Genomic DNA, 272478 nt, shown 5'->3' on the forward strand with positions numbered 1-272478 from the left:
TGCACTACTCTGCATTCTTATGGCTTTCCTCTGTTCAGAGGGTTGCAAAATCCGAGAGCTCTGTGACAGCTTCCTGTGCACAAAATGGCGTTACCCCAGAGCTTTTCTCGCTTCCTAATGTTTTCTGGGGATGTTTGGCCAGCCCAAACAGCAGCCAATTGAAATTGATGTGAGGTCCTCCCATTTGCAGCAGGAAATGTCTAGTCTATAGACTTTGCTAGTCTAGATGTCTATTTGATGTCTAGGAAGTTTCCTTCGGAAACCTTTAGGTCCGTCTTGCTTCAGCTTTCTACTCTACTTGAGCTCTTTTGAGCACGTTTCGACGGGTTCTTCCTTAGGCAATTTTCATATTAATGTCCCAGCTTTCTCATCCGTATCCTTAGGCCTTAACTCAAGCTAAGAGGAATGCGGGAATGCTCATTTCTGAATCTGAATTTGAAGCTCTCCAAATGACAATTTCCCTTTCCGTATTGATGACTAACCACTTTGGTTGGGTGGAGGTTACTTAACGATTTCAACCACCTGCCAAATCAATGCGCAATCACTAAAATACCTCAGCTAGTATGTGCTAGACCTAAGAATACCCTATATTGCTTTTGCTATACCACGATTAATGCCCAGCGCTGCCTGTAGGCCTTATTATGCCACACTTCTAGCAGCTACACCTGTAGGGTATTCTTACAACACAATGTCCTGCCCATTTGCAAGTTCTCCTCTGCCGAGCTTTAAACGCTCCTCAGCCCTCGGGTAAATAGAATAAAAAGAAACCGGAGTACGAAACAGGGGCGTGACAAGGCACGGCTGGGAGGGGTAGGGAGCGGGGCTCTGTGGAGGCCACTTCATCAGGCCGCGTTCACGTCAGCCGCATGTCATTCGATTTTGAGGCAAAAAGCGGCCCAAGAATTTCAGATTCATGGCTTTGCTTTGAGTATTTTGATGCCCTGGAATAGAAATGATTAGGCGAGGTATGCCAACGTAGAGACCAAGTGGAGAAGTGCGTAGTTAGAGAGATATGCTATGGAAGAATACGTATCCTGATATGGATCATCTATGTAGAGCAAAGAATACCCTGTCGTGGGTATATGAGTCCACTGGGGTGTATGAGTTAGGAGCAGTCAGACAGACTCTTGTATATACACTCTAGATTTCCTAGTAGAGAAAAAAACTCTCTCTCAAATTTAGTTTATAAGAGCTAATGATACTAAAGATACTACAGTACATTATTATCTATAGGGTATCTATAGGGTATCTGTTCGTCATGCAAGGTTCACTCGCATGCTCTTGTTATTTCTTGTGTATTTCTGTTTGCTCATTTCCGTTGCACACACATATACAAAGGCAGGGGCAGAGGCAGTGGAAGAGAAAGAGACAGGGATAGAGAGAGGGGGAGAAAGAGAGAGAGGGAGAGCGAGCGCGAGTGAGACGCAAGTCTCGAAAATGCGACGCGCCATCATTTAACGTCTGGCTGCGTGGCGTCGACGCCAACTGCGTCTCCCCGTTCAAGTTGCCCCCCCCACTCCCTTCTTCCAGCCTGCGTCCCACCCTTCCTCCTACCTGTGCTGCAGCCTGGGCAGCCACCCTCGCCTGTCATTAATTTACCTGCCAGCCGTAAATCCCTCCACCCTTCGCCCGCCGCCCATTCCAACGGGCCTCATCCTCCGCAGGCAGCGAAGCCTTCAGTCAGTTTCAGTTTGCCTTGTCAGCTCGTCTGTTTCAGTTCCATCCCCCGCACGAAGCTCTCGCTCGCACTCGCTATATACACAACAGCTATCGTGTATCTCTCTCTCTCTTTTACTCGCTCTCTCTCTCACTCTATGTGTGTGTGTGTGTGTGGGCTGACAGGTGAATTATTTCCCTCTGTGCGCATTTCTAATTGGATTTTCCCAAGTTCTAAGAAAAAATCTATGAAATTTTGTTCTGCGACCTTCCCTGACGCTCGGCAGCGGCTCGGCTTTCGGTTCTCTCGTTTCTCGAGCAGAGCAACTACCCTCGTCACAAACCACCCCCAGCAGCAGCAGCAGCAGCAGCAGCAGCAGCAGGTCGCAGCAGCTCTCAGCCACTACCCTCTATGTGACCTCTACTTGCCCACCTTTTCCACCTGACTCACACACACACACACATGCCCTCCCCCTTGCGCACCCTGCGACCACCCTTGAGCTTAGGTTCACATCATGAGCGACGATGACGTCGTCGTGTTTTGTTTCCCTCCTCTTCTGCTGCTCCGTTGTTGCTGTTGTTGTTGTTTCTTTTACACATTGCCAACGTTTCCATTGTTGTTGTTGCTTTGGCCGATTCTCTCTATATACTAGATATATATGTATATATGTATCCATCATGGCCATGTGCAGGCCAGCCTGTCTGCGAGGGGGAGGCCTCATCGCAAGTTCTTCTGAATTTCTGATGTTATTCTGATAAATTCTTTTCTACTGCGCCATGGAGTGTGCTCCATATATATATATACATACATACATATACGTATATACACGTATATAAACATGCATATGTGTGTGTGTGTGCCTGGGGCGTTAAGTTTCCTACCTGCACACACACACACAGACACAACGAGCGCTTTTTGCCTCCAGCTTTTGCAGCATTTTCTGATGTGGCAGCAAAAATCAATACGGATGAACAGAGACTAAATATATATATGTATGTATAAGATTTATACATACACATGCACATAGCTCAATTCACTAGCATGACACATCACATTAGGATGCAGGCATTTGTCATATGTGAGGTTAGATTGAACTGGTTAGGACTTCAATTAAGGTTTGACGAGTTCCACTAAGAGATATAGTTAGCTGATTCGCATTGAAATCGAAATAGGCAATAGCAACAGTTGAAATTATGTTAGAAATGCTCTGAAATACTTCAGATTCTGACGTACATTTATCTCTATTTAAGATTCTTCAAAAATTTAAGAATCATATAGATCAATATGTATATACCTTCAGATATATATATCTATAGGGGCTTGTCACAGTTTAAGGTTCCTCAAGAATTTAAGAATCATATATATCAGATCAAATAGACTTGACTTGAATTTCACCAAGAGATATAGTTAACTGATTCGCATCTATTACACCTAACCAATCTATATATACATATATAAAGAATCTGAATCATAGAATTTACATTTAACTCTCATTCTATAAATAGTGCTCACTTTTTCTATCAAATACCTATTTACAGTTAAACGCCCATTTCGAAGACATCATAAAATCACGCAATGCCTCATCCAGTTCAATAGATATATCGCGTATGGCTGACACTTATAGGGAATTTGCCCGAAAATCCCCCCACGGCAAGTTTCTGACTCCGATAGGCCGGCCTAATCGGAGAGTAACATCAATTGTGAAATGTTTCGGAGCTCTATGGGCACTACGAGACCCGATGACGCATCGCGCATGGCAATTGCCAATGAATTGCAGATTGGATTTTACTAGCGGGTAAAGTGTAGCCAATAAAAGAACAACAGAGAATACATGGGAAACGCTGTCGATAAGAGGCGAAGCGAATGCGACAGAACCGATAAGCGCAACATCTGTTAAGCAAGGCGACGCCGTCAGTCAGCCAGTCAGTCGATCAGTTAGCTATGCCGCTCACAATACATCTATCTTTGGACAAACATAAGCGGAGAAAGAGAGCTAGCTTATGAAACTTCGATAACACACATTATCGATAACAATGTTGATGCCAAGTCGCTAAGCTCATCCGTCTGTTCTGGCGACATTGAGTGTGCTGTTATAAAGGGGTACGAGCTAGAGACCAGGGGCTATGGTACGGCGCAGCAGAGGAGGCAGGGAGCACAACGATAACGATGACTGCAATCTGCAACTAATTGCATTTCGACGACAACGGCGACAGTTGTAAAGAATATGCGCGCAAAGATTTTAGTGATACGCAATCAGGCTGATTTGATTTGTCAGATACCCTGTAAATCAAAACGATTCGGCTGTCATCGATAAATTTATCGAATGCGTTAAGACAGGAACAGCAGTCGAAATCATTGCAATATATGGCTATATAGATACCCTATAATATACTTTTGATAATGAACCAACGGTATATTGAGTTAACTTAGGTCAATAAGGTTTTTAAATACCCTGTAATTTAATCAAAGTCGATACATTTAGAGTTGAACTTACAAAATGTTCCACATTTTAAATCGATATGTAAGTAAAGCAAATTTTTGAAGCTGAACTGCTATATAGATACCCTGTATTTATGCAGCTAACGCAATAAACAGAGTTATCGATATGCTGAAGAGGCTTATAAGCTCTAGCAAAAAGCTTTGTCAGCTCATAAATGCATATGCGCACACTGCTACACCAATTACAGGGTATGCACACACACACTAACAGAATATGTAGGGCAATCGAAGTCGCAATTGGCAGCAGGCGCTGTCGCTGTCGCTGGCAAAGCCGCAGCCATAGCCAAAGTATCTGCCATTGGCTGCAATCGGTTTCTATTGAGTGCGCAGATTATGGCCAGCCATAAGGAAGCACTTTGTCCGAGTTTATGTAAACATCGCAAATAAAACCCCTCGCACGAGAATCGAAGGTTGCGAGGGAGAGAGAATCGAAGGTCTGGCTGAATATATATCTGTAGATCGATAAGCCGCAACACTCGGCTCGCTCACACTTACTGTCATCCTCTAGCCCTCTCTCTCTCTCTACCTCGCTCTCCCTCTCTCTTGCAGGCTCTGTCAAGTGACATCTGCTTGAGCTGCCCTGACCAAGCCCAGAAGCTGTGCTGCGGCTAATAAGACAGCCCAATCATTACAGCCTCAAGCACAGCTCCAATTGAATCCCAACCACAGTCAGCATTCCAGACCCTAATACATACACTTAGGCACTGAGACTTGCGGTCGAGCGCTTTGTCGATGGTCAACCCAAACGCTGACCAGGGCCCCCTGATAGCAGCCGGAACACATGGCGCTCCACAAGTGATAAAAAACAAATATATATATGCGTATATATAAATAAATATTCCCACTGAACCAAATACAGTTGCAGATAAGTGCAGGCAAATGGGGTATATAGGTTTGCTAGGCAGTCTAATACGATATTGATTCGAAGTCCGATTTATACCTAGACGTTTCAGTAAAAGCAATTTGTACTGTAGTTTCCGGGAAATTTGATGGATTAACTGAATCGGAAGTTGATTAAAGGAAAAGGTTCTCCGACTCTTTATGAACTAAAACTTCCTTGGAAAGAAATAGTTGGAAGATTGTTAAGTTCATAAAGTATACCAAATAGAGTATTGGCTGTATGAAGAAGGACTCTATATGGAACTACAAGTTGAGTACTTAAAGGGTATCTGTAAGTCGTGCGCAATTGAGTTCAACTCACATAGGTTTGTGGTTAACCAGACAATTTGCATGGAATATATCAGAGTATAACAGTAAGAGACAGCTATATACAATATCAGAGTAAAAGAGAGAGAGAGAGAACGATGGGAGAGAGTGAGAGAGAGAGGGGCTCTGAGAGGCCTGTATGTGGTATAGGCAAAGTAAACATTATGATTATTTCAACATTTGGACTTAACTAAATTGTGAAGATAAGACCGAAAATTTGCGGTCATCTTGTTAGCATTGAGTGGTCGGTCACATGGGAGACCCTGGGAACAAGCCCAAAACAAGTGATTGCGATGATGATTGGGATTGCGATTATGATGGCCGTTTCCAAGAAATATGCCCAAAGAACTGAATGAGAAAATCAGAAATAATTATATACATACATATATAAGCATATTCATATAGGGAAAGGCGCAAAAACTGTCAACGCGCAGTTAAATCAAAACGAAATGAAAATCAAATCATAAATACGGATAATATTGCCGAAAGCAGTGAGCATTGATCTATATAAGAAATGCGAAACATCAGCGAAATTGAAAAACGCTCAAAAGAAACCAAAAAACTGGAAATAAGACTCAATATGAAAACTTTACCTGCGGGCAGCTGTAATCCGAGGAATAATGCACGAGCTACAGCCAAACTCCCATACGGCGAGAATAAAATGAGAGAGTGAGTGAGAAGAGAGTGAGAGAGAGTAAGAGAGGCAAATAGTTGGGAGTAAACTGATGACAATATCTAGAATTTTGGTAAGGTGTCATTCACCCGCAGCGTTGCTCATTAATTCAATATATCTCTTTCAATTTATCTGACTTTGTCACTTTCCGATATAAACGATTTACATACATACATATATATGAACAGAGAAACATTCATATAAGTATGCATGTCTGTCCGTCTAGTAGAGCTGGGTCAGTGAGTCATGTGCGAATTGCTTTAACACATGTTCATGTCTTACGTGCTATTCATGCCATTCCCTATCTGCCCACCCCCTCAGCTAGTTGACCTGATTTTCTCCCAGTTGAGCTCTTCCTCCTCCAGCTTCTTCTATCCATTGCTCGTTCCAGAGTTGAGCACCTAATTGAAGTGTCAGACCCGCTCTCTTCCTCTCTCTCTCTTTCTCTCTCACCAGCTCAGACTCTACCGCTTTGTTTATCTCCCCCTCACTGTTGATCTACCTATCACCAATCCCATACAAGCTCAGAGTAAAGTTGTTATACACTTCTCTCTGTCTCTCTCTTTTACTCTCTCTCTGTCTATCATTCTTTCATGATTTCTATCTTTCTCTCTCTCTGTCTATAATTCTTTCATGATGTCTCTCTCTTTTTCCCTCTCTCTCTCTCTCTCTGTGTATCATTCTTTCATGATGTAAATTTCTCTATCTCTCTCTCTCTTTCTATCTCTCTCTATCTATTAATATTTATCATTATCATTCTTTCATACTGTGTATCTCTCTCTCTCTCTGTATGTAATTATTTCATGATGTCTCTCTCTCTCTCCCTCTGTCTATCATTCTTTCATGATGTCTATCACTCACTCTCTCTCTCTCTCTCTCTTTCTCTCTGCCCGTCTGTCTCTAACATAACATCTCTTTCTACCTCTCCCCTTAACTGATTGGCTCTCTATCCTCCTCCAATCTCTGTCATCCTGTATAACTAACTCTATTTCGACCTTGCTCTCTACATATCCCCATATTCCACCCTCTTCCAATAATCTCTCTCTCTCTCTCTCTGTCGCTCTATCCCTCTCTCTCGCTCTGCACTTGCGAAAATACCACATATTTATCAGTCGACAGACAGCATAATTAATCATGCGCTCACGAGCTTCGACAATGACCGGCACATGGACTCTGTATGCACCTGTAAATGCCCTCTATAAGCATATCCATCCGTACAGCACCACACAATCTACGATCCGATTACACACACACACACACACACATACACACATGACTGCTCTTATATATGTATGTCGCAATATTTTGATTCTGATGTCATTGAACACAGAGTTGGAGATCTTGCCGCATTTCAATTTTTCATATAACAATTTTTCATTTTTTATTTTTCATAATTTAATTCTTTGTTTTTTGTGCTTTTTGTTCTTTCCGTTCGTTTTTGGCCCGAATTTTATCTTGCGAGTGCAATTTTTACTTCATTTTGTTTTTTTTTTTTTGCCCAGAAGATATATGTATATAGCGGTACGGATTTCGGTGGCAGTAAATACCATATAGCCGTATCGTCATATCGCATGGGTGTCTCATATTACACTGTGGATGACTGCGGATGGGGCTAGGGTTGGGGCTGGGGCTGGGGCTGGGGCTGGGGCTGGGGCTGGGACTGTGGCTCGAGTTGACTGCACACTCTTTACGTCTGCAACAAAATTTCGCTGAATCTGTGCAAATCGAGAAAATTGCGCATATATTTATACATAAGTACGTACACACACACACACACACATATGGTTTTAGGTATGGCTCCCATCTTGGGGATCTTAAGTAATATCAGTTGAGTTTCAATAAAAATTCATTTGCAGCAAAATCTGAAGCAAAGGCACTTTTAGCTGACATCTGACTTATGTATGTCTAAAAGACATTTCACTCAACTTGGAAAGAGACAGAGAGAGAGAGCGCGCTCTTTCGATAGCATTATCAAATATTTTAAAACTCCCTCCCTTTCTTCTCTATTTATCTGTCTCATTTTCGCCTATATTCATTTAATTTCATTCACATTTTTATATTCAACAAAAGCAATCGATAAGCGTCTATTATCTATATATCGATAATCTATCGCTCTTCGCATAAATTTCCAAGCTCATATTCACTTCATTATAGACCTAAATCGATATGAAATTGTATAGCCATGGCGACTTGATTCGTTTGCTCTACAACGAGCTCGTTTAAAAATCGATAAACATTGATCGTTCATTCCCAAGTCTGATTCATATATGACATGCGAAATGCTCGAGGCATTTATCAGTGGACTCCGCCAAATCGAAGTCGATTGATAAAATACTCTCCAGGTTTCAAGAATTTCGGTTGTTCTGCGACAAGTTCCTGGCATTTCGATAACCGATTTTCATTGAATTCATTAATGTGGCGCCTAATAACCTACGTGGACTGAAGCGAGCTGCAATTGTTTGACAGCAACTCAATGGCAGCGATTGTTCACCATCTATACACACACACACTTGCACACACCAAATACTGGAACAAACACGACCCACATTGCTGGCCATTTTCTTATTTTATTTATTTTTACCAAAGGCAATGTGAGATTTTCAACATTTGATAAATGGGGGCTGCGCTTTATGAATTTTTGTGGGAAGTAAAAAAACGAATATATGTATAGAGAGAGAGCAGGCGGATAGAGAGAATGAAAAAGGGAGAGAGAGAGACAGAAAACGAGAGTGAGAGAATGAGAATAACGAAGACTCAATGAAGACATTATTAAAACAATACAGATTTGGTCATACAAAGATGAAGACAGAGAAAGAGAGAGAAGAGAGAGAGAGAGAGAAATAGAATAAGCGTGATAGAGATCTCTATGGAAACTGAAAGTGGGGGAGAGAGAGAGCAACTTGTAGAACACAGCTAATTGACCTTGAAGAGAGAAGAAAGAAGGAAGATGAATAATGAGAGAGAGAGAGAGAAAAATAGAAGTATCCGTATAAGCACTACGAGTCTTCAATGGACTATAGAGAGCAACTAGATCAAAGTTCAAAGCAGATAAAATTAAGATATAGTCCCAACAAGAGAGAGCGAGAGAGGGAGAGAAAGTGATCAGGAGATAATCGTAGATCCATAAAGAATGAAGAGTCTGATTTACTATATAGAAAGAGAAAGGGATGTAAGGAGAGAGAAATAGAGGGAGAGGCCAGATAAAAAGAGGTTGAAAGCCACCAGAGACGTGAAGAAGCTATGAGAAGAATATTTATACAAATTTTAATAGAAAGGTGGATGCCACTGCTTCTGGATGGAAAACAAAGAGATTCACTGACAGCATAGAATATTTCCGAGATCGGAATTGACACCTGAATAAATAGAAATTGTTTTTTTATTGTGTTTTGGCACAGATAAACGAGAAGTAGATGCGATAGGCAGAGTCGCCGTGCCTCTCGGTACGGCCCACTCCAGACCGATCATCCGGCGATGGCGTGTTCGTTCGATTTCGCACTTACGAAATCTGAATCCGATAAGTCTTGAGCTTTGCATCCATGTAGAGGTAGCTCATGTTGATAGAGCTGGCACAATTTGTAACGATCCAAACAAACGACACCTCTATCAAAAGGCAGCCGAGCTATTGACAAAGATCAATTGATTCGTAGTGTCAGTCATATCTGATTGTCACGTACATATAGCTCATATTTCGTAAGTATCTCAGCTGCTTCCTGCTAGCCTGTCTAACTCTAAACTAAACTACTGGATTCGGCTGGAGAGGGTAACTTTTATAGTTCTTAATCCATGAGGAATTCTAGTCGTATTATGAATCACTTTATGGCTGTATTATTAATGCACTTAACTTGTTGTTCATGGAGCTATCGAAAGCAGCTGAGAATATGGAATGGAACCGTATAAATAATATAAATATATAGCTTGAACAATAAATAGTTAACATATTGAGATAGTGTAGAGCCTATAAAGAATAGTAGCAGAAACAAATTTGTTTATTTATAGCTGCTTCAGGCTTACAGCTATCCTTTTCCCAACTATCCACTATTCAAGTAGCTCTAACCTCATGCAACTCGGCTGCTGAAGATGGTATTTAGATGAAACCCATTGTGGAACTTCGGCCTGAAGCTCTCCCAGCTATCCTGACTATACTAACCATCCTAATAATTATATCCGCATGTAACTTGGCAACAAGAGATGTTATATAACTGATATATAGATCAATCCATTAGTGGCGCTTAGATCTGGCCATCCCATCTATTTAGACTATCATAACTAATCAACTAACCTCATGTAACTTGGCAACAGAAGCTGTTATATAAATGCAGTTTCTTACAATCGCTGCGAGCTTTGTCAATCCCAGCTAATTCAACTATCAGTTACAACACTTGACTTATGGAGTGCAGAGCCTGACACTTTTTGAATAGAAGCAAACCAGACAACTCGCTGATGAACGATGCGACCATCCATTTAAAATATGCAACCTAATTAAGGTTATTCTCGCTCGTCTCCTCTCTTTCCCTCGGCGCTCACGACTTCTGCTGCTGACAGCTCACAGTCTCTATAACTTTATTTTGTTGTTGTTGTTGTTGGTATTTCTGTTTCTATTTCTGTTTCTGCTTCAGTTTCTGAAAACGGAGGCCATGTCGCTAACCAAGTTACGCGACGGGCCCGCACAGTGGGGAGATATTATCTAATGCCTTGACAAATCCCCCATGCTTATGTGGACTGTGCTCACGTACGATGTCTGTGTCTGTGTATGTGGGGCATAGGTGGTGTTGGCGACACAGGTGAGGCGGGGCGGGGCGGCGAGGTGAGGTGAGGTGAGGTGTGTAACTGTAGGCATTTGACAACAGCACATCATCATTCAAAATATCTTATCAGAGAAGCATAGAGAGCCAGGGACGGGCCAAGAGACAGAGGAGAGGAGAGCGCGCGAGAATCGAATTGTATTGAAAAAAGTGCATGGAAAAATCATGGCGAAAATCGTGTCTAAAGGCGCGTAGCTTAACGCTCAGATAGAGCAACGTCTGTGTGTGTGTAAAGGTATCTCTAGGCACGTCTGTTCGCTTGTATATGTATGTCTATAGTCAGTGGGGACTTTCAGCGCACTTTGCTTGGGTTTTTGGTTTCGCTCGTTTATTTGCCAATAACTTACGATGACTCGAGATATTTGAGCGAGTTTTTTCTACGATTTTTTTTTTATATATTTTTTTTATTATTTTTGTAACTTGCGACCCGATAATTTGTAATGCGTTTTGCTCTATATTCACTCTGCTTCTACTTCAGCCAACTTCCATACAACATCAACAACAACAACGAGTACTTGGTGAGCTTGTCAGCGCGTCAGTGTCGGCTCCACCCTTAGAAGTTGATAATTTGTTTGAAGAACTTAACGACAAACAGCGATGAGCAAAACTTTGGACAACATTGGGAGAGTGAAGTCGCACTTAACTAGAAATATCTATATGTATATATATCTATATATCGTACAGCTTGACGATCGAAAACTGTGGCCAAAGATTTTCTTTCTTTGGCGCTCAGCGCTATCAGCGTCTCGGGGTCAAAGTCGATCAATGTCTCTGCCGAGGCGCCAAACAGTCAGCCAGCTAGCTAGCCTATATACAGTCATTCCCCACAGGTAATTCACCAAAGATAATACCTATCAATTTCTGACTTCTAAACATTACAAATATATCTGTAGCTGGAAGTCGTAAAAAATGTAGTTTTTTTTAGTTTAGTTTAAGCTCTCAAACTGTGTAAAGTAAGAGAAAACAAATTTGTTCCGAAACTTCTCTAAAACTGAACTTGTAAACCTACTCAATTACTTTCCCCATTTTGTAGAGTTTTTCATCAGTTCATTTAGATTTCAAGTTACATTCTCGAAATATCTGGCAGAAACCTAATCAGTATTAGCATCAAAACAAACAGAAATTCATGAGAATTCCGTGAACATTTTGAGTGCAATAAAAATAGTTGAAACAAGACGTTAATCAATCGATTTAGGTCGATTGGAGCGTGTAACCACCTCTGTGGTGGATGGTGACGCAGAGCCAATGCAGAGCTGTGGCAGGGGGCAGGGCAGGGAGCGGCCATGGTCGGATGTTTTGGATGTCGCTTATCGGACAGCAGCTGCCCAGCAGCAGTCGTCAGTTGCTGTCGCAGTCGATGCCCAATTTCGATATCAGTTATCGATGGCTGCACGGTCTCAACTTAGCGCTTGATAATTATTTGCTGCGCATTCCGCACTCACTTGATTCTATATTTATAAATCTTTACTCATGCCCTGTGACCGAAATAGCAACGGGTATAATCGATCAGCTAAGAGAGTGGAAAAGAGGTGGGGTAAGGGCTGAGTGTGTGGATAGAGTGGCGTACACTGAAGAGCTTGCTTCTCTTTCATGATCATGCTAAATCATTTAGCATTATCAGCATGCAATATCTATAAATTATATATGTTCCATAATTGAATTCTACGAAATACCTTTTATGGCTCCAACTTACTTCGAAGAGCAAAACTGTTGGGAAATATGATTTGATAGTATAGCAAGTTGAGCCAGTAATTGATTGATCAGTTATTGTTTATACGAAGCATTCTTCGAAGACTTTTCTCATATTTGTATTACCTATACGAATGGCAATGGAAAACCCCAAAACATGCTCATCAGATTTATCTTATAAACCAAAGAAGATAGAAACAGCATCTTATCTAAATGTTTTCTAATCATATATAATACTATTTAATCAACATAGGGTATTTCAACTTCTTCCTTTGCTCTATTTCTTACACATTTTCAGAACTTTCGAAATCTGTGACTCTATCTGGATGGGTGCCATCCACTCTGCTCCATATATATATATAGGTATATCTATGCATGTGTGAGTGGTCAATTTGATTGATATGCCAGGCTTTCGTTTGGCATTGTCAGTGCAGACCAAAAATTTACGATAAACGAGAATCAGGGCGATTGGAGGAGAGTGAAGGGACTCGGTCGGTGCTCTGGCCATGCCAGCTATAACTCTTTATCTGCTGATGAGTTGTGCCGCGATGACACACGATCTGTAGCCAACACCCACCCAAAGTTGTGAAAAAAGATACCAAACAGTTTCGAGCAAATACCTTGGGTGCTTACCCTACATCCATTCACATCCATTATCAGCGGCTCCTTTGATATGGAACGGGAACTGGAACTGGAACTGGCACTACGAGCTGCGAGCTGAACCAGTGTCAAATTGCGTAAGCCTAAAGCAAGTTAATCATATCGAGCTATATGAAAAAAGCTCGATAGATGATTAATCGAGTCATATATGAACAGTTTGCTAGTATATAATCATTTTCAACTGCTATCGTTTATCGATAACTTTTATATTCTTAAAAATATTCAAATTTAAACATCTAAAATTATGTTTACTCGGAAATTTGTGTGCAAAGTGTTTGTTCTCTCACGTCTGGTTCAATAGAGTATTGCTACAGCTAATGGGTTTCCTTGTGGCATGTCAATTGATAATCGATTCAGTTCAAGTTCTGATGACAAGTCAAATAGATGCGTTTCTTGCCAGATCAGAGACATGGCAAACAAATGAACTCATAAAGATGTTGCGCATGTGTGTTGTGCCTGTGTGTGTATGTGTGTGTGCTTATGCGATTGTGATGCGTGTGTGTTTGACGAACAGATGAGTGGGTAAACAGAGCGCACAGACACCGCAACGGGGACCAAACTGGGACCAATATAATCTTTGCCATGCTTATTAGCAAATATTCTTATCAAGTGTGTCCGTCCGTTTGTCTGTCCATCGAAGTCCGTCCGTCAGGTCTGTCGGACCCGGGTCGTGCAAGTCTGTGTTGGCGCTGAGAAAACAAGAGTGAAAGAGCGAAGAGAAACAAAACTTCAATGAAAACAACAAAGCGTGCTACAATCGATCGATGAACATGTTGATTAACTAGCAAATACCCTGTAGACGGTCAATAAATGGCAATACAGAACAATTAAATGAAGTAAGTGATAATGCATAGACAACAATATCAGTGTTAGCTAACAAATATAGTTATCGATATATATCGATGTTAAAGATAAGTGAACAAACGGCTTAAATATAGCCTACATAGTAGACCATTTCATGTTTTAAATTATATCAACCCAGTTCTGTACAGCTATGAGACCCTTATGAAAACTGAATTTCTTATCATGTTACGCCACGTTCAGCTACCTATTATGCCTTAACATTTTCACTGGGTATACAGCGATACAATATACAATATTTTGTACAACAGCAAGAGATGCGATAATCGATAATAGGAAAGGAAAAACTGCTGCACAGAAACCAAAACAATAACAAAAGCCAAAGAGAAATTCAATGCGTCTAAGGAAAACAAAATTAAATTAAATACAAAAGCAAAGATACGGATACAGATACAGCCACAGATTCGGATACAGACGTGCAACATGTGAAGCTAACATACCCACGATTATTTGCTTAAGTGTAGCTCAGTGCGACTGAAATTGAAAACTTCAGTGACTGCCACGCCTCCCGCTGCCCCCTTTGGTTTTACCCACTCACAGATTGACAGGCCGACTAACTGAACAATAGCTCGAGACGAGCTGTGATGTTTGGATGGCGGTAAATACCGATCAGTTGACAATCAACGTTCAAACAACATACAGATACAGATACAGATACAGATACAGATACAGATACAGATACAGATACAGATACAGATACAGATACAGATACAGATACAGATACAGATACAGATACAGATACAGATACAGATACAGATACAGATACAGATACAGATACAGATACAGATACAGATACAGATACAGATACAGATACAGATACAGATACGATACAGATACAGATACAGATACAGATACAGATACAGATACAGATACAGATACAGATACAGATACAGATACAGATACAGATACAGATACAGATACAGATACAGATACAGATACAGATACAGATACAGATACAGATACAGATACAGATACAGATACAGATACAGATACAGATACAGATACAGATAAGATACAGATACAGATACAGATACAGATACAGATACAGATACAGATACAGATACAGATACAGATACAGATACAGATACAGATACAGATACAGATACAGATACAGATACAGATACAGATACAGATACAGATACAGATACAGATACAGATAATCGATACAGATAACAGATACAGATACAGATACAGATACAGATACAGATACAGATACGATACAGATACAGATACAGATACAGAATACAGATACAGATACAGATACAGATACAGATACAGATACAGATACAGATACAGATACAGATACAGATACAGATACAGATACAGATACAGATACAGATACGATCAGAACAGATACATACGATACAGATACAGATACAGATACAGATACAGATACAGATACAGATTACGATACAGATACAGATACAGATACAGATACAGATACAGATACAGATACAGATACAGATACAGATACAGATACAGATACAGATACAGATACAGATACAGATACAGATACAGATACAGATACAGATACAGATACAGATACAGATACAGATACAGATAGATACAGATACAGATACAGATACAGATACAGATACAGATACAGATACAGATACAGATACAGATACAGATACAGATACAGATACAGATACAGATACAGATACAGATACAGTATACAGATACAGATACAGATACAGATACAGATACAGATACAGATACAGATACAGATACAGATACAGATACAGATACAGATACAGATACAGATACAGATACAGATACAGATACAGATACAGATACAGATACAGATACAGATACAGATACAGATACAGATACAGATACAGATACAGATACAGATACAGATACAGATACAGATACAGATACAGATACAGATACAGATACAGATACAGATACAGATACAGATACAGATACAGATACAGATACAGATACAGATACAGATACAGATACAGATACAGATACAGATACATTTAACACTTGCTAGTTATATTCACTGATTCATTAAACAGTCATATTGCAATAGATCTTCAGAGTCTGTTAGTCGCAGGTTGGGTAAACAACACCTGTTCTTGCACCACTTGCGGATCGAACTACGCAAATGAAAGCCTTACAATAATAGTGAATCCACAACTCGCCCAGATGCTAGAAACAGCTTGAGTTACAGTTAAAACAACACGAAAGTCTGTTACTTAGCTAGAATATGATATAGATTAATCGTATTTTTTCTTACATCTGTCAGATGTCATATTCATGCTACGTAATATTGTTTTGCATTATGTGAGCTATTATCGTTTCAGTCTGACTCCAAGCAGGAGTGCCTACGACCCTTATAGGGCATAATTGACTAAATAACCGTTTTATGTAAAACCTTGGAAAATTCCTTTGCTCTGCGAATCGAAGTCGGTGGCATTAATGCACGGATCAAACAATGTCAGAGCTACAACCTCACGTAGCACCCGCTGTTTTGCAGCCATACCCCGTACGCGGCCAAGCAGGGTATATTTCATGGATATACCTATGTATATTAACAATAAAATATATCACATATTGCTGATAAATCGAATTCATTGAAATAAATATCGATTTTGTCCATCGACGTTTAAGTCTAATTCGAGCGCTATGAGTGCCACAGATATTAGCTAGAAATAGGTCTTTTTAGAGAGCATCTTGATTGGGAGGGGCAGTATCTGCTAGTCAGGTAATCGTTGCCGTTGAGCTGCTTTAGTTGTTGTTTCCTTTTCGGGGCATATAAAGCTGACTGATCGTTCTGTTCGTGCTGATCAAGTTCTTGTTGTTGTCGATGATGATGAGGTCTCACGCTCGGGGCTTGAACAGACATCAACGCGGGCACAATCATTACGAGCATCTGTGTTGTCGCATTTACAATTTGCAATTACACTTGAGTAAATATCAACAAGAACAAAAAGACAACCTGAGAGCAGCAGCAATGACAACGGAGATGGAGGCGAGAAGATGGAGACTGGAGACTGAAAGCCGACTCTCGCCGACAACCCGAAACCTAATGAGCAATGTTTTTCTTTTCGAGTTGCTTTTTTTTTTTTTTTGGCACAGCCTCGCTTAATAGAGTCGTCCCAAGGGAGGGGGGCCGTCAGGGGGTGGCATTCCCAGACAGAGACGCTGCTGCTGTCGCAGTCTCCGTCGTCGTCTTCGTCGTCGTCTCGGTTATGCGATCGCAACGTCTCAAGTGATAAATCTGGCAATTGACATAGCGACAACACTTACAGCTTTATGGCTGATAATGAGATATGATACGATACGATACGATACGCCATGATATGATATGGCCAGAGCCAAGCGGTATCATCATTTGAAGCTGTGGGAAAAGCAAAGCGAATGACAAACGAAATTTCTCTCAACTTAGCAAGAGTAAATATTTATGCCAAGCGTTTGATTCTACGATTAGGCAAAAAACCAAAATGATTCAAGTGATTCATCAACAGCAAAAGCTGCGAGATGGAAGAGAGAGGGAAACAAAGATAGAGAGGGATATAATATATTATAGAATTGCCGAAAGATCGTCTAGATCATTGAAGGTCGTTAGCCATGCGAGGATCATGAAGAGTTTTATAAGCGAATTCTGATTGCATGGCTAACGATCTTCAATCATCTAGAAATATTTTAGAAATACCTCATAGTGTAGACGTGATATATGATCTTTCTATAAAGATTTTTAAGCAAACAAGCATGCAGAAAAACGGTCTCTAGAAAACGTACAATACACATGATAAATAGATCAACCAACTATGGGACTATCTACATATATATGTTAAGTCTTTCAGCTTCCTGTTTTGCGATCTCTAACTCATCTATTCTATATAAATATGTATATTTGTATATTAGTATAGAACTGGAGAGATCTGAGATAGTGCGAAAGCACAATCGAGTTAATAGAAACGGCTTGTAAACTAAGTGCGACGATGATTTCTAGCAAAGCACTCTATAGCTACTATCTGCCACACACACACACACACACACACACACACACACTCAGCTGCTTATCGTTTATGGGCGCGTTGAGGCGTTCGATATTCAATGAACGCTTACTGATGAAAAGGATGACGCCAAAAGACTTCATAGAGTCGCAACCAATGAAGAGAGAGACAGAGTGAGAGAAAGAGAGAGAGAGATAGAGTGAGAGCGCAATGTACTTGGCGTCTGATTCATACGCAGATACAGATACAGCAACACAGAACTCGAGATACAGATAAGGATACGAATCGCATTGACCATGCTGATGATGCATAATATTGAATATTAGTTTGGGGCCGAGGCAACGACAACATGGCGGCGCATGATGTATGGGGGAACAGCGAGCGATTGATGAAATTAGCTTTTGGGTGAAATGGGAAAGCCCTAACCGAAAATAATTGTCAAATTGGTAGAGCTGCGACTATAACATATCCTAAGTCTGCACCACCGTCATTTCACACGAGAGCGGGTCAAAAATCTTTAAGAAAGACAGCATAAAGGGATTTAGAGGTGAAGAAGAAGACTTGAGTTACAGTTAGATATGATTGGAAATTGAAAAAGGCTCGCTTTATGTTAAACTCTACCTATTGATATTTAACAATAGGCCTCTCTTTTATCTAATACTGCACACATCCAATCCGCGCTCTTCAGTTTACAGGGTATAAAGATACATTAGCTGATAGGCAGGTCGAAGCTTAAGTTATGGTTTATATAGCTGTCGCTTATCAGGTGAAGGTATGGCAATGGCAAAAAAGCAAGAAGACGAAATTGCGTTTAACTAGAAATGGCGTTACCTCTCTCTCTCTCACTCTCTCTCTCTCTCTCTCTCTCTGCCTCTCTGTTATCAGTGCGTCACTTAACCTCAAAAATTGCATCAGACAGCAGAGGTCATAAAAAACATTGTGAGCAGACTAGAGGCCACTACCTGCGCCGCGACTCGTGTCCTAATCGTCCTCAATTGTTTACAAACAATGCACAAACGATGGCCAGACTCAATAGATGTCCACTCAGACCCGAAGACCGAACAGGTTCGACGGTCTGCTGTCATTTATCCGACCGAGTCAATTGGTTTCTAATGAGCTCAGCTACCGTGCGGCATGGACATTGACGGAGTAGTCGAGTCGAGTCGCGTCTCTAGCTCCCTAGGCCAATTGCATAAGATATAACTATGAAATGAGTGGAGCACAGCTGATACTTAGTCATGTCTTGTCTAATATATCTTGTGTTATCGATACACTCTCAGTCCTCTGATCGATTTTGTGTGATATCTGAAATGTAAACAGCATGATTGTCCATAGAAATGAGCGGGGATGATAAATGCGACAACTTAGTTATGTCTTGTAATAATTGAATCTAATAAATCTTCTATTATCGATCATTCTTGCACATCGATAGTAGCAGAAAATTTATCTATTTCGTTTGTTTGTATTCTGAGATATGTGAAATTTATTGTGACCGTGCAAGAAAATTGCTATAAAAAGAAGACCTTAGTCATAAGTGCTGATGTCGATTGATTGTATATCGATAATAAACCATACATGGAATTTATCAAACTTGTTAAGGTTACAATAAATATCAAATTTGAACAGAATCTGCCCCTAGGCAGACTAAAACTCAGATAACCTAATACTACAAGATTGTATATATACTATAGCTGTATAATAAAATTGGTCAAATTCTAGACATAACAGGACAAACGATGTACTTTTTGTATATCCCACACATGTATATACATATTTCTATAAACATATATATATAATATAGTATACAAATTATAGCACTAAACTCCTGTTTAGCTCACACGAATTTCGACACGCTATATTAAAGACCGTCTGACACCTCTCTCCATATACATACATAGACGTATAGCTATATACATACATCTATGGGTGTCCATGTATAGCCCATATATTCGAAAATTGGAGGCGCGACTATTACTCCACTTGTTGAATGACTCGATGACGTTTTTTTTCACTTTTTCCATTACTTTATTTGCTTGGCTCGGTGCGGCTTAACTCCCCTGGCCTATGTCGTGCCATATCGAACAGCAAAACGTTGCCCAAAACCTGTAGGCTGAATCATACTAACGGTATTTATTTAACACGGCTAAATATTACGCTTGTTGTAGCGGGAGGTGCAAAGTTTAAACAAAACTGAAAATAACGCTTAGGTATAAACAATGGAAGGTGAATGCAGGAGGCAAAAACGGGGAGGTAATTGAAAATAGTAAAAGCCGATAAGACTGACTTTGAAACACCCTAATAGACAGAGAGAAAGGTATATAATGGTATATAGGGGTAGGGAGATATAGAAGTTATTTAGTTTGATTAAGTTAAGAGAAATGAAATAGTGAAATACAGATATATATATTCGTAGATCAAAGATATAGATGGATATATTTGTGTATATATGCATGTACTAATATATCTCCATTGATAAAGATAAATATATATTGTTACAGCTCGATAGATATGAATTCGTTCAAATATTACTAGTTTATTTATACACACATATGCATATACTGTTATATAATGTTTTAAATAATTGATGTACCCCTCGAAAGAGGGTATTTTTGAATAAGGCACGCTCGCATTTTTCAATTGTTTTACGATACTAAATACAATAATTGTTGTTTATCAGCAACAATGACGGACGAAACGTTATGCTGCCAGTAGTAAAAGCGACTATGTGCGTGTGTGTGTGTGTGTGTGTGTGCGGCGCCTATTCACCTTGACATGTCATAGCGGTGGGCTTATTAAATCCATTAACACTACATAACAATAACAATAACAAATAAGTAGCTAATAGCAAACACGCAAATTATAACAATTATTTATATTTGTTATTAAAAATACAAGAACAACAACAGCAATGCAAAACGAAAGTGAATTTCAAGCATTGCAAAAAGGGTAAACGCCGCAGTTAGTCCAACGAGTGCGAGCGAAACAAACACAATGTAAATGTAAATGTTATGAGCAATGCTTAAGCTTATGTTCAGTTCAGTCAAAGTTGAAATGCTCGTGCCAGAGCGAGAGCAACAGATCGTGTAGGAGTGCAGTGCAAGCATGCATGCCTGTGATTGTGTTTGTGTTTGTGTGTGGGAGTTTAAGAGAGAGAGTGAGAGTGAGAGAGCTCTGCTGGTGCTGCTGCTGCCATTTGTTTTATGCAAAGTTAAATGCTGACTAAATGCTGGCAATTAAATGTTAATGTCGCGCGCTTCTGTTACTTTTATAATTGTATACGTATGCATGTGCTCTTTCTCTCATTGTATATATGTATGTATGCATGTGTGGATTGTTTACTGTTATTGTTGCCTGCTCATTATCACTTTCGGTCTCATTGAATGCCGCCGCCGCCACAATTGAAAAACGAAATGGAAACCGTTTCTCAGCTGTTCGCATAAACAAAAAAAAAAAAATAAATAAATACGAAAAATAAAATGCAACAACAAAAATTGCAATATGCTGTTTCTGTTACTGCTTTTAATGTTTATTTAACACGCATTGCCACACGCGCTGTGGCCGTTACTATTGTTGTTGTTGTTGTTGCTGCTGCTGCTGCTATTGTTGCTGTTCTCGTTGTCGTTGTTGTTGTTGTTGTTGTGGAGGCGTGCGTCTTGCACAGTGCTGCGTGCGCTGCTTAAGGTGTTGCGACGGCCGCTTAACAAATTGCTCAACATTTCTAGCCACTGTGCACCACGGTGCAAATGCACACACACTTACCTGTATTTCAAGTTCATTATAAATAAAACGTCAATATTATTAAATTTATACAAGCAGTCGGCTGCTGTTGTTGTAGTTGTTGCACGTGTATTTCGCTGTCTGCTTTTTTCATTCCCGATATGTGTGGGTGAGTGCGTGATTGTGTGAATGTATGTGTGTGTGTGTATGCGTTAAAGCGCGCGTGTCGCATGCGTGTGCGTATGTGTGTGGGCCGAGTGTATTGAACTCTTGCTGCATTTTTTGCACAATATCTTTTTTTACTCATATGCAAGTGTCTGCATGTGTATGATGTACATACACACACACACAAGCATAGGTGAGTGTGTGCATGTATGTATTTATTACAAATATGAATGTTCGACTTTTCTGCTGGCTGCTGCTTCTTTTGTTTTTGCAATTGTGTTTTTCTTGTTTTCTTAGTGTTTTGTTTTGTTTTCTTATTTTGTTTATTATATTTTTTACGCCGTCCTAATCAGTTCTTGTCGCCGCACACAGTAGCTGCAATTTATCGGTCAACTTGCAATCGATAGCCAAACGCCGTTGCTAATCTCCTCTATCGATATGCAAATGCAGCTTTTGGAAGCTGTGCAAAGGAGATGTGCAATAGAGATAGCTTGCATTAGAGATGGGCCAGAAGATTTGCAAGAGGTGTAACAAAAATGATTATTTTAAAGTTTGTAATATTGAATTAGAATATATTTTAAACAAGAAATGAATATACATATTTAATTTTGTAATCATATATTTATATTCTTATCTAACATTTTTCGAATGTTGTTAATTTTCTTTTTGGGTACAAATTAATTATTTAAAGTGAGAATCGCCTTTTAATTCATTTGCATTTCTTGGCAGCTGACACTCATCTTCACCCTATATCTCTCCGTGTGTGTGTGTGTGTTTGTAGGGATGTCTGTATGTGTGCTTGCTGCACACCTTTTCGAGGCGGTCAACTGTGACGACAAAAAGTCAGCTCAAAACGTCTTTTACTTCCGTTTTTGATGAGTTTTTTTTTTTTTTCAAGTTTGAGGTGAAGGTTGAGGGAATCGCATTGTGGCCAACGGGCAGCAGGCACAGGGTCGGGGTCGGGGTCGGGTTCGGGGAATGGACAGAAGGGTAGGAAGGAGGGTGGGTCAGAGTGCATTCGTCTTATGATTGATCACGCACGTGTGTGCGATGGAGCTGTTAAAGCCAACGATGGCATTATCGATAGTATCGAGGATTGAAACCATCATTGGGAGTTGCCATTGTGTGGAGCATTCGACCGAAATGGGTTTACTTCACAGCATATCAGATGTATAACTTAATATGCATATGTGTATGTATGTGAGTATATAACTGATTGATGAGCTTCAGATAAACTAAGAAGATATATGTACATATGTATGTATATACCATATTATTTAATTAAAGCTGACTAATCGATTGAAGATCGGTGTATTTACAAAAAATATAAACACAAGTGTATAAGAGTTATGTATATATTTTGAGCCAGTAATATAAGCAGCTAATCAAAGAACTTAAATAACAGTATAAGATTACTCAAGTTTTGTTCAAAACTAAATTTTATTGTATGTATAATTAATAATATATTAAGAAACTGTCTCCTTAAGGGGGGCCTTAACTGTATATACATACATACATACATAGATACATAACAGTGAAGTAGCCAATGGCAACAAGATTTACTGAATTTCCAAATACACACGCTATATACACACGACACATAGCAGCAGCAAATATCTTCTGTATGTACATATGTATCTGTGTATGTGTGTATATACTCCAGAAGGAGATACACTGTACCAAGTTCTACATATAAAGCACACATTACACATTTACATAAGTGTACTAATACACAGACACAGTCACTTACAAGCACGTAGAAAGCAGTGCACGTTAGCTCCTGGTGGCTGGGCAGTACATATGCATATATGTATGTATATATGCGCGTACATATGTGCATGCTTACATGTGTGTTATATAGTGCGCGCTCGCTCTAGCACACACGCACCCACAGCACACGCAAACAGCATGCGTGCACACACACACACACACACACACTAATAAACCAAGTGTAATCCTATTTGCGTCCAAAAATAAAATGGAATGAAAGAAAAATCCAACAAAGAAGCGGCAAAGCTGCTGCTGCTGACGCCGCTGCCGCCACTGCTGCTGCTGCTATTCATGTTGTGCTGCTGCTTCTGCTTCCTTTGCGCTAAAGATTTAGCTGCTCGTTAAATCGACGACGACAACGACGACGACGACGACTACGACGACAGCGCCGTCAGCGCCAACTGAGCAACTCTGCAGTTTTATCTAACCAATACCAATGCCAGTTCATCCACCAACACACAGCAGCAGCAGCCACAGTTTCAGCCGCAGCCGCAGCCCGCAGCGAGCACAGCTCTCACACTCACACACACACACACACACATGTACGCAACTCTGAACAGAGGCAGAGGCAGCCATTGCGTTCTCTCTCACTGCCATCGTCGGAGTCAGCTGCTGCTGCGCTGCTGCCTCTGTCGCTGCTCTGACGCTGGCTCTTTGCGCTGCTCTGCGCTTTTATAAATACAATTTTATAGATGCGTTCAAATACAATTCAGAAGTCGAACCGAAAAGACGTCTTGAATTTGTTATTTAATTTTATATACACATACATACATTTTTTTTTCTACTGTTACTGCTTCTTCATACACTTCTTCGAGTAACTCGTCTGCATTCTTCTCAGTGCAGACACACACACACACAGAGACAGACAGAGAGCGTGAGCGAGCGAGAGAGAGCAGCACAGACACGCACAGACATTAGATAAAGCTGCCAGCGAGGCTCTGCTGAACGGTTGCGCCGCGGATGTGGTCAGAACTCGTGTGCGCGTCAACGTGAAAGCATCTGCCGGCGCGCTACGACAACATAACGGGATATAGCAAAGCATTAACTAAATAAAGAGCAGTGATACAAAACGACAAAAATAAGAAGGAAAACATTTCATTCAATTAAATTAAATTATTTTATTTTATTTTACTTTTTTTTTTTAACTAAAATTAAACCAAAGAAACGTGCTACAAATGAATTATTTTTAATTACAATTATTGAGTGCAACGAAAAAAAAAAAAAAAGAATTCAACATAAAAAATAAAAACAAATAAGCAAACGTGAAACCTAGTGAAAAACATAAACCAAAAACAAACGAAAAACTAACAAGAAAACAGTTTATGAATCAAAAATAAACAAATTTCGAATGCCGCCGCCAAATTGTTCAAAAAACCAAAACAAAACAAAGGTAACAAATTGTTAACTACAAAAATTAAAAAAAAAATAAAATAAAAATTGCTGAAATTTTGTAAGCACACTTTTTTTTCTTGTGGCAATTTTCAAGTGTGAAAAGTGTGAAAAGCATTTATCCTGGATTACAAACTATATACATATATATATACCTTGGATTATAGACAAATTATTTTTACCTAGATTTGACATCAGACTTATTCGTTATTTTTCATATTTATTTTATTTGATTTTGTATTTGTTCTGTCTCATATTTTAATAGGTTTCCCATCTAAATAGCTTATCCTGATTTCAATAGAATTTATAAAAAATTTGAATTGAATTCAGATTTCTTCAGTTATTAATTTAAATATACATTTTTGTATTTTTGAACTATTCCAAAAATCTGTTGAAAATTTCATTGATAAACTTTGAAGACTAAAAACCAGGAAATATTTAAATAAATATTGGAATAAAGTAATGTTTCCAGAGTCGCGCCTAGGTTCTATATGAATTAGTTTTCCTAATTCCATAATATTACAGCCTCTCCAAAATATACGCACAACTTCATTCAGCTTGAGCTAAGCCAAAATGTAACAAAATGGATTGTTTGCCATCGATAATTATCGATTTTGTAATCAAGTCTCCAAAATATAAGCTAATTATCTTCTCCTCGAAGTCCATTTAATCTAGTTGCTGAGTTAATATATATATCTTTAGATTTAATCGTTGAATTGATTGGCCAAGTCTCTAAATTCTACACACAAATCTCTCCGCTTTCAGTTGAAACTAGTCCTTAAAGTCTCCTACTATATTTGTAGAGATTTCATCAATATCCACTTACTGCCAAAGTCTCCAAAATCTCTGCATATCTAACTGGAATACTTGTTTGATTAGTTAAGTCTCCATGTAATTCAAATTTCACCATTTCATTCACTTTGCCTCTGAAGTCTCCAAAAAATATGAAATTATTTCTTCAGCTCCAACTGTCGGAGAGAGCCACAAACGACACAAACAGGGAAAGAGAGAGAGAGAGAGAGAGAGTGAGATTGATTGAGGGCGAAAGAGTGTTGGCAGGGGAGGGGGCGGCTAGGGGCGTGCCTTTATCTCTAATGATTTAGCATGCCGCTGAGTCACAAGCGAAATCGTATTCGAAATCGACCAACCAAAATCGAAGACCAAAGCCTAACAACAAAAAATAACCAACAATAACAGAAGCAACAACAACAACAAATAAACAACAAATCGTTATCGCTTTAAAGTTTTCTTTCAAAAAATTGTCAAATTGTTGTTGTTGCTGTTGCTGTTGCTGTTGCTGCTGCTGCTGTTGTTGAATCGTTGCTCGCCGCCCATTGGAAATCCTAAGCATGGGCAGCAAAGCCAATTGATAACGGTAAATGTTAATGGGGAAATATGAACAGCGAATGGAAATGCAACAAATACAAAACGCAAAGCGCACGAACCGATAACAAATCAATACACAGCGTGAGCGAGACAAACAAAGAGTGAGTGAGTGGGCGAGGGAGAGGGAGAGCGCGTGCATATTAGAGATGAGAGCAGCCCCATTCTCCCCACTCTCCCACTCTCCCACACTCCCCCGCTCTACTTTCTGTCGAAATGCATCCGTTTACATTTGCCAGCTGCAAGCAGCTAAGGAAAATGAAACTGAAATTGCATTGCAAACTGTTTTGCCAACGTCTCAGTTAACCAATTCACCGTAACTCCACCCCACTCCAGCCCCATCAATCGTTTAATCAGCTGTTCGGCTGAAATTGAGACACAATCTGTGCCCAGATTTCCAACTGCATTGAACGGGTAATCCAATCCAATGCCTTGTGCACTTGTGTCTAACTCTGACTTTCCAACTGCCACGAATCCAATAAGATCTTGAGCAATGGCCAACCAAGCACACATTTCAGCGCAGTTCCTACAGGAAATTCAAATGAAGAAAGCAACGGGCTGGACTTGAGCTGAATGTAGAAGCTGAAATGAGAGCTGAACTTATTTCCTAAAACAAGATAGCGCTGATAACTGTAGTTATATCTATATCATGTTAGGGCTCGTGTCAGTTCCTTCCTGGGGGAGCATGGATAAACTCTCATTTATGTTAACGCCAAAGCTCATGATAAAGCATTGATTAGGCTTGGATGCAAGCTAAAGGCAATCTCCATATTGAGGCCCTGGACAAAGCTAGTGTTAACAGTTCGCCCTTAATGTGTTGAGAATCTTCTAGATTAGCCTCATGTAAAAGCGTACGAGCTTACAGCATGCGTTAACAGAAGATTTAACAGAGCACTCTGAATGAATTGATGTAACTCTAGTCGAGCTGTCATGTTAAGCCTTCTGTTAAGCCTTCTGTGAAGCCTTCTGTTAAGCCTTCTGTTAAGCATAAGCTGTAAGAGAGGTAAACAAGGCATTTCTATAGTCATATTGGCTCTCATTATTATCCATGGCAACTTCGAATGGGCCTCAAGGCAAGGCTCTTGTGAATGCCTTGATTTGCTCAGCTTTATCAGCTATGTCAAAGACAGGGGAAAGCTACAGTTGAAAGCAACAAATGTCAAGGCCAGTGTTGATTAACCCCGCTCGAATGTCTTTCTCTTTGCAGCAGCTAATCACAGCAGACAAGCAGCAGCCGTTTACGATCTCAATTAGCCAACTTTTGCAACGACAGCAGCAGCGAAAATGCTGGCCACACAGCAGCAACAGCAGCAACAGCCACAACAGCAACATGCAGCAGCAACAGCAGCGGCAGCAGCATTGACGCTTGAAGATGCGGTTATGGAGCGACAGCGTCGCGACTCCAGCACCTCGGAGTCATCGCTGGAGCACCTGGATCTGGGTCGCACGCCAAAGAAGCTGAGCAGCAACAGCGGCGCGCTGCAGCCGACGTCCACGCCGAACGTTGAAGCGTCCTCGCGGAAGCGCAAGATGCGACAGCAGCAGCAGCAGCAGCAGCAGCCATTCTTGTATTCTGACGAGGAGGACGAACAGCAGCAGCAACAGCAACAGCAGCAACAGCAGCAGCAGCAACAGTTGCTGGAGCAGTCGGTGCATCGCATTCGCCACAAGCAGCGCCGCAGCGGCAATGCAGCCGCGGCCGCGGCCGCTGCCAGCGCCAGCATCGTCGTCGACTACAGCGTCGGCAGCGATGCCAGTTCGCTGCGCAAAAAGTTTCGACTGAATCGCAGCAGCATCAGCGCCCACAACGGCGACCTATCCGAGTCGGGCTTCGTCGATGGCAGCGCGCACAGCGGCTATTTGCTTAGCGCCAGCGCCGCAGCGCAGTCGGCGACGGGCGCGCAGCAGCAGCAGCAACAGCAGCAGCAGCAGCCGGGCTCGGGCAGCAGCTCGGGCGGCTCCTCGCCGCAGGGCCTGTGCCATTCGAGCGCCGAGTCCGGCATCAGCGCCGGCGACGAGCACATGAAATATGTCTGCCCCATCTGCGAGGTCGTCTCGGCCACGCCCCACGAGTTCACCAATCACATTCGATGCCACAACTATGCCAACGGCGACACCGAGAACTTCACCTGCCGCATCTGCTCCAAGGTAAGTGCAGTTTACAGGGTATACATACATATTCTATGAGTCGTATAAAACAGAGAGCAGTACAGGGTATTCCATTGACTACCCCTGCTTGAAAGTCAGTTAGTTACAGGGTATCAGCGAAAGTAGAAGGAATTTAATTATACGATATATAATGTTGAGTTAGTTCTATATAAAAAATATGCAAATACAGGGTATCTAAATAACAGAAAACAACTATAATGCAAATTACACGTTAAACCATATTAAGGGGTATATAAATTATTATCAACTTGCAATATATATTCTTAATTCTCGGTCAATTAAAGGGTATACTACATTACAGGGTATCTGAAAACCATATTTAAACAATTATAGGGCATATATAAATATAGATTATATGCAAACTAAAGTTATCAATAACAAATTACAGTTATTCTGAGTACAGTTATTTGAGTATTTAGCGAATTACAGGGCATGCTACACCATACCCTGCTTATAATATAAGTTAACTTGGCAATTAACATGTGTTAAGGAACTGTAAACCATAAATATTAGCCAATTACAGGGTATACCGTACGACAGGCTAACCAAAAACTCGAATTTAATCTGACTTTTTGAGCTACTATACACTCTATGCTAGTTATACTGCCAGCAAATGGCTCAATAGGGAATCTTGCATATTATAGGGTATCTACGAGTCGTATATCGCCTATGGGGGATCTACATACGTAACAATAAACTGCATACAAACTATATACGAAATGTTGCAAGTCAATTGCAGGGTATGTCACATAGTTAGCATTACAGGGTATTTCGTGCGTCGACTAAGCTAGAAGACTAGCTTCAGTCCCCAATCAAATTTGTTTGCTTGACTTTTGGCTAATTGTTCTCTTGACTAACCCTATTTTCAACCCCTTTTCTCTCCCTTCTTCACTCTCTCTCTCTCTCTCTCTGTCTTTCCCCTCTGTTATAGGTACTCTCGTCAGCCTCCTCGCTGGACAGACACGTCCTGGTGCACACCGGGGAGCGGCCCTTCAACTGTCGCTACTGCCAGTTGACCTTCACGACAAATGGCAACATGCATCGGCACATGCGAACACACAAGCAACATCAGCAACATCAGCAGCAGCAGCAGCAGCAACAGCAGCAGCAACAACAGCAACAGCAGCCACAGCAGCAGCAACAGCAACAGCAGCAGCAGGCACAGCAGCAACAGTTGCAGCGACATCAGCAACATGCGGCAGCCAATCAGCGTGCCGAGAGCTATGAAAGCGATGCCAGTTGCTCCACGGATATATCCAGCAGCAGCAGCAGTGCAGCCAGCAACAACAATAACAACAACAACAACAGTAGCCAAGCGAACAACAACAACAACATTGAGGAACAGCGACTGAAGCTAAAGACAAACATCAACAACAACAACATCATTGTGAGCGACGAGCGAGCGCTGGAGGCAGACGCCGATGGCGATGGGTCTGGGCATGGAGAGGAGGCCGGGGCCGATGGGGAGAGCGTGGATGTGACACAGATGATAACGAGCACGCCCGATGTGGCCACATTGCTGGCAACGTCGTCGGGCAACAGCAGCCCCCAGACGCTGGAGCACGAGCTGGAGACGCTGCACAGCTGCCCCGCCTGCGATGCCGGCGAGTTTGAGACGCGAGGCGCACTGTACGCCCACTTGGAGGCGGAGCACGCCGATATACCCGCCAAGTGTCGCGAGTGCGAGGTGATCTTTGCCACGCAGCGTCAGCTGCAGGCGCACAGCTGTCGGGGATTGCAGTTGCCGCCGCTGCTGGGCGCCAGCTCGTCGCCGCTGCACAAGCAGGAGCCGGCTGAGCTGGAGGAGGAGAACGAGTATGATGAAGAGCAGCAGCAGCAGCAGCACCAGCAGCAGGTGCGCCTGCACCACCAGCATCAGCAGCGCGAGGGTGAGCCAACGGCCGAGGAGGAGGAGGAGGAGATGCGACTGCAGGCGAACAGCGAGCGGGACGAGTTCTTTCAGCAGCTGTACCTCAAGGGCAAGTCGAGCGGCTCCTCGCTGCCGTCACCCATCAAGCACGAGCCGTCGGAGCAGCGCCAGGATCTGGCCGACATACAGAGCATCCTGCACATGACCAGCTCCAGCTGCACGTCCAGTTTCCTGCGCAACTTCGAGCAGAACGTGAACACGCCCTGCTCCAGCCAGTACAGCGTGGATGGGCGCGACGGCGAGGAGGAGGCCCAGGACGCCTTCACCAGCGAATTCCGGCGGATGAAGCTGCGCGGCGAATTCCCCTGCAAACTCTGCACCGCCGTCTTTCCCAATCTGCGCGCCCTCAAGGGCCACAATCGCGTCCATCTGGCGGCCGTCGGCGCCGCCGGCCCCTTCCGCTGCAACATGTGCCCCTACGCCGTCTGCGACAAGGCGGCTCTGGTGCGGCACATGCGCACCCACAACGGCGACCGGCCGTACGAGTGCGCCGTCTGCAACTACGCCTTCACCACGAAGGCCAACTGCGAGCGCCACCTGCGCAATCGGCACGGCAAGACCAGCCGCGACGAGGTGAAGCGCGCGATCGTCTATCACCCGGCCGAGGATGCCAGCTGCGAGGACATCAAGCCCAAGATGGATCCCGATCTGTCGGAGCTCAGCTTTCGCTCGCTCAGTCCGTCGCCGTCGACGACCAATGTGGAGGCCAGCTCCCAGCTGAAGCACATGTTGCTGGCAGAGCAGCCCACCAAGCAGCAGCAGCAACAGCAGCAGCAACAACAGCAGCAGCAGCAGCAGCAACCGTCGCAGCCTCCGTTAAAGATTCAAGTGAAGAGCTTGGATCAGCTGGTGGAGAAGCCGCTGGCACCTGCCATGGATCTCAGCATGGATGTGCTGGATCTCAGCAAGAAGCCGCAACGCGAACATGACTTGCTCGTGCAACAGCAGCAGCAGCAGCAGCAACAACAGCAGCAACAGCAGCAGCAGCAGCAACAGTTGCTCTTCAATCCGGGCGATGCGGCGACGCAGTATATGCAGCTGCTGCGCAATCTGATGCTGCAGCAGTCGCCCGGCTTTCCGTTCTTCGGGCTGATGGCGCCACCGCCAGCTGCTGCGCTGGAGAAGTCAGCGCCAGCGATGGCAGTGCCAGCGGCGCCGGCAACAGTTGCTGCCGTGCCGCAGCCCTTGGGGCTGCCCCTGCCCGGCATGGGTGTGCCGGTGCCAGCGGCCGGGCCTGTCAAGATGGTCATCAAGAACGGCGTGCTGATGCCCAAGCAGAAGCAGCGCCGCTACCGCACCGAGCGCCCCTTCGCCTGCGAGCACTGCTCGGCCAGGTTCACGCTGCGCTCGAACATGGAGCGCCATGTCAAGCAGCAGCATCCGCAGTTCTATGCGCAGCGACAGCGCAGCGGGCACCACGTGATGCGCGGTCGGGCGGCCAACTCGGGCGCGGCGCAGGCAGCAGCAGCCGCAGCAGCAGCGGCGGCAGCGGCAGCAGCAGCCGCCGCAGCCATGACAAATCTGCACCAGCAGCAGCAGCAGCAGCAGCAGCAACAGCAGCAGCAACATCCGCCCATATCGGAGCAGGTGAAATACGCGATCCTGGCGCAGCAGCTGGCGCGCAAGGATACGGACTTGCTGCAGCAGGCGCTGGCCCATGGCTCCAGCAGCGTCGCCGTCAATCCCTTGCTGCACTTTGGCTACAACAACAACAGCAGCAGCAGCAGCAACGGCAACGGCGGCAGCAGCAGCAGCAATGCCAACGGCAGCAATCAGACGCAGCAGCAGCAACAGTTGCCCGTGGACGATGATGAGCCGCCCAAGCTGATCATAGACGAGGACGATGATGATGATTTCGAGGACATCGACGAGGAGGAGGAGGAGGAGGAAGACGAAGAGCTAGACCAAGACGAACAGCAGCAGCAGCCGCTGCAGGAGGAGCAGCAACACGAGCAGCAGCAGCAGCAGCGTGTGGAGCAAGTGCAGCCAATCGAAATTGATGCCAAAGAGGAGCCAGAGCCGCACGCCGAGTCGGCCGCGTCGGCCGCGTCGACCGCGTCGAAGCCCAGTGGCGAGCCGAGCACAATGAAGACAATGATCGCCCAGGCCGAGTCGGTGGCCAAGTCCCTGAAGGAGGTGGCCAGCTCGCCGTTCAAGGATGAATCTCAGGATCTGGTGCCGGTAGCGAAGCTGGTGGACAATGCCACCAGCAATCAGGTGTCGTTCAACAGCTACTTCCGGCCCAGCGACGTGGCCAACCACATGGAGCAGAGCGACGAGGAGGGCCTGGTCGCCTCCGGCAGCGCCAGCGAGAGCAACAACTCCGGCACCGAGGACGTCACCAGCAGCAGCAGCTGCAGCGAGCCGAAGAAGAAGTCCGCCTACAGCCTGGCCCCCAATCGCGTCAGCTGCCCGTACTGCCAGCGCATGTTCCCCTGGAGCAGCTCGCTGCGCCGCCACATTCTCACCCACACGGGCCAGAAGCCGTTCAAGTGCTCCCACTGCCCGCTGCTGTTCACCACCAAGAGCAACTGCGACCGGCATCTGCTGCGCAAGCACGGCAACGTCGAGTCCGCCATGTCCGTCTACGTGCCCACCGAGGACGTCAGCGAGCCGATACCGGTGCCCAAGTCCGTCGAGGAGATCGAGCTGGAGGAGCAGCGCCGTCGCAAGGCCGCCGAGCAGGAGCGCCAGCTGGAGCTGGAGCGCGAGCGGGAGCGCGAACGCGAACTGGAGCGGGAGCGTGAGCTGGAGCGCGAGCGCAAGCAGCAGCAGCTCATCCAGCAGCTGACAGCGGCGGCCCAGCTCAGCCAGCAGATGGTGGCCGCGGCTCAGGCCGCTCAGGTCGCTGCCGCCGCCGCAGCCACCAGCGGCGCCAGCAGCGGCGCTGCCGCCGCCGAGGGCAATGGCAGCGAGCTGCCGTACAAGTGCCACCTGTGCGAGTATTCGTTCGGCGAGCGGATGCAGTGCCTGGACCACATCAAGCAGCAGCACGCCCAGGAGTTTGCTCTGCTCCTGGCCAAGGGCGCCATCGAGACGGAGCAGGAGGTGGCAGCAGCGGCTGTGGCTACAGCAGCGACTGCTGCCTCTGCCGCCGTCTCGGAGGACGAGTCCAGCACCGGCCGTAGCGCTGGCAAATATCCGGACTACAGCAACCGCAAGGTGATCTGCGCCTTCTGCGTGCGCCGCTTCTGGTCCACGGAGGATCTGCGCCGTCACATGCGCACCCACTCCGGCGAGCGTCCGTTCCAGTGCGACATCTGCATGCGCAAGTTCACGCTGAAGCACAGCATGCTGCGGCACATGAAGAAGCACAGTGGACATAGCCACAATGGCGAGACGGGCGCCTCCGATTGCTCCGACGATGAGCAAATGGCCACGCCGCCCACAACACCAACGCCCACGGTCATGCCCATGCCAATGCCCAGCAACAACAACAATAACAACACTTGCCACAACAACAACAACACCAACAATAACAACAACAACAACAACAACAACAAGGGCGTACGTCTACCCAAGCTGCACGAGCTGCTGGACAAGGCGAACGAATGGCGCGTCAGTCGCCTGGGCGAGCACAAGGAGAACATTGCCGAATCCTCAGCGGCCACAACAGCAGCCGCTGTGGGCGTGGCCAGCGGTGATTTCCTCGGCAATCTGCTGGGCATCACCGACCAGGGCATACTCAACAAGCTGCTCAGCTCGCCCGACGAGGCGGCCAAACTGCTGGGCGTCGAGAAGTGAGGGGCGAAGCTCGAAGCTCGATAAAGGCAAAAGGTCCACGAGGACCAACAAGGCCAACAAAGACGTAAGGATCGCATAGACCAAAAGTGAAGTTCACAACAACAAACAAAAAAAAAAACACAAACAAGTTGAAAGGGAGTTAGGGCAAAAAAAAAGCCTCTAAGCCAGCTCAGTAGTCCTAGTCTAGTAACAAAAAAAAAAAAACAACAAAAAAAAAACAAAAAAAAAAACTAAACCTGATATAAGCAACACTAACTTAGACAAGATATTCACATCTATACATACATATGTGTTTATCTATATATATCTGAGTTTGATATGAAAAAATTTGCAAAAAAAAAAAAGATTTAATTTTGAAAAATTCAAAATTAAATTTTTTTTAAATTTCTATTCAAAAACAATAAAAAAATTGCATAAATATTTCAAATCAAACTCACATATATATGCACACACACATACACATATATAATATATATATTTATGTATTTAAAAATACAGCGAATTTTGAACTGTAAGCGAGAGAGAGAGAGAGAAAGAGAGAGAGAGTTATGCACCTCTCGCCCTACATATACCAAAGCCTAAATAGTTCGTTTTTTTTTTTGTCTTATTCTTATCAGCTAAAGAACACTTTTTTTTCATAGTCTCTAAGTTGTCTAACGGTACAACCGTTGAGCGTAACGTCTGGCAACACTGCGCAGGGTCAAGCTAGCGCCACAATTAATCAAAAAGTTAATGCAAAAATAAAACAATTTTTTTTTTACATATACATATTCGTAATATATTTAAACTTAGAACACAGTGCTTAAAAAAGACTTGAAAAAAACCTATAAAAAATTCCTAAAAAAATGAGAAAAAAATTCGAAAAAAAATTAAAAAAAAAATATATTTAGCTGTATATGAAATTTGCCTACGTAGTGCTCTTCTTCTACTTAAATATAGCTATAGCTATATACATACACATACCTAATATTATACAACAGATTTATCATGTACATTTCTGAGGCCTTCAACCGCAGCGTGGCTTAAATTAAATATTTAAAATAAACAAAACAAAATGCTCTTCAAAGCATTCTATATTAACTATTACAATTCTAGTCTTAAGAGCTATTTTTTTTTTATTATCATTATTATTATTATATAAAAATATTTAACATATACATATTTTACTATACAAAGATGAACTCAGCAAAGAAACGAAATATATTGAAAACAATTTTTTTGGAGCTAATTAAAAAAATTTGTATGCATAAAAAGTAAATAAAATAAATAAATAATGTGCTATATATAGCAGATATACATATATACAGATATATTTAAATATATTTATATGAAGTAGTCGAAACATTTTACAGCAATAACCAAAGCATTTCAACACGAGTTTTCTAACTATTTTATGAAGGAGAAACAACAAAACAAAAACAACAATAATAACAACAACAACAAATTATTGAACAAATTAAATTATGTACTTAGCGGTTAGCGTACTTAACTAAATTAATTAACTATTTACGTCTTAATTGATATGACAATGCAAAAACAAATAAAAGTTGCGAACAAAAATAAAAACACCTATTTTTTAATTCATTTTCAACTATTAAGTTTAGGAAGAAATTAAAAAACAAATATAGCTGAGGACCTGCTCGAAGACAAAGTTTTATAAGCTAAATCATAAATAGCCAATATACAAACCAGTTTGAGCCGCAGTCAAGACTTACACCAGTTTCAAAAGGAAAACATAGACACAGCCATACAAACCAGTTTGAGCCGCAGTCAAGACTTACACCAGTTTCAAAAGGAAAACATAGACACAGCCATACAAACCAGTTTGAGCCGCAGTCAAGACTTACACCAGTTTCAAAAAGAAAACATAGACACAGACATTCATATGCTCAAACCAAATGCTTGGTTTCACACAGTACATTCGAATTGGGCGTTCGACTTTGATAAATGATCAGACCAAGCCATGACTTGAACCAGCTTCAGAATGTAGTCATTTTCAATCGAATGCTTATAGGGGCATTGATTTGGTCTGGGTTTGAAACTTTGTTAACTGAACAAACAAGTTTTGAGCCAAAGATTGAACCAAAGTAAATAAGCACGTTTTCGTACCAAATGACCAATGCATAGACTCGCCCTGGAATTGAAACTTTATTAGATGATCAATTTAGTTTTAAGCTGCAGCAAAGACTCAAACAAGCAGACTCCTACTTTAGGAGCGAATTCGAATCGGATTTGAGACTTTATAAATAAACGTGCGCTCAAAAGTATACTTCGTTAATTCACATTAATAAAGCAGCTTCCTTATTAGTGCAGCCCAAAAATATGCCAATGTATTAATTCAGGTTTGCTTAACTCAAGTACATACATATTAATCACACCTAAGCATGTTTACTTATTAACTTATTATAAAAGGTGTCAGGTTTTATAAGTGCATTTTGTATGGCGTGTATGTGTGACCAACAGTATGTGCACATACACATGCAACTAATTGTGCACATACACATGCAAGCAATTGAAGACTTGCGTACGTAGGTAATTTTTCTGCACGTGCGAGCAATCATAAATAAATCTATACATACATATGTACATATACGTATGTGTATGTATGTATATATTTTACACGCAAAGAATTATTAATATATAAATTTACATGTACATATGTGTATATGTATATACATACATACATATGTGCTGGTTAAGCGCCTGTGCGTGTGTCTCAAACGTCGCAAAAAAAACGCAAAACAAACTTACAAACACATACACATACAAATACTATCGAGCCCCCAACGAACTAGAATAAAAACAATAATAACAACAACAGCTCTTTCAAGTTCTTGGCTACACACGCACACACACACACCCCCACATATTAGCACACAGCAGAGTGTACGTGTGCTCGTCTAATAAAGTGGTTCGACCAACCGACCGTTCGCCGGCTTCGTCCGCTGCCGTCGCGTCGCGTCGCGTCGTATATCAACAATCACACCACACACGCGCGCGATGGGGCCGCAACTTGGCACAGCCTCAGCTTTTGGTTTTGCTTTTGCTTTCAGTTCAGTTCTAGTGAGACCATTGGTTGGGCCAGCCGCAGTAGCAACCGCAGCAGCAGCAGCAACACACGCGTTTCCAGCCGGAGCTTCCATTATCCAGAATCCCTGACCTAACATTTCCATCACCTGTGGCAAGATGTCCTTTGTGCGTCTAATTGGTGCTGAGGTAAGTAATTCTATTTGCATATGCTACCAACAACTATCGATAACAAGTGCGCAGTGTTGGGTAGCCTGGGACGGGAGGGGGCGTTGAGCACTTGCAAGTGCACTGGCAAGTGGGCGTGTATATGTGTGCATGTGTGTTCAGTGCCTTGCATGTGCATGCAAATTAAAGCACGCGTACTTGCCTGTGTAAATGTGTGTGCGCTCATAAATTTGTCCACATTAAACGGTAAAACGTGAAAAAAAGAACAGACTATTTGATAGCGCAAACACATGTTACGTAATTTTAGTTTGCTGCGATTCAGATAATGCGACGATCACAATAACGCCAGAACGGACACAAACGCGCATACACACACACACACACACACATTTTTCGTATGTATGTATGTGCGTAATAGAATTGTATTTTAATTAGACGTTAAGCCATATAAATAAATGCCTATCAAACGGGCGGCTGCTGCCACTGATAAGCAAAGGCGTGGCTTTTATCCCTTATGTATGTACATATACATATACATATGTATGTATGTTTGTATGTGTATATGTGTGTGTGTGTGTGTGTGTGTGTGTGTCTGTCCGTGTATTTGTATTATCATGTTGCCAGGCAAAGCCATTCTCACCTGTTGAATTTAAAGTATTGCAGTAAAACACTTGCAAGATATGCACATACATATATACATACATATGTATATATACACATATACACAGTGAAGCCTGGCCCAAGTTGGCCAACGAGCGCAGGCGCGTTTGCCTTTTACGCAACTTTACTGTTTTGATGCAATTGTGGAAAAGTTGTCAATGGAGCTTTTTTTCGAATGGAAAAAAGGATGCCACATGTCAAAATAATATTGTACCTACATTTGCAACGAAAAGTACCAAATTATTGTTATTGATATTTATAATTTACAATTTGGTATATGATGTCCTTGAAATTGTTGGGAAACATAATTAAATTATTATGTCATCCAAAATCAATTTGGAAAAAAACCAAAGTCAATTTGCTTTCTCCATAGGGCAAAAGTTTCTTGTGGGCATTCCAATTTGCATATTCATTCAAGTACACTGAGAATTTTGTAGGCAAATTTTTATATAATGCAGAGAACAAATACGAATTTATTTGTATAAAGAATTAACCATGAGATAAATTTTAAGTACAGTCGTTAAGCATGTGGGAGACGTGGCACGTAGCGCCTAGCAATTAAAAAATTATTTGTATATATGTAAGTAAAAGATTTTTCCTAAACAAGTGCATATCTAATGACAAAAATACTAAGGAATGTCAATCCTTAATGTCCTTTGAACATGCGGCCCACATGTAACGTTAAATTGTACCGTTAAAAGGGATATTGAATGGACACACTTGTTGCACATGTGGACTGCTCTTGTGCAGGAAGTGTACCATTGAGGTACTTTTCCATTTGGTAGATGTGGCAACCTTTAGCAAAGAGATTCAAATATCACTTCAATCGACTTATCGATAACATTAAAATGCTAAATTAAATTAAATTGTACTTTTGCAGGCACGTTTGATCGCCAGGCGTAGCTACTCGTCGTCTGCCCCCACAACCAAGCTGTTCATCGATGGCAAGTTTGTGGAGTCAAAGACCAATGATTGGATCGATGTGAAAGATCCGGCCACCGACCAGGTGGTGACCCGTGTGCCCAAGGCGACGGCTGAGGAAATGAAGACCGCTCTGGAATCCAACAAGCGCGCCTTCAAGTCGTGGAGCAACACGTCTGTTGTGTCACGTCAGCAGGTCATGTTCAAGCTGCAGGCTTTGATCAAGGCCAATATGGGTGAGCTGGCAAAGAACATCACCAAGGAGCAGGGCAAGACTCTGGTCGATGCCGAGGGTGATGTGCTCCGTGGTCTCCAGGTCGTGGAGCACTGCTGCAGCATTCCCTCGCTGCAGATGGGTGAGACGGTGGCGAATGTTGCTCGCGACATGGACACCTATTCGCTGGTCATGCCACTCGGCGTCACCGCCGGCATTGCCCCGTTCAATTTCCCAGCTATGATCCCCTTGTGGATGTTCCCCGTGGCCATTACCACCGGCAACACCATGCTGTTGAAGCCCTCCGAGCGTGTGCCCGGTGCCACCATGTTGCTGATGGAACTGCTCAACGAAGCCGGCTGCCCACCCGGTGTGGTCAACGTCATCCACGGCCAGCACGACGCAGTCAACTTCATTTGCGACGCACCCGAGATTAAGGCCGTCTCCTTTGTTGGCTCCGACACGGCCGGCAAGTACATCTACGAGCGCGCCGGCAGGAATGGCAAGCGTGTCCAGAGCAACATGGGCGCCAAGAACCACGGCGTTGTGCTGAGCGATGCTAACAAGGAGAACACTCTCAACCAGCTGGCTGGTGCCGCCTTTGGCGCTGCCGGACAGCGTTGCATGGCCCTGTCGACGGCCGTGTTTGTGGGCGAAGCCCAGAAATGGATCCCCGACCTGGTTGAGCGCGCAAAGAAACTGAAGGTTAACGCTGGCCATGTTCCCGGCACCGATGTGGGACCCGTCATCAGTGAGGCTTCTCGCAAGCGCATCAACGATCTGATCGAATCGGGCGTGAAGGAGGGCGCCAAGCTGATCCTTGACGGCAGGAAGATCACCGTGCCCGGCTATGAGAAGGGCTACTTCGTAGGCCCCACCATTTTGACCGATGTCAAGCCAAACATGCAGTGCTACACCGAGGAGATCTTTGGCCCCGTCCTGGTTATCCTCAATGCCGACACCCTGGACGAAGCCATCTCAATTGTGAATGCCAATCCCTACGGCAATGGCACCGCCGTCTTCACCACCAACGGTGCTGCTGCACGCAAGTTCGTCAACGAGATCGATGCCGGCCAGGTGGGCGTCAATGTGCCCATCCCCGTGCCCTTGCCCATGTTCTCCTTCACCGGCACACGCGGCTCCTTCCGCGGCGATCATCACTTCTATGGCAAGCAGGGTATCAAGTTCTACACACAGACAAAGACAGTTACCCAGCTGTGGCGCGAGACAGATGTCAACCACACCCAGGCGGCCGTGGCCATGCCCACCATGAAGTAGACACCCACACACCCCCACACATACAAAAACCACACAGACACCCACACACATGCACTCGTGTGGCGTGAGCTGTGGAAAGGAATTGCTGCATTTATTTTCTGTGCCTGTTAATTAGAGTTAAGCTAAATGTAAAATTGTAAAAACAAGATTTGTAAAAACTAAATAAAATGTTTAAAAACAAAAATAACACCACAAACTCTTTTGATCAAACGTGCAAACATAGTGGCAACGCCGCATTTTATTTACAGTCGAAGCATCGAAAAAGATAGGAGTGCTTCTTAATGGTGGGATAATTAAAAAATCAAATATCAACGTATGTCTGGTTGTGTAAAAAATACACTTCCCAATTGTTTGCCAAACATAAATATCAACTTATAGTTTTATTGCCAACTTTAAATAGATTGTGATGCAATTCTCTGTTAGCAGATTCAATTTTAAGAGAGTTGGCAACGCTTCATCTTGCCGCGTAATTTGAAATACTCAGAATGTTTACGGCATACGTTTTATTCAATGTATACATTGTCCATTTATTTACTTAATATAAATTAACTATAACATTTAGAATTTGCTCGTTACAACATTCGTCTAGAATTATTAACCATAGTTTGAACCGAGTCTACCTTTAATAACACCTATCAATTAATATAGTTCACGCTCTTTGTAAAAATAATAACAATGCTTTGTAAATTTGTCTTGTCTAAGATATATACAACTCTTTGTGTATATATGTCTATGAACACCTGATGTAGCTTTCGCGCTCCAATATCAACTACTTGCCACCAAACGCTTGCTTGGATACCAGCTCCCTGAACACGCCATTTGTCCTGCCCATCAGCTCGTGAAAGGTGCCCTCCTCCACAATGCGCCCTTCATCAATGACAGCTATTTTGTGCGCTTGATGTATTGTGCTTAGACGATGGGCTATGGTGATCACAGTGCGTCCACGGATAAGTTTTTCCAGCGCCGTCTGCACTAGCTGCTCCGACACGGCATCCAGTGCACTTGTCGCCTCATCCAGGATGAGTAAGGTGGGATTCTGTAACAAAGAGCATGATTAGAATATAAATATGTAGAAATATCTAGATCTACCTTAATCAGCGCCCTGGCTATGGCCACACGTTGCTTTTGTCCGCCACTCAAAAGGATTCCCCTTTGACCCACAATGGTTTCAAGGCCATCGGGTAGCTGGTTGACAAATTCGGACACATTTGAGTCGTTGACCACCTGCTGGAGTTCTTGCTCATCGGGTACCTTGCCCGGCTGCAGTCCGTACAGAATGTTCGAGCGTATGGAGCCAGAGAAGAGCACCGGCTCCTGGCTAACAGCGCTCACATGCTGGCGCAACCAATGTGGATTCAATTTTCGCAAGTCGACACCATCTAAGTAGACGGCGCCCTGCTGCGGATCATAAAGACGCAACAGGAGCATGGCCAACGTTGATTTACCCGACCCAGATCGCCCCACCAGGGCGGTCGTCTGGTTTGGCTCTAGTTTGAGCGAGAAGTTCGATAGCACTGCGCACTCTTTGCGCGACGGATAGGCAAAGGTAATATTGTTAAAATCAACTTCGCCAATTATCTTGCTCGTTGGGATAATGCCCTTGTCGATGGGCATGGCAAACTTCCTGTCCATGATCTCCCAAAGGCGCTGCGAGGCGCCAATCCCCTTGTTCAGTTGGCTGTAAAAGTTGGACAGGCCGTTCATGGCGATAGCTGTGTAGCCGGCATACAGCATGAACGAGGTCATGGCGCCAATGGTGAGTTCCTCGTTGAGCACCAAAGTGCCGCCATAGTAGAGCACCGATATGATGACCGCATTGCCCGAGAAGCCGGTCTGAATATATGGAGGAAAACTGTGATTTAAGTTCCATTAGAGTTGCCTCTCAGCTAGCTCACCAGGCCAAAAAAAATGGATCTAGCCTTAGTCTCCTTGTAGCCAATTTCGATGGCTTCGTCCAGCTTCTTGTCGTACTCCTCGCACTCGTTGTGCTCGCGACCGAAGATCTTGACAGTGCGCACGTTGCCGAACCGCTCCTCGGCATGCTTCATCACCTCCGCGAATTTGTCCATCTCGGTTTTGGTTATGCGTCGCACATAGCGTCCATAGATGATGGCAATCCCAGCCAGAGCGGGCACAACCAATGCGCTGACAAGCGCCAGCTTGGCCGACGTATAGACCTAAGAGTGAGCGAGAGAGAGAGAGATAGTATGTCGATTACACTAGAGTTACGAGATTGATGAACGCATTGGACGCACCATCATGGCGGTGCCTACACCAATCATGGCCAGCGAGCGCACGCCATCGGATATGTTCTGACTGAGCGAGGTGCCCACAAAGTATGTGTCGTTGCTCAAGCGGTTGATAAGCTCGCCGGAGCCGCGCGTATCGAACCAGGATACCTCCTGCATGAGCACCGATCGATATAGATTGGAGCGCAGTCTGCGCACAATACGCAATGCTGTGCGGAGTAAAGCGGAGAAAGTTTGAATAGAGAGTGTGAGACAGAGAGAGCAAATCGAATTGTGCTGCGGGCTCACTTGCGGTGCCAAACAAATAGACGCGCGAGAAGTTGGCCAGGCCGCCAATGATGAAGACGACCAGCAGCATCTTGGAGTAGTCTCGCAAACTGGTTACGGCCGATTCATCCATGCCATCCTTGTTGAACACTATGTCAATGACCTTGCCCAGGAAGTAGGGTACGCTCATGGTGATGGCTGAGGAGATGACCAAACAGCCAAGACCCACTGCAACGAAAGAAGCCTAATTGTATGAGCAAGACATATTGGCATTGATCGATTGGTGGCAAGTCATACTTAGGAGCACCCACTTCTCTTCCTTCATCATATGGAGGAGACGTGAGAGGTCGAATTTGGTGGTCTTAAGGAAGCTGCCCACTTTCGGCACGGCCAGCTTGACTTCTTTGCTGCTCATGCATCGACGTACGTTGAGCAGACGTGCCGTCCATCTGGATGCGCGAGCACCTGCACCACCACAGGCACCTGTCGATAAGGGCGAGGAGGGGGAGCCAAGCAGCTGTCGCCCAGCAGGCGGTCGAATATTATACAGATGATGGTGATGATGATGCTGTCGCCTCAGTAGATAGTTATGTATGCTAGACGAATTAATTGGAAATCTAGGGACGGCCGAGGGTATTTGGGTAATTCGTAATGTTGAGCACATGTGCTTCACCCTTGTGCAATTCAGCAACATTGTGATTTTATGCAATATTTTTCTATTTTATAGAACAGGCATTCATATAATAAGCTATGACTTTGATATTACACCACCATTCATTTATATGCTATCATATTATGTATAAAAATATAATGAGAAATTTTGACCCCCACACAAATGGTCCGCAAACACAACTAAAACAGCTGATGGAATGCATAATAACAGCTGAAAGGTAACACATAGCTATCGATGATATCGATGGAAGTTTGTGACGTCACACTAAGTGGAAAGCTCAAGCAGAATGTTTTCAAACAGATGTACTTCTTATATATTTTCCATTACAATAACATCACATATATGTAATATATATATGCTAATTATTTATATATTATATAAAGCGATCAACATGTACACTAATTGCCTTATTTGCATTACCTTCTTATTTATATTATTTTACATAGTTATCCAACACTTTTGCACAGTGCTAATCGATAACAACCAACAAGTGGTACACGTGCTGGTTGCTTTTTGTTATCGTAATTTGTATTTGCAACATGGAGATAGGCGAAGGTAAGGTGCACGTTTTGAATAAAAACTTATAATGATTAAATAAATCATCGCAGAGCTACGAATATGGCTCGACGACAAGAGCAAAACGTATGCAGCGCGCTTGGAATTCGCTATTAAAGTTTGGCAATCCCTGGATTTTGTGTATATAAACAAACACGAAGTCGTTTGCAAATGGCTCGCGGATACACTCGTCGAGGAGGTGGAAATGCCCGTGGAGCAGCTGCAGCAACTGTTCCGCCTGCGTGCTCAGCCAGGCCTGGTGACCGTTGCCACAAAATCGGCGCTCATTGAGGCAGTGCTGAAACGCGTCGATGAGGCACCTCCAGCCCAGGCAAAGGGGTATCCACAGTTGCTGCAATACCTAATCAATTTCGAGCTGGTACAGGATGCACTGCGTGCCGACTATAATCTGGTCATGCGAAGCTATGGCATACTCTTTAGCTGCTACGAACGACTGCTGCTGATTGAGAACGAAGATGAGCCAAAGCCACGACATGCGGACTTCATGCTGCCTCTACTGCAGCAGCTACGTGACTATGCGCAGCGTGCCCAGAACAACACTCGTCTGCTGAAGGCCTACATGAATGGCGCACAGCATCCTCTTTGCCAGCTCCTGCTGGAGCTGCGAAAGCACGGATTCTGCTGCTTCGAGCAGCTGGCCGCACTGGAGATGCATATGACGCAACATCTGCGTATAAGTGTTGCAATAAGGCTGATGGCCAAGCAGCCGTTGCATGTCCAACTGTTAACATTGGAGTGTGCACTGGTGAACCACCGCTACGACACGGACAGCCTATTCAAGGTGATAAATCACGCCTTGGTATATAAAATACCACAAAAGACGGAACGTGGTAAGCGCGATAGGAGTAAACCCTTGGCCAAGGCCACGCCCAAGGATCGCTTCATAGGCTTAGTGCTGACCACTCATGCACTGGAGGCACTGCGTCGCCACAACATTCAGCTCAACTTTCCCGACAAGCTGAAGAAAACGGGCATCGCCTACATGGCCAATGTGCTGTGTGGCATTGTACGCATCAACCGGGAGCGGCATCTGGGCAGAGTGCTGCAGATGCTCTGTGCAGCGCTGCGGCTCAATCCGATGCTGGTGGAGCCGCATGTCTATCAGTTGACCATTTGGATGATGTGCGCCGTCAAGCGTAACGAAGTGGAACTGCAGCTGTACTCCGAGTATCTCGTCCTGTTGTTGGACATGTGCCGGCGCCTGAGTCGCACTGAACGCTTCATTATGCTCCTGCTGAAGTCACTGCGCGAATGGCTGCACAAATACGAGCTGCCCAACTTTGAGACTGGCAAGCGCATTCGCCTGGAGTCGGAGCAGAAGCCGGAGCCAGAGCAGGAGTCGGAGCAGAAGGCAGAGCCAGAGCAGGAGTCGGAGCAGGACCCGGACTCTGAGCCGAAGCAGATAACCGAGGAGGAAGTGGAACAGCTAATGAATGGCTATGTGCAGCTATTACTGAAATTGAATTCCACTTCCAGTTGCCAATCAAATGCAATTAGCTATAGCACGGATGCCTTGGCCCAGACCTGGCCGGGATCAACGGCTGGCGCCGCCTTCATCCGGCTGGTCAGCCAGCTGATGTCCAAGCCCTCGATCGTCATCTGGAAGAGTCTGCTGCACAGCTTTGCCGAGCTGCTGGAGCCCGACTCGTCGGCCGTCCTGCCGTGCAATCTCAACTTTGCCATCGAGCTGCAGGCGACGCTGCTCTCGCAATATTTGCTCGGCACACGGCTGGCGGAGCACTTACAGCAGCATCATGTCGAGCTGGAGCAGCAGCGCAAGCACACGATGCAGGTGCTGCAGCGGTTCGGGCAGTACTTGCTCTCGCTGGAGCACAACCGGCGCACCATGAATGTCTTCCTGGAGTGCGTGGAGCGGGCGAATAACTTCGATCTGCTCTTGGCCTACTACTGGCCGGATGGCTTGGAGCGGCCGCAGTCGACTCCGGCGCTGCCACAACTGCAGCGCTTTCTCTCCAGCGACGAGTGGGAGCTGATCCATCAGCGCGTGCACAACTTTGGCAAATCTCTGTGCCGCCAGCGCTTGCAGCGGCTCGAACTGCAGCTCACACTGTCCGGCTGGCTGCTTCTGCCCGATCAGCGGCTGGCGCCGTGTCCGGATGCGCTAGTGGAGCTGCTCCCACAGCAGCTCTTTGGCCACTTGACACGTGCCCAGAAGGAAATGCGAGTGCAGCACCAGCAGCAGAAGCAACAGTTGCCCAATCTTCTGGAGGATGCCGAGTGCGTGGAGCTGTTGACCATGCAGCTGCTGCAGCAGTTCGTGGACAGCTTGAAGCTGGCCAAGATCAAGGGCTGTCTGCTGGCCAAACAGATGCCCCAAGCGACAGATGAAGCAGCCCTGGCCACAACGCTGCGCGATAGCTGTGAGAGCACAAAGCAGCCAGCGCTGCCCGCTGAATCCACACAGGAATTAATTGATGCACTGCAGCAATTGCCACTGGCCCAGCTGCAAAGCAGCCTCAAGCTCCGGCTCTGGCTGCTGCTCTTCACGCTCTACCAAGACGTGCGACGCGCCCAACTACTGCAGCTGTCCAACCAGCTGCTCGAACAGCTCATAGGTAAATCTACCAGATAGTCCTGATTCATATATTCTGACAAGCCAACTCCATGTTCTTCTAGATCTTTTGCACTTTGGTCAACCTTTGCCTCTGTGTAGCCATTTTCCGCAGCTGGCGCAGCTCCTGCAGCTGGTGCCGCTCAACATGGAAGCGGATGACGCTGCGGCTGCGGCTGGGAATGGCACTGGGACTGAGGCTGAGGCTGAGGCCAATGCCACCGCCTGGCGCTTCTATGAGATGTTCTTTGCTCGCTGCATACGTCGCCTGACGCCTGGCAGTGATATCTTCTTGGCCAGCAGCGCAGCGGTCTTCCGCGAGCAGCTGCCACAGCTGTCAGCGTCGCACTGCCGCCTCCTGCTGCTCGCCATCGAGACCCTGGCCAGCGGCACAGGCATGCAGGCGCGACGCATGCAGCGTCACCTGCAGCCGCTGCTCGAGATCTATGGCCAGTTGGTCAGTCACAAGTTTCGCTCGCAGAAAAAGTCACCCGCCATCTACAAGGAGTTCGTGCAGCAGACACTCAGTGGCTATGCCATCTACCTGAGCAGCTGCATCAATCGTGCGGCCAAGCAGCAAAAGGAGAACGTCGACGCGGCCGAGCAACAGAAGGAGAACGTCAAGGAGGCCAAGCAGCAGAAGGAGAACGTCAAGGAGACCAAGCAGCAGAAGGAGAACGTCAAGGAGCCCAAGCAGGAGCCGCAGCAGCCGGCTACTCTGCCAGCCATCGATGAGAACTTTAGGCGCATTTGCAAAATCTACATAGGACATTCGGTAAGCTGAAGGAGAGATTAACTCAACAACTTGACCCTATATGGAAGTCTGTTTATTTATTCATGCATATATGCCAAATGCAGTCCGAGTCTGACTTCTTCGTTAATCGATTCCATTTGTCTCATCGATAATAATCGATTATTTAAGTTGGTTATTTGAGTTTGAGTTTAAGTTTAGTATTGCCAATTCTAGAGGCTTCAGATTTACTATATACGTTTTACTAATGCATAAACACAATCCAATTTCGGAGATATCTCCCACAATTCTTTTATAAAAGTAGAGTGTTACGCTAGTAAATACATATATCTATGCAATCTAATTATGCTCTCAACATTTCAATCCGAAAGTCCTAAGCATTCGAATAATTGCCGTTAGTTGGCCTTAGTTAGGTTAGGTTCGCATATGCCCAATGGGAAATTATATTCCAAAGGAATATGTGTCCGAATTATGACCAAGATTTGATAGCATCCACTGTAATAGCCACAAGAAACTTCTTTGTCTTAACCTCCATCCCTCATCCCTTGTTTTAGCTGAATTATCGCAATGCCCATGCCATACGCTTGCTGAATGTGGCCTTGACGCACCGGCAGCTGCTGCATTTGGACCAGGACGAGATTGAGTTTGTGCTGGATAGCTATTGGCGGCAATTGAATAAGGATATTGCCGCCAGCTCAGCGCTGGACATGGCCAGCATTGAGCCCGCCGTTAAGCTCATCATTGGCTACAAGACGAACGAGGATTTTCTGCTGTTGCTGCGAGGACTCAGCCAGCAGCTGGACGAGATGCAGCGACCAGAGACGCCGGCACAGCATACCAGCCTGCAAAACGTGCTCGTACTGATGACGCTCTTTGCCAAGTGCTCGCTGAGCAGCATCAAGGGAGCGGTAAGAAAATGCCTGCCTCTTCGGCTAGATCTTGGTTAATCTCCCCCTCCCTCTGCCTTGCACCGTTTAGATGCTCAATGAGCAGTTTGAGCTGATCAACGGCAATGTTTCGCTGCGTCTGCCAGCGCCCAGTGATGCCGCCTATTGCAACCATGTGCTGCGCCTGCTGGAGGCACAGAGCGCCTTGGCCAACAATCGCACCGTGCCGCTGACTGGCGAGACTCTGGACTCGATATTGGCCAGCATGCTGGACCTGAATATCAAACGTTTCATTCTAGACGGCGGCAGCTGGCTGGACTTTCGGCGTCTGCATGCAACGCTGTCGGAGAACTGTTTGCTTCTGCTGCGCCAGCATGCCACACTCATGTCGGATCGGGCCGCACAGCTGAGCGCCATCTGCCAGGATCTGGTGCAGTCGATTATCTGCTATCGCAGCGAACGCCAGCAGGCGCAGAGCCTGACGGACGACGAACTGGACGGGCTGGCCGAGCTGGGGCTGAAGCTGTCGACGCTCATGGCGGGCATCGCAGCCGGGCCGCTGGCCCTGGCCATGAAACGTGTGGCACCGTTTCTGCTCATCTTCACCATCAAGCAAATTATTGGCACCGAACGTCCCACGACGCTCTTCGAGAAGGTAGGCGGGCGACAGTTTGTTTCGAATGCGGTTTAATCTCTTCCTCTATTCCTGAACAGATCAAATTGCAAGTGGATCGATTTTGTCACGAGCTAATCTCCATCTGTGACCATCGCTCGGGTCACTTTATACTGCGCTCCAGCAGCGAGGCGGGCGCACGCATGTATCAGAGCCTCATCAAGGAGCATGACAAATACCACAAGTTCCGTGGCAAGGTTTAAGCTGGAGAGTGCTCCCACAGAGAGTTGATGCAAGGAGAGACTAGCATTTCCCGGCTCAAAGAAAGAGACAAATGATATGTGTATTATACTTCTATTTGCTTTCTCGTTTTTATTTTTAATTTTTTTGTTCTTACATGAATAAATGTGCTTAACCTCAAATATTTTACAACATTACTTTAACAACTTAATTTGATTATATGAGTGCGTGTAAAAGTGTGTGCATTAATGTTTATATCTCCCTCTCTCTCTCTCTCTCTCGCTATCTTCAGCTTCATGCATTCTTCGCAAGTGAGAGCGAGAGACAAATAGAATTTGCAACAGATTGTATTGATGTATGGATGCATTGACAGTCAGCATCATATAAATTAATCGTATTAATTTAAATCAATCAATCAGTTTTCCTTGTTTGTAGTTTGTGGTAGTTTAATTAAATTATTTATGCTAAGAGTATAAGCGTAGGTGTGTGCGCTAGCGCATAAGTACATATGTGTTAGTGTGTTAATGGGCATGTGTGTGTTTAGCTAGAACCTGCCAGAATTAATATTTTTTCATTTTTAGCTTAAGGCACCTTTAAAGTTTCTTCTCATAACACAGACGTTGGTGAGTTATTTTGATTTGTACTTAATTCTCATTTATAATGCTATTTGGTATACATTCAGATTTCTGTTAAATTGCACCAGCGACTGTGTGAGTGAGGGCTTGTGTGTGTGTGTGTATTGGTACACTTTACTTAGGCCACGAACATTTGGCAGACTTCGCACAGAGGATGCTCGGCTTCTTCGGGTCGATTGCCGCTGCATAATAAAATGGATTATACGAGAGATGGATGTAAGTGAAAATTGTTTTCTATCCAATAAGAAAACTAATGGGATGCTTACAACAGTGTGACACAGGTGTGGCATATGAACTGGCTGCATTCGACGCACGAATAACCGCATTCCTCGCACAAATCAAATGTACAATTGGCGCAAGTGCCGCGAATTAGGGTCGGCCGACGGCAGCATGTCGATAGACGTCGCTCCAGAGTCGGATTGACAGCATCGGGATTCATGTCACGCAGTATTATGTTGCCATCGCCAATCAGCTGATATTGCTCGCACAAATTTGCCGGCCTAACGGGAATCGATGCCGGCGTTGTAGTCTCTTCCTTTGTCTCATCTTTCTTCGCATCGATGTTAGCGGCTCCATTGAAAAGCATTTTCGTAGTTTTGTCTACAAAACATATTTATGCATGTGAATGCCTGTTAACATCTGTTGATATCTGCTCCCCCCGTGTATGTCTGTGACTGTGCGTCTACTCTTTAAGTAAACATTTTGTGTACTTACCATGAACTGCCTTCATTTTTTCCGGATCGCTCAAGTCGCTTATTTTCTCATTTACCCAAACTTTGGTTTGAGTTACATTATTGTTGCTCTCATCGTCCTCAGAGCGCATACGTTTCAATGGTTTGCCTTCCATTTTGTACTTTATTTTTCTTTATATTCTAGAAAAGTTTTCGGTTATTCTTTTGTTCAGCCGGATGCTTCTTTCCTTCAGAGCTACTGCAACTCGAAAGACAAGTTATTGAGAAGTGGTCAGCGGGCAGCTGTGATGCCAGTGCTGCATTATGCACTCGACCAGATGAAAGACAAAATAAGTGTTGGCTAACGCGCAAGCGTACATGCCTGCCTATCGACGTGTTGCGTGCGCGCGCTTTCTGCGCTATTTTGATTATTTTTGAAAGTGTGTTTATTCACTTTGGTCAGCGCAAGCGCACGCACACCCACACAATCTGATTAATTCGATTAGAAATTATTGATTATACATACGTGTACATATATAGGTCAAATGATATTTATATTTATACACGCACTTGATTATATCCACAGTAAATCGGTTAGGCTGGATTGGCATCGGTTTGAATACAATATAATTTTGCTGTAGTTTTTATTTGTTTTGTTTTATTCGTGTGGGTAACTCAAAATTTACAAATCTAAATAAATGTGAAAAAAATCGAAATGACTGAAGGCTAAGCTATATATATATATAAATATATATATACTATATTCATATACATGAATATAAACAATTATAAGCTAGCCTACTATGATTTGAGTTAATTTACCTCATTGTGTTTTTGTGTGATTTCCAAATTCTTTTTTTTTTTTTTTTGGGTTTTTGTTTGTTTTTTCTTTTTTTTTTTTTTTTGTTGCTTTTGGGTTCCCTCTTTCAGTTGGGGATCCGTTTAGACCTGTCCAGTGACATTTCGTTTGTTGCCATTGCGGCCGCCTTTTACAAATTTGGCAACATTCACTTCGGTGTTGGGTTTCTTGAGGAACTCATTGGTTCCCTCAACCATGGTCACTGACTTGTGTTTGTTGTTCTTCTTCTTTATGAATATGTCCGATTTGGATGTGTATGGTGCTGTCCCATCACCAGCAGGATTGTTACTCTCCCTTTTAGCAGCCAAACGTTGCTCGGCAGCCGCTTCGCGTTTCTTGCGTACGATAGCTAGACGAGCAAGATCGGCACTGGCCTCGCTGGCTGTTTTCTGATTTGAATTGGAGCGTGGCTTCTCACGAGCACGCTCACGACGACGCTTCTCTAGCAATGGATCTTCAGTGGGTTTGCCCTTGTCATCGCCATTGAGGAGGGCCAATTTTTGGGACTTCTTAATCGGGCGATTCGGGTTCGATATCTCAATCAACCCCTCAACAGCTCCGCCCAGCTTGCGACCCTTGGTGGTGGCTTTGCCACTGGCGCCACTATTATTACTGTTCCCATTAGAACGGCCAGCCAGACTTCCAAATTCGGAGCTTTTATCGCTGCTGCTGTCTACCTCCTGGATGGAATCAATGCTGCTAACGCTAGTGTTTAACATCTTGAGCTGAGATGACATTATGCATACCTCCAGCTCATGTTCACGCTGAAGCTCCTCGACTGGTGTAAATTGACGGCTGCGGCCTTTATGATTTTGGTACTTTCCGCGTGGCATCTTATAGCTGTCGATTGAATTAGCTTACTTTTCGCGTTTCTTTGTTGCTCGTATAAAAACGTAATAGAAAAAAAGAAAAGGAAAAGAAATTTTTTATTTTTAAATTATTTGCAAAATTTTAGTTTTTTGAAAAATTAAAATTTGATCGACACGTTACAAGGCGAAATCCATTACAAGTGAAAACAAATGGAATAAATCGACCTGTCAAGCAAGGTGATGTTCATTTCAAAGCCAGTTCAGAATTTGGAAGAACTTTGCAACGTATTTATTATTATTTAAATTCGATAATATACAATCTGACGACTATCAATTATCGATAGGTATCCGATTTTAACTTTAACAGCATCAGCTGTTATGCTATCAATTTAATAACTGCTGGCCAAACAGGTATTATTATTATTATTATTTTTTTTTTTTTTTGCAAACATTTTAAGAAAATAGTCTATTTCAATATTTAAATATGCCACTGACCAGAGACCAGTGGCTATACGTAATTGAATTCTTAAATGACCACCTTTGTATAAAAACATACATACATGTATGTATGTAAATATGAATATGTCTTTATCTTTCAAAAGTGACAAATAAATAAAACAAATCATATTTTGGCTAAATTTCAATTTATTACAAAAAAAAAAAAAAACAGTAAAGTATTGTTCTTCTTTTTAGCAACAGCCCATTATCGAAGTGTGGCGATATATCGCGGGTCAATTGATGTTAACAGAAGCCGGTAACGGTTAACAGCACCGACTAGCCGAATGATATTCGATGGTCATGTTAATAGTAAGGCGGCGCACGTTAACAGAGGAGCACTCCACGCTTTTAACAGAGCCGACTCGCCATTCTGAATAAAGAGAAGAAAAAAAAAACTATCGTAAATCGACTGTGCCGTGGTGCAGAATTATATTGTGAAATTCAATTTCCATAACATTTGGTGCATTGAGGACGCACCTCTGACAATCCATCACAAATTCCACGTACAGTATACACAGAGACACGCATGCAACAGGTAGCCAAAACGACGATCGCACATCGTGATATTTGCATCAACAGCTGACGCAGACAATTAAAGAACCCAGCAACAATAGAAGCCGCACCAGCGGAACGCAACGCAATTTAATTAGCTCCAGAAGTGTTTCGCAAACAATCAACAAACGAAAATATGTCGGTGGACGAAAACACGCCCGTGTTGCGCAGCTGCATCAAATTGCCGCTGAAAAAGGAGGAGCTGATCGAGGTGATAGCCAAGGCCAAGGATTATGCGATCATGCACGGCGCCGCAATGCGTTCCAAAACTAGTTTCAGTCCAGACTCCCTAAACGTGAGTGTCTCTATACAATGTCTATAACACTCACTACAGCTTAAGGAATCCTCTCTCTCTCTCTTGATGTCCTTTTAGTTTGCGCCCTTTGTGCTGGTGCCGTCGTCCTTTCCGCGCAAGGAATTTGAGAAGGCAATCGCATTGCAGCCGATAATCAATAGATTAATGCACAATGTTGCGCACGATGAAGAGTTTATTACGACGACACTGGCGGAGACAATCAAAGTGGATGAGTTTACAGCAAATCTATTTAATATCTATCGCAAGGTGTTAGCCCTTGGCTTTACCCAGGTGAGACATCTTGTTCGTCATCAGGCACACCCACACCCCGCTCACTCACACTCACACCCATCACACCGACTCACTCACACACGTATACCCCTACACACCTAGCTCCAATCCCATGGTTAGCACCCCATTTATCCAAGCATATATCCATTGAGCTTTAGGGACTAGGCTGCTAGTGCAGGTATTCTGGGTGAACAGCTGACGTGATATCTGTCGCTTACTCTAACGCTCCACACCCCCAACAACCTACCACTCCACCCAGCACTCTTTCTATATATGTAAATGTCTGTTTCTGTTGCTCTTTACCTCATGTGTATTCCATTATCTTATCGCCATATCATAAATCCCATAGCCAATGTAGCCAAATCGGCTCAACAGCTAATCTCAAGCGTTGCCACATGATTTATGCGCACATCCTGGACAACTTGAGTACATGGCATCGCTGCTGCTGCTGTTGCTGCTGTTGCTGCCGCTGCTACTACTACTATTGCTGTTTATCAACATTGATAACTGCTCATAAAAAGAAAAGAATACGATTATAATTTCTTCTAAAATTGATTAGATCCTTCTTTACTTTCTTTTCGTTTTCTCTCCCCCCTCTCTATGTGTCTCTCTCTTTTTCTTTTTTTTTGTGGTGCTGCTCCTAATGTTTGCGTTGTTGTTGTTATTGTTGTTGTCGCTGTTGATATGCCCAGCTTTACGTTTATCTATCTATCCACAAAAAAAAAAAAAAAAACAAAAAATTTACTCACGCATTGATTTGAAATTTTCTGCTTTCCTTTCCGAAAAAAAAAAAAAACAAAAAAATGAAAATGAAAACCAATGAATATCAAAACCCAATGAAATCTAACAAATTGCGCATAAATCAAAACTCGAATCGCTCCGAACAACCGATTCCGCAAATCCGAAAATCCAACCGAAATATCACAAACGAATGGTGTGTGTTGCTCGTTTTGATCGTAATCATTATCGTATTTCGTATACCGATCTACACACATTTGAAACACTTATACTCACACACGCACACACGCACACGCACACCCACACGCATACGCACACACACTCACATGCGCGCATTTCCATTCGCCACCAAAGCGCATTTCATTGGGCATGCTGCGCAGCGATCTGATGCTGGAGTCCCGCTGTCCGGAGTTGTCGCCCCTGTTGGAGAGGAGCGCAAGCGTCGGCGCTGGCGCTGGCAATGATGCGAAGGAGGGGCAGGAGCAGGAGAAGCGAATGGCGGACGCGAAGGCGAGCACGAAGGCGGGAAAGGCAAATCCAACTGCCAAGCCGGGCATTCAGCGCAGCGCTAGCTCCTCATCGGCCTATTGCTGCTGGAAACAAGTTGAGATCAATACGATAGCATCGGGTTTTGGCCATTTGGGACCAGCAAGTAAAACCATACAAAGGTGCTGTCTGTCTCTCTCTCTCTCTCTCTCTCTGTCTCTCTCTCATGATCTTTGCTCTCTACCTATATAAATCTCTCTCTCTCTCTCTCTCTCTCTATCATATATACACTTGCATTGCCTTGTATATGCCGAAGCCTAACCAAAGCCATCCACACACACACAAATATATATACACACACACATATAATCTTACACGCACAAACACACACACACAGACGACAAAGTAACCTAAAACAGTTTGCATTGACTAAGTTAAACTCTTATACAAATCGTTACTGAATACCCTGTAGGAAAAAAGCTTATTATGAGAGTCGAACTTCTATGCAGGCCGTACCTGTAAAATACCCTGTAGGAAAATATAAGTTGTCAGGAAGTATTGCAAATGTCATGAAAGTCGTAATATATTTTGTCCGATATTTTGAATTACATATACTCTACCATAAATACATATGTGCGTATGTAGAGCCCTTGGTCCGTTCTAGAACGTTACATTTTAATATTTATTGCCGTTAGGCTTTTAATCGCGAGATAGTAGAAACTAGAAGGTCTACAAATAGCCAAATTGCTGATTATTTAACCAGCAACAGTATTTTAAATGCTGTACTTGTTTTTTTTTTTAATTGAATACTTAGTAAAACCGACAGCTGAATCAGAATTGGGTATTATAAGGGTATGGTTTAGGTTACAATAAAAAAAAACAATAACTCTGCATGCTTACAGTTACTTTATTTATATATGTATGTACATGCATGTAATGCAAACAGCATGTATGTATGTATGTGTGTGTGTGTTGTCGTTGTTTTGAATTGTATGTGTGTGCGTATGTGTGTAATGTTTTATCCTGGCTATTTTCAATATTATGTCCATTTGATTCATGTACAGCTAATTATTATTTTCTTATTTAATATTTGCTTTATTTGATCAATTTATATTTATGCCTTATCTACATATATACAAATATATGTGTATGTATATATACATGTATATCTATATATTTAAATGTTTATTTTCGAGTCCTTGAAATGTTATCTGTAGTTGTTAGCTTGGTTTTTGAAAAAGATATTAAATATGCTCTGCCCTGCCCTGACCCGCTCTGTCCCCCCTTTAAATCGACCGGCGTCCAGTGCTCACAGCTGTCCGCTCACTCGTTCACTCCGCCTCAGCCCTGTACATCCTCGTCTCGCCTTGCCTTGCCTTGCTTTGCCTGTTGAGCTTGCAATGCTTTTCTCTTATACTTAACCTAACAGCTCTTCTACACACACACACACGCATACATATATGTGCATACGTTTTAAGTACGTACAGTACCGAGCAAAAATGAGTGAATGTTTCACAACTTTGACTTTCATCACGCATAAAAATTAAACCATACAAGCAAATCAAGATATTTTTTTTTTTGGTTGTTTATTAGTTTGTTCTTAACACATAACAAAAACTGCAAGGCTGAATATGCCAAATTCAAAGAGTTAAAAATCAAAAACCAAAAAAATCCACATAAACTCAATTTTGCACGTTTAAAAAAAAAATTAATTAACTAACAAATTTTAATATTTGGTCCAAACCCTAATTAGCAATAACTTTGTTGATTCTGTTCGGCATGCTCTCAACCAAACTGTGAATCATTTCGCTTGGAATTCGCCTCCACTCCGCTTCTACGCGCTCCCATAAGTTGTCTATGCTCGTTGGGGCTGCATCACACTACCCTAGCCATTTTTTCACTATTGACCACAGATTTTCAATAGGATTGAGGTCGGGACTCTGTGCTGGCCAATGCATTAGGCTAAATATTTGGTTTCTGCAGTGATCGCAGCTCAAAAGAGACGAAATTTGACTCCGAAAACTCAAGTCAAAGGTCGCAAAAAACTGTTGTCGGACTCTGATGCTCTTATAATGCTGTCGGAAATGAGGAAGAATAAGCTGCTAGCACCAAAGGGTGCTTCTCTAGCAATTAATAAAAATTTTAGCGAATGGACTGCTAGAAGAGCACTTCGTGGCATCGATTATGTCCCATTCGTTAAGAAAAACAAACCTGCATTGTCAGAAAAGAATGTGAAGGCGCGTTTGAAATTTGCAAGGGATCACAAAAACTGGAGCATCGATGATTGGAAACGAGTTATTTGGTCGGATGAATCAAAATTTAACCGTTTCCAATCAGATGGAAAGCAATATTGCTGGCGCAGACCTGGGGAACGCATTCAAGCACACCATGTGAAGCAAACGGTCAAACATGGCGGCGGCAGCATTATGGTTTGGGGATGCTTTACTTGGTGGAACGTTGGTCCTCTACATAGAGTAGAAGGCATAATGCACAAAGAAGATTACATGAATATCCTTCAAACCCATCTTCCCAATTTTATTGATAAATGTGCTTATCTCGAAAATGAAATGGTTTTTCAACAAGATGGGGATCCAAAACATACAGCCAAAATTGTGAAGGAATGGATTGGAAACCAAATATTTAGCCTAATGCATTGGCCAGCACAGAGTCCCGACCTCAATCCTATTGAAAATCTGTGGTCAATAGTGAAAAAATGGCTAGGGTAGTGTGATGCAGCCCCAACGAGCATAGACAACTTATGGGAGCGCGTAGAAGCGGAGTGGAGGCGAATTCCAAGCGAAATGATTCACAGTTTGGTTGAGAGCATGCCGAACAGAATCAACAAAGTTATTGCTAATTAGGGTTTGGACCAAATATTAAAATTTGTTAGTTAATTAATTTTTTTTAAACGTGCAAAATTGAGTTTATGTGGATTTTTTTGGTTTTTGATTTTTAACTCTTTGAATTTGGCATATTCAGCCTTGCAGTTTTTGTTATGTGTTAAGAACAAACTAATAAACAACCAAAAAAAAAAAATATCTTGATTTGCTTGTATGGTTTAATTTTTATGCGTGATGAAAGTCAAAGTTGTGAAACATTCACTCATTTTTGCTCGGTACTGTATGTGCAGCTTAATAGTTGTGCTACTTTTTCTATTACTTATGTATGTATAATTTATTTCTTTCCACTTTTGTCTGTCCTTTTCCCCCTTCGCGTTGTCACTCGAATGGTTTTTATTTTTTACAGTTACAAATATGCGAAACTATTAATACAGATATTAAAATTTGATGTGTCATTCAATCAGCTGCGTCTTATCGCAATGTGTCAGCTACATACATATGTACTTAATAACAAACACAAAAACCATAGAACCCAAATGAGTGATACACGACTACAATCATACATTGTCACGCACACATACATATGTATGTATGCATATATGCATGTATGTATGTGTGGTCATTTATCATGCAATAAGTCGCGCTCAGGTTTCTGTTAATATCCCGTTAATTTCGCTGTAAGTGAAATATAATATCCAAGAATATTTAACAATAGCGACAACAGACGACATTTACGTAGTGAGAATTCTCTAAGATTAAAAACGTTTAAATTTATTGTGTATGTGTGTATTTTTACATACATACATATACATGTGCTGTGTGCGTATGGCCTGCGATCATCAAGCGGTCCTTTCACACACATGAGAATTGCATTGATAATGAACACAATTCATCCGCTTGAAGCTGGCGTTTTGCGCTTTGCCAGACATTTAAAAAGTCAACAATCGGAACCCGATAAATTGCATCGATATCCATGCTTTCGCTTTCATTTTTTTCTCTCTCTCTCTTTCTCTGTCTCTCGCACACACATACACACTCGACGCCTGTGTTGAGCGTTGCCCACTCTTAAAATCTCAGTATTTTTAAATATTTTTTCTGTTGTTTTTTTTTTTTTCCTTTTAGACTTAACATAAACATATATTTATTATAATTTTCTCTTGTTTTTTTTTTTTTTTTGCTTACTGTTAACAGACTACGTATTTAGCTAATTTTAGCTTAGGCTAAGGGCTACTGCTATATGTTGATTAAGCAGTTACTGTAATTTACAAACATCTCTTTCTAAATATATATATATAATATATAACGATCATAATTGCAGGCTTATAGCGTCGGTCTATTACGTTCTGACTATTTGGCTCACGTGTACGAGGGCTGTGCAATAAAGCAGGTTGAAATCAACACGATTGCCTCCAGTTTCGGTGGCATTGCTACACACTTGGTGCCTCTGCAAAAGTATTATGCGCTCTTCTCTCTCTCTCTCTCTCTCACTCTCTCTCTTTCTCACACACACCAACACACTTACACATAAACACTCTTTCTCAATTTTCTTTCTCATGTACAATTCACATTCTTTTAAATATTAAACTTACACCTTTTTTATAGTATAGTCCAAATTGAGAGCTTGTTTCAAATTACCAACTGCAGAATTTGAGACGGGTTTGAGTGTATTTACACACCCACACGCACACACACACACACACACACACACATGTTTATATATACTAAGTTGCACGCACTTCAGTACCAACTCCAACCGTCCACTCATCTGTAATTACAAACCACTTGAAGGTCGCGACCACTCATCAAAACAACTATAAATGGCATGCACTTGCACTCTCCCTCTCCCCTCTCGCTCTCTTTCTCTCTCTCTCTCTCTCTGTTGCTCTCGCTCATTCGCTGAACTTACTCCTTGTACTCTCCCTCCCACTCTTAACACGATCTTCCACACAAATGCACTGCTGTTGTCTCTTTTTCACACTCGCACACACACACACACACACACGCACAAACAATGTTTGGCTTTTGGTTATGGCTTTAACTAGAGCTTTGAATTGCTATTCCAATTCCAATTCCATTTCCGTTTCCTTAACTAAACCCCCCCACACCCCGAACCGTAATATCCGCTCTATATATATACATATATTGTTTTTGCCTGCTCTAACCTACTACTCGTATTGTAAATAATTCCCACCCCCACCCACCTACCCCCTCTAACTAATCTAACTACTAACAAATAATTTTTTTCTCGTTTGTTTGTTATTGTACTCTCCCTGTTTTGAATTAGATTTGGATAATTCTTGTTATATTATATATTTTTTTTATTTTTGTTGCTAACTGTGTAAGTTTTGCTAATTTTGCGTTTTCTCTTTGAATGCCGCACCCACCCTCCCTCAAACTGCCAACAGCTTCGTCCTGCGAGAACTTGGACATGCTGAGAAATTGAAGCAAGTGAGTATCTTATAAATCTTATGCTCTCTCAACTATCTCTTATACACACACACATATTCTCTCTCTCTCGCTCACTTTAGATGCCGAAGAACGAAGCCTTGGCAGGTCTCTGCGATGGTATGGTCAAAGCCTGGAATATCTATAACAAGCCCAAGTCAGTCATTCTGTTCATCATCGAGGACATCTCGTATAACATTTGCGATCAGCGTTTCCACGAGTTCTACATCCGTGAGACCTATCCACACATCAAAGTGCTGCGTCGCACCCTCACCGAGGTGCACAAGGAGGGCAAATTGGGCCAGAACAAGGAGCTGCTGCTGTGCGTATAAACTCTTCATGATAACATGCTTCAATCTAACTAACTCTATCTCTCTTTTATTATCAGCGGCAACACTGAGGTGGCCGTCATCTATTTCCGTGCCGGCTACGAGCCGGGTCACTATCCCACGCAGGGTGAATGGGATGCTAGGTACCTGATGGAGACCTCATTGGCTATTAAATGTCCATCGATTCAATATCATTTGGCCGGAACTAAGAAGGTGCAGCAGGCACTGGCACAGCCAGCGGTGCTGGAGCGTTTCATCAACGATCCGGAGGAGATGAAGGCTGTCGGCAAGATCTTTACCGGCCTCTATTCGATGGACGACAACGAGGTGGGCAATGCCAACTATGAGATGGCCATGCGGACGCCAGAGAAGTTTGTGCTGAAGCCACAACGCGAAGGTGGCGGCAACAATGTTTACGGCTTGGACATTCCCGATGCTCTGAAGGTGAGCTGAGAATGCGAACTGCGCAGCTAGATATACCATAAACTATATATTCCTCTAATCACAGCGCATGTCGCGAGTGGAGCGTTCTGCTTGGATCTTGATGGACTTGATACATCCGCCGCTGTCACAGGGATACATGATACGACCTGGCAGCGATGTGCCGCCCCAGATTGTGGACATGGTCTCCGAGCTGGGCATCTTCGGTGTCATCATTGGCGATGCGGATCACATTGTCCACAACTACCAGGCGGGTCACATGCTGCGCACGAAGCTATCCACTGCCAATGAGGGAGGCGTGGCCGCTGGCCTGGGCGCGCTCGACAGTCCATACTTGATAGATTCCGACGATGAGAACTAATGCTAACTAAACTCTACCTGCCCGCCACATTGCCTATTTGCTCCAAGTACTTAACAATTGTATAAATGATATTCTCCATCTTCCCCCCATAAACTATTTTTGTAATGCGCGTAGAGTTGCAATTGGTGCAATAAATTCCACTGTAAATAAGAGAGTCGAAAAGTCATTTATCAAAATGTTATTCAATTTCACTAGTCTATAAATTTGAATTTTCGGAATGCCTGAATGAACAATACAAGTAGCACCAATCGTGGATGAGCAGTCCGGCCATTTAGTTTGTTATCGCACCATCTTTCTGTAGGTGGCGTCCATTAGTCGATCCACCAGGCTATCGATGGGATGCACTATCAATGGGATGCTGATCAACCCGATTAGTGTAGGCAATGTCTTCACCACGAAACTGGGTGACTTCTTCAACAGCGTTTTGCTGACTGCAGTGATGCTATACGGAGTGTGGAGATTAGATAAGGCTCATTAGTGTCGCATACATAGTGTACAGATAAGGGAGTATGTCTATTACCGATTGATGGTCAATCCAGGTATTATAACTGATGCAAACATTTGCCAAGTGAACACATCGGCGCCTACTAGCGCCACCTGGCGATCGGTACCGCCGGCCATTTGATGGCGCAACGCCTTGTCAAAGGTATCGGTGCAAACATAGCCAATGGCCATGCCATAGGAGGCGGCAACTATTGATTTGGGCAATAGCGGACGAAATGCCTCGCCCACCTCGTTGCTGTAGCCTACATGAGTGGAATGAATAAAGATACATATATGCAGTTGTATATGTGGCGGGCAACTCTTACCCATATAACGTAAGAAGGTATCACGATAAATATCCACTTCTTTTGTGTGTAGTTGTTTGTGCACCTGCTCTTCCAGTTTCTCGTCGAGCGGCTGCATTGTTGATTTGGCTTCCATGGTTGGTTCCGGATCAGTCATAATGTGAGTTTATTTTGTTGCGTAACAAATAATATAATTTCTATTAAAACATTTAAAATTTCTATCCTTTGAGTATATTGTCGTTTTCAACAGTCTGGCAGCTCTACGAATTTGACATATCCAACTGACAAATTGCGCTATGAATAATCGATTATTAATCGAACTGCCACAACTAACTATCGTGAAAACAACGAGCGTAATATCGGGGTTCATTTCATTGTCGTGTCCGTGCTTGCAAGTGGTTTCTAAAAACAAAAAAAAAATTAAGAAATTACCGGATTTATATGAGGTAAGTCGCGCAATTCGTGCGTATTAGTTTGTGGAGTGTATATCACCGGTGACAGCGGCAAATCTAGAATGCTAGCAAGCGACGCGCGCGCGGCAAAAAACACACAGTTTACTACAACCGCAAACAAACACACGCTCACACACACACAGACACAGCGAGACGAATGCAGATGATGCAAAAACACAAACAATGGTCGAAACCATTATTTTTTATGCGGAATTGCATGTGAAACCATCAATGCACATATTTTATTTATTTAATTGGTAAATACTTGTATTGATTCTATTCTGGCAGCCTGGCAACCGCGACGATTGCTGTTGACTTCAGTTGCTCTGGTTCTCGTTGTTCGTGTTGCTGTTGTTGCCGTTGTTGTCGCCGCTGCTACTGCTGCTTTCGTCGTTTCCCACTTTCCTGCCCCGGTTGTTATGTCGGAATACAGCGACTTAGATCGCCAGATCGAACAGCTTAAACGCTGTGAGATCATTAAAGAGAACGAGGTGAAAGGATTGTGCGCTAAGGCGCGGGAAATCCTTGTCGAGGAGGGAAACGTACAACGCGTCGATTCCCCGGTAACCGTGTGTGGTGACATACACGGGCAGTTCTACGACCTGAAGGAGCTCTTCAAAGTGGGCGGCGATGTGCCCGAGAAGAACTATCTGTTCATGGGCGACTTTGTGGATCGAGGTTATTACAGTGTTGAGACATTCCTGCTGCTGTTGGCATTGAAGGTTCGGTACCCGGATCGAATCACGCTAATACGGGGCAATCACGAATCTCGACAGATAACCCAGGTGTATGGATTCTACGATGAGTGCCTGCGTAAATATGGATCGACAGCTGTTTGGCGATATTGCACAGAGATATTTGACTACCTCAGCCTCTCCGCAATCATTGATGGAAAAATCTTTTGCGTACATGGCGGCCTCTCACCCTCTATTCAGTATTTAGACCAGATACGAAGCATCGATCGCAAACAGGAGGTGCCGCACGATGGCCCCATGTGCGATCTGCTGTGGAGCGATCCCGAGGATCAGACCGGATGGGGTGTATCGCCTCGCGGCGCCGGCTATCTCTTTGGCTCCGATGTCGTCTCACAATTCAACCGCACCAATGAAATCGACATGATCTGTCGCGCACATCAGCTGGTCATGGAAGGCTTCAAGTGGCACTTCAATGAAACGGTACTCACGGTCTGGTCAGCACCAAACTATTGCTATCGGTAAGCCATTATCTGTCGCTCTTTAACCTACAGTTCCTTATATGTATCTTCATCCACTCTTTCATTTTATTCATTGCCCATTAGCTGCGGGAATGTGGCAGCCATATTGGAATTAAACGAGTACCTGCATCGTGACTTTGTTATCTTTGAGGCGGCACCGCAGGAGAGCCGCGGCATACCATCCAAAAAGCCTCAGGCTGACTACTTTCTTTAAACTATTAAATATAGAAACTAAGGTAAGCTCCTCGCATGAGTTGCAAACTGACAAAGAAAGAATTCAAAACTGCCCACTTCGATGGAAAAGAAAAAACAAACTTGAGAAGGAAAAGTCAAAGGAAAAAAATAAAGAAATTAATGGATTGTAGCTAATCATTTTTAAAAACTGAATCATTTAACATAAATATTCCGAAACATATTTTCCATTTTCCATCTACTAGACTATGAACAAACCCTTTCTATGTCCATATATATATATATATATAAATATTTATGTGTATATGTATATACAGGAAATAGAATTTTCTAAGCCTGTTTATGTATACATCTATATACTATATATATCATTTTCTATCTCGCGTGCTATTCTCTACTTCTATTCTCTATTTGTTATGAATTAGCTCATATATTATTGAAATCTTGAGCACTGTCCGCATGCCCCCATCCCCCACCCTTTTCCTTCCTATGCCGAATCAAATCTATCTTACTAACATTTAGTTTTATAGGTACATAGACATACATCTACATACATATATACATATAAACGATGCATAAGTGTGGCCCGTGAGTCAGGCAAGAGCGCTGCATCCAATCGAAATCGCAACAACAGCAAGAAAGTGCATTGTATTACAAATTTTTAGAATATAAGCATAAAATCCTAAAAACGAGTAAACTAATTTGTACGTTTACTTACGTTTTTTTTTCATAACACAAACGACATATATTAAATAAGCAAACAATTATAATAAATAGAAGATGTAAGAAAGATTGTATTTAAAAACAAATCAAATGCATTTCTTTTCTTGGGGCCTAAAAGGGTTCGAAAAATTGCGATAGCAAATAAAAAACAAAAGTCGGAAGAGCCCGACTAGGATATGACGAGGTGGTATTGCTGTTGAAAAATTGTTATCCTCTATATATATATATACCTTTAAATGAAAAATACATTGTATTAGCTCATATTCCTTTAACAGTTCTTAACTCGAAGACTCGAAAGCTCTATTAGTATTTCTCATAAAAGCCATCGATTGTAAGTGGTTACCTTATATAGAGTTTTTCCCTAGAACTTCTAAGTCTAAAGACTGGTATTATATATAAACATAGGGAAATTTGTAACAATAACACTAGCTGTACCAGTGTGTATTTCTAAGAATCTTACGTAAGGTCTTGACATTCTATACCAGCAGTATAGAAGCTAAGTCTAACTATAGAGCTCATTATTCTCAGGATTTGTAGGTATTACGAATGGTGAGCTATAAGCACTATCGGATCATTTACCTCACAAAACAATTATAAATTGAACTGCAGTTGGCGCAATTTATTTACATGCACTTAGGAACTAGAGGTATATATAGAGTAGTATATATATGTATATATTTATAAAAAAAAAATAGAGTCGTGTATCATATAGCATAGGAGGCGCTTGCATTATTCCATTCCATATGTCCAACTAGTGTTCGGGTTACTCCAGGGACAAGCCATGCTCGTGAATGTGATCCATGATGCACTCTTCGTAGGCAGCGGCAGCGTCGCAGCTGAAATGGAGATAGGGACAAAAAGTAACTTGGAGCTTCGTCAGATATATCTAGGCAACTCACTGATCCTCGGGCACTTCAATGCCCTCACACTTGTCCACAATCTCAGTGGCAGCGGCTTCCATTTCAGCATCAGCCTTGCTCTTCACCTTGACCATCTCCAGAGCATTCTCCTTGTTCAACTTGCCCTCGTCGTCCATCTGCAAGAAGTTTGAATCATGTTTTAAATACCCTCGGCAGCTGGTTTTCGTTTCCACTTACAATCTCGAACTTCTTCAGCATGCAGGCGCGCAGGCATTTGCTCTCATGTGAATCGGCTGGTTCGTGCTGCATCATGTGCTCCACATCCTCTGCAATAGAAGGGTTTAGTCTATGTATAGACAGTGTGTTGAACTATGAACAGACCATCTGTGGCGCCCGACTCCGTTTTGCACTCCTCGGCCACCTCGGCAATGTGCTCCTTGTCGTAATCCTCATTCGGCTTGGAGGATACGGCGACAGCTGCCAGGAGCACAAGCACTGAAAGGCAAACGAAACGCGTCATGTTTAATGCTCTACACGATTACAACTTGGATACGAACTGCGAGTGACTGCTGCATTTTATAGGCGATTCTGTGAATCTGTGATTTGACTTGGCTGATTGTCAGACAAGCGACGTCTCCAGCTCTCGGCCAGGTGTCAGCTAATAGCAATTAAACACCAATTATTGCCAATTTGCTGTGGGATGCAGTTGCACTACATGAGCAGCACATGACACTCGAATCTGGACGGGCAAACGCCGGAGATGCCCTCCGCTGGGCGACGTGGGAAAATCCGCTGAAGCAACGACTCATTCCACTCCATCGTCATCTATTGCTCTCTCACTCCCTCTCCTTTAATTAATATATAATTAAGTGTTTAATTGGTAACTGACATGAAATCAAATCGGACTGCGAATTCGACTTGCAAAACAAATCAAATAAATATTCCCCAGTGTAAGGCGCTCAACACCTACAATATGATAGACAGAGATAGCCATAGCGGCCGCGAAAGTTGACATGAGCTAGATCATCAATTCGACTTTTCACAACGTTCAATCAAAACTTCTTCTGCGTCGACTGTCGAATACTCTGCAAATAATGAGTGAAATAATAATTAGGTATTATATTTACAAACATACATACATATATTGCCAAATGCTTAAATCTCTTTCCAGTGCACCCAAAAGACAACGTTTGCATGAGTGTGAGCAAAAAAGAGTGCAATGGAGAAGTCAAAGCTAAGCTGTTGAATTGGAACGAATTGGAAATGCACGCAGCCGGCATACGTATGTATGTATGTATGTATGTACATACAGTACGCACTGAATTTATTCGTACCCCCTAAAGTTTTTTCTCTGAAAATTGGCATAGGCTGCTTATTGAGTCAATTCAATCTTAATTATAACTTATCTTGATATAAAGACTAGTTAATTGTAGCAAAATTATTCATAGAAAATTAAAGCGTTATTAAAACGCTGTCATCTAGTAGGCTCTTAAATTTAATTGAACTAAATTACGTACATACATACATACATACGTATATATATTTATGTAATTCTATACATACATATGTATGTATGCATATTTGCAACAGAAGCTTCGCATAATACTCATACGCATATGCGTACATATATACAGCATACATACATACATACATATATACACGCAGCAATAGACGCAGTTATGCTCTTTCTCTTTATTCGCACTTCCATTGTATTCCATTACTCAGCCTGTCCTTTTCCACCCCGTGCATACATACATACATAAAACTGCAATCTGTTAGCTCGCTAAGCCAGCATAATTTCACCATTGTAATGCTGTGTGGTGTGTTAGGCATTTATGTACATATGTATTTATGTGTGAATGTGTGAGCATAAAATAGGCAAAGAAAGAATAAGCAGCTACCGTTATAATTTTGCATCTCTGTTGCCTGCCAACTGTTGCTTTACGCATACACATGTACATGGTCATTTGACTGCGCAATGCAGAAGCAGGAAGTGAAAGTGGAAGGAATAAGTAGGAAAAAGGAATGAGTATACACATACATACATACATAATTATACTGATGTATGTATAAATACATATGCATATGAATATGCCTGTATGTAAAATAGAATTCGACCGAATAGTAATTCTGACATTAGCACTGCAGTCGCAATGATTTCAAATACACTTGCAATACTGCATGAGTGTGCGTGTGTGTGTGTGCTTACGAATTTATTGTTGATTTGCGTGCTGTAAAAATTGTTTATTTGCGAATTGTGTGATCTGCGATTTGTGGCATTAGCAATGACAATGAAAATGATGAATCTTGAACTTCACCGTGCCGTAGCTTTGACGGCGTCAGCGAAATGGCCACGCACAAGTCGAGGTCGAAAATGATGTTAAGGTCACGTTGTCTGCCAAGAGTAAATACAGTATAAAAGCGAATGCTGAGAAATGGGCGAGCAACAAATTGAATCGCAAGATCATGCATAGTACATTGCTCTCACTGCTTGCGCTGGCCAGCTGCATTTGGATGCAGTGCAGCATGGCGGAACCGCAGATCAAGGGACAGCAGTTGCCGCAGTTCGACTTGACGCGTTTGTTTGGTGGCCGCAGCAGCGAGCCTCTGGTGACGCTGCTCGATCGCAACCTGCCCGAGGTGCAGCAGATGATTGACCGCACGAAGAAGAGCTGCCTGCAGCAGCTGCGAATGCCGGCTGTGCAGCGTTCGTTAATCCGTGAACCGAATCCCACCGAGCAGGAGAAATGCCTGCTCGAGTGCGTCCTGAAGGGCATCAAAATTGTAAGTGAATGGCTAACCATATGGAAACAGTCTAATTTACGTCTCTCTTTCTCCAGATGGATGACAGCACCAACAAGCTGAATCTGCGCCGTGTCGAGCAGCTGACCAGCCTGGTCACCGAGGACAACAAGGTGGCCATGGCACTGAGCTCCAGCCTCGCCCAAAGCTGCAATCGATCTGTCAGCACTCAGAAGCCTTGCGAGGCGGCGCATCAGCTGAATCAGTGCATTGGCCGCCAAATGGAGCGCAATCGGGTCAAGCTGCACTGGTGAGCTCTGAGCGCTGAGCTCTGCTGGGCTACGGGATCTACCATAGCCCATTTAGCTGTTGGGCTCAACCCCGGCTACCCAACCAAATCCCAAAAAGAATGTTTGCTGCTGCTAATGGCTGCTCGCTTTATTTGTCTGTGCATGTCCAGGAACCAGGATCGCCAGCTCTATAAACGAATATAGGGAATTAAAACAAATATACAAATACAAATTACACAAAAAAAAAAAAAAAAAACTTCGGCCAAATGGTCATATGGAACGTGGAGGCATTCTACTCCTTGACTTCGGGTATCTTGTAGGAGGCGGCGCGCATTTCCCGCAGCATGCACATCGATATGGCGTGGCAAACCTCGCACCTGGACAGGAAGCAAGCAGGAAGAGATTAGAGCCAGTGGGAGAGAGAGAGAGAGGGGGAGGATGCAATGTCCTGACTCACTCGTCGGTGATTCCGTTGGCTATCTGATTGCACTTGGCTGCAATCGTTTTGGAATCGGCCTCCTTCTCGGGGAACATCATGTTCATCATGTCGACGGTCTTCGTCTCATCGAACTGCATCTGGCCTTCGCCCATGATCTCGAACTGCTTCAGCATGCAGCGACGGAAGCATTTGCTCTCATGCGAGGCCTCTTCCCTGTTTAGCACCATCTCCTCAATGTGGCCTGGCCGGAGATGGATTGATTTCGGTTTCGATTCAAGTCGAGGACTCATTGTGATGCACACTTACTGCGCTCCGGCTTCGGCTCACAGCCATTGCCAAAGGGCTCCACCATTTCGACCACCTCGCTGAGTGACATGGTAGTGTCCTCCTCCTTCTGGTCGTCGGCTTGGGCCAGGGCAAGCAGCGTCAGCAGCAGCATGGTCAGACAGGTCCGTTGCAGCATCATCATCATCATCGTCATCGTCACTCTCTCTACAAACATAACTGATCCCATTTGGATGCGCTTTTATAGCCCCGCAGCGTGATGCCAGCCCGCCGATTGACATACCATTCCCTTGTAGCTACAAAAGCGGAGATCGGATCTGCACCCATGGAAACCAATCAAAATGCGCCACAGTTGACGGTGCAATCGAACATTTATTCGTGAGCCACTGGAGCGTAATGTATATAGCTATATATAACATATATATATATATATATATTTGATAGTATGTATACTCAATGCTCGCCATCATCATGTTCGATTAGGGAAACACGAAGATCTCAATCTTGCTGCGGAAGCAGCTGAGCTGCGCGTGTGCCGCATCGCAGTTGTTCTTGATGCCAACGGCTGCATCCTTGCAGTCGCTGATGCCCTTGCGATAGGAGTCCTTGTAGCTCTCCGGCATCAGTAGCTCCACCTGCTTGAGCGTCGACTCCACCAAGAACTTGCCCTTCTTCATCTAGACGAATGGAACGATTTGTCTCGCTAATCTCGCTTGGTTCGCCATCCCTACTCACCGTTTGCATCATTTCCATGATACAGTTGATGTAGCACTTGGCATCCTTGTCGTCGGGCAGTACGCCCTTCTGTATGCCGTCGGCTATTTCCGTGGTGATCTTTGGGAACTTGGGCAGACAGACGTCACGCATCAGCTTGCCGGCTGCCCACATCTGATCCTCGGTGGCCTGTAAAATTACGATATTTGCAATTGGCTAACTGGCTAACACCACCTCGTACATCCTTTCATTCGATCCTACCCCTGGACGACAGAACGGCAGGCTGACCAACAGACTGCCAACGATTAGCTGTAGATATTGCATTGCGCTCTCTCAACTGGTCCGATCTGATCTGATCTGATCTCCGTCCCAGAGATGACACCACTTTTATATTGACATTTGCATCGATATTCAAATGAGGGGTCGTCGCCACGGTCCAGCCCCTCGGGCGGTACGCTGCTAGCTCTAATACCATACATTTGACATCTCTGCCAATGACAATTGACAATTGACAATCGACTGTCGATTGCCAATTGTCCGTCCGACCAAGAATTACTCAATTGCATTTCAGGTGTTCTTGGGGCACGCCACATTGGGGTAGGACCAACTCTGGGGCAGCTCAACTGCAGTGAGTGGCTCTAGCCAACGCCCCATTGTTAAACGCTCATCATCGTCATTACGACGACCCGACCGTAATTAACTGCCGTTAGTTTCTCGCTCTCTCTCTCTGCTTGCTCTCTCTCTCTTTCTCTCTTTGTCTGTCTGTTTGTTTGAAAAACAAATATTTTAATTGAACTTAGCACGCAAGAGTTAACAAGATCTTTAGGCTTTAGATAGCTGCGCGCTACAAGCGAACTGCAACTGCAGCCCCATGCGAAGGGGCGCACTCAGGGGGGACTACGGGAGCTATGTCGGACTGACACTAGCCACAAAATGTTAGTCTAGGCGCAGATGAGGCTCAAGCATCCTTCATTCCTTATTCCTCATCTCCTCACTTTAAACTTCTAACTCTAATCCTCGCTTCTCGCTAGCCTCTAATAGACTATTCCTCTTCTTGCTTTAGTTTTAGATCTACTAAATTCTGTATTCTTTCTTTTCCTTCGGCTTTTCCTTCCTTTGGGGCCTAGCTCTAGCAAAGTTTATCTCTCATAGGGCAACTACGTGGATATATTTTCTTTTCGTTTTACTTTTTTGATTACTTTTGATTTTTCTCGTTTATACTCACCTCTTGCCTTCCTGGATCTAGCTTACTTTTACACTTCTTCGTTTAGATTTTACTCGTATTTGTGAGTTCATTGTCTTCCTCATTATCATCTAGTGAGGTTCGAATCATAAGTCTTTATTTTCTTTGCGCTTATGCTCCTTCATTCCTTTCCTTATAACTTTATTCCTCTTGTATCTTCACTCTAATATCTAATATCATTTTATTTTGTTAAGCTTTCCTTTTGTTTTATGCATGTAAAGACATGGACATTGTCTCTCTTCAGTTTCAGTCTTCCGTGTTTCTTTATTGCTCGCTTCTTTCTTATCTTATCCCGTGCTTAGGACTTTGTTTCGCTTTTAGCTCCATTGTTTGGCTCCCTCTTAACTCTTGTATTATTATATATTTTACAGAACGTTTATTTATCTCTTTGTACATTTCATTAGCTCTAACCTAGCCTAACCCACACATCCTGCGGATCCTTCATACATACTCCTAGCCAAACTTATCAACTTTGCTTCTCCCTTTCCCTCTACTCTATCGCTCTCTCTCTCTCTTCGCTTCAATTGATGGGAATGCAATCTAATTGCACAATGGCTACTTTAGTGAAATTTCCACTATTATTAGAACCTTTGAAATGAAAAAAATAGAGAAACATCTATTTCAGCTCTATGCGAATTATAGAGTTATTTGCCTAATGCACCCTCTGAGGTCTATAATAAACGCTCAATATACGTTGGATGTACTCATTATAATCGCTCGATTTCTAACGAGCTGCAATTCATGGAGATTGATTATTATTAAAGAAATAGCTTAGCTATAGGATATTTGTGCATGGCCTGAAAAGGAATCCCATTTCACATTGAAGTAGGCCCTGCCTTAAATGCTCCCTCACTGCCTGCTACACAATAGAATCATCATGCCTCTCTAGGTATTCAAAATCAACAAAAATCTCAAGCTTAAATTGCTTGAATTTCGATTCAACACACAAACATATAAAAACTAAAAATATATACATAAATCTATACACACATACATACATCTCAGGTCAAGGTATAGTCCACCTTCTAGATACAAGCTCAATCCTCCTCGCATGATGTCGGACTTCTTCAAGTTCAGCAAGATCTTTGATAGCCAAACCGTGCGTGGACGCGCCAACGTAAGTCCATTTGCCGCCATTGGCTCCACATTGTCAACTTGTCGACTAACTATCCAGATATTCGTAGGTTGCTAAGGCCACTTGGGCATCGGTGGGTCTCATCTATGTGCTGGTCAAGATGCATCGTCGCAATGCTAAGCGTCGCGAGGCCTTTCAATATTGCAAAGGCTGCCAACAGAAGCTGCTGCTCTAACCGTCGAGCAGCAACAGTTCCATTCGATGTCCCCCAATTTCCGTTTGTGTTACGGGCTGCCAATTGCTTGGACGTTAAGCGTTAACCAAATTCCTTGTGTTATGTCTTCAAAAGTTAATAAAAATTCGATCGCAGTTCGAGCAATGCAATTCACTTGCCTAACATTAATTGAAGGGATAGAATTTTCCAATATGGGGGGTGCTGTAGCGGTTGATTGATATGCCCAGATATTAGCTCGTGCCACAAAAACTAGATGGGACTATCGCCCTATATTACGGCTATCTAGTCCCAAGAGACCTGGGCTGAGCAGGGAAAGGGAAATACTACATAAATAACAATCATATTGTTTTACAGAATATCTGCTAGTCGTATACTGTTGAATACTTTGCTTTGACTTTGCCGTTGGCATAGAAGCAATCGTAGTAGGCAACTCTGCCGGATGCTTGGCTCCGATCGTTTTTTGGGGTAATTCAGTTCAGATCCGGCCCCGGACCCAGACAACCCAGCCCGTATTTAGGAAAACATAGATAAGACTAAAACCCGGAAGCTAATTGCTGTTAGTCGCGATGGCCGATGGCTTTAAGAAGTATTTCAATGGCTCCACAATGAGCGGACGTGCGAATGTGAGTAGACCAACTGTCCAATTGTCCAACTCTTGTTAGCTAACATTCCTTGCTCCTGCTGTCCCTGCTCCTGCTCGTGCTCCTGCTGTGGTAGGTTGCAAAGGCCACATATGCAACACTGGCGCTCGTCTATTTGTTCTACCGTGTGCGCCGTGGCAAGAGCCAGCCGGCAGAGGGCAAGGAGCCGCCAAACTGCAGCTGCGACCAGAAAAAGAAGAAGCAGGCGAAGGATGCAAGCGGTCGCGACTGCAGCGTTTGCCGTGAGCGGAAACCACGCGAGGATCGTTGCTCGAAGGAACCTCCGCCGCCACCGCCACCATCAGCGTCGGGCAAGTGTGAGGCGCCGAAGCGCCGCAAGTGCCCTTGTGACGCGGCCAAGCCACAGCATACGCAGCACCATCCACATAGCAACACGAAGGCGCAGCCACAGCACAATCAGCCGGCAGCAGCGAGCTTCGCTGCCAGCCCGGAGAATATGGACGAGGCGCATCCGGCACGTGAGCTCATCACGCAAATGCACGAGGCCGCCTCCCGGGTGCTGCGCAATGTGATTGGCGCCGTTATTGGCGATACAGCGTCTGGCGGCACCTGCTGCATCGACACCGACGAGAAATGCAACCGCGTTACGAAATCACTACCCACTCCTGCTGCTGCCGCCGTGGCGCCGCCAGCTGTATCGAGCCCTCCGGTCGCTGTAATCGACCCCGTTGATCAGCTAGATGACGAGGGCAGCGACTATGATCCCGATAACCAGCTGCTCATTCGCCAGCGACGCACGGCACCGCGCTCCTGTGTGCCCAACAACACCAGCAGCGAACCCGATACGGCCGCCCAGCTGGAAGAGCTTGCGGCCGTGGCGCAACCGCAAACGGAATCCCAAACTGTGTCCCAACTGCAGACTCCGACAAAGGTGCAGTCCACCACCACGACGCAGTCGCAACCAGAATCTCAACCGCAACGCAGGTTCCGCTATTTTGAGAACGACTTTGCGTCGGAGATGTTCTTCGAGGACTTTGAGGACTAAGATTTGTCGGGGCTAGATCCGTGGTTAACGGCTTATATATCTATCAAAATTCTCAATACAAACGAACTGTTTATCAAATTAAACGGCAGCAAAAATTGCTTTAGTCTTGACCACATAGCAAAACCATCAATTTCTACTATATTTATTGACGCAGAATAAAAACTGAAAATTCTTTTATGGGTGCTGGAATGGTTAAGTGACCATTCTCAGCTTGATGACAACAACTCGATTTAGTTCTAATTTGAATGCAATTAAGTTATAATTTCCCTCAATCAGTAAACGAATACTCGTCCCCTAATATAAATAAGTCATCGATTGTTAAGATGCGTTCCATTTTAGATGCAAATTGTCCAACCCAAACGTCACATATTCAAAATAATCAGTTAAATAAAATTTCCCTCAGTAGGCGGTTGAATTGGGAAATTGAGCATCGAGTGCTATTTCTCGATATAAATAAATTATCTATCGATTGTTAAGATCCTTTTGAATTCGCGTGCCCATCTCCAACGTGTCACAGATTCAAATTTCTTTCTAAGCTTAAATTTCTTCCCTCAATCGTATAGCGATATATGTAAATGATTTCGATTGCTAAGAGCTTTTTGGCTGCCTATTCCCCAACATATTAAACGATTTAATTTTTAAATATTTGCAATTTAATTTTAAATTTCAGATGTTTGCATATTTTTAATTTTCTTTTATTTTATTTTTTTCTTTTGGATTTTTGCTGAAAACACACAACTAGAATTGATCATCATTAGCATATTTTATCATTATCAATATAGCATTTATCATTATCAATAATCAATATTCGTAATTCATATCAATATCTTATCAACTGCAAGCAGGCAGGCGGCAGTTCCTGCCAACTGTAAGCTATGTAAGCATAATTATGTTTATGTATGTATATGTATAGACTAAATAGATTCATGGTGTGCTCATACATCATATATATGAGTATGTGTGTGTTTGGACTTTTTTAACTAACATTTATGCAATATGGAAATAACATTTAACGTTTACTTATTTTGCTTTTTGGTTTCGTGTGTCGCATCGGCTCATCTACAGTTTCCACTGGAAGTTTTCCAGTCTTATACTCTTTCAATATCGCGCATTCTTTTGTTTTGCTCTCTCTTTCTTCCAAGCTGTATTCGTTTATGTGAGTGAGTGAATGTGTGTGTGTGTACGTGAGTGGATATCTTTGACTATCTGCTGCAGTATGTGCAAATTGCTAAGCAGTTAATCAACTAATCGATTAATCAGCTAAACCAGCTATTCTAATGCGTTTGAAGTGCGTTTCGTTTATAGTATGTTAAGCAGCAGTAGCAGCAGCAGCAGTGGGTTGGTAAATTTCCCTTTAATTCAATGTTCGATAAATGGTTGTTATCGATAGTGCGTTTAGCCATCGTGACTGGCAACGGACTCCAGATCACTGTTGTCCTCGCTCCCAGTTGCCTCGGTGGGTTCGCCCATGGCCACGCGTGCATATTCATCGGTATCGATGCTCTTGCAGAAATGAATCGCATATTTCAGCTTCTCCAGCAGCACCGCCTACAGCAATGAGAGGGGAAGAGTTTTAGTCAGCATTTCTGGCGTAGATTTCGTTAATTTTCAGCTTACCTTGCAGGAGTAGCGTGGCATTTTGAGCAGGAAGAAGCAGGTATAGCTTTCGGGCAGAAAATGATCGGGCGGATTCTTTTCGAGCACCTGCAGCACAAAGTCTCGTCCTCGGAAATCGGCTATGGTGCGCGGCAGTCGTGTTCTGCCCCAGACAAAGCGCAGAAACAGCGAACGCTCCTAAAATAGAATTCCCGAGGGCATTTTTAGCAACTGCATCAAATTGACACTTTCGTTTTATTTGACTTACCTGGTTGGTAAACTCCTCCATGACCTCCCAGAACCAGCCGACCAGCGCAGAGCTGGGATCGAATCCCTTGTAGGTGGCAACCGACTTGAGCAGCCCCAGCGGTATGTCCGGTGAGCCGCAGACCATGGCCTGCAGTTCGGCGGCCGAGAAGAGCGAGAGCAGGGGCACGGGTATCACCTTGGACATGCCGTCCCGCACCGCTTTCACCTGCTCGTCGAACTCGTGCAGTCGAAAGCCGAGCGCCAGACGCACGTATTCCGCCCGATTTCTGGGCGAGATGTGCGTGTAACGGGTGGACAGCGGCACCTCATGTCCGCGCGCCGACGATGTCGAAAACGGCAGCTCCAGCGTGTTGAACAGCTTGGTATCGTCGTCCATGTTGCGTATGCAGAGCAGGCCGGCCACATAGTCGCGATCCACCTCGGTCAGATCGGTGGGTCGCAGGGGCTCGCCCGTCAGCTGACGCCAAACGGGTTCCGCCAAGCTGAAGAAGGCAAGAGATTTGGTTAAATTGTGGATTCATTGTATACTCATTCCAGCTGAACTTACTTGAGACTCAGCGGCGAGCCGGTGCGCACGGCTATGCCCATAAGCACGCCCAGGAAGCGGAACATGTTCATCTGCAGCACGGATGTTAGGGTTGGATCCAGCAGGAAGCAATCCCGGTTGGCACCCGCCTCGCCACGGCCGTTGGGTGTGCTGATCAGCAGTGGAACACTGCCGTTCTGCAGCTCGTCGCACATCTCCGCTATGGATTCGCTGTAGCCGCCACCGCAGTCGTCCACGCTCTCGCCCACAAACTTGACCTTCCACACGCGATGGGGCAGGGCGAGCGCCTCCTGGGTGAGCAGCGGCAGCTTCTGCACCATCTGGCCAAAGACGCTCTTCATGCCATCGACGCCGGCCAAGCCATTGCAACGGCTACGGGAGCGCTTCACCTGGATGCGATTCAGCTCGATGACGGGTCCATGCTGCTTGTCTCGCACCATTGTCGTTTGGATGACCTTGCGGAATGCGGCCTCCTTGATGTTGTAGACGAGCACGTCCTTGAGGGCGCCCAGGCTCAGGTCGCCCGAAATGGGCAGCATGGCCAGGCAGGGGCAGAGGAGCTCCGAGAAGTGGTGCAGCAGGATGAGCCGGGCGTGCAGCGCCTCCGGCGGCAGATCACGCACCAAGTCGTATTCGAGCGGCGGATTGGGCAGCGGACGCAGTCGCTCGCTCAACTGTGAGGTGGACAGGGCCAACGTGTGCGCCGATCCACAGGTGACCTTCACAATGTGCTTGCCCTGGAGGGCGGCGACCAGGCGTGGCCGTTGTATGGCCGTCACGGTGCCATCACCCAGCTGTCCCTCGTCGTTGTCGCCCCAGGTGAAGACCTCGCCGGCGTCGCTGCAGGCGACGCAGTGCAGCGAGCCGGTCGCAATCGAGATGATCTTCTTGCCCTGCAGCGCAGCCACCTTCTTGGGTCGCCGCACATGATCCACCGATCCGTGGCCGAGGCGATGGAAGTCGCCCTTGCCCCAGGTATAGACGGCGCCGGATTTGGTTAGCGCCACGGAGAACTGTGAGCCGCACTCCACCTTGATGACGCCCAGGCCGGCGAGACTCTCGATCTTGTAGGGCAGCTTGCAGCCATCGCTGCCGCCGCGTCCCAGCTTGCCATAGTCACCATCTCCCCAGCTCCAGACGTTGTCGTCGTCCGTGATGCACAGCGTCTGGGCATCGCCCGAGCCGCAGGCAATGTCAATGGCCCGATAGCCGAGCAGCGCCTCCACCAGCTTCGGTCGCAGCTGATCCTCCGAATCGCCATGCCCCAGGCGACCGTAGCGACCCTTGCCCCAGGTCAGGACGTGTCCACTTGCCGTTATCGCCGCCGAGTGGGCGCTGCCACAGGCAATGTCAGCCACGCTCATGCCATTCAGATGCTCCACCAGTTTGGGTCGATCGTAGCTCATGCGATTGCCGTGCCCCAGCTTCCCGTCCTCGCCCTCGCCCCAGGCGTACACCTCGCCGTCGGTGGTCAGGGCGAGGCAGTGCTTGCCCCCGGAATTGACGGCCACCTTCTTGACGAACACATGCTGCAGGGAGCCCAGCAGCGTGGGTATCGCCCACGAGTCGCTGCCGCCGACGCCCAGACGTCCGCCGGACCCGTAGCCCGTGGCGAACAGCTTGCCATCCGGCGTGACTGCAAACAGGGATTGCTCGCCGCCGGCCAGCTGCACCGGCCGCAGCAGGCTGAGCGCTTCGCAGGGCGTCGGCGTCTTGATGCGGCTGCCCTCCAGGCCGCCCAGCTGGCCGCGATGATTGTGGCCCCAGCCGTAGATGGTGCTGGCGCCGCCCCAGCTGAGCGCCCAGTCGTCTGGCCGGCGATTGAGCCACTGCAGCAGCTGGGCATCGTGCGGCGCCTGGAACAGTGTGTGATCCTCGTGCAGCAGCAGCTGCAACGGCTGCGGCTGCAGCTGCTCCAGCAGCAGCATCTCCTGCTGGGCCAATTGATGCGCCTGCACCTGCTGCTGCTGCTGCTGCTGCTGTTGGTCCGTGGCAGAGGCGTTGCTCACCGTGCTGGAGGAGAGCGATGTGGTCGAGTTGATCAGCGAGGCGCCCGGAGATTGACAGCCGGCAGCCACTGCACTGGGCACCGGCGTCGGCAGCATCTCGGCAAACTTTTTGCGCACCTCCAGGCAGAATTGACGGGGCAGCTCCGTGCGCCGGATCAGGGATTGGGCCACGCGCACCGCAATGCAGTAGCGCTTGAACCACGCCCACTTGTGCATATCCCCCGATGCGTTCGAGTTGAGGCTGCTGCTGCTGCCGCCGACGCCGCCAACGCCGCCAACGCCTCCGCCGCCGATGAAGCCAGTCACAGTTCCACTTGCTCCGGTGCAGGACGCGCTAGTGCTGCTGCAGATGCCGCTGCCGTTGGTGGGCAGGGCGGCGTCCAGCTGCATGTCGCAGGCGAGCGCCGCCAGCGTTTTGAAGTAATCCGAGTGCATCAGATGAATGCCACCGCGCACCTGTGGCTCCTCGTACTCGTACTGACGCAGTAGCTCCGGGATGAGGGGCATCAGTATGGCCGCCAGGGCGGGCTCCTGCGGCTTGGGCGCCTGCTCCAGCAGGAGCACCGCGTGCAGCTTCTTCAGCGCCCAGATGCGCTGGGCCGTGCTCAGGGCGCCCAGTTGGGCGCAGGCCGCCAGCGCCGCGGCCAGCCGGAGCAGCACCTGGGGCTGGCGTGGCGCCAGCCGCGCGTCGAGCAGCGCCATGACCAGCGCCATCGATGGCTGCGACAAGACGGCACGGTCCGAGCCGCTCTCGCCCAGCGTGGCAGCCGGCATGATGGCGTGCACCCAGAAGCGCCAGCCCCAGCCGTTCACCGAGCTGTCCGAGCAGAACTTCCAGCGCAGCTCATCGCCGGGCACCCGGATCTCGGGCGCCCAGTGGGCGAATTCGCGGCCCGATCGCATGGCCAACATGCGTCCGGATGCATCCATGATCACCAGCGGATCGTTGCGTTTCTCTGTGCTGCATTGGCTGTCGAACTCGATGCGCAGCATCTCGGCGCCCGGAATGCGAACAGTTCCACTCACATTCATGTTGTCCACGTACGGATGGCTGCTCTCCTGCATCACCGGCTTGGGCAGCTTGCCCAGGCAGTGGCGCGACGTGCACAGATCCTCCAGCTCCGTGATGCACGTCTCCAGCAGCATGGCCGCAATGCCCGCATTGCTGCTCAGCGAGATTAGGGTCTCGGCTATGGTCTGGGCGGTGCTGGGCGGGCCGCAGCGTCCGCACACCGCCAGCTTCAGCAGCTCGACGAGGCTCTTCGCCTCCGCCTCCTGCAGCAGGGCACCGAAATCGTCCAGCCCGTGATTGTGACTGAACTGGGCCAGCATCTCCTCCTGCTGCGTCATCGTGGCGGCCATCACGGACATCGCGCTGGCCGACATCCGCGAATGCGAACCCGCCGACATGCCCGACATGGACAGTGAGCCGGTCAGGCTCTGGAAGGCGCTCAAGCCCGAGCTCATCACGGCGGCCGGCAGTGGCATCTCCTCTGGACTGTGCTGCGCCTGCGGCTCCACATCGCTGGCATCCGCTGGTGCCTCGCCTCCGCCCTGGGCAATTGTCGTAGCAGCGGCCGCCGCTGCTGCTGCTGTAGCCGCTGTTCCTCCTCCTCCTGCTCCTGCTGTTGCTGCTGCGGTTGCTGATGTTGCTGCTGCCGATCCACTGCCAGTGCCGGCAGCCGTGTTCAGCTGCTCCTCCAGTTCGATGTGGGCGCCGGCATGCCTGGCCGCCGACTCCTTGTAGTTGACCTTGCTGTGGCTGGTGAGTGCGGCGACAATGAGCTGCCTCGCCTGCAAGATGCTCATTGCCCGGAGCACATGCCCCAGCGCCGCCTGGCGTGCCGCCGGCGTCTCCAGTGCCAGGCTCTCGCTGAGACTGGCCAGAGTGGAGCCGGTGCCGGCGCCGGAGCCGGACGCTGAGCAGGAGGCAGCCGCCGCTGCTGCTGCCGCCGCTGCTGCAGCCGAGGTGCTCGGCCGCACGTCCGGCTTGCCGGCCATGTCCGGCGTGGTGTGCGCATGCGGATGTGTCTCCGCCTCGTAGATGCCCAGGCTGCTGCCGCCGAGCGGATCCCGAGTGCAGCCGAAGGGCACCGGGCCGCGCTTCTCCTCATCCAAACTGGCATTGGGCAGGCCCCAGGCCATGGAGTGGGAGCTGCCGCATGCCACACGATTCACGATCACCGCATCCAGGCCGATCACCAGGGCCGGCTTCTTGTTCACAAACGTATTCCCGCTGCCCTGCTGCCCGTGATCGTTGTCGCCCCAGGCGTAGACCTGCCCGGCGTCCGTCACGGCCAGGCAGTGGAGCGCACCCACGGCCACGTGGATGACGCGATGGCCGCGCAGTCCGGCAATGGGCTGCGGCTTGCGCACGTGCTGATCCCCGCCGTGGCCCAGGCGATAGTAGTCGCCCTTGCCCCAGGTCCACACCTCGCCCGCTCGGGTCAGGGCCAAGCTGAACTGGGCCCCGCACTCGATCTGGATGACGCCGATGCCCGAGAGGCGTTCGATTTCGTGCGGCGTCGAGGAGCCCTCACTGCCGCCGCGTCCCAGCTTGCCAAAGTCGCCGTCGCCCCAGCTGAAGACGGCGCCGTCCTCGGTCAGCGCCAGCGTCTGGGCATCGCGACTGCCGCAGGCCACCTGGATGACCCGGCGTCCGCTGAGCGCCGTGACCAGCTTGGGCTTCAATTGGGTGGCATTGTCGCCGTGGCCCAGTCGCCCGTACTCGCCCAATCCCCACGTGTAGAGCTCGCCCTGGCTGCTGATCGCCGCCGAATGGGATGAGCCGCAAGCGATGTCGCGTATCTTCTTGGCGCGCAGCGCTTCCACCAGTCGCGGCTTGTCCAGCGTGCTGCGATTGCCGTGCCCCAGCTTCCCGTCCTCGCCCTCGCCCCAGCTGAACACCTTGCCGTCCAGGGTGAGGGCGAGGGCGTGCTTGCCGCCCGAGTGCACCGCTACCTTCTTCACCACATACTGATGCAGCACCGGCAGCTGATGGGGCAGCGGCACATTGTGCGTGACACCGAGCCCGAGTCGTCCATTGGTGCCCTCGCCGCAGGCATACACCTTGCCATCCTGGCTGACCACAAACAGGGACTTTGAGCCGCCGGCTATGTGGATGGGACGCAGGCGACTTATGGTCGGCGAGAAGGTGGGCACCTTCACCTTGGAGCCCTTCAGGCCGCCCAGCTGCTCCTTGTCGTTGAGGCCCCACACCATCACCGTGCAGGGCAGCTCCTGCTCGGCATGTCCGGTTAGACTCTCGGCTAGTGGCGCACTGGTCGCTGATCCTGCTCCTGATCCTGCAGTGGCTGTTGCGCCTGTTGCTGCCGCCGCCGCCGCCGCTGCTGCTGCGCCCGCTGCTCCATTCGTGTTGCCATACTCGCAGGCCAGGAACTGGGCATTGGCCAGCATGTGCTGGATGTCCGGCTGCTGGCGACGTCCGATGAACTCGATGCCGTGCACCTTGCACTGGATGCCATTGTTCTGGCACTGCTTGATCACGATTTCGATCCACGGATAATAGGAGACGGCCTGCTGCATCAGCACCACACGATTCACGGTCGATCCGACGGGCACCCAGGTGTACTCCTTGAGGCTGTCGATGCAGTCGCCCACACGCACCTCCACCAGCGACGGCATGTGCGAATGATCCTCCGGACTGACGCGCAGCGCCAGACTGTGCACCAGGATGCGATCGTGCAGCTCCAGCCGTATCCAATGCCGGCAGGCGCCGCTCGAGCAGCTCTGCCAGGCCAGGCCGCTGCCGTCGAGCAGATGCTTCGCTGCCGCCTCATTGGAGCTCACGCTCAGCGAGCGTATGCAGCGCGACCAATCCTCAATGAGGTCGGCTTGAGGCGCCGCAGTCGCTGCTTGTCCAGCAGCTCCACTTGCGCCTCCTGCTGCTGCTCCCGGCGCACCCGCTGCCGCCGCGACTGCTGGACTCGGCTCCACGTCGTTGATGTGACCCTGCCAGTTGGGCTGGTCGGGAAACTCCACTGTCAGCTGCTTGCCCCGCATCGCCGTCACCAGGCCGTACTCCAGCTGGCTCCGTGAGCCGCCCAGCCGCATCAGTTGCCTCACCCGGGCGCCCACAGCTATGGGCGGCGGCGGGCGTGGCAATGGTAGTAAATGCGATCCCGGCTGTGCCGGCTCCACCAGTTCGATGTGCACGAAACATACCCAGTAGGTGCTGCCATGATTGCGCCAATCCACCTGCACGTTCAGATCGTGCAGCCCCTCAGTGTCCACAATAAGCACGGTGCCCATGTCGCCCTGCTTGATCTCCTCGAAGTCGCGACAGCAGCGCACCAGCATGCCCGGACGCACCAATCCCCGGACGTAGAGCGCATAGTGATCGGCAGTGGGAAAATCTTTGCGCGTATCGAACTTTTGCACCGGCTGATCCTCGACCGTGTCGGAGGATGAGGAGGTGCTGCTGTTGCTGCTGGTGGTGCTAGTGGTGGTGGTGGTGGTGGTGCTGCTGCTGCTGCTCCGACTGCTGCCATTGGCGGCCGCTGTCGGCTCCACTGCCTCCACATCGATGGTATTCGCACAGACATCCGGATGCTCCAGTATCCATTGCACGATTTGCTCCGGCGTCGGCACAGCCTCCGCCTGCAGCGACAGCTGCTTCAGTGCCAGCTCCACATTGCGTCGCGTGAAGCCCATTTCCATAATCTGCTCAATTAGCTGGGCATCGCTGGCCGGCGGCGTTGCCTGGCTGAGCTGATCCGCTGGCGCCGGCGCCGACTGCTCCTTGGCCACGTTGTAAATGGCGATGCCATGGACCATGGTCGGCTGCGCTGGGCTGGCCAAGTGCACCGGCTGCAGCGCATTCTCCACGTTCAGCTGCTGATACGCCTGGCTGGCCAGCGTCTGGACGCAGTTGAGCGCCGCCGTGGCCAGATCCGTATAGCTATAGCATGCCTTCACCGGGGACGGTTGCGTGGCGCGCAGCAGCAGGACCTGAATGAGCAGCTGCTCCGACGGTTGATTGCTGCAGAGAGAGAGAGAGAGAGAGCGGGCTGTTAGAGGCCTAATCCTCTCTAGCAATGCATTCGCTCCTTACCTGCTGTTGTGGCCATTGTGGTTGTTGTTGCTGTGACTGCCGCTGCCGCTGTTGTTGGCCTCCGTGTGCTCCGAGTGCAGCTCCAGTTCCGCTTCGTTGAGCGCCTCCGCCTCCGGCTCCTCGCTGCACTCGTTCCCGCTGTAGACGCTGGCCGGTGCCCGCTGCTTGAGTATCTTGCGTAGCGCCGCCTGGTGGCGATAGAGGACGCCGTTCGTGTGCAGCACCGCCAGCTGCAGCTGCTGGCTGCGCAGCAGGCGCACGTCCAGCTTGCCCTCGCCCGCATTGAGCAGCTCCCAGTTGCCGGCGCCCGAGCCGGAGCCGGGACTGGGGCTGGCGGCGCCATAGAGCAGCACCGTCCAGGCGTTGAGCAGCATCTCGTTCATGGGCAGACGCGTCAGGCTGAACACGCTGTGGTCCAGCTGCGGCAGCACCGTGGCCAGCGGCACCTTGACCAAGCCCTGCGCCAGATTGGCGACCGCCGGCGGAGCGCTGTGGGCCAGCAGGCAGCGGCCCTTGTGGGTGAAGCTGGCGATGATCATGTGGCTGCCCTCGTGGAAGCAGTGGAGGCCGACACGCGGACGCAGATCGTAGCCGCCCATGGCGCTCAGCACGCCCAGCACCAGGCTCTGCTCCGTGTCCAGCGGCGTCTGCGGCAGCTGCGATTCGCCCTGCAGCAGCTCGGCGGCGACGCAAAGCTTCTGTGCCAGGAACGAGTTGATCACCGCATTCCAATGCGGCAGCGTGTGCAGGCGACGCAGCAGCGCCACTAGCTCCTCGGCGACGGTGCCCGAGTGGGAGGCGGTCAGCAGGACTCGCGCCTTGCCGCCCTCCTGCACCGGCTGCAGCGTCACATCGCCCGGACAATGCAATGCGATGCGTCCCAGTGTGGCGAAGAGCTGACGCACCAGGCCAGCCATGCGCGGCTCCTGCTCCACGCCCCACGAGCTGAGGATGCACTGCATCAGGCGCAGGCAGTGCAGCTGACGATAGACCCCACGTTCCGTGCCCGCCGGCTGCTCCAGCAGCGCAAAGTAGTGCGACAGCCAATTCGGCGAGCTCAGCTCCAGGCACAGCCGTGGACAGTCACCTGGAAGGATCACCAAAAAGCACACAGATATATATATATATGGTCAGATTGCCATGCGCTCGCTCGCCTGCTCACCTGCTATGGCACGTATAAAGCCAAGGTTCAGCCAGTTGAGGCAGTGCACCACATTGGCCAGCGCCGGCTTCGGATCGACTATGGCACGGAACATGCTCGTGATGCCACGGAGCGCATACTTGTCCAGCTGGGCGCCGTGCAGACCGCTGCCCACGGCCAGGATTTGCAGGAGCTTGGAGGCGCAGTGCCTCAGAAGCTTAGTGGGATGCGATTCACTGCTGGGCGGTGGCTCCAAGGTGCCCAGCTCCTCGCGCTCCGGTTCCGTGGGCGATGCCACATTGAGAGCACTGTCCGCCAGCTGCAGATCGTATTGGCCCTCCTTGCCCATGCGATAGGAGTTGGTGGCGCCCGTATACCACTCGACACGCACCCACCTGTTGGAGGAGGAATCACACACAATTAGCAATGGAATCTCAATGGCCTCCTGCCGTTTGTTGCCACTCACCCGTCCTCGCCCACCTCGCTGATGATGCGCCCCTCGCCCGGCGGATTGCCATCCTGATCGCCCCACTTCCAGTCGGCGCCGCGCACAATCCGCGTGCCGATCTTCATGAGCTTGGCCAGATCCGGTCCGCTCAGCTGCGCCTTGCTGCACTTCTGCTTCAGCACGCTGTCCTCGTAGAGGACGCTCAGCTCGCAGTTGTTCGACTTGACGTTGCCCTCGCCGCCCGTCTGGGCCAGCAGACCCAGGACGGTGCCCAGCAGGCCAGAGTTGATGAGCAGCCCCAGCTCGTTGGCGCCCAGCTCCTTGGCCAGCAGCCCGAACACGCTGATCAGGAAGCGGGCGCGTGGCAAGCGCTTGAGCAGCACATAGGTGCTCAGGTTGCAGCTGTCCTTGCCGCGAGCAGCGCCCTGCTGCTCCTGGTTGACCAGGCGGCGCAGTTCGCGCACCGCCCATTCGAGGACTCGGGACTGGGCGAGCAGGAGGCGGGCCTTCTGGTATGCGCTCACCATGTTCAGCTGGCCGAGCACATGCTGCGGCGACGCGCCACTGGCCGCCGACTTCAGATGCAGCCCCAGGTAGCCATTGAGCAGGCTGTACTGGGCGGCGTCCAGCAGGCCGTGCAGCTCCAGGAGCTGCTGCACCAGCTGCAGCCCGGCCAGACGCAGCTGGAAGCGCTGCATTTGACAGTACATGGCGCGTCGCACCGTCTCCACGTCGCAGCTGTCCTGGAGCGCAAAGTCCACGATGTCCTGCATGAGTGTCGCATCCAGCTCGATGTCCGTCTGCAGCTGGCGTTCGTTCAGCCGCCGCAGCAGCGACTCCTCCTCGTCCAGTTGCTTCTGCTGCTTTGGCTTCTTCTTCTCCTCCTCCTCCTGCTGCTGCTGCTGTTCGTGTTGATCGTAGATGAGGAGCTCCTGTTGTTGCTGCTGCTGCTGCTGCTGCTGGATGCTGGCATTGAGCAGATCCTCGGGCTTGGCCACCGGCTGTTGCTTGGCGGTGCGCAGCTCCTGCAGGAGGCGTCGCACCAGCAGCCGGAATCGCGGCAGACGCTGCAAAATCGGCAGCCGGCGCAGTCCGCGCTGCTGCGGACTGATGGCAGGACGCACCTCGTAGAGCAGGAAGCGCAGACGCTCCAGGACGGGCGCACAGACCTCCTTGTAGCTGCGATTGAGCTGCTGCCGCGTCCGCACCACCGACCACTTGGCCTGGTGCACCAGACGTATGATCTCGCCCAGCTGCTTGGGCAGCGACTGCTGCTGCTGCTGCTGCTGCTGCGGTGGCTGCTGCTGCTGCTCGCCCAAGGGCATCGCCTCCAGAGCACTGAGCACCAGACCGCCCAGGCACTGATGCCGCAACAGAACGGCGCTCAGCAGACGCTCCAGCTCCTGCACCGGATGCTCGGTGGCGAACTCCTGGTGCCACATCAAATTGTGCGCCTTGCAGTAGCGTTCGGTCAGTGTCAGCCAATTGGCCACCAGCGGGTCACTGAGTCGCGCCTCCGCCAGTCCCGCAATGAAGCTATCCACGCGATTCTGCAGCTGCGCCTTGGGCGGCGGCGGCAGTGGTGCCTCACACGTGGGCGTGTTGCCCGCCGTGCTGTGGCTGCTGCGCGCCTCGCCCTTCTCCTCGTCGAACGGATTGTTGGGCTGCAGCATGAGCAGGCCGCCGCTGAGCAGCGACGACTTGTCCAGCTGGCGGCACTGCAGCTCCGCTGGCTGCAGGCTCGGGCCGCTGCACATGAGATTGGCGACCAGGCCCAGCAGCTGGGCCAGCGCACACTCCGAGCTGAAGTGCGTCAGCCGTGTGGCACCCGGCGTCGCCGTCTGCAATGAGAGGCCAATGTCAATGGATTGCCCCAGCTGGGAAGTGTGTTGCTTACCTTCTCCTCGCTGGCGCTCTGATTGGCTAGGTATTTGCCCAGCTTGTGATGCTGCAGCAGCTGCTCCATGGCGCTGCGATACGCCGGCGTGCTCAGCTCCGCGCTCAAATCCTTGCCCAGACCCAGATCCAGCAGGGCGCGCATGTTGTCCGACTCACAGCTGTAAGGACACACAATTAATTAAAGGCCCACTCTGGATATGCATATGAATCCCCTCCCTCCCGTCCCACTCACTTGTAGCCATTGAGATCACAAACGTAGCCGGCCACAATGATGCAGCGGCCGCCGTCGAGCAGCAGATTCTCCATGTCGCAGCGCCGGACGTAGTGCGTCTCCGGGTCGGCAGCAGGGGGCGGTGCTCCGCCCTTGGGGCCGCCGCGACAAATGATGCCCGGCCAGCCCATGTCGTCGTTGTCGCGCAGTTCGCCCTCGCCCAGGGCGCGGTTCAGCCGATCAAGCACGCGCAGCAGCGGCAGGAAGAGGCGGGCCCAGCGCAGGCTGGCCAGGCACTGGGGGCGATCACGCTTCAGCAGCACCAGGCCCACCAGCAGCTCGTGCAGCAGAGCGTCCGAGATGTCCGACTGGAGCACACGATTTAGCGCAGCGCCCAACAGCTGGGCGCCCAGCGTCACCAGCTCGCCCGACTCCCGGCACTGCAGGGCCAGCTCCTGGGCCTGCTGCAGCGTGCTGACGCAGGCCGGAATCAGGCTGTGCAGGTATTGGGCGAGCAGCGCCTCGGCTCCCGTTGTGTCCTCCTCGGGGCCCGCCTGATGAATGTGCGCCAGGAGCAGCCGCTGAAAGCGATGCAGCAAACAGAGACTGGGACTCGTGCCGGGCTGCTGTTGCTGCTGCTGCAGCAGGAAATGTTGCTGCTGCTGCTGATGATGCTGGTGATGATGGTGATGCTGGTGCTGGTGCTGATGCTGGTGGTACAGATGCTGCTGGTACTGGTGGTGGTGATGATGGTGCAGGTGGTCCTCCTCTGCGGGCTGTTGCTGCTGCTGCTGCTGCTGCTTGACCAGCAACGTCAGGGAGAGACGACTCTGCGTGAGCGAGGCATTGTTGCCCAGGAGCCGCGTGATCAGCTGCAGCAGCGGCAGATGCGCACCGTCGTTGCAGTCCGTGGAGCAGGAGCTACTCTCCAGTCGTATGGCGTGCTGCAGCGCCGTCTCCAGGCCGCCCTCGGCCATCAGCGAGCTGACCAGCAGATCTGTCATGAAACGATGTCCCGGCGAGCACGCCTGCCCCGGCTCCGAGGGCAGCAGCGCCGTTAGCGTCTGTGCGCGTTCCGCTGCCGTGGGCAGGAGCACGCTCCAGCCATCCTGCAAAGGGAAGAGTAAGAGATGATATTCTGGTTTATCATTATGGGGAATTCACTCAGTACCTGGAGTGCCTGCTGGGCGGCCACTTGGATGGTGCGCAGCACCTGGCTGCCGCCGGCTAAACTGAGAATGCGGGTCTTGAGGCTGTTGAGTAGTCGTCCGCCGCTGGCCAGGCCAACGGTGCGCGGCTCCACGCCGTTGGCGATCAGCGCCAGCAGCTGGAGCCGCACCAGATTCAAGCAGGCGACGGCAATGCATTCGGACTCCTGGTTGGGTGTCTGGCGATTATCCTGCGCCGTGCTGGCACTGCACATGCCCAGCAGCTGGTCGAGCAGTCGGAATGTGGGTTCGCCCAGGTCGATGACAAATGGTGCACGCAACGGCACACCCTGCCGCGTGCTCTGCGTCCAGATCAGGCTCTGTGTGGCCGTGCAGGCAATGCCGCTGGCCGGCAGCGTGGGCAGGGTGACCTGGATGGGCTGCCGGAGCAGCGGCTCACTGCAAACGGAGGCGGGACATATCTGTTGATTGTCGTTGCGGCCCCAGCCAAAGATCTCGCCGTTGCTGCTCAGCGCCAAGCAGTGGGCCACGCCCACGGCCACGTCCACAATGCGCTTGTGCTGCAAATCAGAACGAGACCAGGATTAGCTGATTCCCGATTGCCCAAGAGAGAGAGAGAGAGAGAGAGAGAGAGACTCACCTGGAGGCCTGTTATCAATCTGGGCACACTGCAGCCCTGCACGTTGCGCTCGACCAGCTGGTGGCCCAGGCAGGAGGCCTTGCCCCAGCTGTAGAGCTGGCCCTCGCAGCTGAGCGCCAGCGAGAACTGGGCGCCCGCATAGACGCGCTGCACCCGCGGCAGGCAGTCGATGAGCTGCGGCAGGAGGCTGCTGTTGCAGCTGCCGTTGCCCAGCTTGCCGTAGTCGCCATCGCCCCAGGCAAAGACCAGTCCCTCGCTGGTCAGGCACAGGGTATGGGCATCGCCGCTGCCCAGCGCCACGTCCACCACCTGATGATCCTTGAGCGCCATCACCATGGCGGGCAGACACTGATCATCCGAGGTGCCATGTCCCAGACGGCCGTAGGTGCCACGGCCCCACGTATACAGATTGCCGCCCAGCGTGATGGCCGCGCTGTACGAGCAGCCGCAGTAGACGGCCTTCACCAGGCGCACCAAGCTCTCGATCTTGGTGGGCAGCTCACGGGCATGGCAATCGCCGTGACCCAGCCGCCGGCTGTCTCCGACTCCCCACGAATAGGCGTTAACTAAAGGAGGGAAAGATTAGTCAAGGCTTCGCTGCTCCATCTGACGGAAGCTTCCACTTACAGTTGCTGTCCACGGCCAGGAAGTGGCGGCCCTCGCAGTGGGCGGCTATGGAGATGAACGTCTCGTTGGCTATTTCGGCAAAGTCCAGCTGCTGGGGCTCGGCCTCCGGCTTGGCAATGTGCCAGTTGTAGAGCTTGCCCTCCTTGCTGAGCAGCAGCACCACATCCTCGCTGCAGGCCACCTGCTGCACCTGGAACTTGCAGGGGAGCAGCGGCGGCGGTGGCGGTGCCGGCGGCTGCTGGCAGGCGGATGCATTGCTCCAGCTCAGGGCGGGCTCCACGTTGAAGCCCGGCTGCTCCTTGGAGAGCGCTGGCCAGCCCAGGGCATAGACGCGTTGCTGCTCCCACATGTTTATGGGCGTCGTTGTGGGCGTGGCCGTGGCAGGGGCCGCCATGGGCAGGAGATTCGTCAATTGCGGCATGTGCGGCTGCACCAGCCGATCCAGATGGGAGATGATGACCACAGCGGCACGCCGTAGATCCACAATGGCCGCCGAGCTCTTGGGCAGCATGAGAAAGCGCAGAAACGTTTCGGTGGCGCTGGCCAGCGGCGTCGGCAGCTCCACGTTCGGATTGGGGCAGCCACTGTGACCATGATGATGATGCACTGGCTCGGCGCCCAGGCGCTGATACCGTTGCAGGATGCGCAGCAGCGGAGCGCCCGACTTGCGCGGCATGTCACGATTATCGCCATTCACACCGCCATGTCCGTGGGCGTGGCCATGCACATGTCCATGCGCATGGCCATTGTCGTTGTCCTTCTCCCAGAGCAACAGCAGCAGCACCACGCACTCCAGCGTGGCGGCCAGCGTGCCCTTCTGCACGCCCAGCTCCAGCAGCAGGCACAGAGCCGTATGCCTATCCGCCAGCGGGGCCAGGCAGCGCCCGCCCATGGGATCGCCGAGGGCGACGAGACGCAGAAACTTGATCGAGCGCTCCATCACCTCCAGCCAGAGCGGCGACACCTGGGCGGCCGAGTCGAAGAGCGTCGCCTCCGGCAGCTCCTGCAGCGATTCCAGAGCCTCACTCAACAGCTCGCTGCACATTTCCATATCCTCGCCGGAGCGCCAGGCGCGACGCAGAAAGGCAAAGCTGAAATTGAGAGCGGCTCGTGTGCCGACGCGCGCCAAACCCAGCGCCGCATGCTCCGGCTCCATCTGCGGCGGGCGTCGCGGCTGCTCCTGTTCGGGTGGAGCGGCCGCAGTGCAGTCCTCCGACTGCTGTTGTGCGGCTGAAGAAGGATGCGTCGATTGCTGCTGCTGCTGCTGCTGGTTCTGTTGGTTCTGCTGCAGCAGATTTCGCTTGAGGGCCACAAAATACCGTTCGTAGATGAAGAGCTGCTGGCGCAGTTGCTGCGCCGAGAGACAGTTGCCGGCGGCGCGCAGCGAGAGGTCGTGGAGCTCAGCGATCATGGTGCGCTGGCAGTCGTGCTTGGCTAGCTGATTGGGCGGCTGGCTCCACATCCAGCTGCTCAGCGTCAGCTCTGTGGCGTGCAGTTGCCCGGCCGTGGCCTGCTGGGCCGCCGCCGAGGTTAGCTTCTTGATGGCCATGTCCGAGTCGAGGGGTCGGCAGCCGTCGCAGTTGCAGGCGGAGAGTGGGCCACAGTACTCGGGCTGGCAGCAGGCGCACTGCAGCGCCTGGGCGCCACAGTAGTGCTTGCCATCGTCGCCCAGGTAGGAGAGCTGGCCGCGTGCATTCAGCAGCGGCGCCGTCGGCGAGGACACCAGTTCGCAATCCTGAATCAGATGATTCCAGAGCACGGCGCCCTCGGCACCGTTGCGCAGGCAGGCAATGAGATCGGCGCGTAGCCATTTGGCGTCCAGGTAGGGCAGCGGGCGCAAATAGAGATCACTGATGGGTGTGGCAACACTGGCATGGCTGCTGGAGCCGCTGGACGTATGTGCTGGAGCTTCTGAAGCGGCCGCTGCAGCGGCCGCAGCAGCAGAAGCCGTTCCAGCGTTGCCCAGCCGATTGAACGTGAACATGGCGGGGGAGAGCGCGCGCGTGGGAGGGAATGTGTGTCCTTAGTGTAAAAGTTCACAGCACTGGAATCCAGCAAACGCTGCTGCATTCAATATTGACATGGCACATTTGTTTTTCCAAGACTTTCGTTTTTCTCGTTAATAGCTTTGATTGTTTTCTTTTTATTGTTTATGTTTGTTCTTTCTTATTGTTCGTTTTCTTTTTTTCTTGATTATTCTCTAGTTGTTTCTGTTGTGGCAAGACACACGATTAGAAGAAGAAGAAGCAGAGTAACGGTTACTAGCTGCTTGAACGAGGCAGCGAGCAGCGGGCAGCAGGCGGTCGGACGGTCGGGCGGCCGTCGGCCCAGTTGCAGGCTCAGTCAATGTCGTCAGACCAACCAGCACACCCACACACGCGAACAGCCTTCTCACACACACAGAGACAAGACAAGAGACACACGCACAAATAGTGGCTTAGAATGAATCGTAGTTTTCATTTTCATTGCACTTGTGTCTGTGTGTGTGCATATGTGTGAGAGCAAAAAATAACAAAAAAAAAAATAATGCAATATAACTCTTGCGTTGATTTAATACACTTGTCGCACTAATATGCTTTAAATTGTTGATTAAGTTCAAGAACAATTCACGTTAGTTTGTTATGCATTTCTTAAATTAAGTGAAATATATTTAATCAATTAATAGTCGCCGTTGTTCTGCCTGCTACGCGAGGCTGCCAACCTGCTTGCGAAAAAAAAAAACAAAAACACTTATCGATTAATGTTGTTGCAATTTTTCGCCCAACTTATCGAGCGACACTATCTGGCAGCACTGGCTGATTGCCTAGTTTTTTTCGAAAACTGCAATTGCGGGCAGTGCAGCAGCTTTTCGAAAACCAGGTCATATTATCTAAAAATAAATGCATATGTACAACTTGTTAGTAGCTGCAGCTGGATGACCTTTCATTCAGCCAGTCGGCTTAACGAAAATTTGTTATCTTTCTTTTTTTTGTCATTATGACCTCATCGTAGCTCAACCCAATTTCAGGCATAAATCAACCCTCAATTACCGCCTGGTATAGTAAAGCCCACTTTTGTGCTCCCGCCCCATTCACAGTGCGTGAGTTTAATGGATGGGGTTACATACTATAGCAGATTGAATGGCAACAATTTGTGTGTGTACTGTAGAGGAATAATTCGTTTATTTATCGAATACATTGAAATGCATACACGAGTTGTTCTCAATTTGTTTTTTGTGTTTTTTTGTTTGTTTTCTTTTATATTTATATTACTTTGTATTTGTTTAAATAAATAAGATACATACGTTTAATCAATAATAGCAGTATTTATCGTGCAAATTTGATAAGCATAATAATGTTTTACGTTTACGTTTTGCTCTTTCTCTCTTGCAAGATTTTTTTTTTTTGTTTTTTATGAAATAAGTTTTGCATTAAATATATGAAAAAAATATATGTATTTTTGTTGTTTTTTTTTTTTTTTTTTTTTTGTATTGTTTTAATTAGCTGCTCTTATATAATTGCATTTACTTTTTCTTTAAAGTAAAAAACGATCTGCGCTTTGGTTCGTCCTTTTGTGAAGTAGCTGGCAAAGTTTGGGATCTGCTAGCTGCCACAGCTGCCGATTCGCTCTGGGCCTTCAAAGCGGACACCCACTGTGACATCTCGGTATCATCGTGGGCCTGCAGCAAGAACTCAGCGCCACTAGCGAGCCTAGGCATTCGAAGAAGAGAGAGAGAGAGACAGAGATTTAATTGAGCTCCTCCAATTCGATTTCGCATTTCAATACTCACTTTACTCGCAGCACGTGCTTCTTCTTGGTATAATCACTGGCTATTTCGATGACAGCGCCTTGCAGATCATAGCTGGGCTCACCGCGGAAGGTCAATTCGGGATTGCTCTTGCAACCCTTCTGATCTTTGAAGAACGAAACGCGTCCGCTTCGTGCAGCCATGTAAACCTGATAGACAATGCATATTAGATTTATGTATGTATAGAGCGAAGATATCTTGTTGTTGTTGCTTACCTTATCCCAGGATCTATTGGATGCCTTCTTGGTAGCCGACTCCCATTCATGCTTTCGGGTCACATATCCCTCCTGACCATCTCCAGCAGCTGGTGTGGCGCCACGCTCTACATAAGAAACTTTGATTAAATGATGCACAAAATAAAACATAACAGATATACATATATATATATATGTATATATAGATGTATAAACTTTGAAATGAGAAAGATGCATATGATTGGTTACACATAGTTAGATATAGATAGATAGTTAGTTAGAGTGCTCCTTGACCTTGACTTGGACAAGCAAGCAGGCTATACCTGTTTGGGTCTCGATAACGCGCTCGGTATCGACGGCTGTGTCTGCAGCAGCTGCGTTTCGTTTGGGTTAGTTTGATGAGTGTTGTTAATCCGTCATTATGTATATAGATATATTGTAAGCATGATTGAATGAGATGTAATATTCAGAATTTAATTGTGGTCATGTACGTACATACGAGCGTAGATCAGAGATTGTTAATAAGAATGGTTAATTGACAGTTAGACAGGTGAGGTAAGTGGTTAATGTGTGGTGCTTCCATTCCCATCTAATCCTACCTGCTTCGTCATGGGCTCCAGCGGCCACATCGACATCATCGCGACGCTCGGCCTCACGCTTGGCCAACTCTGCAGCCTCGGATGCGGCCTTAGCCTCCTGCTCCTCCTTAATGCGCTGGCGTTCAGCCTCTTCCGCTTTCTCTTGGCGCCTTTTCATTTCCTTAAGCTCAAACTGCACGAGAAAATTTATTGATTATTAGAATATTGTGTGAGTCGAACGACAGTCGAATGAGAATTGAATCAAATTCTGTTCAAACGACAGACAGCTCAATCGAATGAGCAATCGAATGAGAAGCAAATGTCATGGCTTACTGTTGTCAAACGCTCAAGTGCGCTGAAGCGCTCCTCCTGTGCGGCGGCTGACTTTTCGAATGCCTCGTGCTTCTTAATCAGATTCTCAACCTCATCGATGGTGTGTCCCAGCTCGGAGGAGAGCAGATATGGCTCTTGGGCAATAAGCCAAGCCTCGGCAACGGCAGCATCTCGGGCAAACTGGTAGACCTCCAGAACTGAAAAGTTGACGACATTTCGATTAGGCACATTCGATAACGGACTCGATTATATTGGGTGACATACTCAATTGCAGATTCTCCCAACGTTCCTCCCAGCGTAGGAGCAGGGCATTGCGACTGTTGTTCAGCTGCTTCAGGCGATCCTTGATGTCAGCGGAGGCATAATGATTGCGCGTTAACAGCTCCTTGCCTAGCGATATGCACGCACTGAAGTTATCCTCGCGCGTATCGATCTCGGCCTTTAGACTCTGATGGTTGTTCATGAGCAGCTCGACGCCGGATACGTCGCGCGGCTTCTCCGAAGTGTTCATCTGGCGCACCAGATCCTCCATCCAGATGGTGAGGATGCGCACCATATTAAAGAACCGGAACAGATCGCCGGTGTCGGCCAACTTTTGTCTGCGCGCATCGCACATAGCCTGCAGATTGTCCCAGGCATGGAGCACTTCCTGTTCCCGATTGGTTATCTCCTTGGCCTTGTCGCCGGCATAGGCATCCTGCAGCTTGGCAGATTCCTCCTGAATCTGCTGCACTTGCGAGTACAGAGTTGTCAGATCCTGCAGGAAGTTGTAATGCTTACGCTGCAACGTTGACACGGAGCCAGCGTCACGGCCCAGCTCATCGGAGACGCCGTGCTGCTTCTCGAGTATGCGTCCCAGGACATCTTTGCAGTCATGGAAGAATTTGTGCAACTCGCGCGATGCGGCCAACATCTGGGTACGTGTCTCAATCAGCTCCAACAGATCCTGCCACGACTCGTTCAGATTATCCTTCCACTCGGCAATCGTTGCCGAATCCGAATGTCCAGCCTGTATCAGATTATCCGCAATGCCATTCACCTTGGCCACGCGTTCGCCTCCCACCGCCTCGGTGTCGCGGGCAAACTCATTGAAACGTTCCGAGAGTAGTGTCACATGATCATAGTCCTGGCCCAGCTCCTGTGAGCCGGCAACCACCTCACGATCGGTAATCCATTGCTCTAGATCGTCAACCTCGCGGCTCAGCATGAACAGCTGCAGTGCTTCATTCAAGCGAGCGCGACGCTCGCCAGCCAGATCCTTGAGACCTGCGTACAGCTTGTCCAGCTGGGACTGCTTGACGGCAACGGCATCACCGCTGGACACATCATCGCTGCTGAATTGGCGTGCCACCTCGCCCAGCTGACGAATGGTGTTGGCATAGTCCTCAACGGATTGCTCAAGATTTTCGTGTTTCTTCATTAGATTTTGGGCGCTGATCTCGTCCTTGCCGCGATCCTCGACCATCATGTAGAGCTCCTGTTCGCTCATCCACGACTCAGCCTCCTGGGCATCGAAGAAATACTGCTGCACCTTCTCCGACTCGAGCAGATGACGCTTGCGATTCTCGATCGCATCCTTCAGCTCCTGCCATTTGGCTGTTAGGTCGCTGATCAGTGCCTCGAATTTCTTTGCATCCTCGTGACCCTCATCGATCAGCTTGCGTCCATTGTTGCAGATGGCGTTGATGCGTGGCTCGTGGTTATCGATTTCGGTGGCCAGCGATTGGTTCTTCTTCTTCAAAACATGCACATTGAAGAGGGAGTTGCCATAATCTGTGGAATTGGCCACGGGCAGCTTCTCATTGATCCAGAGCTTCTCATCCTCGACATCGCGACAGAACTGGAAGGCCTCCTTCTTCTTTTCCAGCTGCTTCTGGCGCTCCAGCAACGGCGCCTTGATCTTCTCGAAGCGCTCTAGCACTGCCGTCTTCTTGACGACAATCGGTTCGATCTTCTCCTCGGGCACTGTCTTTTGCAGATATTCGGTCTGCTTGTCAATCTCTTCGACTTGGCGTGCCTTGACCGCCATCTGGGTCTGGATGACCTGTTGCTTCTGCATGAGTATATTGACAGAGGTCAGATCGTTGGCAGTGTCACCGCTCACGATCTGCTTCTCCAGATCTGTAATGTAGGAGTCGATGTCATCGCATGTCTGCTGCACGAGTACCTCGCGATTGGCATCGAAGAGCAGGGCGCCCTTCTCCTTGGTGTGCACCTCGAGGTCATCGAATTGCTTGGCCAGCTCCTTAAGTTTCGGCTCGATGACATCCTTGAATTCGGGCTTCTCCTTGGACAGCTCCTGGGCGGACTTCTCGGCCTCGTACAGGCGCTCCTTGTTGGCAGCGATCTCAGCCTCGAAGGCCTGATGCCTAGTCCATTTGGAGTGAATGGTCTTGGCGCTGCGATAGGTCTCATCCTGGGATGTGACATACTTCTCCTGCACCCACTCGGCCAGCTCCTCCAGATCCTGCAAGAATTCGTGCAATTTCACCTGGTTCTTTAGCTTCTCGTGCTGATCAAGCGCCCGCTGGCGATTATCGTCACGTCGTCCGGTTATATTCTCCGCCCGCTTGCCAATCTTCTCCGCATCGAAGTGCTCCTTCTCCACAAGGGTGTCGGCCACCTGGAGCAGCGTATTGATCTTATCATCGTTGGCCTCCATGGTGGTGAGGAAGGCTTCATGACGTTTCAATTGATTCTCGGCCTGCTCTAGATTAACCGGCGTGTCGTCCTTGCTCAGGAAATGCTCCTGCTGGCTGAGCAGTACCTCCGTCTGGCGAGCATCCCGATTGAAGAGCTGCTGATCGAGACTCTGCGACAGCAACACTTGACGATTCTCCCACATCTGGTGCAGCTCCTCCCAGCCGTCCTTCAAGGCGTTCAAGCGCTCTCGCAAGAACATGTACTGCGGATCCTCGGACGTGTTGCCCTCGGAGGTCAAGCGTTCGCCGTACTCCATCATGGATTTGTAGTCCTCGGTATAGTTGTCGATTTCCTCGCGAATGGATTGATGCTGGTTCAACAGCTTCTCGGCCTCTGGCAGCGATGTGGGCGTATCTTCGGAAGCAACATCTGTTTGGGTCTTGGTCAACCAAGTCTGGAAGTGATCCAGATCGCGCAGGAAACGATGCAAATCGCCAGCCTCCTCCAGCTTGGAGTCGCGCTCCTTCAGCATCTGTGTCAACTGCTCCCAGATCAGTTCAATTTGTGCGATACGGTTACGGATCAGTTGGGCCTCCTCTGGATGCTCCACCTCAATGCTATCGGCTTCGCGGCCCAGGCTCGAGAGTTTCGCCTGAATGGCAGCCAGATCGCGATCCATGCCGCTGAGACGGCGCTGTAGCGTCATCACTCCGGTCAAGTCCATCTCCAGACTGTCCGTTTCGGTAAGGATGCGCTTCTTGTCCTCAATCCACGAGATTGTCTCGCGGCACTCAATGTAGAAGGTCTGCACACCATGAGCGGACTTCAAGTCATCCATCTTAGCTTCGGCCTTTTCGCGCAGTGTCGACCACTCCTGGTTAAGATGATTCTGACGGTCGAGAATCTCATCCGAATTTGGATGCTCGACGTGGAGCAGCTGGCGGGCGAGCTGATTGACAACGGCCACACGTGAGGCATTGGCATTCATTTCCTTGTCGAAGCCCTCGAAGCGATGCTTCATGATCTCGACATCTTCGATGTCCTTGCCAGGCACCATGGTGTCCAACATCTTGGTCTTCTCCTTGATCCATTGCTCCACACCATCGGCCTCGGACATCAGCTTGTACAAGCTGAGCGCGTCGAGCAGACGCTGCTTGCGCAGCTTGGCCAGCTCGGTCAGCTCCTTGTAGCGCGTATCGATCGCCTCCAGACGCTTGTCCACATTCGCCTTCTCGGGCTCATTCAGTTTCAGAGTCTCGGCCTGTTTGTGCAGGGCGTCAATAACCTCGGCGTAGTTCTTCAGCTCATCGGCGACATCCTTGTGCTTCTTCAGCAGCGACTGAACGTTGGCCTCGTCGCGGCCGACATCCTCGCTGGAGACAATGCGCAGCGTGTCCAGCATCCAGTTGTCCACATCGTCGGCATCGGCAAACAGCTGGAAGTATTCGACGGCGTTCTCCAGTCGCTGGCGGCGGTACTTGGTCAAGTCGAGCAGATGATCCCACTTGGACAAAATCTCCTTGAGACGATCCTTAATGCGATCGGCGCCCAAGTGACCTTCGGTAATGAGCTCAGCGCCCACCTTGGCCACATTCTGGAGTTGAGGATCGTGGGATGTGATCTCCGATTCGAGTGCCTTGTGCTTGCTCAGCAACAGATTGACAGTGGTCAAATCGTGACCGATCTCATCGGTTGAGACAATCTGTTCCTTCTCCTTGATCCAGTTCTCCTCATCGGCGGTATCCCAATAGAACTGCCAAAGCTTGCGGCTCTCCTCCAAATGGCTGCGACGCTCAACAGCACGACGCACCAGCTCAGCATACGCATCCTCCAGCTGCTGGACACGGCTGACAATGATTTCAGGATCGCATGGCTTGTACGATTCGGGATCCTCGCTGAGGAACTTCTGTGAGTTCTGCACAACGACCTTGACACGCTCACCCAATATATTGATGTCGGCCTCAACCAGCGAATGCTTTTGGAGCAGATCCTCGACACCCATCAAATGCTTGCCGTAGTCATCGGTCATCAGCAGCTGTTTGATTTCCTCCATATTGTCCAGGATGTAGAGCATCTCCTGGAAGTTCTGCTGCAGTTGCAGCGAGATCTCCAGACGCATACGACGAGCACGCAACAGCTCCAATAGATACGTCCACAAACGCATCACATTGTCCTTGCGCAACAGAATGCGTTTCACATCGTGATAACGCTCCGATTCCAGTTCATCACAAACGGCGACAACGGCCTGGACACGTTCCTCGTACGCAAAGATGTCTGTTTCGATGGCTTCGTGCTTCTTGGCAGCCGCCTCGACAGCGGCCAGATCGAAGCCAAAGTTATCCTGGCTAACAAGTCGTTGATTCTCCGACAGCCAGGTCTCACGCATCGAAGCCTTGCGATCGAAGCGTGCCGCCAGCTGCTCAAGTTTCTCCTGGCGGATCAGTTCCTCGCGCAGCGCCAGCTCACGCTCATGCTCGGCCTTCTCCAATCGCTCCCAGGCCTTGTTGATGTCCGATATCATTTTACCCTCTTTGGGAGTGTAGGGTTTCTGGTTGTTTGCTCGCATCTTCGATTGGAGCGTGAAGAGCAGCACCTCCAGGTTGCCCTTCTCCACAAATTTGGGCGGCTTCTCGATGGTGCGATAATTGGAGAACTGCGCCAGTTGACCTTGGACACCGGCCAGGGAGTTCTCGAACTCGCGTTCGCCCAGCGATTGTATTGTCGTTTCGATCCATTTCAGCAGATCGCTGGTGAAGTGCTCATAATCATGGATCATCTTATCGTTCTCCATGGCAATGCCAACCACTTTGCCAATACGCTTGCCCTGCACCGTTTCCTGCTTCAGCTTGCTGAAGTAGTGATAGTACGTGACCACATAAGTTATGATCGACTTCTCATCCGGATGATCAACGCACACATCCTCGGCGTCCAGAAGCTTGGCCAATCCAAGCTTATCCTCGGCCACATCGAACGCATTGTTCAGGTTGTGTATGGCATTTGTCTTCGATAGCTTCTCAAATTGCACTAGATCTGGACGGTGTTTGTGTATGATCGCATTGAAGGCCAATCCATCCCGCCACGAGGTCGTAAAGTTCCTCACATTCACATTGTGATAGCCAGCGGTCTTCATCTGGCACCACAGCAGCAGCGCATCCTTGGCTGACTTTGTCTCCTTGTTGTCCACCTCCTCGATGGTGATATCTTGAATCTATTTGCGAGCATAATATACAAATTGTTTATATAGTATAGCGCATCTAGAGTTAGAAATGTGGATCTGGTGTAACTATGAATATATCTAATCTTAACCCATTACACCTAACAAAATATAATTTAATATCTTTATAAGAGTCCCATGTCCATCTTCAATTGGTTCTCACTCTGTTTATAAACTGTAATCTAAATTGTGTATTTTATGTTAAATAGTATCTACTGTTATGTGCTTAACAGCTGGCATAACTAACATATAGTGGAACTTACAAATTCAGTGTGCTAAGATATTCTTCTTCTTCTCGACAGCTAAATTAACTCTCAACTGTTATCAATAATATTCATAACATTAATATGATAATATATGCTAATATCTGACATTAACTGAATTCAATTAATTTAACATTTATCATTTCTCACTTATCCTGCTTACTAACAGCAGCTGTTAACTTGAACATTTCATTCTGATTATCAACAGAACTGTTAACAAAACTGCGTTACACTACTTAACATAACTGGAACTGTAATTAGAACAGGATCCAACTGGAACTGAAACTGGAACTGCAAATAACATACCTGGAAGCGCAAGATAATCGTCCAAATGAGACCGAGATTGAGTGAGGCGTTGCCATCGACAATGTCGTGAGAGCCAATATTCTCCAGATGGACACGCTGTTCGCGAAGAAACTGAAGCGCCTTATCGACATTCTCGAGGCAGTGTATACGCATCTTGCCCTTGGTGGGCTTGGGCAGTCGTTCGCCGGATAGAACCTCCAGCAGCTTGATCAAATGCTTGCCGTCCCGCATATCCACATAGAGATCGGCAATGCGGCAATTGACCCGGCAGAGATGCGAATTCACCCATTTGGTGAACGTCTTCTTCTGTACGCTCTCTCGCTCCTCGGCAAGGGCCTTGATGCGCGATCTCTCAAATAGCCGCGAACTGGAATTGCCGCCATCGTATTCGTATTCATCGATATATTCGTTGCCTGGACCCTGGCTGGGGTCCCATCGAACAATTGAAATGTCCGTCGTCATTTTGTCAGCTCTCCTTGTTTAGATTGTCCACAATTCTCACTACCGCAAAGAATTTAATTTTGTATCCCCCCAATTCCGAACCGAAAATAAACCTCAAAGAATAACTGCAAAGAATGAAAAAAAGAAAATATAATATATACATATATATATATAAATACAAATATAATATAAAATATAATGTCGTCTATTCCATTATCGATACTTTTGCATTTTTTGTGTTTGTTGTTTCCACGTTTTCTTATCTTGGAGTTCACGTAAAAATAAATTAGTGATATATATAATCTTTTAAAAAGAATTGCATTCTCTACCTAATGAAATTCTTTTACAATACTCTTTAAGCATAGTTTAATTTAAAAATACATTTCGATATTTGTATGAATTATTTTAAAGGTTCCTTTAGAAAAGATAACAACTATCATTCTTCCATAGAAGAATAGAAGATCCCGAACTTAAATTGTCCACTGATATTTTCAACTGCTATTGTAATACTAATGGGTATTACTCAGTCGGTTCGGCTACACAGCAACGTTCTGCCTGCTGCCTTGTGAGTTATTCACTCGATTAGATTAGCAATGTTCTAAAAAAAAAAAAAACCGCAACATTCGAGTCTACAATGGAGCCAATTAATGAACAGCTGAATTAACTACCCTTAGTTAGGTATGCCCTAATTTCGAGCGTTCACTGTAAATGGCAGCTTTTTATTTTCTATTCACAAATACTAATTAATGAATTCTATTTCTGTTAATATATAATACAAACTTTTATATTTACATTTATGATAATATAAAAGTTTTTATAGTTATTAGTCCAGAAATAAAATTATAATATGTATTTCATTTTTTTAACAGTTATTTATTGCTCTATTTTCATGCATATGTTCACTCGAAATAGTTTTCACTGCACTTCCATTGTTGATAAAGTTTTATTGTCGTTTTTCTCTTCAGTTTTTGGTAAAGTTTTCTGCATAAAAATACATGTGTATATAAATATATTCATTCACGCCTGGGTGGGTGGTTTTCACTTCGCTTTCCTCCCCTCGATACACTTTTCTCTCTTGATGATTCATAAGACACAATGGCGTCACATTGAGTGGCACGCGGGTCGCCTGGGTCAACTGGCTAACAAGTCCGATCACAATTGTCGCTCACTGTATGTTGATATATTGATGCATATGTATATGAATGGATGTGTGTGTGTGTGTGTGTGTGTGTGTATGTATGTTTGTCTATTCATTATTTTGGCTTTATAGTTAACGCGATTACATCACGCCCCATCCGCACTGCGATTCTCATTCCAATTCTGATTCTCAAACAAAATAAAAAGTGTGACAGGTTGTGGGCGGTAACACAAAGTGGGAGGGACGCACTGATTTAAATCGCTTGCTGGTGAAATTGCAGGAAATTCAATTCAAAAAACTATCGGCTTGACCAAAAAATAAAAATGAAACACAAATACACATGAGCACATACATGCATACGTGTGTGAGCGGTTTTTTTTTTATCTATACCTATGGGAACCGCTGCACACATACAAAGATACAGCTATGCAGGCAAGTGTATTTTGACCTTTATTCCAAGCTGTGCAGGTCATTCCCTTCACGCTCTATTCACACAGACACTCACACACATAGATACAAGCTTACATTAGTTGGGGCAATTATGTTTTTTCTTTCTATTTAACACATCACTCTTAAAAATTGCAGTCGAATATGTTGTTTTTTTTTCTATGCTGTTGCCTCGCTGATTTAATTTACGCTCTCAATGGGCATGAGCTAATTTTGCAACAATAAAACTAACAAAAAGCGACAAAACGAAAACAATAGGGAATTTAGCACACATCTTTATTTACATACATATATTTATGAGCGCATAGCACACATTCGCATTCAGATTCACGCGGCTCTATTATCTATTACGTAATATTTTGCTGATTATAACGAAAACGAAGCTTAAAACTCGACGCCGACAGGCGACTGAGAGATGAACGTACAAGACTGACAGAGAGCGAGCACAACGAAAACAGAGCGAATGAGGAACAACAACAACAACGACAACCACACCAACGCAACACAAACAAACAAACAAACAGGCGGCACACGCACACAAAGAGAGCGCGTGAGAGCATAACTGTGTAACTCGAAGAGAGCTAATGAGAGCGAAGAAGCAAAAGAACAAACTGACTCGACCAACTGCGGGAGGGAGTGAGAGTGGGAGGCCGACTCGCTGTCATCGTATTCAGCAAGCCCAGTAAATGGGGTAGGTTTTGAACTCAGCTCGACCAGCTTTGCAATTATGATTGCATACACACAAGCATATAGTATGAACACATACATATTTACTTTTGTTGTGCGTGCCTGCGTGTGTCTGTGTGTCTCCAGTTGATCTTGCTGGAAGTGAGTTCATCACATTGATTTGATTAGCAAGCAAGAGGCGCGGTTTTTCTTCTGGGGCGTTGGAGTTGTGCAATTGACGTCGTTCAATTTCAATTAACCAGGGCAGCCATTACAGCAGTGAAAACTTCAATGTTTAATTATATGTTGCTTTTTTCTTACAATATGGAAAACCAGTTTTTTGTTTTTTTGTTTTTACTATGAGGCTTCTCCAGCTCACAAGTTAACATGCACACACACATACTTACGCACATACTTATATACATCAGTACGTGCTTATTACCTTACAACTGTACAATTTGAGTTATGGCCGTTGATTTGTCATTTTTGTTTTTTTAAGGCAGCCGACATCGGCGTTCATTAAGAAGGTGGGCCAAACCTTAACGCAAACACACTCTCACAAATACCGTACACACATTTATACATGCATATATACATATATGTAGGTATATATACACTGAGCGCATATATGGACAAGTGCAGCACAGTTTCTCGTTCTGTTTTCCACCCATTTCCATGTATCGATAAACAACTTCAAATTCAACTCGTGACCTCTTGGAAGGATTTCCTATTTTTACATGGGCCGTGTGTTTACTTGACTATGTGTGTGTATGTTGCACGTAACTGTATTTCAAAGTGCATTTTGCTGTTAGTGTGTGCGTGTGACTGGGTGAGAGTATAAAAAGTAGCAAGACGAGAAAGGGAGTAAGAGATAGATACTATGCGTTTATGTGTGTGTGTGTGTGTGCTTGTGTATGATTAAAAACATTTTTTTTTAAATGTACACATGTATATGTATATCTTGATTAAATATAAGACTTTTATCGCACTTTTTATTGAGCGGTGACGCAAATGTAATTCAAGTTCTTTCAGTTCGCAGTTTTAATAGAAATTAATTCAATTTTTCTTATTCTCATACTTTTTTGTTTTGATTCGAGTTAATTCAAATATTCGTTTACACGCACGTATTCATCCAGTAACGGAGCAGTACGCACACAACTAACACATTCACACGCAAACTCACACAGATACACTCACACGCACGACCCTGCGCTACGCTCTGACATCGCACAGACTAAACGTACTGAAAAAAAATAACACCGAATGATGTCATCAACGCTAGCAGCGAACGTACTGCGACTGCGATAGACGGGGGCAGGCAATTTTAATCGATGATGTTTTTATTATGTATGTACGTATTCACACGCATACATATACATATATGTAGATAGATATATAAGTAGATTCGATCATGTATCTATACATACGTATGTACATGGATTATATATCAGTTATTTAACACTGCATCCAATTGGCCCACATTTAGACTTTGAGATACTTTTTCCGACTCCTCAGCTACTACAACTACAAATACTACTATTACTGCTGCTGCTTCTTCGTCTCACTAGAGGCACACGGCACTGAGCACTACTGGGGCGTTGGTCTATTTTTTTTGCTTTCCGACATTTGATTTTTTTTATTTGCCGCCTGTTTGCATTGCACTACACTGATAGAAACTTTCACTTACCTACTCGGCAAACTTGCTGTTCAATTTTCCCTAATTGATTCATAAAATACACAATTCATATAGATACTTCACGATATATTTATTTTTATTCACATTTATTCTTTGCGGTCGAACTTCACTCGCGAGTAAAAAAAAAAGTGACTGCTGAATACGGGATGGAAAATGTGTGTATCAGTAAAAGAAAAACATCGAAATATCGATACAGCGATATATGGGGCGCGCTCACAACACATCGATTCGATATTTCATTTTTTGAAGACATACAAAAAATAAGTTGGCAGCACACGCATAGCACGATCACACCAGTGAACGCCAAAACACTGCTTTGAGATCAGTTTGCCTGGTATGATCTGTGCGCGTAGTCCTCTTTGAATGAATGTTGCTGAATTTCAGAGGCTGTACCGAAAGGACTAACTAATCAAAAATTTATCGATTAGTGTTGCTAATATCGATGCTTCAGTGTCAGAGTATCTAAATCCTCGGCTGGCTGGAGAATCGTATCCATAAGATAGACGAATTGAGAAAAAATTGTCATTAAGTTGACAACAGGTGCGCCTGTCGCGATGCCGGTCAAGATGTACGATGTGACGGCCCGTGTATTTGGCGCTATGCAGAATTTGGATATAACATCTCTCGCCAGTTACCCGGAGACCGAAATTCGACCGGTATTGCCGTCGTTAGTGCGAATGAGCCTGCTTTCGCCACTGGACAATACCGAATCTTCGATGGAGTCACGTAAACAGATACTCGCCGTACTCATTGGCATCGAGGTGGTCAATAGTATCGTCTCCTATCTCCAGGTCAATTACCACGAGCTGGAGAACGACCTTAAGAAGGAGTTGCTTACCCGACAGAAAACGAGCAGTGTGACCAACTTTTTCGATGGACAAGGTCAGCCCCAGCCGCAGCCTGAATACGGTCTCCAGTCGGGCATTGCTCTTGGCTTCGAGCGTGCAGATGTGGCACGCAAGGTCCGCGTCGTCTTATCCGAAATCTTCAATCTGCAGCAACAGGTTGCCGCGCTTGCCGAGCAAAAACCATCGTCGGGCGCATCAGTGGGCGTGTCGAGCCATTCTGAAATTCTTGATGATGGCATCTATTTGGAGGAAGTGGTGGACATACTATGCATTGCTCTAGCAGAGTTACCCTCGTTGCTCAACATCTTGGAGTTGACGGATGCTCTGGTTCATGTACCAAATGGATATCGGATCGTTTGCGCTTTGGTAGCCAATTTTCCAGACTGCTATCGGGACGTGGTCTCACATGTGATTGCCAATTGTGATGAGGAGGGTGCCGAGGGCAAACAGCGTCTGGCGCTGTTGATGTCGCTCAGCGAAATGAATCCCTCACAGGCGCTGGCCAATCGCTCCATGTGCGTGGATATGATGAAAGTGCCATCATTTATGCTCAAACTGGCACTCAAGCACTCCGAGGATTTGGTAACAGCATCCACCTCTAATCAAGCCGCAGCCTAATCCCATCTGCTATCATTCACAGATCGCCTTCTTAACGGGCTTGCTGCTGGGCAACGATCAGAACCTGCGCTCCTGGTTTGCACTGTATATTCGCACCAGTCAGAAGCGCAAAGGCGATGCACTGAATTTGGTGCGGATCGAGCTGTTGCAAAAGATCCTGCAGATTACCAGCAGTGCGTCAGAGCTAAAGGATTTCAATTTACAAGGCGCTGTCCTGCTGCGGCTCTATTGCGCGCTGAGAGGAATCGGTGGACTAAAGTTCAATGATGATGAGATCAATGCATTGTCCCAGCTGGTCACCAGTTGCCCACAGCCGACGGCGTCGGGTGTTCGGTTTGTCACACTGGCGCTCTGCATGCTGATAGCCTGTCCGTCGCTAGTATCGACGATTCCGCTGGAGAACAAGGCTGTGGAGTGGCTGCAGTGGCTCATTCGCGAAAATGCCTTCTTCTGCAAGCGCTCGGGCACGAGCAGCTCCTTGGGCGAGATGCTGCTCCTGTTGGCCATTCACTTTCATAGCAACCAAATAACGGCCATCAGTGAAATGGTCTGCTCCACGCTCGCCATGAAGATTCCGATCCGGCCCAACAGTACGAATCGCATCAAGCAGCTGTTCACCCAGGATCTGTTCACGGAGCAGGTGGTGGCATTGCATGCTGTTCGCGTGCCCGTGACACCCAATCTGAATGGCACAATTCCAGGATATTTGCCAGTCCACTGCATACATCAACTGCTCAAATCGCGGACCTTCCTCAAGCATAAAGTTCCAATCAAATCGTGGATCTTCAAGCAGATATGCAGCTCTGTGCGGCCCGTGCATCCGGTGATGCCCGCATTGGTTGAGGTCTTTGTCAACACACTGATCATACCGAATCCAACGGGCAAGATTAGCATTGATCACATGCATCGACCGTTCACCGAACAGGAGATTCTGCACGTCTTTCGCACCTCGCCGCTGACCTTCTTTGCCGAGGAGCTGCAGCCGACGATCGCCAACGAGGAGCTCAACCAGGTGGAGGTGGCGTGTCCGCTCACCTCCCAGCTGCTGATGATCTACTATCTGATGCTGTACGAGGACACCCGGCTGATGAACCAGAGTGCCTTGGGCGGACGCAAACAGAAGGAGTACACGAACAATTTTCTTGGCGGTCTGCCGCTGAAGTATTTGCTGCAGAAGGCGCATCAGTATCACAACGACTATCTCTCCCTCTTCCATCCGTTGCTGCGGCTCATCATCTCCAACTATCCGCACTTGAGCATGGTCGACGATTGGCTGGAGGAGCACTATTTGGCCACAGCCGTCGACTTGGATCACCATCGGGGGTACGATCTCAGGCCGGAGCTATTGACGCGCGCCCTGCAAAATATCCAGACGAAGCCACGGCTGGCCATTCGCCTCTTCAAGCGTCTGCTGCAGCTGCCCCCAGAGGCGCTGGCTCAGCATGCCCATCAGCTGGTGCAGCATCTGCCGCACGTTTTTCGCAAGGATGTGCCGCGCTATGTCAAGGACCTGTATAACGATCTCTGGCTGCGATTGAATGCCGTTCTGCCCACCACCTTTTGGATCATGTCGCTGCGCGCCATCACCAACAACTCGGATGCACTGAATCGACGCACCTTTGCCAATGAGAGCCTGCTGGAGCCCATGGATGTATTAGGGTATGTTGAGATTGGATGATGTAGTGGGAGAGGAGCAAAGAAGGCATTGGATCTCAATCTCTCTCTCCCTCTCTCTCTCTCTCTCTCTCTGTCTCTCCATCTTTCCGTTCTTTTCTTATGTGTGCTTCAGGGAGATCTTGAATTGCAACCCTTACAGAGTTGACCAGACTATAGATACCTATTAGTTCGAGTGGAGTGAAGTGTGTTGGATGAGAGGAGTGAGAGATGCTATTTATATAACAGTAACTGCATTTACTTTTACTTTCCATCTATCTCTCTCTCTCTCTCTCTGTCTCTCTCACTCTGAATTTCTCTGTTTGTTTCTTTCTGATATGCAGCTTCAGTTCAGAGTCTTGCCTTGTCACTTTAGATTGATATGCAGACTATAAGATACCCTGTAATTGTTAATTCTAGGTGGCTTGGTTTGAAAAGCTTTTGAAATGGGATGGACTATGTCCGTAGATCTCCCTCACTCTCTCTCTCTCACTCACTCTCAACTCTACTCAGGCTCATATGCTCTATAAACCCCATAATAGCCAACAAGATCGTACTATATCCATTGCTTAGCATTTCTTCTCTATCCCTCTTCCTCACATGATCTCTGTTCTGCCTCTCTCTTCCCTTAGCTTACATAACTACAGATACCCATTATATTTACATTCTCTATCTCTTGCTCTCACAAGTTTCTTCTCTCTGCCCTCGTCCCCTCTACCTCTCGCTACGTCTTCCTCATCTACATCTTAGGCCATCAAGAGTTTCCATTAATCGTCTCATCCAATCTCTTCTCTGCAGATGTTCGCGCGAGGTGTTCTGCTCCCCGTACATGTTGGTCATACTGCTGCGAATACTGAAGGGTAGCCTGGCCGCGTCGAAGACTTTTCTGAACGTGCACATGCAACAGAAGCAGGTGCTGGACAAGAATGGCCTAGTGCAAACGGATGCGGACAGGGAGGAGCTGAAGACGACGCTGATTGCATCGCAGGAGAGTGCGGCCGTTCACATACTGCTCGAGGTGCTCGACTACATGGACAGCAAGGCGAACACGCGTGTGGCGAAGCTGGAGCTGCGCGAGCTGCAGGGCATCATTGGCACGTATGTGCATCAGGCGTTCATAACGGAGCCATCGCTGGCCAAACTGGTGCACTTCCAGACATATCCCAAGTCCGTCATACCGATGATCGTGGCCAGCGTGCCCTCGATGCACATTTGCATTGACTTCGTCCACGAATTCCTCAACGTCACCGAAATGGACAAACAGATCTTCACCATTGAGCTGACGTCGCACCTGGTCCTGAACTATTCGATACCCAAAAGCTTGGGCGTCTCCAAGTTCTGTCTGAATGTTATACAGACGACGCTCTCGCTGCTCACCGCATCGGCCAAATGCAAATTCCTGCGGCACGTGCTGCCCGCCATGGTGCGGTTCGTCGAAACGTTTCCCATTCTAGCGGACGACTGTGTCAACATCCTCATGAACACCGGCCGCAGCCTCCACTCGCAGTCCTCCCTCGGTGTCACCACCATGCAAATGCCTCTAACCGAGAGCGCGAAGCTCTGCTCGTACCGCGATGCCCAGCTTCACATTAATATGATCGAGGATGCTTTCAAAGCCCTCGTCGAAGCGGTCATGCAAAAGGCGGAACTCTATTAACTTTATATGTACATATATATATACTCCATACATATATATATATATGTATATATATATATACCCATACATAGAAATCAATTTGTCTGTATTTGTAACTGTATTTAGAACTATTCAAATTCAATGTCTGAAAGTATTTAAAAGGACATATTATTATGTATATGTAGTGAATACATTTATACAGCAATCGGCTATCAGTAAATGTTTTATACGAGATCTTATCGAATCTTATGGATCTAAGCGAACTTACCAAATTGTAAATAAAACTCTATGTGTGTGTACCGTTCAAAAATATAACCCTCGAGTGTTTTTTATTTATTTATCTCTGGTATGTGATCAAAGCAATGTCGATTGAATATTCCAGTTTCCTGAAGCACTGGAAACTTCTCCGTCCTTTCGTATGCCCCTTCAGTTCCTTGGTAAGATGAAAGTGGCGTAGATCTGGGTGGAGCACAGGCTTCTTCCAGTATTCTCGCTCTACCTCATGGAATCGGTCATCCAATTTAGCTTGAACATATAGGCACACTGAGAATATATAGATGCTTCTCTAGGCCGGATGCATATTCATATTTACATCCATCTTGTTTTTCCAAACTTCTTCCATCTCCCCTTCTTCACCAACACACCCTCTAAACAGAAATAACGTGTTTCTTCAATAATTTTGTATTCTTTATTGTTATTTTTACAACTAACGCTATTTGTTGCCTTTACATATATAACATGTAAAAAATAGTATTTAGGAATAGTTTTTTTTTTTTCACAAATAATAAAAAAAAAAAATTTGAAAAGAATATGTGAATCACGACTGCAGAAATGCGAGCGTATGGGATGGGCAGCGAATCCGGCACAATTGTTCAAAACAGGATATAAATGCGAAACAAAGCACACGGCGGCGGCGACCACCAAATACATGAGTGTATGAGAGCGTGTGTGTGTATGTGTGTGTGTGTGTCTTGGTGTGTGTTGTATAACGAAAACTAACTACACCTCGTTAATAGAATATGGTTGAGCCCATCCCCTACTCTGGCATTGTGCATCATGAGCCCTAAACGTATGAATGACGTGTGTGTGTGTGTCTGTGTCTGTGTGTGTGGGTGTGAGTGTGTATGGAAGTCTAGGGGGAGTGGTTGACTTTAGACGATTACATCATGCCACCCATACCACCCATGCCTCCCATACCGCCCATACCACCCATGCCGCCCATGCCAGGAGCAGCATCGTCCTTGGGCGTCTCAGTGACCACAGCCTCGGCGGTTGTCAGCAGCGAGGCAACGCCAGCGGCGTCGGTGATGGCGGTGCGCACCACCTTGGTGGGATCAATGATGCCCTTCTCAATCAGGTTGCCATATTCGCCCTTGAGTGCATCGTAGCCATAATCGCCTTCCATAGTCTCCACCTTGGCCACAACCATGGCGCCATCAACGCCCGCGTTCTTGGCAATCGTCATGCAGGGCATGCGCAGAGCACGACGCACGATATCCACGCCGAGTTTCTATAGAAGAAGTGATTGTAAAGATTATAGCGCTTGAACAAGCGTTGCGTTGTCATATCTTACCTGATCGTCGTTCTGTGTGCTGACTGCGTCCAGTTTCTCGATGCAGCGCAGCAGAGCGGTGCCGCCACCGGGAACGATGCCCTCTTCGACGGCGGCACGTGTGGCATTCAGAGCATCATGGACACGATCCTTCTTCTCGTTGACCTCCACCTCGCTGGAGCCGCCGACGCGCAGCAGAGCAACGCCAGAGGCAAGACGAGCCAGACGCTCCTGCAGTTTCTCTTTCTCGTACTCAGAGGTGGTCTCTGTGATCTGTTCCTTGATCTGATCGACGCGGCGCTGAACATCCTCCTTCTTGCCCTTGCCCTTCAGCAACAGTGTATCATCCTTTGTGATGACCACCTCACCCACTTGGCCCAAGTCGCTGACCTTAACATCCTCCAGTTTAACCAGATCGGCGTCATCACCGAAGACAATGCCGCCCGAGGCGATGGCCATGTCGGTCAGAGTGGATTTGCGATTGTCGCCGAAACCGGGCGCCTTAACGGCAGCCACCTGCAGACCGATCTTCAAGCGATTGACGACCAGAGTGCTCAGAGCCTCGCCATCGATGTCCTCGGCAATGATGACCAGAGGCTTGCGCTGTGAGTTGGCCAGCTCGAGAGCTGGGATGATGCTCTGCACTGAGGAGATCTTCTTCTCGGAGAGCAGCAACAAAGCATCTTGGAACTCGACCTTGGCGCCCTTCGACGAGTTGATGAAATAGGGCGAAATGTAGCCACGATCGAACTTCATGCCCTCGATCACCTCCAGTTCATCGATAAGGGTCTTGCCATCCTTGACGGTAATGACACCATCACGGCCAACACGCTTCATGGCGTCGCTGATCAGCTTGCCGACGGCCTGGTCACCGTTTGCCGAGATGGTCGCCACCTGGGCAATCTCTTCGGGAGTCTTGACGGGACGCGACATGGTCTTCAGGTTATCCTTGACGGTCTCGACGGCGACCATAACGCCGCGACGAATCTCAACGGGATTGGCGCCCTTTGAGATCTTCTCAAAGCCTTCCTTGGCAATGGCACGAGCCAGCACGGTGGCCGTGGTGGTGCCATCGCCGGCCTCCTCATTGGTATTGTTGGCCACATCCTGAACCAGTTTGGCGCCGATATTCTGGAACTTGTCCTTCAGCTCAATGGACTTGGCCACTGTTACGCCATCCTTGGTGATCTTTGGCGAGCCCCATGACTGCTCAATGATCACGTTGCGACCCTTGGGTCCCATGGTCACGGCCACAGCATCGGCTAACACATCGACGCCCTGCAGCATCATGGCGCGCACCTCAGCACCGAATTTAACATCCTTTGCATAGCCGCGCATCGCCAGCTGCCGGCTGATGGAGGTGCGTGCAAGTGAAACGGGTAAACGGAACATCTGCAATGCACAGAGCGCAATCAAATTATCGATAAATCAATTGCTGGCAAGACATCAAACGGAAGAAAAAAAAAAAAAAAAAACACGTGCACAGCGCTAATTAATGCAATATGGAATTTGATTTCCATTTCAGTTCATATTAAATCATTGATAAGAGCACGGCGACCCCCTGCCGGTGCGGGCTATCTACATATACATACATACATAGCAAGGCGCGAGAACAAGTCTTCCAGAACAAATCATTTATGTAACCGGGCCGAGCCCCCCCACCCCTCGCTTTAGAGAGTGAGCTGCTGCAATGTTTAGGGTTGTTATGAAATGTGGGCCAAGTGCATAAACCTTCCATATACCCAAGAAATGCAAAGTCCAATAACAAAACATGCACTGTTCTCGCATAGCAATTGTGAAATCGGACGAATAAAGAAAACATGTGCGTTCGCCGCTGTTACGTGAGTATGAGTCTGGGTGTGTGTGTGTGTGTCGTTGGAAAGTAAATCCAATTGGAAAATCTGCGATTATCAATGGAAAGTAAGGGAGAATGCCCGCACGAATTGTCATTTGCAGTTATAATTAACATACATTTGCATCAATTCAATTCACGTTATGTTTTACAGAAGATTCTAGAAGGAAGCCAGCCGCTCGTTTTGCCGGTTATCTTATATAACACCGCAATGCACACACACGCGCACGCACACACACATCAATGATAATCCAAATACTTGAGCACACGCGGTATATGAACGTTAAAGAATAAATTAGCTCGTTTTACTTACATTTGTACAGTTTTTTTTATTTGATTGTAATAGGTTTTATAATCAAAAAATAAAGCTTTGTGTTGAAACACTTCCGATTTGACTTGATGTAAATTAACAAGCTCACTTGCTCGAAATGTGCCGCAGGCGGACTCTTAACCTTAACAAGACTTTTGAATGAGTGACTACTGGATCAGTGTGACCGCAACGCGTAAGCTAAAAAAAGCGTATAGTTAAATAAAGTGACAAATTCCAAAGCAACCAACTTCATGCCTTTGGCTAAAATTTATACGATAGATGGGTAGCTCGATAGATCGATAAATTAAATTTTCATTCCGGCAACGTTTATTTGAAAAAGCACTATTTTCAATCATTTACAAATTGTATTCGCTGCTCTAGCCCGGCAGTTATAGGCCCAATTACAGTCATATAATCCATTAAAGCGTCTAAATCAAAGGGACCCATTCTGAAAGAGACTCGTTAGATGTTCGAATCAACTAATATCTGTGGCGTAGCTTACTCAAGGTCTTGGGCATGGTCGCTGATCAAAGAGAAACCATTTTTGCCATTGGCCAGATACTCCATGACTACTAGCCGATAATGCTGACTCTGTTCCAAGGGCTGGTATTCAGGCACTGGACAATTGGAGCAGCGCACGAGTATTTGGCGCACCCGTTTGCCGGGCTCAGCTTTTAGATTATAAATGATTCTCAATCCGGAGACTTGAAGAAAACGTTTGGATGTGGGAAATTTTAGGCTGGCATTCATTGGTGCCACGCTATCCTCCATCAGCTGCAACAAACGATCTCCGCGTAAATTCAGCGCATACAAATGATTCTCCCACGGGCACATGGCCACCAGCTGCTTATAAGTAATGTCTATGGCGGATTGGATATCAATTAGTTACATTTAGCTAGCTGTCAAGGGGCTACTTATGATTTTACTTACTGCCCGCTGGCAGAGGCACACGAAAGTTGCCTTGGCTGGTCAGCGCGATGGTCACGTTGCTCCAGTTGGACGCTTCAGCGGATGCCTTCTTAATAAACTGCAAATATTCAGGATTAGTGAGAGACATGGAGAATATAGAAAAACTACTCACAGCATGCAACATGGCATCTGTATAGAGATTGCCCAGGTTGCATTCGCCTCGTGCGCATTCCACTTGCTGCAAATAGACGCGACTGTTGCCCACAATACGATTGGATGCCTCCTCCAGTTGTGCCTGCCAAGGCTCCAGAGCTACAAGAACGGCTTCATCTTGCATAGCCAATGGTCATGAAAAGGGAAACGAAAAATGAATCCCATTTGTTCATGGGTGAGCATACTCTATACTTAGTCAACATTAATAATAGGACTATTATTTGTGTACATAAGAAGAAGTTCTTTAAGTACTTAGCTGACATCATTATACTATGGTACAAATGAATGTATACCCTGTAATAGCTTTGCATATGACAAAGGCTCACATTGGATTTGTGCCAAGGAACGCAACAAAAAAGTGATATAAGACATTTCTAGTTTGTGTAGGGAATATACATATACCAGATTAGGTATACCTTGTTTTGCTCTGCCCCTGACTCTGTCTTTCCTTCTCTCTCTCACTCTCTCTCGTTCCTTCACTCACTCTCCCTCTCTAATTTGAAGAAACCCAACACACACACATCAGAGTTAAGAACTAATAGAAATAATTGAATGCGATATCTCCATATAGATAAGCTATCAAAACTTGTTAAAAACAATATAATTCATATATAATTTCTTTGAACGCAATCAATGGAAATCCATCGGGAATACCTATAAGTATCGAAGATTAAACAAATCTTGGAAATACAGCGGGAATATAGATAAACCAGGTTAGTCGCAGCGTTCTAGAGGTAGAATAGGATTATAAAAAACATAGAAAAACAGTTCTATATGTTTTAAGCCTTTTCTCTATCGAGCATTTGAAAATAGATTGTCTCGTAGTGTAAATGTATTTTATTCACAATAGTTTAATTTACATACATCAGAATTTGGTTAAATATATAAAGAAATAAAGCTCATATTTGTAACCATCGATACTTATCGATTTCTATTTCATAGAGGAACATACTGTTGAAAATTTTCGCCTCAATAGGTTTTGTTGCGTTTCAAACAAACCAATGCTATAAATCGATATTTATCGTTATTGTCTAAAAAACGTGGTTTAGTTTAGCACTGTAATACGACCCTCAAGGCCCGTGTAGATGGGATTCACATTGCTGGCGTACGAGATGAGGGCATCTATGTCAGTAATGCTCACTCTGCAAAGGAAGGAAACTCGATAAATATCGATAATTCGATATGATGTCTGCTAACAATCAACACTCACTGGATGTCGGTGCCCGTACTGAGCATGCTATAGCCATCGCCGCCGCCTTGCAAAAAGCTGGGAGTGATAATGCGATAGGACTGAGCCGGATCGAGTGGCTTGTAGACGGGCACATCGCAGTCGGCACAACGGGCCAGGACAGAGATAACACGTGAATTGATCGGCTTGGTATAGTCGAAGGTCACCTTTAGGCCAGACACCTGCAGCATTATATACGAGCTGGTTACCCCGTTCTCCAGATCAATCTTGCTAGCTGCATACTCCAGGGCATCGATAATATTCTGGCCAGGCAAATTGTAGGCCATCAGTTGATTCTCGAACGGCGACATGGTCACCAGATGCGAATAGGTCAGATCTGTAATAGATATATACATGGAGTTTCGCTTAGGCATGATTTACTGTAACTATCAATCAAGTTTTAGGATTCACTCACTGCCACGATACAGAGGCACGCGCATACCGCCCGTGGCTGTCAAAGCGATCGAAACATTCGTCCACTCTGGTTTCTCAAAGGGTGTCAGGCCGACAAACTGAAGGAAGGATTTTCATACACACGAATCAGCTTAGTCATATCGTATTTATCACATATTTCGCTTACCGTATGCACCATCGAGTCACAGACAAAGTTGCCCAAATTGCATTCACCTCTGCTGCAATCTTCTTTGGTCAGATCGACAAGGCTCCGGGCGATCACTACCTTGCCTTCCTTATCGATGATTTCCTTCCATGGCTTTATAGCTTCCACAACAACCTCATCTGCAGCAGCAACAATAGCAACACATCACAAAACGAGTTAGCATAGGCATGCACGACGCAAGAATACCCTACCCGAATACTTAGCTTAAATGCGAGTCTATAAATCTATTGGATTCGATCTAAATTATCGATTTATATTTGTCGAGCATAGTTATAAATGATTGTTGACCCTGAACGGGCATTTCATGCTTATCGATATATATCGGAATTTATCGAGAATATTATCACTTGCGTAGATCTTCATATATGTATTTTATACATTTATACAAAATCTCAGTCAATGTCTCTAAAGCTTCAAGTGAGCGAGACACGCATTCATTATCGATAATTATCGATAGTCAAGATGTGCACACAGCAATGGCAATTATTGGACCATCTTAAAGAATTCAGAGATATACTTAACAATTATCCTTGCCGTATATCGATATTTATCGATTGTAAATGTTATCAGCAAGCTAAGTACTGAGGGTATATAAGAACAATAATTTAACCAGGCTACTCACCCTGCGGCACATCGTGGCTCATATAGATGGGTGCACCCTCGAAGTCGATAACATCGCCTTTGCTGTCGAAATACACCGTTAGATTGCCAACATATTTGGCATAGGCGCCCGCCTGAACGATGAGCACACGATGGCCATTGCTGTGAGTCACCTCGGTGGGATAGTTGCCCCGCGGAGTGTCCGGTCCAGGCGGCACGCCCGTGTAGAGGAACGTGTGCGAATGGGCGCCCACAATGACATCGATAACATCGCCCGCCTGCTCGGCAATCACCTTGTCCACGTCGTAGCCACAGTGCGAGATCACGATGATGATGTTGGCGCCCTGTTCCGACAGGAAGCGCGCCTCCTCGCGGATCGTATCGCTCTCGTTGCGGAAGATCAGATTGCCAGTGTTGGCCAGGTCCTAGAAAACAAAGCGAAGTGAATGAAAATTTGAACCAAACTGAAAGTGTGACGGATGCTACATAGGTGGTCTCTAGGATGACGCCAATCAGACCGATCTTGCGGCCACCGCGCTCCAAGATTTTCGTTTTCTCGTAGAGGCCTTCCATGGTGGGCTCATGGGCGCAGTCCATGTTCGCCACCAGCATGTTCGTCTGCACGGTCTTCAGGAAGGGCACCACGCCTGAAACGCCATGGTCGAACTCATGGTTGCCCAGGGTCTACCAAATGAAGAAGAAGCAAGCGATGGAGTGAGGGTAAGGCACCATGTCTAAATCTTATATGTGGAGTTCAACGAACCATCGCATCGGCTGGCAGTATATTGAGCATCTCCTGGGTCACATTCCAGCGTCCGATGTTGTACCAGAGCGTGCCCTGGAAACTGTCGCCCGCATTGATGTAGATGGGATTGTAGTCCTTCTGCTCCTCGAGCAGACGCCTCACCATGTGAACGGTGCGCGCGTAGCCACCGATGCATTGCTCATCCTCATTACAGGCGCCGCCGCCGATGTCCGTTGGCTCGTATCTAGAATCCGATCCGATGGGAATTTTAGCAATTTGTAATCACATTATGTATATGGCGTGTATTTGGGGATATTGCCTGCTTATCGATACGATGGCCGTGTGGAAACCGTTGTCGGAGATAAGCTTGGCGCACATGATTGCGATGATTGTGTTTACGGTACTCGAGTCGATTATATGATGATATCTGCCATTGCCCACTCAATGAGCCATAGAAACACTCTAGGGTATACATACACATGTCGACAGGCACATACACATGTGCAGCATGTGTTTTTTCCGTGATTTACAGTTATCACCACTAGAAAACTTACCTGGCATGTAAATCGTTAATGTGTATAATGGACAACGGAAATCGATCAGCGAGATCGTTCGATTGTTCGATGGCGCCAATGGGGATCGCCATTGGCATTAGCATCAGCATTAGAATTGGCATTAGACTCATCTTGATCATCTTGAGCGAGAGCGAGAGCAATGTAAGGGCGAGGGCTTTGTAATAGCCTAATCCGTGCGCTGGTCTTACTAGAACTGAATCGCGTTCGCTCAGCTGTCGGCTTGCACTCCACTCAAATCGTAAGCAAAAACAAGAACCTGTCCAGCTGGCAATAATATACATATGTACATATATATAAATTATAGTCGTTCATGTATCAGTGATATATTGCCTTTACGTTGTTTGTGTGCTTAGCCGTTGTGGTAGCCGCTGATTAACGGGGCCGTTCACGCAAGCCAAATCCAAAAGTCCCCACCCATTTTAACAAGTCCCGTAACCAATAGGAAATGCTGCTTTGCGATTTATATTTATAGTTCAATATGACAAATGACGTAAGAAAATAACTGTTATTGTGATCTTTAAATATGTAAGTATTTATCCGCTCAATAATTCAAATAAATTTAAACGAGAACATTGCAATTAATATTGCGTGCTACAATTATAAATTCACTTAATTAAGTAACGGCTGTTTATGTTTGCTGCACTCCACACAAATTGCTTTAACAGCGATAGTTGGGCGCTAAATTTGAATGACAGTATTGCTACTGTGATATTTTACATGTTCGCAAAAAATAAGTCTGATTGAATGAGCTTGGATTTATATTTTAGATAAGCATTCGTTACACATGGCAATTGCATTTTCCCCATAATTTTTAAATATAAGACATATGCACTGAAATTCAAATACGATATCTGTAAATACGGCAAGTCGATTGTGCGCTTCGCTCATATGCCCATTTCAAAAAGTTGGCAATATTTACAGTATATTTGTTGCCAAGTGCTACCCATAGATAGAAAAGATAGTATCGAGAATTTGATTTTAGCCCATAAATTAAAACTATTTAAATAATTAATAGACAATATATTTCAACCATGATATATCCGAATATAATTACGGTAGCCGAGGGGAAAAACTACCGATATCATTGAATTGTGATTGGTATTTTAGGGTGCCCCAATCAATACTATCGATATTCTAAGCTTAACCCGCCATACACATCACAAAGCGCTGTGCCTGTGCTTATGCTGCCGCTGCAGCTGCGTTCAACACATAATTTTGTGCAAGGTTGGAGATTTTTATTTAACTATTTGTTTTTGTGATTGTGTTGAGATGGCACAGCCAAAGCCATGTTAACGTTACTGCTGTGAATGCAATAAGCCGAAAAAGTGCACCGAAAACGACTAGGAGCTGCAGTAAAGGCAGCGTATCGGAAAAAAAGCAACATAAGAAAAAAACGAAACCCAAACAAACTGCAAAGCTGCATTTTTACGAGACATTTTGGCATTCATAATGACGCCATTTGATGATTTTGTCTATTTAATAAATCACGTGCTGCTTGGCGAAGAGCCGGTAAGTAGCAACATCACCAACAACAATAAGAACAACAATAAACTAACTAGAACAGTAGCGTTGCCGGACAAATCCAAAGAGGACTTCTAATTGATTTTCATTCTTTGTGCTTATATTTAGACCATTGAGGATTTCATATTGCTTGTGGGCACATTGGTGGCCTTCATAGCTTTTATACTCTGGTGTTGCTTTCCCATACAGCCAAAGGTAGGTAAAAATATACCCAAACGCGCCTTCAAACACTGACACACAAACACACACACTATTACACACGCCACACACACACACACGCTCAAACAAACATGGATGTATGTATGCATATGTATGTATGAATGTTAAGTGCCAACTACTAATTAGATATCCATTTTCGGTAATAGGAACCGGGACAGCACCGTCAGTTCACGTGTAAAATTATACAGAATCACATAAAGGCGTTCGATGCAGCTAGCAGAATGGAGAATAACGGCACAGCAACAGCAACGGCAGCGGCTGCGGCAGCTGCCAGCAGTAATGGAAACAATGGAAGTAACGGCACAGCCGGCGGCATCACAAATGGCGCTAGTGCTCACTACAATGGTGGCGGCAGCGGTAGTTATAGCAAAAACGGCACCGTATCCATGCACAACTATTACGTTAAAAACGGCCACCATTGTTGCACCTAAGCAGGACATAGAACTTAACCAGGCCCAAGGCACTGACCAAGTCACTTTATTTTTGTGTGCGTGTGGTGTTTTTTTTTTGCGCTTTGTGTAGTTTATAATATTTATGTATATCGATTAACTTTCATTATTGTTCTATATACATGTCTGTATGTGTGTATATATATATTTGTCATTTAGAAGATGTATTGTGCCAATTGATAGTTCGAAGCGCGAAGCTGAAAGCTAATGTAAAGCGTCTTGAACTTTGTTCCACACCCTCACGTCCCGTTCCCGCTCCCCGCACGCCCCCGCAAAACATTTATATGGATTGTAAACGTGTAACTCGCAAGGAAATTTATTTATGTATTTGTAATTGCTCAGACTGATTTGTTCATGGTAAAAATCAATTGCATTTTATGCCAATTAACCATGACGGCTAAGGAAAAGACATGTGAAGAGAGAAATGTTGAACTTCTATGTATATATATATATATGATAAATATATATGTATATGTATTGTATATGAATTTGCATTCGAATACCAAATGAAAAACGAAAACTATGTAAGACATGACGGTAAACAAGGAAACCAAGCAAACTATTTATAAGTATTTATTTATGTATGATGTATGATGTACGATGTACAAACAATGTATGATGTATGACGAAACGTAAACAAAAGCAAACAACCAACACCAACAAAAACTAATTGTTAAATATCAATATTACAACCGCTTACAACAAACACAACTCTGTCTCTAAGTCGTTCGCTTTTTTATGGAGCGTAGTGTAGGCGCCGCTACACAGTGGCGGCCATTCAATTAGCACCAACCAATCCATACTGAAGCCGGCGACTGGCAGTAACTGTAAGATATAAATTTTTGACACTAGCATTGTTTCTATGTTATGTTCCCATCACTTTCAAATCTCATACAACATTTGTAATTTCATTTCTCTCAGTGTACACACTTGAGATATATACTTATACCCGTCTGTGTATATATATTTGTATGTTTTTGATCTCATTTGTCAACTTGTTTATGTGATGAAAACTTTTAAGAATTTCGCCAATCCGAAGGGTTATTAAACAAAAGAAAAGAATAAGAGAAAAATCCCCTCAAAGAATCTTTCCTTTTTTTTCATAATTTTATCAGCACAGTGTGCGACATTAGTCAGCGGATACATGCACACTAATCAGTAAATCACACACAGCCCACTCGAGCAGTAACTTGAGTAGCTATTTTTCTTTTTTTTTTCAATTTAAAATTTTATTTTATATTTTCTTCATTATTTGTTGCTATCTGAGCAAAATTGTTTTAAAATCACATTGGTTGATATTTGTTAGGTCGTTAGGTGTATTTGTAAATTAATAACGGCATTAATGCATGTGTGTGTGTGTGTGTGTAACTAACGGTTAACAATAGATAGAGTCTACACATTCTAGAATATCAACAGTGATAATACCCTACAACATACAACAGTTGTGTGTGTTAAGGAAAGTCCAGCCGATGATTGGCCATAAATATCGCAGGGCACTTACGTAATCGTAAATTATAGCTTAGACATATATATTTAGTATCTATATAGCATTTGGTCTCTATCGAATCTAGCGCTTTTTGGTACCAGTTCAAAATTTGTGACTATAAAATAGGGATATTTTTGTTTTTCTCTGTATATATAAATAGTGTACAACAGGATAAGTACGTAACAATGAATTATTTTTACCTAAATAGTAGACAGTCTTAAGGAGTACCTAAGCTAGTAAAGCACAAAAAAAAAAGTGTTATAATACAAGCGTCTATGTCTAAATCTCTACGTTCGTAAATAATTGTGTTTAGGCTGAAGTATCGAAAGTTCCTTCGTTGATCGTTTTTACTTGGGTGGCAACTCTGACAACATTTAACCAGCCAATGGTCAGACAGCTTCCAAACTTTCCAACTTGTATTTACAGAAATCCAATTAGAATAGAGACAAATCGAAATCGTATCCAACTAGCTCTGGTGCCAGCCAAAAGCTTGTATGCATGCAACTCCAACTAGAACTGGAATGGGTATGGCTGCTGTTATTGTTGCCTTTGTTGTTGCTCTGACTAGCTAGTGCAATCCAATGGGAAGAGCACGTGCATCTCGATCAATATCTGCAGCACTATAAATACTGTATAAACGGTAAATAGAGCGATGCCAACGCGCTTCGTTAGCCGATAGCCGCTGCAGCTGAGTACGATGAACAGGCCAATGGTGCACAATATCAGGATCAGAATATTATACTCGATGCCCTGGGTGCCCACCTGCTGTTTGATGCCGGTGCCATAGTTCATGCAGTTCTTCACAAACCAAGGCACGCCCAGCGACAGCAAAATGGCTAGTGAATTGGCGCCGAGCGAATTCGAGACACCGATGCCATTTTCACCTGAAAACAAATAAAATTAGTTCCAGCTGTAGGCGAATGTTCGTATCGTATTTTCTTACCATTTCGCAGCGATATGAGGCTAGAAACTGCTTCGGGCATTGTGGAGCCGGCGGCGAGGAATGTGAGACCCATCACAATTGTGGGCACACGTATTGCCACACCAAATGCCGTCAACATCCAGACAATCAAATAGGCATTGGCGCCAATGCAAATGATGCACATGATGAAGGACAACGGATAGAGACGACGATGTCTGATTGGATGTGGTATGCAGACGCGCAGCACCAGCTTAATTGGGAACGTGAAGACCCACCAGAATTTCATGAAACCCGTTTCACTGTGTGGATACGCAAAAATGCTTGCCGGCATTTGATCGTCTTCATCCTCGCCATTCCCTGCAAAGATAGGGATGAAAGGAGATGTTTAATTAGTCGCCCATCGATAGCAATCGCAATTTTCAGTTGGGAATTTAAATTCGTTATCCATCGATAGCAGTTTAGTATATCAAGTTTAAAGCAGTAGCTATCGACGATACATGTAAGTCTATCGAAAATACCTCAGAGTATATCGATGATGAAGAGTTCAAATGCAAATCAGAAATCTCTAAGGGCGCGCATTTCAAAATGGCGATTTGTAACAAAATCTAGTTTCATTTGTCACTAAATGAAATGCGGTTTCAAATTTGTTGTATTTTTATTGAACTTACAATGCTTGGAGTGTGTCAAGTTGGCTGTAGATGACATGGATGAGGTATTCTCCGGAAAATTGATCACAAATAGACCATCGCCCGAAAGTGGATCCTTCTTCAAAGGCAGTTGCGCTTTAGCACTGTTCTCTGGCGGCTCTGTGAGATCTGATTTGGAATAAAAACGAAGGATGTTAGTGAACCGATTGTATTTGGTCAAAGTCAAAGTAGAGATATACCAACCGTAGCGTGTGGAGAAACAGCAGTTCATGCGATCCTCGATAAAGACACGTATGGCCGGCATAAACTTATTGTTGTTGAACGTAATCAAATAGTAGAGTAGCAGAAAACCCATCATGACGCAGGATTCAACAAAGCTTATGCTGCCGCCCCAAGCGAGTACCAGCAAAACGATCGTATTGAACAGATAGATGACGCAATCCCGAGCTATGGGCCACCAATCCAGTTGAACCGGCTGCGAATGCAAATGCAATTGGAAAGTACAGTGAAGATTGCCACACGCATCATCTCTTAGCTGCTTACCTTGCTTATGGCCAAAGCTGCAAGGCCAGCCACGCCGAGCGTGTTGAACATCAGTGAGCCAATGATGGTGCCCAGACCCATATCAGACTCCAATATCAGCGTGGATATCGTGTTCGTAAAGAACTCCGGCATCGATGTGGCCGTGGCCATAAACGTCGCCGCCGCCACATCCTTGGACAGATTGAGATCCTCGCAAATGCACTCGACGGTGGGCAGAAAATAATCGTTGCATATGATGGCCAGCAATATGAAGAAATAGATCGCAGCGAAGACGTGCAGTGCTACCCAGCCCTGGCGCAGCTCTTCCACTGCGGGACGAGAGAGACATATGAAGAAATTATATAAAATATTAACATTGACATTAACATTTTTCAGGGCAGAGCAGTGAACGCTTCGATTAGGCAGCTAATTTGGTTTCCAAGCAGCAACGTCGACTCTCACGATAGGCAAGAGATGGATGATACAATCTCCAAACATATACATATGTATATATTCTAGGTTACAGAGCACTCGATGGGCATATGGCAGAGATAAAGAAACTGTTGCTATTTATTACATGGTGAGCACAGTTATGGCTCTCAGTATGCGTATCTGTCATGTTCCAAGTATTGTAGTTTAATTAAAGGTTTTCCACGATAAGAAGCACGATTTGAAGAGAGGCAAATATATAGATATAGATATACCTCTATACATACATACATATGTATATATGTATATGTACATTTGCAGACAAGATACGTGTTGAGAGTCGCTTATTTAAAGTGCCGAAACGAAGTAGTACTGGAACTGGAACTGGAACTGGTTCACGAACTGGACTCGATTCGCATTTGTCGTGTTACTCTAGTTGATATCCCAGAGTAAACACATTTGCCTTGATTGATTTATTGGCCCGTGGAACGGTGTCTCGCTTATCGGGGGCCTTAGCATTCGATTTAGCCCTGGCCCAGTGATAAGACCTGCGCTCGGCCAGGAAGACCATTGGTGCCACATGGCCAGCAAGTTCAAGTTTGTGAGATACTCCACAATAAATATATACGATATACGATGTAGTGGAGTAGGGCTGAGCGAGACGTGAGAGAAACCAGGAGTGAGGGACTAAAGTAAGATCAGGGATTGACAAAAGAGAAGGTAAGAAAGATAGAGATATGGTCAAAGAGCTAAGAGAGAGGGATGGAGGGAAACAAAACGAGAGACATTAAGAGAAAGTGAGGTAATGTGAGACAGTGTCAGAGAAAGAGATTGACTATAGCATTCCGCTCTAGAACTAGATTACTAGAGTTAAGAGAGCTATCTTAACTATTTGATACGATTTGTCTCGACTCGCTTACCTGTAAATATATCGGGGAACTCATCGAGCGGCGCATCTTCCACATCTCCAGGGCACGTGCCACGTGGCAATAGATCGTAGAGCAGCTGTTCATCCAAATATCTCAACGATGTTTCCAAGAAACTCGTTCCATTATTTACTGCAACAGAGAAAAGCCAAATATTTGAGTAAATCAGAGAGTTAAATTAAGTTTCTTAGAATTGTCGATGGTGATGCAGCTAGATATATAGTCTAGCTATAGTTGTATAGATATCTAGATATATTCTTGTTACACTATAGATAACATCTCCTAGAAACTGTGATAAGGCTGACACTGCAGCCCTGAAAATCATAAATGCACAATTATAATACTTCCAAGCAAACTGAATGACAGATTGCCCACAAGTATATGCGATTTATAGATACTCTATAAACTAATGTTTATATGTATGTGTAAGAAGTGGCAAAAGACAAAAGTTTCGTCTCAGTCTAGAATCGAATCTGAACTGTAACTCTCATCCCTTTAAGAAAGGGAACACCTCATCGTGCCCATAGTCATCTACATGAGATTTATATCTCTGTAGAGAACGATCATATTCTTATCAATAATCAATTTCGAAATCTAGTAGACATAGCTTCTTCTTCATCTATAAAACTATATCTAAATAATATATACCTCAGCTTTGCTGTAGCTTAATGCTGCGAAGAAAATCAAATAAAACTGTGACCATGGAGGAGAGTCTACGATTAGTTGGAGCCACCCGCATGGGCAAATAATCAATTACTTCGCATACAAAAGTTTTCCACGAGTCGAACACGTTTTTTGTTTTTTTTCTTTTCGCAACTAAAAAGCTATTAGCTATTAGCCAAGTTCTAACTGCGCTCATTAACTGATTTTAATTGTTTCTCACGCAATAACAAACAAAAAATACAATAAAAGAAAAGAAAAAAAAATTCCACAAATCGTGAAAAGATAAAGAATTATATAGCCCAGCAATTAGATGCCAGATGTCAGATGTTTTATGCTTGAAATAAATCGAACGACACTGAACATCAAATCGAAATGGAACTTCCAATTGAAGAAGAAGAAGCAGCACATTTTTATTGTATGAATATCGCTCTATATGTATATATGCATTTATCTTTCGCTCTCTCTCTCTCTCTCTCTCTCTCTCTCTCTCTCTCTGATTACCAATTTGATTTAACATTTGACTTGTCGTCCAGAAATAATCTGTAGACTCATTAGGTTAGGGCTTTATTTTGTTTTCCTTTGGCATATCTTTTATAAGGCCTGATTAAGTGCTTATGGTTGGTCATAATTTGTCTTAACTAATGCCATATAACGATGTCTGTCATTCCATATAGATATACGTATATATCTTGTTTTGATTCCACAGAAGTACCTTACAATTAGCCGCACAGTCTGAGGGGCCTTTGGCTCTTATCAGCAAAGCAAAACAAAACTTTTGCCCGCAATCCAAAGTGATTCATCTGTCTAGCATATACCCTGTAGTCGTAATTGTCTTATCGTCAATTGGATATCAAAAGTTGTGGTAGTCGTGAATGGCAATCGAGACGTTTCTTTACTGTCTCCAGACTAAAGTCTTTTCGAGCTGTATAAAGCTGTTAAGTGACTCAATAAAGGCGGGTGTATGAGTTCGTAAAGCTCTGCGCTGGCTCAGCGATATCCAATATGAAAGAGCTATTCATGAATATATTTGTATATTAGAATCCATTTCAAGATAAGCCTCTTTACAGAGTATCTATTAGCTCATCATTTTTGTGTTATATTCAAAATGTAAAACATGCCATAAGAGCTATTATATGCTTGTTTAAATAGAAATAAAAAATTATATTATTTTATTATTACAGGGTATCTGCTTGTCTATCACTCGTGTGTCATATTTGGATTTGGTGTACCAACGTAAGTTGAAGAGTTACAGTAAAAGGGTTCTAGAATAATATATTTTTGCTTTAAATTCATAACATCAGCCCTTTACAGGATATCTACTAGTTTATCATTTCAGTATCATATGAGCTACAACAAAATATTTGTTGCATTCACACAACATAATTGAATAAATCATTTTTCGTAGCATTTAATTAGAAAGCCTTGCTGCATTCCTAGGGTATCTATGAGCCGCGCACGCTCCATCAATTAAGTAAGCGGAATGTGCACCAGGTGAACTTTTCGCATTGAAATTCCAACGGCCAGCGCATCGTTTATGCTTAGATTATTCGTTATTGTTTACAAGTATTTAGATATACATATTTATATATACATATATATATATACATATATATATATGTATGTATGTATATCGTCTATATAGATATTGTTATGATCTGTGTGCACTCTGAATTGCATGTCGCTTGCAGCTGGGCGCTAATGAAACAATGAGAGGGAACTACAAATGCCACCGGGGCAATCAAAACATAATTTTCTAATTAGAAAAAACTGAACAGAGACAAAGTTACACGAGGCACGACGTGTGGCATACCCTGTAACGAAATGAAATCGAACTGAGATTGCAATGGAAGAACATTAGCTCAGTGTATGATAGTCTGAAAGCAGAATTTGTAATAGGGTATTCAGTGTACATAGATGAATATATAGACTATGGTATGCATGCATACAGGGTATAGGACAGTGCCTAAGTAGTGCTTAAAGCTAGGGCTGCATGAAATCGTTGAAGAGCTAGCATTATACAAGATGTGTACGTAGATCTATCACCAGTACGTAGATCTATTACCAGTACGTAGATCTATTACCAGTACGTAGATCTATTACCAGTACGTAGATCTATTATATGTATGCATACCTAGATCTATTACCAGTACGTAGATCTATTATATGTATGCATACCTAGATCTATTACCAGTACGTAGATCTATTATATGTATGCATACCTAGATCTATTACCAGTACGTAGATCTATTATATGTATGCATACCTAGATCTATTACTAGATATTCTACGTTTATATGCAATATTACGCATACATAGATCTATTACCACTAAATTTCATGCATGCCAAGGAACTAGATATACTTTAAACATGTTTTTTCTATAGCTTCATCTATTGCCATGAAAATCCAGGCATTTCAGAGTTGAAACTGCCTAAGAACTTCTTATTCCCAGACTCTATATGCGCACTAATATACCCGCTTGCCTACCCAGCACATTGACAATGAATGCAATGTGTGAATATGTGAGATGTCATTACGATTATTATTATATTATATACATATATATAAACATGTACATAGATATATACATCTGAGAGCTGGCAGCATCTAAATAGGCGTCTAAACAAGTTTATTGAACCTGTTGACAGGTGTCGAGGTGGCGTTCGCATTGCTATGGCTATGGTTATGGCAATGACAATCTAAGCAGAAGAGAAATACCCAAGTGGTCGATGTATGAAAATCCCAGCATATCCCTTGAAAAAATCTCAAGGGAATACCCCTAACCCTAGCTTCAGCCCTTGCCCTTGCCCTTGCCCTTGCCCTAGCCCAGCTGAACTCTTTACAATATTTTGATCGTTCATCATTTGAATTGTGCAAATGTAAATTGCGATAACAATTTTTGTTTAATTGTTTGTTTATTTAGTTAGGTTTTCTGCTTCTTCTTCGAAGTATTGCTGTCTAATTGGCAATACGTTTAGCCGATCGTGTGGCGGGTGGCTGGCTCTATGCAAATCAATTCATCGTTTCCCAAGCTATAAAAAAAAAACAGAACTAAATGCTGTTTACATCTTGTTAATTGTTACTAAAATAAACAAATGAGATTGATCCACACTGGGCAACGGAAATGGAAATGGAATGGAATGGAATCAGCGCTTTGAATTGATTTCAATGTGGAGTGTGACAAATTGAAGTGAAACTGAAGTGCTTGATTTTGAATGAACAGTTATGTGATATAGGAATGGGAATGACATCATGACTTTCGGTATATGGAAAAGGAAGTTGGAATTAAAGCACTTCAGAATTAGATCTTGATTGATTCATGAAAATCTTATCACACACACTATGTTCAATGAATGACATTGTAGGGAAATGGAACGTTGGAATTGAGACACTATAATACATACATAAATTTATATAAACTAATCACAGTGATGTGATATTAAATAGAATAGCGCACTGGCAGAAAATATGTATAGAAATATGGAACTGGAACACTGGAACATTGAGAATGAAACGCCTTGCTGGGATATGGAGAGTCAGGTCAAATGCTGAGCTATGAAATTTACATAGTTATATGATAAGAAATATAGCAATTGACAGACAAAAATTTCATAAATGGAATAATGGAATAGGAGCACCATGATTGGAATGACTGTGCTGAACGAAAGTATAGCCAATTGAGTGAAATTCTAATCAACTAGAGAGATAAAAGTAAAACGACAGCGCTTAATACTATTGACACTGGCGATTTATAAATGGAATGCTGGGAGTTGGGACACTAGAAATGAAATGCAATGGAAAGAATTACTTTAAAGAGGGAATGCTGGAATTGCGGCACTAGAAAAACGTGACGGAGTTAGCAAATGGAAAGCCTTCAAAGCTTGGAGTGCAAATACATAATAAAAGGTGAAATATACGATCCTAAAACATATAATAAATATATCAAATGCAAAATAATATTTTTAGATAAATTGGAAAGCATTTTTAACTAAGTTTTGTCAAAAAAAGAAAAAAGCCAAGCGAAATGAATTACGACACGAATATAAATCCATCAATAAGACAGAGCAATAGAAATACATAGATGCCTATATCTAAAGGGCTACGTTTTTGTCGGACAGTGTAGCCATCAAAGGCGAACGCCGTCGTCTCGCGATGTTTGATTTGACTGTTTGTTCGCCAAATACCGAGAGACACCGGGACGTTGATATGGATACATATATGTCTGCTGGCAACAGAAATACCAGATACAACAACAACAACAAGAGGAATAGCAATTACAACAACAACAACAAATATTAATAAGAATATTAACATTACAATTACAACGATATAATTAGTAAATTGTAGTAATTGGGTAAATAAGTAAATAAATATGTTTATATACTATCAAATACCCTGGAAACCGAAACAAGATGCTACCAAAATGACTTGAGCTGCAAAAATAATTAACCTAAGGCCCATTTTCTGATTAGACACGCCCCAATAAGTGTAGATGTTACCGATAAATCTTATTTATATTTCCCGATGTATAAGAGCTGTGTATAAATGCCTATAAAGTCAATTCCGATTAGAAATTTTTACTTTTGGAGGTACTTTTGAGTGTAAGTATATCTCCTAGTTCTTGATGACTCGACGGGAAATGTTAGGATCCTTATTCCTGCCTCTTAAATTTAGTTACAGGGTATCTTTAGCAGCAGTCATCAATGTGCTACACATTTGATAGAGTTCAAATATCCCAGCTAAGTGGAATCGGAATCGGAATTCGAATTGGAATTGGAATTTGAATTGGGAATTCGAAAATGGGAATAACCAACTGGCTTCCGATGAATCCTATTCAAGTGCCAGCTATTTATAGAGAGACGGGATCAATGTCAGTGAATCAAGACGGCACGGGAATCACCCTGTCATATGTGCATAGTAACGGTGCATTTACATCCACACCTATCAATAGACCATGCGATTGCTTATGCTGAAGTGGACCTGGCTAAAGTACAGAAAGCACAAAGAAAAGAAAAACAAAAAACAGAAAAAACAAAAACAAAAAAACGCTTGTCATATGACGTCGGTGTTTATAGCGTGCGCGGGCATCTCTCGAATGTGTTTATGCAACAATTATGAATGGGTGGCAACGCCACGTAATAAAATCCCCCAACCCTTGCGCAAAGCAATTAAGAATCCAGACAGAGTCTTAGTAACTGCGTAATACTCGCTTGCAGATAACTTCAGGAAAGAAGACTTTCGATCAGATATTCTACGTCATCTATTATAAACATACATAAATCCATAAGATCAACTGCATATTTAGATACATTTGGCGATTCACAAATCTTCAGATGAGCTTTACTAATATACTTAGTTTCTAGTTACTTGAGCGAGCATTACTAATCGATAATTTGCAGCACGAGTGCTCTTAAGCGGTTTACGTTGCTCAAGTACTATATAAACTGCTAGTATAAATCATAATATATACAAGTGCATTTACATACATACAAATGTACGTATATATATGTATGTGTGCATGTTCATCTATCTTTGTAAGTGCTCGATCCTATCTTGTTTATTGTACATCTTGTTTTTTTTTTTTTTTTGCTTTTTGACAGCACGTTTCTTTTTCTCTTTCAGTCAGGTGACTTATTTTATGTGTGCAATTAGTAGTTCTTGGAACTAAACAGATTCTTATGATATTTGTATAGATATTCTAAGTTTTTGGCAGGCTAAGTTATTCTGTGTAAGCAATATGTAGAGAAAAGTATGGATAACTGTACTACTCTAATGACTTAAGCTAGAAAAGTTTTCTTCACATTATAGTAGAGAATGATCTATTCTCTATATGCTATCGATAAACTCTATGAAACTCAAATTTCTATTCAGTTTGCTGCTTTCAGTTTTGATTCCGATACGCATCGAGTGCATTTGTATGGAGTATGTAGTCTATGTAAGAATACAGTCTATACATTTTTAATCTTTGCTTCTGGGGGAATGTGCCCATATCATATTATGTCTATGGCTATATTTCTCACAATGCAATCCATTTTAGTTGTTTCATATCTGATTTTCATGTATACACTTTGTTCTCTCCTCTATCTCCTTTCTGAGTTTTATCAAATGCGTCCATCAGTGTATGATGGACTCGAATATCAAAGGTCAAAATTCTTTGACCACCCACTCAGAGCTCTTAGCTCTCATGCGAATTACCGAATAAAAAAAAAATAAAATAAATAAAACAGTTTAGCTTTTATCAATTAAACAGGTGCCAGCTAATCGCATCGATCAAATGATTGACACTAGTTATATGGTATATTTCTATCACACATGGGTATATGTATATGCTTTTATAAATCAGTTCCGAGTTTGATTTATTTTATCAGCAGATGCCGCGGTAATGCTGCATTCAGCTGCAGCAGTTCGCAGTTGAACTCTATATACATATATAGAGCATTAAGATGTAGACAAACCTGCATACATATGTATATATGTATATATAGGTATATCTAAGTATAGAAATGTATTTATGATTGTGCCAATCTTTCGATCTTAGCGAGTTGTTATCAACTTAGCTAGCTGATAGGCCCCATGCAGAAAGGGTTTTCCTGTGTGCTCGACAACAGCTGCATATGTAGCTTTTATTCACTACTCGCTCAGAAAGTAAAAATACTATATTAGATCGTTGAGATCCATTCAATATATATAGCTATTATAAGGCGAAATGCAATTTGGTATACATATATAAAGTAGTGTGAGCTTTTGAGGACCAAATATAGTGTAGATATAGACTAGACTAGAGATATAGATATATATAGACCTTTTAGATCTATAACTTGAGCACTTTGAGATTGATAATCTAAGGATGAATACTAGCCGAGTGCAAAAGTCTTACTTGCTTTTTGTCTGTTCAATTCATAGATCCCTCAGATTCTATTTTCGGATCTAAGTTCATGAAAAAGTATTTGAGATCCATTCGATATAGATATTAGAATGATATTTGAATTGAGTATTGCGAACCAGTACAGCTGACAGACCTACACATTTGAGCTACTCAACTGGCAATTTGTGTATCAAAAATAATATGTGCTAAATACACTTGTCAGTCACAATTTATCAGGCTCGGAGCTCAACGGAATAATTAGGCGATCAATCAAAGCTGGGAAAGTTTTTTTTACTAGTTAGTTTATTAGAGGGAACAACACACAAAAAAATAATAATAATAATAATAATATATATTATTTAGGGCAAACTAAACTCTAATTGATCCAAAGTGAGATGAAGTATTCCCCATTTGAACATCTCAAATTTATTGGTATTGCTAACGTATTACAGTCAAGTGACGATATTTATTAGTAGTACGAATATAGATAGATCATTTGAAATAGAGAAGAACTCATAAACTCTACTATTTTCTTTTAGCTCTAGCCACTTAGGATATCTATTAGCTGATCAATAGCACATAAATTCGTTTTCCTATTGTAATCGCGTTTCATTGAAGCTTTGGGGGGATTTCTGTGCAATTGCCGAATAATTTAAGAATTTATATTCTCTTTTAATTTTCGAAAATTAAAGAATTTGATCTATTTACTCACCTGTGGCTTGTGTATCCGCTATGCTGCTGGCAATTAGTATGAGAACGCCGAGCAAAAGGCGCCCGTTCATCAACATGATACGAACAGAAACAGTTAGGTAAAAAAAAAAAAAACAAACAAACAACTTTAACAAAAATAAAAACTTTGTTTTGATTTTTAGCCAAAAAAAAAAAAAAGAGTCGAAAGTTATTTACGATGGCAAATGAAAATAACCAGCGACACGTGCCACACGTGCGCCCTGAAATTTATGAAATTTTCTTTGAAATTGTTTTCTTCGATTTGTTTTCTTTTGTTTTCTCGTTTTCTTTCGTTCGTTGGCTTCACTCACGGCGTATGCGCGACGCTCTTGAACTCGCTTGCATTGACGTTAACGTTAATGGTCGCGTTCCCGCTTACGTTTGCGCTTGTTACGTTTGCTTGCGCGTTTTCGTTTTCGTTTTCGAATTTGAAACTTCGAATTTGTTGTTCGACGGGCGGAGTTGTATGCATTTAATTGTACTTCGATTTCTGTCAGCGGTGGTTTTTTCGTTACTGCTTTTTCTTTTTGGTTTTTGATTTTATGCTTTTCTTTCTTGCGACTGTTGCTGCTGCTGCTGCTTCTTCGCCCTCTTCTTGTGTTGCGCTTTGTCTCTTTACGTTGGCTGACGGCTGCGTCGACCGCTTGGCTTGAATTGTGGCGCACAACTAATTAAGTGCGACCAGCGCGCGCGCGTCTTAATAATAAACAGCGACGCCAGCGTCGCAGTCGCCGTCGCTGTACGCGTCGACGCTAACGTTGCGACGCACAGTGGCTCATTTTGTGTTACGAATATCATAATTTGAAAACCAAGCAAGGTATACTAGAAATCTAAAAAGCATTCGGCAGAGAATTCTTCAAGCTTTAAAATGAAACTAATTATGCATTAACTGTTGGCTTCACAGTTTTATCTCAAACATGAAAAATGTGATTTTATATACAAAAAATTCTTTCATTTGTATGAAAAGCTAAAATGCTTCTTGTTGAAAATGATTTTATTTCACACCCTTCACTGTTGGGCAAATTTGCTAGGCTTGAAAAGATTATGATATTCGCAACGCAAAATGAGTAAATGTCCCACTGTGCGCTGTTGAGCGTTGCTGCCAGCGCTAGCAGCTGTCTGAGGCAAAAGCCGTTATTGGTTATATTTCTTTGTTGTTGCTGTTGCTGTTGCTACTTGCTGCTGCTGCTGTTGTTGTTGTTGTTGTATTTTAAAGAGTTTATCTCTGCCTGGCGTGCAGTCAAGTCTTGAACACTTGACAACGTTTTCGTTTTCGTTTTCCGTTTTGCGCTCATTTGATACTCTAAAAACGCATTGAAAATGCCTAATTTGAGCATTTCAACTGTGGACATGCGCACGTCACAGACAAAACTGTATCTGTAGCATACATAGTGCATATTCATGATCATTCATGATCAATGCATGCAATGCATTTATTCTGATACCTATGTATACTATTTTGCTTTAAAAAAATTTCATATTTATTATATTTTAATTGTAACGAACGAAAACTTAAAATTTGTATTAATAATTTATTACATTTTCGAAATATCGAACAAAATATTTATTAGTCTGATTAAAACCGAAAAACAGTTGAAAGTTTGGTTAGGTTCGTATGGAGACATAGGATATCTGCTTGTCGGCTACACATACATAACTCAAGTTTTTTCGATTTTCGATTATTTGTAATTCACTGATTTTTATTGATTTCGTGTGAGTGTGTGTGTGTGTGTGTGACTGTGTGTGTAGCTGCTTCTTGGTATCAATTGGCGCATTATGCTGTTTATACTCTATAGTTTTAGACAAGCGGAAGTCACGGATAGTACAGACTATCCCATCCACATTATAATACAAGTTTTTATATGTATGTAAATCTATGATATTACACATTTTCGTATGCATATGTATGTATGTATGTATGTGATTCATACAATTCATACAATATATGTAGATGTTCTTCCAGGTTCACACAATTTATTAAATTTCTCATCTTGACTATATGAAATATCGAAAAGTCGTTATATATTTAACTATATGAAATATCTGAACGTCTGTATACATTGAATTGCATGAAATATGGGCGAGCTGATATAGTTAAGGTATCGATTTATCCATCGATTTATGAGAAATAATCGATGAAAGTGAGTGTAAATATTTTAGTCTTCATTTGAGTATTACTAACATATATACAAAAAATTACTGTAAATTTCATTTGACAACGGAGTTATCAGAGATCTAACTAGCAAGTGGATCTAGGTCTAGGGTACTCGCTAGTCGTACCACTCACTCGCAGACACATGTTGCATAGAGAGCAGGGCTTGTAACGCGCACTCATTAATATAGACGATATCGTTTTGATAAGAGCGAAAAAAAAACAACAATTGCAATGCAATGTTTATCAATCTATTGCCGTCCAGCTCTCCAGCTCATTTGTATGCGTGTGTGTGTGTGTGTGTAGGTGTGAGTTTGCATTTGCTGTAATCAATTGAAAGACTTTGGGTATTTTCACACTTAATTGGAAAGATCGTCTCTGAAACTATTTATAGGATTCACGTGCGACATTTGATCATTGATCGCCAATCCGTACCTCTCACTGATCGGCTGGGATCAGCTGGTCGCTAGACGGGCCAGCGCATTCAACAGTTTCACTTTCATAGATGCATATATAAATATAATTAGCTCGACATGCAGTTTGCCGTCCTGAACAACAACACCAAACGCTAGATCGAACAATTCTACATTAATTACTTTTTTGTATTGTACTTCCCTTTGCTTCGGGCTAAGTTCAATATGTGCTTTTACCATAGGTAATATCACATCGATCAAATGTGCTGCATCAGTGCTGATGCTTAGCTTTCTATATTTAGTTACATATATCCGATTTGACGCGGGGAGTTAACTTTATTTCCCTTTTTATTACAAATTGGGGAAATATTTAATAAACCATTTGCAAAATACCTCATTGACAAAAGAATGCTATCTCTACATGCATATATCAATATATATGTATCGACTATATATAGATATATGTACATTTATAGCGGGTACTACCTAGCTTAGCTGGCTGACGCATACTTTTTCTTTTCTTTCTTGCTGTACCTCTATAAGCATCAAATATTACTAAAGGCAAACAAATTATATATACTGTATATTGGATTTATTGAGCACACATACATATGTATGTATATAGATATTTTTAAATAATTTTATACACATATTTTCGCACTCATTTTTTGTGCAATCTAAAATCTTGGTTGCACTTTTTATAGGCTATATTTTTGTTATTTATAATAATCGCAGGTGTTCTTTAAATATATATTGTTCTTTGTACTTCCTGAATGATAGAAATCTAGATGTGTATGCATATGTATTATAAACAAAATAGGTTTCGAAATACTCTAATTTTCTTACTTTCTTATTTTTTTAATGAAAATTATACTACTACATATCATATAAGATCATATCACATCATATCATACATTATCCAATCAACTCATGATATCATCATTATCATCTAGAGATTTCAGGATCTATAAGGGTTTACTTGTTTCGCTTGCTTAAGTCCTGAAATCAAATTTGAGACGGTTTTAAGATTTTCTCGGCGCAGCATGTGAGAAGTAATCCCTAAGGGTAAATACCCAAAACGGTTCACTATTTTGTTTGGAGCGTGTTTATTTTTATATAGATTTCTTTTTATCATATCTGGAAGATTAGCGAACAATCAAATCAGGCAGCCCATTGATTAGCATTGTACTTTTGTTTTCTATAATACAAGAGTCTTTCGACTTCTTTCTCAATGGACGTCATACTTGTTGTGAGTCTACGGCATAGACGTCATTTCTACCACAAACAAATCAGTGGCGTAGTCGTTACCAACAATTCCCTGTCATATATCATGCAACTTCTAAGCTACCCCAAAGAGTTGTAGAATAAAAATACAACAGGTATATGGGCCTAAAATTCTGATAGACAGTTTAAGTGCCGGTCTTAGCGGCGGGTCTCTAAACTTAACTAGCTGTCTGGCTGCTAAGTATTTTCGATAGATATGTCCATCAATACTATTCTGTAATATTATTCAACACTGTTGTCCGCGTTGCCTTACACTTGAGACTGATTTAAAGGTCACGGCTCGATTACTCAGGCTATGGCTTCCATATGAAACCGGAGTGAACTTTACTTTTGCACAATTTTATTATAGCAGGACAGTTTGAAACTGTGCCGAAGGTTATTTCATTTCCTATGGCACGTTGAGTACGTAAACTCAATCAATCCATCAGTCAATCAAGCAATTTAATCTAACCTGGGAATACACCAGGCAATCTATTGATCGGTCAATCAGTTAGCTATTTGATCATTGAACTATCAATCAATCTGCAATCAATCAACCAGTCATTCATACAAGTCATCAATCACGCAGTCAGTCTATCAATCAAGTAGCTAGTCAATCATTCATCATCAATCAGTCATCTTATTTATGAGTCTGTCAGTCGGTCAATCAGTTTTTGAATTAATATCTCAATCATTCAATCAATCAGCTCAATCACTCTGTCTATGTATCAACGAGTCAATCAATCTAGCTGATCAATCATCGGCAGTCAGTCAATCAACCTTAATGACTGCGTGCAGGTCAATCGACCAATCATCAATCTTACAGTTCATTATTCAATCAGTCAATCAACCAGTTGGTCAGGCCATCAATCGTACATTCATTTAGCTAGATTGATTAGGCTATCAATCAATCCATCAATCACTTCATCACTCAACCAATCAGTCAGTCGACTAATCAATCAATCAAGTGCAATGCAATAGAGCCCACGTACCAATCAATCGTCAAGCCGCACGATGAGCCAATCGGAAACTATTAAGTACATATATCCATATCTATTCACGATGACCTCATTGATATACCCCAATTTCGAGTAACGAATTCGTTCAACACTGTAGCCTATATATTCCGTTAGATAGATGCGAGCTAAGTACTCCAAAAATTGTATATTATTAGCTCAGGTAATTATAACCATTCAGATTTATGCCAAGATTGATTTTTTCTATAATGAAAAGAAGCTAATTTATTGTTAATATTTAATCAGGGCCCCATTTGAAAAAACCAAAAACAAAAAAAAAAATGCCAGCACATAAAAATAACGAGCACATTTATTGGCTACTTGCCTCAATTGTTATTCCGTCGATTAGAATTCCTAGTTGACCATCCACCTACACAAGCCAAAATTCATTCTGACTCAAATTCACATAATTTAGATTGATCTTAATTTAGCCGAATCGATTTTATTACTTCTAGTATATATTTAAAGTATATATATATATGTATATATGTATATATATTCACATATAAGACCATATTTTAATCTTAAGTATATTATCAAATAAGGTATTGCTTTAATCAGCCTTTGACTAAATTTTCTGATGGAGTCTTTTCGTTGATACCCTGTACCCCTAGGGTAGATGGTTATGGAGCTTGGATTGGCGCTCAATAGATGTATCTATATCCTGTATATGCATATTCTTGGACAGATCTAGCCATACTCAAAGTCAATTGATCACAGATTCGACTCTAATAGATGTGGAGATAGTCCTATGTAACCTACATATATGATTTATAGCAGACCTTCATATATATACGAAATAAATCGAAAATCTATAAAAAATTATCAGATTTAGAATATTAGAATTTTGCATATAGCTCTTCGTGGCGTCTATAAAATAGTCTAATATTATCCATTTCATACAGGGTGTTTGCATGTGGGCCTTTGGGCTGTTGCCTAGAAAACTTTTGGCTATGTTGTTGCTTATCGAGCTGAGAAAAACACTCGAATTTGACATTGTAAATGGGCTGCAATCGAGATTAGAGGACTTGACTTCAATCGGCACCCACACAAAACTCTCAACAAACTTTTATGGTCACGAGTTAGTCCAGAAAATAATGTTAATTACGGCTTATCGGTAGATTCGGCAGATCTGGTTGCCAAGTGCGTGCAGCGAATCCAAGATATACACGGTAAGCGTGTGGGAAATGATAAAATATGATAAAGATATGATATAACATAGATATGATATGGTCGAGAGTTGAGATAAACTTGGGGTCTCTAAGATAGTCATAGATGCCAAAGGCAATTCTCTACGTTGTGGTATCGAAAACGGAACCTTTCACATACCGACAGCTATATCTCTATATATACATATAATATATATATATATATACTTGGAGTATCTGTATCTATAACTGTTTTGGTTTTTAAATGTGCCTGCGAAAGTCTTATCAATAATATAAATTATAAACAGACACGCACACAGCTGCAGACCTGTGCACTTATCTTCAGATTTATGTGTAGTATATATAGTCCTATAGTATATAAGTCTTCGACAATGACAATTCGAGTAGCTGTATTGATGTCATAACAATGCCTCGAATTGACGTCATCGTTGCTTTGCGCGTGCCCCGCAAACAGCTAAACATTCTGATCTATATACCAGATAGATGCGTCAATCCAACTTTCTAACAATATGGCGTACAATTCGCCATCGGATCGGATCGAAAGGCAATTCAAATAACCTGAAAGTGAGGCAAAAGAATTATGTATGTATATATAGCTGCGAAAAATAAAATAGCACCACTTGCATATTCAGAGTTTGAGGAGTTCTCCTGGACACATTTATCAATGTATTGATGTAATTTTTTCACTCAGATAAGCAGAAATGAATTAGTTATTATATAAAAACTATGAATATTTTTGTAATAATTCTTTTTTTGCCGTAATAACTAATAAATTTCTGCTTATCTGAGTGAAAAAATTACATCAATACATTGATAAATGTGTCCAGGAGAGCTCCTCAAACTCTGAATATGCAAGTGGTGCTATTTTATTTTTCGCAGCTGTATATTCATCACATAGCATTTTCCACATATTTGATAACATTGAGAATTTGGAGTCCTACTTAGTATAGTATGAATAATACCCCGACTCGATGTCACAGACTGGCTTCAATTTGATCAGCTCCAAAGTGATAGCCACGATAAGGAAGGCTACATAGCTGACCAAGCAAATCCAGCCAACGATTTTGCCCAAAACAAACTTGGTCCCAAGCAAGCTGAAATAGGCGATGGCGCCCGTCAGGATCAGAACGCCAACGTTGATGGCCAGTCCATCCGAGTTGACGTGAATATCCTTCTTTTCGATCGCCACGGCAATCAGCCAGGGCAAACCCATGCAGATGAAGATGTCGAAAGTGTTCGATCCGATTGCATTGCACATTGCCATCGAGCCGTAGCCTTAAGAAAATAAAAACAGTGAAACACCAGTAGGAGCTCTCTAGTCGGAAGCGCCCGACCAGCAGATACCCTGTATTCGAAGCCAAACAAGTTTTTGGATTTGACGTTAAGCAATTCGAACTTGTATCCCTAAGGTCTAATGAAAGCTTCATAAAGATATTACAGAGCGGTGCAGCATTTATTGTTTCCTATACAAAAAGTAAATCGAAAATCAGAAATCGAACATCTATTCGGAAATCAAGAGGCTAGAACGCTGTTGGCAAATAATATGCGACTAATCGAATTCAGATTCGGAAAATGAGAAAGAAACACGTACCTTTTCGGACAACAATGAAGGAGGATACCCCTTCGGGTACACTGGTACCGAATGCCAGTACGGTGAGACCCATGATCGAGTCGGGCACTCCGATGTTGTGGCCAACGATGGTGAGGGACCAGGTGACCAGATACGATAAAACACTAATCCAGGCAATGGCCATTAACAAGCAGAAAACGTAGATCGATCGCGCACTGGGCGTTGTCACCGCCAGCAATAGTATAGCTGGATATTTGATGGCAAACCAGACCTTGTGATAGGCCTTTTCCTCTTTCTTTGGGAAGCCACAAACGATTTCCTTGAACGATTTCAATGGATCTTCCTCACGAGTCATCGGATTCTCAGTTAGTGTATCCTTCTCCACATCCACCTCTGTAAATGCATTTAACCAATTTTAGAACTGAAATTATTATATGCATATAATATCTATTCTAAAAGATATTTACTGCGACATATACTTTGGATCTTTCGATCAAATATCAATTCAATTAAATATACGAAATACATTAAAAACAAGATAATGGCCTCGTGGAGTTCAACTCTGCTATCGTATAATACGCCAAAGAGCATACATATTGTCAATAGATACCAGAAGCAATCTCTAGTTATTGGCCACCAATCCAATTTCGTGTACTGCAAAAGAGAGAGTGTTAGAAAGAGAGGGTGAGGGTGAGAGATAGAGAGAGAGAAAGAGGGAGAGAGAGAGAGGGAGAGAGAGAGAGAGAGAGAGGAGAATAGATAGGAAGATATGGGGATAGAAAGAAAAATCAAGAGAAAGATATCATGATAGGGCATACACATATCATGATCTCTTCTTATTCTCTCTCTCTCTCTCTCTACTTCTTTCTCTCTCTCTCTCACTCTCTCTCTCTTTCTCTGTGTATATCTCCCTTTGAGCGTACCACACCCGAAAATACGCCACACAGGGCCGCAATGGCAAGAACATTGAAGACGGAAGAGCCGATAATGGTTCCAATGCCTATGTCGCCCTTGGCGATGAGCGTGGCCACAAGGCAAACAAAGAGTTCTGGTGCCGAAGTAGCAGCTGCCATGAATGTGGCACCCGCCACATCATAGGTCATCTTTAGAGCTGAACAAATGGATGAATGGAAAGAAAGAAAATACATAGGGCTTGGATTGAATCCGATTGGCGAATACCTACTATAGCATAGACGTTCGATGGATGGGATCAGATAGGTTTCGCAGAGAATAGCCAAGGTGATAAAAATGTATATGCTAATAAATACACACGCTACCGTATAACCGGCTGACTTCTTCCGCATTACGTTGGGGAACTCAACTATCGATGGCAACGTACAGTTCGGGGTGTCGTTCGTGGGCGATGAGAATTCCGCTGTTCAATGATTGACATGGTATAACTCGATCTAACTATTTGAGGACTTCGATCAGTTTGCTTACCATCCCATAGAAATATATCGTGGGTTAATACAGACATTGATTTGATTGCTTCCATATTATATACACAAAAAATAAACAAAACATCACATTCAAATATGAGAACAAAATTAATATTCTTTTAGTACTTTTATTTTGATAGCCTCGCTGAGTTATGCAAATGTAACTAGATCTACGATACGAGACGAGAGAGAGAGAGAGAGAGTTATCGAATGAAATCAAGTATATCGTATATATGTGTAATGGGTTTTCCTACCCCTCCTCTGTCGGATTGCGGAATATTCTTACATAAACCGAAGCGAGATATAGACGTATATGTATTTATACCTATGAATACTTACTTACGCTCACGTAAGAGTCTAGCTTAAGATCGATTTATATCGATAAGCAAACAGATTTCATATGCATCACTTTTGACTTAAATATCTCTTAACTTGGGCGAATTCTCCAATTAATAGTCCTGTTGAAACCCGATTATTAGAAGATGGAGAAGGAGAAGAAGAAGAAACTACATGATATCGTATTCTTTTGTTAAATCTCATATATTAATCATATAAATACATTATGGAATTTGTTTTGTTTTTTTGGTTTTTTTTTTTTTTTTGTTGTTGTTTGGTTTTGCTTTTGTTTTTGTTCTCATTTCATGTCACTTTGGGGCAAGAGTTTCCTCTACTTTAATAATAATAATAATAAAAAAAAAAAAACGTATTACAATAACAGCATAACGTAGTAGCATAAAGGTAACTCAACTATCAAGGTAGATAGAAATAGAACAGGAAATACATATTAATTAATTAATTAAAACGACTGCACGGCCATCTCCAGTTCCAGCTCCAAATTGCAGTACTAGTTCCAGCTACAGCTCCAGCTCCAGCTCCAGCTACAGCTCTAGTTTCGGCTTTAGCTCCAGCTCCCACACCAACTCCAACTCCAACTCTGACTCCAGCTCATGAACGTCCGCATGTTGGCAGATTGACGCGAAAGAACACATTGAGCTCGATGAGCGAGGCAAATACCATGAATACCAAATAGATGACCAGGCACGCGATGCCCACCTTCGTGTCCAGCTTGAACTTGTTCATCGAGAAGGTCAGATAGAGCAGAAAGAGCGTCGAGAGCAGTGTGATGGCCGAGTATTCGAGGCCAGCGGAGTTGATGGCCACGTAGTTCTGGCCGGACTGTATCGGAAAGAAGACCGCCTTGATCAGCCAGGGCACGCCCAGGCAGAGCAGTATATCGAACGTGTTCGAGCCAATCGAATTGCAAATACCCATCGATCCATGACCTGCAACGACAACCGAATCGAACAAGAATATTCCACATACAGCACATCAGCATCTCAAAACTTAATCGAGGCCCTACTCTCGGACCGTCTCTACAACTGAATGCAGTTAGCCACAACACTCACCGCGCTTGGCCACAATCACGCTGGACACGGCCTCGGGTACACTGGTGCCGGCTGCCAGGAACGTAATGCCCATCACCGAATCGGGTATCTTAAGTGTATCGCCTGATGAGAGAAAGACAAAAGCAAAAGACAATCAATTGAGCAATGATGGTGATAATAATACTAATGCTAGTAATAGCACTACTACTCTTACATCTAAGGCTGAAAATATCATCGTCGGAAATATCGTAACCTAGTAAAGTCTGCCGATGCTTGGAACTTTTACAAGGAGTTAGTGATGTATGGGTGGATGCATTCGAATTTGAAATGAGGTGGAGAGCGGTTCCATCACTGCAAATGAGAGCAGAGAGGATAGTGGTTCGGAGACAGCAGTAATACCCACTGGAGCTCTTTGCTATGGAAAGACATGGAATCTTCAACAAAATTGAGAGCTTTGGCTGCAGTTGGCATTAGAGCTAGGACAGCACACTATAATTAAAAATAGAGAAGAGGAAGCATTATAAAATACGGGTAGGGCAGAACAAACAAATCGAACATAACAGAGAGCTAGAGCTAGAGCTCTCTAGGGTTTAGATATTACACCTTTAAATGAGGGAGAAAGAAGGACGGACTGAACATATAATACTACTTGAATGTATATCGGAAGTCTTGTAACCAAGTACCACTAAATTCGAGGTACACAAGAAACGTGTGCTAGAAATGTTCTACATTCAAGCAAGACTAAACTTGAAGACTAATGCGAGACAGCACTTGAAAGCAGATGCAGAATGTCTTAACCAAAGCTCCTATTGCGAATTGCAAGTTCCATATGAAATGATGCTGCATGTAAGATCTTGTTTTCATGAATAACATAATGTTTTTCCAAAGTAAAACCATCTTGTGTTAGCTATTGTCCGTTCGGCTGTACTTCCGATAGATAGAGATCAGTCTAGATAGAGATCTGTCCGTCAGAACCCATATCTGCTTATGTATATATCTATAACAAATAGGCTTAAAGAATCTCAAAATCGAATATGGCTCATATAGGGAATACCCCTTATCAATGTAACTAAGTTTATGCCATGAATCAGTTCATGCCGTAATGTCGATAATCCACTCACCAATTATGGTTATCATCCACGCAACGAAGTACGAGAGGGATCCAATCCAGACAATGCACATGATGAACGTAAGCGGAAAGATCTTATTATTCTTGGCCTTTTTGCAATCGGGTATCGCGATGCGGAAGAGCAGGTGTATCGGCCAGATAATGATCCAGGTGAACTGGGCAAAGCAGCTGGTGCCCTTCGGGTATGTCAGCAGCGAGTAGCCCTCCTGTTCGGGCTCCTCGACGGCAGCTGCTGCCGCCGCAACAACAGCCAATTGTGCCTCGGCATCTGCATTGTCCATGATGGCGACCGGTGCAATGGCAGCCCCAGTTCCTGCTCCAGCTCCAGTTCCAGCTGCGCCGACTCCGGCTCCAGCTCCTGCGCCAGCGGCTGCAGCTGCATCGCCAGCTCCTGGAGCAGCACCAGAGCCAGCTCCGGCTGCTGTGCCGCTGCTGACCTTGGCCTGATCGTTGTTCAGGCCGCCATTCAGCTGAATGCTGGCCATATTATGGCAAATGCGATTCTCCACGAGCTCTGCGAAATGCCAAACAAGATTCAATTAGCCTTGAACTACCCGATATGCCATGTATGCAGGGTATTTCTTTGTTTTCGATGTGTATTTGCTGTACCTGGTTCCTTCTCATTGCTGTTCTTTGTGTGTATGCTGCAGTTGGAGGAGCGGCTGCGCGAACGCGCCTGCTTAACGCCACCTGTGTGTGAGAGTTGGTACTTCTGTTATGTATTGCTTGAGTGTGTGAGTGTGTGTGGGTATGTGTATGGGTGCATGTGTGTATAGGTGTGTGTAGATGTGTGTAGGCTATGTATGTTTCTATATGCTCTGCCTTCTATTGATATTTCTGTCTCTCACTATCTGTCTGTCTTCCTCTCTCTCTCTCTCTCTCTCTCTCGCTCTCTGTTTTGATATAAACTACAATTAGTGCTTTTAGGCTTTTGTCAAGTACTCATGTCATATTAAAATCATATTAAAATCTCTCTGGCTCATCTGCCTTATGTCAGTATACACATAATATGTTCTTCACATCCATGGAAGTCTATATTCCATGGAAGGTTTCTACGGAAGTCTATGTTCCTGTTAAAAGTTAAACTTGTCTTTTCTACATATCAAAGTTACATGCTATTATTTGACTTAAATTTGATTACATCTGCTTAATATTAAATTCGCCTTTGCTTTCAATCAAGCAAAGTTTCAAATCTATAGCTCACATCCAGTTCAATCTCATCGATATAGAACATCCTATCAAATCTGAATGACAAACTTAAACCACTCCACTGATGGTCTATTAAACTCAACCTAATCTGAGATATACATATATAGCTGATCATATAGTTGACTTCCTTATATAAATTAAGTTACTGTTAAGAGCTCATGTCTATGTTAATATAGAATACATATAGAATAAAGTTGCTGTCAAAAGCTCATGTCAAAGTTAGCATAGGCAATCCATTACTCTTCTCACTGCTCAGAGATGTCTTCTGACAAGAAATTAGCTTTACTCTCAAGTTAACTTAACTCTTAGATAAAAAATTCCTGTCAATTGCTCAATCACTCCGTAAAATCCATACTTCAAGCTGTCTTTACTAATTTTACGAGAACATGTCACTAAATGGACTTTCCTAATAGCTCATATCCAATATTCACATACTATCTCTTGTTTAAGTCTAAATCTTTACATTTTAATTCTCAGATCTCAGCTCTAGTTTGGACAATAAACAGAGCTGATAATGCTTCTCGTAATGCTCTGGTGTTTACTTTCCGTGTGTGTGTGCGTGTGTGTTTCTGGTTCCCGTTGTTGGACTCACCTTTGGCGCACTTTTGAAAGGATTTATCGAAATACATGACTGCCAAATAGACCGCATAGAGCGATACCAGAATCAATGCTTCATACCATTCGACGCGCTCATCGTGCATCACACAGATGAGAATGGCGACCGTAATGCCATAGGCGATGCTATCTCTCGTTAGAGGCCACCAATCCAACGGTATAGTCTGTTGAAATCATAGATCATATTAGCCACAAGGAGAGCCATTCCATTGGTAGTTGTAGAGAGCCTTACCATGCCAGCACCGATGCCGCAACAGGCGGCCACAGCGAGTATGTTGAATACCGCGGAGCCCACAATGGTGCCCACTCCGATGTCGCCCTCCGTGATAAATGTGCCTATCACATTGACAAAGAGCTCTGGCGCTGATGTGGCCGCGGCCATAAACGTGGCGCCCGCCACATCATTGGACATATTGAGTGCTAAAGGCGATAGATAGATTCAGCATATGAGTGACTGAGTTGACTCTACTGGAAATCGCCTGTAGTAGTATTACCTGCACATATTTTCTCAACAGCTGGCACAAAGTACTCATCACATACTACTGCTAATGCTACAAATAAATATAAACTGGCTATAACATGAAGTACAACAGCACCGGACTGTCTCTGCGCCTCCGTGAATAGATCTCTGGGGAAATCATCAATGGCGGGCTGAGTGCAATTTATATCTGTGAAGAGATCAAGCCGAGAGCACAATCAGTTTATGGTTCATTAGTCATGATCATTAGTCATAATCATTATTCATTACTGGTTCGGTCATAGCCCATTATCAACTATTCACAATTTTTATTGATCATATATTACTCTCATTAGTCAATAGTTTTTTGTTTAATATTGATTATTCGTTGTTCATCATTAATTTTATAATAATTATTACTATCATTCACTATAAAAAATTCGTTACTTATTCATCAATATTTCGTTGTCACAATCATCATTCATAGCTCATCAATTTATTCATATTTCATTATTCATTTATTCATTCTACACTCACTATCATTTCTTCATTATTCATTGTTCAATATTTATCATTCATTATTCATTATTATTCACTTCTCATTATCCCTCATTCATCCTTCATTACTCATTATTCATTATTTATCTGCAACTTCACTTTTATCTTCACTCTCCACTTATAGCTCGCAATATATTGCCTACTTTTGAGCGCTCCATTTGGAGCTGAATAAAAAATACAAATTATTGATATCTCCGAAACTCGTATTATTCTTGGTAATACACCAATAACACACAAAAAAAAAAAACAAAAAAAAGTCAATAATTCAACTTAAGCATCTATCATCAGACAGCCAACAATTATTGATGATACTACGAAATTGATAGAGTTTTTGTTTACAAATGGGTTTTAAGAGCTTTACGTGCGAATTGGAATAATCGCTTGATTAATTAATGTTAGGTCTATTCAATTTCATGCTCGTTTAACACACAGAGTTCACAGATCTTTAGGCATCAATTAAGAGATCAACGTCTGTGCAGAGTTCGTAGTATTTATAGATGATGTTAATAAATAATCGCAATGCGCACATTTCATGTTTACGTTTGTCACTTTAATTATTTCGATATTTCGTGCCGTTTTCGAGCATATATATATATATGTCTATTTTTATTTTTGTATTTATTTATTTGTTTAGTCACAGTTTCTCGCTTCTTGCTCTCAAGCGCCGGTAAAGAACTAAAACGGCAAAGCATCAAGAACCACCACAAGACTCTGTCCACAGAGAGATCCCACCTAAGGAATCGACAACAATCAACACTCATAATAAAAAAAAACAAAAAACCAACAAGTGCGAGTCCAATCGACTACGTAATACTCGCTCATGGAACAGTCATATTGCTTAGGGTCTCTAAGATGTTTTCAGTCTAGCCAAAAAACTGTTCGATATATAGATATATCAAATTCATAATATTCTTTGAATGAAAAGTTGATTTATACGAGAGAGATATAAGAGATATTACTGAAGCATCTGAACAAGTAGTATCAGATGTTCAAAATTTAGACCTGCTAGGGAGAGTATACATACACACACATACAAATATACTATATACATACATCTAGAAAATAATATAGAGAAAAAGAGAGACAATAGACAGAGATATTTAGGTATTTTGACTAATCTATTTCCAATCATTATCAAGATAAATGTGATTTCCAAGTTAAAGTGCCAAATTCGAATTCCCAAAGTCAAAACAAATATACTCGCTTGAAATTGCATCGGCGACAAGAGCCGAAGTTCTGAGTGCTTGATTCGTGCACGATTCGGATAGCGATATCAATTGCGGGTAGACGACTTCACTTGATTATCGATCAACTGAGCTGAGCTTCAGCTGAGTTGACTTGAGTTGAGTTGAGTCGAGTTCCGTTGGATCGCTGGATAGTCTATTCTATAGCACTATCGAGCAACGGAAACAATAAATACGAGAAGCGCTTTGATCTCTCGATATCAACAAATTGAATAATAAAAAGCGACGCACGGCGGCGTTCTAGAAAAACACACAGACAACAACAAATACGAGAAAAAAAACAAAACTTGACCGATAAATTACAAAAAATTAGAAAACACAAACAACATTTGGTGCACTACTTAAATGAGATCGTTACTCATACCCGTAGTAGGTACGTAAACAATTCTTTCTCTATCATATTTACGATAGTTAGAATATGATTACAAGTCGATGAAAATCGAGTGTTAAGTTTGTATTATAAAATATTATATGTATCTTTATACTCATTCACAAATGTGTAATGAGTATATTGGGTTTGTGCAATATCCATCCTTCTGACCGTCTGTCCTTATCAATGCCAAACTCAGTTAGAAACTTGCAATTTGGAATATATATTTGACTATATCCTCAGATAGGGATGTGAAAAGGCAAATATGCATTTTCCGGTATCTCAAAAACTAACGTCTTGGGATGTTTCATTAAAATATAGATAGAGTAGGTATGATAGAATAGAACCAAAAAATATTACATTATATTATAAATATAATCATTTATGGAATTATATAAACAAATTCCTTATACAAATTTAGTAATAAATGTAGTTTCAATTGTATTTAAAGCATTTAACTATTCGTATTATTGTAAAGATTTTTTAAAACTTGATATGAAACAAACATTAACTCATTAAAAATGTCTAAAAGTAGTTTTAAAGATGGATAAAAACAAAACTTAAGCTGGGAGAATTAACTATATTATTTTATTTATTTTTTTTATTTTTATATTATTATATATTTATAAAAATATGGTTTTTAGTACACCTGTCTAAGACATCTATAGATGGATATTTAGAGTATATTTGAATTTTTTTTTTTTTTTTTTTTTTTTGTTGTCATTTCATTTGTAGGACAATTTGCATAAATTTCGATAAACAATTGAAGACAATTTCGATACGTAACGTCGGCCAACAGCTCAATAATACTTCTATGTACACAAACAAACGTATATACAGCATACACTGAACAAGAAGAAGAAGAACAACAACAACAACATTGGAATTTACTAAGCTATAAAAGAAGCCCAAATGTGGCTGACACTTGCTGCAGATCCCGAGTATACAAGAGCATTAGTATTTCTTCTGCTTCTTCAGCTTGTAGTTAGTTTTTCAGTGTCTGTCCCATCTTAGGGGGTCAATTGAGCCCGAACGCATTTTGTAACCGACGCGTCGGCCCGCATAATGCAATAATGTTTAATCAGCATTTACAGCGACGAAGAGAAGTTGTCGCCGGCTGACGTCGCGTTGGTGTTAATGATAATCAATTTAACATGGATAACAATCAGCGAAATGTTCAATCACAGTTAATTAAGTTCACACTAATTGAATAACAGACACATTAGCGCCACTAAATACCCTACCCATTCGAAACATAAGAGTATAGAGTATAGAGTATAGAGTATATAGAGTAAATTGACTATATAGTATATAGAGAATACAGAGTATATAGAGTATATATAGTATATAGAGTATATAGATTACATAGAGCATATAGAGTATATAGAGTGCATAGAGTACATTATATAGAGTATATACACTCTATAAAGAGTGCATAGAGTACATAGATTATATAGAGTATGTACAGTATATAGAGTATTCCACTTAAAGCATTAGATAATGCTGCCACAACAATCCACAAACTGCTCGCATTGTCCAACACTGGCCACAACTGAATATCCACATATATATTACGTATACACCTCGTTGGGGCTTGCTTATTGCTTATTGTTTTACACGAGAGACAGACAAATATTTCACTAAACACAAAGTCCATTCATATATCACTATATGCACATATATTGTGTATATAAAGATAGAAAGAGAGAGAGGGAGAGAGAGAGAGAGGGAGAGAGAGAGGGAGAGAGAGAGAGAGGGATAGAGAGAGAGATGAATATACATTTAAGCTCATATTAGATATTTTGTACATAAATAAGCAAAATCAGCGCCAACAATGCGTTTTAATATGACTTTTGTATATCGTTTAAGTTAAGTTTGAGAGCACCCAACTCATCTCATCCCATCGCATCGCATCGCGTCGCGCCGTATCTCTGAATAAATGTGCCTCGCTTGTAGTAAGCTCCTGTTTAAGTATTTGCATCTGTATCTGCATATTATGTAAGCTATCTGTATCTGTATCTGTATCTGTATCTGTATCTGTATCTGTATCTGTATCTGTATCTGTATCTGTATCTGTATCTGTATCTGTATCTGTATCTGTATCTGTATCTGTATCTGTATCTGTATCTGTATCTGTATCTGTATCTGTATCTGTATCTGTATCTGTATCTGTATCTGTATCTGTATCTGTATCTGTATCTGTATCTGTATCTGTATCTGTATCTGTATCTGTATCTGTATCTGTATCTGTATCTGTATCTGTATCTGTATCTGTATCTGTATCTGTATCTGTATCTGTATCTGTATCTGTATCTGTATCTGTATCTGTATCTGTATCTGTATCTGTATCTGTATCTGTATCTGTATCTGTATCTGTATCTGTATCTGTATCTGTATCTGTATCTGTATCTGTATCTGTATCTGTATCTGTATCTGTATCTGTATCTGTATCTGTATCTGTATCTGTATCTGTATCTGTATCTGTATCTGTATCTGTATCTGTATCTGTTTTATTTTATCTAAAAATTAGGTTATGTTCATCAAGAAAGCAACCGGCAAGCTTTTGAGGCTTTTAAAGGGACTGCTCCAAACGTAAATAACTGTTTATTAAATGTGACTGCTCGTTAGTAGTCGAATTGATTGAGCTTTAAGCAATGGGACATGACATTTGCAGTTGCGTGTAATTCGAATACATTTTTAATTTAGTTTTAGGTCTGTTTATTTTGTTGTTTATTTTTATGCAACGCTTCAATGCGTTCGAACAATGAACCCATAAAAAAAAAAAAAAAAAAAAAAACAATTTTCTGCTGTTTGTACAAATTTGATTTTTTGATTTGATCTGAACTGCGATTAGTTCAGAATAACTTCAAAAATGATGCATTGAAAACTCTTAACAAGCTTCATTTCAATTAGTAAACATTGAACAAACTTAAAAACCAATTGAAATAAAGTAAAACACTTTTTTTTGTTAATTTAAGGAAAAACCTATTTTGTTTCAGCTTTGAGTGCTTTTGGACTCGCTCAATGCGTATGATTAATCACATTGCGCATACGCCGCATTATACGTTAGCCACATACAAATGAAGTCATCTATAAAAATTAAGTTTTCCGCAACAGCAACAACGACGACAACAAAAAGTAAAAAGAAAACTATACAATAGTCACGGCAGCAACAACAACATTCAGTCTTTTGATTTAGTTCTAAATTTTTGTTTGCCTTTTTGTTGGTATTTTGTTGTGCATAGTAAATGTCATTAAGTTTCACTTAATGAGCCAATTTAGACAATTGATTCATATGCTTTAGTTTACGCGAGACACATACATACACACATACACACATACACACACACACACACACACACACACACATTTATACATATATATATTTAAATATATACATTTATATATATATAAATAGATCATATGCGCTAGTATGTGTGTATGTGTTCAAGCAAACATATGTGGGTGTATATGTGTATGTATAAAGATGAAGAAACGGCAAAAAACGCGCCGACAAATGTGCAGAAAAAAATCCATTTCTAAGCGACGACGACGAACATTTTGAATTACATTACAGTTATATGTTACATATAACTATATAGATAGATAGAAATACACACACATATATACATATATATACATATGTATGTATGACGTCACTGCACATACACACACACACCCACCCACACACACACACACACACACACACACACACACACACACACACACACACGCACACTAAATCAACACTAATTGCTTAATTCATTTTGATTTTTGCCGCATAACAAAAAGGACAAAAAAAATACAGATACATTTATATTTGCACATAAATTTGTATTTTCTGCTTATGGATTTATCCCAGTTATTGATTATTTAGTGAATTATTTGTATTTTCATATTTTCAACACTTGTTTCATTATATCCTCCTTTTGAGTGCTTGAATTTGAGATTTGGCTTTTAAGTTAGTTAAGCCTCGATCTGTTCTTATTTACTTTCTTTGTATTTCTTCTTTTTTTTTTCAATTTATATATTTGATTTTATCTATTTTATTTGAGATTTTAAGTATGTAATTTGTGCCCGTACCCGTAGTGCTGCTAAGACCCCAAGAGTCTTCCATTGCTGCACGGTGTTGTAGTGGTGATGGACACTCGTAAACTGCGCTGCGGCCGCTATATTAAACGCAATCTCAATCTCAATCTCTGTCGCTTCCACTTCAATGGTGTTGATTTGCCTGCCTGGCTTGGTGGTGTTGGTGGCGTCCCCTCGCGCTGTCTCCGTCTTTGTCTTGCGTCTCTTCTCAGCGCTTAAGCGGCTGTGCGGCTTAGCCGCACACAGGCAACCAGCCACCCACACACATATACGTACACACACACACGCACAGAGTGTAGCTGGCTTTAAGCCTCTATATGAACGCGCGTTATTTTCAATTGTCGTGAAGATCTTAGTGAAGGGATGGGTGGGGGCGTCGACAGGGGGCAGCTGGTACTATTTGATCGTATGGGTAGGGGGGAGGTGGCAATTTAAAGCACAAGGCGCGGCGTGGCGCGACACTCAAACACACCCACACACAACGCTGTGTGTGTGTGTGTACGCGCGCGCGTTTGTGTGTGCGTGTCACTTAATGCATTTCGCGTTGTCGGACCGCGTTTAAGGCAGAAGGCATAAATCAAGGGGCAATCATAAAATAGCCGCCGCCACTGTCAGCCCGCCGTTGCCTTTCTTCCTACTTAGTTTCTTCTTCTTTTTCAATTTCGTCTTCGGGTCTCGCTCTTGTTCTTGCTCTCGCTCCTCGCCAGCATTCAGCACAGTTGCGCCTGCGATCTCGCTCACACGCACGCGCCTCGTGCCAGTCGCGAATAACGCTTCTCACTTCTCTTTTATCTTTATCACACTTTTGTGCACCGCAAGAACAACAACACCAACAATGACAATAGGCAAACACAAACAAATACAAAACAAACAGAAAAAAAAAATGAAAGAAAAATGTCAATCCCGAATCCCGTTGCTCAGTTGACCGCGCGCATCTTTCACATTTCTTTATGCTCGCTTACGCTTATGTGTGTATGCATGTATGCATGTTTATATGCATGAATGTATGAATGATGAATTCTTGGCTGTGTATGTGCGTGTATTTATAGTCTAAGCTTTTCGCATTTAGCGTTGGCTTTAGTTTAGTTTAGTTTGGCATTTGGCTTTGGCTTTATTTTATTCTATATTGTCTTGATGCCGCCGACGTTTGACGTTAAACTGATTCGATGTTTCGGATAGCGCTTTAGTCGAAACTGAGCATCGAAAATTTTTGCCGAGCTTGATTTATTTTTTTTTTTCTTTTTTTTTTTTTGTATAGTCACCCATTCAGTCCGTGTCTGTACCTGCTTTATTCAAATACATATGTATGTACCTATACATATATTAGTGTGTGTCTGTGGGCTTACATATAGGCAGCTTAACTAGCTTATATAGACTATATACTTGTACTTGTCGCACATATGTGGTTGCATATATGTAAGTACGATTGCATGCTGGCCACACACACACACACATACGCATACACACATGCATGCATGCATAGTATGCCCGCAGCTCTGTTGTTGTTCTTGTTGTTGTCGTCGACTAGTCTCCAGTTTCCTCACATCGAGCGGCATTTGAACAATTGAACAGCATACAATCCTATGCGGCAAAGGTCATGTCATGGTACAGCGACCAACTAATTATGTTTATTTTCTTTTTTCTCAATAGCTCGTGCCATCAAAGAAAGTTATTTATTGGGCTTATTTTGATTTGGGCTTGGCTTGTTTTGAAAAAAAAAAGAGAAAAAACAACAGTTAGCTAGCAGTTACCTAGAATAAACTGTTTAATTGAACTACTTTTAAGTATTAAACTAAAAAATTCTATTATATTATATTATATGTGTAAATATTATTAAATTTATCGTTTTACAATATTTTTGATGGTAGTAATACACTCATATACATATACATACATACATATACATGGATATATGTATGTAGGTCTCTCTGAAAACTAAAAATTGAAATCTATCAGTTTAAACGGCAAACCTAGAAAAAGAAAACATCTAGAGGGAAAAAAACTTGTCAGCAATTGTGAGAACATCAAAATATTGAATCTAGCATCGTTTACTTATGCGAATTGTAAGATTACGTGGACGAAAGAACATAGAGATAGATAAGATGAACTAAAAAACAAGTACAAACATAGCAATCGACTGTCACCGACTGCAGAATACCGTACCTTTTTATAATGCGAAATTTCGTGTACTAAATCAACGTAGACTTTTTTTTAGACATATACATACATATATATACATATCTATCTGTATAGTACATACGTACTTATAAGAATTTAAAAAAATACGCCCGCTTGCCACACTGCACAGTGGTCGATCTTGTATAAGAACAGCGGCCAAAAAAAAAAATTTTTATCGTAGTTTTTAAAATCATAATAAGTAGTTAGCAATAATCTTTACAAATATAAACGCCACTATCCATTGAAGATGGTTGGCAAATGAAAAAACATTTGTACATATTATTGAAGTAAATTAACAACATCTTAACGTCCTTAATTATTGCCTCAGCAGCTTCTTCAGTGAGCTCACCAATAGAAACCAATGCATATTATAATATTTTATGCACTGAAGGCGAAAGGTAATACCAGGAATCTTTTAATGTAGCCCTCTTGCTCTTACTGAGATGTTTATCCATGCCAATATATGAGGATCCTTAAAAAATGCTTTTACAATGCGTTCCCATCATTTAAAGATCCATTTCGAAGTGATCTGTTTGAAGATCTTTTTGTGAACATTCAACATTCATTTCAATATCATTCATCTCAAACACAAACTTATATGACGATAAAATCACATATAATGAAAACACCAAAAATAAATTTAGCAAGTACATACACCTACATATGAAAAACAGAAAGGGAGGCAGCTGACATTGTGAATACACACTTAGAAATATTAAAAATAAATATAAAAATAAAGAAATAGGTATCTTTGAGGGCGATGCACAAAGAAAACAACAACATTAAAGAGACCACTGCGCACTTGATATTTGTAAATACATAGGTCAAAATATTATTATACAAAATTCATTTGTTTCTTTTTATAGTCTTTACCTTCGCTTTCAATATTCATAATAATTTATAACAATTAAACACAATATAATATTAAAATTTAATTTGTTTGTCAGAGATCACTTTTCAGCTTCGTTTTTTCTCTCTTATTGCCATTTGTAGCGTGTGCAAATGGAATAGTGCAAAAATTAATTTACAGTGGGTTTAATTGTTATTTTAAGAAATTAAAAGAATTCATATTAAAAAAAAAAAAAATAGGTTTTTTATTTTTGGCCTATGAATTCGACCACTGTGCACTGCTAGCGAGCATTACACAAAAAAGAGATTGATATACATAGCAACCGAAATGAGGCGCCTCGACTAACAAGTAAAGTTTTCCTCGTCCCGCTCCCCTGTACAAAGCCAATTCATTCTTATCACATCTCAACGGATCTTCGTTTGCCTATGCAATATGTGCCCCCATTCATTAAATATTCATTCATCTTATCGGGGAAACATGTCTGAACACTTCAAGAAAAAAAAAAAAAAAAAAAATGAAGAAAAAAGAAAACAAAATATTCGTCATCTCCCAAAAAAGAGAAAATTTGAAGGGAAAAATAAGTATACGTAAAATAAATTGTTACTAGCATATCTCCCGCTCTTCCCCCTGTCTCTGTCTGTCTGGCATATGTGTTTGCTAATATTTATATTACAGTTAATCAAACAGAAATCTTGACAAACAGGACAGCTTAAAAACTAGGAAATATGAACAAAATATACATATATGCGAGATCATTTTATTTGTTTTCCTTTTCTTGATGTGCTTATCTCGCTCTATTTATGATGTGAATCTTGAAAGATCTAAGCATTACGTGTCCAATTGGACATCATCGAAGTTCCATTAGCAAACAGCAAATGGTTTTATTTCCCCAATTGGGCGTACGCCATACTAATTGGGAAAATCTTTGACTTTGGCTTGCTAATGTGTAGTTTGACTGATTGATTGATTGCTACAATTGCCTGATGATTAATTAAATAACCGATTGATTGACTAATTAATGACTTGGTTAACTGATTAGCGACGGCCCAACTGATTGATTGAGATGTTAGCTAAATAACTAAGTGAATAATGGGCCGGAATACAGTTTGAATAGCCTAATAATAGTTTGATTGATTGAAGGCCTGATTGATTTGATTGACTTCTGAACTTGAACTGATTGATTGTATGATCTAAGAATGAATTACCTAATCGACCGATTAGCTGCTTAGCTTCTGAGTGAGTGATTGATAGACTAATTGATTGATTGATTGACTGATTGGTTAACTAATTGATGATTGACAGACTGAGAGACTGTTGATTATGTCATTCATTGTCGGACAGCTTTGATATTCTAACTAATTGATTAAGTGACTGATTAAACTTATTGATGAACCAGCTTAATGATGGTTGATTGATTGATTGAATGTGCGATTGACGATAATTGATGAATTATTTTACTAATTGGCCGATGAAATGATTGAATGATCATTCGAACAATCCATTAATTGTCCCATTGACGGATTAACTAACTGACGGACTAAATGTCCGTTAACCGTTTGCATGGATCTCTTCATATTGGCCAGAACCAAGGCCTCATGAATGTGGTGGATACAGCTAGAGATTTGGACTTTTCTTATAGACCCCAAATACAAATAGTATGTCGTGATCAAATTTGTAAATTATACTATAGACAAGAAAGCCCATATTATATGTATATTTATATATGCAACTAAATACTTATTAAAAAGATCACGCATAGCTGTCACGAAAGCTCTCAAAATATTTTCTAATTGGCTTTAATTTGAAGTTGGGTCTGAATGTAAGATTATAGAAATATGTCATATTTTTCGGATGATGCATACATAAATTACATGCCTCAAATTGCAGTAGTGAATATTGGAGTGAATACTTCCATTCTAATTGGTAATCTCGTTTCTACATGAAGTACAAACATATTGTATTACAAGATGAACTAGTACAATTCCAATTGGAATGCATTTAACTTATGTTAGAGCATTGCCATTGTGGTTAGCATTCCCTTTGCAATATGAAATGCCATTTGAGAATCAGATTGGAATCCACTGCATAAGTTAATCATATTGAAACGCTTGGATTATATTTCACAGCTCTGATTAGCATTATCATTGCAGCTTTTTATTTGCTTTATATATATATATATATATGAAAGTCATTTGTGTTTGTGCATGATTTTGGTTTGTTTCTTTGTATTTAATTAAGGTATCAACGGAACTATATAAGGTATGTTGATTTTTTTCTTCATCGTTTTCTCGGGTTTATCGTTTAAACTTTAACAATTAAAACTAGGAGTTTTTCAAAACACATGCCGAAAACGCAAATGCCGCTGTCTATATACATGAAAAAAAAAAACAAAAAAAATATATATACATATCTATACATATCTATATATATATATAGTATATATATTTATATGTATATATATATAACCCACTTAAATTAGTTATAGCAAATCTTTACGAAATCTCAACGGAACAAAATACGCAAATAGTAGAGAAGATGAAAACAAAATTATAAGAAAATTGACTATACACGCACACATATATATATATATATACATGTACATGACAATATATATATATGTACACCTGCGCATGTACATATAGGTAGATATTGATAGGATAAATCAGTTTGGCATGCCGACGCCCTGTTGAAAACTGAGCGTCTCCTGTTGCTTCTTCATCTCCTCTTGCATTTCGAGCGCCAGCTTCTTATATTTCTCCGCCTCCGTCTCGTTCTTCTCGATGCCATCGCCGCGTTTATACATCTGGCTAAGATTGGCGCATGCATACATGTTACGCAATTCGCACGCCTTGTAGGCGAACTGAAATGCCTTCTTCATGTCCTTGAGCACAATGTAATCGGTGTCCTTAAGCGTTTTGGTCTGTGCCGCGGCGGACGCATCTTCCGGCTTCTTCTGCACGCCCGAAATATGCATCCCAGATAAATAGAAGCACGCAGTGGCATTGTTCATGTCACAGCTCTTGGTGAGAAACTGCAAACCCTGCAAATATCAGAGCGGTATCATATCGAATTAAGAGATGTTTAGGCTGGTTAAGGGTAATTGGATCCAACTCACTTTAGGCACATTTCGGTCAATCTCTTTGGGCATGGAGCGTGAGACGAGCAGCAGACCGGAATGCAGACAAGCATCCGAATCGTTCAGATTGCAGCCCTTCTCATAGTACTGATAGGCGACGCGTGGCTCGCCTTTGCTGCCGCTCTTACCCTTACCCAGGAAGCTATAGTTGCCATATTTATAACAGGACTTGGCATATCCATAGTCGTCACATGTTGATTTGTATACTTTGGATGCCTTCTCGAAATCCTTCTTAATTCCCTCCAAATAATCGCCCAGCAAATGGCACACTGAAAATATTTGTAAAAACAAATGCATATTTAAATTGTTCAATCGGTTGGAGTTTCATCCGCAGCTTTAAATTTTCATGTATCATTTACAAAGTTGTTCATGTTTTGTTTTGTAATTCAATTACGAATACAAGAAAACCTAGGTTATGTTGTTATTGTTGTTGCTGCTGCTGCTGTTGGTATATTGGCCGCCTACTGTTGTTGTTGTTGTTGTAAATATTTACCTTCCGGTTTCTTTTCAGAATAGCAACCAAAGCGATATTCAACGCCCAGCTTTTCCACATATTCCTTAACGTCAGACTCCTTTTTTAAGTCATACGCCATTGTGTTATTATTTTCTATCTGTATTTATACAAATAACAGTCAGCTTAGTCAATGCCTCTCTTGATGTTATGTTGTGTCGTCGAATTTTTGTTGTTGTCGTAGTAGCTGCTGACTTTATGTGTGTGTGTTTCAGTGTTGTGGGTTAGCTGCTTGTAGAAAATATTCAGTCTAACGAACAGTGTTGAGCAATAAAAATGAGTTTCAATATGTCAGTTATCGATAAATGCAATTCTTTGCCTTCTCATCGCTTCAGTGACAGTTTGAATAATAAAATAAAAGCGAAATGCGTACTTGTGATATATGCAATAGAAATAATGCAAACGAAGAAGAGGACGATGCATTACTTTACGGCGAATGGATGGTCAAACAGAATGTAACAGTGCATTACTATTGTCTGGTAAGTAAAAACCATTTAAATTATTCTTTATGCACATACTTTTTGCCGCCAACAGCTGCTATCGTCGAACTTGCCACAACGCGGCGGCGACTCGAGCGGAATTTTGGGCTTCTTGTTGCGCGACATACGCCAGGAGGCAGCCGCTGCCCAGAAGCGTAAATGCGCCTTCTGCCGCGAGAAGGGCGCCAGCGTAATTTGCTTCAAGTGCCGCATTGTTTTCCACATGAGCTGTGGCCTGGAAAATCGTTGTGTTTATCAATTCTGTGATGACTTCCGCAGTTACTGCGAGAAGTGTGCCCCGTTGGATGACTACAAGCGGCAGCTGCTGGCTGATCCGCCCAAGTCGGCCCTATGTGACATTTGTTTCCGCGCGATCTCCCCTTTTATGCTCCATAATGTAACCTATGGCGATTGTTGCCGCAAGGGCTTCGCCCACCGCACATGCATGCGTCGGTATGCTTTGGCCTCTGGCTACTACTTGCGGTGTCTCTGGTGCCGCTCGAAGACTTTCCATGACAGCATACGCCTTCAGTCGGTCTTCGTGCCCGACCGTGATGCCACCTGGGAGCGCCAGCCAAACGCCTATAGCGAGCTACACAACCGTCGCATGCGCTGCGAGCAGGCCATATGCCTGTGCCCAAAGGGCCGCGACTTCAATCGCTACAGCTGGAATATTCAGCCTTGCATCCTTTGCGCTGCTGTCGGCACACATTACAAGTGCTATGTGGGCACAATGCGTCTATCGCGTGCCTCCGCCAACGAACCGAACAATTTCAAATGCAAAATGTGCGCCGAGGTGGAGGCTAAGCTCCAGCACCCCAAGCACCATTTAACATCAGATGAAACCATTGACTCTTCATTCTATATGCCTAAGCATTGCAACGAGCTAAGCGTCGCAACTGACGATGATTCCCCAGTTCTCTCCGATGACGAGTCTTCCCTAATTAACGCCACCATCATAAATAATATGGCCTCGCAGCGTCTAAAGGTTCCCAGCTCCGGAGAGGTAAACGAATTGAAAACTCAGCAGTCACAGCAGTTGGAGCCGCTACAGCCTTCAACACCAATTTCCATAGAGTCAAGCGTTATTGACTTGCCAGATACTCAGCCCATGTCACTACAGCAGCTGCTGACCAATTTCCTGAAGACACCGTTGTTGTTGAGAGAATCCTTTATCAACGACGACCATTTCTATCTTGTTGTTTACGAATACAATGATGAGCTAGAAAATCCGTGCATTGGCAGCTGCACCCTACGCTTTGGCCTCGACGATCAGCGTCTTGGCGATTTCTCAGAAGAGACACTGATGCATCTGCAGCTGGTGGAGACCGACATTTGGTGTCGTGATAACAATCGCGGCGTCTACGACAAAATCGATCAATATTTCGAAAACAACATGTAGTTCTCCAATGTTTCAATAAATTATATCTTTTCAGTTTAATGAGTTTTACAAATCTGTTGTTTTTCCTTAAGTTGCGGGGCGATAGTCGAAGAGCTTGGGCAACACATCGCCGCACTTGGCGGAGATCTTGATGTCAGCCAAGTGGTCGGCCCGCGTCTCTCCAATGTTGACAATGGCCACGGGCAACTTCAGGTCCTTTGTCTGCAGCACTATGCGGTAACCGGAGAAGACAAGCAGACTGGAGCCGAGCACAAGCAGTCCGTCGCTGGTGTAGATCATCTTGGCAATGGCATCGAGTCGCTCCCTTGGCACAGAATCGCCAAAGAATACAATCTCTGGCTTAAGGTTGCCATCGCATTGGGGGCATGTGGGTATTTGAAAGTTTTCAATATATTCTGCTGGGATCTCGACATCGCCATCGGGCCGTATCATGTCCGGTGCATCGCTGAATGCCGGATTCATCGAGGTGAGTATGTTTTGGAACTCGTGCCGTTCGATACGATAGTCGCAGTCCAAGCACTTCACCACATAGCCGCTGCCATGCAGCTCCACAATGTTCTTGGTTCCCGCCTTGCTGTGCAAACGGTCCACGTTCTGGGTGACCACCGCTTGGATGCGTAACTCGCGCTCAAAACGCGCCAAAGCATAATGTGTACCATTCGGTTGGGTCGCTGAGAAATTCGGCCAACCCACAAAGTTCCGGGCCCAATAACGCTTTCGTACTGCTTCGGATTTCAAGAACTCGCTATGTTGGATGGGCTTGTGATTGGTGCGTGCGTACAGACCAACGCCAGCGGAACGATAGTCGGGTATGCCTGCCAGTAAGCGAAGGGTATATTAATATATGTACAGTGAGAACTCCCTCAAGCTCCGAATCGCTTTTCATTAATTGCGCCCAAGATGCATTAGAAAACTCACAGAAGCTTATTGCTATAGAACGCTTACAGAGCTAGTCCGGCTCAATTCGTTCTATAGCAGTTAGCTTGCGCTTACCCGATTCTGTTGATATGCCCGCGCCTGTAAGTACCAAAACATTTGGTCTGGACAGCAAGAACTCCTCCAAGCGTTTTATATCATCATTCAGAACGGGCTTGTGCTGCGGCACATATTGCTGTTTAATAACGCTGCGGCATCGTAACACACCACCCAGACGCATTGTATAATAATTAAAATAAATTATCAATATAATAAGAATTCAACTTAGCTTTCTATAACCGCAGCAAATGTCAGCAGCTGTTAAATGCCAATATCAGCTGCCAGGATGTTTATATGTCGAAATATTTTATAATTTTTTCTTCTTTTCTATAACTATGTACTCTATTTTGTTATAAAATCTCGAATGTTTTTATTGTATTTGTGCGTGTTTTTCATTTAATTCAACAGCTGATCGTATATTTTTTCGAATTATACAGCACTAAAAATTGACATTTAGCTGTGAACGCACAACGGACTGCATTTGTACATATATCGCACGCGCAAGCGATAACAAGAGCGCTTATACGCTTGCCCATCTCTATGTGGCAGCGGCTGCAGTGGTGAAAATTTGAGAGCAGCCTTTTTTACGTGTAGTTTTTTTTAATTGCATATGTATGTACAAAAACTAACAAATTGAAAGACAAAAAAAGCGATTCAAGACTAATATACGTGTGTGGTGGGCTTGAACGTACACGCTCTTGTTGTTGGCGCTGTGTAGACATATTTGCAATTGATCTACGAATCTATCATACACGATTCACGTTCACTCCAACACACTCGTGTGTGTGCCTGCTTCGTGTGCGCGCGTGCATGTGTGCGTGTGTGTTTGTGTGAGTGAGCGAGGGTCTGTTGGTGTGTATGAATGTGTCGGCTTTAATTCGCACACACGCCAACAACAAATACAAAAATTCAAAATAATAGTATTTAAAAACAGGAAGGCACAACAAAAGGAACACCAAAATGTCATATCCACCGCGTGCGCCGATGCCGCCATATATGAATGCGTCAATACCACCGCCGCATGTAAGTCGATATATTATTAATTATTCCAAAATGTTGACCAGAATTGAAAATTTCTTTTTTCACCGCTTGGCATGCTAGCTGATGCCTCCCATACCCCCGCCACGCAGCTATCGCAACTCGGCGACGATCAGCTCACAGCCAACAGTGTATCATCGACCGCCAGAGCCGCAGCCTCAGTTCCGTGGACCAGTCATCACTGTCTTTGTGGGCAACATTAGTGAACGCGTCCCGGAATCGTTGCTGAAGCGCATATTGGCCACCTGTGGCGTTGTCATCAATTGGAAGCGTGTCTCCACGTTCGGATTTTGTGAATTCGAGTAAGCTACAACATAAAGCTATGTCATAAACCTTATCTTATTGACCCTCCTCCCTCCCTTGCGCACCCCTTGTCTGCAGCGGTCCCATTGCGGCGATGAGATCTGTGCGGCTGCTCAGTGAACTGGAGATTGATGGTAAGAAGCTGGTGGCTAAGGTGGATGCTAAGAACAAAACGCTAATAGAGGATTACAAGGAGAAGGAGTGCAAGAATGGCGAAGGCGGTCCCAACGCCATGGATGAAAAGACTGAGGACGAGTATGCCACCAGCCAGATGCACGAGCTGCTCGAGGAGCACAAGCACGAATTCGAGGGCTTCGATGGCAGCAATCGCGGCGACCTCTATGGCAGCAGCAGCAGTAGCAATCGCAACAAGAAGACGCGCCGCGGCGAAGATGACATCAAGATCAAATCGTTGAACGACAATGCGCTCGAGGAGGAGAAACGCAATTTGATCAGCAGTGAGATTGGCAAGTTCCGCAAACGTGCCGAGGCCGACGAGCACCGCAAGGAGCTCGAGAAGGAGAAGGAAAAGGAGAAGCAGCTGGCCAGTAAGGAGAAGGAAAAGGAGCGCGAGCGTAAAAAACAACAGCGCGAAGCGGAGCGCAAAAGCAACAGCAGCGCCGCCACCGGTGCTACCAGTGCGGGCGCCAGCGCTAGCAAACCCTCTGCGGTGGGCAGCGAAGTGGAGGAAATTGTGGAAATCACTGACAAGGATCAGCCCAGCAAGGACTCAGTCAATCAGCGCAGTCGCAAGGATTCGATAGTCACCATCGATGAGTCGCCTGCGCGCTTGTCTAAGGATCATAAGGAGCGCACCACCAGCAGCACCACTGACGCCCACAAGGAGGGACGACGTCGCGATCGACGCTCCAAGTCGCGCACCAAGGAACGCGATCGTGAACGCGAACGTGAGCGTGATCGTGACCGTGACCGTGATCGTGAGCGTGAACGCGAAATGATGCGTGAACGTGAGATGCGTGAGCTGCGCGACAAGGAGCGTGAGCGTGAGCGTGAACGTGAACGGGAGCGGGAGCGTGACCGTGAGCGGGAACGTGAACGAGAACGCGAGCGAGAGCGCATCGAGATGCGTGAGCGGGACAGAGAGCGTGAACGTGAGCGTGAGCGCGAAGAGAAGATCATCAAGCCGGTGCGCGATGCTCGTCGCGAAAAGGAAATGGAGGAGGAGATGCGCGAGCGCAAAAAGGCCGAGAAGAAGGCGCGCGAAAAGGAGGCCGCCTACCAGGAGCGTCTGACCAACTGGGAGATACGCGAGAAGCGCAAAGCCAAGGAGAACGAAAAGGTAAAGAGCGAGACATACTGAACTTTAGTTGGGGTGAATCCAAATATTATCCATGGTAGTAGTAACTAAACTATTCTAATTGGGAGGTGGGCTCTATTAGGCTTGAAGTAGACGGTATATGAGCAATATCTCTTAGAGGCTAAGTGGCTTTAATGAAATGTCATTATAGCACAAGTCAAGGCTGTTGGAATAGACTAGGGTATATATTCTATCTTTAAGCAAATGCCGTCAAATAGAGAAAGGTTCCTTGCGGAATCAGCGATTTTTTTAAAATCATATTAATCTTAACGAATTATCATCAATCATTGCAGTATCGCCTCAAGGAGATGCTGCGTCAGGAGGAGCGCGAAAAGGACGCCAAACGCTTGAAGGAATTCGTTGAGGATTACGATGACGAACGGGACGATGCACTCTACTATCGAGGCCGTGAGCTGCAGCAACGCTTGGCGGAGCGGGTGCGCGAAGCGGATGCCGATTCGAAGGATCGCGAAAAGGAGGCCGACGAACTGACCGAGTTGAAGAACAAAATCTTTAGCGGCGAATATGAGAATCCTTCGCAGGAGTTCGAGAAGGCGCGACGTGAAATCGAAAAGCTCTACGAACCGCGTATTCTGATCAATGTGAATCTGGAGGCGCAGCGACGTGATGCCGAGACACTGCACCAGGAGCAACAGGAGCAGCAGCAGCTGTTGCAGTCAGAGCGACGCAAGCAACAGCTGAACGACGATTATGACAGCCGAGACAGCGTGATTGGCGTAGGAGGTGGTGCGGTGGTGCACAAGCCGCCGCCATCGGAGGATTCCATATCGACAAACGATGATCGCGCCTCTATGGCCGACACGGCCTCCAATGCCAGCGGCTATTCCCATCTCAAGAACAGCAACAACAACAACATAAGCAACAACAGCAATCCAGCTGGCGGCGGAGGCGGCGACGGCAGTGTCAGCCGACAGAATAGCGAGTCCAGGGACTCATTAGCCAACATCCATACGCCTACAATGAATGCCATAGAGAATGACCATCAGACGGTGGCAGCAGCCGCTGCGGCCGCCTCGGCAATGAGCATGCCGCTCATCTCTCTCACCCTCGGCAACAGTCTCAAGAAGAAGGTGATCGAGACAACGGGCGTCTTTACCAACGATGACGACAACGACGAGAACATCAATCCCAAGAAGCGCAAGCTGGTGCCTTTAGGTGAGCGAGCGAGAGGAGAAGGAAGAGGATAGAGAAGAGAGTTATGTAGGGTCTAGGCATGCGTTAGAGCAGCACTGTCATGGATTGCTAGGTACCATGTAGACAAGGAAAGTTTAGTCGTTGCCCTAAAATATGACAAGATTGTCATAATGGGATAGACTTTCGCTATAAAACTTATCAAATTTCCTTAGCTTTTATGCTGCACTTTGTACATATAAGACTTGGGTTGAAGTAGGACAGCATATTAATAGATTTAATACTACTTATACTTGATAAGATAATCTCAGATCTAAGATATAGTGGCTCTAAGGTGATATAGTAGCTCTATATAGGGCTAACATCACAAAAAAGTAGAGAGAGATATTATTATTATTACTATATTATGCGAGGTGATAATTTCAGACTGATTGAATTACTTAAAGGTTGTCAAGTTTCAAGGTATACATTATAAAAGTTAAGGAATTGCTACGGATACTCAGCTTAAGGTGTACATAAATCCAAAGGAAATTTTATGTCAGTAACTATTCTAATTATATAGAGCTATATATGTTAGAATAGCCAGTAGCCAAAGAATACCAGTGTACTCCCAATCAATATTCTAGAAATCTTTGTAAATTAGGTACCCAAGTAAACCCGATTTATAGATCACAACCAAACAAAATGTGAAGCATTGTAATAATATATACATATGTTGGTTTGTCCATTGCAGATTATGATGACAATATAAGCAATAGCACATCATCGATAAGCGCATCACAGACGGCTGCGGAGCGTCAGAGTTCTGCTGTATCAGCGGCGACAGCTGCTGCCGCTGCCGTTAGCCAGAAGATAGCGAATGCGGGCGGTGGCAATGGATCTGGTTCAGCATCCTCCGGATCAAGTGGCAAGAATAGCAGCAGCCAGCATGGCAAGCATGGCGGCGGCAGCAGCAGCGGCAGCGGTAGCAGCGGTGCCAACAATGCCGGCAGCAAACACCATGGTAAGAATGATGCAGCTGCATCTGCGGGTGGCGCAGATGCCGCCGCGACAAACACCAAAAAGGATGAGAATGGTGCAAAGGTGCATGATGAGAAACGTCGGCATATAAAAAGCATTATTGACAGGATACCCACACAAAAGGAGGAACTATTTAATTATAAGCTTGACCGCAACGAGATTGACAGCGGTCTAATGGAGCGCAAAATACGTCCATGGATCAATAAGAAAATCATCGAATATATCGGTGAGCCGGAGCCAACGTTAGTGGACTTTATATGTTCCAAAGTATTGGCCGGCAGTCCGCCCCAAAGCATATTGGACGATGTCCAAATGGTGAGTATACGCTATATATTGTGCCGCACAATATCAAATTCCCCACACTTTCAACATTTATTAACAACACACTCTTTCTATCTATCTCTCTCTCTCGCTCTCACTACCACTAGGTGCTGGACGAGGAGGCTGAAGTGTTTGTGGTGAAAATGTGGCGTTTGCTCATCTACGAACTGGATGCCAAAAAGAGTGGCATCGCTGGCAAGTAGATGACAGACAGATGTCAGCGCCTATAACGGAGACGTTGCTATAACTTTAAGTTACATTTGTAATGCCTAGATACTATACAAAAACAAAAAAAAAAAAAAAATACGAAAAAAAAAATCAAAACCAAACACTATGTTTATATATAGAAAATGTACATACATAGGACGTACGTCTGGAATTGTATCTTGACAACAATCTTGTCACCTCGTGTTTTTAGCGGTAATTACAACAAACGAAAGGAAAGCAAGTTTAAATTAAATTCATATATTTGTAAATACACTCACAAATACACCTTAACACACACTCTCACGCAAACACCAAGCAAAATGAATGAAAAGAAATTGAATAACAATCGTGCTCCATGTACATTTCTATCTAAAAAGCGTTTTTTCCTTTTCTATTTTTTTTTTCTTCTATTTAATTTTTTTTTTATTATTTTAGCGCAAAGAGCTTTCTGACGAAGAAATTTCTTCATATAAATTTAATAATAAAAAAGAGACAAAAAACAAAAAATGAACTTTGAAACTATGCCAGGAGCAAGGGGGACAGGGATAGAGCGCTTGCGCGACTGGGCTAAAAATAACGGAACCAATCCAGTGCTTTATATATTTTGGTATATACAAAAAAGTTTGTAACAAATTATTGTTAGCCAATCGCTGCGTTGGTGTATGGGATAATTATATTTACAGTTAAGGTACATAAAAACATTTTCGTCGTGTTGCTTACCGAGCAGAAGCGGACGTTGCAAAACCGAGGCATTTCGTTTTTTTGGGGATATGTTGTAAGGCATTTATACTTATACTTAATTGAAATTGATACGTTAAAAATAAATATACTCTACAAATTTAAGAAAATGAATTATCGAAAAGCAGAATGAACCAAGGAAAAGCACAACGCGCTCGTCAACAATAACACGTCGATGGGCTTGAATCTACATCCTGGGTATTATCAATCGTCATGCCGTTCGAAGTATTCCCGTTACCAAAATATTCTGATGAAACAATCTGGAATGGATTTGTCAATATTATCATAAAATAGATTTTAAAAAGTCCCATCAAAATGCCTACCTTCTCCACAATATCCTTGAACACATCACTAACGAACTGATCACATTTGGCCGATGTTTCGATGAAGAGCGCCCGATGTTTGCGCGCAAATTTGCGTCCGTCTTCCCGGTCAACGACACGATCTTTATCAATTTTGTTGCCGACCACAATAATCGCTATGTTCGGATTATCACTGTAGCTGTCCAGCTCTGCCATCCATGCATCCAGTTTGACCAGTGATTCGCGATTTGTGATGTCATACACCAGTATGGCGCCCAGCGCCTTTCGGTAAAAACTGGGTGTTAGACTGCGAAATCTTTCGGCGCCCGCTGTGTCCCACAGTGCAACCTTGTAGTCAATGCCATCCACATTCATGATGGCACTCTTAAAGTCCATTCCAATTGTGACGTCATGATTGTCATCAAACTTATTCTCAACGAAACGACGTATCAGGCTGGAATATGCAACAAACAAGAAACAAGGTTCACAATAGATTCGAATTCGGTACAAACAATAACACATGTATGACTAAGGCTAAGCAAAAGCTTATCTCAATTTAAGTGTTTACATGTTTACATGTGTGTATGCGTGCGCAGATGAAATACGCAATTGCAAATGGTAATTGGAATTGTGTTAAATTGCTTGCCTGGACTTTCCAACGCCGCTCTCTCCTATGATGAGTAGCTTTATTGCTCTGTCAGCCATGTTTGCGATTTGTCGGCTATTTATTTTATTTAGTTTTCTTAATAGTTAGTTCATTTACGATTAAACTTAAACTATTAGTGGATTTGCTTGTGCTGTGCGGGGGCCGTGGGCTGGATATATTGGCGTTGCCACAGTGTCGATTAACAGCATCGCTCCACACTCAACAGTGTTGAGCTATCCAAATGCCAGTGCTGTAAAATGGCACAATTGCCATTTGTCAAATCGCCGTTTGTTTTCATACGACAGCCCTCGTTCGATTGTCCGGCCCTAGTTCTTTCTTTTTTGACGTGACCAGCGAGAAAAATGGTTGGTACCAAGTTTCTGTGAATTATAATTCTTAAAAATAAATAACATCCGTGCACGAAATAACAAAGAAATGTATGAAACAAGAATCAAACTGTGCATACTTTTTGTGTCGAATATTATTTTTCGCGTGTACACCTTAATAAACTACTTACTATAATATTCTGCAAATTGTTTTTGTTCTTCTCGCATAGGTGAAGATCAAGTGCTCAGAATTGAGAACCAAGGACAAGAAGGAGCTCACCAAGCAATTGGATGAGCTCAAGAATGAGCTTCTCAATCTGCGTGTGGCTAAGGTCACCGGTGGAGCACCATCCAAGCTGTCCAAGATGTAAGTCGGCCATACACTCCTCTCCTACCATTCTTTTGTATGTTTGACTAATGTGTGTTATTTTCCTCGAATTTTTTGCTTGCTTCATGCAGCCGCGTTGTCCGCAAGGCCATCGCACGCGTCTACATTGTGATGCACCAGAAGCAGAAGGAGAATCTGCGCAAGGTCTTCAAGAACAAGAAGTACAAGCCTTTGGATCTGCGCAAGAAGAAGACACGCGCGATGCGTAAGGCCCTGTCGCCACGCGATGCCAACCGCAAGACCCTCAAGGAAATCCGCAAGCGTTCCATCTTCCCACAACGCAAATATGCTCTTAAAGCATAGAAAACAAATTATTGGAACTAAATACCCAAAAGGCAGCAATAATTTGTTGTTGCCAATTAGTGTGCGCTAAGAATTCTCCTGAAAACAAAAGCAAAAGGAATAAGAATAAAACCATTTTTTTTAAATGTGAACATCCATGTGTATATATATTATATATATTGTGTTAAACGATAAACCGCGTGTAAATGTGTGTGCATAAGCTGTGGAAACTTGTTATGCTCCTTCACAAAGCGAAGCAAGCATATTGATTTTGTGCCCGTCCGTATGAACGCGCGCTTTTGAAGCTAGAGATTTGCCATTTAGAATATTGCTTGTATCTGAATGCTACCCCTTGTCGGATGTATAGATCATGCCAATGCGCCCAGTACGGGCGTGGTATATCAAGAATCTGTGTAATTTGGAGTGCTAAATAATTGCCATTTGGTTAAAACTTAAGAGCCCATATTAAGAGAGATGTAAATCGACTAAAACTGATTCTTGTTTGAAAGGTAGATCCTAAACATTTGGCAATTCAGTTCTTATTAGGATCCTATAAAGTTCTACATAGAGTGGAATTATCCTCGCCTAGGAAATTCAGTAATATGTTGAGCACTTCTTATAGATGCTACAGATTTATCTAGCCAGGCCTCAAAATAAAAAACTTGGTCAATATTCAATTGCCAAAGTCCGTATGCATATATCGATAGGAGGGGGCGTGGCAAATATAAAATTGGAGCCGGTATCGTTTTGACTATGAATGAGTATTTTGCAGCCGGAATCGCCCAAGAGCAACGGTCTTACTTGTCTGCCGTGCCGGCACCTTTAGCAACACTGACACCGGGCTAGCTGGTCCTGTGATTGACAGAATCATATTAGTATATATGTGTGTGTGTGTGTTCCTTTCCAGGAGTTCACTTGGCGCTGTTAACATAATTTCCAGCAATTTCCGAGAGCTGTCCAAGATTTCACACTCAGAAACTGACACGAGCCCAGCCATTGCACACATCAAGCGATTTTCAATTGCAAAACTATTCAACTTTACAAATGTAAGTAACACAAAATTCCAGTTGTAAGTATAGAGAGTAATGCCGTAAAGCCAAGTCAAGGGTATATATGCTGCAATTGCTGGCCAAGACACAGGAGGGCTAATAAATTGCAGCCACTTTCGGTTTCGTTGGGACATTTTTCTACTAAAACCTGATCAAACTTGCTTTTCTTCCCTTGGACGTATCGTAGTTGGCTTCGCTTTATATACACTGCCTTTAGTAATGTAGTAAGCTGTAGTTGGCACAGATCAATTATTCCCACAACTCGAATACATACGGAACAACATACATAAATAAAAAAATTTATATATTTCCAATCTAAAGAATCAATCCCAACCAAAATGGCCGTGAACGTGCATTCGACTAATGTATCATCGCAGAACTGGTCGCGCCATGAGATGTTGAACTGGGTCAATACTCAATTGAAGGCTGAATTCACTAAGATCGAAGAATTATGCACAGGTATGTGCCTTAGTCCTTAGCCAATGGGCATAGGTAGTTGATATACACAAACATATTGGACATTGCGGAAACTTCCGCTTGTTTTTCTATTTTCTGCCAGGCGCTGCCTATTGTCAATTCATGGACATGTTGTTCCCGAGTTCGGTTGCTATCAAGCGCATCAAGTTTCGTGCCAATCAGGAGCATGAATTCGTGCACAATTTCAAGCTTTTGCAAGCCAGCTTCCAGAAGAAGTCCGTCCATAAGGAAATTCCGATTGAGCGTTTGATCAAGGGACGCTTTCAGGACAACTTTGAGTTCTTGCAATGGTTCCGCAAGTTCTTCAATGCCAACAACAAGGGAAAGGCATACAATGCCCTTGCCGCACGTGATGGCATGTCGATGAGCTTCGGTCCGAGCACTGGCAGCTATTCCAAGAATCAATCGCACAGCGCACGCTCTGTGTATAGCGCTCATCAGGTGCGCACTCGCACTTTCGTTAGCGATGCTCATTTGACATATCGCAAGGAGAAGGATCATATCGATGTGCCAAATGAGAATATCGATGTGCGTGGCGTTCTTCAAGAGTTGGAACGTGTTGAACAAGAGCGTGATTTGTATGCTTCGAAGTTGCGCGATGTCAAGGTCGTTTGCGAAGAAAATCAAGAGACTAATCCCGAGGTAGTTCACAAAATACTTGAAATTATCAATGAGGATACTAGCATTGAGACGTTCCCATATGATGATAAAACTTTCAATGCCGAATTGTTTGATCAACCCAACAATGGCAGGCAGTGTTAAGCTGCATCCACACATACACAAGTACTCACGCACATAGTCTTTAATACATACATATGTATGTACACTTGCACATGCACTCACATACTTTGGGGATCGGTCGCTATTAGGTACACACGCTCATATACATACATACATTGGGATCTGGTATATACATATGTTTGCACGGAACGTCTAATACAATTTTCAATAATTTTGTTACATTCTCTACATAAGCACTACATAAAGAACGATGCTTACAATGTCCGCGTTCAGTAGCTACTGTCTCAGTTGTTTGACAATTCTACCACATAACAACACCTAAACATCGTTTAAAGCCAATTTTCAATGGCCATAAGACAGCTAACTACTGAACGCGTTCATTCAGCTCATGAGCAGAAAATCACCGTCTTTCAATTATTTATTTGGCGGGCTTAAAATGACTTTCTTAACTAATTAGCGCACCCTTATTAGTGTTTGCATTAGCAGTGCTGGTATTTTAGCTTGTTTCAGCTACGTCTTTTAGCTGGAGTTTTGGCTGCACAGTGCCATCACTACTTCATCGAGCTAAACCGTATGTACAGTGCTGTACATTTTAGCTATTTTATAGCTGTATTGATTGCCTTTCTTAAATAAGGTACGAATTCATTATATTATCGTCAATATAATAATCTATGTATATATTTGTTTGTTTTTTCTTAAGCGCTCGAATATATAATTAATTAATTTAAAAAAAATTGTATATTTTAATAAGTAGTTAATGTCGTATTGCAAAATTCGAATACAAAAGACTCATACTGAATATGTTTGGCACATTTGGTTAATACTATTCTTCTGAACAGCATGAAACAATGGCGTGCTGCGAATAACGCCCGATAATTCCTTTGAGTTTTTGCTTTGGTGATAGTTTTTACTTGGCATCGGCGATAACGGCTCACCCCAAAATTTGAGTAATGCGAATATCTTGTAGTAGGCGACCCTAAAAATAGAAACGTACGGATGTAAAAAAACAAACAAAAATGGCTCGTTCTTTGTGCTGAGTCTTACCGGTAGTTACGATTGCTGGCCGCATAGATAATCGGATTGATGACGCTGGAGGCCCAGGCCATTACAGAGGCAATGATGTGCAGCCAGGGATATGAGGTGTTGCGCTCATCATCCACCACATTGGCCAGCATCAGGGGCAGGAAACAGATGAGGAAGCAAACGAATATGGTGACCATCATCACAGTGAGGCGATTATCCTCGCGCGCCTTGCGAGTGCTCACTGTGGTCACATACGATCCAGATGCTGATCCAGCCGCCTTGGCAGCGGCGGCTGCGGCGCCAATTTGAAAATTGTCATGACTGCGTATCTTCTTCTTCTGATGAAGTACAGTTATATAGATGCAGGAATAGGAGACAAGTATAACCACACACGGCAGCAGGAAACCAATTATGAACAACGTCTTCTTAATCGATTTCCCATCCTTCTTCAATATTGTGCACGAGAACGTGGTCTCATCCAGGCCCATCTCGCCCCAAATGCCCAGAATCGGTGGTAACTGAAATCAGCAGATGGTATATAGTAGATACTATACATATATCTCTAGACTCATTTGAAAATTACCAGCAACAGGAAAGAAACTGCCCAAACGAAGACCAGCTGCAGCGTTATTAGCCTCGGCTTATAAATCTGTGAATATCGGCTATGGCAGGCGATGAGTATATATCTGATAAATGGAAATGAAGGTCGATTAGTTTATCTAAAAATAGTTGTTGAAGTCTTTGTATATCGATTCGAGTCCCATTCCTATTCGAGATCGAGTCCCTACCTATTGAGTGTAATGCCCACCATGCTGAGCAAAGAGACCGCCACATTACCATAGAAGATGACGGGAAAGATCTTGCACAGCGTTGTCCCGAATGTCCAGCTCTGCAATGGATATAAAGTATTTAATTTGATTGCAATATCCATCTAGAATTCGATGACGCACCTCCTGAAAGAACCGAACGGCTGTTAGGGGCAGACTGAAGGAGCAGAATAATAGATCCGATATGCTCAGAGATATGACAAATGCCGTTGTCGCATGCTCTCGTATCGTCGGACTCTTCAGTAGGGCCAGCAGCGTTATCAGATTGCCTGGAAATTGATTGAAATGTATTCAGACGATATATAGAAAGGGAGGCAGATTGAGAAGAGAAAGATAGAAAGAGACAGACAATAACGGAAAATAGAGAGAAGGATAGAGACGAAGGATTAGAAGAAAAAGATGAGTATGTGAGTATAGAGCAAGGGAGAAGGGGAGAGAAAGTGGGAGTGTAGGAAAAAGAGAGGTAGATATTTCTATATCGGTGAGAAGGTGAGATACCAAAGAGAGAGAGGGCAAAAGATGGTAGGTGAAAGGTATTATAGGAAAAAGAGAGGTAGATATTTCAATATCGGTGAGAAGGTGAGATACCAAAGAGAGAGAGGGCAAAAGATGGTAGGTGAAAGGTGGAAAGGGAGAGAATGAGACCACGAGATAAGGAAAGAAAGGGAAAGTATGAGGTGGAGAGAGAATGAGAGAGAAGAGAAAAACAGAGTAAAAAGAGTATGAGATAGATAGCTATGACTACTAGTGTACTCTTTGACTAGGAAATCGTATTTCTACTATAGGGTGACCAGACAATAGTGCTACTACTTTCGATAACCAAATACCAGAAACCGGTTAATTGATCGATAAGGTTTATAATTTCAAATATTCGATATAAATGTGCTTTGGGATTATGAATCGTCTTGGACCCTGGCCCAATGCATGGAAATTCCGAACTGCCGACTCTGTTGACCGGCAGTAATTTATGCATCATCTGAGTCATCTAACAATAAGCATTTAGCAATGAATGAATTGTCATTCTACGATTATAGTATCAAATGGCATAGATGCAACTTTTCGATAAAACCAGAAGAAATTACGTAATATTTTTATGCAATTATAATTTATTTATATATATTTGTTTTTATAGCGATTTCCTTGAGGCTCGCGCAATCTATCAATCAATGGATTTGATATATTTTAAATCTAAATTAATTCTAATTCTCCAATCTCCACTTACCGAACACGCCGATGGTCACAAATACGCAGGCACAGATGGCAGCGAAAAGCGTTGCGGAATGCGGGTATATCGACTGAGTGGGGGCATCCATGCTGCAAAGCGGAACACAAAACACACAATTAATAATTAGAATTATTATTATTATTTTATTATTAGCTAATTTTGGAATGTACAATAAAATGTGCTAATCATATGTATAAATACCATATATAAATATATACATATATATATATATATATGGAGATCAGTTGAGTATTTCGAATCAAATCACCTCTAGATTTCGTTCAATATTTCTTTGAGGCAAAGGCAAGTGTACCCGACTATCGTATACTCTAGCTCTTGCCAGTTTTGCACTCTATATTCATATCTATATATATCATAGACCATTCAAAGGAATCTTAATCTATGCGTCTTATAGTAGGATCTACATGAAATAGTCTCCAATTGATTCTCAGATAGACAGACAGAGGTAGCTTGACGTCCTGTCATATACTACATATTTTATGCTCTGCCACGCCTCCTTCTTTCTGTTACATGCCAACCATTATCCATGGACTCTGCTTTTCAGTGGTTTCTGCTTCCTAACTAGCATAAAAAACATAAAGTCATTCCAGATTTCATCTTCCTCATTCAGTAAGTTTTTATGCCCAACACAATCTATAGTTGTTTTTGTTTCTAGCTCCTGATAAACATAAAAACAGAAAACGCTCTAATTGCCAGATTTACAATTTTCCATTTCCTGTTTTCTTTTCGTATAACGTTAAGTATTATCATGCCCATTTCGCTGTAAGTGAAAAAGTTGTAAAATCATCCAAATTACAGACGCTATCAGCGCCCAAATGGGGAATACGCATATCTGTATAAAGTATATATAATTTTTACGACCAATTCAAGTTTCTTTTGTAAAATTAACAAAAGCAAAAAAGATAAGCTTCATTGCAAAGGTCGAAATTAAAGAATATACTCCGAGCTAAGGAGATACTAGGTTAGGTAGCATAGGGACTCAATTAAAAGTGAGTCGCGAAGAACTTGAAGGTGAAGATAAAGAAAGAAAATCGTCAAAACAAAAATTGGGCGATGCTCTTAAAGTTGTTGATATAAAACAACTTTTCCAACTTTTTATACTATTTTTCAGTGTGAAAAAATGGTACTCAGGCTTTAAGGGAAAATCCCTCTTAGAAGATAAACACTCAAAATATAATTCTTAAAATCATAAAGTGCTTTTTGTTAACATTTTTGAATGTTTTAAAATCAGTAAGTAACGAAAACTTTTAATATAAAAACATTTTTGCTTTTTTTTTTTCATGATAAAAACATTGCACATATTTCCAGCTTATTAATATAAGAACAACTAAGAAATTTAAGCACTCCAATAACGGTGGATAAAAATTAGTTTTTCTCTATTATATATCCGATTTAATATTTACATTAAAAACTTATACTCATTTGTAAACTCTATGTTTTCATTTGATAGAACACTGCTTTCTTTTGTTTTGAAACACAAATTGAGATAACAAGCGAGAGCACATTGTCAAACATCTCGTATACCTTCCAAATTTTTCAAGTTAGTTTCTATTTCAATAGAAAAATAAACAAAGTTCTGTGCGAGTTTTCGGAATTTTAGACTCTAACACATGTTGCAAGAACTTGAACCGAACTTTGCGACGCGATCCTCCACAGCGAAATGTTGAACCCAAAATACAAGAAAAAAAAGAAATAATAAATAAAAGAGAGAATTTATCATTTCAGAGCGGGAGTGTGTGTGGGAGAGAGAGAGAGAGAGAGAGAGAGAGCAATGAAAATAAAATTTTCAATTAAGCTCTGTTTGTTTTTCGTATTGTGACAGTTTTCGTTGTTGTGGGTAGTTTTATTGTCTCCCTGTATACTCTGTAACATAATGCTAAAATAGGGAATATTAGTTTTTAGTGAAAGGGAATATATATGTATATAGTTATAAGAGCTTTTCATTTCTGATTTTTAGCGATTTGATTTGTGAATATAAGTAGTTGTTCCTTCAAGGATTATGGGATCCTAGTAGTTTAGATAGACTTATCGATAAAAATCGATGACTTTTTTTAACGACATTTTCATCTTTATGGAAAATGTATAGGTATATGTTCAGTGGTACAGATGTACTATTTCTATTTCCAAACAAAGATCTACGAAATCATTACCTAGGGTATTTACTAGTCGTTCCCTTTGCTCACGCTGTTGGAGGTTTTTTCTGTATGCAGCTGAAGAGATAACAAGAAGTGGCAGGTCGGACGCAGCGTTTCAACTGTTTTGCATAGAAACAATTTCATTTATTTAATGCCTGCCCGGCCATTCCCGGCCTGGGACTGGGCCTGGGGCCTGAGAGGCTTTTTATTTGTATTTGAATCGCTTGAATTAAAAAGCGCCTTGTTACGCATTTAACGCGATTTCCGGTGACTCTTTACCCCAACCATCATTGAGTGGTTCAGCCCCTCATCCTCCTCATCCATCTTATTCTCCTCCTCCTCCTCCTCCTCCTCCTCCTCCTCCTCCTACTCTTCCTCTTTATATTCTTTCTCCCCCGCTAGCTAAATTGTGGTTCAGTTTCCATCAGCGTTCTTTTTTTTTCGGCATTCTCTCTGTGTCGAGTTCTTTTGGGGTAAACTATGCGGCCCGCTTTCATGCATGATCCAACATGTGTGTGCGGGTGTGCGCGGGTGTGCGTGTGTGTGCTCTTCTTCCTCTCCTTGAGCTATGCATTGTTGTCTTTCCCATCGCCCTAGCGAAGGGCATTATGAATATGTCAACAAAATGCGTAAGGCTCTGATAAGAGGTCCATGGACTATTTCTCATATGCAAATGTATATTCCTGATATCTGATATCTAAAGACAGTTTTATATCTATGATTTCTGGTAGGTTTCCCTTAGATTACTTACTTCTGCATATTATATATATCATTGACGCAAGGGGATTATTACTTATACCTACATCAGGATTATACTTATACAGAAGATATAAACATAATATTTTATATATATTTCTGATATGGTATATATATATACTATAGGAATATACATTTCCTGATTCGTATGTATATATATAATCCTATAGATATCGTATCTATATAACGTATCATATATGTACATTCCTGATTTATAATATCTATGTAAATTTCTGCTTCTTAAGAAATCGTTTCTATTAAATCCGTCTTTATGGATCTGTTTCAGATCATCTTGCGTTAGTCAAGATCTACAAAATTATCATATGACTTTTAGGGGAACTATTAACTTAACAGTAGATAATCTTTCATTCTTATGAGAAATATTTGCTTATTTATAACAAATACAAAGCTTACATTAAGTAAGACTGCATATGTATATGAATAAAGTTAATTTACTTTTTCCACTAATTTATATAGGGTATTTCAGCTTCGGTCCTAACTTCTGGTTTTACTTTAAAACTTCTTTGGATATAAAACACAAATTGAAATCTGGATATGCACAATATATGTATGTATGTATGTATATGCAGTCAGCTGTGCGTGTGTGTGTGTGAGTGTGTATGGGTATGCTTCCCCCAACTAACTCCCCCATTCGCATAATGTTCGGCCACTGATATTAGAGATAAGCTGGATCATTTATGCAAGAGAAATATATGTACATATATACATATGTATGTATGTTTATGTATGTAATATGCATATATACACACATATATATACTTACATACATATATGTATATATGTGTATATATTTATCAGATCATTCGCTTGAAAAGAGGGTCGGTTTATATGGTGGGCAACAGCATAATCACATGCATATGCTAGGGGCAAAAAGTGTTGGAGGTTTCCCCTTCAAGGCAGCGAGAGTCGCTCCATAAGTAGGTCATAAATCACTGGCATTTAAAGACAATTAACACGAAATATGATTTGCCATATATGAACTTTAAGCTTAGCTACTAGGTAATTCATATGCATAAATACTTATGGAGTTATAGATGAAGTTTTCCAAATTAATCTGTTGCTCTGTTGTGAAATGATAAGTGGCCTAAGCTGAGCAGATACAATTTTATATAAAAACTTCTTTTTAGATGAGGGTACATACATACATACATACGGCTGACTATAACATCTAGGAATAAAATCTATTTTCGAGTGTTATTCATTCATGCATTAAGACAATTTTATACTCTTCGAGCACACCTCGTAAATGGTTTCTTACTTTTAGAGCCACCCAAGTTTGTGTCTTGCTTAAGAATTCCATGTAATAAATTCATTCTTTATTATTGATTTAATGACTTATTTTATAAAATATATTCGAACTCGAATTCGAATTCGATATAAGACCTGAGTAATTGATTAAATAATAAAGAGAATGCATACGTATGTGAAGAGAAAATCAAAAGTTTCAGCATTTTCTTATTTGTTTATGGGCTTCTTCTCCCCCTTTTATTATTATTTATTTATGTGAATGTAGCGCAAATGAAATATGTATATGAAACTCAAATGAAGACAACATTTTTGGCTGACTAATCGAAATGCAAAGCCGAAGTGAATTGCATACAGGTTCAAGCAAGCGATTAGCGCGATAATAAATAAATACACGTACATACATACATATGTATATGTATGTATATATGAATGCTATCACATTATATAAATATTATTATATTATGATAATCAAATTAACACCAAAAACACATTGAGATTGTGGTAGTAGTATTTGTTCTCCTCTCTAAATTGAACTAAACCGCGCTTCAAGCACATTATCCAAAGATAAAAAACTGTATACATATATATACTTATATATATATTTATATTTATATTTAAAAAGCTGTTTCCGTCTAAATAAAATCAACAAAAAAGAGAGAGAGAGAGAGAGAAAGAGCAAAATATTGCATGAATCATTCACATTCAGCTGACGTTTGTTTGGTCAAAGCCAAGCCCAGACGGTGAGCGCGGGGTTAAACGAAGAAACAACAATAACAGCAGTGGCAGCAGCAGAAGATGACAATGAATCGGCGACACAGGCTGCTGGCTACGAAACTAATTGCAGGAACTGCAGCAATAACAACAACAACAACAACAACAACAAAGAAACCAAAGTAAATAAGCGAAAATTGGGAAAGAATAAAACAAAAATGCGCAGATGAATGTGAATTCATTTCGGCTGAGCACGATAAAAAGTCGTATAGGTGTGTGCGTGTGTGTGTATGTGTGTGACAGTTGCTGCAGATGTGCGTGTGTGTGCAATGACTGATGCTGAGCTGTGCGCGCAAGCGAGAGAAGGGAGGGCAGATGAATTATTATTGTTGTTGTTGTTGTTGTTGCAATGCAGGAAAACAGCCGTTGAATCTTTATCATTGCAGCAGCGGCAACAGGAACAACAACCATAATACAGCTGCTGTTGAATGTTTCAAATTATATTTTAAAGCCACATATGCACACACACACACATACTCAGGCGCGCACACGCATACGCGCAACAGACACTTGCGCACGCACACAAGCATGCTTAACAGTAGCTATTACATATTTATTAACTGTTCAAGTTCGGCTTACCCGCAGAGATATTTTGTTGTTTTTTTTTTGTTTGTTGTTAAAAGGCAGCTGGGAAATTTGTCGAAAGGATTTTGAGTTTCGCGATTGCGCCACTATTGATAATTAATATATTTCGTTTGCATTTTGCTGAATGCACTGGCTACAACTTGGCCAATAGCTTAAATCACAACTTAAAAAACTTTAAAACAAATCAAAAAACAATTCGATTTGAGGTATTATGCCAAATTGTTAGCACGTCTGTACGCAGGCGGGCCAGGCATTGTGCTGCTCATTTAAATGTACTCGCGATCTTCTTCGTTTCTATAGCAAATAACGGTATGCCACTTGTTGTCAACAAACGAAGCTCGATATTTTGTTAATTCGGTTTGAAATTCGGTCCTTAAGCGTAGAAGAAAAACAACATACACGTCCGAATCTAGCGGCGCAACAACAACAAATGATGTAGCGGGGAGTTCATGTTAAGCTGCTGTTGCTGTTGTTCTCAAATGATACTGTTATGCACTTAAGGTGCGATCGATAATTAACAGTAGGGTGACCAGCTGTCTAAAAAATCAACAAAACAACAATAACCGATAGTTTCTGCTCATATTTAAATATTAACCGCCCAAAAAAGTTATTTCTCACAAATTTCAAAGTTATTAAATAAATACAACCAATTGCAGCTGGAAAGCACGTCAAATGAAAGTTTGAAAGTCAAGAAATGAATTACGTTCACCGGAAACAGAAACCAACTTCAACTTCCATTTGAATACTAGGAAAAACAAAATAAAATAATTAAATATTATTGGATGATAATAAATGCAAATATAATATTTCTATTGGTCATGGGAACTAGCGCACTTAATCTATAATAGGTCCAAAACTCAATCAATAGCTCCAAGTCATATCAATCAATTTGAGCTTTTCCTAACTTTACTTAATCAACTTCACTTACTTAAGTGATAAACCCATTAGTATATAGCAATGTACACATACATATGCATTTACTTATATCAGGTTGGAATATGTGTCGCAGCTCTAAACACGTTTCCAGTTAATCGAATCTATTAAAAGTGTTGATGCAACAAGTTTGCCTTTAGCCGTTTGCCCGTTTGCCTGTTGATCCGTTATAGTTTTTAAACAAACATCCGCATCCAGCTCAAAAAAAAAAAAAAAAAGACAAAAGTCACATTTTTATTTATGCGACCAAATCGTGTTTGAGATCCAGATTTTTATTAAGAAAAAGTGAAACCCGGAATCTGGACAATATATCATTTACACGACCCACTTTCGGCATCATTTTGTTGTCGTTGTTTGATCTCTTAAAACATAATTAGTTAATCAGCTCACAGAGATTTACTTGACGCATAATTCAGATACACATCATAGATTACAAAATCAACAATTATTTATTAGATATACATAAGTATATATATTTATGTATATAATTAATGCATGGAAATTGCGTTTGATTTTTGCACTAATCGAAATTAAGTACCTAAGTTTTGAGAAAAAAAGCATTTATTTTGCAAAAAAAATAAATTGAAAAAATATATTAAATATATTTGGGGAAAATATTATGTATATAATATAACATATAGACTAAAATAATAATTTCTTATAATTTTTGAATTTTGAGGCAGGCACTTTGGCTATCATAGATCATTTCGACCACACTTACCTTTTGCACTAGGCACGCCATAATCTCTTAGCCCGAATTAATTTCACATTATTTTGCCATTTAGGCACTGTGGACCAAATTAATCAACAATCACTCAAAATATCTTGTCGCTTGTTGTTTGACAGCTCATCAAAATTTCTTTCTAAATTTGATTAATTGCTTTTACTCAGTTTGCTATTCACAAATGGCACAGTTTGCAAGCCACTGTACAGCCGTACAATAATTGGCATTATTTGTAGCTTTTCCGTTTCCTGTCGGAATCGTTCCACAGTGCTGGCAATTTAAAGCACATTAGGGCCGAGCGCGTGCCGATAACAATTAACTGCGATAGCAATCAATCGGACGATCGCCCACACCCGCTCGCTACATGCAAAAATTTGAAAATTGTCCCAGCGCTGACAAAGTACCGCAATAAACGGAAGGCGCGTGCATTCATGTGGCATGTTCAAATCAGCAAACAACGTCGCCGGCGGCAACAGCAACTGCAACAACACGGCCGCGCCTTGCTAAAACGTCTGGAGCGGCATCAGCGTCAGCGTCGGCGATGGGCGTGGCAGGCAACAAACATGAATGATTTACATGATGGCAGCTTTCATGCAGCCATCTCGCCAGGTGAGCGTTGCAGCTTCCTTTTTGAATGAAAATCTCTCATGTATTGCGTCCCATTCCCATGCCCGACCCCTTACCCGTCCACGCCCACCATTTTACAGTGCTTGTCATCGCCCAGTGCTTTGGTCTGATGCCCGTCCGCGGCGTGCGGGCGGCAACGGAGCGCGGCCTATGCTTCACCCGGTGCAGCTGGCGTACCTGGTACAGTCTGCTCTACATTGGCGCCATCTCATTCGATGCGCTGTTCGCTATCAATTTCGCGCTGCATGGCGGTCTGGATATGCGCAGTGTGGGTGGGTAGCATTGCATAACTGCACATGAGCAGCCTGTTAGTTTTATATGATAAGATTGTTTATATCATATGATACCCCCTTCTGCAGCGGCTTACAGGGTAACTCAGCGATAATTGCTTTCCTTCTTGCAGAGCCAATTGTCTTCAATGGCAGCATCCTGTGGGCCAGCTACCAATTCCTGCATTTGGCTCACCAATGGCCCCAGCTAATGTGGCGCTGGGCGAGAGTGGAGAAGCACCTGCCGCCGTACGCCAGCTGGAAGGAACGCGAGCAACTGGCTCGTCGCATACACAGCGTGGCGTCGATTCTGCTCTCGCTGTCGCTCAGTTGAGTTAACGAGAATGTGAAGTGGCTATCGATTCATTGGGATCTCCTTCTCTTTTCTTGCAGTGGAGCACCTGTTGAGCATCATCTCGTCTGTTTATCATGAAGTCTGCCCGCTGCGCCAGGATCCAGTCGAGTCGTACCTCTATGCGGTTTCCGCCCAGTTCTTTCATGTCTTTCCCTATAGCAATTGGCTTGGCTGGCTGGGCAAACTACTGAATGTGCTGCTCACCTTTGGCTGGAATTACATCGACCTGTTCGTCATCCTCGTGAGCATCGGCCTGAGTCACCTGCTCACACGACTCACACGTCAACTGCAGCAGCTGGTGGAGCGAGTGAGTCCGACGCAACCATTATATAGAGCGCCATATCCTTAGCCCCAATTGGATTTGCAGCCAATGCCCGAGAAGTTCTGGACATATGTTCGCACGCGCTATCGATCGATTGTGGAGCTCATCTACGACATGGACGATGCCATCTCCGGCATTATGTTCATATCGTTCGGCTCCAATGTGTACTTCATTTGTCTGCAGCTGCTGAAGAGCATCAAGTGAGTGCCACTTGCATTTCCTCTCATTTACTTCATGCTCAAGTCTAGCGTGTTCGCCATTCAGCTTTAGCCCGAGGTCCTTAGATTATCTTCCCTTTTCTTTCATATATTCGCATCAATATTTCTCAATTTACATTGCTGCATCCCTCTGTTCTCTCGAATTGAGTTTCTTTGTCTTTTCTCATGTCTTGTTTTACCATTCTCGCTCCTGCCCCCATTCATTTTCTCTTCTGCTTTTACTATTCTCTCCACTATTATTCTCATATCTTTGTCATCGTTCATTATTATCATTTCTTTCTCATCGTTTTCGCACTTCTTACTCTTTCTCTCTCTCGCAATCTTTCCCGTATATATCTTTCTATCTCTATCCATACATATCTCTCTTCCTTTATTTCCCTTTACAACCATCTATTTATCTCTCTACCTTTGCCAATCCCTCTCCTCATAGTCTTTCTTTCTCTCCCTGTTTTTGTGTCTATGTACCTTCCTCTCTCACTCTGTGGATCTACGTCTCTTCTTCTCTTTCTATGTCTCTCGGTCTCTCAATCTCTCCATCTCTGCCTGTGTGTGTCTATGTCTCTACTTCTCTCTAGCAACTTATATCTTTCATCTCTCTTTATTTCTTTGTCTCATTCTATCCTTTTTACCATCTCTCCATAATTTCTTTCCTCTCTCTCTCTCTTTCACTCTTTTCATCTATCTCTTGCACCTCTTGGATCTATTCTTTCTCTCTATCTGTCTATTTCTCGGTGGACTTTATATATTCATTCTTGCTTTCTCATATATCTCTTTCATTCTCTCCTACCCTTTCTAGCCCCCTCCTTCCCGCACTGACTCCCCTCTCGCCTTCCCTCTCATGTGTTTGCTTTCTCTAGCTACACGTAAATGTTTTCCCATACCCAATCTTGATTCCAAGTCCAAGTGATTAGCATACAAACTATCTGATAACTATGTGTTTACAATAATTATCACTTTCTTTCACATGCCACCACCCCCATCTCTCTCTCCCTCTCGCCCTCTCTCGCTCTGTCTTAAGCGAAATGCCATCGACTATGCACGCCGTTTACTTTTACTTCTCGCTCGCATTTCTGATTGGCCGCTCGCTGTCGGTTCTGCTGTTCGTGTCGGCGGTGCACGAGCGGGCGCGCGATCCGCTGCGTCTGCTGCATCTGGTGCCCCCGTCGGGCTATCTGAGCGAGGTCCAGCGCCTGGCCAACGAGCTGTCCAGCGATAATGTGTCGCTGAGCGGCCTCCGGTTTTTCAACGTCACCAGGAAGCTCTGTCTGGCTGTGAGTGTGGAGTTCGCTCGCCACTCGAGCGCCACCTGCGCCATCCAAGCGCCATTAATACAATTTTCTTCGTCTTCTTGTCTTTCAATTGATATGTATTTATTTATTTATTTTTTTTTTTTGTAATCTGAACCGCCGCCAGGTCGCTGGCAGCATAGTCACCTACGAGCTGGTGCTCATACAGTTTCACGAGGATGAAAAGAGCTGGGACTGCCAGGCGGGCAAACAATAAGCGACTACACACATGCTACACTGCGCTACATGGAACGACGAGACGATCAACCAGTTTGGCCTGCTCACTGGCTGTCTGGCCGACTGGCTGTCTGTCTGTCTGGCTGTCTGGTTGCTCTGCTTGTGATGCAATGCGGCCTTAAATGGTGCAGGCTGATTGCGTCTCTCTCGCTGGCTTCCTAATCATTCGCAGGCATTTGAACCAGTTGCCCAAATGCCAATGCCAATTGACGCAGGGGGAGAGATCGAGAGTTGAGGCAGCCGCTTCCGGAGCCAGCTACGACTTCATCTAACCCAATTCGAGTAGCTGGGCATATATAAGCCAGCGTCTGGACAATTGGCGCGCAGACAAGCATCGCTCATTCAACTGTAATCAACATGCTCGGACTTAAGTGCAATCACATGTGTCTACACATCCTTCTCCTCGTTGGCCTCGTTGGCCTGGCCAGCGCTCAGTTCGTGTTGCCTGGGCGGGCGCAGCGTTCGCTGTACGGTCCACCGCCACCAGGTCCATGGAGCAGCGGCTGGAGCAGCGCGCCCAGCTTCGAGCTGCCCTCACACTCGAATCACATAACGCGGGATGAGGTGCTCGCTCTCCTGGCTGCCTGGAAGGCGGCCGACGCCAAGCCGACGCCGACGCCGAAGCCAGCGCCTGAGCCGGAGCCTGAACCGGAGCCAGAGCCAGAGCCGGAACCAGAGCCAGAGCCCGAACCGGAGCCGGAGCCAGAGCAAGCACCTGCACCCGCACCCGCACCGGCACCTGGACCCGCACCACCAGCACCGCCAGCTGTGCCACTGACCGTCTCGCTGCCCGCCTTCGTGCCCATCCAGCTGTCCGCCATGTACACCGCTCCGGCGCCTGTGGCCGGCGCAGGCCTCGGATTCGGCTTCGGTCCTGGCCTGCCAACATTGGGCGGCGCAGTTGCCGGCGCTGCTGCTGCTGGCGGTGGTGGCGCTGCTGCTGCAGCGAGCGCATCGGCTGCCCCAGATGCTCAGGCTCGCTTGGGCCGCATCATACGCCCACGCACTGGCGTCCGGGCCAATACGAATATACGCTTCCCCGTGGCCAATCCACGCAGCTTTGCCTCCGCCAACTATGTGGCACCACGTCCGCGCGCCTATCGCACCATCCTCGCCGAGACCAGCCAGCCCATGAGGTGAGTACCCAGCCACCGCACTGCCCCATCGATCTCTAATCCTGCTCTCTATTCCGCACAGCATCAACGCCTTGCCGCCGCCGCCTTTCCTGGCCAATCCCGTCCAGTTCGTGCCCACCAACTGGCAGTAAGGATGCATGTGCTCCATGTGTACGCCACATACAAGTACTCCACTCTCTATATATATATATATACCATATATATGCCACACTATATATACTTTAATCGATCATATGTGTCCATATAAGTGTAAATAGCTCAATGTTGAACGCGTTGTCTTGTCTTCTTCTTTTTTTTTGTTTTTTTTTTTGTTGTTGTTATACCTGAAATGTGAATAAATATATTATCAAAGACTTATCCAAACAAATTTATTACTTATCTGAATTTATTCTATGGAATAATCTATATATCTGTATAGACTGTATAGACTTACTGCTCCATCTGCATCTTTCTCTGTCTCTCGCTCTTTCTCCCTTTCTTTCTCACTCTTTCTGGCTCAATCCTGGATTTGGCTCAGGTATTGTCATATTAAAGGCTTGTCTCTAACTGTACCCTACATGATTGCATTATTGTCCTTAGAGTCGCCTTCGTAAACCTTTCACAGGCTCTTTATCTAAGATGGTTGGCAATTTATCTTGTTCCCTATTTATTATAATTCTCCTCATCTATATTCTCAGAATATTATTCTGTCTTTTATTCAGTCAATCTGCTTTGCCCTATCTCTTTTTTGCCCTATATCTCTCTATTTTTCATTCACACTCCTAATTATCTATTTCTCTGCATTTCACTCATATTGCTCTCTTTTTCTCGCTCTCTCTGTCTCTCTACCATCTCTAATCTTTCTCTCTCTATTATTTTATATATGTTTCTCTCTCTCTGTTTTTACATTTCACTCTCTTTTCATTTATCTTTCTCAATCACTGCCTATCTAACTTCTTTTCGATTACAACGTGTTAGCTCTATTTCTTTATCCATGAGGGAAGGGTTCCTCACCCATTCTCCATTTTTCTTGCTTTTAATATGTATCCTTCTTTTTCCCACCATAGTTCTCTTTCTCTCTCTCTCTTTCTTTCAATATGTATCCTTCTTTTCTCACCGTCGCTCTCTCTCTCTCTCTCTCTGTCTCTTTCTTTTAATATGTATCCTTCTTTTTCTCACCGTCGCTCTCTCTCTCTCTTTCATTCTCTTTCTAGTTCATCCTCTTTCATTCCTCTCGCTTTCCTATCTTTCTCTCTCTCTCGTTGTATGAATCTTTTCCCTTTCTCTTTTATTCCCTATTTTTCTTTGACTGCTTTGTTTATCCTGTTCAGTCAAACGTAGTTCTCCTTAAATATAATTCTTGCTCTCTCTTCTTCTCCTTCTCCCTCTTCTGTTTGCTTTCTCTGTCTCTCTCTCTCTCTCTCTCTCTTAGTTTCTTACTTTTTCTCTCGTCTAAGTCGTATTAGTCCATCCTTTTTCTCAAGCTAATTGCATCTTTTATTTTTGCCTTCTCTCTCTCTCTCTTTCTCTCTCTCTCTCTCTCTTCAATTATCGCATTCATAGAAAATGTGCATTTAATAGCCGTTAACACATCAGCGAATCGCCAACAGCTATTCATATGAAGCCCATAAATAAAGAAAAATTTTTAGTCAATTGAGCAATTTATCAATCGATCAATCAATGCATCTCCCCCAGGCGCTGTACAGCGTACACCCAGTTCGCCAGTTAAAATGCAAACACGCGCGCCTTAATTGCTTTTAAGGTGACAGAGTCTCGAGCCCCGAATCAATTTGCACACACGTTCAATAAATTGTTGGCCAATCGATGCATGCAATTGACCATTTATCGCCAACGCCTCCGTTTATGTGACGGGCGGTGAACGCCCCTTTCTGTGTGCCACTGCCGATTCCCGGCTCCCCAGCTCCCCAGCTCCAATTGCAGTACAAGTACCACTCCATCAGACACCATTGACTGCCATTTGCCTGAGGACGCGACACTTGATGTCTCAACACGAAGGAAAGCAAAAAGTTGTAGGCCAACGATTGACCATATACGGGTGCATCGTTGGTATTTACACTGTGCAACAGCATTGGGGTTTGCTTTCACACTTGCAACTCTTTCGTAATGTGCCTTGAGGAAGACAGAACTGGTAACTAGTATAACCAGACTTTCGTTTGACTTTACATCGACTAGCTTCAATCAGGCTGGGCATTATAAGAGATAGCTTCAATCAGAATGGATCTCGCTCCTTTCAATTTCAATTCAATATCATATCAAATACCAAACAAATTCATATTCATTTCAAGCTAAATATTTCAAAATAAAAGAAGTTACATATTGCTTGAAGCTAATTAAAATGGATTTAGAAATGATTGAATCCAACTTGATATGCAAATTGAAATTGAAACTGAAGTCGGTTGAAGCAGCTTTAAATTGACAATAGTTTTGTAGATTTAACAATTATGATATAGATCCATAGATCTATTATTATCATAAATATATTTATTTCTACTCATGTCTTCAAATATATATATATTTATATATACATAAATCTATATATATATATAGGAGTACGTACGTGATTTATGGCCTAAGTACAGGAAGATTATAATACATTGCGTAAATATTAGAACTATACTACGAATACTTAATGAGAACACGAAATTGGACTAAACACTTAAGTAAATAAAAAATAAATAACACAATAAAAATAACAAAATTAAAATAAAATAAAATAAACAATACTAGTTTTATGACTAATGCGCTATGTAAGCATATTAAATACTATATACATATGTATAAAGATCTGCAGACCCGTAGATCTATATACATAGATCTTATGATATAAATAACAGAATTAAACCCACATAAAATATAAACTAATTAAATATTTGGTCAACATATTTCATTTCGTTATTAAGGTACGATAAATACGCGAGTCTCGATTATGTAGCTTAGTGTCATTTGCAATGCATTTTTCACACATCCCATAAATATGGAGTTAAAATTTTGGCTTGTTTTCTTTTCTTTGTTTTTCTTGTTTTTTCTCCTTCTCCTTCGTCGTCTTCTTCGTATTATTAATTTGTATCGATTTGGGTCGTTCACAGCATCCATTTATCCATTTAGGTTAGATTTGTGGAGCAGATCGTTATGGACTTCCCGTCATCTCCATTTGCAGTGCTTGTGTTGCATATCCAAATGGACGTCTCCTTGGGATATGGCTTGTGTGGCGGTGTTTGATCTCACTTATTTGGTTACAGGCAAATGTTAACTAAGTCTACTACATACTTCGGAATTTCGCTTTCGTTTTTACATGTCTAAATCGAGTCGGAACACAAACCGAAACTTAAAAAGTAAAAAATACAAGGAACTTTTTGCACCTATTAAACTTGGAAATTTTCGTTTGATTGTTCTTATGAGTATGGGGGACGGGGGGTGCGGTTGTCTTTGTAATAAATAAATTCTATTTGGCTGAGGGGAACAGCCTTTCATATAATTTCTGCAGAGCTTGATGCATGGCGATCACTGCGAATGCTCCAGCGATGATGAAGTTCAGGCGATATATAGCCATTTGGCAATAGAGCAAACTAATCCCAGCACACGCATACAATAGGATGGATAGTATCAAATTGCCACGTCTAGAACGAAATGATGGAACGATTTAACAAATGAAGAGCTTGAAATATTTGTAAATGGCAAACAAAACGGAAAAGTGCTGCCCATTTAAGCAAAGTGAATTTGAATTCAAATTTCATCTCGAATCTATTGATTACTTACAACTTCTGAGGCGCACGGATCTGCAGCAGCAAACTAATAGAGCTAAGGGCCACAATGGTTGTACGTATAGATGAATCGGGTAGAACAACGCCATGCCTGTAAATGGATGAATCAGTATGTATATCTCGAGATTATTACAAATTGAGAGTGGGAGACTCACTTGCGACTGCGTATCCAGGCCAAGCTGGTCGGAACATTAAGCAATAGGAGTATCAACAGCATCAGGAGTAAAGTTACATGGAAGGAAAAGTTGCGTAGGCCAACGCACAGCTCATCTTTGGCTTGTTTCTCGTCGGGATTCAGCAATTTCTGTTGATCATCGCCATCATTGGATACGGGCGATTGGTCCGAGGTGTTAGCTACTGCTGCAGATTGATCGTCCTTATTGCTATTCGATTTCTTGCCAATGCCCACTGCCTTGTGCACTAAATTGGCTGCCTTTTGCCACAGATAGTCCTCCACATAGTCCTTGTAGGCGTTCGATAACATCAGGAAATAGAAAATAAAGGCCAAAAGCAAGCCCAGGCCGCTGCATGCGCCCAAAGCAACGCCAATTGTCAGAATGCCATACGTGATCGGCAGATGTGTCATGATCGAGAGCATTATGTTAGAGCCGGATGTGGATAGGCGTGTCAAACGCAACGCCAAACGTTGAAGGGAATTTCCAAAGAGGGTCAAACAAAACCAGAAAGCAAATGCGGTCACCACCGACAGCCCAATGGCGGTGCAATGGATTATGATCGAGACATTAACACTATAGTCCAGTTGCTCGGGTATCGGCAATATCTTCATATTCATTATCAACTTCTTGAACAAACGGCAGCCTGAAATTCCAAATAGAATGTAAATGCGATAAGGACAGCATTTGGCATTTGGCTGTGGCTGACGCTACCTGTTACAACATAGAGCGATGTGTACTGCAGGTAGCCAATGTAGGGTCTCAAGCTCTTCAAGCTGCCCGCCTCCTCGAAGTGGTCCAGTTGCATGCGCAGCACAATCAACAGCACGCATATGAAATGCGCTGGTAGCCAGCCATAGAACTCAAGTACAATACGTGACAAGGCATCGGCATAGGAGTACTCATAGCTAAGAGAGAGATAGATTGATAGACAGAGAGAGAGAGAGTGAGTAAGAGTTGTTGCCACAAGTGGAAATGAGAGAGATATATAGAGGTATATCTAATCTATGACTCCAAACCAAAACGAATTGCAATATTAGACAGAAATTTAGATCGATTTTATTTAAAAGTTCCTTTCCTACATGCAACTTACCTAATGCGATAACGGCATATGGGGTCCAAGTAAAAGTCTAGCAAAACGGGATTCAATGTGGTATTATAATGTCGCGGCATCAAAGTGGGCACATTGACGTAAAGCCCAGGTTTTTGCTTTGGGGAGCTGAAAATACAAATGATTAGCTTTGGTCTATCGTTAGGGGAATGTTGTAGGGAAATCTTACGTCAGAGTATGATAACGCTCAAAGCCGGATGCCCAGGGCACGCACACACGGACCGTGACACGGTAATTCGGCTTCAGACACTTAAGCGGCTCAACGTGAACGCGCAGACCCTGATACGGTTCGACCAGATCGGCAATGCGCATGCGATAGTGTATGCTGCCTTGTACTGTCTCATTGATAGCGATGCGCCGTCCAGATGCATACCAACGTGGCATGCGTATGTCTAGGAAGCGATCCTTGGGGTCATAGATGTCCAAATTGTAGCCAGTGCGTTGACTGCCCGCCGGCAAACGCACGAGCAAGTGGGTCCATTGCTTAAAGGTTTGGCGTAAATTGTGCAAGTCGAGAATTGCAATGTTTCTCAGATCGTCGTCCACAATGGGCACACGCTGAACGAGATGTGTTAACGACGTTGCCTTATCGCTGCAATGAGAGGGAGAGAATTAGTTGTTTGTGTGGATGTGTTTGCTCGCGCTCACCAATAGTTCTTCCCCGTTGCATTTTCTTTGTATGATTCACAGCCGAATAGCCAATTCGCATCGTTGTCAACGTTTACGGCCTCAATGGCAAGCTTCTAGAGAGTCACCAAAAAGAGAACAAATAAGAATTTTTAGCTAATGTTAGCCAACAGCTCAATACTACGTTCAGAAAGCAAAAGCAATACGCTCTCTATGCGCTTTGTGAAGAGAGTATTTAGAGATGTTGTGAAACTAAATTAGATGCAACCTTATAACGTGGCTGACGACCTAAACCAATCAGCTCATAATAATCATTTCTTAGGCCATTTGCGAAAAACTTGTTGATGACTAGATGACGTTCTTCATGCCAATTATTGTGGGTTTGTATGTTGATCGAGCCGTGATAACGTGTCTTCGGTTTCTAAAATATACAGAATACGTTCAATGGATTGGTCAAGATGAAAAGCCCGGCTTGTCATTTACCACAAAGTACATCAATGCGGATTGCATGTTGCGCTGTTTGTCGTTGCTGAAAAACACTGAGCCGTCTTCTCGTCGCTGGGAAATGTTGAACAGGAAGCGATTGATGACCAGCGTGAACTGCAGACACCAGACAGCCGACAAGTGGTCGCAGCTAAGGCTCACGCGTGGTATAGCTGAGGTCTGTGGAGGGTAATAAATTTAGCAGGGAGTACATTGAAAACTTTGATATTATCTCTTACCATGGCGTGTAGATCGTTGAACTGCGAAGTGGTCAGACCGGCCTGCACGAGCAGATCACGATTGCCGCCACCAGTAGAAATGAGCAAGACATTATCCAGCTTGGCGGATAGATCTTGGTTGGCCATGCTCTGCTCGCTGAGCGGCCTCTGATGCATGCTCTGGCATACGTTTGTCGTGGTTGTCGGCTGGGTGGCGGTGCGTGTGTAGCTCAGCTTCTCGTGTGTTTCCTTATAGAATTGGCTCAGATGTGCATCCAAGCTGAGGACCGGATTATCGAGTGGTGTCGATATGCTGATAATGGCATTAATATGCTGACTGATGTCTGTATCGGTTAGCACGGACTGGGCCAGCTTGCCGCCCATGGAATGGCCGATCAGCACAATGGGGCTGGGGTGTCTATAGAGCGAAGCAATGGTGCGAATGCAGTATTTGAGAAACGACTGCTGATGGTACATGTAGCCGCCATAGAGAGCCGACAGCTCCTCATCGAAGTCAATTGTGTAGTAATCTAGATGTATGCCTAGCCCGGGATGTTCGCGTGCCTTGCGCAATGCTACCGATGCCATGGAGCGTACCTGCTTGTACGACCCGGCATTGCCGGGCACAAAGATAACTGGAGCTCCATTCATACGCATTTTATTAGGATCCAGAGGTTGGCGCACACCTTCATAATAATAGTACAGGCCATAGTTGGGAAATTGATTATTGGCTTTAAATTGTAGGCGCTGCATAATTGTAAAACAGATTTGGTAGTTAATCCTTATCAGATATTTGAAGCGTTTCCCTTATCACAACTTACCGCAAATCTTGGTTCACCAAACATATAAGTCATTCGACAGGCATTTGGCTCCACCTCGATGTATATGTGTGCAATGCCATAGAGAAAACTGCATATTGATGCAATTACCAGAAGCACCGCACAGTTTCTAAACACAATCATTTAGCTGTGTTTGATTTGTAACTTCGTGCGATTGCAGACAGCGGTATTATTTTTGTTGCTATTTAGCTCACACAGGGTTGCCAAATGTTGCGAATACTCTTGTCATCCACGATTGACCAATAGAGATGAGAGCGTTTCGTGCTGGTTTCAACAGCTGTTTTGTCTCATATGGATAAATTTGCAAGACTTAATGGTCTAACCTTTTACGAACTTGCTAATTCAAGTATTTATTACTTATTTAAATTTATTATTTGACTTAGTTTAAGCTCTTAAGAATGTCTTTGGCAATTATTGGAAGCGATACCGATAATTGGAAAACACCGAAAATAAAAAAATTTAGATATTGCATTTACTGCTCAATGAAAGTATTTATATTATGTTTGTTTGTGTTTGCCAGTTTTGCTTCATTGTCCTATCACATATAATCAAATGCCTACTAAAATAAGTCACACATGTATCCGATTAGCTTCGAGAAAATGTCGATGATGCCGCTTCAAAGCAATCGACGTCGATAACATGGCTTACACACTATTGCAAATAACGCGCGCATACATGCACACACACATGGACACACTTTGATGCTGAGAGCATTCCAATCAAATACCTTTAGGATCTTAATGCTGATGTGTGTATTGACCGTTTTGTTTGTGGTGTTGTTGTTGTTGCTGCCTCACATCTCGTTGCGGTAGTCCATCATTCAGTTAATGAACGCACTCGCGCTCGCAATCGCGCCCTAACTTCTCCCCTCGTCGCACGCCAACAATGCTTCGTAACGTGTTTACGTTTCTCCAAGCCTCCATTTGATCATGTGTATGCGTGTGTGTGATATGTCTGCGCGGGCGCTTAATTCACGCATTGTATCTAGCTAACTAACTGGCTGACTAGCCTCTGGGCCTGGCTGGGAAAAAAGACAGGAGAGAGACAACAACAAAAGTATAAAGACAGTTATGCCCTGCTGTGTCGCGTCAATAACAAAAACAAGCTACATAGCTGACGCCGTCTCGTTGTCGTCGACGTCGACGTCGGCATCGACATCGTTGTCGTCGTTTGCTTCTCTCTCTCTCATCTGTCGATCGGTGATCGCTGTGTGTGTTTTGTCTTCTGTTTCGTTTTGTTAGTGTTTGTCGTGGTGTCGTTTATTGTTGTTGCTGTAGCTGCTGCTGCTGGTACTGTCGCTGCTGCTGATGTTGCCGCCGCTTGCTGTTGTTGTTACGCGCTGTGACTGACTTATTCAATGATTTAGTAAAATATTCATAGCTCATTCCAAAACTTGTTCTTGTGCCTTGTGCTGCAAATACGACAAAAAATAACGCGCTACAAAATCCGATTTCTATGTATCTATCAAATAGCAAATATATATATATTCATAAATAAGTAATAAATGCATATATATTCGTAATGTTCTCTATGTGTAGCAATAGTTAACAATTGCTTGTGTTGTGTTGTTTTTATTTATATTCTGTGTACATATATATATATATTTATTGTTATTTGCTGCAATTGATTTGCCAGCCAGTCGAGATTGACTCTCGATCAATCAAAGTCTTTTAAACTATCGGCTTGTGTCGCTTGCGTTTTCCGTCTATATCTCTCTCTGTTGCTCATTCTGTTTGTGTTACTTGTGTGCAATTCAAATACACCGCCAAGCCACCCACCCGACGAAAACAGTGTGTGGGGGCCCTTATTATCATAAACAAAACTAAAGAAAAACATTTGTATTTGCAATATTATATTTAAAACATATATATCACAATGGAGGTGTGGCGCTTGCTAACGGTTGGCGCATTTTTAGCATTGGGATTTGCATGCTTCTATGGCGTGGTGGAGTCGTGCAACGAAGTCGTCTGCGCATCGATAGTGTCCAAGTGCATGTTAACACAGAGTTGCAAATGCGAGCTTAAGAATTGCTCCTGCTGCAAGGAGTGCCTCAAATGCCTAGGCATCAAATACTATGAGGAGTGCTGCAGTTGTGTGGGTGAGTATCTGCAATCAATTACATGTTTACATATACATACATATTTTTCTGATGATGTGATCTAGTGTGACATTATCATTATTCATTATTGCGTTGTCGCACTTGCCTTGTTTGTATATGTATGTATGTGCGTGTGTCTGTGCTCTTTGAGATGTGTAACTATGGCTATCGCTCACTGTATGATTATCGATAGTTGAGCCGCTGTTGGAAAGCCGATAAGATTCATAGTTGCACTTTAACACCTATATTACCACCATGGCTAACAATTGTTATTAACTTCCAGAACTGTGTCCCAAGCCAAATGAAACGCGGAATGCCCTGTCCAAAAAATCACACGTTGAGGATTTTGAGGGCGTTCCAGAACTATTCGATGTGCTGGCCACTGCAGAAGAATACTGGGATGTCTTTACATTCCAAGTGGATTGGTCTAGGGGTAAACCAAAACTGGATAAAGATGAGAAATACTATTTAAGTGAGTAGACTAGGGAATCTTTAAAGATATACATAACTAAGAAATCCTTATTCTCATCCTTATTAAAGAATATAATGACAAAAATCTGGAAGAGGCTCATGAGGAACGTGACAATACGAAGACAGTCAATTGTACGGTTATATATTTGGATCAGTGCGTATCGTTAAATAAATGCCGTCAGTTCTGTCAAACAATGGGTGCCAGCAGTTGTAGGTGAGTTATATTCCATCCTCGAATTATTAAACCTATTATGTTTTTACATTAGTAAAATATATATATTTTTCTTTAGATGGTTCCACGATAGCTGCTGTGAATGTGTAGGCTCTACGTGCATTAACTATGGTGTTAATGAGAGCCGTTGTCGGCAATGTCCAGAGACGAAAGAATTGGGCGATGATTTTGATGATGAAATCGACGAGGAAATGCAGGACTTTGGCGATAGCATGGGTCCATTTGATGGCTCAGTGAATAGTAATTATTAATAATAACAGTGAACAAATTTAAAGGATCAAAAACACTTAACAAATTAGCTACTCGATTCAGTGACATTATTATTGTGTAGTACGAAGAAATTTTGTATAGCATTATTATTATTATTATGTATTTTTTTTATATATACATATATGAATAAAAAGAAAATTTTATATGTATACAATATGTTAAGGATTAACGCTTTTGGTTATTTTATTTTTATTTTTTCATTTCGAGCAGCCGTATAGACATCTTAGGCTTGGCGGCCACTTAAGGGTTAATTTAAAATTTTCGATAGTAAATATGATAACACTAAAAAGCGTTCGCATAAATCCTCGGGCATCTGAATGTATTTGTTATCCCGATTCCCACATTCAGAACTATAATGATGTGGCTGTCAAAATGACAACTTTATGAAAAAAATTAATAGTTTACTTATTGCCCCCCCTAACAACATCGAACAGCTGATTGAGCGTGCTGTCACAGGCCAGCCGCTTTTTGCGCAGGGGTGGCAACTCTAATGCATGTAATTTCAAGCAAACAACTGAAAGTTACGTATTCGAACCGGCGGCCACAAGTAGCCATAATACAAGTGGCTAGGAATTATGTTCAAAGGCTTACGACATGTTAGAACTGTGCTGCAACGTGGACCCTACAATGTGGCTCGCGGCCATACCTACGTGACACACAATGGCCAGCCAAATGGCGATGCTACTATTGCTGCCGCCGCCGCAGCCGCGGGCACCGACACACGATTACCCAGCAATCTTAAGAGGCAGCTGAATTCTCCCGCCCTGCACCCATTGAGCTGGCGACAGGTGAGTTGTGCATCCCAATGCGAGACTGTCTCACAATTGAGTACATTTCGGTCATCTCACAGATGCAAATGCTGCGGGCGGAGTACAAGGCAATTGTAGGTGTAGTTGCACGTTCGCTTCAATTGACGCCACGTGAGGTGCAGCAACTCCATATGCGTTGCTTTTGCTCACGCAAGGCTGATACAGAGGCAGACAAGCCCCGTTCCGCCAAAGAAAGCAGCAACACGGCAGACAATAAATCCGCCTCTGGCCCTAGAACAACTGAGCCGGAGAACAGCGGAAGAAGTGCGGATGGCGTCAAGGGCAGAGAAGAAGACTCCAGGCCGAGCTCTGCGACCGGGCCCGGCCCCGGCGACGAGGCCTCCAATCCAAATAACAACAAAAACAATGAAAACGACGAGAAAATGCGATCGGTATTAACTAAGGCGGTCCTATGGCTATTCACCATATATATGTTTGTGGCGTTCATCTCGTTGCTTATAACGCCGCGCAGCGAACGACCGGAGGGCTCCACACGCTACGTCTCCTGGAATGAGTTTGTTCACCATATGCTAGCCGTGGGCGAGGTCAAAGAACTGATCATACGCCCGGATATGGAAATGGTTACGATTATTCTGCACGACGGTGCTGTGATTAAGGGTCGCAAAGTAGCCTCTACCATATTTCACATGGCTGTGGCTGATGCTAACAAATTCGAGGAGAAGTTGCGTATGGTGGAGAAGCGCTTGGGCATCACAGACGGCGTCCCGGTCACCTATGACCGGCAAACAGATACCACGGGTCGCATCCTAATGCTGTTACTCTTTTGCGCCCTGCTCATGTCCATAGCGACGCGTATGAAGAGCATGAAGAGCCCCCTCAGTATGGATTCATTCGTTAGTAATCTTCGATACAGTGCCTCGATGTCCTATCGCTTGATTGATTGATTTTCAATTGTGTATTCCCTAGAATCAAATGGGCAGGGCCAAGTTCACGCTAGTCGATCCCTTTGACGGTGGCCGTGGCGTACTGTTTCGCGACGTGGCCGGTCTCAGTGAAGCCAAGCAGGAGGTCAAGGAGTTTGTGGATTATCTGAAGACGCCCGAAAAGTATCAGCGACTGGGCGCCAAGGTGCCACGCGGCGCCCTCTTGCTGGGTCCACCGGGCTGTGGCAAGACGCTGCTGGCCAAGGCGGTGGCCACCGAGGCGCAGGTGCCATTCCTCAGCATGAACGGATCCGAGTTCATTGAAATGATTGGCGGCTTGGGCGCCGCACGCGTCCGTGATCTGTTCAAGGAAGGCAAAAAGCGTGCACCCTGCATCATTTACATAGACGAAATCGATGCCATCGGACGCCAGCGTTCCGGCACCGAAAGCATCGGCCAAGGTAGCTCTGGGGAGTCCGAGCAGACACTAAACCAACTCCTAGTCGAAATGGACGGCATGGCCACCAAAGAGGGTGTACTGATGCTGGCCAGCACCAACCGAGCAGACATACTCGATAAGGTAGGAGATGGATGGAGATGAGGCTCGTTCAAGCTTTTTTCTTAATTGATTCCGTTCCTCTCTGTGTGCAGGCTTTGCTTCGACCCGGTCGCTTCGATCGTCACATACTTATTGATCTGCCAACGCTGCAGGAGCGCAAAGAGATATTCGAGAAGCACTTGTCGGGCATCAAACTGGCCGAGCCGCCCAGCACCTATTCACAACGTTTGGCACGCCTCACGCCCGGCTTCTCGGGCGCCGACATTGCGAATGTGTGCAACGAGGCGGCATTGCATGCGGCGCGCAACGTTCAAGCAGAGGTCACTAGCAAAAATCTTGAATACGCCGTCGAGCGTTTAGTGGGTGCGTGCCGAGAATTCCAGGCTCTCTCTCTCTCTCTCTCTCTCTTTCACTGTGTATGAGCGGATTAACTAATCTGTTGTTGTGTTTCAGGTGGCACCGAGAAGCGTTCGCATGCTTTGTCGCTCACCGAACGCAAGGTGATCGCGTATCATGAGAGTGGACACGCTCTGGTTGGCTGGATGCTGCCCAATTCGGATATCTTGCTGAAGGTGACAATTGTGCCGCGCACTAGCTTGGCCCTGGGCTTTGCCCAATACACGCCCAGCGAGCAGCATTTATACTCCAAGGAGGAGCTATTCGATAAGATGTGCATGGCACTGGGCGGACGGGCAGCCGAGAACTTGGTCTTCAAGCGCATTACGACTGGTGCCCAAAACGATTTGGAGAAGGTCACCAAGATAGCCTATTCGCAGATTAAGAAATTTGGCATGAACGAGAAGCTGGGACCGATCTATGTGCGCGATGCGAACGAATCTGGCGGCGGCGGCGCTAGCGGCAGCTCCAAGCCCTTCTCCCGTGCCATGGACAGCATTATTGATCACGAGGCGCGCAGCGTTGTCTCCGCGGCCTATAAGACAACCGAGGAGCTGCTGATTAAACATCGCGACAAACTGGAGAAGGCAAGGCAACACATCTCACATTATCTCTCTTCCATTCTTACTAAATCTGTCTCTCGTTCTCTCTCTCCCTCTCTCTTTCGTCGCTATCGCTCTTGGCAGCTGGCAGAGGCATTGTTGGATAAGGAGACGCTCGATTATGATGAAGTGGTAAATCTGATCGGTCCGCCACCCTTTGATCCAACCAAACGTCAGGTGGACTCGGTGGAGTTTGAGCAAACGCTAAAGAATCTTGGCACGGATCAGTCACAATCTTAAGATGCTTCACCCCAGGGACAATCGTCAAGCCGAAAACGAACGACGACGCTTAACAACTGTGTCGCCTACGCCTCTTCCTCTTCCTGCTCCCCCTCCTCCTCCTCCTCCTCCTCTAACTGCTGTAGCTGCTCTTCTTGCTTCATCTCTCTTATCAAACATAATTCAAGAGACCAGCCTATCTATCCACTCGTTAGACGGTTGAAGCCGGTTCAAGTTCGATAAATGTAAATAAAGCTGTTTATATTTTTAATTGATTCAGCAATTAGGCTTTCAATTGCTCATAACATAATCCCCATAAATCCCATTTAACTGTTTGCACTTCTTAATAGCCCGTCCGCTTCAAGCGGTTACTCACTTTGTATCCACTGCTCGGCAGCACCTTTGCACCTGTTGAGCAACTCTCAGACAACAATTTCAACAATGCCTTAATATTTTAGATACAAATTTTTGTTTTTCTTAGCCAATTTCCTGAATAAATTTTTTATTTTTTATGTGAAATATTTAAAGAGTCAATTTTTCATCTGATGAGATTATTATTATATTTAGTGCTATAAAGCTTAAGCGAAATTAGTGTGATAGGTCCATCCTACACCGTAGGGTCTGGAGGGCAATTCGAGTTCTTTAAGTTTTTGTAACATTATTATCTAAGTCAATTCCAAATATTGAGAAATGATTCTAAATTAGGAGTAGGTATATGTTCTATCTAAGTTTTCTTATCTCTATGATCACTTACTGACTTTCTGTCATCTATTCGTCTATCTATTTCTATAAAGCTTCAATAAAAAAGCAATTCACCTTAACCTAAATTCAATGAATTTTTTTGAGGCTAGGTATATGTAATATAATTATAAATTCCTGCTTTAATTACGTTCTATTAGAGCAATTATCTACTGTATAAATGGAAGCTAAGCATTGCCCAAATGGCGTATGGGAAGTACCTGGTAAATATGGTATATACTATATATGCTATAGGCCTCCGACAGGTAAGATTTCAGTTGTATTTGCGATGACAATGTCTAGTGCCTTGCCATTTAACCTCTAATAAGTGATATGTGCTTAACACCAGTGAAGTGCGCAACAAAGCCGCCAACTATTGTATATGGTGTATGATAGACTAAGAGATGCCCAGTAAAATTTGTTCAGAAACAGAGAAAGCGATAAATAGAGGGCGAGAAACAAAGGAAGAGATAGCGAGTGAAAGGCAGAGAGAGAGAGAGAGAGAGAGAGGGGGGGGGGGGGAGAGAGAGAGAGAGAGTGTGAGATAGAGAGATAGATTGATTTGAGAGAGATACTAGAAGAACAATAAATAAAGAGGACTATTAGAAGAGATATAATGCTCGAGAGAGGAAGTGAGATAGAAAGACAAAATATATTAAGAGAAGGCGAGAGAAAGTTACATTAAGAGTGAGTAAGAGAGAAAGATGTATTGAGAGATATAGAGATAGAGGATATATTTAGAGAAAGAGAGAGTAAGATATATTAATAGAGAGAGAGAGATGGAGAGGGAGAGAGAGAAAGTATGTTAAGAGAGAGATAGCAAACGAGATAGAGGGAGAATGAGAGCTGGCAACAGAGAGATAGAGAGAGAAAGAGAAGGAGAGAGACAGAGAAAGAAAGTCTATTAAGAGACAGAATGCAATCGAGATAGACAAAGAAATAGCGATGCTGAGATAGAGTGCAAGAGCAGGTGAGAGAGATGGGGGATATTTTACATATATATAGACAGTGCTACATTGGGGGAGAGAAATGAGAGGCAGAGATATACAGAGAGATCAAGATACTGAGAGAGATTGAATTGATGCAGAGCGAAATATTGAGGGAGTGATGGTTGGTAAAATGTATATAGAATTACACAATATGTAGAGAGATATAGGCAGATAGGAGAAATAAATCGGGAATATAGAAAAAGAAATAAAATGCAAGTTTTCGCAAAAAATGCAATTCAACATTTGACGTCGCTCTATTAATTGCAGTTAATAATAATTATTCAAAGAGAATTTCAGGCATTTGTTTTTTTTTTTTGTCGCTTTAAGCACCCGTCCAACTATTAGGCAATTGGGAGTAGCTAATGACCGTAGAGGTTCAGAGTTCAACTTGCTGCGATTAATTCTATATTTGCCTGGCTAATGGCAACTGGAGATTAACACGTTCACACCTCACCCGAACTGAGCTCCAGCCGAGCTGGTAGTGGCTCGGTCAGTTATAAAAACGAATCGCACGCATTCGCGACGATTTAGTCACAGATCTAAAGGCGAACACGGAGAATGTCGAACGGAAAGCATTTCATTTGGTTAACAGTTGCGGTTGCTCTTGGGGCAGCGGTCGGTGCTGTGATTTTGCGTAAGTTTCGTGCTTCGTTTTGCCAGTTGGCTGTAAAGTTCCTCCTTGTAAAGTTCCTTGCACAAACTGCTTGCAGCTAGCCCGATGAGTCACTGCACTCTGCACGACGAGGCTTGCATTATGGAGCAGGCGAAAATCTATTTCCGTGCCTTCAAGTACGGCATACCCGCCTGGAACATACCCAGCGTAGAGCCCCTGCAGCTGGGCACGTTGCGCATCAAGAGTGGCGGTGCTAGCGACTCAATGCAGTTCAATCTGATTATGCGGAACACGACGCTGCATCACTTTTCCGACAGAGCGACCCTCAAGAGCTTGAAGGGCTTCTCTGCGGATCTGACCAAGCCGCTGAAATTGATTTGGATCGTCAGTTCGCCCGACATTGAAGTCCGGGCCAACTACGAAGTGGACGGCAAGCTACTGATCCTGCCCATTGTCAGCAAAGGCACGATGGTCATTAATCTAAGCCAAATGCAGTCCAGAACTCGAATCACTGCTCTGCCGGAGAATCGGCAGGACGGACATTCCTATCTGAAGATCACCGACTATAGAACGGTCGCCAAAGTGAGCTCGTGAGTATCGATTAAATGGAGAGGATTTCCCCATGTTAGAAGGGCATAGCTGTTAGACTTTAGTAATATAATATATTGAGGAAGTAGAGCTATAGATATTCTCATCATGTTGAGTCTCTTATAGAGCTACCTGGAGCTATACTCACCAAAATTTCTTACTGATTATTTGGATAGTTCTTATATCATACCATCAATATAATTTACAATTTGTATTCCTTTAGCGGATCGTTTAACATGTCCAATCTGTTCGACGATAATGCGGATCTGCGCGACAGCACCTTGAAGGTTCTCAATGATGAGTGGAGCGCTCTATCAGCGGACATACAGCCGAAGATATTGGAAGCCGCCGATCGAGCCTGTAGAACTGTCTTACAAATGCTTTTCGACAAAATACCATACGATGAGTTCTTTCTAAAAGAATAAGATCTTCTTTATGGAGCTATACTATATTCTATATGGGATTTACTGTGATCGATAGTCGATTAGCAGTTAGCTTGTAGACAGTCTGGAAGTTGTTGGGTAGACCCTAGGGCTATCTAATCTGTGTATCAATATATTTAAGTCTCAAGGCATTCAAAATACAGCCTGAACCACATCCATATATCTTCCATTAATCAATCGATAATTATCGATGTGCGGATTACTTTAATCCTTTCTTCCCACATTCCGAATGCAAAAGCTTTTATACTTAGGTTTTATAAGGTATGAACCTTGCGTATATTTTAGCTCCGAGAAAATGTATATATTTTAGATAGAAAACTAAGGAACTTTTCCAAAATGTGGAGCTAAGTTAAGAAGCACAGCCTTAAGCATAATGTTTATATATAAATAAATATAGAGTTTGTGGATGTGAATGTGTTTTGAGCAGGAGCTTATGGTTCTAGGGTATCAGCCCAGTCGAGCACTTTTGCTTCCCTTGAGCTATTGTATCCTCGATCTGAGATCTTTGCATCGTGACATCTCTGCGACTCCTTCCCGGCACAGGTGAAGTTCAAGCGATACACAAACACAGACACAAACACGTACACCCACACACACATACGCACATGCATATATCTATATGTGTGTGTGTGCATTTGGGCAACTCTGAAAGAGCGAGTATAAGAGAGAGAATGAGCGAGAGAAACCCGGGAGCTGTTACCCACCTAAGTAATGCTCGCACATTCTATTGGCGTTGAGTTTATGGGCGACTCTGGACCAAGAATGCAGCTAGGTCAAACACTGCAGCTGGTTTGGAGCAATGGGCACAGCTGTAGCTGCGCCGTCATCTGTTATCCGTCGCCGTGTTGGGTCTGATCCTCCTCCGGATGCTCCACGATTTTGTTATCCGACTGCATGACGGACTGCAGAATGGAAATGAACGTTAGTTTCTATGCTTTTCGTGTATCCTGTAAACAGTTAAGAGTGCTTAGTGGGTATATTCGATATTCTGCTAGATTCCCTTCAAGTACTATAAATCCCTAGCTCTACCAGCCATCCTCAGGCTCCCCTGTCGTACATTGGGAATATTACAGAGCCTTCATTTATAATTAATCTTAAGATTCAAAGACATTTCTCCATTTAAAGCTACAGGGTAACCTTATATTACAAGGTATTCCCGAATTCTTCCGGAGCCTACCTTGAGTTTACGGTGTTTGGTCTCCTTGTCATTGTCGGGCGGACTGTCCGAGCCATCCGTTGTCTTGATAAAGGACGAGTAGAACGAGGAGAAACTGGAGCCATCCATGTCATCGCTGTTGCCATTACTGTCCGTGTACTTTTGCTAGAAACGGTAAAGATAGAGCATGGGTTAGCCCAGTTGCATTTGTGGTATGTGTAGAGGCGGAGGAGATGGTGGTACCTTCAGAATGAGCGGGTTGCTGGGCTGATCTGAGGAGTAGCCTTCGCCGGTGACCGAGGCCATCGGCGAGTCGGGTATGCCCTTCTTGGACGAATCCGATGGCGCCAGATTTGAGCCGGGCTCCGCCTTCACGGAAGTCGCCTGCGACGAGGCCTTCTGCTGCTGAGAGGGTGTCACCGAGTGGAAGGCGCCCGGTGTCTTGTTTGACGACGAAGGTGGCGATTGCTGGGACTGCAAGGGATTCAGAGATTTGGAATAAATTCCGCTGCAATTGTGATCAATAATGGCCGAGTGACGAAGACCTACCGCATAGACAGGCTTGTTGTAGCTAGACTGTGAGCCACTGGAGCGGTCCGCCAGCTGCATCGTGTTGGTGACACTGGAGAATGGCATCGGCTGGTACATCATGGCTGTGGCCGCAGCCGCCGCCGGATGCGTGTAGAAGAGCGACGGATGCGGGTACATAACACCGGCCATGTACTGCAACGGCATCGCCGTCGCTGCGGCGGCCTGCTGCGAGGTGCTCGGCTGCTCGCAGCTCTTGTGACTGCGCTGCGGACTGACGCTGGGCGCCGCCGGCGTGGCGTTGGCCAGCGGGGCCGGTATGTAGTAGAAGGCGGGGAAGAGACTGTGCTGGGGCGAGAAGCTGCGCTGTGCCACGGCCGTGTGGCTGCTGTGCGCCGAGGGCGTGGTGATGCCCAGCGAGAACGGCGGCCACAAGTTGATGTTCTGGGCACAGTTCAGGTTGTTCGCCACGTACTGGGTGGTCGGCGCGTTCGGCGTTTGCCATTTGGAGAGGGTGTCCGGCACGGGTACGCCGACGCCGACGCCAACGCCCACGCCCACGCCCACACCGACGCCCACATTGGTGGGCAACGTCAGCTGCTGTTTGGGCTTGTTCGCCTCGCCCTCCCACGAATGAGAACCGCCGCGTTTCATGCCATGCCCATGACCCGGTCCCGTGTACTCGAGCATCTTTTCGTTGGCCGATTTCTTGCTCTTCTCACCGTTGCGGCCGCGCAGCTCGCGGTGCTTCTTCAGCATGAACTTTTCCATTTCGTCGTTGTGCTTGTTCAGCAGCGACTCGGTTAGGGTCACTGTGACGGCCGGGGCACTGTTGCTGTTGCCGCTACCATTGCCGCCGCCGGCGGAATTGTCACCGGCCGAGGTGCCGGTGCCGGCATTGCTAGTGTTTGTGACACTGCTCATCCGGACATTGCTGCCGGTTGTGAAGTTGCCGGATGAGCCGCTGCCGCCGCTACCCTCGAATCCGTGTACGGGACTAAGGGTGCTGCGCGCATCTTCCCGGGCGCTACTCATATAGGATGATTCCAATTTTGGCGGATCGAGCTCCACGGGCGCGGTCACAGGCTTGCTGTTAAAAAAACGCAGCAGGTTCTCGTTATAGTTAAGCCGATTGTAGGTGGGCGGCGTCTCAGTGGATCTCTTACTGTCATAGTAGTCATGATGCGGCGATATTTCGCCAAGCATCACGCTATCACGCTCCGACACCGTCAATTCGTTCTCATGGGGTAGCTCCAGTTTGAGATCGGCACGCGTCACCTCATCCATCAGCGTTTCCATGAAGCTAGCCAGCGCTTGGCAGCGACGCGATACCTCCTGCTTAACGGTGTCCGATGGACGGGACACCGTCTCGGCCAGCAGCTTAACAATATCCTCCTTGATGCGCGCGTTACGATTCTGTGCGTCCTCCGATATTTTTGGCTTTGTATTTGGCGCCATCTCAAATACATTGCAATGCTTGGGACCTGCGAACAGGGGGGGGGGGGGGGGGGGGGGGGGGGGAGGATAAATGGAGAAAATAATTGGTCTTGATCTATTTCAATGTGCTTTCAGTGGAGTTCGACTGACTCCGGGACTTACCCTGAAACACACGATGATGGCCCACCACAAACTCCAGTTTCCGTGACCAGGGATTCACGAAGCTCGTCCATTCCGTCTCGAGGAGGATGTAGCAGCCGTTTTGGATGAGAAAGCGATAGGGTTTGCTGCAGAACGAGGAGCCAGCGGTCTGTCCCTTCTTCATGACCTTCTCGTAGGTGTCCTTCATGATCGCCAGGTCCTCGTGATGATAGAAATCCATAATGGAGCGTCCAATCAGATCCTGTGGCAAGTACCCGAGCGCACTGACCGAAGCGTTGTCCACATGCGAGATAATCGCCGTGGCCGTGTGTCGAATGGCGAACTTGGGACTTTTCGGCGAGAGGATCTCATCGGGTACTGAAGGCAGGAGGAACGGGAAACGAGGAGGTGTATAAGTGGATTGGCGATCCAAAATGAATTCTTAGCTCACCTTTGTAGCTGCTCCTGATGGGCGTCGCTGAGATGACGAGCAACATGTTGGCGCCATTCGATACCATATAGTTGTCCGGCCGGGCCTCCTCCGGTGCCTCCCTGAATGTCAAGCCCAAGCGGAAGGGCTCATAGTTGACGGCTCGCCCGATCACACCGAAGCCGCCCGAGGTGAGGCCGCGATAACGTCGCAGCATGACGCAGAAGGTGCATCTCGCATCCTTGGGCACGCTGCCACGCGACTCGGCTATGGGTATGCCGGTCGTGATTTGGCTGGCAAATGTTGCCCGATCCTTCAGGTGCACAAAATCGATGAACGAACGACCTAGCCACATGTCGCGCGGAAAGCCCAGCACGTCCGTAATGCTGGGCGTCGTGTAGAGCACAACTCCGTCGTGCATGGAGATAACACAGCAGAAGCTCTCCTCCTTCACCCTCTCTGGATGCTGTTGCTTGCCCACGCCAGCGGCCATCGTCTCCAGTTTGCTCGGCAGCGCTTCGTATGCCTTGTCCGGCTTCACACCGCCGCCACTGCCGCTGGCCTGGCCATGGCTCGACGCGATCGGAACGCTGCCCGGCTGCAGGCTGCAGCTGGCGGAGAGGGGCGCCACGGTGGGCAGCTGTTGGGCCTGGTCGCTCTGTTTGCTCTTAGTCGGCTCACTGTCATCCACGGCGAGCAGCTGTTCGCTCAGCTTCTTCTGGTCGCATGCCGGCGGCTCACAGAACTTTTGTGTGTCCTGCAGCTCCTGGAGCTGCTCACAGCTGACCGAGCTGCACGGCTGTGGCACCAGCTGCTCATCGTTGTTCTCCAGCGATGTCACTGTCGACGTTTGTGCCGTGCATTTGGCCTTCTTCTTCTTGCGGGACTTCTCCTTGTTCCGCTTGATGATCATGTCGCTGCTGCTGGCCTGGGTCGAGGGTTTACCCCCATAGCCACTGCTGCCGGAGGAGTGGCTGCCACTTAAACGCGACTTCGAGCTGCCACTGTAGATACGGGGAATCGGAATAGATAGCATCAGCTTAGGATGCTCAGGAAACACCTGGATCGCTCCACTCAACTCACCTGCGCTGTGACTGACTGTTGCTGCAGCTGTTGGAGTATGCCGAATCGGATACTTTGGTATTGTGTGTTGACTCCGTGGATTCTCCCTCCATTTTGATAAATATCTTCTCTATAAATAACTTTTACAGTGTTTCAAAAGTATTCGCAAAGTTTTTTCAACAGTTTCAATAGTTGGTTGCGCCTAAAAGTATAATATATAACGTAATGTTGGTTAAATTAGTCTATAAACGACATGAAAAATAAAATATAAAATATATATGAAATTTATTAACTATAATAAAATTTTTGAGAAAAATTTTATTTTTAGAAAAACATTCTCTTATAGTTTTGATACTATTTGTATCCAATATATATGAGATAAACTAAAAGATAAATTGAGAAACTATATCATACTTTGTTTAAACTACAAAATATTTATCATATTATTTATGTAGTAAATTTTTACTACGCGTAAACTTCGATCGCACAAAACACTCTAAGCTCTAAAGTTTCTAAAAATTTCATTTTAACCTTAACTTTCCAGCAAAAATATTAAATACTGTTTTTAATCAATTTCATTTCTTTTTCACTTGTAAATTCATTCAGAAAAAATAATACATTAAAATTCGATAATTCATTGATAATTCCAACAGCTCACTAATTGTTTGGCATTCACATAATTGAGTCACATTAGAATAGATTTCGCGTTGATTCAGCGTAAAGAGTGAGAAAGAAAGAGACACCGTAATGAAATTGCCGTCACGTTTAACGAACAGAAAAATCTCTTTGGCCTGTCAGCTGAGGTGTGACAGAGATGGCATTTGAGCGCAGTGTTCACAAAGAGAAATGAGAGAGGCGTTTTATTGTTAGTGGACTCACGTGTAGCTGCAGCTGCAGCAGCGACTGCTGACGGATGCCGTTATGCAGTCGGACGCTAAACAAAACAAATACTAAGCACATCAACGTATAACGTATGTATAAGTACATAAACAGAAGCGAGATGTATGTATAAATGCCGGCTTGACAGAAAGCCACTTATAAGAGAAATAATTATAAGTATTTTAAAAGAGAGGGAAGAATGAAAGTAAATATTCTGCAAAAATGTTCATTTCAGCTTGAGTTTCATAATTTTGTTCGTATTAAATTTATGAAATCTGCTGAGCAAACGAACCATTGGAAGCCATTGCCTTACGTAATGCTAACAGCGGCATATATGGACACATGTATGCATATATCTATGTATGTATATATGTATACTGTAATGTTACGTTAAAAAATAAAAGAACGTATATCCAATTTCGACTTGAGGGACGCGTTTGGCAGACTGGCAGGAGTAAAAACATTATCTAATACTTCATATTGAAATATTATGTAAGCCTTAAAATAAAAAACGTTGATTTAGCATGATTTTGAGGCAACAACTTTTCGAATTCAAGTGAAGTTTAAAAATCAGACGTTTTTGTTCTTGAGTTTCATTTTCAAGAAATTCCTCACATTATTAAAACTATTTCAATTACATGCATATTAAATTGTAGAAATTGTAATTTGTATATCTGCAAATGTTTTACGTGCATTCATAATCGATCAATTTTTCTGTTCTCTTTCTCCTCATTCGTTGCTGTTACAGGAAGCTTTGTTGAAAAGCTTTTTTTGCAGAACAAACCTTGGCTCAAAATAATTCTTAGGCGTTATGCCTGCTTTTATTATTTCAATCAAATCAACAAAGTTTCGTGTTAAAAAAAAAAAAGAATTATTCACTTGATTTGAATTTTAATAATGTATCTCTAATTTTGTTTGAATGATTCAAAAACAATAACAACAATAAAAGGGAAAGACTGATTTGCCTTCTACTAAATACAATGTGGCGTATGTGTAATATTCATCGACTATCCCTGTTGTTAGGGGACTACCGCAATTCACATGCCGATCGTATGCGTATACACACATATGCATACATATGTATGTGTGTGTGTGTGTATGTTTGTTTATTTGCCGTTATTGCTGTTGGGCCGGTCTGTCTCAAGCAAATTGTTGTTGTTCATTCTGAGCTATCTCTCTCACTCACTCTCTCCCGCACCTAACTGCAACAAGGGCAGCACCTTTTATTGCAATGCCGACGACTACGTGATGCTCTTCACACAGTCTGATTAAGGCATACGTATGTATGCAAATGAGCTGTTTTGAAGGGCATACGACATAGTTTAAGATTCGTTTACACATCTATTCTAATCTTTAGTGTTGTCGAGCCCCTAACCTTTATACATATGTAAGTGGAATATTTGAATATATATTTAATATATAATTACTTATATTTAATATACATACATAATCGCATTTTAAAGAATTAAAGTCAAGTCTTCCATGCTAGGCTTAACACCCCACTTGTATACCTGTTGCTTATACATTTATATGTATATATACGCAGAAGACAAACGTGACGATAAACAAATATACCCTATTCGTCTATACGATGAGCGTAAAAAGTGCACAATTAAAGTAAATATGTTACGTAGCCATTGACAACAGCGCTCTTTATGTAAGTTTCAATTGAGCTTTCCATCACACACACAAACACACGGACAGACACATAGCCATACAAATGCATGATATTCAAAACATTTGCTTTGCTCTCCGCTCTCAAATCTTTAGAACCTTTATTGTTGTTTTTGCATGCTTTTCACTCTTTGTGTGCATTTGTTCAGTTCTATTGCTCTCTCTCTCGCTTCCTCTCTGACGCTCTCTTTGGCGCTCTTGCTATGCCGATCTACGCATTGCAAATGAAGTTAGCATATGAATAAGAATGCATTTGCATGTTTTGTGCGAAACTCACTTATTTTTTGAAATATATCATTTTATTTGGAACATTCTTATTGCACTTTAACTGCATTGGCACTTTCACAGACAAAAAATTATTTAACAAAAAATCAAATATTGAAACGTGTGTATGTTTATGTAGTTCAATACCGCTTGCGTTAGCTAAAAACAATTTTTTAACTGCGTTGCTCTCGACCTACTTGTTGAAGACTCGTACGAATACTGACGGCAGTCTCGATAGCTAAGAGACGAAAAGCGCATTGTGGCGCCAGCGTGCCAAGCTTTGCAAAACTGCACACACACACTCACAGACGCGACTTGTATATGTGTATGCATGCTTCGTGCTCACACATACCAACACATGACATGGTCGCAGCAGCCGCCACAACGTGCGTTCTTCTTCGGAATATTGGCGTTCGGCATTGCTCGGCTTGACATAGTTTTCGTGAGCTCTGAGCTTAACCCTTAATGCGACGCGTTGCTCAATGTGCAACAAAGTCGTAAAGCACACCAAGAAGGAAGCTTAGAGCTCATTTATTAATTATTTAGATATATTATTTTTAATTTTGTATATCAATCTACCCAATAAAAAAATTATAGATAGCTATTAATAGATACATAGTTATAGTTAACAATGATTTGTTTAAATTAAATATAAAATAATATTTTTATTATATTAAAATATGATTATTTAGTGAAGATCAATTTTGTTTTCTTCAGTAAATATAGAATTTATAGAATTTTTCCCAGTTATCCAACGCCCCTTTGGTACCCTTGAGGGTTAAGCTATGTACGCGTAATCAAAGCAACACCAGAAGATGGAAGTCGCTTCTGCGGCTACTGTTGGGATAGTCGATAGAAAACGGGACTTTGACTGGTGGGTAGCCCCTGCTGTCAGGGTGTTTGCTTTGCCGCGACAGACTGGTCGTGCAGGGGGTCCGGCCCAGGGGTTGGGGTCACTTCGCAGCCGGCGTCGGCGGCGGCACGTTGACTTTATCCAAGCTAAATTGAGCATTTGCTGCGAATTCGAATGTGCCTCAAAATGTGCACTACGATGTCACGCATAACAGCCACGTGACTTGCTCGCCTTGCTGTTGTTGTTGTTGTTGCTGTTGCTATTGCTGCTGCTGCTGTTGCTGCTGTCTCATTGTCTGGCTGTAGTTGTCCGAATGGCTATTCTGTTGCTGTCTCTGTTACGCCGCCCACAGCAAGTACGGCCCAGGCGCGTGTATTATTCACGGCAGAGCTGATCACAAACAGCGACAATAGTTTGCGTGTGTCTATAGATACATGTATGTGTGTATGTATGTTTGTTAATATGTATTTACCCACTGGCTGTTTGTTCCATAATAGAAGGTGCACATAACGCATACAGCCCATTGGCTTATGCACGCGATGTGGCAGCCTTTTAGGCGTTGCCATCTATTTTTAGCTGCAGCTGGCCAATTACAAAAGAGCTATCGAACTGCAATTAATGAATATCGATAGACGGCGGGACGAATGTCGGGAAGGGGATAGATGAAGTGAATGAGGAGGGAGAGAGAAGAGAGATGAGATACGGTGCTTTCTTTGCATATGACAGCTCTATTTATGTGAACATGTGCCGCACGAAGAATCAAGTAACTGTTATACAACGAAAATCCGCTTAATGCCGCATGCAGCAACAAAGCAGCTTACAACTCGTTTGCCATGTGCATTGGCAATGCGTGTCGAATCGGATGCAATAATATTAAATTTACATATACATATATTTCGTTCAATTGAGTTTGATAAATTCTCATGATTAACAATTGGCAAATTTTCGCCTCAAGTCTCATCTCTTTCAATGTCAGCAATGAATATTCGAGAAATTTCATTCATGAAAAGCTCTTATTCAAGCATCTAGCTAGAGGCATCCTACGTCTTTCAGATTTGCAGAGACAGCAATTATATGTATCATCATCACTTGCTAGGGTTTGCTCGACTTCAGACAGTTATTTGAGTTGGGCAAAATTAGTATTGCATAATATGTGTGTATGAGTGTGTGTGTGTGTGTATTTTTGCATTAGATGCGTTTTCCCTGAAGCAGATATCTCGTTTGCCATGAGCCAGGTAGACATCAAGACTCTTCCGGGCTACACGTGGCATACGTTGATTAACAGGGGATACTAAACCGTTGATGAGGAAAGCCGAAGATTGCATACTCTTCTATTCTATTGTTTCTCTATGCAGGTTCTGCTTTCATAGGCATGAAACAGATATTTAGTTTTCTATTGGTTTATTCTCTAGATTCTATATCTTGAGTTTGATGATGTTTGAGTTTTGTTTTTTTATGTAAACTTAAGATCGCATTCTAAGTTTTCAAATCTATAATACCTTGCTTAGTAAGGGTCTACGAGCCAATCATGACTATTCATATGGATCAGGAATATATATTCAGAAATATATACTCAATAATATGCTCTATATTAGATATCTACAGCCAAACATGGACTATTTATACTGAGCAGGTATATCAGGTATATATTTTAGGAAATGCTACATAATGACTAACCAAATCCATAATACCCATGCCAGCTAGGGCATACAAAGAAGCGACTGTGGGCCACACACTTCACAGGCATAAATTGAGTTACACGCGAAACTAAATGGAACTCCATTTCGGTTTCTGTTTCAGTTTCAGTTTCAGTTTCGGGTTTGGATGCCTTTTGTCACATCGCGACGGGTGAGTTAGCGACGGGGCGTGGCTACAGCACTGGCGTAACACACGCGTGCACACACACACACACACACACACACACACACACACACACACACACACACACACACACAATTAAAAGTCAGTTAGGTGAATTTGATACGACGAACAAGTTAGCAAAGCAAAATGACACAAACAGAAGACAATGGACAAAGTCAAAGTGAAGAAATGAAATCATAGAGGCGCGCTCTAATTGTGAGCGGGCAGACCCGAAAGATACCCTGTAATCACATACATACAAGCAAATCAAGTGTAGACAACAAGATGATACCCTATAAATGGTAGAGATCAAGTTATTGAATTTTGGTTTTCAGTGAGAGAGGAGAGGGTATAACAAATTAAATATATAATATTTATAAACAAATATTTAAAAAAATTAATAATGTATAAATACAAATTATAATGTGTGTTTATGTATATCTTATATATTGAATATCGTGTATTTAATATAATCATATAAGAGACATAGTTAGCTCTGTTACATACCCACGCTTTGAACCAACTATACCCCATTAAACATTAGCCAGTGTGCAGGGTATACTAATATGCCCGTAGGTTGTTGAACAATCTCAAGCAGAGCCATCCTCAGTGCTATAAGGTGTTAAGTGCGTGTGTGTGTGTGAGTGCGTGTGCGTGTGATGGGGCGGTTGGGCGTGGCGTTGTAAGCTATTTCCCTTTAATCGCACAATTTTTACAACTAAATGTTTTGTGCGTACATTACAAGAGTTTTATGATCTTCATTTAAGGAGAACTTCAATTTTTTGTTCGCTTAAGATTTTTGAAGACATGTTTAGGAAATGTTAGATCTACCTGGTTTTAATTATAGAGAGATCACCTTTTTTTATAACAATTAAGAGAGGCTTTTTATATGAAAAAGTCACGTAATATTGGGTTGAGGCAAAGAGTTCTGTATGCCACCAGGAAACTGGGAGATGGCTCTATGGCCCACACAAAAAGTTTTATGTCTTAGGCTTACCAACTATAATATGATATATTATAAACTAAAAGCTAAATTGAAATTTAGGTATATAATTCCATTTCCGTATGATTTATAAAGATCTATATAAAAATTTAAAGATTTATAAGGATTTATAGAGTTTTGCAAAGAAATATAATTATCTATAATAATCTAGTAAGATCCATAAAGATCTATTAACACCAATAAAGATCCATAAAGTTCTATAACGATATATGAGGTATATTACTAAACTTCAACACAAAATATTCAACGTAAGAAAATGTGGCATAAAGGCTATATATGTAGAACAAGGCGTGGGCTCTGCCACATGTCCATATATATATATATTCCAGATTATTACGACGAGTTAACTCCGTCTTAGAATGGCACAAAAGTCATTTAAGTAAACGTTTTCTCAATTGGCAAGGCCACGTGGCAATCCGAGCCAGGCCCACCTGCATGCACTGGCTCTACACGTGAGCACACATGCATTCAAACGTGTGCATTCACTTCCGAATGAAATTCAAGGAATCGATACTCTATTGCAAGCTTTGTCACTTGGCTTGCCTGAGGCGATGATAGGATAATATTAGAGATGCTAGTGGTTCGTAATGGAGATGGGTGTACGTGTGTGAGTTCGTGTGTCCATGCGTTATTCCATGTCCCGGGTAACTCCTGCCGCTCTCATATACAAAAATGCATTAATAGAGATTTTCCCCTCTTCTTCTTCACTTAATATAATAATAATAATATCAATTTGTATGCATGAAAGTTGGCAAATTGATCATTTGAGCCGAGTAATTGCTGGATAATGGTCGGTAGGGTCCCTCACCCGATGCATTGAACCTGAGCAAATGGCCAAGTGCAAACGCTTCAAAATGCCAACTCATTTGGCCCAATGCATTGTCATAACTGTTGCACGAACCACGTACCATTTCCATTACCATTTTACAATTTTCATGGCTTTTGCCTTGAACTCGGAATGGAAAAACGCAAAGGGAAATTTCGCACATACGTTTATGAAAATTGCCTAGAAATATGTGCATAATCCATTGAAGAGTTATGTTTTGTTTTAGTTAACTTTAAAATGGCAATTATGATGGACTCTAAAGAGTCGCTGCATGCAGAGATAGAGAGTGAGAGAGAGAGAGGAATGGGGAGAGTAAGGGAGACAGCTAGTGTGTGCGAGTGTTGATGATATAAAGTTTGCAGAGTTTGCCTGTGAGATTCGACCTTTAATGGTGCCATTGTGTGCTAAACAGTAAACAGACCTTAAGACGCTGTCTGAATCTGAATCTTGAGCACCACCACCACCACCACCACCACCATCATCATCAACATCATCATCGTCATCATCAACATCATTATGGTCATCAGCAGTTGGCTATTTCACACGCTCTGCCTTCCATTGTTCCCACAATTTTCCATTCATTCATTCGGTTTGCTCACTTCTGTTCCTACTTTGTAATAAGTTTTGCTACCCAATCACTCCCCGTACCCCACCAAGCATACCCAAACACACATATACCTACATGCTCGTGCTATTCTCTTTAGTGCCACGCCCCTTTTGCATCTGTGCTGCTTTTGTCTGGGCTTTTTTTTTGTCATTTTAGCCATTAGCTGTCATCATCATCATTATCGTTCTCATCATCATTCTTATCATCATCATCATCATTTGCATCATCAGAGTTCAGCTTCGGTGTCTCCTTCTCGTCGACCTTATCATCTTTATATTATTCATCATGATCATCGTCATCATCATCATCATTATCATTATCATTGTCATTCTCTTCTTCTTCTTTTTCTTCATTCTCAGCCAAAGTCTGCATGCAATGCTTATAGCTCGGTGTAATGAGCGTGGTTTATATGGGGTTACTTAGAAGTAACTATCTACCTACCCAGCTACCTACTATCTCCCCTACCTATATGCATACATACGTAGGCCCCTCTTTTTTGTGCCCGCTCCCATATGCATATCTTGTAACTTAGACCGTTCTTATGTTCCCCCTTCTCTCTCTCTCTCTTTCTCTGTAAGTACTTTACATTATCGTGGGAGCTACTTGAGCTTCAGTAATCGATCTTCAAAGTTCTTGGTATTATATTTCAATGCCAGCTCAAGATCTGTTTCGGCAGTCGCTCTGGCCTCACAAGCAACGGAATACTTGAAAAGCTATTGAAAACATAAATAAAGCAGAGATCTCTAGAGGTAGGCATTCATATGTATATACATATATGTATATATGTACGTTTACATAGGTTGGGTTTCGGTTATAATGCTTATATCATATGATATGTTCTATAGCCAAAAGTTAACGTATATAAGAAATACAACTGAGAAGCACGAAATATTAAAAATTCACGTATTTTACTTACATACATATATATTTTTTAAAATTTCGTGATTTTCAGTTGTATTTCTTTTTGTGATATTTTTTCACGACTTCAAATTATGGTTTGATACATTTTTGATCTTATAAGATATACATATCGTATAATATATCAAATTTTTATATTGAAAATTCAGAATGCATTTTTGAGATATTTTCAATTTGCTAATTTAATATTTTCGATAAGATTAATCTCTACTAAAGTCTGTTGAAATCCTAGTTAAACTCTTTCTATGCCTATTCTCAATCTCAAATCAGGCAATTGAATTGAACCGTTATACAAGCATTGTTTACTTGCCAACTTAATGAAGTCTTTAAATGAATTTATACAACTAGCAGTCTCAGATAAACAGATCGACATTAGATAGTTTCGATTTGATATCTTTATTCTAATCTATTTTAGATTTCATGGAGCTACCGCTTCAACTGACTTTCCCAAGCCTAACTTGCTCGCTGATATCTTAACTATATACGATTTTTTTCTATGAGACGAACGCCGCTTTGCTTCCTATGTAAAACAGAGAAGAAACACATAGTACACGATACTCACACACACAAACACAGCGCCGCTCACTTGATGATCGCGAGACGAGCACGTTTTACCAAACCACACACACACACACTCACACACACTCTCGTTCAGACTCACTCTCACACACATGGAAAAACTGTCGCCGGTCACCGTAGCCAATTGTCGCTTCTGTGTGGGGCCGGTGCAGCGCGAAGGGGCTGCTAATAGATACCCACTATAGAGCTGCCCAGCGTCATGTAAGCAAAGCCTTCACAGTCTGACTGGCCAATACACGTCCATATATCTTTTCACAATATGCTCTAATGCAGTTAAAAATTTAGTTGAATTCAGTTGATACAGCGCGCATTCGGCAAATTCAGCTGTATAAAGATGCAGATAATTTGTACAACGATTGCCATTGCAGCCAGCGAATATACTCTGCTTGCGCTAGTTGAGCGAGTACATCAACTGGCAAGTGCAGCGCATAATTGCCAACGACAACACGCACCATCCACAAGTAGCGGCAGCAGCAGCAACAGCAGCTGGCCGCTGGGACAGCCCGTGGTGCATGCGAGCCATAGGCGAGCCCATTGGGCTGGGCCACTAATTATACCCTATAAGCATATGAAATAAGCGAGCATGATGGCCAGAGACTTGGCGTGTGACAGCCAAACCGAAATAAAAAGGTTTATATCACGAGAAAAACTAATTAAACATTGTTCAATACATTGCTCAATTTATATGTATATAAATATTTCAATAACTTTTGCTATTATTTGATAAACTTCATTCCACTGCAGCTGCACGATTACTAAGGTATAATCTAGTTGCGCTCATTAAGTAACTAAATGCTGAGCGCTGCCCTTCTGCTGGTTTGTTCTTCCTCTACTGCACTCTCTCTCTCTCTTTCCCTCTCCCTCTCTCTGGCTACCTCTTCATTTTTCTGATTCGCTCTGCTTACATGCCAAGCATTTCCATCACCGTAATTCAAATGTCTTTGGCTTCGTTTCTTTTGCTCGGCGCTCGTTGAGTTTTTTGCGCTTGCGCCTAGATCGTAGCCGCTGCCGAAGCTCAAGCCGAGCCTCAAGACAAACCGAGAGCCGCCGTCGAAGCCGAAAGCGTTGCGAGCTGCCTTTGAGTTTCGTTTGCGTTTGCTCAGTCAACTTCCGCCACGAAACGCGTTCGGACGTGCGTCTTAAGCGGCGATCGGTGAACGCTGAACATTGAAACCAACCCAAAGCCACAGACAGTCAAAAATTCACAGAATTTTTACGTAGCGCGTAGTAATTTCTGTTGTTTACATTTCCGCGTTGCACATGTGTATGTGAGTGTGTGCGTGTGACTGCGTGTGTGCTTTTGTTTTTGTTTGTGTCTTTTTGTTTTGTTTTTGTTTTTTTTTTTTTTTTTTTTTTTTTGTCGGTGGTGTCTTTCGCTCTGCATTCGCGCGTAACGGAGCGGCTATTAACAACTACCCCCGTCTCAGTCGCACTCGCGCACTGCTGTGGGGCAACATCCTGAGCGCAGGATGCGCTTGGTTGCATTCGCGCACCTGTTTTTCTGTGTCAGCCCAACAACAACAGCAGCAGAGAATACTTTGTGTCGAAATTTGTTAGCCGGTAAATATTATAATTTATGCAAAAATTAGAAATATAATAAAATATGCTTAGTTAAGTGGAAAATTCAACTGGTTGCTCGACCATAGGTCGCGTTACCTGTTGGGTAAATGTTTTCACCTCATTTTACTGTGTGAGAGTTTCCGATAAGAAAAACTCCCACATTTTGTCAGCGTATCAATGAAGCAGTCCAACACAATTTGAATATGCAAATTTTTAACTTAACAACCGGAACTTGTCATCAAATATATGTACATATATGTATGTATGTATCTACATGGATGTGTATATGTAGATACATGCATACATATATTTTGATTGCTTACATTTATAATGGTAGGAAATATGATGTAACATGCATTTTCTTTTAATGCTTTTAGACATTTTTCATTACTTTATTTTCAACTATTAAAAACAAAAATATTTAAACTAATTTTTTTTTACATTTAAATTGTTTGTAATATTTTAAAAAACATTACTTACAACTTAAGAATAAATTTTGGAAAAATATTTTCAAAAATAATTCAAAGATTTTTAAAGTGTAGAAAATATGGCTTAAATTTTCTTTTCATTCTTTTTAAAATATTTTTATAAAAGACTTTCTATAAAAATAATAAATAAATGTGAAATATTTAAAAAATTGTCATGGAAGTTAACTGTTCTTATATAGGATACAAACTTTCAAGTATTCCAAATACATTTTTCAATGTAGATTACATTTCTAAACCTAATTAAATTTTTTTTAGACATAAAATACGTATAAATGATTTTCCTTCAATAGGATTCGAGTGAAATGCACGCATGAATGAGGTTAGGTCGAAGCGTGCTAGACTAATTAGAATTGGAATGGGTAATGCACGATCTAGAAAACGTTGGGGTGCTATTAACGGTACTGTGGAAAGTATTTTATTGTCCGATAATTGTGTTTATTATTGATTCTCTTGTACCTCGTATGATGATGATGATGTGCTAATTTCTTCATTTATTGCTTGAACTAATTGTGAATTGCAATTCGCAGCTTGAATGACGATTGACGCTGTAGATGCGCATATATTGGCGCTGGCACGGCAGCAACTATGCTGATTGTGGACATGCTAACGCTGGCCTTAACGAACGGACAGAGCGTGCTGGAACGGGACAGGGAGCGGCAGCGGGAGCGGGAGCGTGAGCAGTGTGATGAAGCAGCGAAACGCAGCAAAATGACGGCAACAGCGATGGCTAATAAAACGCTTAGCAAACATAATGAGGATGCAAATTATAAGAGCAACAACAATAACAACAACAACAGCAACAATAACAACAGCAATAGCAGCAATAATGAGCATATTGCTGTTGCAATTGAGGCAGCCGCCGCGGCGGCAGCAGCAGCAGCCGCTCTGATTGCAGCGGGCAACATGTCTAACGGTGTACAAGGTTTAAATGTGGCTGCTGCTGCTGCTGCTGCTGATGGCACTGATGACGTCGATTTGGCATGCGAGGCACGCAGCTCACGAGTTAATGTTGCTGGCGTGCAATACAAGGCGCATTGTGCGTGGCAGCCCCAGCACCAACAGCACCAACAGCAGCAGCAGCAGCAGCAGCAGGGCGTCGTGCGGGGCTGGCAGGAGGCGTGCCAGTCAGCGGATAGCAGTGACATGCAAACACGGGCGCATGCGCGTGCTGAATACAGCGACAATAACCACAGCAACAACAGCAGCAGCAGCAACAACAACAACAACACAGGAGCGGAAGTTGTCAGCAATTGTGAGCGCGCGCAAGTCGAGCGTGAGAGCGTGAGCGTGAGCGCAAACGCAGAGCATGCTGGCCATGGCCAGCAACCACCCAATGTGACAGCAGCAACAACACAAGCCAGCACCAGCAGCAGCAGCAGCAGCAATGCCAAAGGCTTGGGGAGCGACAACAGCGACAACAGCGCCTGCTCAATACCTACAATTGGCAGTGAGCTTTTCAAAGCCAAACTCACAGTAGCAGCAGCAGCAGCAGCAGCAGCAGCAGCGGCAGCAGCAGCACCACCACCAACCGCAGCAGCAGTCGTCGCAGCAAGCGCAGCTGAGCAGCAGCAGCAGCAGCAGCAGCAGCCAATAACAAATTTTGGCCAAAATCAAAAATCGTTGAAAATTGTTGAAAATCTTGTGCAAATTGAAGATTGTAAAATTAACAAAGATATTGGCCAAAGCGAGCAGCAGCAGTTGCTACAGCAGCCGCAGCAGCAGCAGCAGAAAGAATTTTTTTTTACTACCAATAAGAACGACGCGAGCAGCGCAGCTGGCGACGACGCTGACAGCGAGGCGCGACGTACAGAAAAATTTGTGCAAAAAATTTGTGAAAATGATTTAAGTGTCAATTTTTTTAACAATTCGAGTGAAAATGTGCAAAGCGACATAGCGACAACAGCAGCAGCAACAACAACAACAACAAAAGAGTCTAGTGATAGTGACGAGCAATCATTGTTGTTGTTGTCGGTGGAGGAGGAGCAGCAGCAGCAGCAGCAGCAGCACCATCACCACCACCAGGAGGAGGTGCCATTGTCATTGCCATATTTGAAGCTAGACAACCGATGGCAGCAGCAATTGCCAGCGTCGAATGTTGCTGCTGGCCCTGTGCACGCGACTGACGGCAAACGTAACGAGCAATGCTCTAATCAAACAGAACTATCGAAGCACACTAAACAGCTCGACGATAGCAATGATCTAGGGGATAAGCAGGAGGCGACAATAGCAACGAGCAGCGCAACAAGCAGCTGCAACGATAAGGATCTAATTGATTTCGGTGACGATTTGACGGAGGATTTTGTGGCCAGCCAAAGGCTCAAGCGCTTACAGCATAATTTTCAGGGACGCGTTAACAGCAGCACCACCAGCAGCAGCACCAGCAGCAGCAGCACAGCCAGCAACAACAGCTGTAGTGAGGCTGTTGTAGTTGATGATTGTGTAAAGGCATCCTTGAGACAGCAACAGCAACAGCAACAGCAACAGCAACTAATACAACTAAATGCCAGCACAGCGACAATAAGCACAACAAAGAAACTACCCCCACAGCCAGCACTAGCAGCAGCAGCAGGAGGTGGAGGAGGAGTAGCAACACCCAAAGGCAACAGCAGCGCTTTGCAGGACAATAAAATAGTTGAAAGCGCGCTATTGGCCGTGGCCTCAGACTCAAGTGCAATACAATTAAATCGAAATTGTATACAAGACATTGCTAATGAACAAATTGCCAAAGCAAATAGCAGACAACAGCAGCAGGAGCAGGAGCAGCAGGAGCAGGAGGAGCAGCAGCAATTGCTGAATACGCAGCAAGAAATTGCAGAGCGCGTGCGCTGTGAGAGTTTGGCTGATAGCAGCAGCAGCAGCAGCAGCGAGAGTAGCAGCCAGGTGCTGATTGAAATTGAGACGCCAGCAACAACAACAACAGCAGCAGCAACAACAGCAACAACAACAGCAGCAACAACAACAGCAGCAGCAGCAATAACAACAACAATACGCAGCGCCTTTGTGCCCACAGTTAATGACAATAGCAACAGCAACAACAACAACAACAATAGTTACAGCTACAACAACAACAGCAACAACAATTGCAGCACATCGAGTGGCAATTTTGTGGCGTCACTTAGCGAATTCGATGTGCAACGCTTTGGCGACTATTTGAAGGCAGCGAGACAATTGCAATTGCTCGACATCAGAGCGAGCTCCGGAGCGCCGAGTGAGCCGCTGTCCGAGTGCAGCAAGCAGCGACGCGGCTATCAGTGTTACGACGAGTTGCTCGCTGAATTTGTTAGCGAGCAGCAGCAACAGCAGCAGCAACAGCAGCAACAGCAGCAGCAGCAAGAGCGAGTTGGCATTAGCGAGAGTGAGAGTGAGAGCGGGAGCGAGAGCGAGAGCGAAAGCGTGTGCCAATGCAATGAGTGCCTAACAGTTCTAGCAGCAACTTATACAACAGCAGCAGCGAGTGCAATCGTTAACAATACATCAACAACAGCAGCAGCAATAGCAGCAGCAGCAGCAGCAGCAGCAACAGCAACAACAATTGATACGACAGCAACAATTGCCGCAGGGAACGTGCTCAAGATGCGCGAAATGAATGGGCAGCTGCGCGGTCTGCTCAAGAAACCAAATCGTCCGCCGCCGGTGCGTAAAAATCGCGTCGTCTTCGATGAGACACGCAACGAATTCTTCGAGGCGGACTATATCATATTGATACGGGAGGATTGTGCCTACGATGAGGAGGACGAGGAGCCGTGCACCTGCGGCGAGCATGAGCTGGTGCGGCTATGCTGTGAGGAGGGCTGCCAGTGCAATTATGCGGTGAGTGCTGCTGATGCGGCCGATGGACGAACGCCACAGGTGAGTGTAGAAAGTTGAAAGAGTGAGGGGGTGGGGGGAGGGGGGCGTGATAGGAGAGAGTGTGTGTGGGGAAGTGGGAGAGTGTGAGCGAGTTACTGCTAGTTAGAAGTAGCTGCCACACACATACACAGATAAAGTCTGAGACACACACACACACACACACACACACACACGTACACACTCACACACACACACGCACACACACGCACACACGTTAAGCGGATTAAGCGACGAGTTGCACAAGTGAGCAAAGTTGAAGTGCTTAAGGCAGCTTAGGCATGTCTGTGTGTTGGTGTATTTGTGTATTGGTGTGTGTGACGCAGCACAAAAGTAGGCAACACTCAGACAACCAAGCATACACACACACACACACACACACACAGAGTGAGAGTGAGAGAGAGAGACGGAGAGTTGCGTTGACAACCAGCTTAATAGTTGAGCATTAAAACACATTTTCCATTTGCTCGGCATTTTCATAGATTTTCTTCGAGTTTCCTTAATTTTCGTTGATTCGCGCTCACAGCCAACTTCATGCCAGGCTGTCAGAGAACAACAACAATCTATGCCTAGCCCGTTGCTGGCAATTATTTCGGAAGCTTTGCTTCTATTTCGCTTGTCAAATGCGGGATTTGAGCTTAAACTCTTGCCAAATATTTTACAGAGTATTTATGTGCTCTGCACTTAACATTTAACTCGTCTGCTGTTAAATATTTAACATCATCGCTGTACGCTGTAATGCTCATGTTAAATATCCAACAGATTGTTTAGAGCTAAACAAGATCTATACAGAATTTAAGCATTTTCTCTTGAGTCGTTAAGGGTGGAACTCCTCTACATACTGTACTCTACTCTACAATCCTCTACAATCCCACTCTACTCTACTCTACAATCCTCTACAATCCTTTATAATCCTCCTCTACTCTACTCTACAATCCTCCTCTACTCTACTGTACAATCCTCTACAATCCTCCCCTACTCTACTCTACAATCAATTATCTAGTCTCTTTGGTCAGCTCTCTTATCCTCTTGTTAAATATTTGACAGTTTGTCTTTGGCTTTATGTGATCTACATACATTTCAGTAATGTTTTTTGTATTGTAACTAGATTAAGGTTTATGATAATAGAGCTCCCTAGGCTCTACTGTATAATATTTAGCCTCTTTGCTCACCTCTCCCATCCTCTTGTTAAATATTTCACAGCTTGTCTTGGTCTTTTAATTATAATGGTAGTGCTGCCTCTACTATTATCATTCTCTCTCTCTCTCTCTCTCTCTCTTTCTCTCTATCTCTCTCTATCTCTCTCTCTCTCTCTATCTCTCTCTATCGTCCATAATATTTCCCGTTCCTTTGTCTGTTGTTCTTTTTATTAATTTTATGTTACGTCCTTCTAACTATTTTTTGTTTTATCGCTTCTGTTTCACTTGTTCCATTGTTTTAAGGCCTTAATCTACCTATCTATTTTTACTCTTTAAACGCCTTTAGGACCTTAAGTCCTCCATTTTCGTTTTGTTATAAACTTTACTTAAGTCGAAGGTTTTAGTTGGCAGTGCCTAAGTTTTTTATACCCTGAATCCGTTGAAAATGGGAAATCATTTAAGTTAACTTTCATTTTATATTTACCCTAATCTCTATAAATAAACCTTAGAAGGTGTTGCTCAACTCCATCTTGATTCAGTTTTGACTCTGATTTTAGTCTTTCGATTTTAGTCTTCAGTCTTTTCAATTTCCCCTTTTCAATCTCTAGTCTTTGGTCGTCACTCCCTTAGACTTTAGTCTTCAGAGTTTAGTCTGTAGTCTTCAGTTTGCCTTACTTCCAGTCATCTTCCTTCCTGTCGTCTTCATTCTTCAGTCTGTACTCTTTCATCTTCAGTCTTTAGTCTTCTATCTGTAGATTTCAATCTTTACTCTGCCAGCCAAAGTCTTCTCTCTTCAATGGTCACTCTTATGTCTTTCATCTTAGACTTTAGTTCTTAGACTTCAGTCTGTAGTCCTTTCATCCTTTCGCCCTCTTTTCCATGTTCTATGTCCCACATTGTTTTCCATGTTCTATCTCTCACGCAACCTTTTCCGCTTGCTTAAAATATATATCATTATATTTATGTATATACTCCACCTTAGCCTCGATCCATGCAACACTTTCACCTTCACCCACTTTGCTGGCCATTTTGCCCCACTGTGCGCTCTGTCAATTATGAGCAACAACAGAAAACAATTGTTCGACTATAATTGAACAAAGTTTTTCGTGCCATATTTTGCTTTGCACTCCATTGAGCTGAGTTTAATAATCTATACATAGATATATATGTATATGTGTGTGTGTGTGTGTGTGTATATGCATTTATTATTTCATATCCTGTTTCCTGGCTGCAGTTTTCACTCAGCTCAGCTCAGTTTGGCTTGGCTCAGCTTGCAGCTCGAGTGGCTCGAGTCAAGGCAAGTCAAGTAGCAAAGTTGCAAAGTTGTCGTAGTTGTTGTTGTTGTTGTTGTAGATGCTGCTAGCAAGTTTGTAGTTAGCTCGAGTCTCTAACTCACACCACCACGACTTCGTTATCCTTGTGCAAGTGGTGTATAAATCACTTAAAAACTTTTACACAAAATGCAGCTCAAGTGACTTGCAGCACGTTAGCAACATTGTTGCATGTGTGTGTGTGTGTGCGCGAGTGTATTTATATATATACTATATGTATGTATATATATCACTGATATATTGTTTTATGAAATTGTGCCTTTTATCGTGATGTACGCGTTTCATGTTGCTAAGGACATTCGCAAGGTTTGCTGCGACAGCAACTCGCCTGCTGTCTACTCTCTCTCTCTCTCCCTCTCTCGCTCTCACCCCTCATTACGTATACGCCATGCACTCTTTAAGTTCTTTCTCTCCTCTCTCTCTCTCTATTTCTTTTTTTCTGTTGTTTTTGCCTTTGCATCGATTCTAAGCGGCCCTCGAGCTGCGTTTAAATTTCAATTTTCTGCCACATGAGCGTCACTTGAGTGCGCCTCTTTTTTGCTTATCTGCCATGGCAAATGTCCTGCTGGCACACACACCCGCACTGTCCCACTGTCTGTCTGTCTCTCTGTCTCTCTGTCTCTCTGTCTGAGTGCTTTGGCCAGAGTGGGTGGCCGCCCAATGCACTTGACTTGGCGCTGCTCAAGCATGTGGCAAATGCCTAAGATTCCTCGCCTCTACCAGCCACCCTCTCTCTCTCTCTCACTCTGTCTCTGTCTCCTTCTATGCCCTCGGTGTGTGTTGTGTGTGTTGGCTCTGAAGAGTTTAATATGCATTTAGTGTATGTAACAAGTTTAGCAAACGCGTTGCATAACCCAAACGGAACTCGAGCTGCAGACAATGGGAAAGGCCAACAAAACGTGTTGGGCGCAAAACTGTTATACCACATGTCAAATACTCTCACAGGTATATAACAGTTTGACACATATGTATGGGAATGTATTCAAGTGGCTTGTGAGTGACAGCAGACTAGGATCTATGGTTGCCAGAAGCACTAGTGGAAGGCATAGAGTCGATACTGTTATACAATTTATCAGAGGCTCTTATAGTTATATAACAGTTGATATATGACATTAGGCCATCGCAAAAAGAAACTATTTAGGCATAAGCATCAGAGACTAACGTGCAATCGACACTGTTATACAAGTTTGTAAATACTTTTACATACTATATAACAGTTTAGTTTTAACAGAAACTATTTAGATATAAACATCAGTGACAAACGTGCACTTTTACATGTTATATAACAGTTTGTTTTGATTTATTCAATGCAAGAATATACATAAAGAGGTAAAGCTTATGAAGTAGGCAATTATAACACAGGAAAACAGTCAAAAGAAACTGTTATACAGCTTATCTGGTTATATAACAGTTAATATACAGTATATAGTAGTGTAGTAGAAGCTGGAGCTTCAATAACAAGGGAAAACTGTTATACAGCTAAGCAAATCCACTTATAAGCATTAACTGTATGACAGTTATGAGAGATCTATTAACATAGAAGTCTTTTTTAGTATACAAACATGGAGCAAAGCTTGTTATACAGCTTACTTATTAATCTAAGTGATATATAACAGTCAAAATATTTATATAATTTTTGGAGATCCAACGAGTGCTAGATTATGCTATTATGGGATATATCTAGAGACTATTAAAAAGTTTATAGCATACACCTAAGGGCGTATAACAGTTGACATCTATCTTTGCAATGCTTAAAGCTGAACTTAAACAAATTCAGTTGAAATTTTGGCAGCCGAAATTCAACAGCTTGACATAAGATCAGGGAAATAATGCATGGAAAGAGAGAGGCTTGATATGTATATGTATATGTATATGTATATGTATATGTATATGTGCATATTGCCAATATATTTAGCCAAGATACCTCCTAGCAAATTGCGAATTCTCTCAGGTAAATTGCAAAACAAAAACCCACAAGAAAATTTGACAATCTTTATGGCCAAGCTGCGCTCTTACGACTTTGCCGTTTTCCATTTTCCATCTGGCTTTTCCCACACACAGACACACACATGCAATCACACACACACATGTTGTAGCATTTCCTCAACGTTATGTGCGCGGCTTTTCGCTTTATGAGGCACTGCTTGAAGAAGTCTACTAAATAGAAAGAGAAGAAACTTCTTGGCAACTCGATTGCCTTGCCCCGCTCGACCTGGCCCAGAGGCAGAGGTAGAAGAAGAGGCAGATGAAGAGGCAGATGAAGAGGCAGAAGCAGAGGCAGAGACAGCCACAGCGAACTTTTGGCCTAGACTTTGTTTGCAATTGCAAATGCATTGTGTTAAATGTACTTCTATTTGCACTTACAAATGCATGTGTGTGTGTGTGTGTGTGTGTGTGTGTGTGTGTGTGTGTCTGCATATGCATGTGTCTTGTCCTTGGTCTTGTGGCTTGTGGCTGTGCTTTAGCGCTAGATAATCAGCTAATAGGCGGCTTTGCAAGTTGTAACTCAAAGAGAATAAACTGTTATACAACTGTCATACGACTGTTATACGCGTGCAGTCAAACATTACTGACTCACAAGGGCACTAAACAAATTAAACTTGCAAACAATTATTTATGAAATTGTTATATTACTGTTATACACCTGTATTTCACATATTTACAACAGAATTCACTTGGCTTAGCGAAAAGCCATATGCAATTAACACTTAATCAACTGTTATACAACTGTTATATTAGAGCTGAAGCACGTTCATGACTATATAATTAACAGCCTGTCAAGCGACCTCTAAAACTGTTATACAACTGTTAAGTCACTTTTATACGCTTTCAGAGCAAACAAATTCTACTTGCCCAGAAGAATCTGAAAACCGTATTGCACTTTTCTAGCTGTTATACAAGCGTCGTAGAGCTGCCACAACATTGAATTGTTATGTCAATTATTATATTGTCTAACTATAATGACAGTAATTAAGCGCCGCACCGTACAAGTGTTATACTCAGGCAACGGTCACTGCCTTATGATTAGTTTCCTGCACAGCCGCCGAGGAGACTTAACACAGATTTATGAGCGCGCACAGTTCATCAGCCAGACAGCCACCCACACGTGCATACACACAAACACACACACACACATATACGTGCATGTTACACCCCCATGCCGTCTGGCTATAAAACTCAATTAGCTTAATTTGCGAGCGGGTGCACAATTACGTGTAGCTAGAAGCCTAGTTGCCTATAACTTACTTAGTTAGCTAACATCAAGTTGATGGTACAATTGGAAAAAATGGATGAACACTGTCAAAAGCTAAAGATCAGGCGAATTACTTGAGTGTTATACGCTTACTTAAGTGCTCATAGGAGAGATAGTTAAAAGGTGTCATACAACGTTATACAACTGTTATATAACTGTTATACAACTGTTATATATCTGTTATACAACTGTTATACAACTGTAATATTGCTAAAAATACAACTGCTGCTTTAGTTACACAATTATTGTAAAACTGTTATACGACTATTATACAAATGCAACACAACTCTCATACTCTCTCATAGCCCAGTGCCACTCAATGCTCGAATTTCTAAATGATAGCTCCAAATATAAACACATTGAAAAAGTGTTATACAGCTGATTTTCCGAGTGTAATTCGACTCTTTGATCTATTTTGCAGAGCCCCAAATTCCAGCCGCCCATCGACTTTGTGGACGATGCGGCGCTCAGTCCACCGGATGGCTACAAGGACAACAGCTTGAAGAATACGCTGGGCGGTGCGCTCAGTGGCCACATCTTTGGGGCGCAGCATCTGCAACAGTTGCAGGTGATACAGCGTCTGCAGCAGCAGCGTGCCGCAATGTTGGCGGCGCGCAACGGCAATGGCAACAATCAAGTGCCGCCACCGCCGCCGCCTGTGGGCAGCGCTCAGCAACAGCAACAGCAACAACAGCAACAGCAGCAGCAACAGCAGCAGCAACAACAGCAGCAGCAGCAACAGCAACAACAGCATCATGCCACATCCCAGCAGCAGCAGCAGCAGCAGGCCGATGAGGACCTGCAGGGCGTTTGCACTGAGTGCGCCGAGTGTGCCGAATGCGCCGCAAAGCAGCTACAGGATGCAGGTAACTGCGCCAATGTCCTTTGGCTTTTGGTTTATGTTTCGCTGGCTCCGATGCAATTAGCTGGCCTCCCTTTGGGCGTGGCTAGATGGATAGCCAGGCAGTGCGGGGGAAGGAGGAGGGGGGGGGGGGGCGGTGCCCTTTTGGGCTTTGCCTCCATTCAGCAGCGTTCTTTTTCGTTTGCCTTTGTGTAATCTAATCATAAATTATTTATGCAAACAGGCTCCTCGGCCGGCCATCAGCTGGGTCTAGACCGCGCCAATTGGGTGCGAGCCATAAATGCGACGCCATTTTGATTTTTTATGTCGCAGCGACGGCCCATGAAATTTAATAGCTAATTAAATTTCATTTAATACGACTGCCCCAAGTTCTAGGAGGGGAGGGGGCAATCGCGAACCATTGGGGATTTAAGGCTTAAGATGACTGTTATACAAGTGTTATATAACTGGCTTATGTGACTGGCTTATTTGCCATTATATCACTGCTGCTGTAGACACATTTAATTCGACTTTAATTAATCTTTTATTTTACTTATTTAATCTTGTATACAAGAGTTCAAAGACAGCTATGCAAATGTCGTCGAACTGTTATACATATGCTATGCGGTTAATATATGTGTATATAGCTCACAATTAACTCTACAGTAGTGCCGTACATTTGTATAACAACATATGACTCGCATAAAATTAGTAATATGCAAGTGTTATACATCTGTTCTACGGTTATGATAGAATATATAAGACATATCATACAAGTGTTATATATTTATTATATAACTATAATACGACTGTTTATATAGTTCTATATAAATATTTCACATCTGTTATACGGTTGTTATAAAGCTTTTTAGTGACTAGCATTCAACTAGTGTTATACGATGGCTACTGTTAGCTGCTATACAACAATGATACAATGATACAATGATACAATTATACAGCTGCTAGCCAGACCATATACAGTTAAATGTTAAATAGCAAACAACTGTTATACATAACATTTCGAGGGGAACTTAACTTTAATGCTATAGAATTTCTATTGGTACCTTAATGAGGTCAATCCAGCTCAAATCGCCTTCGATTTCAGACTCAAACCTTATAGACTTTCAACCATAGCCCACACTTGCAACACTTTGTGCAACAATCTGCAGTGAGTTCATGGCTAGCGAGCATTAAGAACGATTGCAAGGCGGCACATCGTAGGCCCGCATTGCCGCAGACGTCGAAGTTAACAATGGTTAGCAGTTGATTGATTTATGGAAACTTAACTAAATGGATAAACAACCGAAAGTTTTGTAGTTGTTTATGGCTTTGCTTTCTGGGTTGCCCATAGAAGGATATGAGAAGCGACACTTTTAGTGCGGCAGGCAATGGGGTCTATGTATATACATATATACTTTTTTACTTTGTTAGGGAACGGTCTAGGCTCGATGTTTACATTAATTTTGGTCACGCTTTATTGATTGGCAAGCAAAAGGGAACTCGTGTGTCGCCCCCTCCTTGAACACTATTTGTTGCGCCTAACGAAGCGGAATGTGACCCACCCGGTTAACATTCAAAGAGCCAGCGAACCAACGACGAGCCGACGGAGCCACTGAACCACTAAGCCACCAAAGTTAAGTCGAGCACCGGGGCATGGGACCCGAGCTTTGGCCGCGCCCTCGTCTAAGAGAGCAATCCTTCAAGCGCGCTTCCGCCGCAACTGGCATACTCCATATAACAGTATTAGCCCTGCAAAGGCCCAGTCGAATATTTGAAATCAATTAAGCAATTAAATAAATCAAACTTTACCTTAAAAAATGTGAACTTCCGACATCGTGCTATAAACTGTTATACAAATGTTTATACATTTGCCTAGCTCTTGCAGCTGGGCCTAGCCCTGGGTACCTAGGGCTGCCTCATTAATAACTCAATCAATCATGACATCATTTAATATTCTCCCCCCTCTGCCACTCCCTCCACAGAATGCAGCGCCGCCCAATGCAACGAGGAGCTGACGCCCATTGGCGTGCCAGCCGTGGCACTGCTGCCATTGCACACCAGCTCACCAGAGCGTCGCATCACGCAGAAGGAGATCATCGCCGGCGAGGAGCGTCCCAAATATGTGCTTCAATCCCAATACAAGCCCGCAGCGGCAGCAGCAGGTAAGCCCTCCCAATTCAGCCCAAACAAATTCCTCATTAGCTTTGCCTATCGCTGCATATACTCGCTATACTACATGCATCGCTGCATCCACTTCACGCCACTCGCCCAGCACCCAAACCCGAATTAGCTCAGCATTTGTTTAGCTCATTTTATGAAATATTCCTGCAATTAGCATTGAGCGGTCATAGCACAGAGCAGCAATTCCATTCATCAGTCGTTGCCTAGTTTCCAAATTATCATCTCTCAATATAATATATGGCTTAACATCAGTCAAAGTAATTCCCTCCTGGAGCATTCATTCAATTTGGACAATTGGCAGATTGCAGATCGAAAGAGATAACGAAATTGATTAATCATGCCATACAAAGCGATTTGTGCATATGTTATACAACTGTTATACAGCTGAATAACATTTTCTCATGTGTTATACAATTGGTGTATACGACTGTCATACGACAGTTATACAGATGTCATAAATAATTGTTATACAACTGTTATACGACTGTTATATTGATGCTATACAGTTTGTAATCAAACCTAAATGACTGTTATACAACTGTTATATGACTGTTATACAACTGTTATATGACTGTTATACAACTGTTATATGACTGTTATACAACTGTTATATGACTGTTATACAACTGTTATAAAACTATTTTATGACTCTTATTCAGATATACAATTTGTGACCCATTGGTTGTTGATCTACAGCTATCAAACATCTGTTATACACCAGTGAGAGTATCAATGTAACTAACACTGCACACTGAAGCTGCAGCCAAAGCTGCTCGCAATCAATCGTTCGACCTCGCTCATTCGTCCGCCCATCCACTGCTCTCCCAACTAACCACGTTTGTCTCTTTGCCACCTGTCAATGCAAATCTGTTCAATGCTCTATTTCGTATAACAATTACAATCAAATATGCCGCTCGCTCTGACTATGCCGTATGTGAATGATGAACTTCGTGCGCGCGTGTGTGTGTGCGTATGTGTGCATGTGTGTAAATAAATAACAGTCAAAATTAGAAAGGATTCGGGCAGTAGCAGCAAGCCCGCCGCAAGCTCTAGTCCCGGTTCCGTTTCCGTAACCGGTTCCGGGTACGGCACCAGCCTGGTGCCAGCAGCGGGCAGTAGCACAGCCAAGAAAAAAAGATTTGTTGTTGAAACTATTACCACTATGACCACAGTGACCGAGCGACGCATCATACGCGAAGCGCCCGAGGATCTGGCTGCAGCCAACTCAACTGGCACAGGAGCTGGCTCCACGCCAGCGGCGGACTTGCTGCCACCGGCGCTGCCGGCCAAGGCAAGCGCCACAGCAGCTGCAGCAGCGGCGGCGGCGGCGGCAGCGGCAGCAGCCACTGCTGCTGCTGGCTCCGCAGCTGGCTCCGAGCAATACGATGAGGAGAAACCGCCGCCCATACCGCCCAAGGAGCTAACAACGACCACACAGATCAGCGGTATATTGAAGGGCGGCAAGCTCTGGAAGCAGGACTCCATTTCGCAGGTGAGTGTAGTGAAGAAACAATCAATCAATCAATCCATGTGAATAATGAAATAGGGCTTGTCAATTAGTCAGGTCAATCAACTATTAATAAATGTAAGTCTATTAATGTAGGTCTCTCAATCATCCAAGCTAATCGTCTAGCTATGAAGTCAAGTGCATCAGTCGTTCAGCAAGGCAAGGCAATGAAGCAACTAGATACTCGCCGAGTCAATCAATCACTAAATGAGTCTGTTAGAGGTAGACGTATGGACGTGTATATATTAAGACAGTCAATCAATCAGTCGATTTTACTATTAGGCAAACAGACAGCAAGTCAATCAATCAAAAGATATATCCATCAGTCTTTTAGGTGGTCAATCAAGCAACCAGGCGCAGGCAGTCAGTCAATCAATCAACAAACAAGCTAGAGCTGCGTCACTCAGAGCTGTAGGCAGTGAGAACTGTGAACAATCATTCAATCAATCAGAGAGTCTCCTGTCAGATAGTCTGTCAATCACCAAACTGATCAGAGCTGTAGATAGTCAGTCAATCAGCAATCTCATCAAAACTGACGTCAATCAAAGCTGTAGATAGTGTCAATCAGCAAACTGATTAGAGCTGACGTCAATCAGAGCTGTAAATAGTCAGTCAATCAGCAAACCGATCAGAGCTGTCGTCAATCAGAGCTGTAAATAGTCAGTCAATCAGCAAACTCATCAGAGCTGGCTTCAATCAGAGCCGTAGATAGTCAGTCAATCAATCAGAATTTTATATAGACAGAGCTAATCTGTCTCCTGTTAAACAATCAGTCAATCAGACAGTCAGAGCCGTCGTCAGTCAATCAATAACTTCAATCAATCAGAGACTTACAAACACATAATCAACAATCTAACAATCATTTCCATCTACATTTCAATCACCAGCAATCGGATGACCAAAATAACACCACCTCAGAGGATGAGAGCGGCGCTACGAAGCGCTCGGTGCGTTTCGTGACCGAGGATCAGGCGAACGCCGGCACCGATGGCGATGGTCAGTCGCTGTGCGGCGAGCTGGATGACAGCGAGAACCAGATCAACGAGCTGATACCCATTAAGAAGCACTCGACACTGTTCAATAATGCGTTGCGTCCGAATTCGGCGGTGCGCCAACTGTTTCCCAGCGTCTCGGCCCAACAGGCGCCGGTGCTCACCTCGGAGGCATTGCGCGCCTTCGATGAGTCGAAACGTGCCGGCTGCCTAGTGACCCATTTGCCCGGCAGCTGCGGCGACTCGGACACCTTGCGGCGCAGCATGGAGCGCAACATACTCCGGCGCTCCCTGATCAAGTGAGTGCAAGCGACGCTTAGGCCAACTAATCTGAGTTTTCATGTTTTTCCGCCGTTGCCATTGCAGGAAAAAGGCCGTCAAGTCGGACATTTCGCTGGAGGAGCGCATAAAGCAGCTGACCTGCGACATTGATGAGGATCTGGTCGAGGAGTTGTCGCGCGGCGTTGCCGATGCTGAGCAGGATCAGGATTTGGCCAGCGATCGCGACTGCTCGGAGCTGGCGCAGCGCGACAGTCCCGCCGGCGAGGAGAACCCCAACACGCTTGCGCCCAAATTCATGAACGGCGAGAAGAGCTTCTCGCCCAGCAGCTCCGTCTCCAGCTCGTCCAGCGGCTCGTCGGCGTACAAGAAAATCGCCGACATCTTCAGTCGCGACAAGAAGCAGGAGAAGATAATGGAGCTGGAGGAGAATCCTATTGTTATCATACCACAGGTGAGCATACTTTAGGAGTTGGAGGGGGAGGGAGATGAGGATTGCAGAGAAGGGCAAGCTTGCTTAATGCATAGAAAGGAGATGTACTTTATAGACAAATGTTTATGAATGAGTTTTTGGTTGTATTTCCACTGTTTTACAACTGTTATACAACTGTTATACAGCTGAAAGTCTTAAGATTACTTGTTTTTGGTTTACTAAACAAGCCTACAGAAGCTTGGAAAGCTTTATGATTCCTTTGAGTTTATAAAAATCACAGAGAAAGGCAAGCAAACAACTGTTATACTGCTGTACAGCTCAAATATTTTATTGTTCCTGTTATACACATGAATATAAATGTCATACCAGCGCTTAAAAGCTGTTATACAAGTGTTATACAACTGTTATACAAGTGTTATACAAGTATTATACAAGTGTTATACGTCCGAAAATATGAAAATTAATGGTTATGCGCTTTTTAATAGTAATCTATTCATCATTAACATTTTTCATCTTCATCTTCCTCGTCCCCAGGAATGCCGCTGCCCGGCTGCACCAGACCTGGGCATGGGCATCCAGGTGCCAGTGGTGCACACACAAATCCATCGAACGCCGCCGCGCCAAAACGAGCCGAAGCGTCAATTCTTATCGACACTGGCGCCGCTGACTGCCTGCGTGGCCGGCAACAAGGACGATCTGTCCTCCTACTACACGCTGGCCGCAGCGGCGGCTGCCCATCAGCATGGCCACTCGGCGCATGCGCATGCCCACTATGCGGCCGCTGCGGCCGCAGCTGACTACAACATGAGCCAGCTGCTGGGAGCGGCGGCGGCAGCGGGCGTCGGCGATGCAGCAGCACAGCAGGCGGCAGCTGCTGCGATGGCCGCACAGGGCTTGGCCATGGGCGGTGGAGCAGGCGGCGGCGGAGCTGGCGCAGGAGCTGCTGGTGCGGGCGGCGGAGCTGCTGGCGGTGGGGATGAGGCACGCAAGGTGGCGCCGGATGTAATTGCTGGCACACCCGGCCAGGAGACAACACAGCAGGACGAACTGGCCGCCTTTGCCCAGGCGGAGGCCAAGCGCACGGAGCAGCTAAAGAAACGCTATACGGGCGTGGAGAGCGCATCGCAGTCGCAGTCGCAGGCGAGCAGCGACGACGATGAGCAGAACGATTATGGCTTCAACAAGCGGCCCTCGGTGCGCGGCATCAAGCCCAAGTTCAGCTCCACCAACGAGATTCTCGCCCAGATGCAGGAGCAGCTCACTCAACAGATACCCACAACGGTGATCAGTAGCCAGCCGGTGCCGCAGGCCATCAAGGGCTACGCCATGCCCAATCAGCCCAAGCAGAATCCCTCGCCGCAGAATGTGCCACAGCAGCAACAGCAGCAGCAGCAACAGCAACAACAGCAGCAGCAGCAACAGCAGCAACAGCAGCAGCAGCAACAACTGCAGCAACAAATGGCCGCTGCGCTGCAGGCGAACACCATAGCGCAGCAGAAGACGGAGCAGCGCACCTGGAGCTTCTACAGCGAGAGCGGAGAGCAGCAACGATTTCCGGTGGACGCGGCGGCAGCGGCTGCCATACAGCAGACCTACTATCAGACGCTGCCGGCTGGAGCCATGTTCCGGCAGACCATGATACAGCAGGGCGCCGCCGACGATGCCTCGCTGCTGTATGCGGCGGCGCAGAACTGCCAGAGCGTCACGGCGACGGCGACGGCAACGGCCATCGAGCAGAGCAAGCACAGCAGCTACAGCAGCCACTTTGCGCGCAGCCCCACCAGACGGCCGGAGTCGCCGCCGCCGTTGCGTAACTATCATCAGACGATGGTGCTGATACCCTACAATGCCGAGACCTATTCCCAGTTTGCCACCAGCAGCAGTGTCGATCCGAAGCTGGCGCACATTCAGCGACAGAATATACTCGAGTATCAGCAGGTGAGAATGCGAAAGAGAGAGAGAGACAGAGAGAGGGAGTGGAGAGACAGAGCAAAATAGAGATGATAGATGGAGTAGAGAGTTGAAGAGAGAAGCTTAGAGTATGTGTGGAAGAGAAGGAGAGAGATGCAAGATGATGCAAGAATGCTAAGGAGGGAGATAAAGAGAGAGAGAGAAAGGGAGAGTGAGAGAGAGAGAAAGAGAGAGAAGGAGGGAGAAGAGATAGTAGACAGGGCAGAGAGCTAAAGAGAGAAGCTTAGAGTATGTGTGGAAGAGCTGGAGAGAGAGAGAGACACAGGCAGAGAAATAGAGAGAGAGAGGAGAGACAGTGAAAAATAGAGGTGATAGATATGGTAGAGAGTAAAAGAGAGAAGCTTAGAGTATGTGTGGGAGAGAAGAAGGAAAGGGATGAAAGAATGCCAAGGAAGGAGAGAAAAAGTGGGATTAAAAGAGAAAGAGAGAAGGAGTGGAGAGATAGTAGACAGGGTAGACAGTTAAGAGGAGAAGATTGGAATATGTGTGGAAGAGAGGGAGGGATACACAGTCAGAGAAAGAATGAGAGAAAAAGAATAAACAGTTGATAACAGAAATAAATTGATAGGTATATGTATATATGGAGAGAAATATATTTGAGAGATGACAGAAATATAGAGCGAAAGACAGTGAGAGAATGAGAGAGCGATAATGAGAGGCAGCGCAATAGACAAAGAGATAAGGAGGCAGAGTGCGAACGAGATATACAAAGAGAGAAGGCGAGATACTATGAGGGAGAGAATGCCAGAAAGTACAACAGAGAGATAAATATAAAGAGTCTGAGAGAAGGTGAAAGAGAGGTACGAAATGAGAGAGACGGAGAGAAACAGCGGCTGAGAGCAAATAGAAGGCTGAAAAGGAGAGAGATGGGAAGAAAAGAGAAGAACAAGAATGTTCTAAAAAGCAACGAGTTAGATGAAGGGAAACGTAGAGAGACATAGGGAAAGAGAGAGAGAGAAAGGAAGGGAAACAAAGAGAAAGACAAAAGACAGGGCAGAGAGTGAATGACAAAGAGAGAGAGAGAGAGAAAATGAACGTTTGAGCTGCATAGCTATTGGTAGGTAAAGATAATGAAAGACAGAGAAAGGTAAGGTAAAAGGGATTAGTTGTAGCGTATAGATAAATATAGAATCAGAAAAAGTTGTAGCACACTTTGGTCTTACAGGGCATGTTGTAGTCTAGTATGCCGACTTTATAAGAATTGAATTCAAATTGATCTCTTCTCTTTCACTTTGCCCCAGGTAACACAGCAAACGATTCGCGTGCCCATTGGCTATGCACTGCCCGGCATGCAGTTGCATGTGGTGAGTGGGCGTGGTCATGCCGCCCACTACGCACAGCATCCGCAACAGCATCAGCACCAGCAGCATCAACAGCAGCAGCAGCAGCAACAGCAACAGCAGCAGCAGCAGCAGCAACGTCTCATGTCGCAGCATTATCAATTCGCAGCAGAGGGCGGCATGCCGGGCTTTAGCGAACGGGGCGTGCCCGAGGGAGCAGCAGCTGTGTCGCACAGCGATTGCAGTGCCATGGTCTCGCCGACAGGCGGAGTAGCTCAGCAGCAGCAACAACAGCAACAGCAGCAGCAGCAACAGCAGCAGCAGCAGCAGCAACAGCAGCAACAACAGCAGCAGCAGCAGCAGGGATCCGTTTATTATGCGATGAACGTATGACCCGGGCTGGAATAGTCGCTGCCAGCGGCGGTGATTGTTGAGCGCCGCCAATGTCAACGCGTCGAGCTGTCAGCGACTTCAGTGCACTTGGGCGGCGGCGGCGCTGGCCTGGGCTGAGCCGCGCCCACAGTTGAGAAGCAGTTGAAATGAAGTACCAGGAGGGGCACTCGAATCAAAATGTGAACATTGTTTTGCTTTTCTAGTTTTGGAATCGTTGTTGTTGAACGCATTGATCCTAGCGAGCATCACACTTGCTGTCTCACTCACTAGCTATACCCCTCTCTCTCTCTCGCTCTCACTGTGTCTGTCTGTATTGTGTCAAGTCGCTTGAGCAACACTGCACATTTAGTAAGGCTAACAACACTAAACACTAGTATTAGCAACGGCAAAGAAAATACTCGAAAAAAAAAATGAATTGAATTTAAATATGAAAAAAAAAGCAAAAACAAACAAAAAAATATTTATAGAAAATAATAAAAAAAAGGGAATAGATTTTGTTTTTAAATTAAAACGCAGCAACCAAAAGTGAAAGAAGAAGAAACCAAATAAAGTCCATGAATTTATTGACATCATGCTGGGTGCTACAAATGCAACAAGATAAAAGAGAGAGAGAGAAAAAAAAAAAAAAAATACCAAAATGTTAAAAATTTAATCAGTATCATTTTAAGTTTTTTTTTCTTATTGAAAACTTTTTTTTTTAATATAAAATTTGTTTAAATTTTGTGCGCTTTATGGAAGAAAAACACGTTTGCTCAATGCATTTGATTTTAAGTAAAAATATAAAAAAAAATCTATATATATATAAATGAAATTAAATTTATATTATAAATTAAATATATTATATTGAATTATATATATTATATATATTTGAATGTAGTGCAATTTTGGTGCTATAACCAATCTTTCCTCTCACCCAAAAAAAAAAAAAAAATATATATATATATATATATATATATATATATATATACATATATATATATATATAAAAATTACCAAAACAAAATTATGTAAACTTCGCTGTCGGGCGTAACCGACTGCATAATACTTGTTCATTGGGCAAAAGATAATTTGTTGAATAATATAGCTCCAAAATTATACATATATATATTTTTTTTTAATTTTAAAAAACTCTTGTTATCCGGGTAGCCTCTATGGAATATAAATTAAGACCTCTGGACCTCGACTTTGAACATTCATTCATATTATCCGATTTGGCTCTATAAAATATGGTCTACAGTGCCAAGGCTAATCTAGATCGATAATACCTTCCATATGTATATAGCCAAGAGCTATATATATAGGCGCAGTTGGTCTAGGCTCTAGTCTCTAGTGGTCTCTCCTTTAAGGCCCCCAATACACCTCGAATACACATTCATAAGAGCTTACCGATATAAACTAAGTTTTAAATACATATAGATAAACCCAATATGCTCATCTTTTGCCAAGTGAACGAGTATTAAGATAAAAACAAAATTATACAAAAATATATATGAAAATTGTGTTTTTTTTTTCGCGCTATTAATTAACTTAATATGCAAAAAAAAAATTATATCTAGCGACTATATATTTAAGTATTTATATATTAATTACAAGCATATATATATATATGTATGTATTTTTTTTTTTCAATTTAAAATTAATAATTATAATTTGAATATAATTTTTGTATATTTATTTTTTACTGTATAATAAAAAATATGGAATCTATATGCATATATACATATATTTTTGAGTTATCAGAAAAGTTTGAAAATAATCTATATATACATATATATGTATATGCACAGGTCTATATGAATCGGTAATAGCATTTGATATACTTAGAACAACGAAATAATGAGTTCATATAAATAATTTCCATTCATTTCTTAAGCTAATGCTACACATTACAAGCATACATATGTATATGTATCTATATATATCCTTATATATATATATATTATATAGTATATATTGTTCAACAATTTTGTATTAGTTCTGCAAAGGGTATTTGTAGTTCGAGTAGGCATAAAGAAAATGCTTTTGGTTTGAGTTAGAATTTGAAATCTTTGTTTTTTTTTTTTTTTTTTCATTCGCTACAATGCGTATATAGTATATACATACATATACATATATACATATATATATATTTTGTGAGCTACAGTTTGTTTGGGTTTCATAATGAACAGACATATACATATATGCACGCACACACCTATGTGTCTGTGTGTGTCTATGTGTATATGTATATGTATATGCTATCTATTGTATCATTCGTAAAAATCATTTACTTCTAAGGGAAACGAGGAAAATGGAAAAACCAAGTGCCAAAGCAGCACGAAAACGAAAGAAATATTTTGCTTGTTGGATTCACTTGAAACAGGTATAAATGGAAAATTATGAAAATTGATTGTATGCAAATATACAAGATAACTATATGCTAGTATATATAGTACTCACAAAACGAAAATATAATAATAATAATGATAATGAAAAGAAAAACAAACAAAATAAGTTGAATAATATTATTTTTAAACGAAATCACAAATTGCGTTCATGTCTATATATATACTTATATGTATGTATATATATATATTATAAATAATATCTACTACAAAGCAGCACAGAGACAACGCGAAACCCGAGTTAGTTAGAGCTATCGATATATATATATATATAAATATATATAAATAAAATATTATAATAAAAATATAGAAATTTAGTTGTAGAGCTCGAATGCTAAACGAAGTTAGTCGTATAATATATAAAACAACAAAATATACCAAAGCAAAGTAAATAAACAAATATATTGTCGGGAATAAACAAAAAATATTGAAAAACGGATAAAACGAACATTTTTGAATTGACAAAAGCAGCGCGAATTGCATACTTCAATATATATACATATATACGATATATAGGCATATGTGTGTATATATATATATATAGAGAATATACATTATATATGTTTGTGTTTTTTGAATTGTCTGAATATCAGCTAAAACTAAATTTTTTCTATGCAAAATGTAGTTGAGAAATTATATAAATTAAATATATATATATATATATATATATATACATATACGATATATATCGTATATACTATATATATATAAATACACTAAAATATTGAATATTGAATGACTTTTTTTTGTGGCATGCAACAAGAAGAAGAAGAAGAAGAAGAAGGGAGATTAAAATATGTATTCATTAATAAATTAAGCAAAAACAAATATATATAAATATATATGCATATATGTATATATATGTATTCATATATACACACACACACACACTTATATATATGAATAGTATTACAAAGATAACATTAAACTATATAACACAACACACAAGAGAAAATGAGAAGAAATTTAAAAATATGACTGAGCCAAGGACTCAAAAATAAATTTTAAACACAAACAAAATTATATTAAAAAAAAAAAAAAAACAAAAAAAAAAAAAACAAACAACAAAACAAAACAAAATTGTTGTTTTCATTTTGTACATTGACGCATTCCACATGGGAGAGTATGAGAAAGTTGATTTTAGTTTTAGCTGTCTTCGAACCCTTCATTGATAAGCCTCCGAGAGCCATGCGATAGATAAGGCTAGAGAGGTGTATGCGACCTACAGTTATGCTGTAGCTACATAAGCTTCCACTAGCTCAGCTCTACATAGTTCAAATGTTAAGTTGTCCACATTAAATATGACTATGTCTATCGATTTGTTATATTTATTGAATTATCGATATTTATCAATATTTCTATATGCATCGATATTTATTATAATGTATAATTTCTTCGATTTTCATTCGATGAATTGTTATTTTCATTTATTTTCAGGCTGAAATTATTCGTCACTTATCGGAATGTAAATGCTATCGATTTCAATATTTTTTCAATAACTATCGATTTTTTATAACTCACTCTTATATATTAACCTATATATAATTCTTGAACAACAGTCAATAAGTCGATTTTTGTGGATCAACATTGATAGTTTTTCGATTAATATCGATTTGAATATGCATTCGAGCAATTCATACTTTAATTTAGATAGTAATCAGTTGTATGTTTCGATAAGTGTTGATGGCAGTGTATCGATAATAATCGATTAGTATTATATTTATATACATACTCATATAAAATAGTCATCAATGTAATATTTCGATAAAACTCTAGCGTATATCGATAACTGTTCATTTCATGTCTCATTTATGTGCAATAAACGAAAACAAATGTAAATATGTAAATCCTGAATGTGTTCACATACAAATCCATGCCATTTTACAGGGTATACTACGAGGCGATCAGGCCCCAACGCCAAGCTAGAGTCGGCTGCTGTGCGCTGGCCTGGAACTGCCAACTTGTTGTGTGTTGATTAAGCCGGACATCGGGTAGATATATGTATGTATATATAAAGTTGATTTGGTTGGCGATTCAGTCTGTCGCTCGACGTACAGCGAGTCGCATCGATCGCACTTGTAGTCCAATCATGAGCTGCCCCTATGCCAGCAACGGGTGAGCATCCAAAAATTAGAAGCAAGCATCACACTCACACACACTCTGAGCTCAATCACAGCAACGAGCACGACGATGGCGCCATTCCGCTGTCCAATGAGGTGGGCAAGATCTATGGGGAATATCTGATGCTGGACAAGCTGCTCGACGCACAGTGCATGCTCTCCATGGAGGATAAGAGGCCGGTGCATGATGAACATCTCTTCATCATAACGCATCAGGGTGAATACAACTCTATCTCTCTCTATCTCTCTTTCTCACTCTCTCTATATATACCTCTCTCACTCTGACCAACTATTTGCTTCTCTATCTTTGCGCTTGGGTTCAGCCTATGAGCTGTGGTTTAAGCAAATCATTTTTGAGTTCGATTCCATACGCGATATGCTCGACGCCGAGGTCATCGATGAGACCAAAACACTGGAAATTGTCAAACGCCTAAATCGCGTCGTCCTCATACTTAAGGTAAGCGATCAAAGTTTGATATTAAAAGATAAGATAAGATTGTTGTAAAGGATATATCCTATAGGATATATATGAGATGATCCATCATTGATCATTGCAAGCTGTTCCTATACATGTAGTGCGGCTTAAATGTTGAATATATAGGATCTCCTCATAGATCTTGTACATAATTTAGTTCAGTATCTATATCCTATATATATCCTATCCTATAGGTGGAGATCGTATGTACTTAAGCTTGAAATGATCAATGATAGATCATCTCATATGTATCCTATAGGATATATCCTTTAGAACAATCTTTCAATTATTATATTGATAATATCATGAGATCTTCAAATTGAGCTTCACTTTAAAATTTGAAACAACTCTTCCTAATTTCTTATTATTCTAATAGAGATTATAATTATAATATATATATTATAATAGAGATCTTAAACATAATAATATAGTCTTAACTAATTAATTAACAGTCAGTTATCCTTGTATTACAAATTGTTGCACTTATGGGGTACCAGCTTTAGATCTATAACAATATTTTCTCCAGCTATACGGCTGCTTAAATTTCACATTGATCAAAGAGTCTTAAGTCTTGGTAATCGAATTGAGTTTGCACTAAAGAGATATTGTGCTACGATCTTAAGGCAAGCTAGATAGCTTTATATGGTTATAGAGCCCACATATTTGTCTATTTGCATTCTTCAGTTCTCATTCCTCGTTTTGCTCTCTACGTTCTTCTTCTTCTTACAAAATTTTTATATTATAATTCACATAGATCTTAGGATTCTACTTCATTATATCAAAACGCTTTCTTGTGATATTCGGAGGATCAACAGAGCAAAGTTTTTCCTTTTAGCCACAATTGCTCGTACTTTCTTATGATAAACAGCAATATCTCTCTCTCTCTCTCACTCTCACTCTCTCTCTTTCTCTTTCTCTCTCTCACGATCTAAAACATTCACATAAATCATCTTAAATCAAATTACAATTCGCCTTTCTTTTCTGGTATCTTTAGTATTTCTTAACTATCTGTAGTACTCACATAGATCTATAATAATTTCCTGTATATGTACATGGATTTTCATAGAACTCATGATGTTGCCTATTTCTATTCTCATAGATCTTAAGACACTTTCCATGAATTCCACTTTCCACTTGGCTTTTTCTCACAGATCTTATAACATTATCGATTTCTAATACAATTCCGTTTCAATTTCTGTCAGCTGCTGGTCGATCAGGTGCCCATATTGGAGACAATGACACCTCTCGATTTCATGGACTTTCGCAAGTATTTGGCGCCCGCCTCCGGATTTCAGTCGCTGCAGTTTCGACTGATCGAGAACAAGCTGGGCGTACTGACCGAGCAGCGTGTGAAATATAATCAGAAATATACGGATGTGTTCGGGAAAGATAAGCAGGCATTGCATGCCATACGCGACTCGGAGGATTCACCGTCGCTGTTGACGCTGGTGCAGCGTTGGCTGGAACGTACGCCCGGCCTGGAGGAGGATGGCTTCAACTTTTGGGCCAAGTTCCAGCAGAGTGTCGATCAGTTTCTGGCCGCCCAAGTGCAGAGCGCAATGCTGGAGCCGGTGGAGCGGGCGAAGAACTATCGCCTCATGGATATCGAGAAGAGGCGTGAGGTCTATCGCTCCATATTCGATCCGGCGGTGCACGATGCGCTGGTGAAGCGCGGCGATCGTCGCTTTAGCCATCGTGCGCTTCAGGGCGCCATCATGATCACCTTCTATAGGGACGAGCCACGCTTCAGCCAGCCCCATCAGCTGTTGACCCTGCTCATGGACATTGACTCGTTGATCACGAAATGGCGCTGTAAGTGAATGCTAACTCTAGTCTCTGTCTCTGTCTCTTTCTCTGTCTCTTTCTCACTGTGTCGATCGCATTTCACTTTCACTTTTCCTGCCTAGACAATCATGTGATCATGGTGCAACGCATGATCGGATCCCAACAGCTGGGCACTGGCGGCTCATCCGGCTATCAATATCTGCGCTCCACACTCAGGTGGGTGAACAGAGGTGGCTGTTACCTGATCTTCGATCACTGATCGTCGGTTTGTTTCACTTTCAGCGATCGGTACAAAGTATTCCTGGATCTGTTCAACTTGTCTACCTTCCTAATACCACGAGAAGCAATTCCCCCTTTGGACGAGACAATACGCAAAAAGCTAATCCATAAAAGCGTTTGACAAGCTTCGCTTCCAGTTTTGTTTTTTTTTTTCTAAAATGATTTTTGTGAATCGTTCTAATAATAATTTTTAGAAATTACAATACATTCAAAATTTCTATTGGTATTCCTTGGAAATTTATGGGTATACGAATAAGATTTGTTTCTTGGTATAAAGCTTCCGAGTGGGAAACATATATACATGTATTCAATCATATAAATATATATATATATATATTTAGATCAGATATGATAATAAATACAAGTCTAAATGTATGCAACGTTTAAGAACCTCTTCAAGCTCTTCTTCAAGACTTGCGAAAAGTTCAGAGAAGTGGAAAGAAGAGAAAGGAAAAGAGCACAAAGAGTAAAAGATAGAAGATATATAACATATATATAAGAAGAGAATGAGAAGGAAAGAAATAAAATAGAAAGGGGAGACAAAAGAGAAGCTGTAAAGAGGGTTAGCTGAAGAGTTGGTCAAGAAGAGAGTAGGAAAGTATTATTCTAAGAGGAGACGGACAAATGAGCAAAAGAAAAACAAACGCCAAAAGAAAAGGGAAAGGAAAAGGAAAAGGAAAAGGAAAAGGAAAAGGAAAAGGAAAAGGAAAAGGAAAAGGAAAAGGAAAAGGAAAAGAAAAAGGAAAAAGAAAAAGAAAAGGAAAAGAAAAAGGAATAGGCAAACGAGAATCAAAAGACAGAGCATGAGAATGTGAAAAAGAAAACAAAGCAGAAACGGGCGAACAAGGAGGAGAAAAGATAAGAGAATAAGACGAACTGAACAAAACGAAGAGTAGAAGGAGTAAAAAGGAATATCTATAGAGAATACTTGCCAAAAATGTTGCGAAGTTTCAACTACGAAACTATTCAAATTCACTCAGGCATTATCTATCCAATTACCTTATCCAACGGATGTGTGCACAATGAGAGTGCCAATATAGATGCTTTACTATGAATACATATACATATAGAATATATGTACGTACATATAATGAATGCTTAACCTTTCCCAATGGCCTTTTTTATTCAAAATTGATAAGCGCCCCACAGTTTCAAGTTTTCAGTTTTTGTTATTTGTTAGAAATGAGCTCAAAGCAAACAACATTTAAACAGACTGAAGTAAAAGTGATCTAAAGCGATGAGCACGACTGGGAGACACCCATGTCGGGAGTAATATGAGGGGATACGAGGGTACTCTATGATATAGAAATGTTTCTCTCTTTAGGTTTACTATTCATAGATTTCTATTGAATTAATCTGCGAGCAAATTTCAGACATTCATGCTCAATGATAGCGTAAAAGTTTTCCCTAATCAATATACCTCGCCTTTTGAATCGTAAAGAAACATCGAGAGTGCAATTTATAATTGTGACGAGTCGAAACGGAATTGGGGTCGTACGATTGCCCCCACGGCTTGCCCCGATTCCCCAAAAGCACAAGAGAGAGGGAGAGAGAGAGAGAGAGAGAGAGAGAGAGAGAGAGAGAGAGAGAGAGAGGGATAGAGGGGGAAATAAAGTATTAGCATTTTATGTAAGTCATCAAATCAAATCAAATCCAATCAAATGTACAAATTCTATATTCGCTTTTTAGCATTTTTTTTTTGTTGCCCCCGCTTGCAATTAAAGCGCACTATTAAGCTCTGCATATAACATAATTGCGGCACATTCTCAGAAATAAAAAAAGCAGAGCAGAATAATAATTAATCCACAACCCTCAACCCTCTTAACTCTCGCAAGTTCAATTGAATTTAGGCAGCGAAAAGGTTTCAGGTACAACGACTGCGCCATGCACTGCAGCTGGTATGGTATGAAACGGTTATGAGAACAGCTGTAATGCCTCAAACCGGTAATTTTGTGGGCAGTAAAAACATAATTTTGGTATGAAAGGTATATATATGAAAACAGTTCGAATCGGTTATTATGGGTTCACAACGGTTGCTTGTTAAGATCTTATCGGGCATTTTTGAATCACATGGCAACCCACCGAATCGGTTATATATGAAAATGCAAACGGTTGACGACATTTACCAATCTAAGCGGTTAGAATCGGTTATTCCATACACAGATGCAGGCTAGATTTCTGTCAGAATATCTGAATTCTTAGTCTTATGAATAATAGTATTCAATTTTAATCCATTTTCTATAAATTCATACGAATTGGCAGCGCTTAAATAGCGTTCAGAGCTCGCTTTGAGTTACAGGTTTCGATGCGGTCATAAAACCAGTTTTCGTTATTTAAATAGAGCAGAGCGCTAATCAGCTTTATAGCCTTATTGGCAAATATATATATATATATATATATATATGTACACAAATATTGATATACATATAGGTTTTTTTTGCTTTCTATTGGTAAGGAATGTAGCTAGCCCTAAGCCCTTACGGTAGCTCTATCATGCCTGAAGAGCTTCAGGGACTTCGAATAGGTACAGTCTGAGCCTGAAGAGAGCAAAAGGCATCTTTATTCAACCCTCTCCACTGAGTGCCAAAGCAGTTGAACTGAAATGCCCTAAATTAATTAAGGTAGCGCAATAGCGATCGTCAACCTAAGCCCACGCTAAATGCTGTGCGCCAGCAGCTACATCAGCTCATTAATACAAGCAGAAATATAAGTAAGAGTGCAACAGTAGAGAGTGCCTGACTAGCAGATACGCTACAAAAGTCTAGACAGACGTACAGAGTACCCGGAGATCATATAAAGGGCTTGACTGGGCTTGAGGGAGTCGGTAGAGCAAAGCTGAGGGGAAAAGCAGAATGAGGAGAGTGAGAGCAAGGGAGTAAAGGCGAGATAAAGAGAGCAAAGGAGTGAGAGGTGGAGAGAGAGAGAGAGAGAGAGAGAGAGAAAGAGAGATAGATGAACGGAGAAAACAGACCGATAGAGTGACAAAATAAAAAAATAAACTAAAAAAGAACAGAGCTTCATACAGACTGACAAAGAGAGAGAAAAAGAGAGAGAGAGAGAAATAGAAGTTCAGAGAGAGAGGAAGAAAGAGGGAGAGAAAGAGAAGTTCAGAAAGAGAAAGGAACTCTGAGAGAGAGAAAGAGATGTTCAGAGAGAGAAAGGAATTCTGAGAGAGAGATAAAGAAATATTCAGAGAGAGAAAGCGATTCTGTGAGACAGAGAGAGAGAGAGAGAGAGAGAGAAGTTCAGAGAGAGAAAGGGATGCTTAGAAAGAAAAATTGAGAGGCAACAAGAGAGTGAAAATGACATGACGAACATACCGGACTGATAGAGAGAGAGAGAGCGATATATAGGCAAAGAGACGAAGAGAGAGAGATAGTAAGATTGATACACATATAGAAAATAAGCAGACAGCTCTCCCAGTTCTTTCTTTTTCATTTTCTCTCTCTGTCTCTCTCTCTCTCTCTCTCTCTCAGACAGACATATAGATAGACATATAGACATAGAGATACATTATAGAGGGAGACAAAGAAACAAGTCTTGGCTTTTCACATCAAGCAACGAACATTCACAGACTTGGCTAAGCAAAAACCGTGTGGTCAATATACCCTTTCCCAGCTGCACACAATATTGACAGGGTATTCGGCAAGTACAAAATAAAAGCAACAAAAACCCAGCCGAGATGAGGCGGATGGCCGTGTGTAAGTGTTTCGCAGCGTCGAGCCGCTGGAAGTCGTGTCTCCGGTGCTAGGTCTCAGTCGTGCGCTGAATCTCTGACCAGTTGGTTGTGTGTTCGAGCAAGGTGATAAACGCTGAAGCAACAAGTAAACGAAGTAATAACAAAGAAATACAAAAACATATATATAAAAGAGTAGAAACAGCAACAAAATGCGTTACCTGGCATTGAGCGCGCTGTTTGTTTGCGCTGTGATCGCCAGCCAGAGCCAGATTGCAGGTAGGTAAACGGCGCGGCTCCTGAGTTGGGCCATCAATAACGAACTTACCTGCGTTTGTCCATGCCACAGCTGGCTATAAGAGCGAGATCGAGATAACGCCGGAGCCCGATGTGGAGGTGACGACCAAGAAGTCCGGCTGGTTTGGCGGCTTCAAGAAGTTCTTTGGCGGCGGCAGCAGCAACAGTGAGACCACCACGACAACGAGCACTGTGCGGCCCGCAACGAGCACCGCTAGATCCGCGACGGCGGCGGCAACGCCAGCCCAGAAGCCACCGCCATTGGTCATCTCGCATGCGCCGCTAATGCCGCTGGGTCCGCGGCCCGACACGCCCAGCTCGTCGCCCATCGGTGCGCCGGCCGTCGTTCACGGGCCGCAGTGGCCAGCCGCGAATGCCAATGGACACCAGCAGCCGCATCATGGGGTGGGTGGCACAACGCCGGCTAGCTTGCCAGCTGGCCGTTTGGGTTCAGGTGGTGCGGGCGCCTCAACGGCTCCCAATTTGCCGCCGGGCTTTGCGCCATATCGGCCGCAGAAGCCGCAGCCCAGCGGCTTCGATTTGAGCTATTCGGGCGGTGGCGCCGCTGCCGCTGGAGGTCCAGCGCCGCATCCGGGCTTTGGTCTGGCGCCGCTAACCAGCAGCACCACGACGACAACCACAACAACAACAACAACCAAGCCCCGACCACTCACCAATGTGCAGCCAGGCAACATTGATTTGCGCTTTGGCGGCTCGACGACGACCACCGTGAGGCCCGGCCAGCAGCACCGGGATGAGTTCCCCAGTTTGCCTGCGCCGCGCCGGCCGTCGATTAAGGAGGATTTTCCGGCGTTGCCCACGCCACGCACACCAGGCTCACCAGGCGCACCAGGCTCACCGACTCCCGGCACGCCAACCTCGCCCTCAGCCTGGCAGGTGCCGCTGCCCACGCCAGTGCATCCAGCTGTGCCGGCTGTCAAGCCAGCTCCGGGTGTTACGCCCACAACACCAGCTGGCAGTGGCAGCAGCAGCACCACCACCACCACAGCTGGTGGCACCTCTACTCATGGCTCATCGGGTGTCTCCTTTGTGCCGCACACACCTGGCGCGACAACTACCGTGCGCCCGGGCTTCCAATCCTCGGGCAACTCAGTGGCTACCGACGACGAGATACGTCAGCTAACCGAACAGCTCTACAACAAGGAGTCCAACAGTCAGCTGAGTCAGATCACAGTCAATTTACAAGGACGCACGCGTTCCATTGATAGCGGCGATGAGGCGCCACAGCCGTAAGTAGACACTCAGCTCAGCTCCAGAAAACTCCACAAATTTCCTTAACTTTTCGACAGTCTTTTGAGCGTCAATGCCAAGGCCCTGGAGCCACAGACCATAGCCAAGATGCGTCTGCTGTTCAACAACTATGAGCAGGATACTTTGGTCAACGAGCATGTGACCGCCAACGAGCGCAAGGAGGAGAATGAGTTCCTCGATGCCGTCATGGCCACCAGCGTGATGCGAGCAGCGATGTTGTTCTTGCAACAGAAGGGTTTAGTGACGCCCGATCCGAAGACGCATCGTGATCTGGTCAAGGAGCTGTGGTTCACACAATATTCACGGGGTCAGGGCAAGATTGGCAGTTCTGGATTTGAGCATGTGTTCGTCCATGAGGTAAAGAACGGCACCATCATCGGCTTCCACAATTGGGTCTATGTCAACGATGAGGAGCAGGCCGGTCGCTTCGACTACAAGGGTTATATGAAGGAGCAGGACATTGGCACGGTAAGGCACAATACTTTCTATGCCGCTGACAGGATTTTTGCTATTTCTTTGTCTTGCCTTTGCAGAAGGGCAAAGTTCTGAAGATTCGCTTCTCGCACCAGGGCCTCAATAAGCCCGTGGACACCATGTTCGTTGGCACCTCGCCGGAGCTGGAGCTGGCTCTGTACACTGTCTGCTTCCAGTTGCGTCCGGATCGCACCTGTCCCGTGTCGCTGGGCAACAGCAAGTTCGGCATCGTCACCTATTCGTGGCGCTACAGAGGCAAGAGCCTCATTGGCAGTGCCTATCCTGAGATTTGAGCCACGCACCGCAGCTCGCAATAGCTTCTTTTTTGTCTCACTTTCTACTTCAATCTTATGTTAAACTTTTTTTTCTCTCTGTATAATAAAGATAAATAAATATAAATTAGTGCTTTTCCTTGATTGATCTTGGTTTTATAAATTTGAAATGTGCTTAGGTTGCCGATACCTGTAAAAGAAATCGATATCAGGTAATGTTCGTTGCCATGTAGTATTTTAGCAAGCAAAATTAAGACATTATGTGAAAACTGGCTTTAATTTCATTTATCTATTTATAAAGACTTAAAAATACTCAGCATTAAGACCTTCAGTACCCTTTACATTAGTAAACATACTTCAGTTAGCATAAGGTATTTATGGCCGCACATTTAAATAAAAATACCAAGTGCGCCAGTTACAACATACTCGAAGTACCTAATTCTTATCGCCTGTGAACAGCTGTTTATTATCGATAGTTCCCTTGGTGCTTGACAGCACTGACGAAATCATCATTTTAAAGTTTACTAACACTTTTCGTAAAGCATAGAAATTGTTGAAATTGTAAGCAAAAAAAAAAAAAAAAAAAACAAATTATATAAATCTAGAACAAAAATGGCAACACGTGTTGTGGCAACGGCGACGGTTCGCGCAGTTAAGGGACGCAAATTGATACCAACTCGTGCTGCATTAACGCTGGTAAGTGGTGATGAAATACAAAACTGATGAAATAACAGTCGGAATGGAATTGATCAATATTTGTTTTTGTTGTTGTTGTGATGTCCACTTTAACAGACGCCTGCTGCAGTGCATCGCATCAAATCGCTGCTGCAGGACAAGCCAGATGTGGTAAGTCATTGGGTCGATTCGCCAAGAAACAATATCAATATGTTTTCCCTTTCCATTTGCCTGCACAGATCGGCCTCAAGGTTGGCGTGCGGCAGCGCGGCTGCAATGGACTGTCCTATACCCTAGACTATGCCAGCACCAAAGGTAGTCCATAAATCATATTCCATACCTGACAAGTGGCTTAACTCGAATTGATTTTTCCCACAGATAAATTGGACGAGGAGGTTGTACAGGATGGTGTGAAAGTGTTTATTGATAAGAAGGCGCAACTCTCTTTGCTAGGTAAGTCAGCAGCATTATATAATCAACCTAATAGATGTAATTGAAATGGTTGTCTGTTGTATTACAGGCACCGAAATGGACTTTGTCGAATCGAAGCTATCCAGCGAATTCGTCTTCAACAATCCGAATATAAAGGGCACGTGTGGCTGCGGTGAATCGTTTAGCATGTAAAGCTTTTTGCACTCATTTCTTTCTCTAACTACGGAATCGCAACCCGCCTCGCAAAAAAAACCTAAATTATCTAAGTTTATGTAGAGTTTAGAGCTTGTTGTTATTTCAATTATCAATCGTCTGCAATATACTTAAGCTGCAACACTCAAATAATGTTGCAGCTTGATAAGCCAGCGAGAAACTGTTGCAAAATATGTTTAAGTTTGTTTTTTGTAGCTACGAAATTTAGTTGTAAACATTAAAAACGGACATTGTTTTTAGCGTAAACATTAAAACAACATATTCGTATGTACATAGCAAGTATGTAGCTCAAATATAAAATTAAAAAAATATGAATTAAAACAAACAGATGAAACGAAATTGCTAATTTGAATGATGTTAAATAGCTGATAAGTATATCTCTCTATCTCTTTCTCTCTAGGCATTGATTGTATTGGCATTTTGTGTATTTTCTTGCCCTATGCAACCCGACGCACACAGTCACACCAATGCTAATACATGTTAAAGTAGAGTGTGTGCGTGAGTATGCATGCAGTTGTACCAATTGTAAAGTTAAAAGTAACGTCCCGTTATCAGAAATTCAAGTCCTGCTGCTTCTGCATTTGTATATACACATACATATACACGCATGCTTTTGCGAGAGCAGCGAGAGTAAGCAAAACAAAAAAGAACGGTACATTGGGCGAGCATCGTCTACCTCACTCGATCACACGAGACTTTATGGCAGTCAGCTGTCATCGCTTGTTGCGAGTGCAACAGAATTTTGGGAAGTGCTTGACAAAAAGAAAATGTTTTTTTAAATTATATATGTATGTATGTATATTAAGCACGATGGATCAGTGTGAATAATACAATTATTTCATGGCACACACACATGCCGATGAATGAGAGACACATATTGAGCTGTACAACTGCTATAAACCTAATCAATGGGAGATGCGGGTGGGTGGGTGCTCGGTTAGCCTTATTGCTTAACGGTGCTGCAGTCCATGAATGCCAAACTCTTCGTAATCATCTCGCGTATAGATGAATTCATCGAAATTTGGACTGGTGGCTACTTCGCGTCCGCCATGCCAAGCATATCGCACTGGATCCTCTGGGCAAATGAGCGAGACCTCCAAGTCGTCTGGAACAAGGGCCCGCAAATCGCGTTTGAGACGTGGCAGGAAACCGGGGAACTGTGCACTACCACCAACAATGAGAATGTTGAGTAAGAGTTCGCGATGCGCCTGCCAGGGACAGGAACGCAGGGCATCGGCTACAGCCTCTGGTATGCCCACTTGTGGAATGCCAATGTCCGAGGGATTGAAGAGCAGCTCGGGCACAGTGAATCGTTCATTGCACAGTGGCACCATTTGCTGCTGATCCTCGTCGGGACGGGGATGACCCGGCACACGGATGTAGCCACGTTTCACGGTCGTAAAATCGGGCAGGACATATTCTACGGCGATCTCCTTGCGACGCTTCTCGCAATGATGCACGCTCATCGCATCTTTGAAGTCCTCGGCAACAAAGCAAACATCCTCCTTGATTTGGTTCACTACATGACTCTCATCCATAACATTCAGGTGACGATACGAGATGAGCTCCTTGAGATGATTCGTTAGCGCTTTGCCGCCAACATCAATGCGACGGATCGCCTCAAGGACACGTCGGCCAAGCACAAACGGCACAATATGCGTGAAGCTGTAGCCCACATCAATGATGATGCAGTTCAGCGATTGCATTGTGGTTCGCTCCTCGCTATCTGTTACATAGTTAAACGCAGCCAAGTCAGCGGCAGTTGTCTTGTACATTCCGGCCACGCGATACTCCTCGAAGAGCATCTCTAGCATTGCCTCCTGCACGCTCTGGAAATTCATTTGGGGTTCGGTGATGACAATGTTACGATTTTCCAGCGTACAGCCAATGCCCTCCTTGCTGAAGATATAGTCCCAGACGGTCTTCTGAGTGTCCCAATTAAGCAGGTAGCCACGCTGAAAGGCCAGGATGTAGAATAGGGCTGAGGTGTCGCGGCATTCGTCGATTTGGTTTCCCACAAACGCCCGACGCCTTTCGCTCTTCGCCTTCATGATGCAATTGGGCACCACCTGAGGCTCGTCCTGTGTGGCGAGTCCCACCTTGGCTGTGTACGCGCCATTATCCAACACAATCACAGCCATGCCGGCCATGGCAAAGCTAATTCTTTTTAATTTTTGCCTATTACTATTTTTGCCAATGTCAACAATGCAAACGCGAACGCACTAAAAATAACAACGCAGAATTGAGATAACAGCTGCGCAAAGCGACAAAAGTACTGTTAACGCGAAAATGAGCACAATGTTAGCAGATGCGGCTATGTTAGGGGACCTGAGACAAGTACGCTGTCTGTGTAGTAAATATAGCTAGCGATATATTGTAAGAGTCGTCAGAACGAATTAAACTATATACCTATTGAATTAGGTTTAATTTAATTAGTATTTAGACAGCTAGAATTAAATGACAAATATTGAAAATTCATGTCATCTGCCAGCAATTTTTGCTTACCTCGCATCAGCGTGCGCAGCATACCAATTTAAAACAGATCACCTTAACAGAAGAGTCAGTTAGCAAATTCTTGGAGCGTTTGTCGAACAGCCAGTTAGCAGGTGATAGTAACAGTCGACTAACAGCGAACGAGTCGCTGCTAAATGTGCAAAAGCGACTGAAGTTAGAAAGATCCCATTTTTTTACATTACGCGGTGTGCGGCGGCCAGGCGGCGCTTGTTTGCGCTTGTTCAACTTCTTTTTTTTTTTCAAAAGCATTTCGTACCATTAACGTCTCGATACGAATCAATGTGTGCAGTGTCTGGTGTTAAGTGTGTATATATATAATGATCGCTTGTGTAGCTGTGAATTTGTTTTAAAAATGCGCCAAATCCAAGCAACGGCTTTAGTAACAACAGCGACAGCAACGAAACGCAAGTGCGTCCAACAATCATAATAATAACAACAACACACACAACTAATGCCAAAATTAGCCGGCACAGTCAGCGCACTTGTTTGAGTTCTCTGACTGCTTATCGCTTCCGCCAAAAACAAAAAGTAAATCAAATAAAAAACAACGAACAAGAAGGGCAAACCAAATCGATCGAAACGAAACAAAAGCAGGAAAACCAATTGTGCGTATAAAAGCAACAACAGCAACAATGAACACATGACAACAGTGCCATTGTGCAGCAGCAGCATCAGCGTCCTATCTGTACACATGCGTGAATGCATGTATGTGTGTGTGAATTCAATTTGCGATACGCCTGAAAGATGCGTAGACCGTCCGCGTTGAGTCGCAATCATTATTTTGTGATCGGGCTGCTGCTGGGCCTGGTGCTCAGCTGCTATATACCGCAGGACATTTGGGAGTTGGTGCAGCAGGAGGAATGCCCACAGGAGGCTGCCGAAAATTTGCTCATCGAACGTTTCGGCCAGGACTTTGAGCCACATTTAAATTTGATCAATAAGCCGCTGGCGGCCAAAAAGCCGGTAAGTCTCACAGAAGATCTATACACGTATGTATATACATACATATGTATGTAATTTAAATCAATATTACACTCTTGCTCCGCACTCTTGCTCTCTATTGACTCATTGTCATTCTCGCTGTGTCTTTCTCTCTTCGTAATATAAGAGCGTTTCCGCACGTGGTCCACGCGCCAATCAAAGCGTGTCAAGCAAAGAGAGGGCCAATCGTGTCCTCCCCAGAGCTGAGCACGTGTCGTGACTTGAGCACGAATCGATCATATTGCTCAGCACATGTTACACAAACCTCATTTAAAAAATGATTAAGGCATCTAAAGGGAACCATATATTAGCTGTATTAATATAAATGTAAACGCGAAACATTTGCAGCATTATCATCTGCATTGTGTTTCAAAAATGCTACAGCTGCTCCTGTTGGAAGCGCAAACACGTGTCCATCTCTAGCCTTATGTGTTTGCATATGCGCGCGCGTTTTAGTGTGCGTGTGTGTCTCTGCTTGTTTGCTCGTATTTGTGCACATGGCAAGCAATTTATTGACCTTCTTGCTTATCGCATTCGCTTTCGTAATTCGCCTACCACCTCATTTCGGGCAGGCATATGCATCACACATATGTGTACTTATGTATGTATGTATATATGTATGTGTGTAAGTCTATGTGTTTGTGTGTGCGTCGCTAGCGTCAGTGCAGACGTCACTTTTCATTATTTTGGGGTTCAATTGCCGTTATCATCCATCCATGTTCGTGCGGCATTCGCCGTATGAAGAAGGCAAGATCAACAAGTCCAAGAAGCCAGCAACCACTTTGCAGCCGCTCAGTTTAATTTTAGAATGAAAACAGAACTAAAAAACATTTCTCGACAATTAGCACCCGGTGTGTGTCTGTGTGTGTGTGTGTGTGGAGCATCAGCAACAGTTTGATGTTGACTGTAAATGCTCTGCATGCTTAATGGATACTGCACTGTTAATGCGCAGAAACATACACACATACATGTTGATTCACTCTCATGTTACACGATAACAGTTATATTTTGGCAATTACGATGAGCGCAAATTACTGCATTCCTTGCAAATTCAATTTGATCAGCAACAAAAAATTAAAAAAAAAAAAAAAAATCGAAATTAAAAAAGAACACGCGATGAACAAAAATTCCACTGGCGCGCGCATAAATTACATTTAAATAAATAAACGCATTTCGCTTATAAACCAGAGCTAAGTAAATAACCGATAACTGATACATGCATCATGCCATAACAACATGAATACATACAGACAGACATAAAATGTAGCTATGTATGTATACATACATATGTAGTGCACATACATTTGCCAATTTACGTATGTACATACAAACATATATACACATGTATGTATGTAAATCGAGCACAGCAAAATTTATTGAATTAAATGCGAGCAACATGGCAAAAAAAAACAAAAAAAAAAAAACACGAAAATCGATCATGATTTTTGTTAAATGCTCTCTTTGATATCATATCGAAATTTTATGTAAAGGGAAAACAAATCTTATTACTATGTTAATATATGTACATATGTGTTAATGTTAACATGGAGTGACCAATTCTGACTGGATGTTATGTTAATATACATATGTATGTATGTATGTGTGTGTGTGGGTGTAAGAGATAAGAAATCAAGTGATATGGAAATATAGATTACAGGAAATTATAGCATTCATTTCAATTTAAAGCTATGCTAAAATTAAGTACGTTATAAAAAGGAAATAGAAATGGAATTCCAATATTATGGAATGTTTCCAATTAAAGTAATTGGAATTTTTATTGGATTAATAATGTTAAAATCGAGCTTTTGCAGGATTTAATTTCATTTTGAAATGAAAATGGTTTAATTTACAATAAAAAATTGTACAGGGTATTTGATGAATGGTAATGTCTATGCACTGCCATTAATATGCCATACAGATATATTTATATTAAGCTAACAATGCAAACGTTAGCGTTTTAATTAAGCGATTGACGTGAAAAAAAAAACTTGATAAAAGAAAAACGAAAAATTAAATTTTTTTTGGCAGGTTTATGATTTTGTTTTTGTTTTTTTTTTTTTTTTTTCGGCTAAAATCAATCAGCGATAATTTATAAAGTGGGCAAAAATGTTTTTCGCACTTCTCCCAAAGATCACAAACGCCAAAGAGCCAGTGATGGATATATAAATATTTAATATATGATTTGTTTACAGATGAAACTGAAACTTTGCTAGCTGAAACATGTGATCCAATGCATGTTAATAGCATAACAGAATAGTTATTTTATTGCACAAAAAAAAAAAAAAAATGTCGAAAATAGTTAAAGTTTTCGTTTTGAAGCTGTAAGCTACATATTTATGACCAGAACTTATTTAATTTATACTGAACAAAAATCGAGCGGAACGAACTGCTTGCAGTTTCTTCTTTACATATAATCAGTGTTGTGTAACGCGAAACCATTTTAGGGTTTGTTAAGTCAATCTTGAGCACTTTTTATGTGATTTTGATGATTTGCGCTTCACGTACCTCGAAATAATGTTTATTATTTCGACTGAAAAGACCAACGTTTCTCTCTCTCTCTCTCTCGCTCCCTCTGTCTGTGTGCTTATTAATATTATTTTTTGTTTAATGTGCGTAAGTTACTTAGTGGATATGACACGAGCGCAAGATAATATTCGAAACTCGTTCGCATAAAGCAAAAAAAGAGAAAACATGTTCAACCGGCACGACTAGTAGATATCCTATAACTAACTATTTTCAATATAAAGAGTACTATTGCAACCCTATACTTATAACTTTGGAAATCCTTTTACAAATTTTTGATCGATTTTAATCGATTTCATGGAGCTGTGAAACAGGTTCGACCAAGAAGGGCATTAACCTTACAAAGACCTTCATGTCCTAACTCTTTTTATCTGACCGATCTCTCAAGAGATCCACTAAACCACTTCGACTATTGTCAATGATCAATGCTAAAATCATATATAACATAAATCCCATATACTCTACTTGTACTCGCCTACAGGGTATTCAACAAAAGTTGAGCAAAAAGTCGTTTTCCACTCACTTAATACAAGTAAATGACAATAACTCGAGTTTACTCAACATCATGTATGTTTGCCGTTGCTGTTGTTGTTGTATAAGCAAACATATAACATGGGCTCAGTGTGAGTGTGTGAGAGTGTGTGTACATAGACTAAGTGCTCCATTGACACGAAAAACAAAAAAACATAAGCAAAAGAAGTGAAATCACATTTGTTTGTCTGCGCACTTTGAACCGAGTGACCCGACCCGCATATCATAACCAAATGAATCTTTCATGTGATCGGTGGATTTATATAATAAAGGATAGTTTAGCCTCAAGACGGCTATACAAGACATGGAACAGCTTACTCAGCTTACTCCTATATGGCTTTATAATCTTTATTTAGATATGATATATTCGAATTGTAAAATAGAGCATGAATATTTCATTGAAAAGCTCTTATATATAATAATAGACCTTTTGTATATCTTAAAAAAAATCAATTTCTCGATCTACTTTAGAGTTCCAAAGGTAAATTTTCAAGTTGTTTGTTTAAATAATCTCTGAGATGTAAATAAAGAATATGATCTCAGATCTACTGTACAATGTCATGCGTACCAAATACATACACCATTTAACAGCTCTAGGTGCTAGACTCTCCATTCCACTTCTACTATTTCTATAAACTCTTAACTCTTATAAAGCCTATATAGCTTTTAAGACTCTACAACGATTTAGTTACACCTATTGTAGTTACCTGACAACCAAAATTCATTTTGAAAAAAAAAAGAGAAAAAAATAATAGAAATTATTTGTTTAGAAAATTTCGGTAAATGTTTCAAAACATGTTCATTGGTTTCATGCCGTCCACTGGAAGAGCTGTGATTCGTACAAATATGTCGAAAAATTGTGCCCAAATATTGCGCCGATTTTGCATGATAATGCGACAAAATTTTGCCAAAAGCTGCGAAGACAAATTGAATGATCAGATCAATCTGGAGCTAAAGGCCTGCCATCAATATTTAGCCATGGTAATATTAGAATGCAACAGATAGAGATGAAAGAGTAGAGCTATAAATAGTGATAGTTATATATATATATATATATATATATATATATATATATATATATATATATATGTGGATCATGGTAAATAGGTCCAATCCGTATATCACTCATATGTGATATAGATAGCATTATGTGAGATATGAAACTATAGATATAAGCTAAGATATCTTTATAATGGATATGGCTAAATTCTTTACAGAGTAACTCAATAAGTAGAGCTATATTTAGATGATGTTGAAATCTAGATAGAGATAGTATAGTATAGTGGTATAGATAGTTATCAATCTATATAATGTCCTTAGACTGTAGAGATCTTATATATCAAGATCAATATATCTATAGTCTATATGATTTGCTATAATGTCTATAGCTTCCAGTAGACTCCATTGATATGATCTGCATAATAATTCAGAGCCACATCGCAGGCATATCACTTCGATCGAGCCGATGTCAGCTCGCCGGGCATCCATAGCTTCTTTCTGAAGGCCAGCATGGAGGAGCGCGATCATGCCGAGCACATCATGAAGTATATGAATAAACGAGGCGGTCTAATACGTTTGAGCACCGTGCCAGAGCCGTTGGCCGATTTCGGGGATGCGCTGGGTGCACTGAAGCATGCGCTCCAAATGGAATTGGAGGTGAATCAGCATCTATTGGATGTGCATGCGCTGGCCGGCAAGGAGAACGATCCGAACCTCTGCGATTTCATTGAGGCCAATTTTCTGCAGGAGCAGGTCGACGGTCAGAAGATATTGGCCGACTTCATACGCCAATTGGAGCGGGCCAAGAGCGATATCGGCGAATATATGTTCGACAAGTATATGGCCTCGGCTGGCATGCACCAGGAGATCAAGAAGCGTTGAAATGGTAGAAACAAAAATTTAGAATCCCTCAGCTCAGCGCCTCTTCTATGTCCACTTCATTTTTGTTTGCTATGTATCGATTCAATGGCAATAGATTGTGGGGCTTATCAGCGTCCCAGTAGCGCAATATATGTCTATAAATAATAATAAATAAATATATATATATATATACCATTATTATCAGCTATCAATTAGATCAGCCCCAGGGCTTTGACACACATATATTTCGATTGGAAAGTACGCTCGACGCACTTGACGCAGCCGATCTTCGATAGCCACAAATCATAGTAGATCATTAATTAATGAATTTATAGCTCAATCGATTAGTGAGATCATATTGGAAGTGAATATATATATATTGGATTATATATGTACATATATCTTGTAAAGCAAACCTTGAAACCTAAGCCGTGTAGTTGGATTACAATCAGAGATATTCTTATAGAATGATCGATTTTTATGCTCTGATGCTTCAAGTTTGTGCTTGAGCTGGATATTCGAACATCTTTATAGGTTTACTGATATGCTACAACATAAGATACCTCTACATGGGGTTCAATGGAATCTACCCTCAATTCAACTTCAAAGCCATTCAGATGCAAATCCTGTGATGGATAGATATGATAGATGTCCATATTCGAAAACAACAAAAAGCATATATGTAGATGGATATATATCCAAAAAGTATTTGACTATATCTAAATATATATATATGTATATATGTAGATATATATCCAAAAAGCATTTGATCTTAAGTAAGAGAGAAGAATAACTCTAGATATCTCTATGTTTTCTATCTAGTCTCTGTGCTAGATATAACTTTAGTCTTTAATAAAGTGAAGTATATTGTTGTGTGCGATGGCAGGGTAACTGCTAGTCGTGCATGCCCGTTTAGGGCACTTTTGCCAGTTGCCTTAATTGAAAAGCGCGTCGCATTTCCGGCTTAAGGCTCTCACATATAGCAAATACCTAGACATATTTTTAGAAATATATACATATACATATGTATATATATATATATATATATATATATATATATATGTATGCATGCATACATATGTGTGTGTTGTGCTTGTATTTGTTTATTTGCATCTATATAGTGCACAATAACGCGCTCAATTAATTGTCATAAGCGCGAGACAGCGTCGACCCAGTGTTCCACCATTTACAGCTAGACACAACAACAACAACAACAATAGGAACAACAACAATAGCAAAGAAATACACAAATATCATCCCATCTAGACGATCTGTAACAATTCTAGCACCGCCTGCGCACTTCTTTCAATTAAGATTTGTCAAATCCAATGCAATTCACATTGCCCACTTGGATCGCTGTGCCCGATTGAAAACGAGCTGAGATTGAGGCACAGCTACATGCATATATATATGTATCTACACATATATAAAGCTGAATATATAGATATATGCAAAGTAGTGCTATTTGTGAGCAACATTCATCAGTTTCACATTCGAATCACTTGAAACATTTGAATGTCGCCGAATAAGTTGATTCAATTATTTGAATACTTGATTACTAGCTCAAGGAACTTAAGCCTAGATAACTCGATCTATGCCAGGAAAGAGGAACTCTACAAGTTTATAGCTAAGCTTTACTTACAATATCATTCCCATTCTGATTCTCTAAAAACATTCGAATAGCTTCAAATCAATTGAGAAACATGAACAGTAAACTATTTAATGACAATTTGATGGGACTTGAATTACTCGCTTTATGAATGAGCCATCAACAGACAACAAATTGCACATTTACACTCATCAAATATTTATCATGGCTCGGAGATCTGATTACAAACAAATGAAGCTCAAAGCAAATCAAATCAAATATTCAAATTGCATCTACATGAATCAATATATATATATATATGGAACTATAGATATATGTATGTATGCAGGTTTATCTGTTTGTTTATAGTGAATGTGACAAAAGTTATCTCAACATTTATTTATTACACCCAATGCCGAACAGGTGAACAGAAATTGTACCCTGGACCCTAAGCGCCATATAGCCCGGGCATGTACATATATTAATATAAACACATATGTATATATAGTTTGTCATAGTGGACCCATATTTGGACTGAGTCATAAGCCTAGACTTGGGTACTTTGCTAGGGAGAATGACTGACTGCAAAATGCTCGTTCATCACAATAAAGATTGAGTTATATGGGTTCTTTATATATCTATATGGGTATTAGCTATGTAAATAATATAGATATATAGATATGTATATAATCTATACACAGCTATTTAGATAGAGATCTATGGGTGTATAGATATTTGGATATAAATGTATATTTATATACATACATATATCCTCCAGAATTCCCAACGCCAAAATGATAAATGGACTATATATCTTATAATGATATTCCATAGAGCAAATCCTAAACTCTTTTGCTTCTATCTTGAGAGCTATAAGTGAGTAGAGTATTCTATTAAAGATACAGATCTATTAGAGATACAAGTCTAGAGATTCTACAGTTGATATATGGAATCAAAGAGATAAATATGTATATGTATGTATATAGTAAATCATCGTAACACCTCCACCAATATACCTCTTCACGTTGCCTTGAGCGAGTATAATTATAATTATGCTTGCCTTCCAGCTGCAGCTGAATTGTAAATTGTAAATTTTGATGGAGAGGCGCGACTGAGGACAATTGCCGTCAGCTCGAATAAACCTAATTCAATATCTATGTTTAATTAAATTCTCTGGCGTCGAAATTGAAATATTTCTTGGATTTTTCATTCGGTTCTTTATGTTTTTTGTAATTGGTGACGTTGTTCGCCTTGGCGATAAGGCAAGCTCCATTGATAACGAAATACCAAACTAAAGTCAGTTCGATATAATGAGAATCGGATAACAAGGTTTGCATAATACTCGCTCGTGAACGGTTCAATTGGCAATCAATATCAGCATTTAATCGCATTCCAAACAGATCTATCTGTGATGTGGTTCAGCAATGATTTATGACGAGTTGAGGTACAGCATTTTGAAAGCTCTGGCCTAATGCGATTTGACACGCCCATAATAGGCGTAGTTATCTATAATTGTGATGGATTCGTAGAAGAGATCCTAAAGATCAACCTAATGGGACTTGTGCCACGCCCGAAGTAGGCGTTTTTAAACTATGTAAAAGTGGGAACGATATCTGGTCTTAAAGATATATGCCTTTGGTTGTATATTGATGAAGGAAAAGAAGCAGACGAATTAGAAGAGCAAGAAGAAGAGGAATAAATCAACAGGCCTTTCTATCTTTACAATCTGTGGAAGATATGGTATATTCCAATAGGCATAGCTATATCTATACTCTATATATCTACTCTAAGTATATGAATATTCTGAACTCCACGAAACTTACCTCAATAGCGTAGATCCTCACTTGGTAGATGTACCAAAGTTTTCAGTCTAGTTGGCTTTCTTTCCGGTAGTTAAAAAGTTCTGTCTACAAAACGAACTCCTATTTAGTTATATATGTGTATCACATCAAACTAATATACTCTCTTCATTCGCTGAACGAGCGTAAATGTAAAATAATCATTCACATGGAAACTGTTTGTTGTTTTTACTTCCGTTGGGTGCTGTTACGTCACAAGGCTGCGCCTGTTATCGGTTATCATGCCCAGCGCTTATCGATTCTTAACTGTTCAAACAGGCAGCGCATTTTTAACAGCCACGTGCTCCCGAAAGTTTACGTACGTATATCTAGTACTTTGACACTGCGACAAATGCAGTAAATTCAATGGACTCATAACAGATGAAAACTCGGAAAACTGTTTAAATTATTAGTGGAAGAAGAGTAAGAAGAAGATGAAGTAAAAATTCAGCCAAACTGCAAACAGAGATATGTTTTAGATGGAAATATGTGTATATCAATATTCAGTATGATAGATAGAATACCTCAAAAGTTAAATATGAAGGGAGGATTACGTTTCGTTCTATCTAGAAATAAATTTGATTATTTGAGCTCCTGTCAAAGTGGACAAACAGCCGAATGTTGCTTCCCTTACGAAAGTAGATGGCATATAGAAAAGAGAGTATGTAGAATGGAGAGTATGGAACACAATATATAGTATGTCTAATATAATAAAGAACATATAATATAGAATATAGAGTATGGAGTGCAGAATATAGAATGTAGAATATAGAATATAGAATGTAGAATTTTGAATCTAGAATATAGAATATGGGATATGGGATATGGGATATAGAGTATAGAATATAGAATATAGAATATAGAATACAGAATATAGAATATAGAATATAGAATATAGAATATAGAATATAGAATATAGAATATGGAATATAGAATATAGAATACAGAATACAGAATACAGAATATAGAATATAGAATAGAATGTAGAGCATAAACAAAAATATGTCTATATTAATATGTCTCATAGAGTAAGGAACATAGAACATATATAATATAGAACAGGGAATAAAAATAAAACTATAGAATATGGTAAACCCAGTTAACATGGAGTCAAACAGTGCATATATAAGATTCTTATAGACTTCCTACGACCCCAATGCGAGTTCTAAAGTCAAAAATTCAATGTAGTTAAAGTTTCCTCATGGCATAATAAACCGCACCTCAGTCGAAATTATTTTACTTGAGTTGATTCATAATGCCAAAGTCGGCAATTGTTCGCTCTTCTCTCTGCTGCAGCTACTTCTTCTTCTTCCTCTTCTTCATTCCGTTAGTCATTCATAATTCGGATGAAATCGCATAAAATGGCAAAAGCAAATAAATCGACTGGCCAAAGAAATTTTTGGATGAATCGCACAGCTGAATTAGTAAATTCAAATCGAGCCACTCGATGTTTGCTTTTTGCGAAATTCTCAATTTTTTGTATTCACAAGCAAATATATGTACATATGTATGTATGTATTTGCGTAAAATACAAAAAAAAAAATATATATTTTTTTTAGACACATTTTGGAAAATATTTTCATGGAGACCACAAAAAAAAAAACGCTACAAAAAGTGATGCACAGGCGGCCCCATCTGAAGGGGGGGACGGGGGGCTAATGTGTGTCTGTGGCAGCTAGGCAAATGTTTACCTGTTGCGCAGCTTCATGTATGTGTGTGTGTGCGTGTGTGTGTGTTGTGTTTAGATATTTACACAATTAATTGCGTACAGAGATATTGCTCTGACTGTGGCATAAGGTGCCGTAATTTAAGCACAAGGTCATCTTGCTTTTGCATGCGAATCGCATAGAGGGGCAATAGCCACGTCGTCCGTTTAGTTAGGTCGCTGCTATGGCACTCCAGCTAGAGCTATAATAGCCTGACAATTACGAAACATTAATAAAAACTCTATATAACTAAAATTGATTGAATTGATTTGCTAATTACAAAATAGGCAAAGCAATAGAAAATCTCTCGGAAATGGGGCATATCGATTGAGATGGGTAAGAGATTCATAAAAATTGCTAATTAATTTAGAGACTGATATAAATATAAAATTATGCACACATACATATACATATGTATGTACCAGGCATATAGAGTATTTGCTAGTCGAGCACAGAAATTACAGGATATATGGAAAGAAGAAGAATTTAATCTATTTTGTAATCAAATAATTCTCTTTCCAAGCGTACATAGAGAACATTCTACCTGTACTGGGTTAGTCACTTAATGTATTACAGGGTATCTTGCAGTCGTGCATGTTGTTCGTATGCTTGGCTACTAACTAACTGGACAACCTGTATTTGTAATTGTTATTGGCGCTAATTGCTGCTCACTGTGATGCAATGCAAAGTTGTTCATTAGCCACGCCCACAACCATGTAACGCCCCCTTTTCAGTGAGTGCCTAAGGGGCGTGTGTGTGAGTGTGTGAGTGTAGAGACACATACTAAGTGAAACTAGCTGCATGGACACACAGTTCAAGGGTCAAATGGGTCTAACTGACGTCAGTGCCGATAAGAAAACAGTAAAAATAAAGAGGAAGAAAAATCGATTGCAATCTAATGATAGCTATTGATAAGACGTTGAGATACCCTTGCAATTTGGGAAAATAAAATAAAAGTATTATACGAAAAGAGTATTTGGTATATGAGCAATACATAAAGGAGTCTGAAATAGGGATATGAAATACAGATAACTGTTACTAGATAAAGATATCGTGTACGGATATGGATCTATGGATACGAAAAGAAGACGGATAGATATAGATATATAGAATAGATATAGATATAGATATAGATATAGATATAGATATAGATATAGATATAGATATAGATATAGATATAGATATAGATATAGATATAGATATAAATATAGATATAGATATAGATATAGACATAGCTTTAGATATAGACATACCTATAGATATAGACTTTACACCTTGAACAGATCTCTACCCACACATACATTTCCTTTATGAACCCTTAAAGTCAATCCCATGAAAAAAATAACAAACTTGAACAATGAAATGTTTTCATTAATGTTCCTGCATATGTATGAATGGCTGGAAGATATATCCAGTTCTTCAGAAAAACTATAATACCCGCATATTATAGTAGGCGAAGGCAAGTGAAGGCCAGCGCTTTACGACCCCATAAACAGTGGCCAATTAAAAGATATTTGTAATTGGCCATATAATTTCATTCAACTGCCGACAAAAGGCCTCCAAAGGCCAAGGAAACGTAACACAGAGCTGAAAATTGAATTGGCATTAGGGAAACAATGCAACGATCGGGGAACTCTCAGATATACATATATATACATATATATAATATAGTAAAATTTAATAGCAATAATGTGTATATTATATCTATGAATATCTATAGGTATGTAGATAGATAGATAGGTAAGTAGGTAAATCGAAAGAATTGATGATAGGTTGATAGATAGATTATAATTATCTATGTAACCCTATCTGTGCCTATTAACGTCTCGATTTTGGAACCTACTCAAACTGGAGACTTTGAAGTAAAACCTTTTATACTACAAATTATTATGGTACCGAGACTATTATTGTATATGTAACAGATTATCGCCTATACGTAATATATCCCAGTCATGAAGTCTCCCTTGCTTTGTAGTTTAATTAAACTCCCGAATTCTCCAATTTAAACTTTTATATTCATCTGCCACATATGTATAATAACATATTTTCTAGATCTTCTATTGTTGAGATCTATTCTAGATCTTCTATTGTTGAATCTGCCAATATATTATGGAATGTATTTATATATATGTAATGCTAGCAGGATTGGTTTTTTCCAAAATTTTACTCAGATACCCTGTCAGCATATGGGAAGTGAGTTACATATAGTAGGAGTCCACTGCGATCACTAAAATTTCATAGAGTAAACTATAAGGCTGACTGCACTGTGACTGATCGTATTTGTATTGCTGGGTATCTGCTAGTCTAACACTCTCCCTGTGTGTCTTTGGCAAAGAATGTGCTACTTGGAAAAACTCTAACTCATATACATAATCATAAACATTTTATAGAGAACGTTGAACCTTTTATATACTTCATAAAAACCCAGATACAAATTGATGCAAACATCAAAAACTTTTCCAACTTATATATACATATATATAAATATATATGTGTATATACATAGATATTATTT

The 272478-nt window shown here is 43.1% G+C and overlaps 46 protein-coding genes across 68 annotated transcripts in view; 25 read left to right on the forward strand and 21 right to left on the reverse strand.

The window, feature by feature from the left end:
• The first annotated feature begins 24348 nt into the window (after positions 1 to 24348).
• On the forward strand, positions 24349 to 35848 carry peb (zinc finger protein pebbled). Its single transcript, XM_089264420.1, has 3 exons — positions 24349 to 25057; positions 27647 to 28587; positions 29540 to 35848. The coding sequence occupies exons 2-3, from the start codon at positions 27724 to 27726 to the stop codon at positions 34280 to 34282; spliced, it is 5607 nt and encodes a 1868-aa protein (XP_089120546.1). The 5' UTR covers positions 24349 to 25057; positions 27647 to 27723; the 3' UTR covers positions 34283 to 35848.
• Positions 35849 to 37315: 1467 nt separating this feature from the next.
• On the forward strand, positions 37316 to 40733 carry LOC115564585 (putative methylmalonate-semialdehyde/malonate-semialdehyde dehydrogenase [acylating], mitochondrial). Its single transcript, XM_030389113.2, has 2 exons — positions 37316 to 37498; positions 39018 to 40733. The coding sequence occupies exons 1-2, from the start codon at positions 37469 to 37471 to the stop codon at positions 40548 to 40550; spliced, it is 1563 nt and encodes a 520-aa protein (XP_030244973.1). The 5' UTR covers positions 37316 to 37468; the 3' UTR covers positions 40551 to 40733.
• Positions 40734 to 41051: 318 nt separating this feature from the next.
• Positions 41052 to 43942, reverse strand: LOC115564584 (ATP-binding cassette sub-family B member 10, mitochondrial). Its single transcript, XM_030389112.2, has 6 exons — positions 43364 to 43942; positions 43088 to 43294; positions 42806 to 43008; positions 42446 to 42727; positions 41640 to 42383; positions 41052 to 41586 (listed from the first exon to the last, which is right to left on the reverse strand). The coding sequence occupies exons 1-6, from the start codon at positions 43758 to 43760 to the stop codon at positions 41320 to 41322; spliced, it is 2100 nt and encodes a 699-aa protein (XP_030244972.1). The 5' UTR covers positions 43761 to 43942; the 3' UTR covers positions 41052 to 41319.
• A 229-nt stretch (positions 43943 to 44171) lies between these two features.
• LOC115564582 (uncharacterized) lies at positions 44172 to 49470 on the forward strand. Of its 2 annotated transcripts, XM_089263485.1 has the most exons (7): positions 44172 to 44294; positions 44348 to 46891; positions 46953 to 47455; positions 47516 to 47662; positions 48193 to 48546; positions 48617 to 49180; positions 49240 to 49470. In XM_089263485.1, exons 1-7 carry the CDS (start codon positions 44279 to 44281, stop codon positions 49399 to 49401), a joined length of 4290 nt encoding a protein of 1429 aa, XP_089119611.1. In that variant the 5' UTR covers positions 44172 to 44278; the 3' UTR covers positions 49402 to 49470. The 2 variants fall into 2 exon arrangements, with proteins under 2 accessions (XP_089119611.1, XP_089119610.1); XM_089263484.1 differs by having other exon boundaries at positions 46953 to 47662.
• LOC115564587 (uncharacterized) lies at positions 48297 to 50954 on the reverse strand. The gene is made up of 3 exons (XM_030389115.2): positions 50728 to 50954; positions 50280 to 50613; positions 48297 to 50195 (listed from the first exon to the last, which is right to left on the reverse strand). Exons 1-3 carry the CDS (start codon positions 50858 to 50860, stop codon positions 50132 to 50134), a joined length of 531 nt encoding a protein of 176 aa, XP_030244975.1. The 5' UTR covers positions 50861 to 50954; the 3' UTR covers positions 48297 to 50131.
• Positions 50955 to 51331: 377 nt separating this feature from the next.
• On the reverse strand, positions 51332 to 52531 carry LOC115564583 (uncharacterized). The gene has a single exon (XM_089263487.1). It carries the CDS (start codon positions 52374 to 52376, stop codon positions 51627 to 51629), a length of 750 nt encoding a protein of 249 aa, XP_089119613.1. The 5' UTR covers positions 52377 to 52531; the 3' UTR covers positions 51332 to 51626.
• Positions 52532 to 52999: 468 nt separating this feature from the next.
• Positions 53000 to 61782, forward strand: LOC108657204 (glutathione synthetase). 2 transcript variants are annotated; one of them, XM_089264421.1, is made up of 7 exons: positions 53000 to 53697; positions 53776 to 53988; positions 55081 to 55394; positions 60458 to 60500; positions 60581 to 60819; positions 60886 to 61270; positions 61335 to 61782. In XM_089264421.1, exons 1-7 carry the CDS (start codon positions 53539 to 53541, stop codon positions 61626 to 61628), a joined length of 1647 nt encoding a protein of 548 aa, XP_089120547.1. In that variant the 5' UTR covers positions 53000 to 53538; the 3' UTR covers positions 61629 to 61782. The 2 variants fall into 2 exon arrangements, with proteins under 2 accessions (XP_089120547.1, XP_089120548.1); XM_089264422.1 differs by lacking the exon at positions 55081 to 55394 and adding an exon at positions 59371 to 59504.
• On the reverse strand, positions 61776 to 62701 carry LOC108657210 (mitochondrial fission process protein 1). The gene is made up of 3 exons (XM_018109737.3): positions 62438 to 62701; positions 62149 to 62374; positions 61776 to 62070 (listed from the first exon to the last, which is right to left on the reverse strand). Exons 1-3 carry the CDS (start codon positions 62571 to 62573, stop codon positions 61908 to 61910), a joined length of 525 nt encoding a protein of 174 aa, XP_017965226.1. The 5' UTR covers positions 62574 to 62701; the 3' UTR covers positions 61776 to 61907.
• A 31-nt stretch (positions 62702 to 62732) lies between these two features.
• Pp4-19C (protein phosphatase 19C) lies at positions 62733 to 64321 on the forward strand. Its single transcript, XM_018109734.3, has 3 exons — positions 62733 to 62862; positions 63157 to 64081; positions 64166 to 64321. Exons 2-3 carry the CDS (start codon positions 63288 to 63290, stop codon positions 64293 to 64295), a joined length of 924 nt encoding a protein of 307 aa, XP_017965223.1. The 5' UTR covers positions 62733 to 62862; positions 63157 to 63287; the 3' UTR covers positions 64296 to 64321.
• Positions 64322 to 65594: 1273 nt separating this feature from the next.
• Positions 65595 to 66420, reverse strand: Obp19d (Odorant-binding protein 19d). The gene is made up of 4 exons (XM_018109739.3): positions 66238 to 66420; positions 66094 to 66182; positions 65896 to 66032; positions 65595 to 65832 (listed from the first exon to the last, which is right to left on the reverse strand). The coding sequence occupies exons 1-4, from the start codon at positions 66374 to 66376 to the stop codon at positions 65760 to 65762; spliced, it is 438 nt and encodes a 145-aa protein (XP_017965228.1). The 5' UTR covers positions 66377 to 66420; the 3' UTR covers positions 65595 to 65759.
• Positions 66421 to 67980: 1560 nt separating this feature from the next.
• Positions 67981 to 69120, forward strand: Obp19c (Odorant-binding protein 19c). Its single transcript, XM_018109735.3, has 2 exons — positions 67981 to 68640; positions 68697 to 69120. Exons 1-2 carry the CDS (start codon positions 68323 to 68325, stop codon positions 68910 to 68912), a joined length of 534 nt encoding a protein of 177 aa, XP_017965224.1. The 5' UTR covers positions 67981 to 68322; the 3' UTR covers positions 68913 to 69120.
• Obp19b (Odorant-binding protein 19b) lies at positions 69011 to 69841 on the reverse strand. The gene is made up of 3 exons (XM_018109738.3): positions 69634 to 69841; positions 69346 to 69568; positions 69011 to 69265 (listed from the first exon to the last, which is right to left on the reverse strand). The coding sequence occupies exons 1-3, from the start codon at positions 69839 to 69841 to the stop codon at positions 69181 to 69183; spliced, it is 516 nt and encodes a 171-aa protein (XP_017965227.3). The 3' UTR covers positions 69011 to 69180.
• A 232-nt stretch (positions 69842 to 70073) lies between these two features.
• On the reverse strand, positions 70074 to 70680 carry Obp19a (Odorant-binding protein 19a). The gene is made up of 3 exons (XM_018109726.3): positions 70588 to 70680; positions 70348 to 70515; positions 70074 to 70289 (listed from the first exon to the last, which is right to left on the reverse strand). The coding sequence occupies exons 1-3, from the start codon at positions 70648 to 70650 to the stop codon at positions 70092 to 70094; spliced, it is 429 nt and encodes a 142-aa protein (XP_017965215.1). The 5' UTR covers positions 70651 to 70680; the 3' UTR covers positions 70074 to 70091.
• A 1755-nt stretch (positions 70681 to 72435) lies between these two features.
• LOC108656237 (ATP synthase membrane subunit K, mitochondrial) lies at positions 72436 to 73028 on the forward strand. The gene is made up of 2 exons (XM_018108231.3): positions 72436 to 72686; positions 72754 to 73028. Exons 1-2 carry the CDS (start codon positions 72621 to 72623, stop codon positions 72877 to 72879), a joined length of 192 nt encoding a protein of 63 aa, XP_017963720.1. The 5' UTR covers positions 72436 to 72620; the 3' UTR covers positions 72880 to 73028.
• A 275-nt stretch (positions 73029 to 73303) lies between these two features.
• Positions 73304 to 74750, forward strand: LOC108656001 (uncharacterized). The gene is made up of 2 exons (XM_018107856.3): positions 73304 to 73502; positions 73597 to 74750. The coding sequence occupies exons 1-2, from the start codon at positions 73446 to 73448 to the stop codon at positions 74524 to 74526; spliced, it is 987 nt and encodes a 328-aa protein (XP_017963345.1). The 5' UTR covers positions 73304 to 73445; the 3' UTR covers positions 74527 to 74750.
• A 449-nt stretch (positions 74751 to 75199) lies between these two features.
• On the reverse strand, positions 75200 to 92882 carry HERC2 (E3 ubiquitin-protein ligase HERC2). Its single transcript, XM_089263725.1, has 12 exons — positions 90158 to 92882; positions 89531 to 90096; positions 88893 to 89450; positions 87743 to 88830; positions 87509 to 87668; positions 85630 to 87452; positions 85185 to 85558; positions 84023 to 85109; positions 76940 to 83950; positions 76391 to 76874; positions 76144 to 76320; positions 75200 to 76074 (listed from the first exon to the last, which is right to left on the reverse strand). Exons 1-12 carry the CDS (start codon positions 92139 to 92141, stop codon positions 75922 to 75924), a joined length of 15465 nt encoding a protein of 5154 aa, XP_089119851.1. The 5' UTR covers positions 92142 to 92882; the 3' UTR covers positions 75200 to 75921.
• Positions 92883 to 93592: 710 nt separating this feature from the next.
• beta-Spec (spectrin beta chain) lies at positions 93593 to 106030 on the reverse strand. 6 transcript variants are annotated; one of them, XM_089263720.1, is made up of 9 exons: positions 105855 to 106030; positions 101476 to 102041; positions 95314 to 100900; positions 95050 to 95246; positions 94738 to 94909; positions 94462 to 94512; positions 94160 to 94266; positions 93927 to 94093; positions 93593 to 93846 (listed from the first exon to the last, which is right to left on the reverse strand). In XM_089263720.1, exons 2-9 carry the CDS (start codon positions 101935 to 101937, stop codon positions 93660 to 93662), a joined length of 6930 nt encoding a protein of 2309 aa, XP_089119846.1. In that variant the 5' UTR covers positions 101938 to 102041; positions 105855 to 106030; the 3' UTR covers positions 93593 to 93659. The 6 variants fall into 6 exon arrangements, with proteins under 6 accessions (XP_089119846.1, XP_089119849.1, XP_089119850.1 ...); XM_089263723.1 differs by lacking the exon at positions 105855 to 106030 and adding an exon at positions 105595 to 105752; XM_089263724.1 differs by lacking the exon at positions 105855 to 106030 and adding an exon at positions 105351 to 105452.
• A 106-nt stretch (positions 106031 to 106136) lies between these two features.
• IntS2 (integrator complex subunit 2) lies at positions 106137 to 110933 on the forward strand. The gene is made up of 3 exons (XM_018108718.3): positions 106137 to 107293; positions 107352 to 108988; positions 109781 to 110933. Exons 1-3 carry the CDS (start codon positions 106418 to 106420, stop codon positions 110637 to 110639), a joined length of 3372 nt encoding a protein of 1123 aa, XP_017964207.1. The 5' UTR covers positions 106137 to 106417; the 3' UTR covers positions 110640 to 110933.
• Positions 110934 to 111283: 350 nt separating this feature from the next.
• On the reverse strand, positions 111284 to 114529 carry Hsp60A (Heat shock protein 60A). The gene is made up of 3 exons (XM_018108719.3): positions 114336 to 114529; positions 112192 to 113562; positions 111284 to 112128 (listed from the first exon to the last, which is right to left on the reverse strand). The coding sequence occupies exons 2-3, from the start codon at positions 113560 to 113562 to the stop codon at positions 111778 to 111780; spliced, it is 1722 nt and encodes a 573-aa protein (XP_017964208.2). The 5' UTR covers positions 114336 to 114529; the 3' UTR covers positions 111284 to 111777.
• A 1969-nt stretch (positions 114530 to 116498) lies between these two features.
• On the reverse strand, positions 116499 to 119733 carry LOC108656581 (5'-nucleotidase-related protein). The gene is made up of 9 exons (XM_018108721.3): positions 119558 to 119733; positions 119201 to 119485; positions 118665 to 118890; positions 118388 to 118585; positions 117924 to 118326; positions 117263 to 117420; positions 117098 to 117194; positions 116665 to 117019; positions 116499 to 116596 (listed from the first exon to the last, which is right to left on the reverse strand). The coding sequence occupies exons 2-9, from the start codon at positions 119338 to 119340 to the stop codon at positions 116500 to 116502; spliced, it is 1674 nt and encodes a 557-aa protein (XP_017964210.1). The 5' UTR covers positions 119341 to 119485; positions 119558 to 119733; the 3' UTR covers position 116499.
• A 627-nt stretch (positions 119734 to 120360) lies between these two features.
• Positions 120361 to 122076, forward strand: LOC108657510 (uncharacterized). Of its 2 annotated transcripts, none has more exons than XM_018110147.3 (3): positions 120361 to 120730; positions 120851 to 120937; positions 121108 to 122076. In XM_018110147.3, exons 1-3 carry the CDS (start codon positions 120671 to 120673, stop codon positions 121390 to 121392), a joined length of 432 nt encoding a protein of 143 aa, XP_017965636.1. In that variant the 5' UTR covers positions 120361 to 120670; the 3' UTR covers positions 121393 to 122076. The 2 variants fall into 2 exon arrangements, with proteins under 2 accessions (XP_017965636.1, XP_089119708.1); XM_089263582.1 differs by having other exon boundaries at positions 121120 to 122076.
• LOC108655572 (sodium/potassium/calcium exchanger 4) lies at positions 121997 to 135289 on the reverse strand. The gene is made up of 7 exons (XM_030387868.2): positions 134582 to 135289; positions 126337 to 126474; positions 125009 to 125316; positions 124709 to 124940; positions 124487 to 124633; positions 123840 to 124175; positions 121997 to 123780 (listed from the first exon to the last, which is right to left on the reverse strand). Exons 1-7 carry the CDS (start codon positions 134655 to 134657, stop codon positions 123461 to 123463), a joined length of 1557 nt encoding a protein of 518 aa, XP_030243728.1. The 5' UTR covers positions 134658 to 135289; the 3' UTR covers positions 121997 to 123460.
• Positions 135290 to 141516: 6227 nt separating this feature from the next.
• Positions 141517 to 143691, reverse strand: LOC108655571 (sodium/potassium/calcium exchanger 5). Its single transcript, XM_030387864.2, has 6 exons — positions 143622 to 143691; positions 143365 to 143556; positions 143105 to 143292; positions 142649 to 142835; positions 142203 to 142574; positions 141517 to 141886 (listed from the first exon to the last, which is right to left on the reverse strand). The coding sequence occupies exons 1-6, from the start codon at positions 143674 to 143676 to the stop codon at positions 141549 to 141551; spliced, it is 1332 nt and encodes a 443-aa protein (XP_030243724.2). The 5' UTR covers positions 143677 to 143691; the 3' UTR covers positions 141517 to 141548.
• A 535-nt stretch (positions 143692 to 144226) lies between these two features.
• Positions 144227 to 155841, reverse strand: zyd (sodium/potassium/calcium exchanger zydeco). 4 transcript variants are annotated; one of them, XM_089263744.1, is made up of 8 exons: positions 154671 to 155839; positions 148453 to 148626; positions 148191 to 148378; positions 147936 to 148122; positions 146744 to 146824; positions 146127 to 146648; positions 145027 to 145128; positions 144227 to 144903 (listed from the first exon to the last, which is right to left on the reverse strand). In XM_089263744.1, the coding sequence occupies exons 1-8, from the start codon at positions 154702 to 154704 to the stop codon at positions 144566 to 144568; spliced, it is 1626 nt and encodes a 541-aa protein (XP_089119870.1). In that variant the 5' UTR covers positions 154705 to 155839; the 3' UTR covers positions 144227 to 144565. The 4 variants fall into 4 exon arrangements, with proteins under 4 accessions (XP_089119870.1, XP_017965685.1, XP_089119871.1 ...); XM_018110196.3 differs by lacking the exon at positions 154671 to 155839 and adding an exon at positions 149501 to 149671; XM_089263745.1 differs by lacking the exon at positions 146744 to 146824 and having other exon boundaries at positions 154671 to 155841.
• Positions 155842 to 159817: 3976 nt separating this feature from the next.
• Positions 159818 to 161552, reverse strand: Coa7 (Cytochrome c oxidase assembly factor 7). Its single transcript, XM_018110211.3, has 3 exons — positions 161334 to 161552; positions 160820 to 161109; positions 159818 to 160744 (listed from the first exon to the last, which is right to left on the reverse strand). The coding sequence occupies exons 1-3, from the start codon at positions 161431 to 161433 to the stop codon at positions 160367 to 160369; spliced, it is 768 nt and encodes a 255-aa protein (XP_017965700.1). The 5' UTR covers positions 161434 to 161552; the 3' UTR covers positions 159818 to 160366.
• A 109-nt stretch (positions 161553 to 161661) lies between these two features.
• pie (pineapple eye) lies at positions 161662 to 164411 on the forward strand. The gene is made up of 2 exons (XM_018107335.3): positions 161662 to 161830; positions 161886 to 164411. The coding sequence occupies exons 1-2, from the start codon at positions 161717 to 161719 to the stop codon at positions 163230 to 163232; spliced, it is 1461 nt and encodes a 486-aa protein (XP_017962824.1). The 5' UTR covers positions 161662 to 161716; the 3' UTR covers positions 163233 to 164411.
• Positions 163278 to 164451, reverse strand: Sirt4 (NAD-dependent protein deacylase sirtuin-4). The gene is made up of 2 exons (XM_018109800.3): positions 164226 to 164451; positions 163278 to 164047 (listed from the first exon to the last, which is right to left on the reverse strand). Exons 1-2 carry the CDS (start codon positions 164386 to 164388, stop codon positions 163299 to 163301), a joined length of 912 nt encoding a protein of 303 aa, XP_017965289.1. The 5' UTR covers positions 164389 to 164451; the 3' UTR covers positions 163278 to 163298.
• A 233-nt stretch (positions 164452 to 164684) lies between these two features.
• Positions 164685 to 169942, forward strand: LOC108657260 (uncharacterized). 2 transcript variants are annotated; one of them, XM_018109795.3, is made up of 7 exons: positions 164685 to 164819; positions 165142 to 165230; positions 165309 to 165547; positions 165627 to 166848; positions 167160 to 168042; positions 168752 to 169353; positions 169467 to 169942. In XM_018109795.3, exons 2-7 carry the CDS (start codon positions 165168 to 165170, stop codon positions 169560 to 169562), a joined length of 3105 nt encoding a protein of 1034 aa, XP_017965284.1. In that variant the 5' UTR covers positions 164685 to 164819; positions 165142 to 165167; the 3' UTR covers positions 169563 to 169942. The 2 variants fall into 2 exon arrangements, with proteins under 2 accessions (XP_017965284.1, XP_017965283.1); XM_018109794.3 differs by having other exon boundaries at positions 164757 to 165230.
• Positions 169943 to 170199: 257 nt separating this feature from the next.
• Rab18 (RAS oncogene family member Rab18) lies at positions 170200 to 171454 on the reverse strand. The gene is made up of 3 exons (XM_018109804.3): positions 171253 to 171454; positions 170628 to 171060; positions 170200 to 170564 (listed from the first exon to the last, which is right to left on the reverse strand). The coding sequence occupies exons 1-3, from the start codon at positions 171309 to 171311 to the stop codon at positions 170463 to 170465; spliced, it is 594 nt and encodes a 197-aa protein (XP_017965293.1). The 5' UTR covers positions 171312 to 171454; the 3' UTR covers positions 170200 to 170462.
• A 26-nt stretch (positions 171455 to 171480) lies between these two features.
• RpL35 (Ribosomal protein L35) lies at positions 171481 to 172400 on the forward strand. The gene is made up of 3 exons (XM_018109805.2): positions 171481 to 171617; positions 171809 to 171945; positions 172038 to 172400. The coding sequence occupies exons 1-3, from the start codon at positions 171615 to 171617 to the stop codon at positions 172267 to 172269; spliced, it is 372 nt and encodes a 123-aa protein (XP_017965294.1). The 5' UTR covers positions 171481 to 171614; the 3' UTR covers positions 172270 to 172400.
• A 550-nt stretch (positions 172401 to 172950) lies between these two features.
• Positions 172951 to 174915, forward strand: LOC108657264 (microtubule-associated protein RP/EB family member 1). 2 transcript variants are annotated; one of them, XM_089264919.1, is made up of 3 exons: positions 172951 to 173294; positions 173619 to 173756; positions 173857 to 174915. In XM_089264919.1, exons 2-3 carry the CDS (start codon positions 173636 to 173638, stop codon positions 174534 to 174536), a joined length of 801 nt encoding a protein of 266 aa, XP_089121045.1. In that variant the 5' UTR covers positions 172951 to 173294; positions 173619 to 173635; the 3' UTR covers positions 174537 to 174915. The 2 variants fall into 2 exon arrangements, with proteins under 2 accessions (XP_089121045.1, XP_017965290.1); XM_018109801.3 differs by lacking the exon at positions 172951 to 173294 and having other exon boundaries at positions 173497 to 173756.
• Positions 174916 to 175160: 245 nt separating this feature from the next.
• On the reverse strand, positions 175161 to 183567 carry Tre1 (Trapped in endoderm 1). Its single transcript, XM_018109799.3, has 7 exons — positions 183122 to 183567; positions 177588 to 177679; positions 176489 to 176634; positions 176327 to 176427; positions 176122 to 176224; positions 175560 to 176056; positions 175161 to 175491 (listed from the first exon to the last, which is right to left on the reverse strand). The coding sequence occupies exons 2-7, from the start codon at positions 177676 to 177678 to the stop codon at positions 175305 to 175307; spliced, it is 1125 nt and encodes a 374-aa protein (XP_017965288.2). The 5' UTR covers position 177679; positions 183122 to 183567; the 3' UTR covers positions 175161 to 175304.
• Positions 183568 to 184969: 1402 nt separating this feature from the next.
• Gr5a (Gustatory receptor 5a) lies at positions 184970 to 188121 on the forward strand. Its single transcript, XM_018109798.3, has 7 exons — positions 184970 to 185393; positions 185492 to 185683; positions 185815 to 186009; positions 186074 to 186342; positions 186403 to 186557; positions 187594 to 187846; positions 187989 to 188121. The coding sequence occupies exons 1-7, from the start codon at positions 185216 to 185218 to the stop codon at positions 188076 to 188078; spliced, it is 1332 nt and encodes a 443-aa protein (XP_017965287.1). The 5' UTR covers positions 184970 to 185215; the 3' UTR covers positions 188079 to 188121.
• Positions 188122 to 188146: 25 nt separating this feature from the next.
• Positions 188147 to 189577, forward strand: LOC115564241 (uncharacterized). The gene is made up of 2 exons (XM_089264188.1): positions 188147 to 189234; positions 189296 to 189577. Exons 1-2 carry the CDS (start codon positions 188456 to 188458, stop codon positions 189363 to 189365), a joined length of 849 nt encoding a protein of 282 aa, XP_089120314.1. The 5' UTR covers positions 188147 to 188455; the 3' UTR covers positions 189366 to 189577.
• Positions 189578 to 192103: 2526 nt separating this feature from the next.
• Positions 192104 to 196733, reverse strand: PGAP1 (GPI inositol-deacylase). The gene is made up of 11 exons (XM_018109806.3): positions 196429 to 196733; positions 195629 to 196354; positions 195390 to 195569; positions 195175 to 195327; positions 194928 to 195022; positions 194449 to 194871; positions 194262 to 194387; positions 193883 to 194076; positions 193151 to 193814; positions 192991 to 193086; positions 192104 to 192851 (listed from the first exon to the last, which is right to left on the reverse strand). Exons 1-11 carry the CDS (start codon positions 196567 to 196569, stop codon positions 192677 to 192679), a joined length of 2973 nt encoding a protein of 990 aa, XP_017965295.1. The 5' UTR covers positions 196570 to 196733; the 3' UTR covers positions 192104 to 192676.
• A 373-nt stretch (positions 196734 to 197106) lies between these two features.
• cv (twisted gastrulation BMP signaling modulator crossveinless) lies at positions 197107 to 199673 on the forward strand. Of its 7 annotated transcripts, none has more exons than XM_089263054.1 (5): positions 197107 to 197194; positions 198328 to 198544; positions 198828 to 199016; positions 199085 to 199229; positions 199306 to 199673. In XM_089263054.1, exons 2-5 carry the CDS (start codon positions 198439 to 198441, stop codon positions 199496 to 199498), a joined length of 633 nt encoding a protein of 210 aa, XP_089119180.1. In that variant the 5' UTR covers positions 197107 to 197194; positions 198328 to 198438; the 3' UTR covers positions 199499 to 199673. The 7 variants fall into 7 exon arrangements, with proteins under 7 accessions (XP_089119180.1, XP_089119182.1, XP_089119176.1 ...); XM_089263056.1 differs by having other exon boundaries at positions 197119 to 197194; positions 198362 to 198544; XM_089263050.1 differs by lacking the exon at positions 197107 to 197194 and adding an exon at positions 197205 to 197379 and having other exon boundaries at positions 198362 to 198544.
• Positions 199674 to 199871: 198 nt separating this feature from the next.
• On the forward strand, positions 199872 to 203261 carry Spg7 (SPG7 matrix AAA peptidase subunit, paraplegin). Its single transcript, XM_018110118.3, has 6 exons — positions 199872 to 200305; positions 200368 to 201180; positions 201254 to 201790; positions 201862 to 202132; positions 202223 to 202752; positions 202852 to 203261. The coding sequence occupies exons 1-6, from the start codon at positions 200093 to 200095 to the stop codon at positions 203005 to 203007; spliced, it is 2520 nt and encodes an 839-aa protein (XP_017965607.1). The 5' UTR covers positions 199872 to 200092; the 3' UTR covers positions 203008 to 203261.
• Positions 203262 to 205186: 1925 nt separating this feature from the next.
• On the forward strand, positions 205187 to 206506 carry dyw (daywake). Its single transcript, XM_018109956.3, has 3 exons — positions 205187 to 205347; positions 205424 to 205916; positions 206138 to 206506. Exons 1-3 carry the CDS (start codon positions 205272 to 205274, stop codon positions 206337 to 206339), a joined length of 771 nt encoding a protein of 256 aa, XP_017965445.1. The 5' UTR covers positions 205187 to 205271; the 3' UTR covers positions 206340 to 206506.
• A 90-nt stretch (positions 206507 to 206596) lies between these two features.
• per (period circadian regulator) lies at positions 206597 to 214175 on the reverse strand. 2 transcript variants are annotated; one of them, XM_089264951.1, is made up of 8 exons: positions 213978 to 214175; positions 211133 to 211312; positions 210071 to 211053; positions 209641 to 209997; positions 208063 to 209525; positions 207757 to 207987; positions 207535 to 207678; positions 206597 to 207259 (listed from the first exon to the last, which is right to left on the reverse strand). In XM_089264951.1, the coding sequence occupies exons 2-8, from the start codon at positions 211222 to 211224 to the stop codon at positions 207188 to 207190; spliced, it is 3342 nt and encodes a 1113-aa protein (XP_089121077.1). In that variant the 5' UTR covers positions 211225 to 211312; positions 213978 to 214175; the 3' UTR covers positions 206597 to 207187. The 2 variants fall into 2 exon arrangements, with proteins under 2 accessions (XP_089121077.1, XP_030244194.1); XM_030388334.2 differs by having other exon boundaries at positions 211133 to 211313; positions 213942 to 214175.
• A 7509-nt stretch (positions 214176 to 221684) lies between these two features.
• LOC115564985 (uncharacterized) lies at positions 221685 to 242677 on the forward strand. 3 transcript variants are annotated; one of them, XM_089264948.1, is made up of 10 exons: positions 221685 to 222134; positions 223150 to 226471; positions 232613 to 233057; positions 235015 to 235194; positions 236215 to 236705; positions 237608 to 238011; positions 238079 to 238445; positions 238959 to 240362; positions 241637 to 241945; positions 241979 to 242677. In XM_089264948.1, the coding sequence occupies exons 2-10, from the start codon at positions 223208 to 223210 to the stop codon at positions 242066 to 242068; spliced, it is 6954 nt and encodes a 2317-aa protein (XP_089121074.1). In that variant the 5' UTR covers positions 221685 to 222134; positions 223150 to 223207; the 3' UTR covers positions 242069 to 242677. The 3 variants fall into 3 exon arrangements, with proteins under 3 accessions (XP_089121074.1, XP_089121073.1, XP_089121075.1); XM_089264947.1 differs by having other exon boundaries at positions 241637 to 242677; XM_089264949.1 differs by having other exon boundaries at positions 236386 to 236705; positions 241637 to 242677.
• A 3721-nt stretch (positions 242678 to 246398) lies between these two features.
• Positions 246399 to 249316, forward strand: v (Tryptophan 2,3-dioxygenase vermilion). Its single transcript, XM_018110674.3, has 6 exons — positions 246399 to 246567; positions 246629 to 246789; positions 246896 to 247029; positions 248250 to 248859; positions 248955 to 249048; positions 249115 to 249316. Exons 1-6 carry the CDS (start codon positions 246452 to 246454, stop codon positions 249230 to 249232), a joined length of 1233 nt encoding a protein of 410 aa, XP_017966163.2. The 5' UTR covers positions 246399 to 246451; the 3' UTR covers positions 249233 to 249316.
• Positions 249317 to 252811: 3495 nt separating this feature from the next.
• On the forward strand, positions 252812 to 255229 carry LOC108656876 (endoribonuclease Arlr). The gene is made up of 4 exons (XM_018109207.3): positions 252812 to 253066; positions 253137 to 254334; positions 254395 to 254824; positions 254890 to 255229. The coding sequence occupies exons 1-4, from the start codon at positions 253000 to 253002 to the stop codon at positions 255121 to 255123; spliced, it is 1929 nt and encodes a 642-aa protein (XP_017964696.1). The 5' UTR covers positions 252812 to 252999; the 3' UTR covers positions 255124 to 255229.
• Positions 255230 to 255584: 355 nt separating this feature from the next.
• MagR (Iron-sulfur cluster assembly 1 homolog MagR) lies at positions 255585 to 256595 on the forward strand. The gene is made up of 5 exons (XM_018109215.3): positions 255585 to 255798; positions 255895 to 255948; positions 256017 to 256092; positions 256156 to 256230; positions 256298 to 256595. Exons 1-5 carry the CDS (start codon positions 255715 to 255717, stop codon positions 256399 to 256401), a joined length of 393 nt encoding a protein of 130 aa, XP_017964704.1. The 5' UTR covers positions 255585 to 255714; the 3' UTR covers positions 256402 to 256595.
• Positions 256596 to 257313: 718 nt separating this feature from the next.
• On the reverse strand, positions 257314 to 258671 carry Arp6 (Actin-related protein 6). Its single transcript, XM_018109210.3, has one exon. The coding sequence runs from the start codon at positions 258570 to 258572 to the stop codon at positions 257373 to 257375; it is 1200 nt and encodes a 399-aa protein (XP_017964699.1). The 5' UTR covers positions 258573 to 258671; the 3' UTR covers positions 257314 to 257372.
• A 334-nt stretch (positions 258672 to 259005) lies between these two features.
• Positions 259006 to 272478, forward strand: part of Chpf (Chondroitin polymerizing factor) — a 21221-nt gene continuing 7748 nt past the window's right edge. The window contains exon 1 of the mRNA XM_018109206.3: positions 259006 to 259899. Within this exon, the coding sequence (XP_017964695.1) occupies positions 259681 to 259899 (219 nt within the window). The 5' untranslated portion in view covers positions 259006 to 259680. The remainder of the gene's footprint in view (positions 259900 to 272478) is intronic.
• Fer3HCH (Ferritin 3 heavy chain homolog) lies at positions 263678 to 265017 on the forward strand. The gene is made up of 2 exons (XM_018109214.3): positions 263678 to 263952; positions 264415 to 265017. Exons 1-2 carry the CDS (start codon positions 263755 to 263757, stop codon positions 264850 to 264852), a joined length of 636 nt encoding a protein of 211 aa, XP_017964703.1. The 5' UTR covers positions 263678 to 263754; the 3' UTR covers positions 264853 to 265017.

Source organism: Drosophila navojoa, chromosome X, assembly GCF_054131105.1.
Source record: "Drosophila navojoa isolate 15081-1374.11 chromosome X, UAZ_NAV_1.0, whole genome shotgun sequence".
Taxonomy (NCBI): domain Eukaryota; kingdom Metazoa; phylum Arthropoda; class Insecta; order Diptera; family Drosophilidae; genus Drosophila; species Drosophila navojoa.

What these genes read in the sequence shown, in the direction of transcription:
- peb (XM_089264420.1), top strand. Translation starts at nt 27,724, where the DNA reads ATGCTGGCCACACAGCAGCAACAGCAGCAACAGCCACAACAGCAACAT. An exon ending in CCTGCCGCATCTGCTCCAAG is followed by an intron (nt 28,588 to 29,539) that starts GTAAGTGCAGTT and finishes CCTCTGTTATAG; the next exon opens with GTACTCTCGTCAGCCTCCTC.
- LOC115564585 (XM_030389113.2), top strand. Translation starts at nt 37,469, where the DNA reads ATGTCCTTTGTGCGTCTAATTGGTGCTGAG. An exon ending in TGCGTCTAATTGGTGCTGAG is followed by an intron (nt 37,499 to 39,017) that starts GTAAGTAATTCT and finishes GTACTTTTGCAG; the next exon opens with GCACGTTTGATCGCCAGGCG.
- LOC115564584 (XM_030389112.2), bottom strand. Translation starts at nt 43,760, where the DNA reads ATGTTGCTGAATTGCACAAGGGTGAAGCACATGTGCTCAACATTACGA. An exon ending in AGAGAAGTGGGTGCTCCTAA is followed by an intron (nt 43,295 to 43,363) that starts GTATGACTTGCC and finishes CTTTCGTTGCAG; the next exon opens with TGGGTCTTGGCTGTTTGGTC. An exon ending in CTATTTGTTTGGCACCGCAA is followed by an intron (nt 43,009 to 43,087) that starts GTGAGCCCGCAG and finishes TACTCCGCACAG; the next exon opens with CATTGCGTATTGTGCGCAGA.
- LOC115564582 (XM_089263484.1), top strand. An exon ending in AAATCTACATAGGACATTCG is followed by an intron (nt 47,663 to 48,192) that starts GTAAGCTGAAGG and finishes CCCTTGTTTTAG; the next exon opens with CTGAATTATCGCAATGCCCA. An exon ending in TGAGCAGCATCAAGGGAGCG is followed by an intron (nt 48,547 to 48,616) that starts GTAAGAAAATGC and finishes TGCACCGTTTAG; the next exon opens with ATGCTCAATGAGCAGTTTGA.
- LOC115564587 (XM_030389115.2), bottom strand. Translation starts at nt 50,860, where the DNA reads ATGGAAGGCAAACCATTGAAACGTATGCGCTCTGAGGACGATGAGAGC. An exon ending in AAAAATGAAGGCAGTTCATG is followed by an intron (nt 50,614 to 50,727) that starts GTAAGTACACAA and finishes TATGTTTTGTAG; the next exon opens with ACAAAACTACGAAAATGCTT. An exon ending in CACACCTGTGTCACACTGTT is followed by an intron (nt 50,196 to 50,279) that starts GTAAGCATCCCA and finishes TTTATTATGCAG; the next exon opens with CGGCAATCGACCCGAAGAAG.
- LOC115564583 (XM_089263487.1), bottom strand. Translation starts at nt 52,376, where the DNA reads ATGCCACGCGGAAAGTACCAAAATCATAAAGGCCGCAGCCGTCAATTT.
- LOC108657204 (XM_089264421.1), top strand. Translation starts at nt 53,539, where the DNA reads ATGTCGGTGGACGAAAACACGCCCGTGTTGCGCAGCTGCATCAAATTG. An exon ending in TCAGTCCAGACTCCCTAAAC is followed by an intron (nt 53,698 to 53,775) that starts GTGAGTGTCTCT and finishes ATGTCCTTTTAG; the next exon opens with TTTGCGCCCTTTGTGCTGGT. An exon ending in ACATTCCCGATGCTCTGAAG is followed by an intron (nt 61,271 to 61,334) that starts GTGAGCTGAGAA and finishes CTCTAATCACAG; the next exon opens with CGCATGTCGCGAGTGGAGCG.
- LOC108657210 (XM_018109737.3), bottom strand. Translation starts at nt 62,573, where the DNA reads ATGACTGATCCGGAACCAACCATGGAAGCCAAATCAACAATGCAGCCG. An exon ending in TACCTTCTTACGTTATATGG is followed by an intron (nt 62,375 to 62,437) that starts GTAAGAGTTGCC and finishes CCACTCATGTAG; the next exon opens with GCTACAGCAACGAGGTGGGC. An exon ending in CCTGGATTGACCATCAATCG is followed by an intron (nt 62,071 to 62,148) that starts GTAATAGACATA and finishes CACTCCGTATAG; the next exon opens with CATCACTGCAGTCAGCAAAA.
- Pp4-19C (XM_018109734.3), top strand. Translation starts at nt 63,288, where the DNA reads ATGTCGGAATACAGCGACTTAGATCGCCAGATCGAACAGCTTAAACGC. An exon ending in GCACCAAACTATTGCTATCG is followed by an intron (nt 64,082 to 64,165) that starts GTAAGCCATTAT and finishes ATTGCCCATTAG; the next exon opens with CTGCGGGAATGTGGCAGCCA.
- Obp19d (XM_018109739.3), bottom strand. Translation starts at nt 66,376, where the DNA reads ATGACGCGTTTCGTTTGCCTTTCAGTGCTTGTGCTCCTGGCAGCTGTC. An exon ending in GGAGTCGGGCGCCACAGATG is followed by an intron (nt 66,183 to 66,237) that starts GTCTGTTCATAG and finishes CTTCTATTGCAG; the next exon opens with AGGATGTGGAGCACATGATG. An exon ending in ATTGAAGTGCCCGAGGATCA is followed by an intron (nt 65,833 to 65,895) that starts GTGAGTTGCCTA and finishes TCTCCATTTCAG; the next exon opens with CTGCGACGCTGCCGCTGCCT.
- Obp19c (XM_018109735.3), top strand. Translation starts at nt 68,323, where the DNA reads ATGCATAGTACATTGCTCTCACTGCTTGCGCTGGCCAGCTGCATTTGG. An exon ending in TCCTGAAGGGCATCAAAATT is followed by an intron (nt 68,641 to 68,696) that starts GTAAGTGAATGG and finishes CTCTTTCTCCAG; the next exon opens with ATGGATGACAGCACCAACAA.
- Obp19b (XM_018109738.3), bottom strand. Translation starts at nt 69,841, where the DNA reads ATGGGATCAGTTATGTTTGTAGAGAGAGTGACGATGACGATGATGATG. An exon ending in TGAGCCGAAGCCGGAGCGCA is followed by an intron (nt 69,569 to 69,633) that starts GTAAGTGTGCAT and finishes ATCTCCGGCCAG; the next exon opens with GCCACATTGAGGAGATGGTG. An exon ending in GCCAACGGAATCACCGACGA is followed by an intron (nt 69,266 to 69,345) that starts GTGAGTCAGGAC and finishes CTTCCTGTCCAG; the next exon opens with GTGCGAGGTTTGCCACGCCA.
- Obp19a (XM_018109726.3), bottom strand. Translation starts at nt 70,650, where the DNA reads ATGCAATATCTACAGCTAATCGTTGGCAGTCTGTTGGTCAGCCTGCCG. An exon ending in TGCCGTTCTGTCGTCCAGGG is followed by an intron (nt 70,516 to 70,587) that starts GTAGGATCGAAT and finishes GTAATTTTACAG; the next exon opens with GCCACCGAGGATCAGATGTG. An exon ending in TCATGGAAATGATGCAAACG is followed by an intron (nt 70,290 to 70,347) that starts GTGAGTAGGGAT and finishes CCATTCGTCTAG; the next exon opens with ATGAAGAAGGGCAAGTTCTT.
- LOC108656237 (XM_018108231.3), top strand. Translation starts at nt 72,621, where the DNA reads ATGATGTCGGACTTCTTCAAGTTCAGCAAGATCTTTGATAGCCAAACC. An exon ending in CCGTGCGTGGACGCGCCAAC is followed by an intron (nt 72,687 to 72,753) that starts GTAAGTCCATTT and finishes AGATATTCGTAG; the next exon opens with GTTGCTAAGGCCACTTGGGC.
- LOC108656001 (XM_018107856.3), top strand. Translation starts at nt 73,446, where the DNA reads ATGGCCGATGGCTTTAAGAAGTATTTCAATGGCTCCACAATGAGCGGA. An exon ending in CAATGAGCGGACGTGCGAAT is followed by an intron (nt 73,503 to 73,596) that starts GTGAGTAGACCA and finishes CTGCTGTGGTAG; the next exon opens with GTTGCAAAGGCCACATATGC.
- HERC2 (XM_089263725.1), bottom strand. Translation starts at nt 92,141, where the DNA reads ATGTTCACGTTCAATCGGCTGGGCAACGCTGGAACGGCTTCTGCTGCT. An exon ending in CCGCCCAGCAGGCACTCCAG is followed by an intron (nt 88,831 to 88,892) that starts GTACTGAGTGAA and finishes TTCCCTTTGCAG; the next exon opens with GATGGCTGGAGCGTGCTCCT. An exon ending in CACAATGGCCACAACAGCAG is followed by an intron (nt 83,951 to 84,022) that starts GTAAGGAGCGAA and finishes CTCTCTCTGCAG; the next exon opens with CAATCAACCGTCGGAGCAGC.
- beta-Spec (XM_089263720.1), bottom strand. Translation starts at nt 101,937, where the DNA reads ATGACGACGGACATTTCAATTGTTCGATGGGACCCCAGCCAGGGTCCA. An exon ending in TTGGGAGAATCTGCAATTGA is followed by an intron (nt 95,247 to 95,313) that starts GTATGTCACCCA and finishes TCAACTTTTCAG; the next exon opens with TTCTGGAGGTCTACCAGTTT. An exon ending in CCAATAGATCCTGGGATAAG is followed by an intron (nt 94,094 to 94,159) that starts GTAAGCAACAAC and finishes ATTGTCTATCAG; the next exon opens with GTTTACATGGCTGCACGAAG.
- IntS2 (XM_018108718.3), top strand. Translation starts at nt 106,418, where the DNA reads ATGCCGGTCAAGATGTACGATGTGACGGCCCGTGTATTTGGCGCTATG. An exon ending in TCAAGCACTCCGAGGATTTG is followed by an intron (nt 107,294 to 107,351) that starts GTAACAGCATCC and finishes TATCATTCACAG; the next exon opens with ATCGCCTTCTTAACGGGCTT. An exon ending in GAGCCCATGGATGTATTAGG is followed by an intron (nt 108,989 to 109,780) that starts GTATGTTGAGAT and finishes TCTTCTCTGCAG; the next exon opens with ATGTTCGCGCGAGGTGTTCT.
- Hsp60A (XM_018108719.3), bottom strand. Translation starts at nt 113,562, where the DNA reads ATGTTCCGTTTACCCGTTTCACTTGCACGCACCTCCATCAGCCGGCAG. An exon ending in GCACACAGAACGACGATCAG is followed by an intron (nt 112,129 to 112,191) that starts GTAAGATATGAC and finishes CTTCTTCTATAG; the next exon opens with AAACTCGGCGTGGATATCGT.
- LOC108656581 (XM_018108721.3), bottom strand. Translation starts at nt 119,340, where the DNA reads ATGATCAAGATGAGTCTAATGCCAATTCTAATGCTGATGCTAATGCCA. An exon ending in TACTGCCAGCCGATGCGATG is followed by an intron (nt 118,586 to 118,664) that starts GTTCGTTGAACT and finishes TTCATTTGGTAG; the next exon opens with ACCCTGGGCAACCATGAGTT. An exon ending in AGTACGGGCACCGACATCCA is followed by an intron (nt 116,597 to 116,664) that starts GTGAGTGTTGAT and finishes CTTCCTTTGCAG; the next exon opens with AGTGAGCATTACTGACATAG.
- LOC108657510 (XM_018110147.3), top strand. Translation starts at nt 120,671, where the DNA reads ATGACGCCATTTGATGATTTTGTCTATTTAATAAATCACGTGCTGCTT. An exon ending in TGCTGCTTGGCGAAGAGCCG is followed by an intron (nt 120,731 to 120,850) that starts GTAAGTAGCAAC and finishes GCTTATATTTAG; the next exon opens with ACCATTGAGGATTTCATATT. An exon ending in GCTTTCCCATACAGCCAAAG is followed by an intron (nt 120,938 to 121,107) that starts GTAGGTAAAAAT and finishes TTTCGGTAATAG; the next exon opens with GAACCGGGACAGCACCGTCA.
- LOC108655572 (XM_030387868.2), bottom strand. Translation starts at nt 134,657, where the DNA reads ATGTTGATGAACGGGCGCCTTTTGCTCGGCGTTCTCATACTAATTGCC. An exon ending in CAGCTTTGGCCATAAGCAAG is followed by an intron (nt 124,941 to 125,008) that starts GTAAGCAGCTAA and finishes TTGCATTCGCAG; the next exon opens with CCGGTTCAACTGGATTGGTG. An exon ending in CTGTTTCTCCACACGCTACG is followed by an intron (nt 124,634 to 124,708) that starts GTTGGTATATCT and finishes ATTCCAAATCAG; the next exon opens with ATCTCACAGAGCCGCCAGAG.
- LOC108655571 (XM_030387864.2), bottom strand. Translation starts at nt 143,676, where the DNA reads ATGGAAGCAATCAAATCAATGTCTGTATTAACCCACGATATATTTCTA. An exon ending in GTGGCGTATTTTCGGGTGTG is followed by an intron (nt 142,836 to 143,104) that starts GTACGCTCAAAG and finishes TCTCTTTTGCAG; the next exon opens with TACACGAAATTGGATTGGTG. An exon ending in GATCCAAAGTATATGTCGCA is followed by an intron (nt 142,575 to 142,648) that starts GTAAATATCTTT and finishes ATGCATTTACAG; the next exon opens with AGGTGGATGTGGAGAAGGAT.
- zyd (XM_089263744.1), bottom strand. Translation starts at nt 154,704, where the DNA reads ATGGAAGACTCTTGGGGTCTTAGCAGCACTACGG. An exon ending in GGGTCTTAGCAGCACTACGG is followed by an intron (nt 148,627 to 154,670) that starts GTACGGGCACAA and finishes ATCTCTTCACAG; the next exon opens with ATATAAATTGCACTCAGCCC. An exon ending in CTTTCAAAAGTGCGCCAAAG is followed by an intron (nt 146,825 to 147,935) that starts GTGAGTCCAACA and finishes TCTCACACACAG; the next exon opens with GTGGCGTTAAGCAGGCGCGT.
- Coa7 (XM_018110211.3), bottom strand. Translation starts at nt 161,433, where the DNA reads ATGGCGTATGACTTAAAAAAGGAGTCTGACGTTAAGGAATATGTGGAA. An exon ending in TTCTGAAAAGAAACCGGAAG is followed by an intron (nt 161,110 to 161,333) that starts GTAAATATTTAC and finishes AAATATTTTCAG; the next exon opens with TGTGCCATTTGCTGGGCGAT. An exon ending in TTGACCGAAATGTGCCTAAA is followed by an intron (nt 160,745 to 160,819) that starts GTGAGTTGGATC and finishes TGATATTTGCAG; the next exon opens with GGTTTGCAGTTTCTCACCAA.
- pie (XM_018107335.3), top strand. Translation starts at nt 161,717, where the DNA reads ATGCGTACTTGTGATATATGCAATAGAAATAATGCAAACGAAGAAGAG. An exon ending in CAGTGCATTACTATTGTCTG is followed by an intron (nt 161,831 to 161,885) that starts GTAAGTAAAAAC and finishes TGCCGCCAACAG; the next exon opens with CTGCTATCGTCGAACTTGCC.
- Sirt4 (XM_018109800.3), bottom strand. Translation starts at nt 164,388, where the DNA reads ATGCGTCTGGGTGGTGTGTTACGATGCCGCAGCGTTATTAAACAGCAA. An exon ending in GGGCATATCAACAGAATCGG is followed by an intron (nt 164,048 to 164,225) that starts GTAAGCGCAAGC and finishes GCTTACTGGCAG; the next exon opens with GCATACCCGACTATCGTTCC.
- LOC108657260 (XM_018109795.3), top strand. Translation starts at nt 165,168, where the DNA reads ATGTCATATCCACCGCGTGCGCCGATGCCGCCATATATGAATGCGTCA. An exon ending in TTCGGATTTTGTGAATTCGA is followed by an intron (nt 165,548 to 165,626) that starts GTAAGCTACAAC and finishes CCTTGTCTGCAG; the next exon opens with CGGTCCCATTGCGGCGATGA. An exon ending in AAGCCAAGGAGAACGAAAAG is followed by an intron (nt 166,849 to 167,159) that starts GTAAAGAGCGAG and finishes CAATCATTGCAG; the next exon opens with TATCGCCTCAAGGAGATGCT.
- Rab18 (XM_018109804.3), bottom strand. Translation starts at nt 171,311, where the DNA reads ATGGCTGACAGAGCAATAAAGCTACTCATCATAGGAGAGAGCGGCGTT. An exon ending in AGCGGCGTTGGAAAGTCCAG is followed by an intron (nt 171,061 to 171,252) that starts GCAAGCAATTTA and finishes TGCATATTCCAG; the next exon opens with CCTGATACGTCGTTTCGTTG. An exon ending in TCAAGGATATTGTGGAGAAG is followed by an intron (nt 170,565 to 170,627) that starts GTAGGCATTTTG and finishes AATCCATTCCAG; the next exon opens with ATTGTTTCATCAGAATATTT.
- RpL35 (XM_018109805.2), top strand. An exon ending in CCATCCAAGCTGTCCAAGAT is followed by an intron (nt 171,946 to 172,037) that starts GTAAGTCGGCCA and finishes TGCTTCATGCAG; the next exon opens with CCGCGTTGTCCGCAAGGCCA.
- LOC108657264 (XM_089264919.1), top strand. Translation starts at nt 173,636, where the DNA reads ATGGCCGTGAACGTGCATTCGACTAATGTATCATCGCAGAACTGGTCG. An exon ending in GATCGAAGAATTATGCACAG is followed by an intron (nt 173,757 to 173,856) that starts GTATGTGCCTTA and finishes ATTTTCTGCCAG; the next exon opens with GCGCTGCCTATTGTCAATTC.
- Tre1 (XM_018109799.3), bottom strand. Translation starts at nt 177,678, where the DNA reads ATGGATGCCCCCACTCAGTCGATATACCCGCATTCCGCAACGCTTTTC. An exon ending in CCGTTCGGTTCTTTCAGGAG is followed by an intron (nt 176,428 to 176,488) that starts GTGCGTCATCGA and finishes TATCCATTGCAG; the next exon opens with AGCTGGACATTCGGGACAAC. An exon ending in CAGTTTCTTTCCTGTTGCTG is followed by an intron (nt 176,057 to 176,121) that starts GTAATTTTCAAA and finishes TGCTGATTTCAG; the next exon opens with TTACCACCGATTCTGGGCAT.
- Gr5a (XM_018109798.3), top strand. Translation starts at nt 185,216, where the DNA reads ATGTGGCATGTTCAAATCAGCAAACAACGTCGCCGGCGGCAACAGCAA. An exon ending in TCTGGATATGCGCAGTGTGG is followed by an intron (nt 185,684 to 185,814) that starts GTGGGTAGCATT and finishes TCCTTCTTGCAG; the next exon opens with AGCCAATTGTCTTCAATGGC. An exon ending in TGCAGCAGCTGGTGGAGCGA is followed by an intron (nt 186,343 to 186,402) that starts GTGAGTCCGACG and finishes TTGGATTTGCAG; the next exon opens with CCAATGCCCGAGAAGTTCTG.
- LOC115564241 (XM_089264188.1), top strand. Translation starts at nt 188,456, where the DNA reads ATGCTCGGACTTAAGTGCAATCACATGTGTCTACACATCCTTCTCCTC. An exon ending in GAGACCAGCCAGCCCATGAG is followed by an intron (nt 189,235 to 189,295) that starts GTGAGTACCCAG and finishes TATTCCGCACAG; the next exon opens with CATCAACGCCTTGCCGCCGC.
- PGAP1 (XM_018109806.3), bottom strand. Translation starts at nt 196,569, where the DNA reads ATGATTGTGTTTAGAAACTGTGCGGTGCTTCTGGTAATTGCATCAATA. An exon ending in GTCGTCAGCCACGTTATAAG is followed by an intron (nt 195,023 to 195,174) that starts GTTGCATCTAAT and finishes GTGACTCTCTAG; the next exon opens with AAGCTTGCCATTGAGGCCGT. An exon ending in ATCCGTGCGCCTCAGAAGTT is followed by an intron (nt 192,852 to 192,990) that starts GTAAGTAATCAA and finishes ATTTCGTTCTAG; the next exon opens with ACGTGGCAATTTGATACTAT.
- cv (XM_018109802.3), top strand. Translation starts at nt 198,322, where the DNA reads ATGGAGGTGTGGCGCTTGCTAACGGTTGGCGCATTTTTAGCATTGGGA. An exon ending in GGAGTGCTGCAGTTGTGTGG is followed by an intron (nt 198,545 to 198,827) that starts GTGAGTATCTGC and finishes ATTAACTTCCAG; the next exon opens with AACTGTGTCCCAAGCCAAAT. An exon ending in AGATGAGAAATACTATTTAA is followed by an intron (nt 199,017 to 199,084) that starts GTGAGTAGACTA and finishes TCCTTATTAAAG; the next exon opens with AATATAATGACAAAAATCTG.
- Spg7 (XM_018110118.3), top strand. Translation starts at nt 200,093, where the DNA reads ATGTTCAAAGGCTTACGACATGTTAGAACTGTGCTGCAACGTGGACCC. An exon ending in ACCCATTGAGCTGGCGACAG is followed by an intron (nt 200,306 to 200,367) that starts GTGAGTTGTGCA and finishes GTCATCTCACAG; the next exon opens with ATGCAAATGCTGCGGGCGGA. An exon ending in CCCTCAGTATGGATTCATTC is followed by an intron (nt 201,181 to 201,253) that starts GTTAGTAATCTT and finishes TGTATTCCCTAG; the next exon opens with AATCAAATGGGCAGGGCCAA.
- dyw (XM_018109956.3), top strand. Translation starts at nt 205,272, where the DNA reads ATGTCGAACGGAAAGCATTTCATTTGGTTAACAGTTGCGGTTGCTCTT. An exon ending in GGTCGGTGCTGTGATTTTGC is followed by an intron (nt 205,348 to 205,423) that starts GTAAGTTTCGTG and finishes AACTGCTTGCAG; the next exon opens with CTAGCCCGATGAGTCACTGC. An exon ending in ACGGTCGCCAAAGTGAGCTC is followed by an intron (nt 205,917 to 206,137) that starts GTGAGTATCGAT and finishes GTATTCCTTTAG; the next exon opens with CGGATCGTTTAACATGTCCA.
- per (XM_089264951.1), bottom strand. Translation starts at nt 211,224, where the DNA reads ATGGAGGGAGAATCCACGGAGTCAACACACAATACCAAAGTATCCGAT. An exon ending in GCAACCCGCTCATTCTGAAG is followed by an intron (nt 207,679 to 207,756) that starts GTACCACCATCT and finishes TACCGTTTCTAG; the next exon opens with CAAAAGTACACGGACAGTAA. An exon ending in CCAAACACCGTAAACTCAAG is followed by an intron (nt 207,260 to 207,534) that starts GTAGGCTCCGGA and finishes TCCATTCTGCAG; the next exon opens with TCCGTCATGCAGTCGGATAA.
- LOC115564985 (XM_089264947.1), top strand. Translation starts at nt 223,208, where the DNA reads ATGCTGATTGTGGACATGCTAACGCTGGCCTTAACGAACGGACAGAGC. An exon ending in CCGATGGACGAACGCCACAG is followed by an intron (nt 226,472 to 232,612) that starts GTGAGTGTAGAA and finishes TCTATTTTGCAG; the next exon opens with AGCCCCAAATTCCAGCCGCC. An exon ending in CTATTGTTATCATACCACAG is followed by an intron (nt 238,446 to 238,958) that starts GTGAGCATACTT and finishes CCTCGTCCCCAG; the next exon opens with GAATGCCGCTGCCCGGCTGC.
- v (XM_018110674.3), top strand. Translation starts at nt 246,452, where the DNA reads ATGTATGTATATATAAAGTTGATTTGGTTGGCGATTCAGTCTGTCGCT. An exon ending in GCGTCGTCCTCATACTTAAG is followed by an intron (nt 247,030 to 248,249) that starts GTAAGCGATCAA and finishes AATTTCTGTCAG; the next exon opens with CTGCTGGTCGATCAGGTGCC. An exon ending in GTTGATCACGAAATGGCGCT is followed by an intron (nt 248,860 to 248,954) that starts GTAAGTGAATGC and finishes TTTCCTGCCTAG; the next exon opens with ACAATCATGTGATCATGGTG.
- LOC108656876 (XM_018109207.3), top strand. Translation starts at nt 253,000, where the DNA reads ATGCGTTACCTGGCATTGAGCGCGCTGTTTGTTTGCGCTGTGATCGCC. An exon ending in GGCGATGAGGCGCCACAGCC is followed by an intron (nt 254,335 to 254,394) that starts GTAAGTAGACAC and finishes ACTTTTCGACAG; the next exon opens with TCTTTTGAGCGTCAATGCCA. An exon ending in AGGAGCAGGACATTGGCACG is followed by an intron (nt 254,825 to 254,889) that starts GTAAGGCACAAT and finishes TTGCCTTTGCAG; the next exon opens with AAGGGCAAAGTTCTGAAGAT.
- MagR (XM_018109215.3), top strand. Translation starts at nt 255,715, where the DNA reads ATGGCAACACGTGTTGTGGCAACGGCGACGGTTCGCGCAGTTAAGGGA. An exon ending in TGCAGGACAAGCCAGATGTG is followed by an intron (nt 255,949 to 256,016) that starts GTAAGTCATTGG and finishes TTGCCTGCACAG; the next exon opens with ATCGGCCTCAAGGTTGGCGT. An exon ending in AGACTATGCCAGCACCAAAG is followed by an intron (nt 256,093 to 256,155) that starts GTAGTCCATAAA and finishes TTTTTCCCACAG; the next exon opens with ATAAATTGGACGAGGAGGTT.
- Arp6 (XM_018109210.3), bottom strand. Translation starts at nt 258,572, where the DNA reads ATGGCCGGCATGGCTGTGATTGTGTTGGATAATGGCGCGTACACAGCC.
- Fer3HCH (XM_018109214.3), top strand. Translation starts at nt 263,755, where the DNA reads ATGTTTCAAAACATGTTCATTGGTTTCATGCCGTCCACTGGAAGAGCT. An exon ending in GCCATCAATATTTAGCCATG is followed by an intron (nt 263,953 to 264,414) that starts GTAATATTAGAA and finishes GCCACATCGCAG; the next exon opens with GCATATCACTTCGATCGAGC.